The sequence below is a fragment of the Natator depressus genome, chromosome 5 (genome assembly GCF_965152275.1).
Source record: "Natator depressus isolate rNatDep1 chromosome 5, rNatDep2.hap1, whole genome shotgun sequence".
Classification (NCBI taxonomy): Eukaryota; Metazoa; Chordata; order Testudines; family Cheloniidae; genus Natator; species Natator depressus.
This window is the reverse complement of record NC_134238.1, coordinates 5087340-5305394: the sequence shown is the minus strand read 5'-3', so window position 1 is coordinate 5305394 and position 218055 is coordinate 5087340. Positions and strand designations below refer to the sequence as shown.

The 218055-nt window shown below is 44.4% G+C and overlaps 3 protein-coding genes, 1 long non-coding RNA gene and 4 other non-coding genes across 14 annotated transcripts; 2 read left to right on the top strand and 6 right to left on the bottom strand.

Moving 5' to 3' along the window:
* Window positions 1–3384: 3384 nt before the first annotated feature.
* UBAP2 (ubiquitin associated protein 2) lies at window positions 3385–134246 on the bottom strand. Of its 4 annotated transcripts, none has more exons than XM_074952280.1 (29): window positions 134150–134246; window positions 96567–96706; window positions 90680–90757; window positions 88067–88177; window positions 81898–82051; window positions 79639–79716; window positions 64669–64723; window positions 63289–63392; window positions 58707–58766; window positions 57080–57132; window positions 51592–51659; window positions 50069–50258; window positions 49030–49252; window positions 47126–47400; window positions 46405–46577; window positions 44599–44809; window positions 41266–41305; window positions 31599–31782; window positions 28068–28134; window positions 24595–24790; window positions 23073–23164; window positions 22056–22106; window positions 12620–12698; window positions 11160–11374; window positions 9907–10006; window positions 9701–9808; window positions 8253–8320; window positions 6621–6812; window positions 3385–4471 (listed from the first exon to the last, which is right to left on the bottom strand). In XM_074952280.1, the coding sequence occupies exons 2-29, from the start codon at window positions 96663–96665 to the stop codon at window positions 4376–4378; spliced, it is 3420 nt and encodes a 1139-aa protein (XP_074808381.1). In that variant the 5' UTR covers window positions 96666–96706; window positions 134150–134246; the 3' UTR covers window positions 3385–4375. The 4 variants fall into 4 exon arrangements, with proteins under 4 accessions (XP_074808381.1, XP_074808382.1, XP_074808383.1 ...); XM_074952281.1 differs by having other exon boundaries at window positions 22056–22103; XM_074952282.1 differs by lacking the exon at window positions 58707–58766 and having other exon boundaries at window positions 22056–22103.
* Window positions 16707–18598, top strand: LOC141988043 (interferon beta-like). Its single transcript, XM_074953877.1, has one exon. It carries the CDS (start codon window positions 17856–17858, stop codon window positions 18396–18398), a length of 543 nt encoding a protein of 180 aa, XP_074809978.1. The 5' UTR covers window positions 16707–17855; the 3' UTR covers window positions 18399–18598.
* LOC141988330 (small nucleolar RNA SNORD121A) lies at window positions 30525–30607 on the bottom strand. Its single transcript, XR_012639749.1, has one exon. It is a non-coding gene; the product is annotated as a small nucleolar RNA SNORD121A (small nucleolar RNA).
* On the bottom strand, window positions 33311–33391 carry LOC141988331 (small nucleolar RNA SNORD121A). The gene has a single exon (XR_012639750.1). It is a non-coding gene; the product is annotated as a small nucleolar RNA SNORD121A (small nucleolar RNA).
* LOC141988329 (small nucleolar RNA SNORD121A) lies at window positions 46913–46998 on the bottom strand. The gene has a single exon (XR_012639748.1). It is a non-coding gene; the product is annotated as a small nucleolar RNA SNORD121A (small nucleolar RNA).
* LOC141988328 (small nucleolar RNA SNORD121A) lies at window positions 49659–49742 on the bottom strand. Its single transcript, XR_012639747.1, has one exon. It is a non-coding gene; the product is annotated as a small nucleolar RNA SNORD121A (small nucleolar RNA).
* A 40-nt stretch (window positions 134247–134286) lies between the features above and the next one.
* On the top strand, window positions 134287–136986 carry LOC141987177 (uncharacterized). Of its 2 annotated transcripts, none has more exons than XR_012639466.1 (3): window positions 134287–134485; window positions 135615–135793; window positions 136372–136986. It is a non-coding gene; the product is annotated as an uncharacterized LOC141987177 (long non-coding RNA). The 2 variants fall into 2 exon arrangements; XR_012639465.1 differs by having other exon boundaries at window positions 134288–134485; window positions 135564–135793.
* A 42972-nt stretch (window positions 136987–179958) lies between these two features.
* DCAF12 (DDB1 and CUL4 associated factor 12) lies at window positions 179959–212246 on the bottom strand. Of its 3 annotated transcripts, none has more exons than XM_074953873.1 (9): window positions 211948–212246; window positions 209389–209643; window positions 197015–197221; window positions 195400–195460; window positions 187321–187514; window positions 186239–186304; window positions 185075–185237; window positions 182773–182957; window positions 179959–181358 (listed from the first exon to the last, which is right to left on the bottom strand). In XM_074953873.1, the coding sequence occupies exons 1-9, from the start codon at window positions 212026–212028 to the stop codon at window positions 181200–181202; spliced, it is 1371 nt and encodes a 456-aa protein (XP_074809974.1). In that variant the 5' UTR covers window positions 212029–212246; the 3' UTR covers window positions 179959–181199. The 3 variants fall into 3 exon arrangements, with proteins under 3 accessions (XP_074809974.1, XP_074809976.1, XP_074809977.1); XM_074953875.1 differs by lacking the exon at window positions 211948–212246 and adding an exon at window positions 210136–210198; XM_074953876.1 differs by lacking the exon at window positions 209389–209643 and having other exon boundaries at window positions 211948–212241.
* Window positions 212247–218055: the final 5809 nt, after the last annotated feature.

Here is a 218055-nt window from a genome sequence, read left to right as displayed (position 1 = left end):
AAAGTGCTTGAATGCAGGTAAATAAGCTGCTCATTGTATTTTCATCTGGCTGAAGGCCCCTGAATCACCCCTGTTGAAATATACTTCCTACCAACAGTACCTCTGGCACTGCTCAGTGGTGAAGCTCCACCTCGCCTGCTGCATGATGGGGGAAGCTGGCTGCCTGTGGACAGAGAGGGACAAGTCACTGGCAAGTAGCCAGCCCCTCCCACTGCTGGGCAGGCACCACAACTCTTAGTAGGATGTTAGACAATAGAGAAATCACAGAGTAGGCAGCTAGGGTGGTGCAAAACAGAGTTGAGCCTGCCCCCCCCAGGAAGGGTGCTTGTTTATTTCTGCACAGGTTCAAGCTGCTGCAGGGCCTGTTACTCCTCCAGCTGGAACTGACAAGAGTAGCACAGAGGGACCAGGGCTGCAGGTGTGAAGAAGGTGCAGATCTCCAGCTCACAACACCCTGAGAAGGAGGCAGCAGTACTTGCTGTCAATGCAGAACCCATAAAGGATTGCAGATAAGTGCTACTTCCCAGAAAGGCCTGCAGGGCCTTCGTTCTGTTTTCTAGGTGAACTGCCCAACCCCCCTTTCTCCAGAGCTCAGCCACAAAGGGCAATGAAGCCTGTTCTGCAAAGAGATGTAGACTGGACAATAACAAGGCAGCTCAGTGGCACAGATGTTGCTAGTGCTTTCCAGTATTAAGGTACAGAAGTAATGAAAGGCAGTAGGTTCTGTCTCAACTCTGAGGGTATGTCTACATTGCAATTAAACAGCCCTGTGAACCTGAGCCAGGTGGCATAGGCTAGCTGTGGGTTTTTACTTGCAGTGTAGACACTCAGCCCAGTCTAGGACCCAGCAAACATCTACACTGCAATTAAATAGGCCCTTAGCTTAAGTGTCCAATTGCAGTGTAGACAGACCATGAGAAAGTACCTGTAGCAATTAGTAGCTGAGTTATACATGTGATGACTGTCCACACTGCTGGCAAAGCTGGTCTCTGCATACCCAGAGCCAGCTAATCAATGAAAGAGGAAGTCTTAATGCCAGGTAGCTCTAAAATCTGAGCTGGTACAAACCAAGGAAGTAGATTAAAAGCATCTCACACTTTTGAAAAGGGAAGGCTTGACCCTTCCTGGTAGAAGCTGGTCAATACATAGCCCCACTTCAGAAATCTATTAAACCATGCTGAGTCACAGACTGGTCCTCTTTCCAGCACCTGCCTTTAATTTCATCAGTAAATAGTATCAGTGACACCTCTCCTCACTCATTGTGCCTAGGTTGCCAACTCTTAAATGATTCTGTGGTTGTACCAGTAATAGACCAGGTTTGCTCTCCCAAGGCTCTCTCCAAGTAAGTTTACTGAAGTGTGAAACTTTCCCCAGCCCCTAGAGGGCCTAAAGCTCGCAAACCATCCAATACATTGTAAATGGTGCTTAGAGAACATGCTGGCCTGCTGGAGTGTGAATTTCCATCTGTGTCAGTGTTACCTGTACACACCTCCCATAGAGCCCTAAGACCCCTGCTTAACTTTGACTGGTCACATACCTCATGAGGGAAAAAAACATACTTCAAAATCTTGTCCAAGGCCTCAAAGTTCAAAGAGAATATTGCATCGCTAGCTTTAACTTTCCTCCCCCCCCCCAAAAAAGGGATGTGGCTAGTGTTTACCATTCTCTGGGTACTCTATTAAAAGTCCAGAAAGTCTTTCCTACCACCAAGACTGATTTCTGCTTCTTGCTAGAAACAGATGCAGAAAAGCCAAAGTAAAAGCCGTTTTCAGGCTTGAGTAGCCTTTGAAAAGTTTGGACCCCAAAATTGTTTAAAATATTTCCATTTTCCCTAAAGAAGATTTATAGATATTGAGGTCACCCACCCACTCCTGTGATAAACCTCTCATCTATGTCTGAGCTATTGAAGTCCTAAAATCGTGGTTTAAAGACTTCAAGGAGCAGAGAATCCTCCAGCAAGTGCCCCGTGCCCCATGCTACAGAGGAAGGCGAAAAACCTCCAGGGCCTCTTCCAATCTGCCCTGGAGGAAAATTCCTTCCCAACCCCAAATATGGCAATCAGCCATAGATTCATTACCTCTTCCTCAGCCTGAGGCACCTGGCAAGAAAACTGACCCATTTCCTTCCCACAGGGAAGCATTAAAGGTGTCCTGCAAAGGAACTTGGGGTGTGGGTGGTTCTGTGCTGCCCTGAATTCCACTCCAACAGGAGCAGCTTGCACTTACTGCCCTCTAGCAGCACATAAATCAGAGATGATCCAGTTGAAGCCAGCATGAAAACCCCAAGTGTCATTCCTCAGTTACACATGGGGCCCTAGGGACTTCCTAAACCAGCTGTAAACAAAACACACCCAATGGAGTTCATCAGTGGCTTTTAGCACACAGGCAAAGGCCCACTTTGAACCACCTCTGGGGATTTGCAGCTAAACCTTGACAGGGCGTTTGTGCTCACAAACGGGATCAGAGCCGACACATTTGGGCTGCCAGCCATTCTCTAAGATAACCTGCTGGCATTTTAAGCCTTCTGAATTCATTGCTTACTCTGGCCCTATTCAATCTACGGCAAGCTTCCATTTTAGGCAAGTCTCTACCTGTACCACAGCAGCCTCTGCTGGCTGTAGTTCTGAGCTGACAGCAACATTAGGGCAGGCATCAGACTGTGGGTCAGAGGAGTCTGTTCTTCCACACCCTAGGATAGGAGAAAGATGCCAGTACTGATCCCCACTGTGAAAGGAGCCAGTCACATTTCTGGTGACTTCATCTTTCCCTTCATTTCCCTTGAACTTCAGCCACAACATCCTTTGCTTTCTTTAAAAGAGCACTGAGGGCAGCTCTTCCCTACCCTTCCTTGGCGCTCTCTCTAGCGCATTCAAACCGGCTTGAGCTGCCACAGTATCACTGCACCTGCTGTTGCATGGGGCCACTTTCACATTTGTCCCTCTGGTGAAAGGAAGATTGATCCCTGGACACCGGCTGCCTTTTTTTTTCCCTACTAAAAGCCCAACAGCTGTATCAATGAAGCCACATTTCTGGGGCAGTAGGCTGCGGAGGAGAGGACCAGCCTGGAGGTCATACAACGAAGACGCTATTCCCACTGCACAGGGCTGTAGCTAGCTAAATAGCTCCCGGATGAGGTGCACAGATCACACCATGCACCCCTCAGAACTCCCTTTACATCCACTTGGCTTAACTAGCGGAGATCCAGCCTGCTACCCAATTCTAAACAGCCAGCAGTGCCTTTGAAGGCACAGACACCCCTTCTCCCCAAAACCCCTTGCCCACGCTGGTGGTCTCGTCCCACTGTCTGCAGGAGAGGGAACGGGAAGGGGTTTAGAAAGCTCCTCAAGTCTTTGTTAATGGAGACAGCAAACACCAGTTATACGCTCAGATCTTTATTATTAGGTGGAGTAAGGGCTAAAAAGAAATGAAACTTCTAAAACATTCACCATACTGGCGCAGGACAGGAAGGACCAAGAGCTTCCTCCTTCAGTCTTTTAAAAAAAAAAAACTAGTAGTGGGGACGGGTAATGAAGTTTCCATCCATTAGCTCTGGGTATCCTGGGCAGGGTGGCTTGGGGCAAGAAGAGGTACAAGACACAGCTTATACTTTTATTTAAGAAACCGCTACATAGTTTTGCCTCTAATGATGCAAAGGAGGTTCCAGGACACGCTGACTGAGCCATCCAAAGTCTCTTGCTAGAGAAACAAAAAAAACCTGTCAATTTTTTTTTTATTTATTTAAAAATTGTGAAATAAAAAGATGATGCTGCAGCTCGTGGCCATGGTAACAAAACTGCCCACGAGAGTTCGTCTTCCCCACCAGAGGCGGTGGGGGGAGGCAGGGGACAAAAGAAGGGAGCAGGCCCGCAAACCGTAACAGCTACATCTGAAAGAAAAAAATCAAACCAACAGGAGACAGAACCCTGGATTTGTCTTTTGGGCCAGGCCTTCCCATCTGCCTGAACTAGGAACTGCGTTAAATAAATGGGCTCCTTCTTCACCGAAACGGCACAGTTTTTCTCGACAGATTATAAAGCCCACAGAGCTTTAAAAAAAAAAAAAAAAAAAGGAAGATGCCTTGATGCAGAATGGAAGTGAATAATTAATTCACCCTACAAAGAAAATAAAACAGGCTGCAAAGATGCAGAAACCACATGTAGGCTCTATTACATTTACAAATACATACATAAATATATTACATACAACAGCAACTCAAAGAGGGAGCGGGCGAGAGCCACAGAAGGATGGCTGGCTGCAGCTCTCCCCACACAGACGTTTGGCTGAGCAGTTACTTTTTCTCCTAATAGTTCCAGGAATGGGCATCGGCTTTTTCTTCTTTCAGTCTTCCCCTGCCTTCCCCCTTCCGTGTTTCGGTTTTAGTTTGTCCAGTATGGAGAAGTGCCATAGGCGGTTTTGGTAGCCTGAGACTTTTGCTGCATGGTGCTTGGCTGATTGCGCTGGCCAGATCCACCCTGGAAAAATGAAAAGGGAGCACATGTTCAGATCAGAAGCCACCGCGGCTGGATCCCTAATCATGAAGCCTCAGGGAGCACACTGCATTTATTACCTTGGAGCAGTAAAAGACCTGCCTGCCCCATCCATTCTCTCAGCAGCCCTGGGGATGGCCTTTGAAAGCAGCAAGATCTCTGTTAAAGCAGGGAAATGGTGTCCCTTGGCCCCACTTTGGGGGAAGAGTTGGGAATTCCAGCATCACACTGCCCCAGGCCTCAACACAATCCACAAACAGCCAAAGTGAATCCCACCAGGAACACATGACAGAAGTGCTGAGTAAGCTCATTTCCACAAGGCTTGCCCCATCTGGGACAAGTCAGCCAACCACCTCGCTGCCTCTTCAGCCAGAAAATTTTCTTGTGTGCTGCAGCAAGGAGATGGCTTAAGTGATTAGCTGGGAGCGATAGTCTGCTGCATGGAAGAGGTTCCTTGAAACTGCACAGTGAGGGCATGGCCAGTACCCAGCTTTCTACAGGTCAATGGAATCAAAGCATCTGGATGCTCTGAAAATCATTTTGCTACAACCTTTACAACAACCCGAACCCCAAAGGGAAGAGTCGACTCTGGATGACCGCCATTCTGGCTGTGTCACGTGATGTAATTGGACGTCAGGCCATCTCATATCTGCTTGGAAAACACCAATCTCCACTAACACTGGCCTTTAGAAGTCAGGAGGGACATGGGCCCAGAGCACAGGTTGTGGTGTCAGAGTTCTCTCAGCACTTCAACATGCATTATGGGCAGACACTCAAGCAGAGATGCTGCAGCATTTGTCCCCTGCTGCCAAGATACCATCCTGCCTCCCAGAACACAGACAACTCAGCCCCAATCTAGGTGACTTTCACCACAGAGCAACTAGCTGTTTCCTCAGAAGAGGAGGAACTCAACTCAGCCGAGAAGAACTAGGATTAACCAAACTGTCCACGACCTGAAACAAGTCAGCTGACAGCCTGGGTGAAGCAGAGACCCCTCTCCCACTCTGCTTCCTGACCACTCACAATAAAAGATCTTTTTAAAAATCTTTGATGCAGTCAGCTTGAGACTTCCCCAACCGGCACCCGAGCGATCTCCTCTCTTGCTGATCGTCTGTTAACCAAGATAACCTAGGAGGGCAAATCTGAGGCCTAGGACACTCGGGGTCACTGTGGTGACGGTAGGGGGTGAAAGACTTATTAAAGCCAACCTAATCATTGATAAGAGTAATCTGTCAAAGGAACAAGGCTGCCTTCCCTCAATGCCCTCTGGGATCACTCCAGTTCCATGAGTCTCTTAGGGCAGAGGACCAAAACACATTCCCCACCCCTCCAAACTCAAACAGCAGGAGACAATGATTGGCCCATGATCCAGGAAAATCATCCAAGTGGCTAACTCCAATGCCAGCCAACTCTAGATCAAGAATGTGACCAGCTGCATGACCTGAGCTAAATCCATGATTTCTCTGGATAATAAGCCACACTGCAGAAAACTAATTAGAAGAGGCATGTAAAAACAAGGAGAGTGAAGGAAAATGGTCAGAAGTTGGGTGGGCAAAGGAGGTCCCTCCAGGGAGGGCTGGGACACCAGAGCGCACAGACGTAAGACATCAGACACATCCAGGGACAGGGAAACAATTTGTTATGTTCAGACTCAAAGCAGAACTTTGCATATTTTTCAAGAGACATTAACAGAGATGAAGGGAAATGAACTGGCCAGAGAAACTGAATGCAGAACCACCAGAGATACTAGGGGAGCTGGCGAGGGGGGCTTATTTTGTTGCTAGCTGTATTTCTTTTATTGTCACAGAACAATTATGATGGTTGTAAACATCTCCATGACCTGCCCAGGAAAGGAGAGAGTGGCAGTCTCTGCTGGCTCCTAGAGCTGCGTGTCTCTGCACTGAGATTGTGTGCACTAAGGGAAACACTGCCACAAAGCCATGTTAGCCTCTTGGGAACACGGCATCTTAGTCTGTATTACCTAACGAGGTACTCTGCCAATGGGCAGAGCCAAAAGGAACAGGACAGAGTACCTGTGATGGGTGAGATCAGTTAGGACACGCTCTCTGGCTGATGGTCATCGAGTTACTTTGAGCAGCAGCCTCAGAAAGGCACCAGGGATTGACAGACTCACCTGCCCATCTTGCTGAAGGTGGTGATGCAGCATCTGGGAATGAGGCTGCTGATGTGCAGGCAGGATATGCAGGAAAGGGGCTGGAGCATAACCTGGGGCAGCACCAGGGTTCAATGGCCCAGTGGATCCAAGAGCAGATGGCAGGCTGAAAGGAGGCGGTGTGCCAGCATGGAATCCCTGCTTGTCAAACGTCTGCATGGAGGCAACAGGGAAGCAGTTAGACACTTTCCTCAGCGTCCTTTGGGTGACCAAACAAGGACAAGAGTTGCCTGAACAAAGAGAACTTTAACTCTTTACCAATCCAGTAAACAAACCCAGATCCAATACACATCGGCACTTTAGCTAGATATTTACAATCAAGTGTTACCTTTCCTCTTAAAGGCATGCTACTGTGCTGCCTGGAGTGAATCGGCTGACTTGGCTATCAACTGCCCATTGCAATTTCACTCTCTCTGACCTGTCTACTTGTTTGTCCTTAGACTCCAAGCTTCTCAGAGCAGAAGCCATTCTTAAGTGTTTAGAAAGTCCCTAGTACATTGTGGGTAATACCACAAACAAGCAGTAATTGCCCGTGACTCAAGATTAAACGATCCATTGACAGACACTAAATTGCGCCTGTTAACAGTAGAAGCCTCTTGGCTTCCCCACAGGCAGGAAATTCATGCACATTCTATACAATGCAGCGGACCAGCAAAAAACCAACTAGTTCTTAGCAATCAATTTGCTCATAACGAAGTCAGGAAATATTTAAGCCAGTCAGGGCTGCTCAGTAAAAATGGCAGAAGAGATCACAGCAGGAGTTTTGCTTCAAGTCCCCAAACCCTCACATCTGGTGCTGAGCAGCAGATTTGAGGCCCAGGTGCATTGTTAAGAGTATGTACAGCCCCCGCTCATCAGAAATGCAGGAGCAGATCCCAGGCAGGCAGAAATACCTACATGGATCCCCACCCCAATGCCCTTACAAAAGGGCGTAGGGATTCCATGCTCCAGAGAGTGGAATAGGGAATTAGTATTTAACCCCATTCATTCCACAGCTTCTCAAGGGGAGACTAGCTGCACCACAAACAGCCACAAGACAACGGCACTGGGTGGAAGATGGAGTGATCTGGGATCAATGCACACACAGCTCAAAAGGAACAGAGAAAGTCCCTGGCCATCATTACAGATCTGTGTTTGTCCACACAGTCCAGCCTCTCTCGAGACGATGCTATGGCCCTGTGTTTAGGACAATTCAGCCCTAAAACATTTGTGATATCGCATTTTAACAGCATCTCGGGACTCAACTGAAGTTAGGCAACAATGCAGGAATCTTTGCTTCCACATTAACAGCCTTTGTCATGAGTCAGCATGGCAAGAGCAGGCCAAGGATGGAAAAGAGCAGTGGTGTCAAATGAGACACTTGGAAGTCCTCTTTAAAATCAAGCGGAGTGAGTGAGTGCTGGAGAAAGGCCAGAGAGTCTGGGATTACCCCTTGGAACAGGGCTGAGAAATCACCAGCGGCCAAGAGGTTCCCTGAGAGGACGAGTCCTGCTGAAATGACACTGGCCAGTGAACTGACAATTTTACCCTTGGGCACAGGAGGGAGGAGGGCATGTTCATGCTTCTCAGAAAGAATGAGCCATAGCTCCTCACCTGAGTCTTGTTATAGACTGAGCCACTGATATCAGGCACACCTGTGTTACTTGAGGTCACAGAAACACCTGGAAAACAAAAAGCCACTGACAACGAAAGAGCCAAAGGCAACCCAACCTGACCCTTTCTTTCCCTTGCTCCTGGGATCCCCATAATGCCCCTTGGCTGTTGCCTACATCCTCTGTGTCACCACCCCCAACACACTATATCAAATGAGGCTACTCCTGGGCTGGGGTATGCAGTTTCCTCCCATGCCATCCCAGCCCCTCTACAGTTCCCCACATTAGGAGTCAAAAGAAAGTGCAAAGGCCTATTTCCTGAGCTCCCTTCATAAATCAGGCGTGAGACCACTGGTGTACGCTGCCCGTGCCCACTATCCACAAGCTACATCACCATTTCTAAGGCACCGAGCTGGGTAGTACCTAGGGGCACTGAACGTTCATTTAGATCAAGAGAAGTCAATGTTCCCCTCAAATTAGGGTGCACGCTAAAAGACACTGTGTGGTTCCCCGGTCCACAGTTGCTGAACCAGCTAGTGTGGCAGGATCAGAACCAAGCGGGGGGATCACCAGCTGGGAGGCTGGCTGTTCATTCCCAGTGTGAACTAGAATCAGGGCTCACAACTTGAGCTGTTTCACTTACGCAAGAAACAAAGATCAAGGTCTCTGGCCGATGAATGAAAGGATTGGGCTGGCGGGGTTTCCACTGCTCTCAGACATGTGAATAACAAGGCTGAGGATATAGGTACTGAGCAGCTGGTCTGAGGAAGATTTTTCTGGCCAGTATTTACTTAAGTCAGGGTTGGATTAGTTGTTGCCAGGTGGTCAGTGTACATTTCTCAAGTGGTCCCACTAGCATCTGCAGAATTTAAGGTTTCATATAAAACAAATCAATGTTCTAGCCCTTGTGGTACGCAAAGAAAGCATTCCAGGTATGAATGGATGCTATCAGTGATGGAGTCTCCAGAGAGCCTGAAACACTAACTCAGAGAGCTGATACTTGCCCCCTTCACCTCAAAGGGTGTTGATTCTGGAGCCTAATCATGAATGTAAATAACATTCATGATCTAAGTCGTAACCATTTCAGCAAAGAGACAGCTGCTCTGGGATCAGGGACCTAGCATTGGTGGAGTGCCACTATGCCTCCACCACATGCGAACATTAGCTTCCAGCTGGCAGAGGTAACGCTTTGCTGTTTCTCCTCTGGGTAACTGAACAAAGCTGGACTTCAGCCACTCACCTCCTTACACAAATTCAGCCGTTGGCTTAGAAGGAACGTTTGGAACATTAAAAGCATTTTGAACATGAGAGATGGAGAAACAGCTTGGGACTCACCCCATTTGAGAGCTGGTCGTCATGCTGACCTGACACTGGGAATACTGGAAGTTTGCCCTGCAAGATCCCTGATCTGAAGTGCTTATGTGCACCTCAGATCCCTTTATTTGTTACCTTTCCCAGGTCCAGTGCCAGCAGATTTGTTTTGTGCTTGAGATGATCCACTGTAGCCTCCTTTGCTGTAGTCTCCAGCCGCTGTTCCCTGCGTTAAGTCATCATAGCCTGCCAACGTGGACAAGACATAGTGCTACCATGAGCAAGCAGCTCTGAGGACATTAAATTAAATGGCACAGATGCACTGTCCATTGGAGTAACCTTACCTGCTCCATAACCATGTTGTCCATAACCGCTTGCCTGCTGAAACGGGGTGGAAGCCGTGTTCAAATTGACGCCATGCTGCTTGGCTGATGCTGGAGGTACCTGGAGGCAAAAGGCATTCTCAGTTAGAAAACAGCATAAAAGCCAGTTTCCACTGCCATCTAGTGGGGAAGGTCATCCCATGTCTCTGCTGGCAGCCCTGCATTGCATCTCCCAGCTGTGAAATAGAAGACTTTAAAGTGCCAGGAAATCCCCAGTTCCTTTCGCAGTACCTCAGAGCAGTGAGATCTAGTGCAGGACTGGGAGCCAGGACCCATGAGTTCTACTCCAACTTCCCACCCTGACTGCTGTATAGCCTTGTGAGAGAGAGAGAGAGAGCTTCTCTGCCTCAGTTTACCCCTCCTGTAAAATGAGGACAGTAACTTCCAAGCTTGGATACATGATAACTTTGCTCTGTAATTGTTAGGTAATCTCCACCCCAAGAAACATGCATGTTTTATACATTTATAAAACCAACAGTGAACAATGAATTCCCTCAAGAGTCTGGAGATCACAAATCGGAGTCACCCAAACACACTGGTGGGATTACAGCCCCATAACTCAGGGAGCCTGGTATTTATTTTCTATAATAAAAATGTACAAAGCCTGGATCCAAGCCCTGTACAGACTCTGTCTGCACTTCTCCCTCTACCTCCTCCTCCTCCCCCCGGGAACCACTTGCCTCCCAGTCTCCCATTGGTGTCCCATAGCCTCTTCCCCCTAACTGATTTCTCCAGCCTCTCCCACTCCACTGACTCAGCTTCTGCCTCCCTTTCCAGCAGCCATCAGGGGCTGCTGTAATGCTATTGGGCTCAAATTTGTAACTCCTGGATGAACCATCACCTTCACCCCCCTCGCCTCAACGAATTTTTGACACTGATCAACAATCTCTGCTGAAGCTCTATACCACTCGCCATCGCCTACATAAAGTTAGAATATTACAGTCCTGGCCCTTTAACGTTCCTCCAGTCCTGCATGGACACTGTCATTCTACACGGAAGCCACAGAGCAGATGACAAACTTGGATGTCAAGCTTTAATGTTGCTTGCCAAGTTGCCATACAAAAGAAGAAGTTCCACATGGAAGCTGAGCCTCATTTCACCGGAAATGCCCTGCAGGATAGGGGGAACTTTGCCTAGTGCAGTCCTGGCCCTCTAAAGCTAGAGAAGCACAAAGAGGGCAGCTAATAGCATAAGGTTTAGTTCCCATGACTTACAAACATGGTGGGCCCATACTGGAATGCACTGGGTACTCCTGGCACGCCGGCGTAATATGGTAAGCCCGTGTAGCTGTATCCTGGGGGCAGCGTAGGGTTTAGGAAGGGCTGCTGAGTGGTGTGGTGAGTCTGCGTCTGATTCTGCTGCGGCTGGGCCAAGGTGGTGGCGGGAGCAGGGGAGGCAGAATCCCCGCGGCCAAATTTTGTTACATCACCTGCAAGAAAAGCCATCAACTGTTTCAGGAGGGTCGTTTCCCATCCTTTGCTTTCTCAGCTCTCCAGCACTGGCAAAAACTATCAGGGGCTGGGCTTGTGCTACAATCAAGAGGATGTGAGAGTTTAGTGGTGAGAGCAGGGACTGAGAGCCAGGACTCGTGGGTTCCATTCCATCAACTCATTGTGTGACCCTGGCCAAGAGAGAACCCTCTGTGCCTCAGTTATCCCGCTGACAAAATGGAGATAACAATACTTACCTGTTGCACAGGGGGATTCAGTCACTGAGTGTTAGATCATTACATTAAATGTACTATAAGCATAAGCTCTGAGTGGCCAAACAGGAAACTGTTAATTGGGTTAAAGTACCGCTCTCCCAGAAGTTAACCTGGCTAGCAACATCTCCTGAGCTAAAGGAATGAGGACCTTTGACAAAAACATGCAAGTCACTGCAAAGTCTCCATTTGCCAAGCATGACCAATTAGATCTCTGGTTCTTCACAGCACCAGAGCTCTGGAGACAGTAGATAAAGGTCAGGAAAGCCAGGCTTGCATCTGAAGCCAACTAATTAAAGACGTAGGAAGGGAAATTTGATTATTAGCCCACAAGAGGCCTTCTAGTAGCACTAGGCAATCCGAACAAGAAACCTAACCACACTAGTGTCCTGGGGACAGCTTCCAAGGCAGTACACTCATCAATTTCTGGGGGTGTGGAGGCAGAGATCCTGTAGGTGCTACCACAATACAAACAATAACTATGGAATGGAATGGAGTCAGAGAGGCATTTAGAGAGGTCTGAAAGGGTCTAACCAAGAGTAACAGATTGACGCTGAGCAAAGGAGGCTGAATACCAAGAACGGGAGTTATTAGCTGCAGATACTTTCCCAGTAGAAAGAGTTCTATCAGTTGAGTCATCTAAACCCAGACACAGCACCGCAAGGAACAACCTTGTATTAGCTTTGGGATGGACTACAATTCGGAAGTTAAATCCCTCTTTCACATGATAGGACTTGTGTATGGAGTAGATATTGGCTGAATATTCCTGTTAACATCTTAAGGAAATCCACTGTCAGAAGCTGAAATGTTGCCACTTATGATTCCTGCTCTTGTCTAACGAGTTTGGACTGGCCGGCTCAGCTGCCTGCAGAGAGGAGGCCAGGAGTGCTCCTTTGGCCATAGCAGCATGCCCTACGTTCAGAAACCAATGCTTCTATTCAACCATCATCCCCATCTTGAATTACTACTAACCTGAGTATGGGTTGTTAGCAAGGCTCCCATCTCTGCCTGTCAAGGTTGCAGGAGCAGGGAATGTAATTCCATAATAATCCTGAAAAAGACAATATTTATTAATACTCAAATGCATAACAGAGCCAGCCTGTTTTATGAATGCTGCCTTATGTGCATGCAAAGGTTCATGAAAGCAGAAGATTCCCAACAGCACTGGGATGGGTGAATGGGTTTATTTTTCCCTCCTGCCAAATGTGCAAAATCAGGGATGCATGGACAGAATCTTATCCAGGCAGGCTGTGGCAGAGCTGAAGTTTTGGAGTGGCAGCCCCTGAATCCCCAGCTCTACAGAACGCCTGTTTCTTAAACACATGTAATGATTTCTCTTTAAAAAACATTCCTCAGCTGGCGACAAGCATTCCAGCTCTGTAACACAAGCACTGCTGTAGAAAACCCCAGACATTACCTACGAAATGGTGCAAACGTATATTAAAATGACCAGTGAGGGAGTTGCTAAAGGGGCACAATCAGAGTGTTACCACCCCAGATGGAGGATATAAGAATGTAAGAATGGCCCTACTGGGTCAGACCAAAGGTGCATCTAGCCCAGTATCCTGTCTTCCAACAATGGCCAAGGCCAGGTGCCCAAGAGGGAATGAACAGAACAGGGAATCATCAAGTGATCTATCCCCTGTCGCTCATTCCCAGCTTCTGGCAAACAGAGGCTAGGGACACCATTCCCACCCATCCTGGCTAATAGCCATTGATGGACCTATCCTCCATGAATTTATCTAGTTCTTTTTTTTAACCCTGTTATGGTCTCGGCCTTCACAACATCCTCTGGCAAGGAGTTCCAGAGGTTGATTGTGCGTTGTGTGAAGAAATACTGCCTTTTATTTGTTTTAAACCTGCTGCCTATTAATTTCATTTGGTGACCCCTAGTTCTTGTGTTATGAGAAGTAGTAAACAACACTTCCTTATCTATTTTCTCTACACCAGTCATGATTTTATAGACCTCAATCATATCTCCCCTTAGCCGTCTCTTTTCCAAGCTGAACAGTCCCAATCTTATCAATCTCTCCTCATACGGAAGCCATTCCATACCCCTAATCATTTCTGTTGCCCTTTTCTGAACCTTGTCCAATTCTAATATATCTTTTTTTAGATGTTTAAATTATTCGTATTACAGTAGCACCTAAATGGTCAGGACCCCGTTGCGCTAGGTGTCACACAGACTCAGAATAGAAGCTGATCCCTGCCCCAGACAGTTTATAATCTAAAGACAGGACCCACAAGCAGAAAGACACCCAAGAAGCACTGTGTAAATTACAATTTTTCCCAACTCTCTGCCCCTCCATAACAACCCCACCAGCAGCCCCAGTCCAGGTTTCTCAGCCAACCTGCACTCTCATCGTCCACCCAAAAAGCCCTCCACCCACCCCACTGTACTGTGTTCCCACAGAAAGAGATAAACTTTTTCCTTTCCCCAGACTAAAGTTAGACAGCTGCTTCCAGATGCTCCTCCATCTCCCCCGTCGTACCTACAAAATGCCTATGTATATGTAACCCAAAACTCCATTAGGCTGTTTTGCTCTCAGACTTCATGCCTCCTTGTCCTCCTCACCCCTAAACCTGCCCTTCAGTATTACAGCTTGACATGCCCCTTCTTGCCACTGAATAGATTTGCTTCAGATTATTCCCACACCCCCCCGTCACCCTCCCCAATATATTATCTTGCACTTATCGATGCTGGGAAAGGATTTTTCTCCACATTTCTAATCTCTATGTTCCTTTGGATCACACACATCTGTCCTCACTTGAGCTCCCAGCACCTCTTAATTTTGTATCATTTGTGACTGTCATGAACATGCTCTCCACACCCTCTTCACCATCTCTGAGAAACACTCAATAAGACAGAATTTAATAGAGCCCTATAGTACCAACCGGACACCTTCCTGCAATTAGATCCATTGCTATTTATCATTATCCTTTGCTTACCAATCTTCCAGTTTGTAATCCCATGTGACAGTGTCATTTCCAAGCTATTATGAATTAACTTTAATGAGAGACTATCAAATCCTCTGCTAAAATCCCAACGGATTATGTCAAATTAAAGTGATATTTACCCTGACCATCTCTCTCCAAGAGAAACAACAGATACAGAGTTTCAAGGGAAATCTGAAAGGTGCTAGGTCAGAACTTACATTCCAGATATCCCTTGGGGACAGTCACCTTCCTAGATGAGGTGGATAACAAATACACACACACCCCTGTATGAGGGCACCTCTGTGGAATACAGTTGGGAAGGATGTTACATCCCATTGTCTTTCACGCCAATTACAGGAAAATCCAGATTCTCCTTCCCCCCCACTTGCCCCATGAAAAGAGTCACAAGAGAAACAGCACAGACAAATATCCCATAAGGAAAGTGTGAGTTTTCTGCAAAGCAAATCCACATTCACCCACATGAGACTGAGGGGGCACGTGTTTTTGTTCTTAAAAACAGTTCAGGCATTATGTTCTTGGCCCCACAAAATGTGGCATTTGATGTGCCATTGATGAGAGCCAAGTCCACGCTATCACAAAACACAGACCCTACAGGTCTGATATCAAGGTTACACAAAGGGCTCAAACACAGATATGGAGCAGCAATGCAGTTACCCAAGAAGACAGAGCAATTTAGTAGGTAAATAATGGAGCAATGCTACCTAATCTGGGAAAAGCTGGTCTGATGCTACATCAGTGACTATTAAAGGAATCACGATAAACTTATTCCAATGGCATCTGACCCCACCAATCCCGCAAGATATTAGAGAGAAACCTTTGTATGCATACTGGAGATATGTAGGCAGGTATGGAGAAGGGGCACATTCAGAGCTGGTTGGAGCACCCCTATGTCTAGACTTAGTGCTCCAAAACTGTAGGAATGGTTAGGAAAGTCAGGGGCACGGAATTGCTTGCCTCCCCTCTGCTAGTCTTGCTGGCCCTAAAGTTTACCATCACTGCTATTATCCCAGGGAGTTATACCAAGGTGGAACTCCAGAGAGGAACCCCCCCACCCCCCTCCAGGCTTGGCAGGAGTTTGTTATGCTAATGCTCACAGATGATGAAAAACAGGTATATAGTTTTTACTGCATTGCTCCTCTTTCTAATCTAGACATTTAACTGAATGACTCTCACAAAAGCAAAAACCTAAACCACACTAAGCCATTTACTCCAATATAATGCACTGTAGTCTTCTTGGGTTGCTATTACTGCAGGGATCTGTGAGTTATCCACAAGCTCACTGTGTAACAACCGTTTGACTGGTGAGGGCTGGGAACTGTCTCCCCTCCGTTGCTCCCATTATGTCTAGTTTACAAATGTGCTCTTTAAAAGGACATTAGTACAGTAGCTTAAACCTCATCCATTTTAATACAAATTCTTATTTATGTTTCCAATATGCTTGATTTAGAAAAAGAATTTTAAAAATAATTTCCTTTTCATCATCTATGATGACTGTTCACTTTTCCCCTTCCCAAGTTTCTACAGTGAGCCATCAATTTCACTCTTCTTTTCGTCAGTTTCATTTTCTAGAGCTCATGAACTGTCACACTGCAGCAAAGCTTGGGCTGCAAATGCCACATGAAACTCTTTGTTTGGAATTAGTTTTTAAGTTAAATTCAGCAGACCCCCGTTTATCAGATCTTACTGGGACCAGGGCCAGATTGGATCATCAAAAATTCCGATAATCCAGAGAATGGGAGAGTGCAAGGCTGCAGCACCATCTAGTGGCTACATGAGAGATCTCCTACTTCTAGACCTACATGTGCTGGTTGTTCCGTTAATACGGAGAGCTGGATAATGAAGGGTCAGATACATGGGGTTGTACTGTACTCAATATATTTTATAAAGATAAGGACAGTGAGATAATATCTTTTATTGGACCAACTTCTGTTGGTGAAAGAAAAACTTTCACTGTGTAAGCTCCTTTCTCTCACCAAGAGAAGTTGGACCTGAACCACCTTCTCTCTCTACTTTCCTGGGACCAATATGTCTATAACAACACTACATACAATACATTTTATAAGACATTTAAAAAGAAAGCCTACAATTTAGAGCCTGAAACACCTGACAGTGGTCCTTTATTTACAAAGTAAATCTCCCTGGACTATCTTGAATATTATATGTTCATACTGTGTACTACCAGCCTACTATTAAATATATTTCAATTTAAAAGTAGGAATTTACAGAGGTAGAACGTAACTGCCTCATTCAGAATTTGGCCAAAAACCAAAGGATATCACCTCAATCCTTTGTAGATGTTACTTCAGGATTTGTAACGACCTCAAATGGTCAAGACATTGGTTTTGCAACTCATCTGAAAGGCAGCACTGCCAACAGTACAATGACCCTGAGACATTATATATACACTCAGACACTGGTACGGCAGAGACTCAAAGGGAAGCGCACCACCAACGGTGGATCAGTGTCCAGACTGGGCCCCCAGCGAGCCCTAGACAGGCCACCACATTTTCCACGAGAGTAATAATTACATTCTTTCCACCAAGGGGCCTCCTCCAAGCAAGCTCTTCTAATGCCTAGGGATGAACCTGACACCTACTGAATCACCAGCAGCGCTCCGTACAAAGCCCTCAAATCTCTTCAAAGATCTGGAATTCAAATACCAATCCCATGTAACCCTGCTCAGCTTGAGAGTCTGACAGGTAGGAAGGCTGCAGTCCTAGGTCTATGTCACATGCCTGAAAGAATTCAGATTTCCTATTAAAAAAAAAGAACAAAACTGTATGGAAAATTCTGGGAGTTCAGGAGTTGAAAATAATTGTGGTTCCACAGTCAGAGAACTGACTCATTCAGATCTGAGAGCTTCAGCACTTTAGGCTATACGACTATGATTAAGAACCCTAGTGCCTGAGCTGTTTAAATATTTCAGAATGTAGTTTAGCAGTACATGTTGCACAGAGCACACAAAGGTCAGAGGTCAAACATCCAGGGTCTCTAATAACGCTGCACAGAGAGGAGATGTTTAACATCCCTGGGGGAAAATATGGACATTGGTACAGAAGCGTCAGAAGACACTTAAGTCAGCAGTTGGAAAGTGAAAATGAAAATAGGGAAATTTTAGAGAACCAGAAAATGATGAAAGGAAAAACATCCCACCAAATAAATTCAGGGACATGGAAGGCATGCACAGTAGACCGCAGACATCTAACAAGCTACAAGTACTTTGGCATAAGCCTTGTGAAACGTTATCATCATGGCTACCAAGTCTCAAGGATGCCTGTGGCAGATTTGCCTGGTACTGCTGTTCCCCGCTGGAGTCATGTCGCTGGACTGTAACCTGCTTCGTCACCAGCAAAGCAAATTTAACTGGTACAGTCTACAACTGCTGCAAAACATGGGTGGGAAGTTTCCTCTGGAGTGTCTGGAAGACAAGACAGCCTTCCAGTTTCCTGAGAAGATTCTGAAGCCCAAATTTCTACAACAAGCCCAGATGTCTGTCCATGAAATTCTCCAGCAGCTCTTCGGCATCTTTAGCAGGAACCTACCCCAAACTGGCTGGGAAAGAAGAAAAGTGGAGAGGTTCCTAAATGGGCTCGCTCTGCAGACTGAGCGCCTCGAGGCATGCCTACATACAAAGGGAGGGAGCAACATTCTGAGACTGAAGAAATACTTCCAGAGGATCCAAGATTTTCTTAAGGAGAAGAAATACAGCACTTGTGCCTGGGAGATTGTCAGAGAGGAAGGGCAGAGGTGTTTTCAATATATTCATAAGCTCACAGTGAGGATGAAAAACTAGGCGACAAACATTTTACTATGAACATTTGAGAAGTTTGGGTGAAGCAGCGAACTGGGAGCAAGAAACCATCTGACCTCAAGCTTAAACTCTGATACGGACTTTGTGACCCTTTTCAAGTCAACGTATGTGACTCAGTTTGCTATCGGTAAAATGGGGATTATACCATACACTTCAGCGGGTGGGGCTGATTATTTAAAATGCTCTGAAGAGGAAAGAAGCTACAGAACTATATGAATGTACTTCACGTACTGTGTGCGGAGTCTCATCCAAAAGCTAAGAAATATATTAGAGGCTGGACACAGGTGGAGAGGAAAAATATTTTGCAATTGTTATTTTCTTTGTGCATTGTCAAACTTATCCTGATTGTGGGAATGGAGATGGTCACATCTATATTTATTTATTTATATATTTATAACTATTTATATTTTTAAAATAAAAGTATGGCTAAAAAATTGAGGAACTGGTTGGAATGAATGTATTCTGTAGCATAATTAACATCCCTATGCTCTTGTGAGCCTCACATACCTTTTATGAGATGAATGTAACTTGTATTGGTCTAGGGCAGTGACACTCAGCCCTCAGTGGTTCAAGGAGCCAAATTAGCGATTAACATTACCCAAAAGAACCGCAGTAGTGTGAATTCACGGTTTCATTTACTTTATATATATAAAAATATAATTCTCACAGCAAAATGACTGACCAATTACAATTGCTTAACATCGTAAAAGCATCCTGATTGGTTAATTAAATCACACAGTTTTACTATCATGTGCTACAAAGTTGCAGGACACACATTAAAGAGCCGCTTGCAACTTGCGAGCCTCAGTCTGAGTATCACTGGTCTAAGGAAAGACACAGAAGACAGACACAATATGATCTGACTGGAAATAACAGTTTTCAGGAAAACAAAGGTAGGGCAGAAACATAATGGATGGAATTGGAAGCAAAATTAGAGACTTCCTGGGCATCACCAGATCCACAAGGGGTGGAAGATGTGTGACAACTTGCAGACTCGTAACAGGGAAAGATACATCCCAATATCCATCTCAAAAGTCTGAGCAAAGCTAGGAGCCCAACTGGATTTATCTGCAAAGGAGATGAAAAGTCTAGGCAATCTCCTAAACTTCTATCTGGGTAGGACTAAGCAGCACTGGGCCCTTCAAATGTCCAGATTATGAAAATAGGATTCTAGCTGAGAAGGATGATGTTTCGGGAAAAAATACTGCTATGGTAGTAGATGGATAGACTGGTTAAGATAAAAATCTGATGTACCCTTTGGTAGGAACTCAAGATGTGGCATAAAAAGACCGTATCATTAAAGATCATTACATTGGGGGGAAGGGGGGGGAGAGGATCTGCCATCAAGGCTCCAATCTCATCAGCTCCAATCTCATCCTATGAGTCAACATGATGGCAACTAGGAAGGCCCTCTTCACAGATAAATGAAGTAGGGAGCAGGTTGCCATTGGTTCAAATGGAGGTCTCATGAAGTGGTTCAGAACCAGGGTTGAGGTCCAAGGATGGAGTGGGGTGTCTAATGTGGGGGCTAGGTATACCTTGACTGAACTGATGGATCACCCAGATGTCTTCAGATCCAGCAGGTAATCTAGGAGGAGGGAAAGGGGAACCAATCCAGGCTAGAGGTAACAACAACCACACCAGTGAACAAACCTCTTCCGTTGTTGCAGGTAGGTAGTGTGGGCTGATGTTTTCTACTCTTTAACAAACACCAGCTGTACCTCCATAAAGCAGGAAGCCTCTATGCCCCAGAACCACCCAGGAGCCACACCCTGAGGCACAGAACTGCTAGGTTGGGGCAATATGTGCAACCCGCATCATGAGACAGGAGATGAGGCATGGTCAGGAGTTTGACTGACGGACAGACACAGTTGAAGGAGGTAAAGGATGGGCTGTCAGTCATGACCCTGATCGCCTTGCCCCTGATGAGCGGCAGGAAATGGAAGTAAGTGTTCCTGGCTGCCCTGATCGCCAATAGGTTGATGTGGAGACTAGCCTTTTGGTCTGTCCATCTGCCCTGAACCATAAGTGTCTCTAAGTGGGCTCCCCAACATAACAGTTAGAGAGTCACTGATTGGGCTGGGTGACAGAAAGGGACGCTCGCACAGATGTGGAGTTGCTTCTTCCACCAATTTAGGGAGTTCTTTATATGCAAGGGGACCATCACCTGCCTGTCCAAGGTGCGTCTTCAAAGAGTCAGTTGTTCTGAACCAATCCTGGAAGCAGTGGAGGCACAGCCTTGTGTGACTGGCCACAAGGGTGGAAGCTACCATATGGCCCAAGAGTCGAAGACAATTCCTTATTGTGGTCCTCTGAAATGTTCTGCCAGACTTGACAAGATCATAAATCTCTCTAAAGGGAGGTATACTTTGGCTGTCAATGAATCCAAGTACAACCCTATAAACTGTATCCTTTGTACTGGTACCAGCATGGATTTCTTTATTTTAAGCTGAAGGCCCAACACCTGGAACAGAGCAAGAGCCATGTGGGTGGAAGCCAACACTGCCTCAAAGGAGCAGCCGGTGAGTAACCAGTCGTGAAGGTATGGGAAGATCAGGATCACTTCCTGCAGCAGGCAACCACGCCTGCTAGAACCTTCGAAAACATCCTTGAGGCCGAGGAGAGGCTGAAGGAGGGTACTTGATACCGGAAATGATCTCGGCCCATGGCGAATAGTAGGTATTTCCTGTGCGGTGGGCATATAGTTATATGGAAAGTAGGCGTCTTGTAGGTCGAGGGCCAAAAAGCAATCCCCTTCATCCAGTAAAGGAATTATAGTTGCCGGAATCACCAGCCTGAATTTCTGAGGCTTTACAAGCTTGTTCAACAGTCTTCGATCTACAATCAGCCTCCAACCTCTGTCCTTCCTTGACACTAGGAAATATTTTGAATAGAAGGGAAGGGGACCAGTTCTACTGCTCCTGTCAGAGGAGAGAGTCCACCTCTTGCTTCAACAGAAGCTCATGAGAGGGATCCCTGAAGAGGGATGGGAAGGGGAGTGGAAGGGAGAGAGTGACATAAAATGGATGGTATAGCTCAGTGTTATCACCTCCAAGACCCACTAGTCTGTGGTTCCAGGTGAAAATGGACAAGGTAGTCCCCAAAGGGAGAGAAGTGGGCTAAAAGGCCCCACTGTACATCCAAGAGTGGGAGGATTTGAACCCTTGACCAACCTATCAAAACTGCTGTTTAGATGATGCCTGGGTGGTTGTGGAAGGCAGTTGAGCAGCTCTATTCCTCTGAAATCTCTCCTCCTTCCCCTGACTTAGATCGATCTCCCCCGTAGTGTAGACATGGCCTGAGACAAGGAGGCATAAGGCACGTGTGAGAGCTGAAAAGTCACGGCTAGCTAGAAATCTCCAATCAGGGGTTCGAGAAGCACATGTACACCGGAAATGGAGTACCCATAGGAGTGTTACTCGAAGAAGAGCCTTAAGGAATTTACACCTTCTAGGTAATCGCACTGAAAGGAGATACTTGAGCAGCCAGAATACATCAGCAACAGCTTCATCGAAGTAGGACAGCCTCAAGGAAAGCTCTTAAAAATCACCATAAACCGAAGTGGTTTCTGCTGGGCAGAACGACTACTCTGAAAGATTAACTCACAGTGAAAGCAAGCCATCTGGTTCATGTACTTACCATTGGCAGCCTGGATTGGAGCATCTGAAGATCGTCATAACCGTAGATCTGCTTGAAGACAGATAAAAATACAACGACATTGTAACACTTTTCGCAAATATTGGCCTATCTGTGGGTTTTAAGACCGAGATTAATCTAGACCCAGCCGATTTTAAAAACACCAGGCTATCGCAGGTCTTGTACGATCATGTTCTATTTCCAAGGGCTAGCGCAGTTAAAGTTTGGTTGACATGTCAATTACAAACCCTCATTTTCCATCATCATTGGCACTCTGAGATTTGAGGTCTGAAGACTGTGTAGTCAGTACAGTTCTCAAGGGCACACGGTTTACTAGAAACTGAACCACAAGACATTCAGAGCTAGGAGTTAATCAACCCTCTTAACTGCATTGTTTGCTATTACTGCTCCCCGGTACATGGTGCTCCAAGATTCAGTGAACAGGCCTTCAGTTTGCAAGATACAATAGTTCATTTCTAAGTTAGAACTGAGGAATGACTATTCCCTCCCTTCAGTGAAGAAGGAAAAGAACTAGTGGTAGGACAGAGCGTCCAACTGAGGAGACTAGACTATGCAGCCCTGAGATGAAGTCTGTTCCAAGGCATGCTGACATCTATCTGAAAATACGGGTGACAGGACACGTATCTGGTATTGAGCACAGCACACCCAATCTATCCCAGAAAGTCAAACATTTAACTCAGATGATTCTATTTCAACTGAAAGGGCCTAATACTAATCCTACTTAAGTCCCTGGGGAAACTCCCATTTTTCAGTGGAAGCAGAATCAAACCCGTAATCAAGGATTTCCAAAGTCAGTTTTGAATTTAGCAATGAATTGGAAACCTGCACAGTATGAGAATACTTCCCATACCCTTCAGCACCTGGAGCAAGGAGTCCAGGATTCCACAAGCAGCACGTGCCAAAAAAAGACACACGCTGGCATAGACAGTGGCAGGTCTGGAGGACCCTTTGGCACCAAGGAGTTAAGTAATCTAGGGCAGGTACAATGAAGTTGCTTACTGGGTAGGCAGGCAGGAGTCCTCCAGGTCCCACAATATACTGGTTATGCAACAAGGGTGGTACACCTTGGGGCAGGTTGGGGGGAGCTTTGCCTGTAGAATCAAAATACAAAAATTTTAACAAGCCTCATAAACTAAAGGCTTCAGCCCTGAGACAAGTTTGCTGGCCTGCCCTGAAGGCTGAACTATCACAGTGTCTAGACAGCAGAGATTTGCTAAAGAGGAATGGTGAATAAAAACTGGAAGCTAACAATACCTGAAAGAGGGCCTGAACACTATAACAGACACCTTGCTAGCTAAGGGACTGGACATACGAAGAGATAAAGATCCTACATGAGCTCAGAGGTACAGAACATGGTCCCAATCCCAAAGATCAGTCTGGGTTTGGTGGATTAGTTCTCAGGTTAGTAGGAGTCTGAAATGATGGAAAGGGTTATGGACCCATTGCTCCCTCCCCTAGTCCCTTTTCAGAGGAAGAGTCCAGGCCTCATTCTCACTGCAACAGATAGCAATCTCTCTGCTGTCAATACATTCCCCACCCCCCCAAACCCACACAATCGGCTGGAAATCACTTGTCATCAACATCATATCATCATAATAGCTCTCTTTTGTGGGTACTTCTGGCTTCAGCTATAGCTAGGAAGAGCGAAGAGGAGAGGTCATAATGCGGCTTGGATCTCATGCTATGAAGCAGGGCTGTGCTGAGGACCATGGGGGGAGTAATGCACTTTGTCTGGCCAGTCATTAGAATCTCCACTGGCAGTACAAGTGGAAGGGGAAGAGAGAAACACCTGTGCATATGATTCAGGCAGAATGTCCCGTTCCTTCACCTAAGGGATATGCCGACCCATCACATTTCCTTTTGGCAGCTAAAGCGGACTACAAAGCCAGCAGTGAACTTCAGTACTGCTTCCATTTAAGCACAAGACAACTCATCTCCCTTCTCTGAGAAAGACAAATCTTGCCACCACCACACAAAATGAATAGCCCTGGCAGTTTCGGGTATTCTTTTTCCCAGCAGAGCCATTTGCAGTGGCATGGGCAACACATGAATCCAGAGCCTCCTCTCCGCAGTTGCCAAGGCAGCAGTGCTTTGGCATGGGGTAATGAAGGCTGGAATTGCAGTGGATTCTGACACTGCCACATGAACTTGGACTGCAGGGGGAGAGCGAGAAGTAAAAGCTAATGTGAATAAAGCCAAGAGCTGATCATGTTGCTTAGTTTGCAAACCAATTCTCTACAGGTCCACATTTACTAAATCAGGAGCAGCTCTGGTTATTATCTATAAAGCTTTCTGAAGATGGAACATGCTACATAAATGCTAATCATTACCCATCAAATATTCCCAACACATAAAAGCAGGCAACTTTATTTCATAGGCCAGCAAGTAAAGCATGCTGAAAAATGCAAGTCTTTAAAGAGTGTATATTTCTTAGCGTAGTTATTGCTGGCGTGGTGCTCAACTGACAACCCTGCAGACTGAAGTCCTCTGTCTATTCATGTGATTTGTTAATATTGCGAACCTGAAGACACTAAGGGAGCTGCCCGTGTAGAAGCAGCTGGCATAGACACACTGGTAACGCTCAGGCCAAGGCTGTTTGTAGTGTTCATACTGCTTGCCATGCTGACAACCGAGGATGTGGTGCTAGTGGCTGAGGTTGAAGCAGTTGAAAAGGTTGTTGAGGGCTGGAGTGAAGCTGTGCTCTCAACACTGGTGTGCTAGAAAGGAGACAAAAAGAATGGGGATCACAGAGCAGACAAACCACACTGCGAAACACCTGAGTAAAACCACCACCCGACCTTGTAGATAGCAGCAGCATGTGCAAGAGAATCCTAGCGTTATCATCCGTTTTATACACATACTCAACAAGGAACAGTGAGCCAAAGGCTATAAATCCATTAAGAGGTTCTATAAACCTACACCATGAGAATGAAATGCAAGTTACCAGGCCTGAGTTGGAACTTGGAATTATATATCTGTGGTTTGGTTGTTTTTTTTATTGTGTTAAATATGGTCATTTTGGCTCTCAACAGAATGATCCTTTAACTTAGATAAGGTCACACTTGTGTTATCTTTGCAAGCTTGTCATGGGGTTTATCTAAGGAAAAGGATATTTGCTTTAAAGGGCACATGCTAATAGAATTTCTTCAGGCCACTTGCAGAAATTAAAAGAGAAATACAAACTTAAAAACCGTAATGCCCTTAGTGGTAATGGAGATGTGTTAAACTGATATGCAAGCCAGATAGGGTACTGCTTGCAGCATAGTGCCAGAGAGCAATATAAGTGCCATAATGGCAAAGCTAAAGCTCAGCAAAGAATGGGAAGAGGGAACGTTCTGCTAAGTAAGAGATTTCAATGTACAGTAAAAGCTGTTTTATCTGGCACTTCAACTGGAAAGCTCTATAAACCAGCATTTCTGATATTTATTGAAACACCGGTTTATAGTCCGGTTGGCGCAGGGCTGGCAGGAGGTTGGGGTGCGAGGGGGGTGCGGAGCGCGGGCTCTGGGAGGGAGTTTGGATGTGGGAGGGGACTTGGGGCGTGGATCTGTGGGCCGCTCACCTTGGGTGGCTCCCTGCAGGCGGCGACCTCTCCTGGCTGCTCCTAGGCGGAAGCGCTCCTAGGCAGCTCTACGCCTGGCGCTGCCCCCACAGCTCCCATTGTCCGTGGTTCCCAGCCAATGGGAGGTGCAGAGCCAGCGCTCGGGGTGGGGCCAGGGCAGCCCCCAGAGCTGTCTGCCGTGCCTCCGCCTAGGAGCAGCCACGACAGGTCGCCACTTGCGGGGAGATGCCTGAGGTAAGCGGCCCACGGATCTGGTGCCCCACACCTCCTCCTGCACCCCAAGCCCCCTCCCACACACAAGCCCCCTCCCAGAGCCCATGCTCCACACCCTATCTTGTGCCCCCAGACTTGCACCCTCTCCCGCACCCGAACTCTCTCCCTCTTAGTTAACCGGCATTTTTCACTAACGGGCACCCCCCACTCTCCCAACATGCCAGATAAAACAGCTTTTACTGTACTTGCCGACTAGGGGTGATGTAATGGTTTCTAACACACTTACTGGAGTGCGACATATACTGAACCCATACAAAAAAGCCCTGTACTAACCATAACCAATCCATGCGCCATTTTGGAGTTGCATACAGAGGGGCAGCCCACCACAGAACAAGACAGCAACCGTCTTTCTATTCAGCTCTAGTAGCACCACATTTATTCAATACTGCTTGTCTTGTTACCGGAAACAAACTGACATCTGCAGATGACAGTAATACTCATGCAACGCATTCCAGAATCATGTATTACATGGTGCTCTTCATACACCTCAGACCATGTCATTTGCACACTGCCTGCTAACTCAACTCCACCAAGGTTAGTAATAACATTCAAAACTTCGGAGCAGCTTCAAACAGCCACTTTTTAATGTAACTCGTGACAAAAATCTCTCTCTATTCCCTTATGTGGAAGTTTCCTCTGGGGTTACATTTGTCTGAGGGGCAGGATGGGCAAAATTCAGTGCTAGACCACTGACAGCTTTAATGTCCAATCAATCATGAGCCATCAGCAATAGAGACAAGATCTTTATACCACTAGTGAGCTGGGAAATTCCCCCTCTTCCCTAGTGAGATAAAGCACTTGTCTCAGTCCCTCGTGGGTGGTAACACTTTAAAAAGGCATTGTGACACTGGCAGACCAGGTGTCACCTCATGCCTAGGCCCAACCAAACACTGATGAATGCATAGCTGGAAACCAGTCTGGCTCACCTGTGTGTTAGTGTTATTAAAATAGGTATTAGATTTATAAAAATACGTTTAGTGTTTAGACTTTATGAAAAGCATGTAGGATGTTGCATGTATTAATCTCACTTAATATAACCTAATAACATGGGGTACAAATGTTAAGTGTTTGCACTGTAAACCTCTAACTGTGTAACTCACCAAACAGGAAAGAAGCATTAACTAATGTAAAGGCTGGCTTCCTATAGAAGGTATTAGGTCCTGTACACAAGAAGGCTCACTGAAACCAAATGCGCCACTGTGAAACATCAAAGGACAAAGACTTTGCTAAGTGCATTCCTCCTCCCACCCCCATGAAGACGAGACGTGTGCATGAGTTCATCCCATCAGCTTGAACTCTGGGAGGAAGGGAATAAAAATCCCTGACATGAAGAAACTGGTCTTTTATGCTGGTTGGACTCTGAGGGGCAAGGAATACTAATCAGAAGCAAAAGATCCCCAGTGCTTGGCGTGGGTTAGCCCGGAAGGACTTATAGACCTTGCTTATAATAGGAGCTTCTATCACCTTTTGGAACTTAATACCAACTCATTTGTGTGTATGTTTACCTGCTTTAACCTTGTAAATAACTCATTTATTTTTCTTAAGTGTATTATTATAGGATTGGCTACAAGTGTTATCTTTGGTATAGAACTTAAAGTGCAATTGACTTGGGTAAGTCCCCTTTGGGACTGGGAGCAACCTAAATATTGTTATTTTTGGTGTAAAGGACCATCTCTCACAAAGGCACGCTTGCATGGGTGGCAAGACACACCAGAGTACCCAAGGGGACTGTCGGTGACTCCATGTTAAGGCTGTAACAGTGCTTTAGGAGTTTACACTTGATACTTTGTTGGTGAAATCTAAGGATAGAATTCACAACCAGTTTGAGATTTGTGCCCTGCTTCTTAGCAGTCTGCCCTGAGACTGGTCCCACTCCAGACAGCTTGACAGGCATCTTAAACTTTTATCAGGAAAGCTGACTGCAGATTTAATGAGACAAGGTGTGTGAGGTGATATCTTTTATTGGAACAACTACTGTTGGTGAGAGAGACCAGCTTTTGAGCTTACACAGAGCTCTTCTTCCGGTCTGGGAAACGTACTCAGAGTGTCACAGCTAAATGCAAAGCGGAACAGATTGTTTAGCATCAGTAGAGAACACATTTCAACACTGCAGACAACAATGTAGACTAAATAGCTGTTATGATGCAAACGGGACTTACCGCATGTGAGGTGCTCGCAGACAGCACTGCAGCAGAGGAGAGGCTGCTCTGATGATTGGAGAGGGAACTAGAAAGACAAATTTTAAAGGGTTAATCAATAAAACTAAACTAAACAGACTAATCATCCTGCAATTTCTCACAACTGAACATTATAAAAGCATTTAAAAATACTTCTTAATGTTTTAGTGTTTTATTTTAGCACTAAAAAGAAGTTATTGAGATATATAGAAAACCAGTTCTGGAATCAAAAGCAACACAAAGTCAAAGGTCTTCTTACAATGGAGAATGGCAATTAACTACTCTCCTCTCAGTGTTATAAGAAAGCCATTGTGACTGACATGAAAACATTGCTCATTAGAGTTTGTAAATTTCTCATGTTTTAAATGAGTAAAAGTTTCTTATGGGGTTGCGAAAGCAATGACTACAAGCCATTTATAAGAAGAAATAGAATCCCTTCTGAATTCAGCTGCATAATACTGACCCCACTAATGAACATTCCAGAGTATTAACACTACAAGCCTGCTAACGGTCTCAACCCCTTCAGGAAAACAGGGATCAAAAAAGTGTAGATTAAAAAGGGTGAAGTAAAAGCAGGAAGAACATTTGTCACTTAGAACACCGAAAGGGAATTCCAGCATCAAACTGAAATCACACCATCGAGCCCCCAAATCCATTTTAATCACTCACAATATGCATACATAACACTACAGATCTTCTATTGTTATCTGTAGTGTTGTTCTACCCATACTAGTCCCAGGATTCGAGAGACACAGTGTGGGTGAGGTAATATCTTTTATTGGACCAACCTCTGAAGAGCAGCTCTATGGAACTTGGAAGTTTGTCTCTTTCACCAACAGAAATTGGTCCAATAAGATATTACCTCACCCACCTTGTCGCTCTTATATAAAAAAATTCCAATTACATTTTAAAATATTCAAACACAGTAAAACTCTGGGAGTCAGGGCATGTTAAAGTGTCCATTACACAGAATATTCACTATAGAAATTCTAGGTAGAAACAGTGAGAAGATAAAGGGAAGAGTAGCAAAGGAAGAGTAGTTCAAATAAAAATAAAAAAGACTAAACAATAGGAGTTTGCATGTATCTGTATGTCATGTAGACTCTTCAAGCTAGGATTCAGGAGCAACTTCTGTGCTCTCAAACCTTCACTGCTTTAGGCAGGTCTCCACTTTCTGAATTTAAAACACAAACCTGATTGCCAAAGTACACTCTTCATTTAATCAGATGATTTAAAGACCTAAATCCCTCATCTTGTTTACAAAGGAAAAGCCTCATATCTCCTGAGAGATGTAGAATCATAAAGGACAGAACTCAGCTTTGAAATAACAAAGGATCAGCTCCTTTTGCAACAGTAAGGAGCTTGTTTCTCACCATCCAGTTCACATACATTAGGACAGTTCTCAGAGGGAGACTTACTCCTCAGAAATCTCCTAGCAGAAATGAAAAAAGCAAGCCACATTCTTCCTGCTAGATGTGAATCTTCTGATGCCTCAGCAGAAGGAATACGGTCTTCCCAGTTCCTACATTTTCAGGCAAGCCAGCCATTCTCAAACTCCTAACCCTAACTTTTTAAATCAACTCTCGTTTCTTGTACTGCATTGTTTTGCTTTTCTCGTCCTTGAGTTAGGCTATCCCCCCACATCCAGCACAACTCAGCTAGTTTATCTTCAAGCTCCTTTAAATCTCTGGGGAAAAGGCTTAAAGTTTTTCTAAATAGTGGAAATGGACTCTTGTAGAGATTCTACTTTTAGGGAGTAAATTCATTCTTCCTACAACTGCTTGTTTTCAATCAAGGAGTCCCACCTCCAGGATTATAGTGCTAACAGCGACACCAGCACCAGATTTCAGCAGCAGTCCTGTAAAAGCCTTCTTGGCAGGTGTCTAAAGCTTATTTTTAAGCATTTTAAATGACCAACAGCTTCACCTTTCCTCCCACCCCAAAACTAATACCACCGCAGCAAAATAAGGAGCAGACAAAATGCAACCACCACAAACAAAGCCAACCACCCAGAAGAGTAAAGCAGCTCAGAACCAGGTCTGCTCACACTCACACGTCTATACGCTCCCTTCAGAATTCTGGCATTAAGAAAGCCCCATTCACGTCAATGAGAGACAGGAGGACAAGTGTCCTGACCATGATTAAATACAGGCATTTTCTTTGGAGATGCACCAGTGGTGTTTATAACCAGACTGAAAGTTAATTGTGTCAGACAGTTCCTAATTCAGGACCAAGCCCTTTGGTGCATGTCCAGGAGGAGGACCAGCACACACCTCTGCCGCTTTACAGACCAATTTCACTAAGACTTTTAGTGCCTCTCTCTCCTGCAGCCATCAGGATGAGGAGACACTGTGGCAGAAGGAGGGAAATGGTTCAGTCATGCACAGGTAGTTTTCGAAATGCACATTCCCCCGACACTTTGATTCATCGGGGTCCACTACTGAAAAGACTCAGACTCAAGAGCTGTCTGCACATGCAAGTCAGATATGTGCTTGGAAATGAGGCATCACTGTCTTTTCAGGTTACTCCAAGTCTGTCCCACATTATGCACACACCAACCCAAATTTCTAGCAAGGCGCCTCACTCATTGTTTGTGAAGCGCTTTGGATCCTTTTTGGATGAAAGGTGGTACAGCAAAAACATGAGAGATCAAGTCTCGGGTGAAAGGAATAATTCCAATTACTTGAGGCATTTAAGACTTCACTCAACACTGGCTGTCCAGTAGGGCACAACCATGCACTAGCTGGGAGATGGACAAGACCCATTAGGTCCTGGCTCAATCCATTGCTAAATTCAAGAAATAAAGTGCAGAGGTCAAACAGCATAAGTAGTTTATATAATAAATATAGACTCACGAGGACACCTGTTCAAGAAAGAATCTTTAATAATGTGCAGTGGGAAGCAAACAGCTGGCACAGAAGAGCTGAGTGGTGATGGACTGATCTTCCCAGAGCTTCAATCTGACATTTCCTCAAGGTAACATCTTAGCAAGAAGCACTCGGAACCACTCAGCCCTCAGTCCCAATGTAGGCATTTTTTTTACTTTAAATGTGTGACAATCAAGGATTTAAACATCTACAACATTTTAAAATGGTCAGAAAGCAACTGCTAAAGAATTGAATTTTTATAGGCTAAACCACTGGCCAGATTAATAGCTGGTGCTGTGGATAAGGTGGCAGAAACACCAAATGAAGATGTGTGTGTCTCATTTGGAATCCATTATAGGCTACACTGAAGCAGCAGATCCTTAAATACAATATTGCTGCTAAATCTATGAGACTCCAAGCACAGAGATCTGTGGGCACAGTACCACCGATATGTAGCATGTGGTTCATATATTCCAACCAGAAACATTATCCTGGATCTCTTATGAATACCTGTCCTAGTTCAGGTTAAAACAAGAGAGGGGACCGCATTTATCTGGAGTCACCTTGTACACTGACCCATTTCTATCCTGCGCACACTGCCACTAATCCCAAATTCAACCCGTTTTCCTTTGTCCTCCTACTGTACCTGCTTAACTGGGAGAGTGAGCTGCTGGCCAAGTCACTGGACTGGGGCAAGCTGGGTAACGCTGCTGTGTGCTGTGGAGCTGAAGGCAGAAGCGAAGCAGTGGAGGACGCTGTGCTAGGCAGAGACCCCGCAGCAGGAAGCGAGGGAGAGGTTTCTGTCTTAGACGTTGGAACTGATGAAGTAGCTGCAAGTTAGAAAAAGCCAATCAGAAAGGAATTCCAGCACACACAACACCACGTATTTGATTCGGGAACAAAGAGACTTTAAGGCAAGGCAGCACATTCCAGTCAATTTACCAATGTGTGATGAATTGGTGCTGATGACTTAGTGACCCGCAGGCACTGGTAAAGCCATGCCATCTGTTACTTTCCTTTGACAGGTCTATGATTTTCACTAGTAGATTTTTAGTGAGTGAGATTCCTTTGTTTACTTATCTATTGTCACTTTTTTTTTGCCCACTGGTCTGTCACTCCCCCTCTGAATCTCCTGCATTGATTCCAATCTTCTTCCACATCAATTTTGAACTCCTCATCCTCACTTTCAAGGCCCTTCCCAACCTTTGCCTACATCTCTGTTCCTCTCCTAACTGCCCCACTTCCACCCTATGCTCTACCAACACAGCATGTCTTGATAATCCCATGGCGATCTCCTCTTACAACCCTGTGCTTTTGCCCATGCCCGGAACATCATCCACAACCCTGATGTAGTCTATTCCTCATGGTATTTCCTCAAGGCTCACTTATTTTGGGTAGATGACCTCCATTCTCGCCCTCTTTATAGGGTTTTTCACACTCAGATTTCCAGCACAATGGCTTTACTAGTCAAGAATGAAGAACTGCTAGCTGTAAAAAACTGCAGACACCAAGTCCAATAGAAAATAATAAAGGAGCTAATGGCTTGTATGCAACTAAGGTGACACTCTGTGCATCTTTCAATTCCCTTTTCTTCCTCCCCCATATCACTCTGCTCTTCTGGTTACACCTAGTCTAACTTGAAGCGTAAGCGTGACAAGGGTCTGTTGTATTTGCCTGTAAAGCTCCAGGCACATCTATGACGCTGTAGAAATAAAAAAATAATTTAATCTATTTGTAAACAAGAACAAGACACTGTTTTGATACTCCTCAAGTGAGTTTTGGACAGACAAACACAGTACGTACAACTTACTGGTTCAGAGTAGCAAGGAAGTACATCCCTTTAATAAATGGTTTAGAAGTATTTGGGAAGTGCTGACAATGAAACAAAACAAGCTACAATCAAACATAACACCCTTTCATTGAGCACTTTTGGTGACCCAAACAGATGACTAATATGGCCTTGTTTTACTCATCCTAGAGACATGGAAAATGCTGAGAATGAACTGTTCTACTACAAATCAATTAAAAGTCACCTACTTATTACAAGTGCACCTTTCCCGGGGATCACTCCATTGTATTGTTAAGCTGGAGGATTCTAGGACACTAATGTAATTATCCAGTTAAATCCATGCCATTGTGGTGTGATGTCCCATGAAGCACTTCAATTACAACATGGAAATTCAGAAGTTCTCAAACTCCTTGCTGAAATTCACAAGCAGGTACACTGAACAGCCATTTGCCACTAAGATTCAGAAGGCCAGTTACTCCTTTCATGCAGCTCCATCTTTTTATACCTCATGGTTTCAGTGACTATGCCCCAACGAGTTAACTATTAACTGGTATGCAAAATACAAGAGGGATGAAAAGACTCAGTCTTAAGAGTGTCCACAGTACAATTCGGATATGTGCTTGGAAGTTAAGCATCATCGTCTTTCCATGTTAGCTGTTTTGTTGTAGCTCTGAGACCCCCAGTTAGGATCAGGCCCTCCCACTGTGTTAGGTGTTACATAAACAAATATGAACAGTAACTCCCTCGAGAATTTGCATTCTGAAACCAAGCACAATGAGTATGAGAAACAAAGAGAGGGAAGGGAGGATGAGGGTGATGAAAATAAAAGCATGTAGTGATATAGGGAGCAACTGCACTACTTGATGGTTCATGAAAATGCCATTTAAAAAAATAAAACTAGCTGGTCCTGACAGACACACAAGCCATTGCTGACTGACTGAATTCTTGTGAGGGTCAAAGCAGAAATGGGTCTTGAGGAGGGAATCTGAAGGAGGAGGTAATGACTATCCAGATCACTCAGATGCAGGAATGGTGCAGCATGCATAAGGGGTGGCACAGAAAACAAATCACACAGATGGCTGTAGAAGAAGCTGATAATTGGATGAACAAGGCTGGCATCCCTTTGCAGAGGAGGAAGCAGCCAGGGTGACACTATAAGAGACAAGACAGGAGAAGCAAGGGGGGGGGCAGTCATGAAGGGCCTAGACAGGAAGGACAAGACACTTGTACAGGATGTGTTTACAGAGGGGAAACCAGGCAAGAGAGCTGAAGAGAGGAGTGACATAGTTGGGCAATGGGCAGGAATAGAGTCCCAGCTGTCATATTTTGAAAGGATAGGAAGGGTTGGGGAAGGCATGATGTGGAAATCAGAGAGGAGATGACAGAAGTCAAGATGGAAGATTAGGACTTGGACTACAGTTTTAACAGCATGGACACAAAGAAAAAGGTCAGAGTTAGAGTGTGTTATTAGGGGGGAAAAAAGAAGGCTTTGAACATAGCCTGGATGTTTAGGGTAAGTGTGGGAGGAATCAAAGATGGTCCCCAGTTTACAAACCTGTATGACAGAGGACAGCGATGTGAACAGAAATAGAGGATCTATTTTGCACAGCAAAGAATTTGAGACTAAAAAAGTAGCCAAGTGGGTCTTCAGAGAATGTTGTAACTTGATGAACAAATCCAATAAATAAAAAAGCAGGCCACTGTGCTACAGACAGGATAACTTACACAGCTCCCTTGTCGCAGCTCATGCTTAGGTTGTAAACCCATTTTCAGCTGGAACAGTATTTTACAGATATTTTGAGAGCAGCTGATTCAAAGATGGTAAATCAGCAGACTCTCAAGCTTTTCTTCCCCCCCACCCTTAAGCTGAATTTTGTGCTGATGAAAACATGCCAGGTTTGCAGACCTGGGTACTCAAGACCTCTGTTCACAAAGCTTGTATGAGAAAGAGAGTACTGGAAGGACAAACGGCCCTACTTCTGATACCAACCCTGAGGGTGGTTTTTGAGAGATGGATACCTTCCCAGACTTGGGATGAACACAAGGTGTGGGGCTGAGGGGGTGGGGTTTATAGGGATATCAATTTGTGCTGCTACCCATAAAAAGGAACACAGACATGCTCATACAGGGCAGAAAAGCATAGTGTGATAGCGATAACGATAGGAATGCCAGGAAGTGAGCCACAGGGGGCACTACCAGTAAGAGAATACATGAAAAAAGGTTCATCAGAAAGGCCAGACAACCCCTGCCCCTGCACCAGCATGTTTTTTGCTCTACTGCCACAGGCAAGCCATCCAGCAGAGGGAGCATGCTAGCCAACCTTATTCCCAGAAGTTTGCTGCAGGATAACACGAGATAAAACAAAGCCACGTTCCTCTTGAACTCTACTAAAAATAAAATTATGATCTCTCTGTTCTCCAAATGGGAAGCTGGAAAATTGGTAAGAAACATCCAATTGACGGCAATGTGGGCATAAGAATTTAAAAAATAACCCTGGGAACTGCCCTGTGACTCCAAGTCCGATGAAGTGAGCTGTAGCTCACGAAAGCTTATGCTCAAATAAATTGGTTGGTCTCCAAGGTGCCACAAGTACTCCTTTTCTTTTTGCGAATGCAGACTAACACGGCTGCTACTCTGAAACAAGTCTATTCAGTGTTGCACATCCGGGAGCAGATTTAATAAGACTGATTTAACATTTCGATATTAGCCAATAAGTAAAAGTGCAGGTCACATGAGGATACCAGGGTTAGAGTTACCAGTGCCTTGTCCCTTTAAGAATTGAAGGTCTGCAAAGTCACTAGAAACAGAGTTTCAGAAAAGCATGAGAGAAATTAAACGACAAATCCCTGGGGAAAATGTGTCACTCTATCCCAGAAAACAACCAGTTTTAAAGACAGACTGTAAAGTAACAGACACAAGGTGGGAGAGGTAGTATCTTCCACACCTTGTCTCGCAAATATCCTCGGATCAACACGACTACACCACCACCAACAGCACTGCATACATTTAAAAACAGCAGGATAGATTGGGAACTCCCACCAGAAGGATAGATGAACTGAGGCTAAGCAGTTTGATTTATCAAACTGAAAGTGGGATTTGAAAGGGGAACGCTGAGAGAACAAAAGCTGTAATTAGGAGAGTTTGCTTTGGACGGAGCCTCAGGAGCTAGCTGGAAGGAAAAAAACTCAGCCTGCCAAAACTGACATGCATCTCAAGGCCCTATAACCAGGGAAAAGATGCAACTGAATTTTACCTGCATGCAGCTCTTAAACCCAGAGCAAGAGCCAAAAGACACATCAGGATTCCCTGCTCGGAGAACTTGATTTCAGAGAGAAAGTACTTTTTGCCTCACAAGGAGCTGACTCTGACCTAAGATATAACCCTGTCCTTGCACCAAAACACATTCCTCCATTTAGTCCTGACAGGATAGTCAGACTGTGATGCAACCTCGTTTAAAAGATAATCAAGTTGCACGAGACCTTGTTTGAGAAGCTGCATACTGCTGTAGCTGACGAAGCAGAGAAACACCAGAAGTTGGGGAATGGACGGCATGCTATGGCAGCAGCTTGTAATTCTGTCAAATTGCCATACACAGAGCACAGGTCAGAAAGGGAAGCAGCACCTCCTCTTGAGTGAAAAGAATCTCAAAAGGTGACTTGTTGATGGATGAGATAAGGGAACTAAAGGCTAGTATTGATGAACTCAAAGGTGCAAAAGCTGAAATTAGTATAAGCAGCAAGCTGTCTGGGTGCACACAAAAGCACTGAATGGTACGAGCACACATGCAGGCAGGCAACCCCAGAAAAGAGGATGTGCTAGCTCAGAGGTGGACAAACTACAGCCCGCGGGACCGTCCTGTCCAGCCCCTGAGCTCCTGGCCTGGGAAGCTTGCCCCCGGACCCTCCCCTGCTCTGGGCAGAGGAGCAGCGAGCTCCTGGGGCATGCAGCTGCAGAGCCGCAGCCTGACCCGGTCTCTGTGCTGCGCGGCGCGGCTGCCTGTCCTGGTGCAGCCGCACCACCGGTGCGGTAAGGGGCCAGGGAGCAACGGCGGGTTGGATAGAGGGCAGGGGAGTTCAGGGGGTGGTCAAGGACCGGGGATGTGAATAGGGGTCAAAGTGGTCACAGGGCGGGAAACAGGGGGGTTGGATGGGGCAGGGGTCCCAGGGGGGCAGTCAGGAATGGGGGGGGGCAGTTAGGGGCGGGGGGGCCGGGGGCCATCAGGGAGAAGGAGTGGTTGGATGAGACAGGAGTCCCGAGGGCGCAGTCAGGAAGGAGGGGGGGTGGGGGTTGGATGGGGCGGGGGGTACGGGGGCCGTCAGGGGACAGAGAGCAGGGGGGTGGATGGGGCAGGGGTCCCCGGGGGGGCCATCAGGGAAGGAGAAGGGGGGTCGTTGGATAGGGGGCAGGGGCCGGGCCATGCCTGGCTGTTTGGGGAGGCACAGCCTCCCCTAACCGGCCCTCCATACAATTTCAGAAACCCGATGCGGCCCTCAGGCCAAAAAGTTTGCCCGCCCCTGTGCTAGCTGCAGACAATCTGGCAGAGGTGATACTTGTGACCGCTGTTTCAGATGTGGCAGTATGGAACACTACCAGTCAGATGTCATGCAGGAAAATCACAAGAGAGCAGAGGCAAAGTCGACACTATCAGATCTACCAGGAGCAGCCTGTATTTGCCATTAAACACCCAAGCTGCAACCCAGAGTACCCAATTTAGGGTATGTCTACACTACAAGTTGCAGCACTCCAGCTACGTCACTGTAGTGTAGACACTTGCTATAGCAACAAACAGGGTTTTTCCCCATCACTGTAGTAAATCCATCCCCTCGAGAAGCAGCTGCTAAATTGATGGAAGAGGAGATGAGGTTTGCATTTTCCTACCTGGACAACGTTCTTGTGGACAGTGGCGCTTTTGAAGAACGCACAGAGAACATAAGGAGAGTATTGCAACAGTCACAGAAGCATATAATTAAGATGAACGTTTCTCAATATGACCTTTAAAACAGAGGTACATTACTCAGTAATGGTGGTATCCAACTGACACCTTGACTCTGTGTTCTCGCAGAGAAACCACCGAACACAATACAGGAACTTTGCAAGCTGCTAGGCTTCATCATCTACTACCGAAGCTACATGCAAGACTTTTCTAGACTAGCACAGCCACTGTATGACTTGTTGATTGTTTCACTGGAATCTGACTCAACACTGTCAAAAGTGGCTTGGAAAAAGAAGAAAGCTAAAGGGCAAGGAAAGGCATTTGGACAGATATCCTCCGAACAGCCACTTCTCTGGACTCAGCGACATCAAAATGTTTTAAAACAACTGCCACCAAAAACTGCCTATCCTGATTTGCGTAACCCTTTCTCTTTCATGTAGATGCTTCCAATAAGGGATTAAGTGCAGCCTTCTATTAATGTCAAGATGATAGAATAATTGGTATGGGTCAAGAACATGTAGTACAGCTGAGGAGAATTATCACCTTCACTAAGGAAAGCTGGAGTTTCTAGCTTTGAAGTGGGCTGTTACTGACCAATTCCATGATTATTTCTATACACAAAATCCTTCATCGTTTACAACAATAACAACCTGCTAACCTATGCCTTCATTTCTGCCAGGCTGAATGCCACAGGCTTCAAAATTAGCTGACTTGAACTTCAAAGTTAAATATCATCTAGGGAAATCTAATGCGTAGCCAGATGCTTTATTTAGAGTGCACCTTGATATGGAAAAATAGATGACAAAATGCACAAGAGAGACAAGCAAAGATGTTAATGCTGTCTTTCAGTCCTTAGATGTACAAAAAGATGACAAGGTATCTTAGTTAGCAGCTATTACTACCATCCCTTTGCTTGCAGAAACTCATGTCCACAGTTATTAAATCCACCATAAAACCATTTCCACGAGAAGACATTTTGGACGTTCAAAAGGAAGATCCAGCTGTTGCTAAAATTCTTCATTATAAATCCATGGGGTAAAGACAAAATAACCAAGAGAACACAGGAGGATATGGTAATATGTCCACCCTGATGTGTGAGAGTGGTACCACTGCATCTGGAAACAGATGCAATACTTTATTGGAAAACCAAGTTACAAAATCAACTGGTATTACCTGAAAAATAAAAAAGAAAGAAAGGTAATCAACAGCTACATGAAGAGATGGGACATTTAGGAGCAGAGAAAGTAATCAGTCTTTCAAGAGATCGGTTTAATTGGCCACAGATAAAGGCAAAGATCAAACATTACATTACTAGAGTCTGTACATGAGTCAAGCAAAAGAATCCTCACCAGCCAACTAACAGTTACAACAGAACCATTTAAGTGTGAAAATAATTTATTCAGAAAGTTACAGCACTACCGTTTCAATTTTACATCTCTCACAATCCCATGCCACCCATAAGGCAATGGGCAGGTAGAAAGGCAGAACTGAACTCTTCGCTATGTTGTGAACCTTGCTAGAAAAACAAAAGTCAAGCTGGAAAGTTTCCCTTAAATAAGGTCATCTAAGTCTATAACTGTACACAAAATGAAGCTACAGAGTTCTCCCCTCTATATATTATATGGGGGATCACATTTACGCATTGACATTGCATTTGGTTTACCTATAAACTCTAAATATATACCTGGGCACCATAAAGATTAAGCTGAGAAATGGACCCAGAAGATGAAAAAAGCTTATGAACTGGCATCAAAGTGTTCTCAAAAATCTGCTACTTGTGGTAAAAATCACTATGATCAGAAAGTGCATGGTGTTGCCCTCCTTCCCAGTGACAGTACTTGTGCAGAATCTTTCAGAGAGCGTGACCAGAAAAATTAAGATCCTATTGGAAAGATAAGATTCATGTTTTATTTGAAAGGAAAGGGGATAGTCCAGTCTATGAATTAACAAGAAAAAGATGAGGAAGGATGTTTTAAAGAGTTCTCCATTGCAATCTTTTAGTTCCCTGTGACTGCTTGCCCTTGGATGTAACACCACCTTCTAAACCACAACAAAGGAAGAAACAGAGACCAAGGCAAACTAGTGCAACAAGAGATCAAAATGAGAACAAGCATTTGGACTCCAGTGATTATGATAATGACAGTGAAGATGAACTACATTATGTGATGGTACCAGATATTGTCCACGGCACAGATTCTGTGAATTCCAAGGCAGAAACATTTCATCCACATCTGGGAAATGAGGATGTGGTTGACCCTGTGAATTTGGAAACTGCATTAGACTGATGTGCCATTCACACCAGCCACTGAAAAACATGAATGCCAAAATGAGACCATGGAACCTGAAATCAGCAGTGCACAAGAGGGCAGATCACCAGAACAATCCACTGACACTCCAGGTCATCCAACTAGAAAAAGAAGAGCCACACAGACACCAAAATATGAATATTTAGGGACACCAACTTATCAGGGCCTAAATCAAACTACTGAACTCGTGAATGCACCATCTCGCTATCCTCATGTTTGTCAGATGCCATACCAAATGCCTATTCCTGTACCTTATCCTGCACTCTATCCAAGACACATGTAATACTGGTAAAATGATACTGACTTATGGTATGTCTATTGCTCTAAAATTAAATGAAGTGTTTTATAATTCTGGATAGTTTGTTATGATGTTAATTTAGTACGTTTTCTAAATAGTCTGCCATATGCCACCCAGTGACTTGGAGTTAACATGATTCTATCACTGCTCATACGGGAACTTTTATTTCTTGATATATGAATATCTTCAGGGATCTATGGTGTTCAGAACTGACTGTTCAGTTGGATTTTGGAATGAAAATTGCCAGACTTTTTCTGCTTAATATGAAAAACTGAAGAGAGATGCATACATTTCCACCATCCGTACCAGAACTTGAGAGAGAGAGAGACACACACACACCCCGACCCAAAGACTCAGTTGAGAATGACAGTTACAAGTTTGGGCATAAGCTTTCGTGGGCTAAAACTAGCATCACTTCATCAGATTGCATCTGATGACGTGGGTTTTAGCCCACGAAAACTTATGCCCAAATACATTTGTTAGTCTCTAAAGTGCCACAAGGACTTTCCTCATTGTGTTTGCTGATACAGACTAACACGGCTACCACTCTGAAACTAGTTACGAGTTTGTGCAACTTGCAAACTTCTAATAAATCAAATGAATGGACTGTAGGTTATACATAGTTAACAGAAATGTTGGGACAACATTACATTTACATGGGGGGAGTGCAGCACTCAAGGGAACATCAGGGTTATATTTACCTGTGCCCTGTCCCTTTAAGGATGGATGATTTGCTGTGGGAGTCAGAGGGGACAGCTCTGGTTGCAGCAGCATGTGCTCTGAAAGGACTGAGCAGCAATGGGGCTTGTGCAAACTGTGTGTTTATTTTCTGATACCAAGTTTAAAACTCAAACTGTTTAGCCAAAAATTAAACAGCGAAAGTTGTACAAAGCCTTAAACAATCTATGACTACAATGGTGTGCATGTTGAGGGGTAGGGGACAGTCAGAAAAACAGCTGTGTATATAATGGAGCTTTATAAACTTACTGTCAAGAGTTGGCTGTGTTCGAACACCACTGTGCCCATTCTGTAAACAAAGGGAAAACGAATGAGTAAGCCACCTGACAGAGGTGGTATTAAAAACCCTACATGATTCAGACATTTAACAGGCTGCTCATTGCGAAACTTTATATTCATTCCAAATTGAAAGTCAAGAGGGATGTGAAATAATCAATTGTCATTCCGTGGGCTAAACTATATAGGAAAGTGTAGGTACAATGTTTGTGAGACACATCCCAGGGACACAGGAATAAAAAGGAAACAAGAAGGCTATATGAATGAGTGATGGTAAAGTCAGGGACACGTGAGAAACTGTTGTCTCCCTGATCTAATAGAACACACAACTGCACCTAGGCAAATTACATAGAGATTGGAACCCTCCATTGGGAGATAAGGTTTGAGAGGAAACAATTGCTTCTTGGATCATTCTGGTCCACAAAAGTGAATGCTCTAGATTTATAATCCTGCACACCACCACGTAGAACTTGGTTCAGAAGTTAAGTGTGATTGAGCCATTAAGTTACAGAGACCAGAACATAATTATGTTTGAAATTGTTACAAGGAGATCATATGGAGAAATACAAAGAGGATGTTATTGTCATTTAAGAACGGCCATACTGGGTCAGACCAAAAGTCCATCCAGCCCAGTGTCCTGTCTAGCCACAGTGGCCAATGCTAGGTGCCCCAGAGGCAGTGAACCTACCAAGTAACAATCTAGTGATCTCTCTCCTGCCATCCATCTCCACCCTCTGACAAACAGAGGCTAGGGACACCATTCCTTACCCATCCTGGCTAATAGCCATTAATGGACTTAATCTTCATGAATTTATCTAGTTCTCTTTTAAACCCTGTTATAGTCCTAGCCTTCACAACCTCCTCAGGCAAGGAGTTCCACAGGTTGACTGTGCGCTGACTGAAGAACTTCCTTTTATTTGTTTTAAACCTGCTACCCATTAATTTCATTTGGTGGCCCCTAGTTCTTATAGTATGGGAACACGTAAATAACTTTTCCTTATTAACTTTCTTCACACTTCTCATGATTTTATATACCTCTATTATATCCCTCCTTAGTCTCCTGTTTTCCAACCTGAAAAGTCCTAACCTCTTTAATCTCTCCTCATATGGGACCCGTTCCAAACCCCTAATCATTTTAGTTGCCCTCTTCTGAAATTCACAGATTTGTAGATTCCAAGGCCAGAAGGGACCATCGTGATTATCTAATCTGATCTCCTGTATAACACAGGCCAGAGAACTGCCCCAAAATAATCCCTAGAGAAGATCTTTTAGAAAAACGTCCAAACGTGATTTAAAAATTGCTGGTGACAGAGAATCCATGGCAACCCTTGGTAAGTGGTTCCAATGGTTAACGACCCTTACTGTTAAAAATGTATGCCTTATTTCCAGTCTGAATTTGTCTAGCTTTGTCTTTGAGCCACGGGATCCTGTTATACGTTTCTCTGCTAGCTTGAAAAGTCCTTTATCAAATGTGTACTCCCCATTTAGGTACTTATAAGACCGTAACCATGTCATCCCTTAACCGTAATCATGTCATCCCTTAAGCTAAATTGACTGAGCTCCTTGAATATATCATTATAGGGCATCTTTTCTAATCCTTAAATCAATCTTGTAGCTATTCTCTGAACCCTCTCCAAATTATCAACACCCTTCTTGAACTGTGGACATGAGAACAGGACACAATATTTTAACAGCAGTCACATCAGCACCAAAAACAGGGAAAATAACCTCTCTACTTCTACATGAGATTCCCCTTTTTATGTATCCAAGGATCGCATTCACTCTTTTGGCCAGTGTCACACTGGGAGCTCACGTTCAGCTGATTAGACAACATGATCCCCAGATCTTTTGCAGAATCACTGCTTCCCAAGACAGAGTTCCCCATCCTGTAAGTATGGTCTACATTCTTTGTTCCTAGGTATTGATATTTAGCTGCATTAAAACACACACTGTTTGCTTACGTACATCTTATCAAGTGATCCAGATCACTCTGAATCAGTGACCTATTATTTACCACCTCTCCCAGTTTGTGTGTCATCTGCAAACTTTATCAGTGATTATTTTATGTTTTCCTCCAGGTAATTAATAAAAATGCTTAATAGTATAGAACCAAGAACAGATCTCTGCAGGATCTCACTAGAAACATACCCACTCGACGATGATTGCTCATTTACAATTACAATTTGAGACCTATCAGTCAGCCAGCTTTAAATACATTTAATGTGTGCCTTGTTAATTTTATATAGTTCTAGATTTTTAATCAAAATGTCAGCCAGTTCCAAGTCAAACACCTCACAGACGTCTACGTATATTGCATCAAACACTATTATCTTTATCAACCAAATGTGTAATCTCATCACAAAAAGATATCAAGTTAGTTTGGGAGGATCAGTTTTTTAATAAACCTATGTTGATTGGCATTAACCCTCCTTTAATTCTTTATTAGTTGAGCCCTATATCAGCTACTCCATTATCTTGCTCAGGATCAACATCATACTGACAGGCTTATAATTACTCAGGTCATCCCATTTACCCTTTTTAAATAATGGCACAACATTAGCTTCCTTCCAGTCTTCTGGAACTTCCCCAGTGTCTTCCCAAAGACTTACTGAAAATTATAACTAACAGCCCAGTGAGTTCCTCAGTCATCTCTTTTTAAATTCTTGGATGCAAGTTATGTGGACCTGCTGACCGTGTGATCTTTAAAATGTAATGTGCATATTCTCTTTGGTCTTGTATTTTTATTATTTAACATTTATAATGTGGTAGTGCCTGAAGGCCATAACCCGGTCAGGCCCCACTGTGCTATATGCTGTACAAATGTAATAAACAGTCTCTGCACCAAAGTTATGCTGGCAAGATATCATGGTGGATATGTAATGTCAATTTGTTTTTTAAAAAACAAGATGCTAAGCTTCAGGAAGATGGAGTCAATCAAAATGAGAATGTTAGCTAGAAACAGACTGTAGAGCAAATCAAGAAATCAAAATCCAGAGAAACATCACAAAGATCTGCATACCTGAGGACTGAAGGGCAAGAAAAGCAACAGCGAAGAACAACAGAGTTTGGGGGAGTGGGGGGGGGGGGGAAGAGTCAAAAGAGAATCTCTTTAACCAGTCCAAAAGCTGTTAACAGAACAAAACATCATCTCTGTGTTAGCCACTGAAGTCTCAGAGCACCAGTACTATTGTTGAGCTCAACAAAACAGTTGAATTATAGCCTTAGTATGTCACCAACACCCAAACCCATCAGTAATTAACCCAATCAATGTCTTTTCAATATCGAAGGTTTCTGAAATCTACTCACCGTGACTGCAACAGGGGTTGAGTCCGATGGAGCCATGGAGCTTTGGTATGCTATCCTGCTATGCACAGAAGTCTGGTCATAGGAGGAAGTTGTTGTTACGGGGCTAGTGCTCTGGGATGAGCAGGTCAGACTGGAAGAAGTGATGGCAGAGGTTGTGTAGGTGGACTCCTGTACTGTATTGGATATTGGCAAAGAGGTATTCAAAGGATCACTGAAAAAAGTAAAAGTTATTTATCATCTTGTTAAATGTCATTTCAGATACCTTCATGACATTACCAGCTCCTGCACAGCAATCTGGAACTGGATACCCATTTGCTCAGCTAGAAGTTGCTCACTTTCCAGTTTCCTAGCATAACACAATTTAATGTGGGCCTAGGCAAAGTTACAGCAGCCCTCTGTTCAGAGCCAGCATCTGCACTGAGCAGCAGGGGCCATTTCCCCCTCATAGGACAACTGTATTTTCTCATCCCATGTTCCATTCTTCCCCCTCTCAAAAAGGCTAGCTATGATAATTGTTTTCCTGCTTTTTCCTGGCTAGAATTAGCATTCTACTTCGTAAGTGATTTCTTATGCTTTTAGATTGTAAGGTTTAGAGGGAAGACACTACTTCTTACCATGTGTCTGTATCAGAGCCCAGCACAATGGGGTCTGATCAGACTGAGGCCTCTAGTCAATATTCTAATACTTTGAAATCTACTGACAAAAGGCACTAAGAAAGAGCTGCTCTTATTACACAAAACTGCTGTAAATATCCACGACAATTTACATACACAGATTAATATTTGTACCCTGCCCCTAGATCTTTCTAAACTCTTTACATTTGTTGCCTTTCCAGTATTGCCTGAGTCAACATCAGTCTTGTAGGACTTTACAGGTTAAAAAGCACTTTTTAAAAACTAAATTCTGTTGCCTGTGATTCAAACATTACTTTAAGACAGTTAACACAGCAAGGCATATTTTCCACATCTTGGATACTGAACCTGGGTATCCCTCCATTTCTGTTTATACAGTCTCTTTCAGGCTCCCATACATCAGCACATTGCTGCAATGTTTGCTCTGCCAAAACCGGAAGGGTTAGGCTTAGGGGTTTTTTTAAGGTTCGTACTGGATTTTTAAAAACATTTACAAAATTTAAGATGAATGGAGGAATTTATTTTTGCAAATCTTAATTCTTGCAAATTCTCCATCAACTTTTTAAGGAAGATTTTACACAAACAAAACTCTGAAAGAACATTTGAAGAGTAAGCATGCATTTGGCTGCTATGTTTGCATTTCTTTTGTTATTACTGGAGACATTAGCATTTTAATAAGGGCTTTCCGCCCACCTCAGAGCCTGGCTGCCTTTAGGCTGAGCTTCCATTGAAGTCAGACCTCAGTTTATGGTGTCAGTCTGCTGACAGAGATGGATGTTGTGATGCATTTACCTCTGCTGAGTCAATTGTAAGAGTAGATGGGCTGGGAGGGAGCCAAAGCCTCACTTAAACAGCTTTGGGAATCAGCATAATTAAAAATGATAAAGTAACAATGTGAAGGGTAGCTCATGAAGAGAGCATTTAAGTTCACTTCATTCCCACCTCCATTCCAACCCATTTTTCAGAACGTTTCTCTAGTCACCAGAAAAGGAACCTTCCTGCTTTTAAGGGTGCCATCCTCAGAAAATAAAGATTGAGGCTTACAAGTAATTATATTTAGCTTCCGAGACAGCAACACCAAACAGCCCCTTGGCAGAAGAGACCTTGATCTTCACATGCCACTTTTTTGGTACAAGAGAACACATAAGGATGCAAAAATGGAACTCTTACGTACTTTACAGGTTTTGAGTACAAGCTGTTGCTGGGCACCTGGCTGATATTCTCATTGCTTGGGGCTGACCCAAACTCTGGGAGAGAAGGCTCTGACCCAAACTCCAGAGCTCCAAACTGAACGTTTAACCCTGTCACATCGGCTGATCCAGGCATTTCCACTGCAGAGGCCGGGATCTGAAAGTAAAAACAAAATCCTGTATCTATATAGTTTATATGAAAGAAATCACTCACGAACCACCTTGAACTCCAGGGAACTACGAACATACAGAACACCAAGTATGTAACTTGGTTACAATCTCACAGCCTTGGCTTCTAACCTATATCTGTTGGCCAATGCAGCTGCCTCTCAGACGGAGCTGCATAATTTCTCCTAACTAGAATCCCTCCATCTTAAAACTTAATTTGTCAGTCCCACATACTTTTTGGGGCCTAAGAGATTAAGTCATACTGTCCTCTGTGCCTACTAAAGAGTATTTTGTTTTAAGCATTCACCTCCCAGTCACTAGTTAGTCCAAGAACACTCAGAAATGGTTAAATTTCCTCACAAAACAATCAGATATGTGCTTGGAAAATACCACATCACTGTCTTCTGGACTATAAAGCCACCCATCTTAAAATTTAAAACCAAAAGTGCATCAAGACTGCCCTATAATGTTTCCCCACCCCCCCAAGTATCTTAAAGCCTATATGTGCCATATATTTGCCCCTGCTGTGTTACCCACCTTAGAAGCTGGGGGTATCCTCCGTTTTGGTGGTTTCATCTGTTTCTGCTGCGTTTGATGGGCAGACGCTGCCTGGTTATCCATAGACATGCTAGGGAGCTGCAGCATTTTGCTTGCAGCCATAGAACTGTCTACTGGTGATGGCTCTCGGAGTTTTACTTGGGAGGAGAAGGACTCCAATCCAGGAGGAGGAACAGGGACTGTCTGTGTCTGCTGTTGCTGTCGCTGGGTCAGCTGGCTGAGAACTGGAGATGGTTCAGGCTGGGATTTAAAGTCTAGCCAGCATTTGGGAAAAAAATCATAATTGATGCATTAAACTCTGCTCCCAGGACTTTTATGTTCCTTCCATCTCTGTAGTTGTAGTTAAAGAATTAGTGCTTTTATTCACCCCTCTCAGAGCTATTGCTGCAGACCGTGTGCACACTCAGTCAGCCGTCAACGCATTATTTTATATAAACTTCAGATTCTGAATATGAATATTATTTTTGCAACCACAGAGCTGGCAACAGTTTTCTTTTTTGAAATGAAAACGGAGATTCTGAGACAGGACTATATGGCAATTTTTTAAAAATGGGGAATTAGACAGCTGTTCATATGGCCACACAACCGCATTATACTCAAGTCTCTAGCAGAAATGCTATGTATTATTTTAGTCAGATCTTGCACCGCTCCACAGTGTGAGGACCTGCCTGAAAGTGGGACTCTGTTAAATGTGGAAAGTGCAATTCACGATAAAAGCTAAAACTCACGACTTTTGGACAAAGTTTGTCAAGAAATACTGACATGTTAGAGACGATATAATTAAGTTTTCTGATCTCCTGATTCTAAGGGGAGGAGTATTTTCAAAGGCTCAAATAGGAGTTAGATACCCAGCTTCCACTGACTTTCAATTGGAGTTGGATGCTTAACTGCCCTTTATAAATCTCCTCCATAGTTTTTAGTTGTTGAAGGACAGGCTTATAAGCAATGATTCAAAACTCTAGTTCACAAACACAAGTGGTCCACAGAACATTGCAGGTCACATGTTGCCAGCTTCTCCTTATTTCCAGCTGCTAAACTGCATTAAAATACAGCTGAAAACACACAAATATTTTCTTAATATTACTTTATGTGAATTGTGGTTGCTACCACAATGGCTGCTTCTATACTGGCAAAACCAGGACCTGTAATTCTCCACAGTAAGAGCATCACTGGAAGCAACAGTGTAGAGACTGCTCAAGCAATTGTTATCATGGTCTTGTCTAACCCTCCACAGAGAAGGGTCTACGTAATTGTGAATGGGAGGGACGGTGATCTACTCCATCATGGACAGAAAGTGAAGTATGAAGGACGCAGGCGGTCCCAGGATTAAGAAGTGATCCACACTATTAAAGAGCCAGAGAACTCACCATAAGGTGGTATTAACTTAGTCTAGGATTGAAAATTTATACTTTGTCATTAGTAGAAGTACAGTCAAGGTAACATAAAAAGGTCTTTCCCCAGAATTCCTAGAGACATTTACAGTCATACTTTATATTAAGGTTCCATTTACAAATAGTTTATAAAGGGTTATTAATAGACTTTTAAAAATAAATGGCTAACCAATTGTCAGAGATGACCCGAACAGGCTGCTTACAACCATCTGTAACACTTTCTACTGAAGCCATGTATAAAAATACTACTCACGTCTATTATGCTTATAACAGCTATCATTTATTAACCTTTTATAAATGGAACCTCAGTGTAATGTGACTAAGTTTACTAGTCTCCTTTAGGAAGCTAATTTCAAAAGAGAAGCCATTTCTCAATATCATTTTAAAAATCTCTTACATAAGGTCTGGCACTGAAGGGTCAAAGTTCCATAGTCAATGGCTTTAAATAATAAAAAAAAAAAAAAAAAAGGCAAAACCTATCTAAATACTTACCAAACTGACTGAGGACCGAGGCCTGGCTAATAGGGGGTTTTAGATCCCAGGATGAGGTGGTGGTAGCGGTGGTGGCAGTGGAACTACTGCTGTTTTGCTGCGAGCTCGGAGAGGTGAACTGACCCAAACCTGGAGACTTCAACTGGTCCAAGAGCGGAGATCCAGTGGAGTTTGCTAATTTAGAGGATCCAAGTTCTCCAAACCCAGAACAGAGAACTGAAGACTAGCAAGAAAATGAAGAAAAAAATATTTCACTAAAGGTTAACATGACCAAACCTGTGAGGTCGGAGTTAATCGCTCACATTGGCAGAAATTCAGTTCATACTTTATCCCCAGATTTCTAATTAAAAGTGAAAAGTTAAAACTTAGCAAGAATATCCAACTGAGCACTAACAATATGGGGCCAGATCCACAGCTATTGTATACTGGTTTAGCTCCACCACTGTTAATGGACATATGTTGATTTACCCAAGCTAAGGATCTGACCCATGTAGTTTTGTTTATATAGTGCCTTAGAACAAAGTAAAGGTAAAGTTACTGGCAACAGTATTTAATTTGTTTCAAAACATTTTCCTACATCTAATCTCCAACTCTATTAAAACTAACAAAGGGTTGCCAACTTTCCATTAGTCCAGAAAACTCAGAAATAGTTGATTTCCACACAGACCAGTCAGATATGTGCTTGGAAAATACCGCATCACAGTTCTCTGGCCTAGAATTCGATGCTTTATATACAGAGTGTTTCATTTTAATCAATATGCAGAGAACTTATCTGCTCTTTTCTCAAGAACCAACACAAGCAGTTCACTTAAATGGACAAGCAAGAAACTCATGAGCACAAAAACGTCCATCTGATTTTTTTTTTTTTTTTTTTTTTTTTGGTGAGGACATTTTTAGTCCAGTGTCCTCTCATATTTCAATACCACCTGCAATTTAAGTGGTGCAAAGAAAAGTCATAAAAAAAAGAAACTAACTGAAAAAGTATAAAGTGTTTATTCCGTAAGATTCTGAGTCTTTAAAAAGCCAAGATGAATTTTACCAGACTCTGAGGAGAATAGGAGTTTAGAGAACTGGAATTGCCAGTTCCTGATGTCATCTGGGTGTTGTGTTGGGAATTCGTGAAGACTAGGGCTTGGCCAAAACTCTGCTGTTGGGGAGACTCGAAGGAGTTGCCTTCTGTTTCTTGGCTAGAAGTCACAGGCTTCTGAAGTAATGTTACTAGGTCAATGCTACAAGAAAAAAAAGAGTAAGAAGCTGTCAAATACTAAAATTGGGATACTTGAGGACTGAAAGAAGATCAAATAACTAAGATCAATATGAAGGACACTATGCTAGCCACATTATTTAACCTTTCTGGGTCTCATCTCTGCAGCACACACCACCACTCAGAAGAGCGAGAATCCAGCTTTCTACTCAGACGGCAAGGTCCTGCCATCTGCTCGAGCACAGGGTTACTATTGCCACATTTACTGCTTCATAATTGAAGAAAACCTTGCATTTTGTTCTGTATTTTAGCATTTCAAAGTGAAATGCGGTGCAATTTCAATATCATTTATCTTGGGTATGTCCAAAGTACTTACCATCATGGTAGCTAAACACCCATTGGCTTACCTGGTAAGCTCATGGAGATCAACATGATTGAGCCATGGGGGAGTAAGTGAAAAGAGGTGTTATTTGCTTACTTCATAGAACCATAGAATATCAGGGTTGGAAGGGACCTCAGGAGGTCATCTAGTCCAACCCCCTGCTCAAAGCAGGACCAATCCCCAATTTTTGCCCCAGATCCCTAAATGGCCCCCTCAAGGATTGAACTCACAACCCTGGGTTTAGCAGGCCAATGCTCAAACTACTGAACTGTCCCTCCCCCTTAATCTTGCCACTCAATATGTACTTCACATGCATGTCTGTAGCACCTGCAACCTGAGAATCTCAAGGTGTTTTACAACTATTGCTGCATCAAACTTGCACCTCCATGAGGTATTATTCCCATTTTGTAGATGGAGAAACTCTCACACATAGCAGTGAAGTGACTAGCCCATTATCACACAGGAATTCTGTGGCAGAAGCAGGAATAGAACACTAGGCATGTGCCTGAATTTGCTCCACGTTACACATCATTAGGATTCGGAACACACGCCTTTCATATACTTAATACGGCCTCTTGTACACCACAGTGTAGTCAGAGCCTAATACTAGATAAAATCAAGTGTTAACACTAAATCAAATTCACCCGAAAAATTCTGATTAGACATGAGCTTGTCCATTCACATCCATGCCACCTCCTGAGGGCAAACACAGGATTGTTTGATTATTTTCTCCAACAGAACTTTAAAGTGTGCCAAATGCTGAAGCGTCAACAACTTTACAGGGAGCATGTGAAAGAGTTTAGGCTGTGAGAACAGTCAATGTATCCGATGAAGTGAGCTGTAGCTCACGAAAGCTTATGCTCAAATAAATTGGTTAGTCTCTAAGGTGCCACAAATCCTCCTTTTCTTTTTGCGAATACAGACTAACACGGCTGTTACTCTGAAACCTGGAACAAAGATGTAAATCCTCCCCTACCTTTGCCCAGGAGTGATGTGATTCTCAGCTGGAACAGAAGATGCAGTGAAGACCTTTGTTTCAGAAAGCTGAGAAAGGAGGAAGAAAGAAGGAGGGAGAAAGTGTATTTTAGTTATACGTGCATTGAAAGTTTACAGGCAGCAATATTCAAAATAAATAACCCAACCCTGGTTATGTAACTTAGAGAGATCAGGAATACCGAATCATAGTAACAAGTTGCACTGCAGATCACTTTTAAAAGGACAAGGAAAACACAGCCCAATTTTAATAAGGACTTGCACACCGTTCTGCACTGATTTAAACACACTGGTGTAAGGCCTGGTCTACACACAGATTCTGTATCAGTATAACTATATCTCTAAGGGGTGTGATTTTTTTTACCCAAATAGTTATATCATTACAGACCCTAACGTGAATGCAGTTATAGTGGTATAAAGATGCCTTACACTGGCATAAATTAGTTTATTCTCATAATGGCCAGGGAATAAGATATAACAGTACAATATAAGCATCTTTCTAATGGTATAACTGTGTCCACTCTAGGGGAATTGTGCTCCTTTTACTACACCAGTATAGTTAAAGAAAGCCAACTTCTGTGTTTAAACAAGCATTAAGAAACCAATTTAGCTAACTTGATGAAACCCCCTTTGGTGTAGATGCAGTTACACCGATAAGCGATTATATTTATATAGCTGTTAAACTGATATAAGTAAAGTTCAAACAGATTTAAGAGTACTCACACACAACATTACTCTCCTTTAACTAATTCAGTATAAAATCATCTCTTTAGTTATATCGGTACAACTTTACGTGTAGACCAAGCCTAAGGACAGCTGATCTACTGAAGGAGTGAGCAAACATTTCACCAGAGTTTGAAGGTTGGGTCCCTGCACCTGTAAAGCCTTACACTTTCTTGAGCAGTCCCACTGAGGCCTTGGAAAGCAAGAGCCAGATTCATCTCTGCCACACTGTGTGCAGTTCCACTGACATCATTGGGAGTTACATCCCTAAATATGCTACAGTTACTAAATCAAATTGCAAGAGTGCTCATCTGATTGGGGTTCTTTTATGGAACGATGCTCATCCAAATTGACCATTACAAGCCAGGACTGATTCTGATGTGTATTTTAAAGGTGAATGCCTGCCACCAACAGAGGCTAAGATCTAGTTCTGTTGTGTTGGAAGAGTGGATTGACAGCTGGATGAATGTGGTTTGAATTTTATGCTGGTACACAGTTCGTGCGAAGTATGGTGTGTTATCAGAAAGTGAAACTCAAAGCCCGTCCCTTGTTCCCCCCGTGCTGCCTCTGCCTGTTCTTATTTTAACTTAGCTCTTTGGGGCAGAGATTCCAACTACATCTGTTATGTAAAGCAGCACACACACACACACACACACACACAGAGAGGACTATAATGAATAAGGCTAAGATTTTGTCAAGGCTATTTTTAGTAAAAGTCACGGACAGGTCATAGGCAATAAACAAAAATTCAAGGAGCCTGTGACCTGTCCATGACTTTACTAAAAATAACCAGGGGCCAGGGCTAGCTAGGGGGGAGGGATGGAGTCCCATGGGGGGGGGGGGGGGAGGAGCCTGACAGGCTGAGCTCCCCGCCATGGTGGGGGGCACAGCCCCGGCTCCAGCAGCTGCAGCCGCAGCCACAGGGGATACACAGCCCCTGCTCCGGAACTAGCCGCAGCTGTGGTACAAGGATGTGCGGCCCCGACTGCAGCCCCCAGCCAAGCCCTAGCCACAGGTGGGGGTGTGGTGCACGGCCCTGGGAGGCTGCGAGGCATGGCCCTGCCTAGCCCAGGACACCGCAGGGCTGGGCGCGCAGCCCCGGCTGCAGCCCCCGGTGGAAGCTGCGGGGCTAGGCACGCAGCACCGGCTGCAGCCCCCAGTGGAAGCTGCGGGGCTAGGCACGCAGCACCGGCTGCAGCCCCCAGTGGAAGCTGTGGGGCTGGAGCTGCAGCGTCCTGGTTCCAGCCATTCCCAGTTGCAGGGCAGGGGCGCACAGTCCCACCTCCATCTCCTGAAGCGTAGAAGTCATGGAGGTCCAGTAAAGTCACGGAATCTGTGACTGCCGTAACCTCCATGACTAAATCATAGCCTTAATAACGAACAATAAAGAAGGTTAAGAGTTTAATTTCAGCTCAGATAAATTCATAGTAAAGGCTCCTGCTCCATCTATAGCGCCCTTCCCCAATTACGCGTTATTGTAGTACAGACTGTACTATGCTTTCTGCAGCGTTGTGAGATTCCTGCATTATTATGCCACTAAGAAGTCAGTTAAGAGCGGAGTGGTAGGCTGTGATCTGCAATCCCTTAGTTAAATATTAAATCCTTAATATAACATTAACAGTTTTCCATGCCCACTTAACCTGGAGTAAGATCAACAGTGACTAAAAACCCTGACAAACCCTGAAAGCAGGTTAGCTAGAGAGCTTGACAGACTTGAGACAATTTCAAAAGTGCCTCTTGGGCTTGGAGGGGGAAAAATGTTCTCTATCCAAGGAAAATGGCATGCAAAACAACTCCCAAGATGCAGGTTAGTAGCTCTGCTGTATTTAAGTTTATGCTATGGACTGTGGCAAACAGTAAACAAGCAGCAGATCTGAGAGTCTGCTGGGATAATGGCATTTGTCAGAGCCCATGACATGTGCAGCAGCTGAAACAGATGCCACCAGAGTTTCTTAGAAGCAATTTTATCTGCTTCTGAATAACTGTCTGGGATAACCAATTGTGCTACACAACAAACAAACCCTTCACTAATGTACTAGCACATTCCTAGAAATAGGTGGATGACAAACAATGGTCATCAATTGTTTTTAAAAGTCAACTTCACAGGGGCGCCTCCCCTTCTTACAGTGACTTCCCTTCAAATACAAACATCAGCAAAGTTTCAATTGTAAAACCTATGCCTCGTCAGCAAGTATGCAACGTTTACCAGCTGCCAGTCATCTCCCACACCAGCTAATATGGCTTGGGAGCAAACACTCAAGATGCGTATTTAAGAACTGAAACGAAATACAAAGTAAGAGTAACAAACCAGGAGAATTAGGACCCTAATGGGTATGTCTTCATTGCAGCTGGGAGTGTACCTCCCAGCCTGGGTTGACAGCTAGTTTGGCTCAAGCTAGCACACTACAAAGAGCAGTGTGGACCTTATGGCTTAGGTTCGCAAGCCCACCCAACCCTCTGGGTCGGAGCTCAGGTGGCTAGCCCTGGCCTCTGCCAGTGCTACAAGGCCACAATACTATTTCTAACATGCTAAATCAAGCCAAGTTAGCATGAGTCAATCTACCCGGGCTGGGAGGCACCCTGTTACTGAGGCCTAAGAAATTAAAACTAAATGAAAATGGTTTTCATGCCATCTTAAATCCTGTTTAAGGGACACTGCCAATTTAATCACACTTCTGTCCAATTTTAAAAACAGATCTACTGCTGTTGCAAGTAAAAATTATGATTAACAGAAATAAGAAAAATAGCATTTCTTTATTTTTCAATTTATTTTGTGCATTTGACAACAATTTTTATATGTTTTATATTTGTCGAGAGGAAAAAAAATTAAAAATAGGAGATTGTTTGTAAAAACTGGCAGGAAGACTGACGACCAACTGTAGTACCTGAAAATATATTTGCTTTTAAATGGACTTGCCTTCGCATTGACACTGTCCCTTTAACAAAATACAATTTCATATATTAGACACACAAGGTGGGTGAAGTAATATCTTCATGTATTGTAATTCCAAGGGTCTATTTCTGTTTAAACAGAATGGAGAGTATCACTATCCTAGATTCATAGAGTTTAAGACCAGAAGAAATCATTAGATCATTTAGTCTGCCCTCCTGTATATCTCAGGCCATTAAATCTCACCCAATTACCACTGTTCTGAGCCCAATAGCTTGCATTTGACTAAAGCATAATCTGCCCTTGCCTAAAGTATATTTCTAATTTAAATTAGTCTAGCTGTGACCTCCAGCCACTGGTTCTGGCTATGCCTTTCCCCACCAGATTAAAGAGCCTTTTAATAGCCTATACTTTTTCCATGTGAAGGAATCAATGCTTTTGTCCACTGAGAGACTGGATTCCACTAACAGTTTGTGATAGACCAGCCACTGAAGTCATTAGTTTGTTGCATGAGTGTGGTTGACAGGCCAGAATAGAGGGATCCCTGGTGTGAAGTGAGACAAAGTTAGCCTCCAGTCCTGCAATGAGCTCCATGTAGGCCCACCCCTGTGCCCACATGGAAGTACATGACTTCAATGATGCTCCAGATGGATGCAGGGGTTAGCCTGAGTAGAGTTCTTTGAACAAGTAAGGCCTTGCTCCAGTGATTTGACTGTACTATACCAACAACAGAACCACTCCTCAGACATTAAAAGAAATAGAAGACATTTCTAATTAATCTAAAACTGACACCTTTAAAGAATGCATACTGGATAATAATACTTGGCACTTTTATAGCACTTGTAGTATTTCCCAGATTACAACCTCCTTGGAAGCTAAGAAAGAATGTTCAGATTTGTCTTTGAAGCGACACAATCCTCTCTCTAGTAAGAACCAAAACCACCACCAGTCTCGACCAAACATTCTGAAGCAAACTCCTCCTCTTCGGAAAATGCACTTAGAATATCTGATGTCCATATACAGCAGAAAGACCTTGATTTTTAAAGTTCTCCATTTCCTTACCAAATTTCCCCACTCCACCCCAAACTCCTCTAACCTGCATATACAGTGGTTTGTTATTGTTGGGTTGATCAGACTGGACTGGTAGGTATAAATATTATTAGAATACCAAAAATGTGCTAGGTGCTTTACAGATATGAAGCAAGGCCGTTGGCCTGAGAAAAATACATGGACACAGGCTGGGGGCTAGGATGTAAAAAAAAAAAAATTATGTGATTGATGTGTCTTGTTAGTTCAATTTTTTTTAAATATTCTGTTAACACAGACTGACTGACTCACGTTTTGAAAAAAGTCAAAAGAATTATATAGATCTTATAAACAGAAACAAATGGATCAAATTTTGGGCAGTCACTAAGTTTTAATATTTAATCTACCAGTTCATAAAGATCATTATATAAAAAAGACTCATGATGCTAACGGTGTAAGCTCTTGACAATGCAAGGGGAAATGCGTGTGATTAACTCTCATAAGTGCTAAATAGTAGAGTTGGGTTAAGAATGAAAATAACATTTTAACTACAAAAAAAATCTGTAAAATTCTTATATTCACAAATAGTTCACTCAGCCTGATAAAATGGGGAATAATATTTTTATATTATTTGAATAAAAAGTACAATGAAATTCATCAAATAATTGATTTTATGATCTTCACTAAATAGGAATGAACTAAAAAAAATTTTTCTTACAAACCCTCCATATATTGCAAAGTATTACACAGGACATTGATTTTTGACTTCTGAAGGAGATGCACAGACAGCACAGAATGAATAATTGCTGCCTACCCAACCACATATACTTACATCTTCATTCCAGTCTTCTGCCGTCCATTCTTCTATTGAATTCTTCCATGCTCCTGTTGCAGTTTGGGAGAGAAGAGAAATTAGGCACAAATGGTAAGGCCCAATATCATATTTCAGTTCGCACATTAAAAGCCATCTTACCATCCATCTCTAATTACAGTTATGAATGCAGTACATGCAGGAAATTATGGTCAGGACCATGAGATGCTCTACAGAGTTAGGGTCTTTCGGGAGATATCTTTAACATGTTCTCTAGAATTTAAGGATATTTCTAGCCCTTCTGGTACCAGAGATGGTTTATGTTAAAGGAAAGACTACAGTGTCCTTAAATCAGCCATCATACTCAATAGCACCAAACATGGTGAGAAATTCACCCACTCACCTTTCCCTGATGATTAAGCTTAACAATGATGGAATCCTAAAGCAGAGTAAAATCTGAGCTCTACACCACCATAAACATGGGATCCATACTGGCTGCACAGGTGAGCAAGACCTGCCGAGACTTCCAAAGTCTGCATCTGGACTAGTGATACTCAGACCTCAGTGGTTCAGGAGCCAAATCAGCGATCAACATTACAGTGATACGCAGACTGAGGCTCGTTTACTATTTTTATATACATTTCTCACAACAAAATGACTGACCAAGTATTATTTTATCAACTACAACTGGTAAGCAACATAGTAAAAGCAGCCTGATTGGTTAATAACTTGGCTAATAATTGGCTAATAATTGGCTAATAATTAAATCACACAGTGTTTTAATATCATCATATGCTGCAAAGAGCCACAGGAGACACACTGAAGAGCCACTTGCAGCTCACGAGCCTCAGTCTGCGTATCACTGGTCTGTGCTGAAGGCACACAGTGGTGTCCCTTCTAGGACATTCCCTTCCTGCCTGCTGGCTGTCTCCTCAGGCCAGAATAACCCCATTCCACTTTCCCCTGAGGTAGAAGAGAGCCATTTTACAGGAAAAAATATCTCGTTCCTACTGTGGCAGCATGGCGGTTGGCCTGCCACTCCAGCTGGAGCATGGTGCCAAGCCAGGTACGTCACAAGTTGTAGAGAGCAGGCTGTGCAGCGCAGCAGGTTGACTAATGCTTGTGGGAATAGCACAGCAGTAGGAAACGTGCTTAATGTTTTTAAAACTGGTCTCTTCCACAGGAAACAGCAAGGGAGAAAGTGGGCACACAACAGTCAGAAACGATTAGAAAGCAGGGGTGCTGGGGCACACACGCTTGAGGCTATCCCAGGAACAGAGCCACCAAATTAACCACACAACCACAAGCGAAGAACCCACCGCCAGTAAAATTTCAGTTTCCATCACCTTTGATCAAATGTAGCTTCCTAAGACACCTCCATTTTAGTCGCATTCTCGTATTCAGCTCTGAACCATTTGCAATTAATGAATTTTAAAATAAAGCCCCTTGAAGACAGCATCAAACCCAGTCTGTGCTAATTAGATCAATATAGGTGTATATATATATCAATAGATCTTAGTTCATTCCTCTGTGTGTTTTACATTGCAGCTAAGCCATAGACAGTAGGATTGAACACTGCTGATTTGGCAGCATGAACAGCCCTGCCCCCAACTCACACATACCCCCAAAAAAGAAAGAGGACTTATACCTTGGAGTCCACAATTATTTGGCAGGTCCTGAGCAAGATAATGTCCACTCTGGGCTGGCTCTGTGGAGCAATATAAAATTGCCTGAAATGTCTCTCAATCACACTATACCAAATAGCCTCTCACTGAAGCTCTCCATATAAAGCGTTGAGTCATGTACCTGCAGCTAAGCAAAGTAATTTTTGGCGTTTCCAGGGAAAATTCACCAGATCTCGAATTCCTGGACAAACTCCCAAGCTAGCCCACGTGTCCATGGCTTTTCAGACAGGAGGAAGAACCCAAGTATAATTTAGATGTGGAAGTTAGATCAACCTTTTCTCAGGCTTCTTTCTCCTGGCGAGTGGAGGATTGCTCCCTACAGGATATGTTCTAAATGTACTTTTATTCGTTTCTCTTAAGAATGCATCCTCATATCTACTCTGTGTCTATCTTGTGTAGACTGTAAAGCTCTTCAGGGCAAGGATGGTTTCTGCATTGTGTGTCAGTACTTTAATAATAAACAATAGTGCTCCAAGTGTTTTGTCTAGTTTTGTTTTACGCAAGTCCAGCAATGGGGCTTCCACCAGTCCCCTGTGGAGATTATTCCAAACCAACAGATCCCACAGTTAGGACATTTCCCTGACATTCAACCTAACAGTTCATTCCATTATTGTTATTTTATACCCCCACTGGATCAACCCGTCTTCTGTATTGGCACCCTTCAAACATTTGCAGACAATGAGCACGTCTCCCCAACTACGTAGTTTAGTAGATTAGCCAAGTTAAACACATTTCATTCTCACTCTTGCTTCCAAAGTCAATCCCTCCAGCCTCAACTACTTTGGCAAACAGGAATTAATTCATAGAAGAGAAACAATGTCTTCCTACATTGAAGGGCCTGGAAGTGAATACAGTATTCCAGGTATGATCTTACTACTAGCACAACAGGTCCTCTCTTCAACATGTTCATGCCTCAGCAGTCCAAAAAAAGAAAGAAAAAAAATCACCACACTGGCTTTAATGCCACCTTTCAGCACTGCAAACTTGAACAATTTTCTGTCCACTATTGCCCTAAGTCTTCTGGGACACTGCAGTTTTTACAAGTATCTTCTTTCTTTTGAAAGTTTGTGTTTTGTTTTTCCAAGTATGTTTGTTATGCAAATTTCATCCTGGATAGCCATCTGTGGGTGCTTCCATTTTTCTTCTGTAAAAGCTGGTTTATCTGCTTTGCAGCAGCTCAATGACCCAGTAAAAGTGCATTCTACTATTTATTGCTGGTCTCATTGCTACTATTTTCCTCCTAATTTCTGGCTACTGATCACACCTTTGGGATTTTCTCCCCCCTTCACTCTAGATGCATTAGCTTGCACTTTCTGAGCGTGAAACTTATTGTATCCCTATCTGTTTCTAACCTCCCTAGCTCCCCACTGTGTTATGTTATCCTTGTAATTTACAGCCCTTCCCAGTTCAGTAAAATCTGTAGTTTTCATTAAAATGCTCTTTCCATTTCAACGATGGACCTAAAACCCAACCACTTGCAGCTTCCCAGCTCCACCATTACCGCCATCCTCCGAGACTGATACATTGTGGTTTATTGCTCTCTTTTCTTTGTGGCCCTTCTGCCAGTTTCATCAATCACATGGGACTGCATATAACCAAGCCAATCTGAATTACATTTACGACTAAATTTGAGGCACACTATCTGTACTTTACTAAACATCTGATCACATCTACTGCATTCTTCTCATTCACTGATTTTAGAATTCCATTTAAAAAAAAGTGACGGAGTCTGCCATGCCTTGTTCTATATCAAACCCACGCTGTTTATTGCTCAGGATCCCATTATTTTCTAGACGCTTTCTCCCACAGCAAGAAGTCGCAAAGAAGTGAACGCATTTGGTGTATTGCAAAAAATCTGAAAGCCGGGGGCACCTCTGGCCACCTGGCAAGTACCCCATTAACCTACCAACTCTCAGAGTGCTCAGGTTTATTGCTTTTCATGTAGGGATCATTCATTTTGCATTTTTAAAAAGTTCTCTTTAAGCTATTTATAGAGCATACCCTACAACTATAAAAAACAGTGGACAGCAAATAGTACGGAAAGTGTAACAAACAGCTCCCTTCTACTCTTTGGAATAAATTTGTGTTACCTGTTTTAGGTTCTATAAGTTATTTAGACTCCTCCTTGCCCTTCCTCTTCACAAATCAGCAATACTTTGGTGTTGCATTGTAACATCATGGAAAATGCTGGCTTTTCCATGATGCCCCAGAATGATGCATCTCGAGAGTATCCATGCAGCCTTTTGCAACTCTTCTGCCATCTGTGACAGCCCAGGACAACATATTCTAAGGCATCTTTAGTGCAAATGGATTACACAAGAGAAGAAGAATTTTTAAAATGCTGAAAAATTGAGCCTGATTGGGGGGGACAAATTAACAAGTATGATGAACTCAAAACTGAGTTGATATTAAAAGGACATCTTTTAAAAATCTAAAAAGGCTGAACTGTTTTGTAATTTGTGGTTCAGTGTTTCCCCACTAGCAGTCCAGTACTTTTCTTCCAGCTAAACATGCAAAAGCCCTTCTCAATCCGTCTTTCCAGTCCTACCTAGAGAGAACGCCTCATTCTGCTTTTTTTGCTGCCCGTATCTTCGCTCTGCATGCATTCTTGTTTCTTTGCATTATTCTTATTCTTCTAGTCACTCGCTCTTCAGTATGTCAATTTTTATGAAGTTCCTCCAGGATTCTCTCCCCACATTTTCCTCCCACTGCACCAGCCTTCAATATTCTTCAAAATTTGGTTTCCTGGAATTTAATACCCTTGTACTGATGTGTTCTAGCCCATTTAGAGCTAGAAGAACTTCAGTGGCTCATGCTTTAGCACTGAACTCTATTACCCCCACACCATTTTTCAGTGAATTGTTCTACTCTTGGTAAGTAGATAAGGATAGCTCCTCCATCTGGGTCACAAAGTTGTCCTCTGTGTAACTTAGGAATTGGTGCTTAGTCATATTTAGCTGTTTTTGTTACCCAGACATCTGGGTAGAGTCCTCTATTAGCATACCATCCCATGATTTCAAGTATCAGTAGCTCATCCAAGAATTTCTCTAGCTCTCCATTCTTAGTGAGGATGAGACTATCAATTTTTCACTGAAGATTCTTCTGTCTTGTATCTTTTTCTTTCTTCATTAAAGTAGGATTTCACTGCTTCTAAAATAATTACAATAGCATGCCTTGCCTCCCACCTCTCTTCTCTGCCTCTGTATAGCAAGCACGAATGTTAACATTATAGGCGGGATTTCACAACGTGTGGTATCACTTCTACTGCCTCTTCTGGCCTTAACTTATTTTTAAAAAACAAACATCAGTGCATTAATACTCTTTATTCTAGGTATATGTGTTTTGCTGCAGGACAAATCTATTCAGAATAATTCATTTCGGAAATACATGCCAGATTCTGAGTTAAATAAAAGCTCCTTTCCACCTAGTTTAAAGTCTGCCTAAGGAGCCATATCAGTTTTGAACCGAGGAGATTCGCCTCCTATCCGCCTAAATGGAGAATGACTAACGCAGAAAGTCACATCACAAGGGGCTCACACCAGTGCTCAGTGAAGCTGAAATCCTTCTCCTTACATCAGCAGTTGGTTGCCAGTATCAGCCTTTTTCTTTCATTTGACAGTAGAAGATGACCTGCACAGAAACCTGCTATCTTGTGAGCAATTCCTCAGATGGTGAAGTCATCCATTTTCCTCCACTTGCTGGTTCCCAACTGGACTACTGTAACTCACTGCATTTCTCCAGCATGACACAGGATCTTTTGCCCTCATCACACCTCTTGACCTGGAACTCAAAGAAGCAGCATGCTCTCCTGTTCTTCTTCTGAGTCACTGATAAGTCAGATCATGTTCTTTGATTTCCAGTACCAGGACAAGACCACTCCCCTTTCAACCTACTGTCTGAGTCTCTGCCTCTAACCAACAATGAACATTCCACCCTTAAGACTCCACTAATAAATACAAAACCTTCTTAATCTTCATAGAAGATACAGACTGTTCTATTCGTACCCATTCTATGGCCTATTCACATTTCTAGTTATTCCCTGTTCTGGAAGATGGCAAGATCTAAGATCTCTCCCACACCTCAGTAACTAATCTCTTTGCCTTCCTGTATGTTAACGGTGGGAATTTCAGAAGTGTCCGAGTGATTTAGGGGCACAAGTCCCAATGATTTTCAGTGAGACTTGTGCTTGTAAATCACTCATGTGCTTTGGAAAATCCCACCGTAATGTACCTATCAAAAATTCCCTGTAGGGAAACGGATTTGAATAGCTCCATTCTTCAACCTTTCTTGACTCATAGGGAACTGTTTATAATTTTGCGAACGAGAACTACCCTTCTCATTGTCTAACCACAGAGCTGTGCGTATACAGCCATCCTGAGGCTGGAGTACAGCAGCAAGCTGTGTAAGTGAGCAAATACCCATGTCAGGTGAGAAGTATAAATATTTTCAGATGTTCATGAAAAAACACACAGCAGAACAGTTCTTTTAATGGCAACTTGCTACCGCTTTTCATTCCAGCTCTTCCACTTTTGGAAGCCATCTTACCAGTTCCATCATCTGCATCATTCTGACCAGTCTCCCAAACCTCTGGTTTTGGCCCAAATCCATCTGTGGCGGAAGTCTCCGTGTAGTCTGCAGGGTTAAATGTCCTAGGGTTTAAAAAGGGTAGGGAAGAACAAATATGCAGAAAGTGAATACCAAAGCCACACAACATGAAATGCCCCAATTTATGGTCTATATTTGTATTAGATTTTTACCAGTTCTTGTCTTTCATATAGGGCTATTTTGATAATTTGTGTTTTTCAGAAAAGTCAATTTCTTTTTACTCCCAATAAGGGGGTGGTGGGAGGGTGGGGGTGCCACCAAAAACCAGGACAGTATTAAAAAAGTCATTGTAAAGAATCTGAACAAAAAACTTAGTTCGTGGAAAAGTTGCAATACCAGGCAAACCGTTCCCATCCTCATTAAACATTACTTTACAACCACAGCACAACGCTTATCAATTGGTCATTTCTCAGCAGTATACTACTGATGAGAATCCCTTGTCACATGCTTTTAGGGTGCCTGACATGTATGCAGGGCAACAGGTAGTATATCAATAAGATGATGGCAGGGAGGTGTTCTGAAATACCCACTGAAGCCGAAACAGCTCAATATCTAAGAGATAGCCGAATGGTGACCTGGAAACTAATTTTTTGATTAAAAAAGGCGGCGGGGGGGGGAGGGGAGGGAGTTGTTTTTCAACCTATCACATGAGAATTGGGTGAGAAGAGGGAAAGAATAAGGCGGCGGCTTATCTAGGGGGTGGAGGGAGCCACGACACAAAAAAGACGAGAAAAGGTTAATTTTTATTATCTTGACACCACGGATATGATCCACAAAGTTACTGAGAGCAAATAATGGCTAAATATAAAACACTAAGAATGGAGGGAAGCTCCCGCACCTTCTGGTAGAAAAAATTAGATTCACTTGTCTTTTGAAGGGGGGAGGGGGGGAGGGGGTAAGAATCTATGTGCTACAAAGTTTCCTTTCAAACTGGGCTACAAACCAGCCATGCAGAACTTTCAACCTGCAAAGCCTCTGGACTGACTTGGACTTTCCTTGTGGGGACTGGGTTACATGGGGACACGTTCAGTTTTCTGAGGACTGGGAAGGGATTTTGTTTAAGGGGTTGGGGTTTTTTTGAGTGTCTCTGACATGTTGACGCCGGTGTACTCACGTTAATGTTAGTTTGCCTAGAGATGGGAACAGTCACTCTGCATACAATGAATCCAACTGGTATTTCACAGACACTGTTTCACGGTTCTATATGCTTTCTATCCACAGCAATATACAATATATTTGTCAAGTAGTATTAACAGATTGGACAGCAATTAACACTCCTGCTGTGTTTGATTTTCCCCGAGAAGTATGCGCATCACTTACCCCATGCCTTGGGCTGAAAATCTCCCAGCTCCTCGCCCTCTACCACGTCCAAACCCTACAAGAAGAGGGAACACCCTTTAATAGCATCCATACAGATGAGCTGATGGCTAATCTGTCACAGGAGAATACTGGGTTTGAGGAAGAAAGCTAGAATGGGTGAATTTACTAAATATAACTTCTCTCTCCTCAATTCCCCTCAAAGTAAAAATCCCTCCTCTAATCTATACAAAGAACAAAATATTAGTTCATCATAATATTTAGTAGTATAGTAAAGCAACAATTCTTCCCCCTCCTCTTAAAACTAGCAGAGGAGAGGATCAAACAGATCAAGGTAAGGGCCAACATAAAATCTTAGGTACATCACACACATCAAGACAGTGCCTCTACTGTTGAATGTATGTCAATCAACCTAGCTCTGTACAGTACACAAATTAAACTTGGGTGGGCAAACATATACTAGAAACTACTCAAACCGTATTTTTTTATGTCTAGTATGGAGATATATAGCTATCGTATCTAAGTTCAGTGTACAGTCCTTACCTTTCAATTTCTTGTGCTTGACTCCAAGGCCTGTACAACAAGCCTCAGCCTACACCTCTGGCCTAATCGTGTCACACTTCCTCTCATTCCTCTGCTGTACCAACGTCAGCCTCAACAACCTATTTTGTTTCCCTCTCCTACTCCTGGATCTGGGCCTTTCCCCGCAAGCTGTCCTTTGTGTAATCTCAGTTCACCACGCCGAAACTCTCGCCTTATTCAAATTATACTTAAGGCTAAGATTTTGTCACAGATAGTCCTTGTAATAAGTTATGGACAGGTCACGGGCAATAAAGAAAAACTCACGGAAGTCCATGACCTGTCTTTGACTTTTACTAAAAATATCCCTAGGGAGCTGTGAGTCCCCACAACCCTGTCGGTGACTGCAGAGGGGGCCCCACTAGCAGCTCTGGGTTCCCACACTGCCCACGGCAGCCAGGAGCTGCAAATTACCCCCAGACGGTTACTTGGAGCTGCGGGGGCCCCGCGACCAGGGTACCCCGCAACTCCCAGCCATCGCAGGCAGTCGGGGGACTTCCACGACCTTTGTGACAAAATCAGAGCCGTAACTATATCCAGTGACTCCCTTCTTACACGATTCTCAGAAGAAATTAGTTAAGTTTATATTTTAATGTAACACCAAATTATTCCCTCCTTTGGGCTGTACTCTTGACATCAGCCTCAGACTATAAGCTCTTTGGTACAGGGACGGTCTTTACTTTCACATCTTGTATAGTGCTGACCACACACTAGAATCATTTACATTACTTTGAAATGCTAAAATAGCAGACTGCTGTTGGGATTATTAAGTCTTTCATATGTACAATGCATTTTCACATCTGGCTTTCCATTTATTTTTTGCTGCCAACAGGTGATGGCATTACACTTGGAGAGGAAAATACATTCAGAGTTCACAACTACCTATTTGCATAACAGACCCCCTGGGAGCCTAGAGATCCAGCTACACACCAAAGCAGAATATTTTATTATGGGTGCAATTACAGGTTACCAAAACAGGGATCTTCAGGTTGCCCCAACTATCAGGACAAGTATGAATTTGTAACATTACCCTGCTATTGTAATCTTTTAGGGCTCCCAAGTACTAATTACAGTCATGAAGCAATTGGACATGTGTGTGAATGTAAGCTCTTAAACACATACAAGAAAGCAAGGCATTGCTTGCCTGACCTTAGTATGCTCCAGGAAGGGCATTAAAATTTGGACCAGGTTAATCTGTTATTGGCAGATCTGGCCTCAATCTTTCTGTAACTTCTCTCCAAAAGAAGAGAAGCTATTCAACTCAAGGTACCTAGTCTGCACAGCAGGACTGGAAAAAGAGGACATTGTCATGGTTCTTTAAGAAACAGAGTCCAGAGAACCCCAACAATCACAGCATGAATATTTAGACAGATAGGACACGTTTCAGATTTTTAGGGAAATGTCCTGCCCAGGGGCTGCTTCTGGAAAGGGCTGAAATACCTAACATAGGCAGATGGGTAGGAATGCTTCAAGGACTCTTCAGCAACATCATTTTGGATACTGACAGAGGCAAGACACCTGGATAGTAACCTACAGAACTAGACGGGGTGTTTAGAGCAGAAAGATATTATTGATTGAAGCAGGAGGCATTTGTTTCAATAGCTAAAGCAGAAGTATAAGAAGCATATGAATGGGTTGAGCAGCAGAGCACCTCTTCTATTTGACCAGGTGAAAGCATTATAGAAGGAGAACTTGAAATGTAGAAGATCAGATCAGATCAGAATGACCATCCTGGGTCAGACCAAAGGTCCATCTAGCCCAGTATCCTGTCTTCCGACAGTGGCCAGTGCCAGCTGCCCCAGAGAGAATGAACAAAACAGGTAATCATCAAGTGATCCGTCCCCTGTTGCCCATTCCCTGCTTCTGGCAAACAGAGGTGAGGGACACCATCTCTGTCCATCTTGGCTAATAGCCACTGATAGACCTATCCTCCTTAAACTTATCTAATTCTTTTTTGAACCCTGTTATAGTCTTGGCCTTCACAACATTCTCTGGCAAAGAGTTCCACAAGTTGACTGTGCGTTGGGTGAAGAAAACCTTTTTTGTTTTAAACCTGCTGCCTATTAATTTCATTTGGTGACCCGTAGCTCTTGTGTTATGCGAAGGAGTAAATAACATATCCTTATTTACTTTCTTCACACCAATCATGATTTTATAGACCTCTACCATATCCCCCCTTAGTCCTCTCTTTTCCAAGCTGAAAAGTCCCAATCGTATTAATTTCTCCTCATACAGCAGCTGTTCCATACCCCTAATTATTTTTGTTGCCCTTTTCGGTACCTTTTCCAATTCCAATGTATCTTTTTGGAGATGGGGCAACCACATCTGCATGCAGTATTCAAGATGTGGGCGTACCATGTATTTATATAGAGGCAATATGATATTTTCTCTCTTCTTATCTATCCCTTTCCCAAAGATTCCCAACATTCTGTTTGCTTTTTTGACTGGTGCTGCAACTTGAGTGGATGTTTTCAGAGAACTATCCATAATGTCTCCAAGATCTTTTTCTTGAGTGGTAACAGCTAATTTAAAGCCCATCGTTTTATATGTGTAGTTGGGATTATGTTGTCCAATGTGCATTACTGTGCATTTATAAACTTTGAATTTCATCTGCCATTTTGTTGCCCAATCACCCCACTTTGTGAGAACCCTCTAACTCTTTGCAATCTGCTTTGGACTTATCTTGAGTTTTTTGTATCATCTGCAAATTTTGCCATCTCACTGTTTACCCCTTTTTCCACATCATTTATGAATCTGTTGAACAGCACTGGTCCCAGTACAGACCTTGGGGGACATCACTATTTGTGTCTCTCCATTCTGAAAACTGAACATTTATGCCTACTCTTTGTTTCCTATCTTTTAACCAGTTACTGATCTATGAGAGGACCTTCCCTCTTATCCAATGACAGCTTTCTTTGCTTAAGCACCTTTGATGAGGGATCTTTTCAAAGGCTTTCTGAAAACATCTAAGTACACTATATCCACTGGATCAACCTTGTCCACACGCTCGTTGACACACTCAGATAATTCTAGCAGACTGGTGAGGCATGATTTCCCTTTACAAAAACCATGATTGACTCTTCCAACAAATCATGTTCATCTACGTGTCTGATAATTCTGTTCTTTACTATAGTTTCAATCAATTTGCTTGGTACTGAAGACAGGCTTACTGGCCTGTAATTGCCAGGATCACCCCTGGAGTCCTTTTTAAAAATTCGCGTCACATTAGCTATCCTCCAGTCATTTGATACAGAAGCTGATTTAAATGATAGGTTACAAGCCATAGTTGTTAGTTCTGACATTTCACATTTGAGTTCCTTCAGAACTCTTGTGTGAATACCATCTGGTCCTGGTGACTTATTGTTTAATTTATCAATTTGTAACAAAACCTCCTCTAATGACACCTCAATCTGGGACAGTTCCTCAGATGTGTCACCTAAAAAGAATGGCTTAGGTTTGGGAATCTCCCTCACATTCTCAGCCATGAAGACCAATGCAAAGAACTCGTTTAGTTTCTCAACAATGACCTGATCTTCCTTGAGAGTTTCTTTAGCATCTCGAACGTCCAGTGGCCCCACGGGTTCTTTAGCAGGCTTCCTGCTTCTGATGCACTTACATTTTTTTTGCTGTTATTTTTTGAGCCTTTGGGCTAGCTGTTCTTCAAATTCTTTTTTCGCCTTCCTAGTTATATTTAATATGACAATTTAGTGCACGAAGAGAGTGCTAGATCCTGTCCTTCCGTTTCATTAAGGACCGAAAAACGGAGTTACTGGTTAGGGCTAGACATCATGACCTGCAGCAATTTCACTGCATATTCTGACCTCAAGAGAGGTGGTCTTCTAGGTAACTAACCAGGAAGTTCTATTCTGGATCTTTTTTAAAGGAATACAGGCAAGCTAGGCCTTGTCTGCATGGGAATACTCAGGAAATTGATCCAAATTAACTAAGGGTATGACTACACTATTGAGCCTATGCTGACATAGCTATTTTAGCACAATTATGTCAGCATAGCCCCCAAGTTTAGATGCAGCCTACACTGACAAAAGGAGTATTTCTGTCAGTGTAGGAACACAACCTTCCTAAATGACTTTAGCTATATCAACAAAAGCTCTCTTCTGCTGGCATAGCTGCATCTAAATTAGAGGTTTTATGCTGGTCTGGGTGTGGGGATTTTTGACACCCCTATCTAACACAGCTATGCCTACATAACTTTGAAGTTTAGACCAAGCCTAAAGCTGTAAATTTAAAGTGGATTAATTAAACTGCATTAGGCTTCTGTGTGGATGGTCTCATTCAGAATTAAAGTGGCCTTAATTCAGTTTAATTCACTGAGAGAAATTAAACCAAATTAAGGTCACTAATTCTGAATAAGAGCATCCACACCAGGGTTTAATGAAGTTTAACTAATCCCCTTTAAATTTTGATTCAGATTAATTTTCTTGAGTGTTCCCATGTATATAAGCCCCAACTTTCCATGATTTTAATTCCTCCTGTGTTGTTTGGGAGAGTTCCAGCATGAAGTGATGCAAGGAGGTTGCCGCAATGGAACCTGGGTGATCAAGAGAGGCTGGCTGCATCCTAAAGAGAGGAGACATGCTGCTACCATGCATGGCAACACAGCCCGACTCTGGAAAACCTCCTGTGCACAATCTGAACGCCTACAATCTTTTGCCATCTTTGCTTCCAACACAGTAGATTCTGTTGGAAGTGGAATCAGAAGTATTCTGTGGCGTTACGGATTCCCTCAGGAAGCAACCGAGTCCACATTTTGAATTTTTTAAACCAAAAAGTTCTCTCCTCCCAACTCTGAATTTAAAACTCAGCCTCTAAGATATTTAAGCGTCTGGATCCCTAGAGGTGTTTAGCACCTGCAACTCATACAGAAATCACTGATGAGTCACTATGGCATTACAGGTTTCTTCCACCCCATATTAGGAAATTTTTTTAAACACTGTCCCTTAACAGTGACCAACAGATTGCAGTGTAGCAGGAACCTTAAGTGCTGTGATGCAGCATTCACCCAAGGGAGGGAAGGCAGGCCCTGTTATTTTATGGAATTGCCTTGTGCATATAGTTTCTACAACAAAAAATGCACCATAACGGTCAGTTTTCAAAACAAAAAGGAAGGGTCAGGTTTTTTGGCAACACAACAGGCAATGCTCTGACTGTAAACTTCCATCTGCCCAAGAAAGGAGAATGAGCAACTTTGCAGCAGCAGCAGATTTTAAACTCTCTCAAGCAGGCTGCATCAATGGACCTTGCTGCAATTAGTCAACCTACAGAGCACAAAAGCAAACAATGGGGGCACCAGGCAAAGAATAAAATTAGAGCTGTAATTGCCACTCCTAATCCTGACATTTCTCAGCTTCCTTTACACTTAGATCTGCAAACAGGTTCAAGTGTTAAGCCAAATCTTGGCTATTCCTCTCCACGCACAAGCAGCCAGCAGTGGAAAGTTTGTTGGGGTCTTTTTAATCGTATTGCTCATTTTGACATTTTACTCTAGTTTGTTCCCACATTTTACTAATTGAGCCAGGTGGCCTTTTTCTGTTCACTAATGTATCTCACGCTCTTAATCAACTTTGCACACCAGCTGTAGTTTGCTTTGTTGCATTTAGAGAGATTTTCCAAAGCAACTCAGGTACAGGAAATAGGATACCTGGATCATCTAAGGTGATGAGCATTCTCCATTCCCAATGAAGTCCACTGAGAGTTGCGGGGACACAGATGCTCACAGGATCAAGCCCTTGTGTGGTTTAATGATTGAAAAAACCGGTTACCTATCTTTTAGTAACTGTTGTTCTTCGAGATGTATTGCTCATGTCGATTCCATTCTAGGTGCATGCACGTCCACATGTCGGAGACTTTTGCCTTAGCGGTATCCGTAGGATCAGCTGTGACGCCCTCTGGAGTGCCACGCTCATGCATCGGCTTATCAGGCACTGCTGGCCCTACACCCTCTCAGTTCCTTCTTGCCAGCAACTCCAACAGAGGGGCAGGAGGGTGGGTAATGGATGGACATGAGCAATACATCTCAAAGAACAAAAGTTACCAAAAGGGAGGTAACCGTTTTTTCTTCAAGTGCTTGCTCAAGTTGATTCCATTCTAGCTGAGTCACAAGCAGCATCCCTGGAGATGGGCTCGGAGTTCAGACGTTTGGCTTGTAATACTGCTCTACCGAAGCCGGCGTCATCTCGGGCTTGCTGGGTAAGCACATAGTGAGACGTGAACGTGTGAATGGACGATCAGGTGGCGGCTCTGCAGATATCTGGAATTGGCACATGGGCCAGGAAGGCCACCACCGAACTTGCGCTCTAGTCGAGTGGGCAGTTACAACTGCCAGGGGAGGCACTTTTGCCTGATCACAGCAAAATCAGATGCAGGCGGTGATCCAATATGAAATTCTCTGGGTGGACACTGGATGACCTTTCATCCTGTCCGCCACCATGATGAACAACTGCGTCAACGTGCAAACTGGTTTGGTCCTTTTGATGTAGAAGGCTAGCACTCTCCTGACGTCCAGGGAGTTAAACCTACGTTCCTCCTCAGACTTATGAGGATTTGGGAAGAAGACTGGCAAAAATATCTCCTGGCTCGTGTGAAATTGCAAAACCACCTTGGGAAGGAAAGCTGGATGCGGCCGCAGCTGGACATTGTCCTTGAAAAACACCATACAGGGTGGCTCCGAGGTAAGTGCCGTAATCTCAGAGATCCTTTGGGCAGAAGTTATCACCACCAGGCACCCCTTTTTCATTATTTTAATTCCCATGGTAACAGGTTTTTTTCTAATAAACATTCCCCTACAGTGTTTGCAATGCAAACATGCTCTAGATCAGCAAGAAGAAAAAATAATTTACTAAAAACTGACTAGGAACAAAAGTGAAACTGACAAGTCTGGTCTCATTTTTCAAAGTGTAAAATGCCACAATGAAAGTTAAATTGGTAAACTTATTACACTTTTAATCACTTCACACAAATAAGGAATCTTGTTTTTTATAACTTTAGGACTTTTAACCCGATTGTGTCCTGCTAAGCAGTTCTCCAAATCATCTTTGTTATAGAACTCCACTCAACAGATACTCTCAGAATCACAGAAATGTATGGCTGGAAGAGATCTTGAGAGCTTATCTAGTGCAGCCCCCCATGCTGGGACAGGACCAAGTAAACCTAGAACATCCCTGACACGTGCTTGTCCAACCTGTTCTAAAAAACCTCCAGGGATGGGGATGCCACAGCCTCCCTTGGTAACCTACTGCAGCATGTAACGACCCTTATAGTTAGAAAGATTTTCCTAATATCTAGCCTAAATTTCCCTTGATGCAGATTAAGCCCATTCCTTCTTGTCCTAGCTTCAGTGGACATGCAGACCAATTGATCACTGTCCTCTTTATAACAGCCCTGAACATATTTGAAAACTTATCAGGTCCTCCCTCAGACTTCTTTTCTCACGGTGAAACATGCCCAGTTTTTAAACCTTTCATCATCGTCAGATTGTCTAAACCTTTTATCATTTTTGTTGCTCTTCTCTGAACTCTCCCCAATTTGCGCACCTTTTTCCTGAAGCACGGCACCCAGAATTAGACACAGTACTCCAGGTGAGGCCTGACCAGTGCAGAATAGAGCAGAACAATTACCTCCCATGTCTTACATACAACACTCCAGAATATCAGCCTTTTTTGCACTGCATCACATTGTTACTCCTATTCAATTTGTGATCCACTATAACCCCCAGATCCATTTCTGCAGTACTCCTGCCTAGCCAGTTATTCTGCATTTTATAGTTTGTGCATTTCTTTTTCCTTCTTAAGTATAGTGCTTCACACTTGTCTTTATTGCATTTCATCTTAGTGATCCAAGACCAATTCTCCAATCTGTCATTCTTAATTGTAATCCATGTCTTCCAAAAAGCTTGCAACCACTCCAAGCTTGGTCTCATACACAAATTTTATAAGCACACTCTACTCCATTATCTAAATCATTAATGAAAATATTAAAAAGTACCAGGCCTAGGAAGATCCCTGCATCCTCCCAGTTTGACAGAGAACCACTGATAACTACTCTGAGTACAATATTTCAACCAGTTGTGCACCCACCTTATCAAATTCATCTAGACCACATTTCTCATGTTTGTTTATGAGAATGTCTGGGACCGTGGGACCGCGTCAAAAACCTTACTAAAATGAAGATATATCACATCTATGAGCTCCCCCCATCCACCAGGCCAGTAACCCTGTCAAAGAAGGAAATTAGGTTGGTTTGTCATGATTTGGTCTTGACAAATCCATATTAGCTCTTACACATCACCCTCTTACCCAGTAGGTCCTTACAAATAGATTGTTCAATAATTTGTTCTAGTATCTTTCCAGATCATAGAATCATAGAAGATTAGGGTTGAAAGATCTCAGGAGGTCATCTAGTCCAACCCCCTGCTCAAAGCAGGACCAACCCCAACTAAATCATCCCACCAAGGCTTTGTCAAGCTGGGCCTTAAAAACCTCTAAGGATGGAGATTCCACCATCTCCCTAGGTAACCCATTCCAGTGCTTCACCACCCTCCTAGTGAAATACATTTTCCTACTATCCAACCTAGACCTCCCCCACTACAAATTGAGACCATTGCTCCTTGTTCTGTCATCTACTACCACTGAGAATAGCCGAGCTCCATCCCCTTTGGAACCCCCCTTCAGGTAGTTGAAGGCTGCTATCAAATCACCCCTCACTCTTCTCTTCTGCAGACTAAACAATCCCAGTTCCCTCAGCCTCTCCTCATAAGTCAGGTGCCCCAGCCTCCTAATCATTTTCGTTGTCCTCCGCTGGACTCCCTCCAATTTGTCCACATCCTTTCTGTAGTGGATGGCACAAAACTGGACGCAATACTCACCAGTGCCGAATAGAGGGGAATAAGCACTTCCGTCGATCTGCTGGCAACGCTCTTACTAATGCAGCCCAAGATGCTGTTAGCCTTTTTGGCAACAAGGGAACACTGTTGACTCATATCCAGCTTCTCATCCACAGTAATCCCTAGGTTGTTTTCAGCCGAACTGCCACTTAGCCAGTCGGTTCCCAGCCTGTAGCAATGCATGGGATTCTTCCGTCTTAAGTGCAGGACTCTGCACTTCTCCATTTGAACCTCATCAGATTTCTTTTAGCCCGATCCTCTAATTTGCCTAGGTCACTGGACCCTATCCCTACCCTCCAGCGTATCTACCTCTCCTCCCAGCTTAGTGTCATCTGTGAACTTGCTGAGGGTGCAAGCCATCCCATCATTCAGATCATTAATGAAGACGTTGAACAATACCAGCCCCAGGAACGACCCCTGGGGAACTCCACTTGATACCGTCTGCCAACTAGACATCGAGTCGTTGATCACTACCTGTTGAGCCTGATGAGCTAACCAGCTTTCTATCCACCTTATAGTCCATTCATCCAATCCATACTTTTTTTTACTTGCTGACAAGAATACTGAGGGAGACGTATCAAAAGCTTTGCTAAAGTCAAGATATATCACGTCCACAGCTTTCCCCATATCCACAGAACCAGTTATCTCATCATAGAAGGCAATCAGGTTGGTCAGGCATGACTTGCCCTTGGTAAATCCATGTTGACTGTTCCTGATCACCTTCCTCTCCTCCAAATACTTCAAAATGGATTCCTTGAGGACCTGCTCCATGATCTTTCCAGGAACTGAGGTGAGGCTGACTGGTCTGTAGTTCCCCAGATTCTCCTTCTTCCCTTTTTAAATATGGGCACTATATTTGCCTTTTTCCTATCGTCCAGGACTCCCCCGATCACCATGAGTTTTCAAAGATAATGCTCAATGGCTCTGCAATCACAGTCAACTCCCTCAGCACCCTCGGATGCATTAGATGCGGCCCATGGACTTGTATATGTCCAGCTTTTTTAAATAGTCCTTAACCTGTTCTTTCACCACTGAGGGCTGCTCACCTCCTCCCCATACTGTGCTGCCCCGTGCAGCAGTCTGGGAGCTGACCTTGTCTGTGAAGACTGAAGCAAAAAAAAAAAAAGCATTGAGTACTTCAGCTTTTTCCACATCATCTGTCACTAGGTTGCCTCTCCCATTCACTAAGGGTCCCACACTTTCCCTGACCACCTTCTTGTTGCTAACATACCTGTAGAAACCCTTCTTGTTACCCTTCACATCCCTTGCTAGCTGCAACTCCAATTGTGCTTTGGCCTTCCTGATTACACCCCTGCATGCTCAGGCAATATTTTTATACGCCTCCCTAGTCTGTCCGTTTCCACTTTTTGTAAGCTTCATTTTTGTGTTTAAGCTCACCAGAGATTTCTCTGTTAAGCCAACCTGGTCGCCTGCCATATTTGCTATTCTTTCTGCACATCGGGAATGGTTTGTTCCTGCGCTCTCAATAAGTCTTCTTTAAAATACAGCCTGCTCTCCCGGACTCCTTGCCCCCTCATATTAGCCTCCTGGGAATCGTGCCCTGAGGGAGTCAAAGTCTGCTTTTCTGAAGTCCAGGGTCCATATTCTGCTGCTCTCCTTTCTTTCTTTTGTCAAGATCCTGAACTTGACCATCTCATGGTCACTGCTGCCCAGGCTGCCACCCACTTCTTCTTCCTCTACCAATTCTTCCCTGTTTGTGAGCAGCAGGTCAAGAGGAACACGGCCCCTAGTCGGTTCCTCCACCACTTGCACCAGGAAGCTGTCCCCAACACTCTCCAAAAACTTCCTGGATTGCCTGTGCACTGCTGTATTGCTCTCCCAGCAGATGTCAGGGTGATTGAAGTCCCCCATGAGAACCAGGGCCTGTGATCTGGAAACTTCTGTTAGTTGTCTGAAGAAAGCCTCCTCTACCTCATCCTCCTGGTCTGGTGGTTTATAGCAGATGCCCACCACAACATCACCCTTGTTGCTCTCGCCTCTAAACTTAACCCAAAGACTTTCAACAGGCTTTTCTCCAGTTTCATACTGGAGCTCTGAGCAGTCATACCGCTCCTTTACATATAGTGCAACTCCTCCACCTTTTCTCCTCTGCCTGTCCTTCCTGAACAGTTTATACCCATCCATGAGAGTTACCCCACCATGTCTGTTATTCCAATCACATCATAGTTCCTTGACTGTGCCGGGACTTCCAATTCCTTCTGCTTGTTTCCCAGGCTTCTTGCGTTTGTGTACAGGCACCTAAGATAACTAGCCAATTTCATACTGAGAAAGTAGTGTATCAGGAGGCCTCTCCTGTTGCACCCTCCTCCTTGTGTCTCCTTCCCATATCCCAGTTCCCCACTTACCTCTGGGCTTAGGTCACCATCCCTGGCGAACCTAGTTTAAATTCCTCCTCACTAGCTTAGTAAGCCTGCCTGCGATATCTCAGTATGTATCGTACAAGATATCTTAGTATGTATCATAATTGCATGTTGTAACGCTATCAGGCAGTAATTGCAAGAAATAATGCTGATAGATATTACTAATTTATCCCTAAGGAGTATTAAACTTATTCAGGAACTTAGGTCTTGAGAAGGAGAGATGAAGATACTGAAGACCCAGCTAAAAAGTTTTCATTCTTTGACTCCTTTCCAAATCAAAGATTATACCCTCTGCTTATTAAGAGAGATTAAGGTCTGAGCAGTAGAGCCACTCCAGTAGGCAATATCTTAACACAAGTGCCAGGGCCGGCTCTACAGTTTTGGCCACCCCAAGCAGTGAAAAAAACTGCCAGCACGGACAGCAAAAGGAAGAAGCTGCCGTCCATTTGCCACCTCAGCGGGCGACGCAGAGAAGCTGCCGCTGAATTGTCGCCGTGGCCAGAGGAATTGCTGCCCCTTTCGAATTGCCGCCCCAAGCACCTGCTTGGAACGCTGGTGCCTGGAGCCGTCCCTGACAAGTGCTTTTGCCTTCTACTAATCAGCCAATAGTACAAAACTGCTCCAAAACCCAGCTGCTGTTACACCGGCTTGTACTGTTTGTACATTGTAAACATAGCACCATGTCCAGTGCACACAGCTAGAAAAAATGTCACACAGTTGATTACAGTATCTCTGCTGGATAAGCATGCAGCCTACAGAGGGTGAAAATCTCAGAGCAGGGGTTTCTATGGAGGGCTACGCACCACTATTGCCGCAGGATTAGCCCCATCCTGCCACTTTCAGGGATGAGTACATGTCGTCATCTCTCTAAATCAAGTTGTTCTCCTATAAAGGAGTAACATAATGGCCCAGCAAGGATTCTCCTAGAAAACAGCCAGTAAGATTATTCCTGCCTGAGAAGGCAGCTTAAAATAGGAAGGGAGAGCTAGGGTCCATTGTTCAAACATTAACCAACCCCTAATTTTGTATCTGGTGCCTAGATTTCTGAGTGACATGTGGATTAGAAATGCAGATATGAAATAGAAGATAGAAATGCTGCATGGGATGCCTCCGAACGGTGTTATTACTAGATTACATAAAGTGACCAATTTGCTCTCTATTGAAAGGGAAACTTTATCCCGGGTCTCGACTTTTCTATATTTAATGAAGCAGCAAGAAACCAGTTTTTATTGCATTAAGCTGACTGCAGGAAAATTTATATTTCTGCTAATATGCGAAGAGAGAGAGAGAAGGTCATGTGATCCTGAAAAGAGAAGACTTAACAGTGAGGAAGTGAAATGTACAGCTTTAAGCAATCCCTGCAGCTTTTAAGGATTACTGTAGTAAATTTTAACCTTAGGTATTTTTCTCCCCCAAAATGCACTCATCAATCAATGATCCAGAAGCCATAAGAAGAGAGAGCTTATCATCGACAGTTAAGAGCTACAGATGGCCTTTCATTAAATTAGCTCATTTATGTGACTGTGCAGTCTATTTGTTAAGCAGATATAGAAGTACCACACAATGCAATGAATTGTGTCTGGCTGAAGATGGCACACACAAAGCATTCCTTTTCTCAGTCTGGTATGCCAGCTTTCTATTAGTGATTATTAAATGCCTAGTTGTGAGACATTTAAGAAACTATCTAGTTATCCTACAGCACTTAGCCTCACTACTGTATCTGAGTGCCTAGGGTAACACCAGCAAACTTTTATTAAAACTGTAAAGAGTTGGGTGAATGTGGGAGACTAATTTTTGGAATACATTTCAACTTGGAGGAGGACATCATCAATTGAAAAACATCTAATTTAAATCTTTTTTTTTTTTTAATTTCTTTTCCTTACACCTCAGAAGCTTAAACAGAAATTTCACTTTCTCCACAAAAACTGAGCTCCACCAGTTTAGCACCTTTTGTTTTTTGGTGCGAAAACTCAGAAAATGGTAGCAGTTAATTATAACGTCCCCTTCTCTGAACCGCTACTCTGTACACATACTTATCCTGGTATTTGCTGATTCACATGCATAGCCTGGTCATGTTCCTGCACTGCTCTGGAAACTACATGCCCTTGTTTCCTTCCAGTCCTTAAAAGAGCAGGGTTAGATACAGATTAACTGTTGCTATCGTGTCATTGAACATGTGATTATCCTCCGGTATTATGCCAAGGATAGGGAGTACTGCAAAAATATTCCGTGCATATGAAATTAGAAGTATGCTACTTATTGCTTTTATTAGCTCTGACACACTTTTACCCCAGCTCCTCCTAGCAACAACCACTTGTCTTCCAACCCACAAGATACTACGGCTCCCCATGAACCCTCCCCCCATGCTAAAGAAATCACTTCACTCCCAAAAGCCACTTCACCCACTAAATCAACAGAAGCTTCCCGACTCCCAGATCCCCGATAAATCCAGATTTCACTCTTTCCCCTTATCTTCAGCGCAACACAATCTAGATTACTTCCTACACCTCTTGATTCCCTTTCTTCTCTCACAGTATCCCAGGTTCCCCTTAGCCTTCCATGTCATCTAGCTAGCAAGCCTCAGAGAAGCATGACGACCCCCCCATAGGGTACAAAGCTGAGATGGCATTCTTGACACCACCAGAATCCAGTTTGAGGGACTGGCACGAGTACAAGTCAAACTCCTCCACCCCTTCGTTATCTTTAATAAAATAACCCAGTGCTGCCCCACAGGCCATAGTGTATCTTGGGGGGCCACAGCTCTCCACTCAGATTTGACTTTCATGGGGTGGCTGGCACTCCCCATAAGAGCAGGTTATTGAGGGCTCACAGCCCAAATGCTGGATCTCTTTGGGGTCAAGTGACAGATCTGAGTACGCGAGCTCACAGCTGAACCTGCCATGCAGACTTGTGCACCTTGTTTAGGTCACTAAAGCCAAAAATTTCATGAAAATCAAATTACACATTGCTTATTCTTATGGAACCAAAGGGCACAGACTATTGTATGTGGCTGGGCTTTTAAAGCTACTCTTCTTTTTGAGATCTAAAAAAGCCGGTTATCCTTTGAACAAGAGAAAAGCTGTGATTGTCCACACAAAAGCACCACCACATTACCTCTCCCACGGCCACGTTTCCCACGGTCTGAAGGCCTCTCCCCTTGACTGTTGTCCACACCATTCTCTTCTACTCGAACTGGGGAGAGAAGACAGAAGATTGATAGGGAAGGAAATTTTATCTTTACATTTGTAAGAGGTTTGAAAACAGAGTAGCAACAGATTGCGTAGCTCACAGTTTCTAACAAGCACCTAAATAAGCTGCTGGATTTTCAGAGGTGCTGAGCTGGTACAGCAGGTGAAGTAGAGGTGATGGGAGTTGTGGGTGCTCAGCACCTCTCAAATCAATACACTTATTTAAGCATCTAAACATGGATTTGGGTGCCTAAATGTAAGTTCGTAAATCTTGCACCCTGCATTGTAGAGTGGGGTGGGGGGGCAGGGGAGATCACCTTTCAGCAGGACCCCTACCTGGGGCTGTAGGGGGAAATATGGGGCAACAGGAGCTCTGCCACTCTTTGGTGCTTCACACTCTCTCCCTGGCCTGTTCTGCTGACCTGTCTGAAGGGGGACAGGATCATGACCTCACCTCTCTGAGGCGGCAGCTAGCCTTAAACTGAGCCTTCCCTACCCAACCACATTCTGACTGTCCCTTGTAAAAGAACCAGTAGGAACTAGAAGGGGGTGAGGAAGAAGCCTCCCATCTCATGCCTTCCCTTTCCCTCACCTCACACACAGAGTCCACCAGAATCTGGTCCGTTACATTTAACCTGCATGGGACACAATGTTTGTTTTTTTACAAGAGCTCTATAATTACGTTCCGTGGAAAACCTCTGGCTGGATGTTTTGAAGTGTCAGCTGAAATCCAAAGAAGGGGGTCCCTGAAGGAAAATGATGACTCTTACCACTTACTACAGCACTTGCTACTGTTAAATGGAGACTCTGCACTGCACGACTTGTATTCAGCACTGCAATGGGGACATAACTATGTGCACATAAAGGTGCAGAGAGCACATTTTGCAAGATCTAGAACCCATTTGAAAACCCTAAATTCCAGATTTAGCACAGAGCCCAAAACTTGAAGGCCAAGCTGCATTTGTCTCTGGCAAACAAATTCTGGGCAACTATTTTTTGGTTTTGGTGAATTAGGGCTTGTCCACATGGTCAGTTAGTACATGGCACACAAGAGCATTGTGCATTCACACTCTGGCTTACCGTGTGCTAAGTCTCTGATAGTCCCTTATTTGTTCTAAACGCAACTTGCAAATTTCATAAATATCCGCTTTACATCATCTTCCAGATCATTAAACGAAACAGCATCTAGATACTATTCTATTCTACGTAAGTTCTTACAGACCCTGATCACTGTAGCATTGAGGGCTTTTCAGTAGTGCATTAAGTAATGTGACTAACATATGTCACATGTGGTTCATTCACTCTCATCATCTCTCCAAGGGGAGAACTGTGTGTGCAGTGTACTATTTTGTATGGGTGGAGGTTTTGGGTTTTTTTTTTAAATGTATGTATATATTTTCATATGGACTTGGTATGTAATTTTTTTAATATGGTATGGGGCACTTTAAGAAATGGCTTAAATAATGGGTAACATACTCAAAGGTGATCTAATTCAGTACTACCTAACTTTGGAAATAGCATTTGCAGCATTTAGCACTCTTTTGTGCAATGTATTTGAATCACTGTCCTTGAATACACTGTGGTAATTCTTATAATGTTTAGGTTCACACCAAACCCTTTCTATTTGTGTAGAAGCTTATCTTTTGTGCATGGGTGTGCTCATAATTAATCCCCAGGATATACCAAGGCCTTTTCATTTTCCCTTAAAGGGAAAAACATTTCATAAAACTCAGACCACCCTCAGGTTCTCCCACTCATATGACATGGAATCAAAACTTGGCTATTTGCTTGTTAAAAGAAATGTATGGAAAATGTATCAGGTTTTATCTGCTCTACAATGCTCAATATGAAGTCCTTACGAAGGTTCCATTCCAAATTTAAGTGCCGAACAGCGACTCTCAAAAGATTATGTGATCATAAAAAGGCAGAAGGTATTTCAAATAAATTCAATTTGCCTTTAAAAAGATAAATCAAAAATAAATTCTCTCGAAACCAAGACATGTAACAGCATCATGCATACCTGTTGCCAAAAAAACAAATGCAATAACTCAGTCACCACACTGAGGCTCTGCTGGACTTTATTCCATTAGATCCTCTTCTCTTTCATAACTCAACCAACTTCAGCGGCAAGGAAGAGAAAGACTAAGGCGACTAGAGCTTTAAAAATGAAGGTGTCTGTGCTTACACTCTCGGCCACGGTTGCCTCCTCTTCCCCGTCTGTTGGAGCTTCCCCGTCCACGGCTCACTTCCCTGTCCCCTCGCTTTTCTCTGTTCTCTTTGTTTTCTGAACTCTCTTTTCCAAGGCTTTTCTTCTTTCCCCCTACAGTCTCCCATGAAGTCTATTTGGGTGGAGAAGTATTAGACACAACAGATCAAAAAGCAGAGATAACCAGTCAACTTTCCAAAACTTTCCAGCCCAAACCCCAATTAATAGATAAATGGATCTCATGTGTATAAAGCCACAGATGTATATGATGTTTTTCACACGCTAAACTAGGACAGAGAGCAAGGAAGACATCACTGTGTGAGGGGGAAGAAGATACAGCTTTTTGAGAGTGGGTTTTCCCATGGAACATAGGTAGCACACATTTAATATCTCAAATCTTTCTGGCTGCAACTGACTCAGGTTACTTTAAAGAAGTCTAGGTAGACAGCATAACAGAAAACCTGCTAAGAGGTAGGCATTCATCCTCTCAACTGTTTTCAGAAGTCTGACTGGAAACAAACAGGACTGAATCGTTTCATCTCTCAGCATGACAGGGGAGAATGCATATTTGCAACAGGGAGAAAAGAAGTCAATGAGAGAGCAGATGAATTAGAAAATAAAACAAATGAACTTGGTTTTCTTGGAATCTAAGCACTGATGATCAGAGTATCAGAACAGCAGCTTGGGGAAACTGGGCCAAAACAAGTCAGCCCACTATGCCCAAGGACTGCAGCACATCGCATGTAGCATTGCTGTGTTCAGAAATTGCTGCAATGCCCAAGCAAGAGAAAGCGAAGAATCAAGGCTTCAATGTCAGACCTCTGTTCTCATCTTAAATCCACAGTTACATTCAGGATTCATGTCAGACCCTTAGGAATTACAAAACATTTGTACAAGTTTAAAATGAAATAGCTAAAAAAAACCTTCTCAGAATAATATGGCAGTTGATAATATATTATGTAATTGTAGAATTAAGCTACTAAGCCATAGTTACAAAGCATGCATCTGATGAAGTGAGCTGTAGCTCATGAAAGCTTATGCTCAAATAAATTGGTTAGTCTCTAAGGTGCCACAAGTCCTCCTTCTCTTAAAGCAGGGGAGAAAGATTAAAATTTATTTGCACAGTGTCAGTGTGCTAGGCACTTAATATACAGTTATGAGAATGAAGTCCCTGCCTCAAAGAGCTTAGTCTAGACAAACCACATACAGAGGGCAATGTATACCTCCAACCACCATCTGGAATGCTGGATGAAGCTGTGACCTCAAGAGAAGCAATGGTACCAATCATAATGAAGACGAAGTTTGGCTGCCATTAACTCTAGGTCCTGCCCAGTCTCTCCTGAACTACTCAGGCAAAGTTTCCATTCAACTCAAATCAAAGTCCCCTCTCCTGAGGATGAGCTGTAACAAGCTACCCAATGATGGCTAGACAATGCAAAAGCCCCAAATGTTATCAAGGTAGCAACACAAACTGAATATCGTAATGCTTTAAAAGTAAAAAAATCAAAAATAGTCTGTGCTTCAACTTCTGCACTGGAAAGAGTTAGCACTACAAAAAGTTACTCTGGTGGCTCCCTTTCATGGCTAGCTGATTTTGGGAGGGGGTGGGGGGGTGAGAGGGGAGAGTGATAGTTACAATCCTATTTCAATTTTTTCTCAGGTGTGAGAGGCTGAAGCACCATAGGTTTGGGCTTCTCCTAAGCTGACAAGAGCCTTGACTATGAGTTGCACAAACAGGTGAAAGAATATGCAAAGGACATTAGTTTATATGTGGTGGAAAGCTTGATTTTCCTCCAGTACAGGAGGATTACCAGGGGGTTCCAAGCGCTATGGTGGATGAAGCCTACTTACATGCTGAAATCCTGAGAAAGTTTGAGACATCTCTGAAAGGAAAGAAAATCCTACAGGGTAGACAACTTACAAGTCACCCTAAAAGGGGTAGGTCTCAAAAGGAGCTGTCGTTATTTTGCTCAGGCATAAGCTGTATGCAAAGACACAAAAGTTGGGTAGAGGCAAACAGACAGGAATTTTTAAAGGCCTCTATACTATTTTCTAACGAGTCTGTGGAATTGGTGTCCCTCAACATGGGGAGAGATGTTTTGCTGGAAACAAAGACTCTGCAATAGCCTCTTTCAGAAGCAGAGGATCACTGCTGGGAAGAGTAGAATTCCTGCTGAAACTGTCCAGGTGTTAATGTGTGTGTGTTAAGTAACAGGTGTAGAGCTATGAAGCAATCAAGTCCTTCCTTCTCCACTTATAAGAACGTCCACTAAAGTAATAGCTGAAGTGGAGGGTTTCATTAAGCCATTTAATGCTTCTTATGCACAGAAAGAATAATTCCTCTAGAAGGAAGAGCCGAGAGGAGTTTGGGTTTCCCTAGGGATATCTTCTAAGGCTAATGCTGGTATCCCCTAACAGGGAACGTCTTAGAGGAGAGGAAAGCCAGCATCAAGGTAACTTAGCCAATAAGCCAATAAGCAACAAGCCAATAAGAGTCTTCTAAGTAACAAAGTTTTCAGCTGACCTTGTCTGAAGCAGTCCAAGCACCAGCTGCAGATCTGAACTTGGGCAGCAATGTAACAAAAGAGGCCTGTCTCGGGCAAAGTTATTGGTCTTATCTTAAGTGGCACGATGGATTGTTTGAAGGATTTAGCCAGCAAAACAGCTAGTCAGGCATGAAGACAGACGCTGACAATTTGAGTAATATCCCCAGCTGAAAAAGTATCATAGAATAGTATCAGGGTTGGAAGGGACCTCAGGAGGTCATCTAGTCCAAACCCCTGCTCAAAGCAGGACCAATCCCCAATTTTTACCCCAGATCCCTAAATGGCCCCCTCAAGGATTGAACTCACAATCCTGGGTTTAGCAGGCCAATGCTCAAACCACTGAGCTATCCCACCCCCATCAAACCCATGCAGACACACATCCATTGGAACTTAAGTCCAACACCTTAACCTCTCGGCCATTCTGGTGAGTAAAGTAGTCAAAGGAACATTGCCTAATCCCTCCGTTGATTCTGTACATCCAGAAGAGGCTGTTAGAAATACTAGAGACGGGGATCTTCATAAAGCAATTATCAGACAGTCAGACGGTATGGAGGCCTCAGTTCAAAGACATTCTTTGGCAGTCTTTTGGATGCTCTACGAATAGAACTTTTAACTATTTTTTCTTGCTTTTCTGCCATCTCGGCCGCATTAAATAGATTGCTTACAAGTTACTGCAGCACTTTAAGTGTAGCATATATGAACTAGAATCCCATGAAAATGTTTGACATCCTATAGTGTCTTTCAGCCAAAGACCCCCAACACACTGATATTATCGATGCACGCTGAAGCTTTTTCATTTCACCTACCACTGGAATGTACCCACCTGTGGGGCAGTTTTTAGCAACACTACACAACAGATAAGGACAATGATGACTGCCTAACCAAAAAATTCCTCCTGCAATTAGGTAGACAGAAAAACTTCTCCAGCTGAACTTTAACCAAGACACTAAAGCAAATGCCCTCATTGTAACAAAAAGTGACACAGGGTTTAAGATCCGATTTTCTACTCTCTCATCCAACAACAGCCGCTGGCTTTAAAGTCTTTCTGTGGCAAAGCATGGTGCTACTGTAATTCTATGGCTGCCAAGGTTGGCGGTGTGGAAGCATACCCTTGTAGGGGGAAGGCTGGGTAGACAGTACCCAGTTCTCAAGAGGTATCCTGGGTGAACTACCAAGAGACTGCCTCAAAAATAATTGAAAAAGCTAGTGAATATGCACAGCAGCAAATTTTAAGAGCAGCTTTAAATCCTTTCATTTCATGTAATTAAAAAAATGTATACTGAGAAACTTGGAAAACGCTGCTATTTATGACATCAGTATTGGTTCCCAGCAGGCAGGCTCGGTACTACACTGATGTACAACCATCCAAGCCTTCCACACTTCTCTATGATGAGTGACCGATTTGGAGTGGCTCTCCAAAGGGTGAAAGTGCTATGCTAAGCAATCAGAGTGCTGGCTTGTGTCTGATTTACAGAAAGCTTCTCTGCTAAACAGAGAAAACATTCTAAGACACAGTTGTGCTCTAGCCCATTTAGGTTACCCAAAGAAGCAAGTATTTTCAACTTGAAGACCATGAAGACTCAAATTTTTGAAGTCAGACTGAAATCAATATTTGCTACCATTAAAATGTGATTTTTTTTTTTTTGTTCTAAGTATGTATTTGGTTCCTGCGAGATACCCAAGAAACTCATTCAATGCTTTCTGCTAGTCTTGACTTAGCCACCTATTGTACAGCAAGCAATAGTTAAGGCTAAAAGCTAAAAATAACCCTAACTAAATGTTAGGTCCTGGGGGTGTGCTCCAGAGGACGGTGCTGCTCTGGGGGACTGTGGACTGCCTGAGCAGTAGCTGGTGCCGCTGGCCCCAGGCCTACCCCAGCTGCTCAGATGGCCCTGGGGTCAGCCGCACCAGCCATTGCAGCTGTGGAAGTCACAGAGGTCCCGGAAAGTCACATGACCTCCATGAAAGACTTGCAGCCCTAGCAATAGTCCACCTCAGAGGAACCCCACATCGAGACATAGGCTGAGCAGAGGAAGGTTTGTTTGTGACTTTTACCAGCTTACTTAAGAATTTCCTGTCCTCTCAACTAGAAAGATCCCAATTTGTGACCCCTACGCTTTAGAAGCTGAAACAGGATTAACTGGCTTGTAGCAACATCTGAGCAGGACATGTCTTTGCACTGACTCATTATAGGAGAGATAAAGGAAGAGGGGTTAAAAGGAAATGAAGTCCAGGCTTCCCTTCCCAGTTAGGATGAGATGAGGAAGCAGACTGGATCCCATCTGATAAATTTAAAAGTCTCTGCAGGAACAACTTTACGCCCATTTAGACTCTTGTCCACTACTTCTTGGGACAAGAAATTTGCGCTACTCTGTATATTATTAAACACATATTTGGAGATATTCCTCTCCCCTCCTCTTAAAGGAATTCTCACTAATGAGGCTATTAATGAAACAAGCAGCTATTTGCCATGTCCTACTGTTCCATTATTAGAGTTTGAACTGTAACTCCTCAGGGCACAGACCTCATCTTAATTTTACACTTGCTAAGTGCAGTGCGCACCTATGGAGCGATACTGTATATCTACAAGTGGCTGCTTCTCCTGTTACAGCAGTGAAAATTGGCTGTTCATGGCAAACACACAAGGCTGTTTACTCTGGACCATCTCCAACTGCCTGAGACATCAGACTGATTAGACATGGCAGCACATAACACTGCATTTGCCATTAAGTACCAGATCCAGAGGTGGAGCTAAAGTGGTTTTGTTTATATGAAGTCTTAGACCTGGTCTACACTGGGGAGGGGATCGATCTAAATTACACAACTTCAGCTACGTGAATAACTTAGCTGAAGTTGAAATACTTAGACCTACTCACCATGGTGTCTTCACTACGGTGAGTTGACTGCTGCTGCTCCCCCATCGACTCTGCCTGTGCCTCTCGTGGGAATCGATGGGAGAGCACTCAGGGGTCGATTTATTGCATCTAGAGTAAACCCGATAAATCGACCCCCGCTGGATCGATCACTGCCTGCCGATCCAGCAGGTAGTATAGACATACCCTTAGTGTTTATCAGAGGGACTCAGCAGTAAAGTGACAGGACAGCAACAATGTTTTCAAAGCTTAGTTTGGGGTTTGGGTGTTTTGTTGTGCATGCCTGAGTTTTGTTGTTTTAAACGTTTTGTTAAGGCAAAGTTACAATAAAACATTAACATACTACATCATACATCAGGATCAGGTTAATATCCGAAGAACCTAGCTAAAGATTCTGGCTTGCTGGCTGGGAAGCCCTCCTGCTCTGAGCATGCTAAAAAGGGTGACCAAATTTCTCAATACCTATGCTCCTTTTTGTACTTCTCTTCTGTACTACTTGGCATGAAAGATTTTTTTTCACTCCAAGGACAGTCCAGATTTTACCATATCAATATGTGAGTGAGAAGTCTCCCCAGTCTTCATTTCTTTTTTAGGGAGAGCTGGAAGGAGATAGAGGGATTGGAGATTCCTGAGGTCAAGGGCTTGATTGTTCCCCCACAATCCACTCCTAGAAAGTGGAAAAGGGACCATAACAAAAATATGCTGTTTTGTTCACAAGTGGATCCTTACTGTGTCTGAGCTTCCTTCCAGCAGTATGTTGATTGCTCTATTCACATCCCCATTACAATCATGTAGCGCCACTATGCATTCATCCTGGTTCTTCCCCGTCACTTCCATGAGCTGGTAAAAAAAAAAAGTTAAAGACATATTAGATATCAAACCATTATTAAAAGGAATAAGGCGAGAATTAGTGCTACTCCAGACTCTCCCAAGAAGAACCCTGCTGCTGTACCAAAGCCGAACTGAAATGCTGTGTTTAAAATATATATATTTTAAAGAATTGCTTGAGATCCCAGAGTCACTAACACCACATTTGCAGACATACAGGACAAATAAATACAGTTTAAGGGTGACCTGAAAAGCCTAACCTTTGCCAAGATCTAAGCTCAGGTTTCTGTGTTTGCTTTTTATTTATAACTTAGGGCACTGGTCCCCAAACTGTGGGAGCATGGAGGAACATTTGGAAGGTGTCCGGGCCAGCCTCCATGGGGGGCAGGGAGGGAGAACCACCCAGCCACACTCTGCCCACCAGCTCCACTTTGGCTCCGGCCCCAGCCCAGGCCCCAGCCTTGGCTCCTGACTGCAGCTCCCGCTCCCAGCCACAGTCCCAGCTCCTGGCTTTGGTCTTGGCCCCCAACCACGGCTCGGTCCCACTCCCGGCTCTCAGCCCCAGCCCCTGACCCTACTCCCAGGGGGCACACACAGATTACATTACAGGTAAGGGGGGAGTGACATAAAAAGCTTGGGGACCACTGACTTAGGGTCAGATAGCTGTGTACAGCAGAGAAGCGCAAAAGCCTGAGGAAACCTTCCCCACAATAGACCACAGAGCATCATGGCCACAGCAGTCTCTGCAGTGCGCTTTCAAGGGGAGGAGGGATGACTGACTAGATATAATCTTTGTAGTGGCAGATTCACCAACCCAACCTGTCCCCCCTCCCCCCGACAAAAAAACCCAACATGTATGTTGGAAGCCTCTGCCACATTCTGGTCCCTGCAGGTAGTGTAGCCCTCCCATGCAGAGTCTTGGAATCCTATGCATTTCCACACTTAACAGATGCACACAGGTTATGCTACAAGCAGGGAATACACGATTTGGCTCCTGGTGTGCACCCATTGCCATGGCAACTGAGCACATACCAGACAATTGTGTAATGTAGACATCAGGAAAAAGTACGGAATAAAGACAATGCCTCAGACCAGGCTTTATAAATGAAACCGAAGAAAATGCCACTGGAAGGAAGGGAACAGCTGCCATGCAGTCACCCTAAGCTGGACTTCTAAGTGGGTGGACTGCTGGATTCTGCACCAGCTGAAGCTGCTGATTGTTTTTCAACAGTAACCCCAATAGTAGCACTTGGGCAGCAAGTGATAATCATAACCCAAGGCACAGCAAGGAACTGAACTCTTTATACTGCTTAAGTTGCTAGTGATTACCCACTACACCAGGATAATTAGAACCCTAATGCCTTGTACCCAGATCCTGGCATGCAAATGGAAGAGGAACTGATGAGAAGCAGTTTGATTTTACAATGAATTTATTTGCAATTTTAAGCCTACACATGCTCTTAATGATCTGGGAACTCAGTTTATTTTTTTTTTAAAAAAGATTCATTTCACCTTTGAGCTATGTTTAAACTTCAGCTTTTCCTGAAAAGCTGCCAAGATGTTAGCAAATGCCGTTTACACAGGTGATAAATATTTCCCACGTATGCGTATGCACAAGAGCTAAATACACTTTGGATTATTATATATTATCATTATTATTCTAAAGATTATTAAGCAATAGCAGCTCATATAGAAGGATGCTGTATCTTAGGAGATTAGGGCACGGACAAGGTTCAATCCAGACAAGCCTAATGAAACACAGGTAGGTCAGAAAAAGCAATCAGAAAAATTGACAACAACAATATTGGCACCTCTGACTGAGGCTGGCACTTGTCACTGAGTTTTTCAGTTTGAGGATCTTGAAATATCTTGGGCTGCTTCTACCTGGGACGAACATCATTTCGTTTTCATCTGTGCATTGTGACAGTTTCTTCTGAAAGCTCACCTTGTTATAATCACCCTGAGATTAGATGTGAGCACTATGAGGTACATAGTGCTTTAACTTGGGCTCATCTAGGAGCTAGTGCAGAAGGCACCTATCTGGTTATTACACAGGGTTTAGCAGACCTGCTTATTGTTCTCTGCGTGGCGTTTTAGCTGTTGATTTGGACCAACAAAGCCCTACCTGGTATGAGATATGCCTACCTGCGAGACTATCTGCCCAACTATCCCCCATGCAATACGGCCACAAATGCAATCAGCGGAGGTGTTTAGGTTGATTTAAATGGGAGGAGGCTACTGGCAGGGCATTCTCTGTGAGAAGTCCTGTATTCTGGAACTTGCTTCCCACCACAACCGGGAGTCATTAACCTTCAGGGCATGCTGAGAGACCATGGGCTCCCCACTGCCACCAATGGGCTTAATCAAGGGGGTAGGTTGAAGGACAGAGGATGCAATGTGAAAGCGTCAAAGAGATCACTCTGTCCTCTGAAACCTGAGCAAACAAAACCATTAAGCACCAGACTAATGCTACATATAAAAGTCAATGCACCAGTAGTAACATGGGAAACGTACTTGTTTCACTTTATCTTCAAAATCTGCATCATTCTTATCATAGATCATCTGAGCGAGGCGAATCTGTTCTGCTGTTGCCTGAAAAGTGCAAATATCCAGTAAGGGTCCCAAAAAGTTTAATTAAAACATAAAACAAAAACTTGTGACTGTACTCATGTAATTTGCCTCCCACTGTCAACACACACCAATTTTTTTTTCCAAAATTTTTAAAGAGGAATACAAGGAACAGGCTCAGAAGTTACATGAGGAAGGAACTAAAAGGGCCTCGTCTAGACCAGCTTTAAGGTTGGGGAGAAGGTATGTCAAGGATAAATTACACTACAATTGTGACAGTCAGGGAATCTAGATAAATCCTAACCACGCCCCTGTAACAGAATAAAAGTCCTACAGAGTCCAGGGGCTTTCACCTTGTTGTAGGGACAGCTTCCATCTACACTACAGCTTTGTCAGTGCGTAACCAAGCCCCTCGACTGTGCTATAGTATTAGGTCTCACATTTTCACTTGTGAACAGTCTCTTGTTTTTCCTGTAAGCACTAAACTTGTTTCCTTTGTCTCAATCTGTCACTGAATAATTTTGTTAATGGCTGTTTTTGTTGTTGGAAAGGTTGGTGCTTTGGTTATAGGTTTGGACAACAGACCCACACTGGCAATTTGTCAGAAACCCCAAGAGCCACACTCGACTGGCATAACAGAGCACACTGCAGCTGCCCTCATCTTTCTGGTGAAGCAGCAGCTGCCCATGGACATTAGTGGCCACATCATGTAATGCTACATTTTGATCCATCATGTGGCTTTCAGGGATCTATAGCCTCTGTGGGATAAACCTCTAAAGAAAAAAGGAAGGGGGCTCTGGGCCACCTTTTGCTCATGGGCCTCATTCCATTCCCTCCTGAAACATGAAACCTTTTCTACCTGCTGCATACTAAACTGAATGCTGGGGAGATGACTGAGGTCCCAAATTGATGCTGACACATTGAGAAAGACTTTAGTGAAAAAGGGGATCATAGCTATCCATGGAAGAACAGAGGTGAAAACCCACTGTTGAGGGTGAATCTCATTACTACGAGGCCACCTCAGAAAGGTTGCACAGTAAAATTCTATTCCTTGGCTACGAGTCAAAGTAGCCAACACCTCTTTCAAGAAGAATGCCTGTGCTGTTAGGCGTTCACCACAAGCGCACAAGTTAAAGAAGGCAGACGGCTATCACTCCTGCAACAAGTCTAAACACTGAGTGGAAGAGTTTAAAAATTGTTTTCAACACACCTCCCTCAGCTGCCGACTTACTGAGGAGTCATTGCAGCTGTCCCACCCAGTTCCTTGAGGAAAGTGGCATATGCAGCGATGAAAAGTCAGATTCCAGGCTGCAGGACAATCAGTTTGTACTGATCACAGTACTCAGTCCTTTGCATTTCAAGGTGTCCTACATATATTATCCTCACAGAGTAAGTCAGTGACAGAACAGAGAGTATTCAGGAGCTCTTAACTCCCAGCTCTATGTTCAATCCAACAGACCATTTTGCCTCAGTTAAAACTAAGCTTTTCAAATCAGTTTGCACCAAATGCATGTAAGCACATACCAGTAAGCATTTGGGTACCTTTACTGTAAAGGAGCAAGGTCCACCAATAATTTTAGGAACAAAGTCCCAATACGTAAAAACCACTTGCTAGGGCTTATTTAGTGGCACAATACTCCTGTCACGCTACGGCATCTGTTTCCCCGTTTCTGATAACCTACCCACTAATTTATCTCAGTGAAGAATTTAGACAGTAATCACAACAAACAGTAGATGAAGTGAGCTGTAGCTCACGAAAGCTTATGCTCAAATAAATTGGTTAGTCTCTAAGGTGCCACTAGTCCTCCTTCTCTTTTTGTGAATACAGACTAACACGGCTGTTACTCTGAAACAAACAGTAGCATTCCTGAACAGAGACAACTATTTGACCAGAAACAAGAAACCAGTTGTTTTATCCCTGCTCAATGCTTTTAAAGAAAACCAACCGTTGTTAGACAAAAAGTAAAATCTTTTGGAACTTGACTGTAATACAAGGTGCGACACATCCACAAAGAAAAACTGGAAATAAAGGCCTTATCTACACTAGGATTTTTTGACTTGCAAATCCCAATGGGTGCAACACCACTAGTGTAAGTATCAATAGTATCTGTATGTACACAGAGTTCAGGAATGTTAGAAGATGGTGGTAAAAGCTCCTGAACCCTGTCTGTACTACGGCTATCTTCAGTGGAGCTGCAACCATTTTGAATTATGAGGCCAAACAACACAGACACTGTTACCAAACCAGCATTAGCCATGGGACGTGTCGCTTTCAATATCTGCAGTCTGGTTTGCCCTTATTGAGTAAGTGTCAACTCTATAACTAGCACTGTATTAGCCCACAAAAGGTTGCGCCCTCATTTTTAGTTCTTATGACTAACAAACAAGACAGCCAAGTTCTACCTGTCCGAAAAACCTTGACCAATCACAAAACACACTCACAGGGATTTTAAATTATTTGTCTTACTACCAACACACAAAATCAGAAAGCAAAAAAACCCAAAAAAATCAACTAACACAAATGTTACAAACCCAGTGTAACAGTGATACCATTCAGAGGAAGGAAAAATGTGTAATGTAATTTCTTATTCAATTCAAATTAAGATCAGCATTACACTGTGGGGTTTTAAGGTGACTTCCGAGGTTAGCAGCATCCTCTCATTTCAGATAAATGAATAAACAGTGACCACAAAGTAAAATACAGCACATTTCTGCTGGTTGGTAAGCTCCTTCATGCAAAAGTGCCAATGTGATATCTGAAGACAGCACAGAGAAAACAGGACAGTCAGTACTTAGAATAAGTAATTCTTCAATTGACCAAACCAGCATCACCTTATGAAAAGGGAGGAGAGAAGAATGTAGACACCACATGGGAAAACTCAGAAGATTTACTGTATCCCAGCTGTCAGGTTATAAAAATAAAGCTTCTCCCCAGGAAAACCACTTTCTGGGTCTCTGCAGTTGAGTGAGACACCAAGTTCAAGACTTACAAATGCAAATCAGAGGGGGAAACTTGGGGTTACATAGTAAAAGAGACTACTATTTGAAGTAGAAAGTCAGCCTCCCCATACCACAAGTCAATTCAAGAACCAAGAAGAGGCACCATTCCCCAAGTGAGCACCAGTAGCCTGCTGTATTTTAGGATATGCTGACCTAAGACAGACAGGCTCTTGTCAGCCCAGCAGAACAGATGGGTGACTCCTGAAATAATGCCAGATTTTCAGAAGTGCTTGGCATTCAGCAGCTCCCAAGCTGTTTAAAAAATCTGGCTATTAGTGCCCAGCTTCTCTTCCCCCCCCCCCACCCTGATGGACTGGCCTAGACCATCACTGCAGGGTTGCTGAGTCTCTAAACAATGGAAAGATGGCCTAAGTCCATCTGGATAGAAAGCTGGCTAGATCGTCGGGCTCAACGGGCAGTGATCAATGGCTCCATGTCTAGTTGGCAGCCGGTATCAAGCGGAGTGCCCCAAGGGTCAGTCCTGGGGCCGGTTTTGTTCAATATCTTCATTAATGATCTGGAGGGTGGCATGGACTGCACCCTCAGCAAGTCTGCAGATGACACTAAACTGGGAGGAGTGGTAGATACGCTAGAGGGTAGGGATAGGATACAGAGGGACCTAGACAAATTATAGGATTGGGCCAAAAGAAGTCTGAGGAAGTTCAACAAGAACAAGTGCAGAGTCCTGCACTTAGGACGGAAGAATCCCATGCACTGCTACAGACTAGGGACCGAGTGGCTAGGCAGCAGTTCTGCAGAACAGGACCTAGGGGTTACAGTGGACGAGAAGCTGAAGATGAGTCAACAGTGTGCCCTTGTTGCCAAGGCGGCTAACGGCATTTTGGGCTGTATAAGTAGGGGCATTGCCAGCAGATCGAGGGACGTGATCGTTCCCCTCTATTTGACATTGGTGAGGCCTCATCTGGAGTACTGTGTCCAGTTCTGGGCCCCACACTACAAGAAGGATGTGGAAAAATTGGAAAGCGTCCAGCGGAAGGCAACAAAAATGATTAGGGGACTGGAACACATGATTTATGAGGAGAGGCTGAGGGAACTGGGATTGTATAGTCTACAGAAGAGAAGAATGAGGGGGGATTTGATAGCTGCTTTCAACTACCTAAAAGGGGGGTTCCAAAGAGGAGGGATCTAGACTGTTCTCAGCGGTGGCAGATGACAGAACAAGGAGTAATGGTCTCAAGTTGCAGTGGGGGAGGTTTAGGTTGGATATTAGGAAAAACTTTTTCACTAGGAGGGTGGTGAAGCACTGGAATGGGTTTCCTAGGGAGGTGGTGGAATCTCCTTCCTTTGAGGTTTTTAAGGTCAGGCATGACAAAGCCCTGGCTGGGATGATTTAGTTGGGGATTGGTCCTGCTTTGAGCAGGGGGTTGGACTAGATGACCTCCTGAGGTCCCTTCCAACCCTGATCTTCTATGATAAGTCCTTCATAGTCAGTGTCAACCTCAATGCCTTCACAATACGAATCTTTTTTTAATCTTCATTGTACCACTTCCTGTGGGTACACCCCACCTGACAGGTCTCTGGAAGCTTTCTGGATCCTGCTGCAGATGCCTTTTTGAGTGTGGTCCCTATTGGCTACTGAGAGAAGCTTCAGTCTTCCACGCAAGCTCTAGCACTAACTACAGATCCTCTAGCACAGTGGTTTTCCACCTATTCTCCATTGTGGGCTGCATATGCAGCTCTCTCTGTGTTCTGTGGGCCGCATCCACACAATATATATTCCACCTGTATGGCCACATGGGCTGCAGCTGTGTGCTCATTGGGCCGCAAGCGGCCCACAGGTTGAAAACCACTGCTCTAGCATCAAGATTCTAGCCTCTGGACAGTAGAAAGAGCTGAAGTCTGAAAAGATGTGAAGAGCCTGTGGGATAAGATCCTGGCAGAAGACTAGCAGACAGCCTTGCAGTTCCTTGCTGATCTGGAGCACTGCTGAAGAACGCAAGACTAGCGTGGATGTAGGAATATGGATCCCAGGCTTGAAGCCAGCAAGCAGTTTGCTCAGTAACCCAATACAGTATTAAAATACAAGCTACCGGACATGCTTGCCAAACTGATGCAATGCTTTCTTCCCACCCCCACTCTTAGTCTTTACTAAACCTAGGGCAGCGGTTCTTAAACTATGGGGCAGGCCTCCCAAGAGGGGCGAGGGAATGTGTCAAGGGAGGTGGGAGCTGTGCGCTTTTCATTTATTTATTTATTTTTTGGAGGAGGGGGGGGGAGAGCTCTAGCTGTCAGCCCCAGGTGACTGGTCCTTATGCAGAAGGGCTGTGCACACCCAGGAGGCAGGGATAAAGGGGACAGCTGCAGTCCTATCACCTGGGCTCTCCCCCCCACCCCCAATCCCTCACCTGGAGGCAACTCAGGCTCTCGTTCCCCCCACCTCATTCCCTCACCAGTAGGTAGCCCGGGCTCAGGCTCTCCTTCCTCCCCTGCCCCATCCCCCTCCTGGAGGTGGCAGGGTTCCAGCTCTCAGCCCCGCGGAGACAGCAGCAGCACAGAACTAATGGTGGCAATGGGGCGCCAGGTCTGCTGTGACAAGTGATACTGACGAATATCACTTTTCATATTGCCTTCCTTACTTCTGTGCAGTGCTGCCTTCAGAGCTGGGCGCCCGGCCAGCAGTCACTGCTCTCCGCTCTGCCTTCAGAGCTGGGTGGCAGTATATGTACTTGTGGGAGGGCGTAAACAACAACTACAGACACAAAGAAGGGGGCCCAATCAAATACGTTTGAGAACCACTGACCGTGGGGATGGTTGCAGATCATAATATGCCATTTACTCTCAACCTGAAAGACAGACGTTACACAACACCTACCTGTACGACTTGTTTCTGTGGTTGTGCTGGCTGCGTGGTTGAAATCTGTGTTTTGTCCCGAGTGCCCCGGGTACGTTCACTGCCCACCGAAGTCATCATATACAGTATATACAAAACAATGTATGTACAAAATAGAAAATCTGAAATAAAAGGAAAAACGTATCAGCTGGTTAAGACAGGATACATATCCTTGAACTACAGTACCAGAGATATTACATATCCAAACTCAAGGAAGAAGGATAAACTCATCCACATGATTTATTGCTTGTCTCTTACCATTAAGGCATGAAAATACAACTTTTTCAACTGGCTAGGAGCAAAATAGCATACACAGAGACAACTACTGTGAGTACTTAGGCAAAAGACAAATTCAATGCATAACTGGCCATCGGCATGGATAAATATTCTTAAATGCATCTGCAGTAACTACATACAGAAATTAGAAACACCGCTGCATGCCCAATTTTTTCAAATACAGGCCTACAGTAGTTAGGAGCCTTTTTTAGAAGTTACCTAGGAATTTTATAGCTAATCCTATTATTGCTATATCCTGGTTTAATTTATTATTTTTCATCTTCTTCCTCTTCCATTTACACATAAATACAATTTTTATTGACCAAGACTGAACTCAGCCATTAAGATTTCTGATGTGATAGTTAAAATGTATTCAATTGATTCTGAAGAGAAACACAGTATTTCCTGAACTCTTACATATTTAATTGGAAAAAGGCTGCCTTTACCAGGAATTGACTGTAGCATGATCTGAACCGGAAGACCGTGTTTCACCTGGTTTTATGAATAGGTTTGCCAAAGCCAAACAGTCCCTCAGGCTAAATTTGTCTACAGAGCTCCAACATGAATAAACCTTCACAGCAACTGCACTTTTGCATTCAAAGGACCCAAATCAAATAGAACACATGTAATTGAAGCTCAGCTGGCAGTGTGATCTACATGAAAACTAACATACTAAGTAGTAGTGGACACTATTTAAACTAAAAAGTGCATCAATTATGTCACACACTACCTCGCCTTGGCTGTTCAGTAATACTTCACATATGCATTGCAAGACAACAACCTTCAGCAGAGTTTAAAGTAACTTCCTTTGATAAAAGTTCTTTAATGGTAAACTTGAAATACTCATATATCCACTAGCACTTCTTTACACAAATAGCTTTTGAACTATACTATCTGGAAAAAACAGTTAGTGTCCCTCTGAATTCCAGTACACTGAAGATTTAAGTTCAGGTAAACTAATTATACCTTTGAGTCACTTTTGTTTTGTGCTGCCCAGGACATCATAATTTGAATCCAACTTATAAGCAATGAGTAAGGTACTGTGTACACAGAGTCTGGAAAAAGCATTACTACATTTCAAAGACTAAGGCTGATAGTTTCACACTTTGGTACCTGAAGTTACGCACCTAAACAAAATCAAAATGGCCCCATTGTTTAAGAGGTGCTGCACACCTGCAACTCCCACCGACTCCAACTTGAGTTGTGTGCACTCAGCCCCACTAAAGCCAGCCCATTTTTGTTAATTACTAATTTGCTAATTAAAGATTTGGGTCCCTAAAGCTAGGCACTCACTTGAAATGTCTAAATCTACTTGCACTAAATAAGTTTGTCTCTATATTATGGAAATATCCAAGTTTAACATACGGTTGGAGCTCCGCTATTTTATAACATGGTTTCTTTTTGTCTGTACAAACAAACCAAATGGAACCATGTTAAAGAACCAGGTTTTAACCTTCGATGCCTAGGCTAACACAGAGTTCCTTATAATAGGGTTATAACCTTTTTTGCCTGCCCACACAGACCAAAATAAACCATTTTATTACACAGCTGTGCCACAACCACCTTTCACAACCATGTTTACTTTCCAGTGTGAAACAACTCTTTAAAACACACACGGTTTTAATTCTATTGGGAAATCAAACTGTACAGCATGGTTTGGCCTGCCAGCATGCATAAAGACAAATACTGTTAGTGTTATAGCAGAGGTTGTTTTGAAGTGTTAGCCCTGATTAGAGACCCAGATTAACACCCTATTTTTTAACCCAGTTATTACTCAGCTTCACCCCATCCATGCTGACCAGCAAGCCAGTGTTATAACCTGGCTCAGCTGCAAGCAAGAACAATCATGCTTACAGTCTAGGGTTGCCAACTGTTTAATCGCACAAACCCAAACACCCTTGCCCTGAGGCCATGCCCCTGCCCCACCCTTCTCCGAGCCCCCCCCCCCCCCATCACTTGCTCTCCCCCACCCACACTCACTTTCACCATGCTGGGGCAGGGGTGCGGGAGGGGGTGCAGGCTCTGGGAGGGAGTTTGGGTGCAGGAGAGGGCTCAGGGCTGGGGCAGGGGTGCCGGAGGGGGTGAGGGCTCCAAGCAGCGCTTACCTCGGGCAGCTCCCAGAAGCAACCAGCATGTCTGGCTCCTAGGTTCAGGGGCAGCCAGACAGCTCTGCACGCTGCCCCTGCCTGCAGGGACTGCCCCCAGAGCTCCCATTGGCCACGGTTCCCAGCCAATGGGAGCTGTGAAGTTGGCACTCAGGGCAGGGACAGTGCGCAGAGACCCCCAGCCGTCCCTCTGCCTAGGAGCCAGAAAAGGTAGGGAGCCTGCCTTAGCCCTGCTGCGCCACCGACCAGACTTTTAGCAGCCTATTAAAATCTCCTGGATTGGTTTCATTAGCCACCAGGAGACTGATTCTGATTCCAGGAGACTCCCGGCCAATCCAGGAGGGTTGGCAACCCTATTAGAGTCATAGAGTACATCTACACAGCAAAACACAACAAAGAAAAAACATGACAGCAAGTCTCAGAGCCCAGGTCACCTGACTTGGGCTCCCAGTATGGAGCTAAAAATAGCAGTGTAGCTGTTACGGTGCAGACTGGAGCCCAGGCTCTGAGTTCTGGCAAGGTGGGAGGGTCTCAGAGGCCAGGCTCCAGCCCACACCCTAACGTCTATACTGCTATTTTTAGCCCTATTGTGGGAGCCTGAGTCAGTTGACCCAGGCTCAGACACTTGCTGCAGCAGGGTTTGGTTTTGTTTGTTTGCTTGGCTATGTAGATGTACCCACAGAGTTTAAGGCCAGAAGGAATTGTCAGATCATCGAATCTGACCTCCTGCACATTCACAGGCCACTAAACCCTACACTGTTAGTCCTGCATTGAGCCCAGTAATCTGGATTAGAATAATGTATTACAGCCCTCCAGAGACTAAAATTTAAGCATGTTTCTTAAAAACCATTGTTGAAAGCCCTGTGGAGATGCAACCTTACAAATAATTACAAATACAATTACAGTTGAACCTCAGGGTTACGAACTGACCAGTCAACCACATGCCTCATTTGGAGCTCAAAGTATTCAATCAGGCAGCAGCAGAGACCAAAAAAAAAAAAAAAGAAAAGAAAAAAGCAAATCCAGTACAGCGTTAAACTACTAAAAAAAAAGGAAAGCAGTACATTTCTTCGGCATAGTTAAGTTTCAAAGCTGTGTTCAATCAATGTTCAGTTGTAAACTTTTGAAAGAATAACCATAATGTTTTGTTCACAGTTATGAACATTTCAGAGTTACAAACAACCTCCATTCCCAAGGTGTTCAAAACCCAGAGGTTCTACTCTTCTCAGCTTGTATTCTGGTAGCTCCCAAATGCCACAGACACACCCTGGAAACCTCCACTGAAGACCTGGCGGGTTAAGGGCTTGCCTACACAGTGAGTTAGTGCATGGCAAGCCAAGGTGTGAATCTACAGCACAACAGCTTGCTGAGCACTCTCGCCGTGTGGACATTGCCACAGCACTGTGAAAGTACCAGAGTGCAGTTTAACGTACTGCCAGGACTTTCACTGTACTGTAGCAGTGTCCACACAGAGCATTAGAGCATGGCAAACCGGCATGCTGTACATTCACACATCCTGGGTTGCTGCGCACTAACTCACCATGTAGACAGGTCCTAAGAAACCATGCTTTAAATGGTTTTATTGCACCACTGCACCTAGTGTGTACCAGCCAAGGAAACAGCACCTTTCTAGGAACAAGAGGGTTAGGGTCATGCTCTACACAGATGCTAACATTACTCCCTAACTCAGCATAGATAGGGCCCTGCTGTATCACTTCCTCACTAGAATTTCACCCAATTCCCACAATCATCCTTTACAGCGGTATAAGAAGAAATACCAGGATGGCAACAGACACCTGCTGCTTTCTAAATCAGAGGTTAGTATGGTGCTGAGAATTTTCAGTATTAAGTGGATATTGCTAATTATTTAAGATGTGGTTTAACAAGAGCCTCTCTCCCTAACAGACTGGCTTCTCCTTCAGCTTGATCCTGTAGGTTAGTCAAATCCTTTTGACAGTCTGTTGCCATGGAAATGACCAGTATGTCACAAATTCAAGCATCACATCTTGACTGCAAGATCAAGTGAGGAGGATAAGATGGGCTGGGAGGGATAGAACTCCTGGTTAAAGATCTATTCAGGAAAGTTACCAATCCATTTGTCAGCTTTTTGTGTGTCAGAACAGTCCATGTTGATGTCTGGCCCAGTGTGAAAATCCCTTGATTGCAGTTCATATTTGACCTTGCAAAGATAAGTATTCCAGATACACTGCTGCTCCAATATGCACCCGGAACAGCTGTTTTTTGAATAAATGGATTCATGTTAAGCTACAGACCTTTACAGCACAAGTGTTGGAGGAGGGGGAAAGTGCTCCAGTAACACAACAGACTGGACTTTCAGACACTGCTATAAAGAAGCAGTCACACTTTCCCTTACGACAGTAAAAACTCTGCTACTTGGGATCAGTTTCAGCAAATCATCCCAAGCCCATTGTAAGTTAAGCTCACCCTCATCCAGGAGATACTAATTCCCTCTAATAGAAACCCATCTACTAGCTAAAACCCCCTCAATTTGAATACTGTTTAGCTTCTCAAGTGCTAAAGAACTCCTCACTGGAGGAGATGTGAAGGAGACCAGCCCTGAGCACTTTCAGAACGTGATGCAAAACTCAACTTTAGTAATATCTCACAAAAGCCTTGCCACTGTAAAAAAGGCTAAAGAATGAATTTGTAGAAGTCTCCAAGTACAGTGGCTGGCTAAACCGCAAAGTGGAGAAGAGCAGGGACATTTACAGACAAACAACTCTTAAGTTCACATTTAATGCCATTGATTGTACAGAATCTAGCACAACGGGGCCCTGATCCTTGATTGGGATTCCTAGACAGTATCATGAATACAAGAATGCCTGAGAAATATTAAGGAAGAGCAATAACTGCTCCACACTAAAGGTTGAATGCAGCTAGCTAGTTCCCAATGTAGTCCCAATTTTCATGTGCCAACTCTGAACTTTCCTCAAGAGAAATCAGTTCCCCGAAAGGTTCACACACCTCATCACAGGGTAGAATTCCTGAGCATTTGGTTTTGGTTTGAGGACGGAAAATATCAAAAGAGGAGTTTATAAAAGTTAGCACTGAAAAAAGTCCTTGTAATTTTTGAAAGGTTTCATAACTTTTTTTGGATCTTCTCTCCAAGTGCGCTTAGCCTACAAATTTGACATTTATTTCGTTGGCCTTGCTAAAGAGAAGTGGTTTTACTGAGAGGGTACTCCCTGTATAATGAGCCACGGTAGAAAACGCTCAATGCAGAAGTGTGTATGTGGCTTAAAAGTGGAAGGATGAACTACCACACTCATACTAAGCTATCCAATTGAGCCCACCCCAAAAAATACCCTTTCCAAAAATTCTTCCTTTAAAAAGGAGGAGTCTGGCAATGAACAGTTAGAGGATATAGCCATTTGCCCACTGTCATATCATCTTTCAGTATTCACTATCATCTCACCTGTCCTTACACTGCCCACCCACTCTTAACCACATAAAATTTGTGTGAGTGCGTACACACAGCCACACACCCACCCCCCCCAAACCAGGAGATTACAAAATCCCATTTCCCATTACACTAACATATACTATAAAATTAGTCACTGTAAAAAACCTACACATTCATTCTTACATAATATTGTTACTGGAACAATCTTGTAAGGTCTACATATACATTCACATAAACTTGCACCTAAATCAACTAATATCATATATCAAAACAGATCAATAAATTTAATTCTACTCAAAAATAGTTTTCTATGCCACATACTCACCACACTATGCAAAAGTTTACAGAACTCTGATATAACAATGTACCTTGGGACTCTATTCCATTTGAAATCTTTGCTATAGATGTAAACAATTTATAAAACCCAACAGTGTATTTCCATTACAGAACAAAACAAGCGGCAAATTTCAGGCTCGGTGGGCGAGAGATTATGGGGCAGTAGAGAACTGCTTGCAATCTTTTAATTATTCATTTCCTAATTTAAACTATTTTTAAAAGGTACAGAGTTTCTATAAAGAGTGTAAAATTGTTGTTTGGGTGCTAGTTTGAGTCCACTGAAACATACTTTCAGCTTTAACTCTTATGTACGTGTTTTGTTTGTGAATAGGGTCTAGTGAAATTAGCAACTGCACGCTACTCTTTTGAAACCCTCTGCATTGTTACTCTGAATGCCCAATCTTCCTTGGTGCATCCTCCCAACCCAGTGGGGTCTTGATCCCAACTGGGGCCTCGAGACACTACCGCAACAAATATTAAATAACACATCAGCAGCGGCACAAGTTTTTTTAAAACCTGAAAACCCTCAAGGGAAGATTCAGTCCATCAGGACTAGGGAGGTCTCGATCAGCGGCAAGTGTGAGGTTCTGTGTGCCTCTTAGTATCTGTTGCTCTTTTATAATATATTCTGTTCCTGATCTACTGTGAGAAAACAGAGTCATGTATAACACTCATTGAGAAATGTTCTTTAAATCCTAAATGCCTGTGTTGTGTGTTAGTGTTCCGTAATTTGTAGTTAAAAGACATCCTTGTTTACAGAAGGCTTTGAAGTGCTTCTATCCAAAGAAGGGAGGATAGTAAAAACTGTCAGCACTGGAATTTTCTGTCTTCCCAAGCACACTAAACTATTTTAATCTGCATAGAAACTTTTTTTAAACACCATAATAGAGGCTCAAACTAGAGAGAGACAGACAGACAGACCAAATTAAAAAAAAAAAAACAGTAAGAGGACCAAAAAAATTCCATCGTGGCTAGACAAGGCAAAAGAGGCAGTCAGAGTCAAAAGTCCAATCCGACTGAGGAAAACAGAAAGGACCACAAACTCTGGCAAGTCAAGTGTAAAAGTATAATTAGGCCAACCAAGAGAGAATCTGAAGAGCAGCTAGCAAAAAAGTCACCACAAATGTTTTCGTTTTAAGTACATCAGAAGCAGAAAGCCTGCCAAACAACCAGTGGAGCCACTGGACAATCCAGGTGCTAAGGAAGCACTCAAGTAAGATAGGGCCATTGCAGAGAAGCTAAATTAATTCTTTGCATCAGTCTTTGCTACAGAGGATATGAGAGAGATTCCCACACCTTAGCCATTCCTTTAAAGTGACAAATCTAAGGAACTGTCCCAGACTGAGGTATCAACAGAGGTGGTTTTGGAACCAACTGATAAATTAAACAGTAGTACGGCACCAGGATCAGATTGTATTCACCCAAGAGTTCTGAAAAAACTCAAATTTGAAACTGCAGAATTATTAACTATGGTATGTAACCTACCGCTTAAATCAGCCTCTGGATCACATGAATGGAGGGTAACTAATGAAACGCCAATTTTAAAAAAGCTCTAGAGGCGATCCTGGCAAATGTAAACCTAACTTCAGTATCATGCAAACTGGTTGACACTATAGTGAAGAACACCATATGTTTGGGAAGAGTGAACACTGCTTTTGTAAAGAGAAATCACGCCCCACCAATCTATTAGAATTATTGGAGGGAATTAAAAAACAAGGGTGATCCAGGTGAACAAGGGTGATCCAGTTGATATAGCATACCTAGACTTTCAGAAACCCTTTGACAAGGCCCCTTACCAAAGGCTCTGAAGTAATGCAAGCAGTCATGGGATGAGAAGGAAGGTCCTCCCGTAGACCAGTAACAGGTTAAAAGATAGGAAACAGAAGGCAGGAATAAATTATCAGTTTTCACAGTGGAGAGAGGTAAATAGCAGGGTCCCCCAAGGATCTGTACCAGGAAATGTGTTGTTCAACATATTCATAAATTATCTGGGAAAAGGGGTAAACAGTGAGGTGGCAAAGTCTGCAGATGATACAAAATTACTCAAGATAATTACGGTACGCAGACTGCAAAACCGTAACTCACAAAAGGCATCTAACAAAACTGGCTGACTGGGCAACAAAATGGAAGAGGAAATTCAATGTTGATAAATGCAAAGTAATGCACATTGGAAAACATAATCCCAGCTATACATACAAAATAATGGGGTCTAAATTAGCTGTTACCGTTCAAGAAAGATCTTGGAGTCATCATAGATAGTACTCTGAAAACATCTACTCAATCAGCAGTAGCAGTCAAAAAAGCTAATAAAATGTTAGGAAAGGGTTAAGACAGAAAATATCTTAATTCCACTATATAAATCCATGGTACGTCTACACCTTGAATATTGCATGCAGTTCTGGTCAGCCCATCTCATAAAAAATATTAGAATTGCAAAAAGTACAGAGAATGGCAACAAAAATTATTAGGGGGCTTGAACAGCTTCCATAAGAGGAAAGATTAAAGGCTGACTGTTCATCTTAGAAAAAAGAGGCCTGAGGCCTGGGGGAATATGACAGAAGACTACAAAATCATGAATGGTATGGAGAAAGTGAATTAGAATTTTATTTACCCCTTCACATAGCACAAGAGCCAGGGGTCCCCCATGAAATTGGTATGGAGCAAGTTTAAAACAAACCTAGGGAAGTAGTTCTTGTCACAACGCACAATTAACTTGTGGAATTCATTGCCAGGGGAACTTATGAATATCAAAAGTAAAACTGGGTTCAAAAACAGAATAAGTTCCTGGAGGACAGGTACATCAAAGGCTATTAGCCATGATGGTCAGGGATGAAACCCTATGGCCTGGGTATCCCTAAGCTTCTGACTGCCAGGAGCTGGGACTGGACCACTTAATAACTGCCCTATTAATTCCCTCTGAAGCATCTGGCTGTCAGAAGACAGGATATTGGGATAGATGGACCATTGATTTGACCCAGTATTGCCATTCTTATGTTTTTATGTAATTCAGTTCTTTCCTTAAAGCAGGGAAGTGCTGATAGCTGTTTTAAGTTTCCTCATACCCCATCATAAAGACCAAGTTTTTCACCAGCATCAGACCATACAAGAGAAATGTAAGTTGCTCTCAGTAGTACTAGTCATTATTAGCACAACTATTGCATAAGCTTCTAGAGATTCCAACCATCTTACAAGAATTTGGACACCACACTGGCTCTCATGCTTCTTCTGGTCCCATTGCAGTTTCAGCTTCTACTAAGCCAGCAGTTCTCAAAAACTGTGGGTCAGGACCCCAAAGTGGATCGTGAACCCATTTTTATGGGGTCGCCAAAGCTGCTGTTAGACTTGCGGGGGCCCGGGGCCAAAGCCCGAGCCCCACCAAAGCTCAGGCTTTGGCCCTTCCACCCTGGGCGGTGGGGCTCAGGCTTTGGGCCCCCCGCTTGGGGCCATGTAGTAATTTTTGTTGTCACAAGGGGGTCACGATGCAATGAAGTTTGAGAACCCCTGTACTATGCTAATATGTTGTGAAGTCCACACTCTCTCCACTTCTGCAAGAGAGCCAAGACCTGACAATCTGGCTTGGGCAAGAGCAAAAGGAAAGAAAGCTAGCTCTGTAGCATGCTCTCCTCCTAACCAGTCAACACTATGGTAGGCCGTCCGTGGGTGGGGGTGAAGAACCCAGACCCACTGTTTAGGAAGGAGCAGGGCTGGTCGCTCCCCACTGGATTTTCCCCCCATCACCGCCAAAACCCACAGGGCAAAGCAACATGCTACTGAAAGCTATCCACACTAACTTGTGCAACACTTCACACCTCCTCATCTCCCAGTTAAGTGTAGGGAACAGCAGCAGACCAGGTGAGCACCCAACTGCACAGCATCTGCAGGATTACTGCAGATCAAGGAAGCAGCTCCCCATGGAGCAAAAGGAAACGCACCTGGGAGGCACAGAGCTCTCAGAGAGAAAGGCAAAATCATCTGTTTAGTTCAAAATGTGAATGGACAAAATGTGACAGATCCCCCTCAAGGATCAAACTCACAACCCTGGGTTTAGCTCAGTGGTTTGAGCATTGGCCTGCTAAACCCAGGGTTGTGAGTTTGATCCTTGAGGGGGCCATTTAGGGATCTGAGGCAGAAATTGGGGATTGGTCCTGCTTCAAGCAGGGGGTTGGACTAGATGACCTCCCGAGGTCCCTTCCAATCCTAACCTTCTATGATCTATGATCAGAACATAAGAATGGCCATACTGAGTCAGACCAATGGTCCATCTAGCCCAGTATCTTGTCTTCCAACAGTGGCCAGAGCCAGATGCTTCAAAAGGAATGAACAGAACAGGACAATTATTGAGTGATCTATCCCTGTTGTCCAGTCACAGCTTCTGTCAGTCAGAGGTTTAGGGATATCCATAGCATGGGGTTGCATCCCTGACCATCTGGGCTAATAGCCATTGATGGACCTATCTTCCAAGACATACAAAAAAACAAAAACTGTTAAAGCAATTAAGTGGTACAGTTCAACAGGTCAAGCTAAACAATAAATACATCAATAAAAAACAAAACTAAAGAAATATCAGAAATGTAAGGATCAAAAGCAGGAATATTACAGCATGCAATTCATATTCAATTGAAGAAACATCAACTATTAACAAGACTGACGATTCAAGTAACAAATTAGCTACTAAACTGAAAAGCTTTAAGAACACTGAATATTTTGATTAAGTCAGTTAATCAGATTCAAACAGGTATTAACAGAATAAGAAGAATTCTCCATTACCATAGGAGAGGGGAGCGGATAACTTCAGTTATTAAGCTAGAGAACGTGGATTTCAGCTATTCAGTCTGGTATAGCTATCAACTTGGAGGCAGCCCTTAAAGTTTACCACCATTCATGTATGAAAACGAACTCAAGGACATGCTGCAAACGGAAGAGTACGAAGCTAGGTGCTGCAAATCGCAGTAAGAAAAAGCATACACAAGCCCTGCATCAAAGACAAGATAACTTCCAGTGCTGGGAATTCACTTTGACCGTGGTGCTTGTAAATAAGGTGCTGTACGGGTAACAGGGCACCAGACGGAGGCCAACACGGTGCACGCTGTTGCCAGATCACAGGAATATGCTCAGTGCTTGTGTTCTCCCAGCCCCCTTTCTGCTCCCCCCTGTACTTCTGAATAGCGTTCCCCTGGAACAGGTTCCAAATGAATTCCTAGAATAGAAACAGATACAAGCAACAGTATCTATAAATAGCCAAGCAAGGATTCAGACATATCTGACACTCTTGAACTGTAAGAAACGCAAACCTGCATGCCAAAGCGTTGCATGCCACTGCATCATAAAAAGAGTGCCTAACCCCAATTCACATTAGACATGGAAAACACTGAAAAGTGAAAGACAGTTCTATACATGAAGGTGCAGCTGTTTAAAGTTTGAACCACAGAGAGTCACCTTAATACAGATCTACAGCCTTCTCACCAGATCACATTACAGCTTCCAACACAAATCCCAATGGCTAAATTACCAGCCATCAGAATCATCATCACAGCAAACACTGTTGAAAACCTAGCTAGGCTATATCTAGAGAGTCTTCACATCAAGTAGGTATGTTAATTAAATCAGATTTTTTATTCTATCTTCAGAATTTTGATGGTGACCCCAAAAGTGGACAGATACCATGGACTGTGTGTGTTCCTACACTGTCTAGCACAATGGGCTTCTTCAGCAGTTCCACGACAACACATTGCTACTTGTCACTCACTAACAATGCCCTTTTCACTGCACAAGGCACAATCAGGAGAGTCCCTGACTCAAAGATCTTACAATCTAAGCCAAAGGTTCCCAAACTGTGGGGTGCAAAGGTAGGGCATGGGCTGTGGCCAGCCACGTGTCCAGGCCAGGCCAACAGTGGGGAGGGTGCGCAGAAAGTCCCCATCAGTCCGGAGAGAAAAGGGAAGCAAAACCCTACTCAGAGAGCAGCCTGGTGTTCTCCCCACTGCTGCCCTTCCCCAGAAAGGATAGCCTGGTGGCTGCAGCCCTGCATATTCTAAACCCTCCAGAGCTTGCCAGACTAAGGGGCTCCAGGCCAGAAGGGAAGGAAGGCACAGAGCTCCAGCCTACTCAGGACCACGCTGCCAGGAGCTCCTCCATGGATGAAACTAGCTGGGTTCTGCCACCGCCCCAGACAGGAGCTCCCCCGTTCCCCTCAGTGAGTCACTTTCTACCCCCAATGGCCGGGAGTCGAGGGGGCTGTTATAGGACTCCCACGGAAAAGAGAGGCGCAGCAGCAGCAGCAGCAAAAACACTGGAATCTCTGAGCTCAGCAAAAGGAGACTGCATTCCTAGCCCCGCTCTGGAATACTCTCCAGTCTTCCCACAACTATCATGAAACCTTTTATTCCAGGGCACAGCACAATTTTTTAAAATTCGAAGGTGTATCAAATGAATTATTTGTGACACACCGGGCTTCGAAAAGCTAATTTCACTAGATGGAGAAAAGGTAACTAATAGTTTCTATGCCCATATTAAAAGTTACTTGCTTTACCAACCTTGAGCTTATGTTGTGCACATGATCTTGATGAAAACTCAGATAGGGTATGTTTAGTAAAGTTTACTTTTCCAACTGAAAAGTTATTAGATGGCCCAGTTTTTGCTTAGAACTTTTTTTTTTGGTCAGGAGCTCGGGTGCAAATAATCATGGAAATAAAAGAGAGAAGGCCTAAGTCTTAGGGCACATCTACAACATCCAGCATTTCGGATAACAGGGGTGTGAATAGGAGTGTGCACCAAAGTGCTCCGCTGTAATTCCCCCATGTGGGCACTGCAGGTGCAAACTAAAAGGTTTCTACTTTGCAGTAATGTATTCTTGTTTAAAGAGGACTACATTCATGTGGACTAGGAGCCTTTTAGCCTGTCCCTAGAGCAACAGCATGGGGGAGTTACAGCCAGCACTTTAGCGTGCACTGCTTTTCACAGCCATGCAGTGCAAAGTGCCAAGCACAGTGTAGACATGCACTTAGGAGGTGCTGCCAATGCTGCATTGTTCCTTGCTGTACTTTTACTACTGCTAGTGTTTTGACTAGTTTAAAAATAGTTAAACAGTGAGGTTTCCTCTAATTTCAATAGCACACTGTTCTACGGAGTAATCTTAAAGTCAGTAAATTCCACCCCCAATATCCAGCCTAAATTTTCTCCCCCTTAATTTCAATTCATTTGTACTGGCTGTACATCCTTGAACCCTTCTAAATAATTCCTCTCTCTCTGATGCCCACAACCTTCAAATACGTGTAGGCTTATCACAGATACCCCCCATGCCCTCTATCATCTCTTTATATCTAGGTTTTTTAATCTTTCCTCAAGTCAATTCCTCCAACCACTTGATTGATAAATTGGAAGAAGTTCAGAGAAATAGGAAACAATGTCTTTCTGATAAGGAACATGCCCAAAAATGAATACAATATTCCAAGTGTAGTTGCACCAGAGCTGTACAGGGTGGGAATATTTGATCCCTCTGCATACACTATCAAAAAACTGCATTGGACTATTTGGTTGCCAACACTTGTATTGCAAATTCATATCTTAATGGATTTCCATTGGCATTATTGTTTACCAGCCTTCCCTCATTTCATTGAATCCACTTGAATCTGGATTGCTTTCCCCCGGGGGGAACAGTTGCATTTTTTCTAAGCTGAATCTCTTTTCTTTCCACATTTCTCATCTGAAGCTTTCTATTTTTCGGTCTTTGCTATCATTTGCAACTCCTCAAAATTTATTACCACCTGCAAAGTTCATTTACATGTTGTCTATATGATTCTAGAACATTAATAAAGATAGACACTGATCCCCACCATATTCCATTAGACCGAAGCTTGATATTCTGTCATCCTAAGATATAAATGATTAATTTCTACAACCCCATCAATAAAGAAAGAGCCCAGGGAGGATCTGGAATCCCCATCAGAGGTTTTAAAGAACAGGTTGGATCAACACGTGTCAGGAATGATCTAGGTTTACTTGGTCCTGTCACAGCACAGAGGGCTGATCTTGATGACTTCTCAAGGTCCCTTCCAGTCATACATTTCTATGATTCTATCTACAACATACTGCACAAAAATAGGTCTAGGAGAGTGAGGTGCCTGCCCAATGTGGCACACAAACTAAAAGCAGGTATAATCTAGATCAGTTGATAGATATATGTTCAAATTTCCTCATCTTTTTTTTTAAAAATAATAATACATCTGTTTTATGGTGTCTGCCTTACTTCCTAATTCAAGTTGTTCATCTTTCTTCTTAACATTTTTCTTTAAAAGGAGTTACGTATCTCAAACTTTATTCCCTTTCTGATTTATTAATGGACCTACTTTAATATTTCTTTTCCTCCTGATGTTTGTTAAAGCCCTTCTTATTCCTTTTGGCCAGCATTGACTGGTTCTGCTCTTTTTTCCTGCCTTTATCTTTCCTCCGTGAATCTTAACTGACTCAAGCATTTGGCTGCCACCCCTGTTCTCCATTTCCAGTACAAGGTTTTAACCTCCTCCCCTCAGCTCTTTGAGCCAGTCTCTGATAAAATTCCACCCTGGCTGCTTCATGGTTCTTGCAATCTTCTTTCTCAGAGGAAATGTATGCTGTTACACCTTAATTAGCATATTTAAAGATTCCCGACATTTCCTTCACATTGATAGGCTTTAATACTCCCTCTTACGACAACTTATTCACTAAAGTTCCTCAAAACTTGTTTTCTGGAAATCATACTCCTAGACTATTGCATTTTGTGAACCCTTTCCTTTCTTTATTATGCTGAATTAAGGTGGCTCCTGATCTAAGGTTCCATGCTCCATGTTTTAAACTTTTGTCATCCACCTGGTGAAAGTTACAAGCCACGTTCCCTGTGCTGATGGAGCTTGTAATTTTCATGAGTGCTCATGAAATGTAATCCTCAGAGAGCTACTTATGAGGCTTCTCAGAAATTGCAGCTGTACAAGCACTATCAACTGAGTTTGTAATCACCCTCGGCACCAGAGAAAAAAAAATACTGCATTTACATATGCTGCTAGATTTGTATGGAACAAGCAACTTCCAAGTAGCTTCAAATGTGGTTGAGCTGTGATGGTAACTAGCATCAATTGCAAAACTTGTAACTTGCATGAGATCTCAAACACTGAGTAGGGTTTATGGAAACCTTGGAAATCAAACCTGCAGTGAAACAATTAAAAAAAAAACCACAAGTTATACAGTTCCAGCTCTGTTTTGTGACCTCTACTGGAATACAGGCCTAACAGAAGAGCTTTTTTATTTTCATGTGGCACCCATGGGACATGACAAAAATAATCAAGTTACAAGCACCATTAAAAGGTTCTCAATTTATTATCAGTTACGCACACAACCGAAAGAAATTCCCTGACCAAAACTGCAACCACCCCCCCCCACTCCAAAATTCAATTTCATTAAGATTATGGAGTAAGACGCCCCTTGCCTCTCTTTAAAGCATTTCTCAGACAGAATTGTTAAATTAAATCTGATACATTATTTATTAATCTAAAATACATTAATACTTTGTTTTAAACAGAAATTTCAAAGTCAGAGAAATCACAATTAAGATTCAAAAACTAACCGTAACTCTGCCCTTGTATCACTGCCCACTCTCCATCTATAATGGTAGTCTCCAACACAGGCTACAGACCCACATGACCCTCTCCCCACCAGCACACTCTACAAGCTGGCCAACCAACTGCTTGCTACCCACCCTTTATGTACAAGTCAGAAAAATACCAATTTACTGGTATGAGACTCCCTTGCTGTATTTTGCACATCCTCCTGATATAGGCTGAAGATATCACTGTGTCCCTTCATCCTTCCTGTATGGATCAGGAACCCCCTCTTCCAGATACATGGCAGGGCACCCTATACCATCAGGATGTAATCCGGCACACCCTCCAAATGCAAGATAAATATTTCCACGGGCTTAATTTACAATAGAGAAGAAGCTACAGGTTACACTGTGACTGAAGAAAATTCTGATAACTGATTTCAGGGATGGGGATCTTTAATTTATAAGTGGGGAGACTGGGTCGGGCAAATGTAAGACAGGTGCAGGAACAGCATTTCCTGGCCTCTCTTTTCTTTTTAAACACAATATATTCTCTCCTAGAACTCTGAAGTTGTGTATCTGGGAATAATTTAACATATTGTGTGTATGTTACTTTAACAAGATCCATTTAGACATAATATCATAAATTGGGACAACTATTGTTTCCAAATATATCGTCCAGTATGTACTAAAAAGAGATGCTAGCACCCACCTGCATATTTTACCAACAGGAGAACCTAACCAGCAGCACATCTGCTGCAAGCTCAGGGGACACTGACTTCTGTCAAAAAAAGCTATAGCAACCCACTTGCAGTCTTTACATTACAGTTTATTACAGCATTTCACCCCTTGGTGTGCAGGTGAGCTATGCTCAGGTACATTTCATCAACACCCTTAACCTCAAAACTGAACCATGCAACTGAAGGAAATTTGTCAGAAACATTAAAACATTACAAATATCAATTCTGCACTTATAAGAAACACCACTGGACAAATATCTTAAATGCATGCCCAGTCTTTTGGACTGTTCTAATAGATGATCTATGGTAAATTTGTTTGCAACTCTCCTAATAAAAAAAATGCTATATATGCATATGTAAGGGAGGGAGGGAGGGAAGAATGATAAACTAGACAAAACATTACAAGTTGAAGAACTTTGGATACAGACTATCGTGTCTGTACCGATACACTTATTTCCAACATTACTTCCTGGACAGTCTTCTGTAAGATACTGGCACAATGACCATGGGCTGTAAGTTATTGTACTTTCTGTAAAGTCATGGTGTCATCGTAAATGAATTAAGAGAACAGCTTTATGGTGAGTAAAGCACATAGTTGGACATTAGTCATTTTTAAGATGTACTGAAAACTTAACAGCCTTTGTGTATTACAAGCACAGCCAGCACTTCCTCCAAAGAACAGGGATTTTAAAGACTACCTTAAGGAAAAACTGTTTTACTAGGACAAATAAGGTGAAACTAAAAAAACAGAACACACAAATGTTTCTCAACAAATCATTCTGTGTATGCCTTTCATACCACCTCAGGTATTTAAATCTGGGTAATTTCTCCTTCACCCCAAAGCAGGAGGCAGATGTTAACTGCCAAATCTGCCACTCTTTCACTGCATGACCTCGGGCAAGTTACATATCTAGTTTGTGTTCTATTTATAGAACACCAGTCACCATAGTATCCTGGCAACAGCCTCGCTAGGTGACTCAGTTTTCCCTTCTGCAATATATGAGAATAATGCTCACCTGCCTTTGCATAGTGTTTTGAGACCCACAGGCAAGAGGCACTAGGTAAGTGCTCAGTTTTGTTATCCTGACTGATCTTGCAATGAAGTCATAATCCTGAGTTTGTGACATCAGGCAGTGGTCATGAAAGTGAACATGAGGTTACAAATATAGCATTGCACTTTCATTTTCAGGGTCAAATAGAAAAGAGAGATGGCATGTAAAACATCAGCTCTCCTGATCATTGTAATTATTGAACTTTTAGCCCCAAAAAAGTGAGTTTGAGTAAAGCAAAAAGTGCAAAATTTCTTTTACTCGTACACATCCACTGAAGTCCATTTGAAGAGTTAAAAATATATATACTACAAGAGTAATATTTCTTGCTTTCTTCAAAAAAGAGATTATTTTTGCAGAGGTAAGAGAGAAAAAACAATACTAATCAATATATCATTTTGTTTCCAGGACACAAGATACACCCATCTCCTTTAAAATTACTCTGACTTTTCAAAGATTATGGACACCATTTTAAACAAACAGTGAGGCTAAGAACTCCCACCTTAAGGACAGTGCATATATAAATATATTATGGTCAGAACAGATGACCAAAAAACCTTGAACAAATATTAATTCTAATCACAGAGACTACTGGCATATAAAAAACAGAATGGAATGAAATAAAATAAAGAGACTGGCTGGAAATCAGTAACCTGAGGTGACAAGGAGGAAAAAAGAAGACTGAAATTAAACCTGGTGTGTGAATATAAAGTCTCAGAATTTAATGAGAAGCTAGAGAAGGCTGTAACTTGAAGCAAAAAAGTCCTTTAAAAATGTCTTCCTGGAACTCATTTACTCCATCATAAATGTAGTGACAACAGGAGGGATGAACTGCAATTGGCAGAGGACAGTGGTGTCAACTTACAAATCATATATGTTGTATACAAACACTTCTCCTGATGACAGGTTTCAGAGTAACAGCCGTGTTAGTCTGTATTCGTAAAAAGAAAAAAGAAAAGGAGTACTTGTGGCACCTTAGAGACTAACCAGTTTATTTGAGCATGAGCTTTCGTGAGCTACAGCTCACTTCATCGGATGCATAGCATATCGTGGAAACTGCAGAAGACATTATATACACACAGAGGGTCTCTGTGTATATAATGTCTTCTGCAGTTTCCACGATATGCTATGCATCCGATGAAGTGAGCTGTAGCTCACGAAAGCTCATGCTCAAATAAACTGGTTAGTCTCTAAGGTGCCACAAGTACTCCTTTTCTTTTTTCTTTTTACTTCTCCTGATGGGATTTACAAAGCAGTTGAAGGAGTTAGGTGCCCAAGTGCCATGAAATTCAATGGGATTTGGTAGCCTAACAGGCTACTTTGAAAATCCCAGCCTTTGTTCCTAAAGCCATTCTAGTATTATTAAGAGTTGAAGTATTTTAAAAACCCAATTTGACAAAGGCTCTATTTTTGCATTTTTCAGTTTGGACAATGAAAATCAACGTTTATACTTAGATTCACTTTCAAGCTCTCAGTGCTTCAATGTTTGGGTTTCAAAAGAGGCAGGGAAATGTTTGTGCAAAACCAACTCTTTTCCTGTTTTTAAACAAGGGTATGGAAACATTATTGGATTGTAAATTGTTTTTATGAAACCTGAGACCAAAATCTGGAGTCAAATCTAAATATGAAGTTTTTGCTAAAGCTTTTTCTTTTCTTTTTTTAAAAACCATGTACAATTCAGAAAAAGGGGGACATAGATGTGGCCATTTTAAAGTATAATTAGCCAGGATTTCAACAAAATTGGAGACAATTAAGGCCTGGGCCCTATTTTGTGTAGTGCTGCATGCCCTGAACTCAGACTGGCTTCAATGAGTTAAGCCTGGTGAGGAACCTTCACCCATTTGGGCCCCAAGATGCTGAGAAATCTGAGCTACAGACTTTCCTGTTGTCTCTGCCCCTGTAAATGAAACAGCTACCATGAGCATAACTGTGGATGAACCAATCCACTCTGAAGTCCTGTTTTCACTCACACATTTCTGTCTTCAGCAGAACATATTCAGGCTTCATCACAACCAAAGGTGAGGGTTGTGTGTGTTTTGTTTTTTAAAGCTTCAGCTAAGTAAGTTTATGAGCCATGTTTATGTGAGGTCACTTGGTCTGGCAGAGAAACCATGAAGTCTGCAGCTCAGATTTCTCAGGAAATTGAGGAGGCAATGGCCTTATTTTGTTAAGTTACAGAATTAATAGCATGTTTAAACAGCTAGCTATTCTTTCACTCTTTTGGAATCTTAAAACCACCATGAGATTATTCTCACCTCCACCCCTCAAATCTTTTGTGGTTCATTTTATATCTGAAAAACTTATGTCCAAAATTTGCTGTTTATATTAAAGTTTACATAATACAACAGCAATTTACCAATGCTGATCCAGGCTCCCACACAAACTTAATAAAAATGTTTATAAAAAAACCAGGTCACCGGCACAATGCATGTAATGCAGAAGATCTCATAACTTTACACTATTTATGATTATAGTAGAACCAAAAGGTCACAATTATTATTGAACTAGGCATAGTAAAGAACAAAAAACACCCTAGAGAGCGAAAGACAGCCATCATGCCCCCTGCCTGACCTAATCTCTTCCTGTGTCATGTCATGTCCCATCTAACCTAGACTGTAAATTCCTCTAAGCAGGGACTTGGTTTATTTGTTGGTGCTAGGCACATCTACGGTGTCATATTAAAAATTATTTGTTCCCTGCCCCGAAGTACATGAATCTACATACACACAACAGAAACGCAAATATACAAAAATAAACACATCTTTCATGTGTCAAGAATAATACAGAACTTGTTCTTTTCCCTGAAAGCTGACAAACCAACCCCTCCCCTTTTCTGTCCACATGCCATGGCCAATCCAGTTTGTCCTCCTTTCATCCTGCACACCCCATTTACAGCTACATGCTCTATCAGAGAGAACAGACTGGCAAAAAGCATGTAAAAGGTTTTATCCTCAGTTGCATCACTCTCTCCCATGTGCAATGTAGAGGGGAAAGCAGCTGTGATGGTCAGATTTCCCAGCAAGGTCTCTGGGTGCAGGGGACTGGGAACACACAGGCCAGTCCTTGCTCATCTCATTCCCCCACATCAGAGTCCTGCTGCTGGCAGCTTCCCTGGATGCTTAATTCTCTTCCACCTGGTCTCTCCTAAATTAGGTTCCAATCCCATAAACATTTGCTACCCTTTTCTAGGCAGCTAGAAGCTTCTAGTTACCATAGACTGACTCAGTGTCTGAAATTCACTTGTGCTGGACTCCAAAGTAAGCCTAGTCACTAAACACACCTTTCTTTGCTCAATTTTTGTTTACAAGCTAAAATGAACTAAAAAAAATGGGGGACACATTTGAGGCTTCTAGACCCAAAATGTAACCCCATTTTCTCCTGTAGCCAACTGCATGTAATTGTTTAAAAATGTTTGTCATCTTTGATTCTGCTCTCTTGAAGGTGGGAAGGGGGAGTTTGTTTATTGAGAGAAGTAATAAAATCAAAACTGGATATTCTGCAGTCCTCTCATTGAGTGATCTGGCACTCATGAACAATCCTATAGAACACTGAGCACCAGTGAGGGAAACAAGCCACAGTACAGAAACATTTTAGGTAAGTTTCCAAGGACAAACTGACATATCCTTTCAGTCCTTCAAAATAAAAAGGCAAAACTCTTAACATTACTTCAGTTCTAATAATTTTGGGTATTTAGAAACACAAGGAAGTGAAATCTTAACCATCTAATACAAGTTTCACCACATTGCAGTCTGCTTATCTTTTTGCACTTCAGTTAACAGAGAAAATGGGTTTGTTTTCAATTTCAGAATTGCACGCACTAGCCCAATTCTGCAATATGTGAGCAGCAAATGATTCAAAACAAAGTTTTATTTTAAAAGTTTTTTGAAGTATTATACAATTTTGTAAAATACACGAGTATACTAGGTACCAAATACTCTGCCCAGCCTTGACTGTGGCACATACACTGACAATGATGGCCATTATTCACCATGCATGCAACTGTAGTGGTTATAAGTTGCACAGACACGGTTCAGGCACTTCTATCACTGTGCAGATGACAGTGGTAAAATGACTGAGCCCTCTCTAGAGCTACTCCCACTGAATTATGGGTCTCTATGTTTTGCCAATGCAGAGAGGACCAACCGGGTCTCCATTCTGCAGCCACAAAAATTTTGATTTTGTTAAAACATGAATGTATCCTTTTGTCTTAGATGTACATGCATTTAAAAAGGAATACAAGATGAATTCCACTCACTTTTTCAACTCAGCAGAAGTAATTAATAACTCCGACCATCAATATCACACTTAAATCCACTTAGTGTCTCCTTAACCTGTCCCCTTTTCAACAGCCTGAGAGGACAGAAGGGCCCTGTGTGCACCCTGAAGGTCAACGGATTTAGGCTCCATCAACTAAAGGGGGAAAAGTTCTTGATCAGATGGGCTCTCACCAAAAATGCCCTATCAACCTCCTTTTGGGTAACTGCTAAGCTCCAGCACCTCAGCTGGTGATACCACACAGTTTGTCTCTCACTTAATGAGCAAAGCCCCAAGCCATTTAGGGCTTTATAGAATAAAACCAACACCTTGAAATGCTCCTGTCACAAAATGGCAGACAGTACAGATGACCGAGCACAGATCTAAAGCACTCCCTGTGAGAAGCTCCATGAAGCAAGTGAGCCCCCACATTCTGGTCTTCAGGTGTAGCCCACATAAAGTGCATTGTAGCAATCTAACCATGAGCTGATACAAGCACTGATCATTGCAGAAGAGGTTCACCTTCTAGCCAAAGGAAGATAAAAAACCAAACATTTTTGTTCACTGCTGCAGTCTGGACATCTGTGACATTCCCAGCTGCTTCTAGAAGTCCCAGATTGTGAACCTGTGTCACAAGCACAGGCAAAGTCTTCCCTTCAAAGCATCCAAACCAACCTTTCCACCCACTAAATTGCTTCCCCCACCCTCATAGTATTACCTCAATCTTATCTGGATTGACACTCAACCACTAGCCCTCCCCCGCCTCCCATATTTAGTTATCCACTGGATAAGATACTCATCTGCATCAACTGGGCCAAATGAGACTGAAGTATAAGGCTGGCCAATGCAATTCTATTTATTTATATCACACTCATCCCCATAGTAATTAAGCACCCAAACTTAACATCTGCAATGGAGATCACTGACACATGCAAGTCCCAAACTGTACCCCCAACTCAGTGACAGAAGAATGTGCAATCTAAAGCCAAAAGGAAAATCTGTTTGAGATAAATCTATCCCCCTTCAGACGTAAGTTACTGAACCCTGCCATCCACTTAAAATTTAGATCAACATAGCTATGTCACTCAAGGCCAGGGTGGATTTAAAAAAAAAGATATTTTAAAGATCAAATCTGTTTATTGAAATTTGATTTTTATTTCATTATTTAAATAATAAGGTTTTATTTAAAAACTAAACCCATTTATTTCATTATTTAAATTATAATAAGGTTTCCTTTAAAAACTAAACCCATTTAAAATGAAATTTGAAATACAAAATATATGTTAAAGTCTAAACTTATAATATCTTCAAACGAACAGTTAAATAAAAAAAAGTTGAATCCATGAACCTCTATCAAAAGGTTCCTTTTCTATATAGAGAAAGAATCGGGGGGGGGAAAAACATCTAGCTTTTGAGGTTAAGCTTTGTAAACATGGCACAGTATGTCATGTACTGTATTAAAGCCTGATCCTGTGGACCAACAGACTGACAGTCATCACACATGTTGGGACCTGGCCTCTGACTCCAAGAGACACCATCAGGATCATCCACTGAGTCCATCTGGGTAGTTTCATACTCCTAATTTATAGCTTCTCCCTACCTGAGATCTGAGTGGTTGCATCCGATGAAGTGAGCTGTAGCTCACGAAAGCTTATGCTCAAATAAATTGGTTAGTCTCTAAAGTGCCACAAGTCCTCCTTTTCTTTTTGCGAATACAGACTAACACGGCTGTTACTCTGAAACCTGAGTTCTCATGAGCATCTGTGACTCCACCCACCATGGAAGTTTATTCTCCAGCTCCTGGAAAAACACTGATCTGCCCACTACCAGGGCCTTGCTTCTGGGCACCTTAAGTAAATGGTCTTGCTCTGTCTCCTTGCACATGTGCACAGACAGTGATATAAACAAACAGAAATCCATCAGGTTTCAGAGTGGTAGCCATATTAGTCTATATCAGCAAAAAGAACGAGGAGGACTTGTGGCACCTTAGAGACTACCAAATTTATCTGAGCGTAAGCTTTTGTGGGCTAAAACCTACTTCATCGGATGCATGCAGTGGAAAATACAGTAGGAAGATATATACACACACACACACACACACACACAGAGAACATGAAAAACGGGTGTTGCCACACACACTATAAGGAGAGTGATCAATTAAGGTGAGTTATTATCAGTAGGAGAAAAAAACGTTTTGTAGTGATAATCAGGATGGCCCGTTTCCAACAGTTGACAAGAAGGTGTAACAGTGGGGGGGGGGGGGAGAATAAGCATGCGGAAATAGTTTTACTTTGTGTAATGACCAATTTCTCAACCATCTCCCTCAGTCTCTATACAAATAAAATACTGCAATGCAAAAGGTATGGGGGTTACACAAGCAGAAATCTTAGATTATTGTTCTTTTGTTTTTCCGGGTGAGAGTGCGGAGGAGAGAGAAGAGAAGAGGAGAGAAAACTCCCATGGCTGTAAAGAAAACACCATGTTTAAGAATATTTTCAATACATTCCTGTACCTCTGGGTAAACAAGGAACACATGCCAAATGTAAACAATGTGACAAAGGCAATGCTCCTCAAAAGGCAATGACTTTGAAAATGATGCGGGCATGTCTGAACAATCTGGATCAGCTGGTTAGTAAACTTATTTTTACACCATTTTAATAGACTGACTGCCATATCTTACTGTGCTAATAAATGATGACAGACTATTCTCAGACATTTGAGTTTTGGGTGGATTACTTATGAATTTCAAAATATTTGTGTTTTAAATATAATTGATATGTTAATTGTGGGAGTATTTATCAATTACATTTTTACTATTACTGCTGGACTTAAGATTAAGGGACCGTCGAATCGTGGAAGTCAACGAATGGCTACGCAGGTGGTGTCGGAGAGAAGGCTTTGGATTCTTTGACCATGGGATGGTGTTCCATGAAGGAGGAGTGCTGGGCAGAGACGGGCTCCATCTTACGAAGAGAGGGAAGAGCATCTTTGCCAGCAGGCTGGCTAACCTAGTGAGGAGGGCTTTAAACTAGGTTCACCGGGGGAAGGAGACCAAAGCCCTGAGGTAAGTGGGAAAGCGGGATACCGGGAGGAAGCACAGGCAGGAATGTCTGTGAGGGGAGGGCTCCTGCCTCATACTGGGAATGAGGGGCGATCAACAGGTTATCTCAAGTGCTTATATACAAATGCACAAAGCCTTGGAAACAAGCAGGGAGAACTGGAGGTCCTGGTGATGTCAAGGAACTATGACGTGATTGGAATAACAGAGACTTGGTGGGATAGCTCACATGACTGGAGTACAGTCATGGATGGTTATAAACTGTTCAGGAAGGACAGGCAGGGCAGAAAAGGTGGGGGAGTAGCACTGTATGTAAGGGAGCAGTATGACTGCTCAAAGCTCCGGTACGAAACTGTGGAAAAACCTGAGTGTCTCTGGATTAAGTTTAGAAGTGTGTGCAACAAGAGTGATGTAGTGGTGGGAGTCTGCTATAGACCACCGGACCAGGGGGATGAGGTGGATGAGGCTTTCTTCCGGCAACTCACGGAAGCTACTAGATCGCATGCCCTGATTCTCATGGGTGACTTTAATTTTCCTGATATCTGCTGGGAGAGCAATACAGCGGTGCATAGACAATCCAGGAAGTTTTTGGAAAGCGTAGGGGACAATTTTCTGGCGCAAGTGCTAGGGGAGCCAACTAGGGGGGGCGCTTTTCTTGACCTGCTGCTCACAAACCGGGTAGAATTAGTGGGGGAAGCAAAAGTGGATGGGAATCTGGGAGGCAGTGACCATGAGTTGGTTGAGTTCAGGATCCTGACGCAGGGAAGAAAGGTAAGCAGCAGGATACGGACCCTGGACTTCAGGAAAGCAGACTTCGACTCCCTCAGGGAACGGATGGGTAGGATCCCCTGGGGGACTATCATGAAGGGGAAGGGAGTCCAGGAGAGCTGGCTGTATTTCAAGGAATCCCTGTTGAGGTTACAGGGACAAACCATCCCGATGAGTCGAAAGAATAGTAAATATGGCAAGCGACCAGCTTGGCTTAATGGTGAAATCCTAGCGGATCTTAAACATAAAAAAGAAGCTTACAAGAAGTGGAAGGTTGGACATATGACCAGGGAAGAGTATAAAAATATTGCTCGGGCATGTAGGAAAGATATCAGGAGGGCCAAATCGCACCTGGAGCTGCAGCTAGCAAGAGATGTCAAGAGTAACAAGAAGGGTTTCTTCAGGTATGTTGGCAACAAGAAGAAAGCCAAGGAAAGTGTGGGCCCCTTACTGAATGAGGGAGGCAACCTAGTGACAGAGGATGTGGAAAAAGCTAATGTACTCAATGCTTTTTTTGCCTCTGTTTTCACTAACAAGGTCAGCTCCCAGACTGCTGCGCTGGGCATCACAGAATGGGGAAGAGATGGCCAGCCCTCTGTGGAGATAGAGGTGGTTAGGGACTATTTAGAAAAGCTGGACGTGCACAAGTCCATGGGGCCGGACGAGTTACATCCGAGAGTGCTGAAGGAATTGGCGGCTGTGATTGCAGAGCCCTTGGCCATTATCTTTGAAAACTCGTGGCGAACGGGGGAAGTCCCGGATGACTGGAAAAAGGCGAATGTAGTGCCAATCTTTAAAAAAGGGAAGAAGGAGGATCCTGGGAACTACAGGCCAGTCAGCCTCACCTCAGTCCCTGGAAAAATCATGGAGCAGGTCCTCAAAGAATCAATCCTGAAGCACTTACATGAGAGGAAAGTGATCAGGAACAGTCAGCATGGATTCACCAAGGGAAGGTCATGCCTGACTAATCTAATCGCCTTTTATGATGAGATTACTGGTTCTGTGGATGAAGGGAAAGCAGTGGATGTATTGTTTCTTGACTTTAGCAAAGCTTTTGACACTGTCTCCCACAGTATTCTTGTCAGCAAGTTAAGGAAGTATGGGCTAGATGAATGCACTATAAGGTGGGTAGAAAGCTGGCTAGATTGTCGGGCTCAACGGGTAGTGATAAATGGCTCCATGTCTAGTTGGCAGCCGGTGTCAAGTGGAGTGCCCCAGGGGTCGGTCCTGGGGCCGGTTTTGTTCAATATCTTCAGAAATGATCTGGAGGATGGTGTGGATTGCACTCTCAGCAAATTTGCAGATGATACTAAACTGGGAGGAGTGGTAGATACGCTGGAGGGGAGGGATAGGATACAGAAGGACCTAGACAAATTGGAGGATTGGGCCAAAAGAAATCTGATGAGGTTCAATAAGGATAAGTGCAGGGTCCTGCACTTAGGATGGAAGAATCCAATGCACCGCTACAGACTAGGGACCGAATGGCTAGGCAGCAGTTCTGCGGAAAAGGACCTGGGGTGACAGTGGACGAGAAGCTGGATATGAGTCAACAGTGTGCCCTTGTTGCCAAGAAGGCCAATGGCATTTTGGGATGTATAAGTAGGGGCATAGCGAGCAGATCGAGGGACGTGATCGTTCCCCTCTATTCGACACTGGTGAGACCTCATCTGGAGTACTGTGTCCAGTTTTGGGCCCCACACTACAAGAAGGATGTGGATAAATTGGAGAGAGTCCAGCGAAGGGCAACAAAAATGATTAGGGGTCTAGAGCACATGACTTATGAGGAGAGGCTGAGGGAGCTGGGATTGTTTAGTCTGCAGAAGAGAAGAATGAGGGGGGATTTGATAGCTGCTTTCAACTACCTGAAAGGGGGTTCCAAAGAGGATGGCTCTAGACTGTTCTCAATGGTAGCAGATGACAGAACGAGGAGTAATGGTCTCAAGTTGCAATGGGGGAGGTTTAGATTGGATATTAGGAAAAACTTTTTCACTAAGAGGGTGGTGAAACACTGGAATGTGTTACCTAGGGAGGTGGTAGAATCTCCTTCCTTAGAGGTTTTTAAGGTCAGGCTTGACAAAGCCCTGGCTGGGATGATTTAACTGGGAATTGGTCCTGCTTCGAGCAGGGGGTTGGACTAGATGACCTTCTGGGGTCCCTTCCAACCCTGATATTCTATGATTCTATGATTATTTTAATTGTTATATATTTATATATATAAAATTGTTCAAACATTCTACGTGAAGATTTCCTGTTTAAAAGTAATGTTTTATTAGGCATTTATGAATTTTAACATTTAAAAAGTGTTTTCCCCAAAGCTGTTTGGTATGTTGCTAAAGATAATAGATTCAGATGATCTTATAACTTGGTACTAACAATTGTAGTAGGGGGAATCATTCATTTACAAATATATATAAGGCAGTGCACTAACGGTCAGTGAGTGAGAGTGACTTTCGTTTATCATTTTGTTGCAGAGTACGGCTTAGATATAAGGAGTTAAGAATGTCCATCATCTGCAATGTCTACAACTTCAGAGTTCTCTGCTGGTACCACCAGCAGTGCTGCAACTAAACATCCATCAGACAATAAATTACCTATATCAAAACAAAGACCTTCTTCATCATTTATGTAACAAATTCTCCCTTTCGTCTTTTTCAGAACAAACATTTAATTGACATGGTTGAATCATTATGACCTGGCTACGCACCACCTGGCAGAGCAGATATTCCTGGATACAGTGTTCGAGAAGGAAATTGAACAGTATGCAAAAAGCATTGATGGGAAATTAGTTAATCTGAGTCTCTGATCACTGAAGCAATGGAGACAATGATCTAGTAACTAATGCTTGCGTGACAGAAGATGGGACTGTCTGTTTTACAAAAATAACTGATACATCAGGAAATGCACATATAGCAGAAGTAAAGAAGTAGCGGGAAAAGCTCTGTGAACAAACATTCAAGTGTCAAGTGCATAGCTTTGTCACAGAGATAATTGCAAATGTAGCAAAGATGAGAAGAAATCTAGAAGAAGATAATGAAGGGAACCTGAAACTTATAACACATGGGTGCAATGGCCATTTGGTGTTTCTTTCAGCTAACTACTTAACTCCAGTAATAAAGCAAACTGTTGCTGAAATTGCTAACACTTCTATAACCACCATTTCTTTTCAGCTTCACTGAAGAGAGCAGGAGGATACAAACTAATTCTCCCCAAGATGTACAACGGAATTCAGTGGTTGAGTGTTTTGAACAATTTATTAAGAATTGGCCTATTCTGATGACAATTTGTGGAGAAAAGCATGACAAAATAGATGGAACTATCACTGCCAAAGTAGTCAACACCAGACTAAAGAAAAATGTAGAAGATATACTGAAACCTATTTCAGTAGCTTTGGACCAACTGCAGAAAGATTGCTGTGGTTTTGCTGGGGCTGTTGAAATTCTGAAAGAACTTCAAGACACACTGAAGAAAGAGACACCCAACAACAAAGTTAAACTGCAGGCATTAAAAAAGCAGATGGATCAAGTACTTGCTTCACCTCATTTTCTTACCAATAGGCTCAACCCAATGCACCAAGGTAATCTGCCAACCTGCTGAAGAAGAGAAGCAGCTGCTGCTGCGACATGGGCATCTAATCATCACTCATCAATCATGCCAACCAGAATGTCAACACTGGAGGGAGGTGACCATTCAAGCAGTACATGTTTGCTGATGTTTTAAAAAAAGTCCCATCACTGAACTGGTAGAAGTTACTAGCTAAGCACCCGGAACCAGAGTCTGTTCAAGTGCTAAACCAGCTTTCAACCGCAATAGCCTCTCCTGCAGGCATAAAAAGAATATTATCTTCTTTTGGACCAATACAGTCAAAGTTGAGATATCAACTGGGAGTTGAAAAGCAGGAAAACTTGTCTGTCTCTTCCAGTCTATGAATAAAAACGGAGTGTGGGAGATGAGATCTACTAGTTTTAAAAGTTTGAAGGACAGCCTAAGTAATTTAGGAGACTCATCTCATTTTCTAGGGACTTAGGTGAGTAGGAACTTGCGCTCCAGGCACCTTCATTTAGGCAAATTTGAAAATGTTTCCAGGCTGACCTGAAATAATCAGTTTAATTCACTGACTACAATTAATCCCTATGTTCCTTTAATACATCATTTAGCTGTAAATGTGAAACATGTTTTGATAAGAGAAATCTATGTATCCAAAACATTTAAAATTGTTTTGTTTCATAAAAATAAGTTTTATATGCTGTTATGTTTAATTACATTCCAGTTACCACCCTAATGCAACTTGATACAAATCATGAGCAAAGAGTTAATTACATAAGTAGGCAATATATCATTCACCATTTTCTAACATACTAAAAACGTTCATTCAATAAGAATCTGAAAATATGAAGCTAAACAATTGCTCAAATAAATATGGTTATAGTGTACCCTAAGCAGCAAAAAAGATGTACCAAATCTCATGCAAAGGCTCCATTTAGTTGTGAATCAACATGTTTTAATGGTTATATCTACCAATAAGAATGCACCTTTCTTTAGAAAATAACAAATACATATGGAAAAGCTGGTTTAAATCAAGGCTTTCCACTTGATTTAAATCACTTTAAATTGTCTTGATTTCAATCAGTCCACCCTGCTCAGGGCTGTGAAAAATTCATACCCCTGAGTGCCATAGGGAAGCTGACCTAACCCCCAGTGTAGACACAGCAAGCCAATGGAAAAATTCTTCCGTCAACCCAGCTACCACTATTCAGGGAGGGGGATTACCTACATCAGTGGGAAAAAAACACTGTCAACATAGGAAGCGTCTACACGACAGCACTCCAACTGTGATGCCCATAGTGTAGAGAAGCCCTTGGACTGTAAACCACATTCTACCATCACAATTACAATGACTTCAATGGAGGTACTCTGGATTTACACCATTGCAACATAGCAGAAATTGGCCACAATATAAGTTAAAGTTTCACATTTTGCTTAAACTGGTCAAGCAGACAGCTATGCACAGTACAACATTAAAGATCAAGCACAACGTGGTTCATTAAACTTCAGAGAAAATAGCCAACAGCCATTTCCTCCATATACAGAAAAAAGTGGATGGGATAAAATACCAAATCACTCAGATATGTTCTTACCATATGTCAGTTTTAGAGTTTTTAAAATTTGCAACCAAACAGTTAATCATTTGTTCCACTACGTATGACTATAATCACTGTGGCCCAAACAAAATTCCATAAAATTTAGATCTAGTATAAAGAATCTAAAATAAATATAACAGAAAGGAGGATCTTAATCTGGTCTCTAGAGCTCCTCCCTCAAATAACTCTACCTCTAGAAACAACATCTTAGTCTTGAGAAATGCAACTAAAATGTTTTAGATGAAACCAATTTTTCCTCACAGTAAAATTGTACAAATAGATTCCCTTCTACACAGTGCCATGGAGCATATTTGGGAATACACTCAGCTGTAAAATCTGAATTTTACAACTAAGCCATATGGCTGCCTAATGGAGTAAGAAAAGGATTTTTGTCATTAAACTGGGTAAAATGTTTATAACCTGGATGGCTCAAAAATGGAGATGAACAAAAGAAAAATATTTTGCTTTTCTTAAAATAACCACAGTCTGACTCTTAAGAGCACTAATAAATGTTGCCATGTATCCCCCCTGTGCAGATTTGAAGTAAACTGAGATTTCAGTAGGATAAAGCAAAAACCCTGAAATGCTCACTTAGGATGAACTTTTTTAAAATAAAGTTCTAGGAAAAAATCAAAGCTCCCTCAATATGGGAAACACTCCACTGGATTTTAATGTAAGCTGTTACCGCTTCACCAAGCTAGTGATCTCTTCAGTTGATCTGCTAGAAGACTGATTTAAGAAACTGAAAGAGAAAGGAATCAGCTGTCAAATCTACCTTCAAAACACTCTGCAACAAGTGCTTCTTGCAGTCTTAACAGCAGCGGTGGGACAAAGAGCACACAAGATGGGAACAACTCCACCCACAGGAACCACATGCAAGCAGCTCAAATACCCTGCCCTGAGGAGTTTACAGCATAAAGCTTATGCTCAAATAAACTGGTTAGTCTCTAAGGTGCCACAAGTACTCCTTTTCTTTTTGCGAATACAGACTAACAGGGCTGCTACTCTGAAACCTAGCATAAAGAGAGTATTAAGAACAACAAAAATGTGTGCACGCTCACAGCAGGAGAGATGGGAAGTGATAAAAAAAATTATTGAACCATGAGGTTTATCACTCATAGCAATTCCACAATTCTTATTTAGACCTTTTTGGGAATTAATGATTTCAGGGTTTTTTCATGCATGAGGCTGACTCTTTAAGAACAGATAAGATTACTTCACTCAGCATAACCATAACTTGGGTCTTATCTTTAGTCACAGTGTGTATTCTTCACAGTATTGAGGAGTAACAGAAAATAAAGAGCTTGGGAGAACATATTCCTGGAGTAGAGTGGAAGAGCCTTCAAGGAGGACTGGAAGTTCTAGCTAGCTGTTGACATTAAATGTGGGTGGAGAGGAGGATTTTCACATGGAATAATATGGACAGGGTTTTTCTGCATTTCTTTTGCTATTATTACAGGTTTGTGCCTTAATAAAAGACTTCATCTCACAGCCTCTCATCCTTCCCACAATGAATAGATTATAATGTGTTTAGGTTAGTTAAACAGAAATAAGTATCACAAGCCCTAAATCTGGGCTTTACTAAAGAGCAAGTAGAATATGATGGATTCTGAAGGAACGAACGCCTTTTTTAAAAAAAAAAAAAACAACCCACACAGAACTGAAAAATGTGTTAAGAAAAACTATGAAATAAAAGTGTATATTTTCATGTCACCTTCCATCCAGTGATTTCAACACACCCTCAGACTTAAAACTTCACAGCCATCCTGTGTTGTCCTCATGATCCCATTTTTGCAGGTGGGTAAACTGAGGCACAGAGGGGTGAAGTGACTACCCAAGTCACACAGCAAGTCTGTGGCAAAGCTGGGAACAGAAGCAAAATCTTCTGAATTCCAGTCTTGTGCTTTAGCCACAAGACTGACTATAAAGAATTGGTTTCATGATAATGTAAGGTATGTTTGCAGGTTTATTCCATTCTGAAAGTCCTGCCCCAAGTGTAAGACGAGTAACATTCTAGTCTTTGTACAAATACTCAACACACCTGTCTTGAGCACCAATTACTATAAGACAGTTCTGAAAAACTAATGTAGTTAAAAGGGGATGAGCAATAGACAGATAAAAGTCTCCCTAAAAATAGCAGTTTGTATATCTGCTGTAAAAATCCACTAGTTTTAGGCAAAGTCTATACTACAAACTTACATCGCATATAACTACTGAGCAATGTAGTTATACCAACCTAATCCCCAGTGTAGACAGCATTAAGTCAATGGGAGGGCTTCCCCCGTCAACATAGCTACTGCCTCTTGCAGAGCTGGACTAAATAAGCCAACAGGAGAAGCTCTCCCCTCAGCAAAGCACTACAGTGAGGCTGCTGCAGCATTTTAAGTGTAGACCTACCCTAAAACTTGACCTATGTCCTGCCTAAACATCCTGCTTTTAAATAGCAAGTTTCAAAAGAATGATTCAGACATTTCTAAAGTTAAAGTACCAAACTCCTTGGTTTTGTGTGTAAGAGTTTTGCACTGGCTTAGGTTACGTGGTAATATTAAACATTTTGTTAGCTCTAAAAATAAGCAAGAATTGTGTAAAGTAATAATACCGAAAATTCATCCTTAACCCAAAGTAATGTGAGGATTTAGGGGGTGGGGAGAGGAAGTGGAAGACAGAGGAGGCTAGCCAAAGCATCATGAGGTAAACAAAGAGCTGGCCATCATTTCTGAATTTCCTGGATTTTGTCTTTATTGTAATCATAACATTTTTAAAGGTCATTTTCTGTACTGATAAGCTAAAAAGGCAGTAACTAGTATGAAGTGGAACAGAGCTTTCACAACCACTTCTGTAAAAGTTAGCAAATATCAGAGGCATTATAAACACAAACTTTGCTCATCTTCCCCAAATTATACATTATCAGCATGTATTTACACTAATTACTACAGCACCTGCACATAACACCTCAGGAGCACAAAAAAACCACCTCCAACACTGCAAACTGATTTAGTCTCAGTTGCTCAAGTTTTATAGCATAAGCTTAAAAATAAACACTTTAAACAGAAGTTAAATCAAACCACCACACTTAACTGGGGCTCCCACATAAATACAGGGCCAGTCAGGTAAGAATCCAAACCCAGATTCCACTGGGGAATATGATATGACCAAGGGAATTGCTAAAAGGAGCTGGTAGATATTAAAAAAGCAAGACCTTTCCAAAGGCTGATTTGATGCCATTTGTTGTGAAGGGCTCCATTTCAATGGAAAGTGCTGCTCCTCCCGTCCTGCACATCCTCCCCCTCCCTTTCCTTCACTCACATCCAGTTCCAATTTCTCTCCCTGAAAAAAGCAGCTGCTCTCACACCAGGAGGGCCCCTCCATTTCACCAGCCAACACCACCCCAGAGGCTATTGCCTTGATCTTCTGCTTTATTATAAGCATTCATCATTTACTCAAATTAAGATGACTAAGGGCCAGATTGCTCTCTGGTGACAAGGGGAGGGGAGGGCTAGCCCCTTGGGTCACCTACAGTGGGCTGCAGGGACAGCCAGGGTATGCACACTACAACACAGAACCCTTGGTTTTTGTTTCACAGGATTTTTCTGTTCCTCTGAATATAAGCAAGATGGCTGAGTGTGTCCACACTCAAGATGTTAACGTATCTAGAGCAGAAACATTTTAAACGTGGTTCATTCTAGTCTATTCATAACAGATATTAAACAGCATTTGTAGACATTTCAGTATCAAATTTTTAGTTCTGAGCTGAATTCAGACGTGAATGCACTCAGATCTGAAATGACAGCAGTTCCCTTTCTATACCCAGTTCCCAGCAGAGGGGTTTACACTTTCCTGCAGTAATTTTCTTCATCAACAATAGCAATGAAAGTGAAGATTTGTTATCTACACATAAGTAACTAAACCCAAGAGCACAGCACAGCCCTGGACACTAGTTTCCCAGCAGTCAAGCAGCATCAGGGACAAGGGAAGACTGGGTGGGGAGTGTTGATATAGAGATCATAGAATATCAGAGTTGGAAGGGACCTCAGGAGGTCATCTAGTCCAACCCCTTGCTCAAAGCAGGACCAATCACCAACTAAATCATCCCAGCCAGGGCTTTGTCAAGCCTGACCTTAAAAACCTCTAAATGATGATCATTCACCTTCCTGTCCTTGCGCTCCCTACTGTTGCTGCAAGGAAGAAGGTATTATGGCCGGCCTTTCAATGATCACAGCCACATTTGACTCACTACCTCCCTTACAAAATAAGAAGGGAGCACCCAGGAAGCAGTGGAAGAAAAACCAGAATGGAAACCACACACAATACCCAGCTCAATAATAATTCACCCTCCTCTTCCCTGCAACAACAGCTCCCCTTCAGCCTGAACTAGAATTAGAAAAGGGACCAAAGACACACCCCCTTCACAAACCATACCCTCACTTTGAAGGTACCAGAAACCCTGACCCCACCATGAGCAAACCTCGAACAACCCTGGCATCCTGTGAGGTGACTGGACACCTCCCAGAAAAGAACACACCGATACACACACACACAAGCAGCAGGGAACAGTGGGGCAGCAGAGGAAAACGGGGGTCCTTGTCACAGTAAAAAAGAGACAAGAGTTCAAGGCAGACAGGAGAAGGGGGGCAGAGACCCCTCTCCTTGACAGCCATGGTACATGAGAGCCAGAAATCTGGTGAGAGGGAAAGGAAACCAAAGCCCTCCTTCCAAACCAGTGAAGACAGACAGGGAGTATGTTCGAAGAAGAGACCAGATGCCTCTCCCTCACTGAAAATGGATGTGGAAAGAATAAAATCAGTTTTCAGGGGGAAAAGAGCCCTACAGTTCTGCTTTTTCTCTCTCCCACTTCATGTAAGAGCACTAGCCTACACTCTCTGACCCCCTTCCTATGCCTCTCACTGGGAAGAGAGGCTCTGGGAGTGTAGGACAGAATCCCTTCCCCCAAGTGAAAACCACAGGGGGTTGGGATCCCAAGGGAAGTAAGCCAGAGCCCCCTCCTCCACTGGGAGGCATAGGGAAGATGGGGATTAGAGGATTTAGACCTAGTAAGAGGTGCAGGGTGGGAAGGAATAGGACTGACACACTCAGCCCTCAGTTTTAGCCAAGATGGTCAGGGAGGCAACCCCATGCTCTGGATGTCCCTAAGTCTCTGACTACCAGACACCAGGCCTGGACAACAGGGGATAGATCACTCAATAATTACCCTGTTCTGTTCACTCCCTCTGAAGCATCTGGCACCAGCCACTGTGAGAAGACAGGACAGTGGGCTAGATGGACCATTGGTCTGGCCCAGGATGGCCATTCAGATGTTCTTAGGGGAACCACCGGAAAGAGGTGTGTGGGGAAAGGGCTGACAAAGACTTCTGACCTCCCAAGCGGGAGGTAAGACTAGGACATGGTAGAGAAGAAGACCAGCAACACTGCCCCGCTTCCCCCACGAGTGAGAGGAGACAACAGCCTCCCCCAACCCTACAGTGGGAGGAGAACCTGGGAGAAAGGAGACTAGGGCCCTCACTACCCTGAGAAAAGAGACAGGGAATTGGGAGGTGCAAGAGATTATGAGGAAGGGGGGGATGGGTTCTCTCAGACCAGGAGGGCTTGATTCCTCCAACCCTAGTTTGTGGGAAGAGATAGGGGAGCCTGAGGGGCAGACACATCCCCAACTCTTCTCCCGCACCGCTCCTTGAGCATCAGAAAGAAAGGGGAAACTACAGTTCCCTGCCAGGTACAAGGAAGAAACAAGGGAATCTGAGGCCTGGAAACAAAAGACCTACCCGAGTTGGGGGAGGGACCCTCTTGACCCACTCTGTTCTCCCCACCCCCAGACCCTTGCCCCTTTCTTTCTCATTAAGATGGGAAGGAATGAGGTTCTGGTGACCTTCTCTCCCCCCACCCCAAGCTCCCTCAAACCAGAAGGGGCCCTACCCTCCTGGGAGAGGGTAAAATGGTGAAGGGGGCTCTGCTCTCTCTCTGTGGGGGAGAGGAGACAGGCGGCGAGGGGCTCTTGCCTCTCTCGGGGCGGGGGGGGGGGGGGAGACAGAGGAGACAGGCGGCGAGGAGGGGCTCTGGCCTCTCTGGGGGATGGGGGGGGCAGAGGAGATGGGCGGTGAGGAGGGGTGCTGGCCTCTCTCTGGGAGAGGGAGAAGGACTCTGCTTTCTCTCTCCCTGGGCAGGGGAGATGGGTGGTGAGGGAGGAAGGGGGGGGCCCCCCGCTCTCCCCGGAGGAGGGGGGGGCCCCGCTCTCTCTGGTGGGGGGGGTAAGATAGATGGTGGGGGGCACCCTGCTCTCCCCAGACGAGTGGGGGCTCCGCTCTCGGGGGGGGGGATAAGATAGATGGTGGGGGCCCCGCTCTCCCCGGAGAAGTGGGGGCTCCTTTTTCGGGGGGTGGGTAAGGTAGAGGGTGGGGGCCCAGCTCTCCCCGGAGGAGTGGGGGCTCCGCTCTCGGGGGAGGGGGTAAGGTAGATGGTGGGGGCCCCGCTCTCCCCGGAGGAGTGGGGGCCCCGCTCTCGGGGGGGGGAAGGTAGATGGTGGGGAGCCCCGCTCTCGGGGGGGGGGGAAGGTAGATGGTGGGGAGCCCCGCTCTCGGGGGGGGGGGGAAGGTAGATGGTGGGGGCCCCGCTCTCCCCGGAGGAGTGGGGGCTCCGCTCTCGGGGGGGGGAGAGCGGGGCGGGGGGGGCTCTGCTCCCCGCCCCCAGCCGTGCCCCTGGCGCTGAGGGAGAGACTCTCTCCGGGCCTCCCCGCCCCCACCCCCTCGGTGCCGTCTCCCTGGGGGCTCCGGTCTCCTCGCCCCACGGCCGGCCCGAGGGGGGAGGTCACTCCCCCCCGGGCCCGCTCGTTACCTGCCCAATGTGCTCACAAAGCAGCAGCAGCAGCGGCGCCCACCACTGTCATGTGACAACCCCCCTCCCCCGGTGCAGCGCAACGCCGCGCGGCCTCTCCCCCGCCACGTGACCCACGGTGCGCGCGCGCCGCCGAGCACCGTTCCACGCGACCCGGCGCGCCCGCCCGCCCGCTCGCTCTCCCTCCACGTGACAGAGGGAGACAAAGACGCTCCCTCCGCACGTGACCAAAGGTTTCCCAGCGAGGCGGGGAGCGGGAAGCGGAGTCGGCCCCGCCCACAGAAGGGGTGGAGCTTAGCTCCACTGGGGGCGGGTCTTCGCGGTCCACAGAGACAGGTATCGGCGCCGGCTCGAAGGCAGGGGGAGCTCAAGTCCTGGCCGGGGACGGGGCGCTGGAAGGGAGCGGGGGAGGTCAGCCCTGGGGTGGGGGGGCTGGAAGGGAGGGGGAGCTCTGGGGCAGGGGAGGGGCTGGAGGGGGAGGTCAGCCCTGGGGTGGGGGGGCTGGAAGGGAGGGGGAGCTCTGGGGTAGGGGAGGGGCTGGAGGGGGAGGTCAGCCCTGGGGTGGCGGGGCTGGAAGGGAGAGGGAGCTCTGGGGCAGGGGAGGGGCTGGAGGGGGAGGTCAGCCCTGGGGTAGGGGGGCTGGAAGGGAGGGGGAGCTCTGGGGCAGGGGAGGGGCTGGATGGGGAGGTCAGCCCTGGGGTGGGGGGGCTCAAAGGGAGAGGGAGCTCTGGGGCTGGAGGGGGAGGTCAGCCCTGGGGTGGGGGGCTGGAAGGGAGGGGGATCTCTGGGGCAGGGGAGGGGCTGGAGGGGGAGGTCAGCCCTGGGGTGGGGGGGCTGGAAGGGAGGGGGAGCTCTGGGGCAGGGGAGGGGCTGGAGGGGGAGGTCAGCCCTGGGGTGGGGGGGCTGGAAGGGAGGGGGAGCTCTGGGGTAGGGGAGGGGCTGGAGGGGGAGGTCAGCCCTGGGGTGGCGGGGCTGGAAGGGAGAGGGAGCTCTGGGGCAGGGGAGGGGCTGGAGGGGGAGGTCAGCCCTGGGGTAGGGGGGCTGGAAGGGAGGGGGAGCTCTGGGGCAGGGGAGGGGCTGGATGGGGAGGTCAGCCCTGGGGTGGGGGGGCTCAAAGGGAGAGGGAGCTCTGGGGCTGGAGGGGGAGGTCAGCCCTGGGGTGGGGGGCTGGAAGGGAGGGGAAGCTCTGGGGCAGGGGAGGGGCTGGAGGGGGAGGTCAGCCCTGGGGTGGTGGGGCTGGAAGGGAGAGGGAGCTCTGGGGCAGGGGAAGGGCTGGAGGGGGAGGTCAGCCCTGGGGTGGGGGGCTGGAAGGGAGAGGGAGCTCTGGGGCAGGGGAGGGGCTGGAGGGGGAGGTCAGCCCTGGGGTCAGAGCCCCAGACATGCCGCTTCTATGATGAGCTGCATGCCATTTTAGGGGGTTCAGCCACTATTACCCCAACCGTGTTGTGTGACTCCTTCAATGGAGATGGAGGCAACATGGAATCAGGTTTTGGGGACAAGGAAGATGATAGCTCACAGCAAGCAAGCGGAGAAACCAGTTTTCCCGACAGCCAGGAACTGTTTCTCACCCTGGACCTGGAGCCAGTACCCCCCGAACCCACCCAAGCTGCCTCCCGGACCCATCAGGCAGAGAAGGGACCTCTGGTGAGTGTACCTTTTTAAATACTATACATGGTTTAAAAGCAAGCATGTTTAATGATTAATTTGCCCTGGCATTTGCGGCTCTCCTGGATGTACTCCCAAAGCCTTTGCAAAAGGTTTCTGGGGAGGGCAGCCTTATTCCATCCACCATGGTAGGACACTTTACCACACCAGGCCAGTAGCACGTACTCGGGAATCATTGTAGAACAAAGCATTGCAGTGTATGTTTGCTGGCATTCAAACAACATCCGTTCTTTATCTCTCTGTGTAATCCTCAGGAGAGTGATATCATTCATGGTCACCTGGTTGAAATAGGGTGCTTTTCTTAAGGGGACATTCAGAGGTGCCCGTTTCTGCTGGGCTGTTTGCCTGTGGCTGAACAGAAATGTTCCCCGCTGTTAGCCACGGGGAGGGGGGAGGGGCTAGCCACGTGGTGAGGGGAGGCAAAATGCGACCTTGGAACAAAAGCACATGTGCTATGTATGTAATGTTAACAGCAAGGTTTACCATGGAAGAGTGTACCCATTGCTCTATAAAATGTGTCTTTTTAAATATCACTGTCCCTTTTTTTTCTCCACCAGCTGTATGTGTTTCAAGGATCACAGGATCTTCTCCTTCCCAGAGGCTAGTGAAGATTAGAAGGCAAAAAAAACGCACTCGTGATGAAATGTTCTCTGAGCTCATGCTGTCCTCCCACACTGACAGAGCGCAGACAATGTCAGAGTGCAGGAAAGCACAAAATGACCGGGAGGAGAGGTGGCGGGCTGAGGAAAGTAAGTGGCGGGCTGAAGAGAGGGCTGAAGCTGAAAGGTGGCAGCAGCGTGATGAGAGGAGGCAGGATTCAATGCTGAGGCTGCTGGAGGATCAGACTAATATGCTCCAGCGTATGGTTGAGCTGCAGGAAAGGCAGCAGGAGCACAGACCGCCACTACAGCCCCTGTGTAACCAACCGCCCTCCTCCCCAAGTTCCATAGCCTCCTCACCCAGACACACAAAACGCGGTGGGGGGGCCTCCGGCCACCCAGCCACTCCACCCCAGAGGATTCCCCAAGCAACAGAAGGCTGGCATTCAATAAGTTTTAAACTTTTAAAGTGCTGTGTGGCCTTGTCCTTCCCTCCTCCACCACCCCTCCTGGTGCTTCTCTCCTCCACCACCCCTCCCGGGCTACCTTGGCAGTTATCCCCCTATTTGTGTGATGAATTAATAAAGAATGCATGAATGTGAAGCAACAATGACTTTATTGCCTCTGCAAGCGGTGATCGAAGGGAGGAGGGGAGGGTGGTTAGCTTACAGGGAAGTAGAGTGAACCAAGGGGCGGGGGGGTTTCATCAAGGAGAAACAAACAGAACTTTCACACCGTAGCCTGGCCAGTCATGAAACTGGTTTTCAAAGCTTCTCTGATGCGCACCACGCCCTCCTGTGCTCTTCTAACCGCCCTGGTATCTGGCTGTGCGTAACCAGCGGCCAGGCGATTTGCCTCAACCTCCCACTCTGCCATAAACATCTCCCCCTTACTCTCACAGATATTGTGGAGCGCACAGCAAGCAGTAATAACAGTGGGAATATTGGTTTCGCTGAGGTCTAACCGAGTCAGTAAACTGTGCCAGCACGCTTTTAAACGTCCAAATGCACATTCTACCACCGTTCTGCACTTGCTCAGCCTGTAGTTGAACAGCTCCTGACTACTGTCCAGGGTGCCTGTGTATGGCTTCATGAGCCATGGCATTAAGGGGTAGGCTGGGTCCCCAAGGATAACTATAGGCATTTCAACATCCCCAATGGTTATTTTCTGGTCTGGGAATAAAGTCCCTTCCTGCAGCTTTTGAAACAGACCAGAGTTCCTGAAGATGCGAGCATCATGTACCTTTCCCGGCCATCCACGTTGATGTTGGTGAAACGTCCCTTGTGATCCACCAGTGCTTGCAGCACTATTGAAAAGTACCCCTTGCGGTTTATGTAGTCGCCGGCTTGGTGCTCCGGTGCCAAGATAGGGATATGGGTTCCGTCTATCGCCCCACCACAGTTAGGGAATCCCATTGCAGCAAAGTCATCCACTGTGACCTGCACATTTCCCAGGGTCACTACCCTTGATATCAGCAGATCTTTGATTGCATTGGCTACTTGGATCACAGCAGCCCCCACAGTAGATTTGCCCACTCCAAACTGATTCCCGACTGACCGGTAGCTGTCTGGCGTTGCAAGCTTCCACAGGGCTGTTGCCACTTGCTTCTCAACTGTGAGGACTTCTCTCATCTTGGTATTCATGCACTTCAGGGCAGGGGAAAGCAAGTCACAAAGTTCCATGAAAGTGCCCTTATGCATGCGAAAGTTTTGCAGCCACTGGGAATCGTCCCAGACCTGCAACACTATGCGGTCCCACCAGTCTGTGCTTGTTACCCGGGCCCAGAATCAGCGTTCCATAGCATGAACCTGCCCCATTAGCACCATGATGCCTGCATTGCCAGGGCCCATGCTTTGAGACAAGTCTGTGTCCATGTCCTCATCACTCTCGTCACCGCGCTGACGACGCCTACTCGCCCAGTTTCGCTTTGCCAGGTTTTGGTGCTGCATACACTGCTGGATAATGTGCATGGTGTTTAATGTGCTCCTAATTGCCAAAGTGATCTGAGCGGGCTCTATGCTTGCCGTGGTATGGCGTCTGCACAGAAAAAAGGCGCGGAACGATTGTCTGCCATTGCTCTGACAGAGGGAGGGGCGACTGACAACATGGCTTACAGGGTTGGCTTACAGGGAATTAAAATCAACAAAGGGGGTGGCTTTACATCAAGGAGAAACAAAAACAACTGTCACACAGAATGTCCCCCTCAAGGATTGAACTCAAACCCCTGGGTTTAGCAGGCCAATGCTGAACCCACTAAGCTATCCCTCCCTCTGGTATTTCAGGCAGGACTTCACAGAGGGAGGGGGGAGCAACTGAATACAAAACAAATCTGGTCTATTTTTTGTTTTGATCCACTCCATCTATCTTTTACATCTTTGGCTGGCAGCAGACGGTGCAGAAGAACTGCAAGGCATCCACATCTCCTGGCTGCTTGGCTGAAGATGGTACAATAGGACTGCCTGCAGGACTAAAGAGAATGACCTGGTCGAGTCACTCCTAATTTAGTCCCTGCACCCATATCTGCCCAGGCGCTCCTGACCGACCTTACTGAGGTGGCCAGGAGCACCTCGGACATGATGAGGATGGTTTTCAGGCCTATTGTACCGCCTGCTGCCACAAGGCAATAGGTTGCTGCTGCTGTGTAGCAATGCAGTAGTACCCCGTCTGCCAGCACCCAGGAGACATACGTTGACAGTGAGCTGAGCGGGCTCCATGTTTGCCGAGGTATGGCGTCTGCACAGGTAGCTCAGGAAAAAAGGTGCGAAACGATTGTCTGCCCTTGCTTTCACAGAGGGAGGGAGGGAAGAAGGGCCTGATGACATGTACCCAGAACCACCTGCGACAATGTTTTTTGCCCCATCAGGCATTGGGATCTCAATCCAGAATTCCAATGGGCGGTGGAGACTGCGGGAACTGTGGGATAGCTACCCACAGTTAACACTCTGGAAGTCGATGCTAGCCTCGGTACTGTGGAAGCACTCCGCCAAGTTAATGCACTAAATGCACTTAGAGCATTTTGTGTGGGGACACACACAATAGACTATATAAAAACAATTTCTAAAAAAACGACTTCTGTAAATTCGACCTAATTTCGTAGTGTAGCCATACCCTAAAACTCTGGTTCAGAAAATTGGTTTGATGTGAAAATTGTCACACTTACTGTAAAGCCAGGGGAGGATGCTTCTTCACCATCTGAAGAAGATCCATTAAATATTTTTGAGCTAAAGGTCATTGAAAAGTTAACCTGATTTCAAAAATGACATTTGTTATTTGTTTTCCTTTTAAGTCCTTGTCTACTTGCATTTAAACAGCTGTAAAAATGTGAGTGGAGACCAGTTTTATTTCAGTTTGAGTATCTTATTTCAATTAATCTTAAACAGATTCCTAATCTATTTAGGCCAGTGGTTTTCAAACTGCGGGTCACGACCCAGTATTAGGTCACGGAATGTAAGGTGCTGGGTCGCGGAGGCTTTGGTCAGCACTACCAACCGGGCTGTTAAAAGTCCCGTCGGCGGTGCTGCCCGGTTAAAACAGGCTAGTCCCTACCTGTTCTGACAGTGCACTGTGGCCAGCAGCAGGTCCAGCTCCTAGGCGGGGGGGCCATGGGGCTCTCCGTGCTGTCCCCCCGCCAAGCACTGGCTCTGCACTCTCCCTGGGCAGGAACCAGCCAATGGGAGCTGGGTGGGGCAGTGCCTGCAGGCTGGACCTGCTGGCCACTTCCAGGGGGCAGCACAGTCCATGGTGCTGGGACAAGCAGGAAGCCTGCCTTAGCACCCCCGCTGACTGGGAGCCACCCGAGGTGAACCTGTGGCCCAATCCCATGCCCCAGCCCTCAGCCCCCCCAACCCAGAGCCCCTTCCTGCACCCCAAATCCCTCATCCCCAGCCCAACCCCAGAGCTTGCATCCTCAGCCCTGACCCTTGACCCCCTCCTGCACCCTAAACCCCTCATCCCTAACCCCACCCCTAGCCCTCACCCCTGCAGCCCATCCCCAGCTCCGTTGGGTCATGGGCATCAACAATTTTCTTCAAGTGGGTGGCCAGAAAAAAAGTTTGAAAACCACTGATTTAGGCTATGTCTATGCTGCACTTTTGCTGGTAAAACTTTTGTCGGTCAGGGGTGTGGAAAAAAACACCCCTGACCGACAAAAGTTTTACAGATGAAAAGTGCCAGCATGGACAGCGCTTTGTCGGTGGGAGACGCTCTCTCACCAACAAAGATACTGCCCGTCATGGGAGAGCTCTCTCCTGCCGACAAAGAACAGCTACACTGTGTACGTTACAGCAGCATGGCTGTATCGCACAGTTGTGCCATGGTAAGGTATGCAGTGTGGACTTAGCCTCAGACTAAACTGAGAAAAGACAAGGGTGCTCACAAAGGCTTTTGCAACAGTTTAAGTTAGTTTAAAAAGCATATCTTAAGTTAAACCAGTGTAACTTTTTCTCATGTAAATGAACCCTACCTCTGAAACAGCTTGTTACTTACTGCCTCTGCAGACTGTCCATACAGTTAAATCCTCTCTCAAACTTGTGCACTGGCTACATTGAAGAAAATAGTGTAACTCAGGAAAGCTATGAATGATTAATTTTTTGTGGATAATTGTACCCCATCTTGCTCTCATTCATGTCAAAGTTTTTTTCCACTGACTTCAGTGCGTGCAGGATTGAACATAGTGTCTGTCTGAGCATGTTAGCCTTGATTAGCTAACTGCAGCTAAAGGTATGTCTTCCCTGCAGAGTTATCTATATTTGAGCTACTTCTCAAATTATCTATATTTGAGCTACTTCTCTTGAGTCAATCCTGGAAATTCTCCCAGTTGATTGTGGTCTCTGGCTGCTAAAAGTCCGGCAGCGCAGCAGGGCTGCTGCTAAGGCAGGCTCCCGGCATGCCCCAGCCCCACGCCGCTCCCAGAAGCGGCCAATGAGCACGCCCCCTGGGGGAGGAGGAGAGGCAGGGCTCTCCATGTACTGCTCCTGCCTGCAAGCACCACCCCCACAGCTCCCATTGGCCGGGAACGGGGAACTGTGGCCAATGGGAGCTGAGGAGGCAGCCCCTTCCGGGAGCAGCGTGGGGCCAGGGCAGTCAGCGAGCCTGCCTTAGCCCTGCTGCGCCACCGACCAGGAGCTGCCCGACATAAGTGCCACCCAGCAGGAGCCTGCACCCCAGCCCTGAGCCACCTCTCGGAGCCAGCACCCCATACCCCCGCCTGCGCCCCAGCCCTGAGCCCCCTCCCAGAGCCAGCACCACATACCTCCTCCTGCACGTCATACCCCCTCCTGCACCCCAACACTCTGCCCCAGCCTGGAGTCCCCTCCTGCACCCAAACTCCCTCCCAGGGCTTGCATCCCTCACCCCCTCCTGCATTCCAAGCCCGTGCTCCAGGCTCAGCCCGGAGCCCCCTCACACTCTCTGAAACCCTTGGCCCCAGCGCAGGAGCCCACACCCCCTCTCGAACCCCAACCACCTGCCCCAGCCTGGTGAAAATGAGTGAGGGTGAGGGAGACCAAGCGATGGAGGGGAGAGATGGAGTGAGTGGGGCGGGGCTTTAGAGAAGGGATGGGAAGGGGTAGATCCTGGGTTGCACTTATATTCAAAAATTGATCTTGTGCATAAAAAGGTTGGAGGCCACTGCTGTGAAATAACACACAAATTGCTGTGTCCCTACTGGCACTGCACTCACTGTGGTCTGTAGCACTGAAAATTCTGAGGTGGACATCCTATGGTTCTTTGCACTGCGGTAACCTAAGCCACGCTATGAATTTTTTCCCAATGAATTATGGGAGAACTTGTCTGTCCTTTCTGGGCACTTGGCAGGAATTTTGGGAAGGCTTTGGAGGACTAGCAGCACTCCACCCATCCCACAGAGAACCAACTTTCTAACCACACAAAACCGAACACCCTTGCCCTGCCCCTTCTCCAAAGGCCCACCGTGCTCACTCCATCCCCCCTCCCTCCATCGCTCGCTGTCCACCTTACTCACTCAAGCTCATTTTCACCGGGCTGGGGAGGGTCCTTTTTCGACACCTGGCAACCCTATGCAGAGTAGTCGAGTTATCAGTGGAAGAGTCACATTAACTCAAGTTTCAGCCTAATGGGCCATCCAGTTTGAGTGAAAAAGCACCATCACATTCAAGTTAATGATTTTTGTGTGTGGACAGGACTTGAGTTAGGGGCAACACTTGAGTTATAACCGTAGTTAACTTTGCTGTGAAAAGACAAGCCCGTAGAAGGAATATGAGGTTTCCTTCCATTTCTGACAGTAAATAGAGACAGTGGAAGCTTATGTTTCAGCACAGATAGTGGAAGCTTATGTTTACAGTGATGAAGGGCCAAAATTCCAGTCTTGGGCCTGCGAGTGCTTTTTTTTATTTAGGGAGAGGCCATTAATGGTGCAATGCAGTTCCATTAGAAAGCAGTTTTGCGGGGGGGGGGGGGGGGGGCAACACTTGTAACTTCAAAAATGAATTCTCATGGTTTAAGATATTTAGAATTACGTCTCATTGACAACTGGAACCGTCTCTGAATATTTGCATTAAATTACATGCTTTGTTTAAAGGTTAAAGGGCTTTCCTTTTGGAAATATTTGTGGAGCCTGATATTTCTTGGTGTTCCTCACTCTACCGAATGCAGTCACGTCACATCACAAAATTCAAACTGTAGGTAAATTTTGACACTGTCTTAGGTAAGAGACAATTTTAAAGGTCAAGAGTGGAGAGGAAAATATTTAAGAAATTGCTTTTGTTTGAAAACCAGACATAATCCTCCATCAATAGAGAAAAACAAACACAGCAATGGAGAATTTCATTGTCAGCCTGTAAACCAGCCAGGGCGAGTTTTCAGAAGAAAAAGGAAATATCAGCATCTGGTGATTACTCCATCTCCAGCATCGTTCTGAAAATATCCCTTTGGCCTAGGAGGAATGTGTACAAGTTCATTTTTCAGATGAAGTAACTAAGAATCAGCGTTAAAGTGACTTGCCAAAGGTTGCCAGAGGGATATCGTGGCAGAGCAGGGAACAAACCTCTCTTTTACACTCTGGGCCACACTGTCTCTTTTACAAATTGTTTTACATTTCTGTAATTAGGCCAACTGTAAAATACTTACTTCACCTTTGTAAAATGTCCAAAGACAAGGGAAGTATGTCCATATTCATCCCGTTGGACATTGCCACAGCATTTGATACCTTTGATCACCAAAATGTCTGCCCGCACACCAGCAATCTGCATGTCCTGAAACAGTTCAGTTCCCTCCTCTTAGACTAAATCCAGAGATTCATTATGAGCAACTGTTTCTCCATTTCTAAATGCCTCCCCTTTGGAGTCTCACAAGGCTCACTTCTCTCCACCATGTTACTCAACATGTACTGCTTTGTGAAGTTGTTTGGAGAGCTGCCAAGCAGCTTGTGGTAGGTCTATGAGACACAGCTCCATATCTCTTTCATGTCAGATGTAAACAGTGCCATTTCCAAGATCTCTCCACTCTCAGCCAAAATCAGCATCTGGATGAAGTAACAAGTAGTGGTGACAAGATGCAGCTCTGGTGGAGTTCCATGTAGGCTTTGAACCCTTTAGGGCATTCATCACATACCCGGTGCCTAGAGAAGGGATTGCATAGTCCCTGGCCTACAGCCAACTTTTGGAACGTCTAGCATAACAGGGATTCCTTCCCAGCCTCTTAGGAGTCTGCTACTATAGGGATCCTCAGTGCAAAAGAACCTGAGATTTATTAATTTTGACCAGAGTAGTGGGCTTTGAGTTTTAACTGTATCCATGTGCCTGATGTGTTACAGGAATGGACCTGAAATAATCACACAGTGTGTACTACAGTACAAAACAATGAAGCATAGCTAGAAATTTATAGAAAGTAGAGGTGAAATTTGGATCCGACTATATCATCGTGTTCTCTGACCCTTCTCAGAGAGAAACAGGAGGTCTCAGCGTAGGCATGCTGTGAAGGAATAAGAGTGCATCCATATGTAAAGGAGAATCTTCCCCCCCCCCCTTTAGAGTTTTGGTGGGAAGGGGACTGAAAATCATGCATCAAAGTCCCTGCCCACCCATAATATCCAGTGAATAGTTACATCCACTCCAAGAGGGTCAGTGTGTAAAGCATTACGGCCTGATCTTGAGTGGTGTTGAGCACCCACAGCTTCAGTTGCAGTCAAGGGGAGTTGCGGGTGGAAAGCACTTCTCCGGCTCAAACTATTAACGAAGGAGCCCATCTCATTTACGGTTCAGCCATCTTTGACAGGCTGAGAATGGTGCTAGGAGCCAGAGACCCAACCCCACTACACAGCCTATCGTCTGACAGCATAGTGGAACACTGGGAGGAGCATAGAGTTTCAAAAAAACACAGCTCATTTCCTTTATGGCTGGCCACAGCAGCAGTTTGGGCCAAGCATTCCAGTTCAGGAGGATTATTTCTTGTTCTAAGGTTTATATTTTCTTCCAGCGGGGCGGGCTCAGCAGAACTGACAGATGTACATATATAGTGTGCATTCTGAAAATTATGTTTCATATGTTTCCCCCCACATCTGGTAATTGCAGGTGATCCTTTAGCTCAACAGGCTGTAGGTCTGGGCTTCTGAAAGCGCCCAGCTTCAGTCCTCCACTTCCCTCTCCTACTTCTCCTAGAGGCCTAATCATTTACATCTTAACTGCCTAGAGCAGAGCAGACAACTGCTGGGCCAAACTCTCCTAAGGCAATAGCGTGATAAGGCTCCTTTTTCTATTCCCCCTCACACACAAACCATGCTCAGAGATTGGCCCTCTTCAGCTAAACTTGGGGTGCAAAGGTCTTGGATTACTATGTAGAAAGCTGAAGACAGGTTGTTGCGTTCTCCTACCTGGCGCTTTACTTGGGTGCAGCAAGCTCTGAAATAGAGGCCCAAGGAGGCAACAAATCACAACACACATTAGTCTGGGAGTGAAGCACTAAAGTAGAACCTGTGTGTTAAATATAATGATCATCTAACATGCTGAGCGACGAAAGAGTGTTGGGATTAATGAGGAAGAATCCAGGATGGCACCAGTCTAGGGCTCAGCTGCACCAAGGAAAGGCCAAGAAGGCACAAGGGTATCAGCCAGAAACAAATGGAAATAAAGTGAGTGGGGATGACACAGCTGTGAGAGCGGGAGCTCACCTGGTATGCAGGGTGCAGCAGTGGCCTCCTCCCCTTCCCCGCATTGCAGCAATGGCACTGGCAGAGAGAAAGGCAGCAAGGAGGGAGGCAGAGCTGAAGAACTAAGGGAGGGAGTTAGCCTGACTGCAGAAGAGGAGGCATAGTCACAGTGACAGAGGAGAGATTTCTAACATGAGGAAGGGCAGGTTGAAAATCTCTACCCCCTCCTCCCTTCCTGCAGGCCATTCTGTCCCCTCATTTCACCTTTGAGGACCTGCACACCCCTTCCCACAGCACAGCTCTAGTTTTCTTCTCCCACTCTTGGCTGTGCAGCTCCTGCCAATCCATCCCCTGTAGCTTGAAGAGCCTTCAGAACATTTGCTCAGTCATGGGCCACTCAGCCAGTGCAACCTCTGCTGTCTCTCCCCTCCTTTTTCTGCCCCTTTCTGTGATCCCACCTCCCTTGCCATCACCTCCTCCTTTCCCTCCATTCACCACAAGTGGAGGGCCTCAGAGACACAGAGGTCCAGTGGTGGTTCACTATTTTGTGTCAGCAACTCTTGTCAGCCCTGACATACTGAATCTGTATCTAAAGGGTGTCATGTAAGGTATCAGTGGAAAACTAATAACTCACTGAATATTCTTGTGTGAGGTATGTACAGTTAACCTACAAAGACTTATACAGATGTGCCAGAAATGTGACTAAAATGTTGCTAAACCAGGCATATCAGGGGAAGTTAACAAACAGGTTTTTCCAGACACTTCAAGCCAGACGTGGCCAAGGACAGGGGGCTATTCATTTGTATCAGAGACTGAAGGAAGATCATTTGCGTTGTAAAAATCACAAGTGGGAGAGAAGCCAGCATGGCATCCACACCCAGCAGGGAAAAGGAACTTTATCTTGAGATATACTTCAGAATACATTTCAGAGGTTTACTGGAACTATAAAGCAATGGGAAGAGAACCCCTAAAGTTGTCCTTCACCTGAGGAGTTAAAGAAGCCAAGCGCCTTGAGCACCATGTGTTGGGGCCTGGTTAAAGAACAGCCCCGCCATGCTGAAAGAATGACTGTGGTGAGGAAACTTCTTTGAACAAGAGAGACTCTAGTTTCAGAAAGCTTATCCTCAAATAAATTGGTTAGTCTCTAAGGTGCCACAGACTCTAGTTTGTTGAGTTTTAGTTTTAGAAACGTATTTTTACTTCTATTAGTTTGTAACCATTTCTATCCTTATTCCTTATGCTTGGTATCACTTCAACCTCTGTCCTTTTCTTCATAAACTTCTTTTACTTTTACCATAAACCAACACGGTGCTTTGAATGAAGTGGAGGGTTTGTCAGCCCCAGCTGATAAGCTGTGGTGCGCTCTCTCTTGAGAGGAGCAGCGGACTTGATCAGGTTTTGTGGGGGTTCTAGTAAGTGTGACTGAGCAATGCAAAGAAAGACATTTTGGGGAAGAACTCAGGACTGGGAGGGTGCTGGGGGTGTCGCCCTGCAAGGAGTAACCAGGCTGGTAAAAGCCAGGGTGAGGCTGTTGTGCTGTGAGCTCATGGTTGATGTCAGGGCTCTCAACCAAAGCTGCACAGCATAGAGACTCCCAGGCTTACAGGGCAGGTGATGAAAAAAACCCATACTGGTCTAGGAATGGTTGCTGTCTCTCCCCTCCATTCTCTGCCCCTTTCTGTGGTCCCACCTCCCCCTTTCCTGCATTCACCAGATGAGCAGAGGGCCTCCGATATGCTCTTATGTGGCCAGCATTTGAGGATACACCACCCTATAACATCCTTACTCAGTGACACAGATCCACAGGACTGGTGCTCTTGAATGGCTCCGGAACAGTCCCTGGGAGGACCCTTTCAGCCCCCTCCGTGTTACACTCTGTCACCTGAGTAAGCCCTTTGGCTTCACCACCTCCTGGGACTGAACTTTGGCACCTTCAGCACTCCTGCTATACGCCATAAGCTCCTCTCAGTGAGTCCACCTGAATTGTACACCTGAGGGAGACTTACACACCCAAAGGGAACAAATCACCCCCAACTTGCTTAAACTGGAATGACCCTCAGCCAGCGTTGTAAAAACAGATGGGTTTATTAGATGTCTGGAAAATAGCATAGAAACTGCTTAGTTAAGATAGAGAACAAAGTCACAGCATAGTCCACCTGTGTCAGTCCAGAGCCTTCTCTGACCCCTCTGTAGTCAGAATCCCGAAACGTCTCCTTGAACAGCCTACAGTTAACAACCCCAAAGGGCCCCTCCTCATTCCTTTGTTCTTGTTCCCGAAAAACACGGTTGCCTGGCCTTCCTCCTTAGCCCTTTGTTCTCCAGCTGTTCTCCGGCTGGCTTCCTGCAGAGAATGGGCCATCCATGGTCATTAGTTGCTAGGTACCAAATGTCCAGGCACTGAAGTGGCCATTGTCTTTTTCAGGTTCTCCATGGGCATGGGCCCAGGCCCCAGACAGTCATCCATCAGTCACACCTGGATCTCTGCAAGGAGTAAACAACCTTCCCCCCTCACACACACCTATTTAACCACGCAGCACAGAGGGGAAACTGAGGCACACAAAGTATTCATTCAAAATATTATGAAAAAAATCACATTCTGTCACAGGCAGCAAAAGAGACATTTTAACCACTGGAGGTCTGGATTGATCCTGATTTATATTCATTACTGCAAATAAAAAGGTGCGGTCTTAACTCAACTTAGCAAACCCATGCTGGCTAACTCAGGCTAAAATAGCAGTAAACAGAGGGCAACTTGCTTTGTAATTTGGGTTAGCAGCTTGAATTCATCTCCAGGCGGCCCTGTAGGCTTTAAACTGAGCTGCTAACCAGCATTAAAAGCCCAGTTGCCGTGTCTTCACTGCTGTTTTAAAACCAAGTTGAGAACACAGCTTTTTAATGCAGCGTTCACATACCTTCTGATGGGAAGGTGCCCGGACCATTCACGCTAGTCAGGAACAGTGAAAGCTCCCTGTCTAAAAGGCCCTTTCTGCTAGATAAATTGAAATGAAACGTGAGCAGGCAAAGTTGCTTTTCTCAAGCCAGACACTGATATTTTGTTTTGTTATTGTAGAGGAGGGGAAATAATTATAGCTCTAAAGAGTTTCACAAGCTCCGTGACACACTTCTCTGCACTCCCTAATCTGTGCACAATTAATGAGTATTATTAGCATTCTTTAATAGTCATTTGGCAATCCCATGCTAACAAAGATGGCTATTTGCCAAGTGATGCACAGCAACAAAGACCGAAGTTTTAGAGGATGCTACAGTGAGAGGGTGGAGCCCCCGTTCCTGTAATGATATGCAGACTTACTCAGTTTTTCACACAAGAGGTCAGACTACAAGCCTGGGGAGTGAGAGAGAAAGAGAGGAGACCAAGCCAGAAAGCTTGGTGGAATTTTTTAAGCTGCATATGCAATAAATACAAAGGAGGAAACAGAAAATACTTCATTGCAAAGCCTTTCGAAAGAGATTTAAATAATGATAGCAAAGACGTATATTATTGCTCATGCTGGGGATTCTTGCATTCCACTCTGAAGCATCAGGTACGTGTTGTTATTGGAGAGCATCCCAGACTAAATGGACCAGTGCTTTGACACATTCTGGCAGTTCCTGTGTTCTGACCTGCTGGATTGTCTCGCTTATCCTCCCTTGGCTCAGGACTGTTCCTTCATGTATCTTCCCCAGTGCTTTATAACTCAGAACTATCAGCAAAGCGATAACATAAATAATGGATGTGCACACCACTCTGACCAACTGGCTTCAGGGATAATACCTTTTCCCTATATTTCACTTCTGTTAGTGCTGTCTAGCCAACGCAGCACAGTTCCATCTACATACGTCGTAACGATGATGGGCGATCAGAAAGAACCGCGATTGCCTTTCAGATTCCATGCTGTTTTGTAAGAGCTTTGGGTAATAACTTAGGTGCTGTTGGAGGCATAAAGAAAAGTTTGGACATCAGTGATATAAGGGGGTTATGTCAACAGATGATACCCTCATGCACGTTAATGGGGTCACTGATGCATGAACTTGAGCTGAAGCTCCCCACGGAAAGAGTTCAAGTTTAGACTAGGCCTTTAGGCTAGACTAGGTGCAAGGTTAGCTGAAATGTTCTAAAAGTCATAGGTGGAAATAAGGCACGTTGGCCCAGATCCACAACAGTATTTAGGTGCCTAACTCCCATTGCAATCAATAGACGTTAGGAGCCTAAATAGCATTGTGGATCTGGGCCACTGTCTTTAACATGTACTAAACTGCTTGAGCTAAAATCTTGGGATGGAGCCCAGACTTGTCTACACTTTCGACCTTGTCTACACTTAAAAGGTTTGCTGATATAGCTGTACTGGCAAACACACCTAGGGTAAAAAGAAAAGGAGTACTTGTGGCACCTTAGAGACTAACCAATTTATTTGAGCATAAGCTTTCGTGAGCTACAGCTCACTTCATCGGATGCATCACGAAAGCTTATGCTCAAATAAATTGGTTAGTCTCTAAGGTGCCACAAGTACTCCTTTTCTTTTTGCGAATACAGACTAACACGGCTGCTACTCTGACACCTAGGGTAGAGGCAATTAATAGATTCATAGAGTTTAAGGCCAGAAGGGACAATTAGATCATCTAGTCTGACCTCCTGTAAATCACAGGCCATTAAATTTCACCCACTTACCCCTCCATTGAGCCCAATAACTTGTGTTTCGCTAAAGTGTCTTCCAGAAAGGCAGCCAGTTCCAGTCTGAAGACATCAAGAGAATCCCCCACTGCCCTTGGTAGTTTGTTCCAGTGGTTAATCACCTTCATGGCTAAAAATGTGTCTTACTTCCAATCTGAATTTGTCTGTCTTCAGCTTCCAGCCATCAGTCTTGTTCTGTCTTTCTCTGCTAGATTAAAGAGCCCTTTATAGCCAGTATTTTCTCTCTGTAAAGGCACTTTCACACTGCAATCAAGTCCCCTCTCAGTCTTCTTTTTGATAATCTAAATAGATGCATCTCTAAGTCTCTCCCAGTAAGGCATTTTCTCCAGATCCTCAAATCATGTGTCTCTTTGATGCACCTTCTGCAATATTTTGACATCCTTTTAATACTGTGGACACCAGTCTGACCAATGCCTTATACAGAAATAAAATCACCTCTCTACTCCTAGAAAAACAATGAGGAGTCCAGAGGCACCTTAAAGACTACACAGATTTATTTGGGCATAAGCTTTCGTGGGTAAAAAACCCACTTTGTCAGATGCATGGGGTGAAAATTACAGATGCAGGCATAAATATACTGGCACACGAAGAGAAGGGAGTTACCTTACAAGTGGAGAACCAGTGCTGACAAGGCCAATTCAGTCAGGGCGGATGTGGTCCACTCCCAATAACTGATGAGGTGTCAATACTAAGAGAGGGAAAATTGCTTTTGTAGTGAGCCAGCCATCCCTCTACTCCTACTCACTGCTCCCGTCTATATATCATCCTGATCCGACAAGGGCTCATAGGTGCTACAATAATACAAATAATATATCCAAGGATCACATAGGCCCTTTTTGTCATATTGTCATACTGGAAACTCACGGTCAGTTGCTTTTCCATTATGATTCCTAAAGCTTTTCCAGAGTCTCTGCTTTCCAGGATACATAGTCCATCCCTTCTGTCAGTTAGTGCCTGCAGTCCTTGTTCCTAGATGCAGTGACCTTGCATTTGGCTATATTAAAACACATTTTGTTTGAATGGGCCCACTTTACTAACTGATTCAGATCACTCTGTATGACCACTCCAGCCTCATCATCATTTACTACTCCACCAACCTTTGTGCCATCTGCTAATTTTAACAGCAGTGATTTTATATTTACTTCCAGCTCATTGATGGAAAATGTTGAATAGCATTAGGCCTAGTACCAATCCTTCTGGAACCCCACTAGAAACACACCCATTCAATGAGGATTCCCCATTGACATCTGTCAGTTACCAGTTCTTAATTCATTTAATGTGTGGTCTATTGACACGTCTAGTGCTAATTTTTAAATCAGCATGTCATGCTGCACTAAGTGAAATGCCTTAGAAAGGTCTAAGTATACTATATCTATGCCATTACTATTATCAATAACATCTATAATCTCCTAAAAGAATTGAATCAGTTTTGACAAGATCTGTTTTCCATAAAACTATGTTGACTGGCATATTCCTATCATTTAATTCTTTATCAATTGAATTCCTTATCTGGTTGTCCCTTATTTTCCCCAGTCCTGATGTCAGACTAATGGGCATATATAATTAGCTGGGTCACCTGCTTGCCCTTTTTGAACACTGGCACATTGGCGCTCTTCCAGTCTTCTGGAATTTCCCTACTATACCAAGATTTATTAAAAATTAATATCAGAAGGCCAGAGATCCCCTCAGCCAGCTTTTTTAGGACAGTTGTGTGCAAGTTATCCAGGCCTGCTGATTTTTAAAATGTTTATCTTTCAGTGTTGTTTAATAAAAGAACTGGAGGGCTGGAAGCGACTCCAAGAGGTCAATGAAGTCCAAACCCCTATGGTAAGGCATGACCAAGTCTACCTAGACCATCCTTCACAGGTGTTTCTCTAACCAGTTCCAAAGACAGGGATTCCACAACCTGCCTTGGAAGCCTATTCTCGTGCTTAACTATTTTTATATTTAGAAAGTTTTTCCTAATATCTAATGTAAAATCTCCCTCACTGCAGATTAAGCCCATTACTTCTTGCCCTAATTTCAGTGGACATGGAGAACAATTGATCACAGACCTCTATCACAGCCCTTAACATATTGGAAGACTGTTACCAAGTTCCCCCTGCCAGTTTTCTTTTCTCAAGACTAAACATGCCAAGTTTTAAAAAAAAAAAACAAAAAAAACAACACAACTTTCCTCATAGGTCAGGTTTTCTAAATTTTTATCCTTTGTATTGGTTTCCTCTCAATTTATCTACATCTTTCTTATTGTGAGGCACCTAGAACTGGACATAGTACCCAGCTGATTCCTCCCCAATTCAAAGTAGAGCAGGACAATTACTTCCTGTGTCTTACATGTGACATTCTGGTTAATATACCCTAGAATATTAGCCTTTTTCACAATGGCATCACAGTGGTGACTCATTCAATTTGTGATCCATTATAGCCCCCAGATCATTTTTAGCAGTACTGCCACCTAGAAACAATTTCCCATTTTGTAGCTGGGTGTCGGGTTTTTTCCTTCCTAAGCATAGTACTTTGCGCTTCTCCTGACTACATTTCATCTTGAGTTCAGATCATTCTCTAATTTGTCAAGGTCATTTTTAATTCTAATCCTGTCTTCCAAAGTGCTTGCAACCACCCCCACCTTGGTGTCATCCACTAATTTTATAAACCTACTCTCCACTCCATTATCTAAGACATGAATGAAACTATTGAATAGTTTCAGACCCAGCACAGATCCCTGTAGGGCCCTGCTAAATACATCCCCCTAGTTTGACAGTGAACCATTGATAACTACTCTTTGAGGATGGTCTTTCAATCAGTTGTGTACCCACATTGTAGTATTTTCATTTTGATCACATTTCTCGAGTTTGCTTCTGAGAATATCATGGAGGACTCTCTCAAAACCCTTACTAAAATCAAGATGGATTATGTCCACTGCTTCCCCCTGCATCCTCTAGGCCAGTAACCCCATTGAAGAAAGAAATTAGGTTGGTTGGGCATGTTGGCTAGTCCTCAGAACTCTCAGAGTGGTAGCCGTGTTAGTCTGTATCAGCAAAAACAACGAGGAGTCCTTGTGGCACTTTAGAGACTAACAAATTAGAGCATTGGGTTGGACTAGATGACCTCCTGAGGTCCCTTCCAACCTTGATATTCTATGAAATTTATTTGGCATAAGCTTTCGTGGGCTAGAACCCACTTCATCAGATGCATGGAGTGGAAAATACAGTCCATGCATCTGATGAAGTGGGTTCTAGCCCACGAAAGCTTATGCCCAAACAAATTTGTTAGTCTCAAAGGTGCCACAAGGACTCCTCATTGTTTTTCCTTATAACTCTATTATCCTCTTACAAATTATTTTGTTCCGGGATCTTTCCACGTACCCAGGTTAGGCTGACTGGTCTATAATTCCCCAGGTCCCCTTTGTTCCTCTTTATTTAAAAGACAGTGTGACAGGGTCGGGCCGGATGGCTACAGGAGAGTAATAGAAGGCAGATATATTAGCCCCAGGTTAAAGTAGGTCCCTTTTCCCTGGGTAAGGTAGCAGGGAAGATTCCAGAACAATCAGGAACCTTCTGGAGACAATTAAGACAGACAGGCTGATTAGAACACCTGCAGCCAATCAAGAAGCTGTTAGAATCAATTAAGGCAGGCTAATCAGGGCACCTGGGTTTAAAAAGGAGCTCACTTCAGTTTGTGGTGCATGTGTGAGGAGCTGGGAGCAAGAGGCACTAGGAGCTGAGAGTGAACGCGGACTGTTGGAGGACTGAGGAGTACAAGCGTTATCAGACACCAGGAGGAAGGTCCTATGGTGAGGATAAAGAAGGTGTTGGGAGGAGGCCATGGGGAAGTAGCCCAGGGAGTTGTAGCTGTCACTCAGCTGTTCCAGGAGGCACTCTAGACAGCTGCATTCCACAGGGCCCTGGGCTGGAACCCGGAGTAGAGGGCAAGCCCGGGTTCCCCCCAAACTTCCCAACTCCTGGTCAGACACAGGAGGAGTCGACCTGGACTGTGGGTTCACGAAAACGGCCAAGCTGAGGGCTGCCGTGAAGCTCCAAGGCGAGCAAATCCACCAATAAGTGCAAGACCCACCAAGGTAGAGCAGGAACTTTGTCACAACTGGTGTTAGCAGTGGGATTTTGTGTACACAGCGCAGAAAAAAAAAGAGGGTTTATTTTTTTTCCCCACCACAATGGAGGAGGTAGTGCGGGCACTGATACGAGCCACAGCTGCCCAGCAGGAGGCTACCCATGTCCAGGCAGCCGCCCAACATGAGGCAGTGCAGCTGCAGCAAGAGACTAATCGCCTGATGATGGACCAGGCTGCTCAAGACCGGGCTATGTTGTGGGAACTGGTAAACCAGGTAAAGACCCTTACAGAGCTGAACTGTGTCCATGATGGGACGCAGATCATACAGGCCAGCAATTGGCTGCAGAAAATGACACAGGAGGATGATGTAGAGGCATACCTCCTGGCCTTTGAGAGGACAACCCTGCAGGAGGCTTGGCCCCAAGAACAGTGGTCTGGCATCCTCGCTCCATTCCTGTGTGGGGAGGCCCAGAAGGTCTACTATGATTTGCCTGAAGAGGCTGCGGCAGACTACCCCCAACTGAAATCAGAGATCCTGGCCAGATCTGGGGTAACGACCGCAGTGCAGGCCCAGTGATATCATGAGTGGAGTTACCAGGAAAACAAAACCCCATGGTCCCAATTATATGACCTCATCCATCTTGCATGAAAGTGGTTACGAACTGAGTCCCGGAGTCTGGAGGAGATACTAGAGGTTCTCGTCATCGACCGGTACATGAGAGGACTACTGCCAGACCTTCGCGCCTGGGTAAGTCAGAACGAACCCTCCACCTATGACGAGTTTGTTGCGCTGGTAGAAAGGTGAAAGACAGCGAGGGAGCAGACCCGACCAGTTAAGGAAGAAGCACCCCGGGTTAAACTAGCAGCACCAAGCCCTAGAGCTCGGGTGACTGGGCCGCCAGGAGAGCCCAGGTTGAAAAAGAGAGGGGCTGGAGGCCCACCAGAAGCCACAAAGTGTCGGAGCACTGAGGGGGAAGAGGATCGTGATGTTCGACTACCCAAACCAAGAGACCGGGGAACGCCTAGGGCTCCATACAGATGTTACGCCTGCGGGGAGTGGGGACACACAGCTGCACAGTGTCCCAATGCCGAGAAGCCTATGCAGTGTAACCTGGGGAACTGGGCAGACCCATGCTCCCTAATCCACCTTGTGGGGGTCTCACTAACCCCACATATGTACACCAGACCAGTGAAGCTAAATGGGGTAGAGACCACAGCACTGGTTGATTCGGGGAGTGCTACCACGCTTGTCTCGGGGAAGCTCGTGAAGCGTAGTCAGCTGCTGTGGGCTAAGCATATGGGGATAACATGTGTCCATGGGACAGTTGGTTATTACCCCACCATCCCAGTAAAAATCGAGATTCAGGGGAACGCTACTGAGGTAGCAGCAGGTGTAGTCCCTAAACTCCCATACCCGGTGCTCATAGGGAGGGACTTCCCAGGGTTTGGAGACTTACTCCCGGTAGGGGAATTGGAGAAAGGGGGAAGCCCTGAAAGTAGTGAGGCATCCACAGTAGACTGTCAACCCCCAACCTTCTCTGAAATATCCCCAGATTTGTTCTCCACTCCCAGACAGCGTAGAAAGATGAAAAGGGAAAGAAGGGCAGCTAAGGCCTTGGGAACCCGAATACTGGCCCAAAGCCAGACGGTCACTCTTGTAGGTAGGCAGACCTGAGCAGCTGAAAAGGAGGCCACCCAGGAGGGTGGAGCACCCAAGTCTGACCCACACCCTAAAGCCTCTGAACCAGTAGAGGCGACAGAGACTGGCCCCCTAGATCTCAGGCAGATTAGCCCCGGGAGAGGAAATTTTGGATCGGACCAGGCTGAAGACCCAAGGTATGACAACATTGGGAAGAATGTGACCGAAATAGATGGGGTCCCCATGGAAGGGAAAACCCAGGGACCAGAACCCTACTTCATAATGAAGAAGAATCTCTCTTACCGGATTGCACCGGTACAGGGGCAGAAGGTACAGCAGATCCTAGTACCTCAAAAACACCAGAATGCTGTATTAAGTCTGGCCCACAGTCATCTTTTTGGGGGACATCTGGGCTTAGAGAAGACCCTGGCACGGGTCCTGCGATGATTCTTCTGGCCCAGAGTACATGAAGAAGTGCAGAGGTACTGTGCGTCCTGCCCGGAGTGTCAGCTGCACAGTCCCCGTCCCCACTTGAGGGCACCTTTAGTACCCCTTCCCATCATAGAGGTCCCCTTTGAGTGAATAGCCATGGACCTAGTGGGACCCCCTGGAGAAGACAGCCCGGGGCCACCAATATATACTTGTCATTCTGGATTATGCTACTCACCACCCAGAAGCCATCCCCCTGCGGAACACGGCCTCTAAAATGATAGCTAAAGAGTTGGTGGGGATCTTTTGCCTCAAGGCAATGATAAGGAAAGGGGTAAGTCGGGAAGGGAAGGATTGGGACACCCTACTACCCTACCTTATGTTTGCAATCCGGGAGGTACCTCAGGCCTCCACTGGGTTTTCCCCCCTTTGAATTATTATACGGATGCCATCCCCGTGGCATATTAGATATCACAAAAGAAATCTCAGAAGAGGAACCCAATGAAGGGAGAAATATAATTGACCATGTGTTGCCAATGCAAGAACGGATAGCCTGGGTCACCCCTATTGTACGGGAACATTTGGAAAAGGTGCAGGAGGCCCAGAGAACCCATTACAGTCGCCAAACAAAAGTCTGACAGTTCCAACCAGGGGATCGGGTGATGGTGTTGGTACCCATGGCAGAAAGCAAGCTTTTGGCCCAATGGCAGGGGCCCTAGGAGGTGGTTGAACCCGTGGGGGAAGTAACCTACAAGGTGCAGCAGCCAGGATGCCAGAAACAAGAACACATTTATCACACTAACCTCTTAAAGCCTTGGCACCAACGAGAGGTGTGTGTAGTGGCCCAAGAGACCCTGATCCAGGGAAATAACATGCAGGAGCAGATCAGGATATCCACTGATCTGACACCAAACCAGAAGGAGGTAACTGAGATGATCAACCGATACCAGGACGTGTTTTCAGCCAAACCAGGTCAAACCACCGAAGCCTATCACCACATTATCACAGACCCTGGGGCAAAGTTAACTTTAAGGCCCTATCGGGTCCCAGCAGCAAAAAAGGAGGAGATCAAGGCAGAAGTAAAAAGGATGTTGGAGCTGGGAGTCATTGAAGAGTCCCACAGTCAGTGGTCAAGCCTGATTGTGTTGGTGCCCAAACCCAATGGTACCACTAGGTTTTGTAATGACTTTTGCTGGCTGAATGAGATATCCAAATTTGATGCATACCCAATACCCCGTATCGATGAGTTAGTTGACCGCCTGGGCAATGCCCGATTTTTGTCCACCTTTGATTTAACGAAGGGATACTGGCAGATTCCCCTTGCCAAAGATGTGAAAGAAAAGATGACATTCTCTACCCCAGAGGGTCTGTTTCAATATACTGTTCTTCCTTTTGGACTGCATGGGGCATCTGCCACCTTCCAGCATCTTATGGACAAGCTCCTACGGCCCCATACAAGTTATGCAACGGCATACCTGGACGATGTGATTATTCACACCCCCAACTGGGAAACCGACTTAGGAAAGGTGGAAGCGGTTCTAGACATGCTAAGACGGGCTGGCCTCACAGCCAACCTGGCCAAGTGTGCTATAGGGCTAGCCGAGGTTAAATACTTTGGCTACATTGTAGGAAGGGGCATGGTCAAGCCCCAACTAAACAAACTAGAAGCTATCCAAAATTGGCCCCGGCCAAATCGGAAAAAGCAAGTCCGGGCATTTCTGGGTGTGGTGGGGTACTACCAATGATTTATTCCCCATTTTGCTACCAGAGCGAGTCCCCTGACAGACCTGATAAAAGCCTGGGGTCCAGACATGGTGAAATGGACAGATGCTGCGGAGAAAGTATTCATTCATCTATGGAGAGCCCTCTGCAGTAACCCTGTGCTTATAGCCCCAGACTTCAACATTTTACAAACAGATGCATCTGAAGTAGGATTGGGAGCTGTTCTATCGCAGATGGTTGGAGATGAAGAACACCCAAATCCTCTACCTCAGCTGGAAACTCGTCCCGAGAGAGCAGATGTATGCCGTGGTTGAAAGAGTGCCTAGCTGTGAAATGGGCCATGGAAACACTACATTATTACTTTCTGGGACGATGGTTTACCCTTCTGACTGACCATGCACCCCTCCAGTGGATGCAGCGAAATAAAGAGAAGAATGCAAGGGTGACCAGATGGTTCCTGTCCCTACAACCTTTCCAATTCACCATACAACACTGGGCTGGAAGCCACCATGGAAATGCAGATGGCTTGTCACGAGTACACTGCCTGACATCCCAAGTTGCCCAACCCCATAGTGTTGAGCAAATGGGGGGCACATGTGACAGGGTCAGGCCAGATGGCTACAGGAGAGTAATAGAAAGCAGATATATTAGCCCCAGGTTAAGTAGGTCCCTTTTCTCTGGGTAAGGTAACAGGTAACAATCAGGAACCTTCTGGAGACAATTAAGACAGACAGGCTGATTAGAACACCTGCAGCCAATCAAGAAGCTGTTAGAATCAATTGAGGCAGGCTAATCAGGGCACTTGGGTTTAAAAAGGAGCTCACTTCAGTTTGTGGTGTGCGTGTAAGGAGTTGGGAGCAAGAGGCACTAGGAGCTGAGAGTGAGAACACATACTGTTGGAGGACTGAGGAGTAGAAGCATTATTAGACACCAGGAGGAAGGTCCTATGGTGAGGATAAAGAAGGTGTTGGGAGGAGGCCATGGGGAAGTAGCCCAGGGAGTTGTGGCTATCGCACAGCTGTTCCAGGAGGCACTCTGGACAGCTGCATTCCGCAGGGCCCTGGGCTGGAACCCGGAGTAGAGGGCAGGCCTGGGTTCCCCCCAAACCTCCCAACTCCTGGTCAGACACAGGAGGAGTTGATCTGGACTGTGGGTTCACAAAAATGGCCAAACTGAGGGCTGCTGTGAAGCTCCAAGGCGAGCAAATCTGCCAATAAGCCCAAGACCCACCAAGGTAGAGGAGAAACTTTGTCACAATAGGTACTACATTTGTTTTCCTCTAGTCTTCTGGGACCACACCTGTCCTCCATGACCTATCAAAGATAATCACTAACAGTTCTGAGATTGCTTCAGCTAGTCCAGGGGTTCTCAAACTTCATTGCACTGCAACCCCCTTCTGACAACAACAATTACGACACGACCCCAGGATGGGGGGACCCAAGCCTGAGCCTGCCCAAGTCCCACCGCCTCGGGTTGCGGGGGGAGGTCAAAGCCAAAGCCCAAGCACGAGCACTATTGCCCGGGGTGGGGGCCCAAAGACAGAACCCAAGGGCTTCAGCCCCAGCCAAGGGGCCTGTAACCTAAGCCGAAATGCCCAGGGCTGAAGCCCTCAGGTTTGGACTTCGGGCTTCAGCCCTGAGTCCCAGCAAGTCTAAGCCAGTCCCGATGACCCATTAAAATGGGGTCATGACCCACTTTTGAGTCCCAACCCACAGTTTGAGAACTGCTAAATTAGTTTCTTAAACACCCTTGGGTGAATTTCATTAGGACCCACGGACTTGAAAACTTTGCATTTCTTTCTCCATCTTGTTAATATATTCATTGTGTTAAGTATCTGGTCCCGATGTACCTTTTTAGTGAAGATTGATGCAAAATAGGCATCAATCTTGGCCTTCTTGCTAGCTGCAGTTATTGGCTCTCCTTCTCTGGTAAGTAGAGGACCTACACTTTCCCTCTTCTTTCTTGTGCTCCTAATGTACTAATATCCTCTTTGGTTCCTAAGGGACTTGATCATCCTGCTGTGAGAAGCACATCTTCCTACTTCTTTCCCAACAGAGAACAGAAATGCTCTTGAATGCTTCTGCCTGTTCTGCATCATTAACAAATGTTACTATCTTCATGCATCTGATGAAGTGAGCTGTAGCTCACGAAAGCTTATGCTCCAATAAATTTGTTAGTCTCCAAGGTGCCACAAGTCCTCCTGTTCTTTTTGCGGATACAGACTAACACGGCTCCTACTCTGAAACTTGTTCTCCGCGGAGCGGCCTTGCAAATGTCAGTGATGGGAAGGTGCTTGTAAAATGCCATAGCTACAGCCATTCTCCTAGTAAAAGGAGCTCTAAGGCTATATCTACACTGGCACTTTTGTCGGTAAAGCTTTTGTTGGTCAGGGGTATGAAAAGAAAACAACCTGACAGACACAAATTTCACTGACAAAAGCACCTGTGTGGACAGCGCTATGTCACTGGGAGATGCTCTCCCATCAACACAGCTACCGCTGCTTTTTGGGGGTGGTTTAATTATCTCATTGGCATAGTGCGGCTACAGGGAGACCTTACAGCAGCTAATCTGCAGCGTTACAGATGTGCCGCTGTATCATAGACATAGCCTCAGGTGGGAGGGGAAAGTGAAGCTGCCATATAACAGTCCTCAATACAAAAAGTCTGACCCATCTAGAGAATGATTGTGCTGAAAGGGCCATACCCTTCAAGGAACCAGTATGAGAGATGAACTTAGGAGATCTGAAGTCCTTAATTTGATCCAGGTAAAAGGAGACTTCTCCTTTTGCATCTAAAGAATATAATCTAGCATATAAACTCCCTTCCTTATCATAGAATCATAGAATATCAGGGTTGGAAGGGACCTCAGGAGGTCATCTAGTCCAACCCCCTGCTCAAAGCAGGGCCAATCCCCAATTAAATCATCCCAGCCAGGGCTTTGTCAAGCCTGACCTTAAAAACTTCTAAGGAAGGAGATTCTACCACCTCCCTAGGTAACACATTTCAGTGTTACACCACCCTCTTGGTGAAAAAGTTTTTCCTAATATCCAACCTAAACCTCCCCCACTGCAACTTGAGACCATTACTCCTTGTCCTGTCCTCTTCTACCACTGAGAATAGTCTAGAACCATCCTCTCTGGAACCACCTCTCAGGTAGTTCAAAGCAGCTATCAAATCCCCCCTCATTCTTCTCTTCTGCAGACTAAACAATCCCAGTTCCCTCAGCCTCTCCTCATAAGTCATGTGTTCCAGACCCCTAATCATTTTTGTTGCCCTTCGCTGGACTCTCTCCAATTTATCCACATCCTTCTTGTAGTGTGGGGCCCAAGACTGGACACAGTACTCCAGATGAGGCCTCACCAGTGTCGAATAGAGGGGAACGATCACGTCCCTCGATCTGCTCACTATGCCCCTACTTATACATCCCAAAATGCCATTGGCCTTCTTGGCAACAAGGGCACACTGCTGACTCATATCCAGCTTCTCGTCCACTGTCACCCCTAGGTCCTTTTCCGCAGAACTGCTGCCTAGCCATTCGGTCCCTAGTCTGTAGCGGTGCATTGGGTTCTTCCGTCCTAAGTGCAGGACCCTGCACTTATCCTTATTGAACCTCATCAGATTTCTTTTGGCCCAATCCTCCAATTTGTCTAGGTCCCCCTGTATCCTATCCCTGCCCTCCAGCGTATCTACCACTCCTCCTAGTTTAGTATCATCCGCAAATTTGCTGAGGGTGCAATCCACACCATCCTCCAGATCATTTATGAAGATATTGAACAAAACCGGCCCCAGGACCGACCCCTGGGGCACTCCACTTGACACCGGCTGCCAACTAGACATGGAGCCATTGATCACTACCCGTTGAGCCCGACAATCTAGCCAACTTTCTACCCACCTTATAGTGCATTCATCCAGCCCATACTTCTTTAACTTGCTGACAAGAATACTGTGGGAGACCGTGTCAAAAGCTTTGCTAAAGTCAAGAAACAATACATCCACTGCTTTCCCTTCATCCACAGAACCAGTAATCTCATCATAGAAGGCGATTAGATTAGTCAGGCATGACCTTCCCTTGGTGAATCCATGCTGACTATTCCTGATCACTTTCCTCTCATGTAAGTGCTTCAGGATTGATTCCTTGAGGACCTGCTCCATGATTTTTCTGGGGACTGAGGTGAGGCTGACTGGCCTGTAGTTCCCAGGATCCTCCTCCTTCCCTTTTTTAAAGATTGGCACTACATTAGCCTTTTTCCAGTCATCCGGGACTTCCCCCGTTCGCCACGAGTTTTCAAAGATAATGGCCAATGGCTCTGCAATCACATCTGCCAATTCCTTTAGCACTCTTGGATGCAACTCGTCCGGCCCCATGGACTTGTGCACGTCCAGCTTTTCTAAATAGTCCCTAACCACCTCTTTCTCCACTGAGGGCTGGCCATACATCTATGTATGGTTTCAGAAAAGATCCAGGTAAGTTCATGTGACTCAGTGTATAGAGATTGGAAAACATTTTTGGAATGAATTTAGGACGTTGTCTAGTATACAGGAGAGTTGCCATTAGTTCATGCAGCTCACTAATTCTGCTAGTGAACGTGACTGCTCTCTTAAAGGCTGTTTTTATCAAAAGGTGAAAACAGGGAGCAATCTTGTAATGGCTTGAAGGGGGCAGAGCTCAGTTGAGTCAATACTAAATTCAAATTCCACAAAGAGACAATCTTTGGTGGGTGGATAAAGGTTCAGCAGCCCCTTCAAAAATCTCTTTACGATGTGATGTGAGAAAATGGGTTTGTCCACAGTGTGTATTGTGACAAAGCTCTGTCCTTGCCTCCATGGGTCCCGCATTTCCTGGCGGATTTAGCTAGCCTCAGAGGCTCACTGTGACTATCCATGTAACCCTTCTCTCTCTAGAGACAAGGGTCACAGTCTACTGAGCCATTTTCATCATAAGCCAGCAAGGGAGGTGAGGAGAAGTTATCCTTCCTTTCACAGTCTCTGTCTCCAAGTCTCAGTGATTTATCGGGGAGGAGAGCCCGGGCCCACCCTCTACTCCAGGCTCCAGCCCAGGGACCCTAATAGTATCAGCTGTGGTAGCTGACCTTTTAGAAACATGACATGTACAATTCCCTGGGCTACTTCCCCCACAGCAGCCCCCACTTCCTCAAGCTCCACTTCACCCTTACCTCAGGGCCTCCTTCCTTGTGCCTGATATGGTGTGTACTGCTCAGTCTCTCCAACAGCACAACTTCTTCCCACAGCTCCTGACATCCACACCCACCTGACTAACTGGGAGGCTTTTAACTAGTTTCAGCCAGCCCCTGATTGGCTTCAGGTGTCCCAATCAATCTAGCCTTCTCCCTGCCTTCTGGAAAGTTCTTAATTGGCCCCAGGTGTCTTAACTGACCTGGAGCAGCTGCCATTTCACTTATCCTGGTACCAAGGATTTGTTTAGCCTGAAGATAATATATCTATCTCCCACTACTTTTCTATAGCCATCTGGCCTTGCCCAGTCACAGTACGTACTGATGAAAGAGCTGCCAGGTGTACTTTAACAGATGATATAGCTAGACTCTCTGTTTCTAAGTGTAACAGATATTCTAAGACCATCTGAATCGGAGTTTAAATTGGATCTATGTTTCTATTTTCTGCCCATATAGTGAATCTTTTCCATTTGAAGTCATAACACCTTCTAGTAGAGGGCTTCCTACCATTAACCTCACACTGGAGCACAAGCTTTCTATTTCCCTCACAGTGCTGTCACCCAAGCCCATAGATGTAGAGATCTGAGATTCAGGTGGAGCACTTTCCTTGTTGCTGCCATAATAGGTCCATCAATAAAGCCAAAGTCCTGTTATTGCCATTAGATAAGTGGAGTAGATCAATGTGGCCAAGACGACAATGGTACACTGGAGCAATTAAGATCATCCTAGCAGAATCTTGTTTTACTTGGTTTAGAACTTTGAGAATTGGAGGGAGTGGGGGAAATGTATACATGAGATCCATTCCCCACTTTAGGAGAAATGCACCTGTCAAAGATTAGAGAGAGAAAGTGGGTGAGGTAATATCCTTTATTGGAGCAACGTCTGTTGGAGAGAGAGAGGCTTTTGAGCTTCCTCAAAGCTCTTCTTCAGGTCTAGGAAATGTGCTCAGAGTATCACAGCTAAATACAAGGTGGAACAGATTATTTCTTGAAGAGCGCTGTGTAGCTCGAAAGCTTGTCTCTCTCACCAACAGAATTTGGTCCAATAAAAGATATTACCTCACCCACCTTGTCTCTAATATCCTAGGATGAACATGCCTACAAGATCATCTGTCAAAGACTATCCATCCCCACTTGTGAGCAAAAAAGGGGGCATTTTGCATTGAGTAAGGTGGCAAACAGGGCTTTAGCCATGGATCCCCAATCGTAGGACTGGAAGGGACCTCAAGAGGTCATCTAGTCCAGTCCCCTGCACTCGTGGCAGAACTAAGTATTATATAGACCATCCCTGACAGGTGTTTGTCAAACCTGCTCTTAAAAATTTCCAATGATGTAGACTCCACAACCTCCCTAAGGAATTTATTCCAGTGCTTAACCACCCTGACAGTTAGGAAATTTTTCTTAATATCCAACCTAAACCTCCCTTGCTGCAATTTAAGCCCATTGCGTCTCGTGCTATCCTCATAGGTTAAGGAGAACAATTTTTCCTTCCTCCTCCTTGTAACAACCTTTTACATTCTTGAAAACTCTTATGTCCCCTCTTAGTCTTCTCTTTTCCAGACTAAACAAACCCAATTTTTTCAATCTTCCCTCATAGGTCATGTTTTCTAGACCTTTAATCATTTTTTGTCACTCTTCTCTGGACTGTCTCCAGTTTGTCCACATCCTTCCTGAAATGTGGTGCCCAGAACTGGACACAAAACTCCAGACGAGACCTAATCAGTGCAGAGTAGAGCAGAAGAATGATTTCTCGTGTTTTGCTTACAACACTCCTGCTAATATACCCCAGAATGATGATTGCTTTTTTTGCAACAGCGTTACGCTGTTGACTCATAGTTAGCTTGTGGTCCACTATGACCCCCAGATCCCTTTCCTCAGTACTGCTTCCTAAGCAGTAATTTCCCCTTTTGTATGTGTGCAACTGATTGTTCCTTCCTAAATGGAGTACTTTGCATTTGTCCTTATTGAATTTCATCCTATTTACTTCAGACCATTTCTCCAGTTTGTGCAGATCTTTGAATTTTAATGCTACCCTGCAAAGCACTTACAACCCCTCCCAGCTTGGTATCATCTGCAAACTTGATAAGTGTACTGTCTATGGCATTATCTAAATCATTGCTGAAGATATTGAACAGAACCAGACCCCACTTGTTATGCCCTTCCAGCATGACTGTGAACCACTGATGATTACTCTCTAGGAACGGTTTTACAACCAGTTTTGCACCCAACTTATAATAATTCCATCTCGGTTGCATTTCCCTAGTTTGTTTATGAGAAGGTCATGCAAGACAGTATCAAAAGCCTTGCTAAAGTCAAGATATACCACGTCTACCACTTTCCCCCTACCCACAAGGCTTATTACCCTGTCAAAGAAAGCTATGAGGTTGGTTTGACACCATTTGTTTTTGATAAATCCATGCTGACTGTTACTTATCACATTCTAGATGTCTGCAAATTGATTGCTTAATTATTTGCTCCATTATCTTTCCGGGTACAGACGTTAAGCTGACTGGTCTGTAGTTCTCTGGGTTGTCCTTATTTCCCTAGTATAGATTGGCACTATATTTGCCCTTTTCCAGTATTCTGGAATCTCTCCCGTCTTCCATGACTTTTCAAAGATAATCGCTAATGGCTCAGATATCTTCTCAGTCAGCTCCTTGCGTATTCTAGGATTCATTTAATCAGGCCCTGGTGACTTGAAGACATCTGATTTGTCCAGGTAATTTTTAACCTGTTCTTTCCCTATTTTAGCCTCTTCTGATCCTACCTCATTTTCACTGACATTCACTACGTTAGATGTCCAATCACCACCAACCTTCTTAGTGAAAACCGAAACAAAAGTCATTAAGCACTCTGCCATTTCCACCTTTTCTGTTATAATTCCTCTCCCCCCTTCGCTCCCCCGTCCTAGATCTTCCTCTTGCTTCTAATGTATTTGTAGAATGTTTTCTTGTTACCCTTTATGTCTCTAGCAAGGTTGATCTTGTTTTGTGCCTTAGCCTTCCTAATTTTGTCCCTACATATGTGTGATATTTGTTTATAGTCATCCTTTGTAATTTGACCTAGTTTCCACTTCTTGTAGGACTCTTTATTTTTAGATCATTGAAGATCTCCTGGTTAAGCCAGGGTGGTCTCTTGCCATACCTCCTATCTTTCCTACTCAGTGGGATAGTTTGCTCATGCCCTTAATAATGTCTCTGAAAAACTGCCAACTGTCTTCTGTTGTTTTTCCCTGTAGACTTGTTTCCCATGGGATCGTACCTACCAACTCCCTGAGTTTGCTAAAGTCTGCCTTCTTGAAATCCATAGTCTTTATTTTGCTGTTCTCCCTCCTACCATTCCTTAGACTCATGAACTCTACCATTTCATGATCACTCTCACCCAAGCTGCCTTCCACTTTCAGATTCTCAACCAGTTCCTCCCTATTTGTCAAAATCAAATCTAGAACAGCCTCTCCCCCGGTAGCTGTCTCCACCTTCTGAAATAAAAAACTGTCTCCAATACAATCCAAGAACTTATTGGATTATCTGTACCCTGCAGTGTTATTTTCCCAACAGATATCTGGGTAGTTGAAGTCTCCCATCACCACCAAGTCCTGTGATTTGGATGATTTTGTTAGGGGTTTAAAGAAAGCCTCATCCACCTATTCTTCCTGGATAGGTCTGTAGTAGACCCCTACCATGACATCATCCTTGTTTTTTACTCCTTTTATCCTTACCCAGAGACTTTCAACAAGTCTGTCTCCTATTTCCATCTCAACCTCAGTCCATGTGTATACATTTTTCATACATAAGGCAACACCTCCTCCCTTTTTTCCCCCTGCCTGTCCTTCCTGAGCAAGTTGTCCCCTTCTATACCAATATTCCAGTCATGCGTATTATCCCACCAGGTCTCTGTGATGCCAACTATGTCATAGTTGTGTTTATTTACTAGTATTTTGAGTTCTTCCTGCTTATTCCCCATGCTTCTTACATTAGTATACAGACATCTAAGATACTGATTTGATTTCTGCCCCCGCCCCCTCCCCAGTTCTGTCTTGTCTCTCCTTTATCCCTGCTATAACAGCCCATGCTCCCCCTAAATTCCAGTCTTTCTCCCAGGTCTCCATGTTCTTGATTTACCTGTGGAGGGGCGGGGGGGTGGGGTGGAAGGGAGGCAGGAGAATGATCTGAAGATCTTGGATCCATGGCAGAAGGATCAAGACATCTTGTCTTCATAGAACGTGGTGGAATCTGTTCCAGACCTGGAGAGTCCAGTCTTCTAGCATGAAAAGAAAAAGGAGAAGGAGGTGGCCAGTATGGCCATAGCATCCAAGGAGGCATAGGGTAGTCCTGCCAGCTTACCCAGTGAGGTATCAGTCTCCAAAGGACATCCAGGGAATTCAGGACCAGTCCTTGCCTGCAATTTCTTCCATGAAAAGAACATGCACTTGACACCCATACCAAATCTGGCTCTAGCTTGGATCCAGTACCAAAGCTCTCGATCACACTCAGTGTAGGAATTCTTAAAAAAAAAAAAAAAAAAAAAAAAAAAAAAAAGAGAAGGCAGGGAGAAGATCCATGTAGGGGTCTGGAGTGGAAGTAGATGCAAAGCCAGGGAACTTTTTCTCAAGCCTTCTTGTCTTAGTCTTTTGTCTGGAGGAGACTGTTTCAATTGGATCTGCAGAGGGGTGCAAATCTGGGTAAATTTGAGCTGTCACTTCAATCATGCGCCATTGGCTCTTTGTTAACAGATCCACAGGTCTCTATCTCAAGCCCATAGATCTGGATGCATCGTGACATCCAGAGGCTTTTGACTTTGGTTCTGCCCCATGCAACCTCTTGGAGGAGCTGTGCTTAATCTTTCTCGTCCTCAGAACTGAGAAAGATGTTCTGGGCGCATCCTATGGCTCCTTATCATGCTTGTCCTGATACAGGACTGAGATGTAGATTGCACCATGGTCAAAGTCAGTTCCGAGGACTTGACTATCAGGTCCTCAGCTGACTTGGAACCGGAGCCTGGCACCAAAACTTTTGTCATGGAGCCGGAAGATTTCTTGGATCCAGAAGTAGACTGAGCCGCCGATCCTGGTCTCCTACTTTTATAGACAGATCTTTTTGAGCTTTTGGCTCCATATGCTTAGCAGATAGCACCTCCTTTAACAAAAGAGCCTGAAGTCTATTTTGTTTGTCTTGCCTGACTCAGGGGGTGAATGCGTTGCATACCTAACAGCATGCTGGCGAGTGATTTTCTCCTAGACGTTTTAAGTACCAGATGCGTACATCAGAGAAAGGAAAGACTGTTGGACACAAAAATATATTTTTGAAGCCGTGCTTCTTCATGTTGACATCCGTCACAATTGGTAAGTCAACAATTTTATTATTTTTTACTAGCAACTATAAGTTATCTATATTATCTAACTACTGGAAGAGCACAACTATATTTATTCAGTTTTAGGCCACAGCACTAACTGCAGAAAGAAACAGACCTAAGCTGGTTCATGCCCTGACTGGCGATTGGAAAGAACTGAGGCACCAGAAGTCACAGAATCATAGAATATCAGGGTTGGAAGGGACCTCAGGAGGTCATCTAGTCCAACCCCCTGCTCAAAGCAGGACCAATCCCCAACTAAATCATCCCAGCCAGGACTTTGTCAAGCCTGACCATAAAAACTTCTAAGGATGGAGATTCCACCACCTCCCTAGGTAACCCATTCCAGTGCTTCGCTATCCTCCTACTGAAAAAGTTTTTCCTAATATCCAACCTAAACCTCCCGCACTGCAACTTGAGACCATTACTCCTCGTTCTGTCATCTGCTACCACTGAGAACAGTCTAGATCCCTCCTCTTTGGAACCCCCTTTCAGGTAGTGGAAAGCAGCTATCAAATCCCCCCTCATTCTTCTCTTCTGCAGACTAAACAATCCTAATTCCCTCAGCCTCTCCTCATAAGTCATGTGTTCCAGTCCCCTAATCACCATGTTAGACGTGTCAACGCCCTCCTTTAGCCATGCCCCCAGGCCAGCTTGGGTGCTGGGGACAGGAGGGGAGGGGTGAGGCACTGCTGTTAGAAGGTTCCACCATCCTAGCTGCACCAGGCTGGCATGTCCCAAGAGTGGGAATATGCAGAGGGCACTCAAAGACAACCCAAGTTTTGGGGTTGGTCATGTCTAACCAGCTCCCCGCAGTGAGGCACTGAGCAGTCACTGGCTTCCCCCAAACTCCCACCCCTTCCCACCCTCACTCTGCTCCAAGCCCCACCCTGCCTCTTCCTACCCAGTTCTGCTCCCTCCCCTGAGCACACCCCATCCCTGCTCTTCCCCCTCCCCTCCAGCGCCTCCTGTTTACCCCTGAAGAGCTGATCGCAGCAGGCGGGAGGCGCTGGAAGGGAGGCAGAAGAGCTGATCGGGGGGCTGCCGGTGGGTGCTAAGCAGCACCCACTAATTTTCTTCTGTGGGTGCTCCAGCCCTGGAGCACCCACAGAGTCAGCACCTATGGCACGGAGTTTGAAGGCTGGCTGAGAAGAGAGTTCTCTCCCCTCAGGGGGAAGCAGCCCCATTATCGGAGAGAGATTTCCCAGTCCATATTTTACTCTGGGCCATATTTAAACGGTCAAGGTGTAACTGCTCCCCCTTCCCAGCAGAGGGTGGAGTGCATGGGAGCCCCCAAAATGTAGCAAGCAGGCTCCATACTGTTACACCACGATCAGCTGGGAAATGCACACAGCCACTCAAGAAATGTGGAACTGGGCCCAAGCAGAGCCAACTAAACGGTGTCTGATCAGCTAGCATCTTGGAGTGGTCAGGGGCTTTTTCCATGTGCAAGGCCCCTGGGCACCGTTCCACTGTGATTCTTTGCTTTGTAACAGCAGCACCACCAACTGGCAGAGACAAGACACCACATTATACTAAAAAATATGCTGGAGCTGGAAAATGCAAAACACAAGCAACCCTCATACTTTAGAGGCAGCCCTGCCATACCTGCCCTAGGAGCAGTTGGGAGGCAAAGGACTCAGCACCTGGAGGAAGCAAAGTAACTATGGGCACTGACACTGGGTTTGTCCCTTGAGAGCACAGTACAGATGTTCTAAGTTCTTGGCCTTCATCACTGTAGTATCAGAAGAGCTCCCACAGGTGAAAGTGACAATACTCTCCCTCTGCCTTCCCTGGCAGCAATGCTTCAGAGGGACGTGGGGGTTTATGGAACGGAAGTGCTACCACTGCAGGAAAGCAGGTGGGTAGCAGTCATGGTAGTGATCTCTATAGCATAGGCCTATCTGCTTCAGAGTTTTATCTGTGCTCACAAGCCTCCCACATTGGTCATTTTATTGTCCCAGTGCAGCACAGTTGCAATGGTCAGAGAGGAGGTCTCTGGAAACTGGGGCCCAGTCGATACAGCACTTTGGACCAAATAGTACAGACCATGACTTTGAACTGGAGTCTGTTCAAGGAGGAGCCAATGCAGAGAGCAGTGTCTCAGGGCAAGCAATTCCTGGGCACCTGTGTTGCTGAATCCACAAGCTGCTGTGTTTTGCACTAGCTAGGAGCTTCTTCAAGGTACAGGGCTTTGTTCCTATATATTAAACTCTGTGCAGAAGATATGTCTCCTAATTCACCTGGGAGACTCCTTCCCCCAAGTTGGTGGAGATTGATGGGCTCTGCAAGAAACAGCATCACACCCTCCTTAGCCAGGAGTGGTCTCAAACCTTTTGGGATAGGTATGAAAACAGAGAGAAAGCAAACATGCCTGTGGAGTGGTTAAAAGAAAACACTTCACTGTGAGAAGGGAAACTGAATGAGAAAACGACTGCCATGGGCGTGTAGATGCAAAATGTCTCCTGTGCACAGAAATAATTAGCGGTGCGCTGAATAGTATCTAGTGGCACAGGCAAGCCTGCGAGTGGCGTGCCAGACCTGCCAGAGATCCTAAGGGCCCTCTATTACATTCTCACCATCACCCTGAAGACGTCTCTAGAGGTAGTGAAGCCAAAACAGCGGTTAAGTGAAGATTATGCCTGCCTCAAGAGGGTGGGACAGCAGTAGCATAGCTATGTCATGTTTATGAAGGGCTTTGAGACCCTGCGATAAGACAGCATAGAAGTCTAAAGTATACCTACAGTATTGCCTTTAGATTGATTTCCTTGTGAAACAGAGACTACTCTGCTGCTGGGGCCATGTAGGGCATGGGATAGATTCTGGCTGCGAGGGGACAAGAGGACTGCTCCATAGTGTCCTTGAGATTATGTTCTTCTCTATACAGTCATTAATATGCCACAAGCAGTTCAGATGTATTTCCCTTTGAACAACCCAGGCCAGCAAGGAGGCCTCCTGACTGTTGAAAAGGGGCATGACCAAGACAGTAGGTCTCAAGTTAGATTCCCAGTATGACACTGATAGCTATTAGGCATTTATACTAGGCTAGGTACAGCAGTTAGGCTCTACTTCTGGCTCCTAGCAGGTTGTTAATACGGTTCAGCATGGTTGCCCCTGGGTTTATGTACAATGGTGGGGTTAAATAGTAAAGACCACCACTAACCAACACTATACAAATACATTTTATTTAGAGATATCCATATTAAGATGCACAAATACTTTTGTTCACCAATTTCAGTTCACACAACTTCAAGTAGTGGAAAAAACAAACTGCAGTTAGTTACAATTATTCTATATAACAGGGCAGTAGTAAAAGATCCATTTGTCAGACTACAGAATGGTTAACACTCAGATGAGAATGTACAGATCTATGTATTAAAAAGTGCACTGGTCATTGCCACATACACTAACATGCTTTTTCCAAGAGCAACATCCTTCTGGCTTGTGGACACGGTAACCCGGTTAATGTGAGATTGAAAATTAACCTCTTAATTTGATTTGGAGATGAATCTATTCACAAATCTCCCCAAACCAGGAATTATGAGTTTTATTCCTTGATCGATACAAGGATGTCAACTTGCAAACCAAACTCCCATTGCGCTGTCCATATGATCAGGCAACACACTGATGACCTAAAGCCGTCACAGTTATCGCCCAACTTTAACTGCTCTCCTCTTACATTCTGAAGAGAAGCCCAAAACGCTCAACTGCATTTAGGAAGCGGACGTGGGACAGTCACCAAATCTTTGCAGCTGGTTTGAATTCTTCCACACAAGAAAAAACACCTCATCCCGCAAAAAAATATGCAAGCAAGCCAGCAGAGATCACATGTTGCTGGATTCATATTTTTGCGATCCCGCATTAAAAGTAGAGAAAGTGGTGCTGGATCTGTAGAGTAACTGCAGTGGGTTTAAAATTAATAAAAACACATGGAACCTTAACTTAAATCATCTCCTTAACACAAGGAAAGCCCAGCAGGTTCCATTTGTTACTGATACCCCCTTATTTTGCATTCAAACAGCGAGAGATAGCATTGCATGCTGCTCAAGAAAGACCAGCGAGGACTGCTCTATGGATGTTAACACTGAATACCAGGAATCACATAAAATCAGTCTTCAGTTAAACTCCTTGCATTGAAGACACAAAGTGAAACAGACTGACCTTTTCATTATACTTAAGGAAATCCAAGAGGCACACTCTGCATTGATCAGAAATAACCGTGATGTACATTGCAACATTCAATGGATTTGGAATCTGAGTCATGAACCTCCAGTGGAAGGGATTTAAACAAAATTCAGGACCTCTGTTCTTATTCCATTAAGACTATTTTAAACTGCTCCCTCATCTACTTGAACTAGAGGTACCTTTCCAGTTCTCTGCATACAAAGCTTGTTTTCTCCCGTAAGGCTTGTTTTCATCGAAGAAGTTTTCTTCTGCACATAATGGAAACAAGTAACCTCAATGCCTCACAGGGTAGGTCCCAAAAGCACGTCAGGAGAGCTGAGGGTGGGAATCAGTAGACATTGTACATATGCAGTCATCCCCAGAACAAGAAGGTGGAAAGTAAAAAACAACCAGATTTAGATAGCCAGCAGTGCAGGAATTAATTCATTTACAGAGCCGGAATGAGTGGGGAACAGCCCTCCAGATCAGAGAAGGAGACCAATTTAGGGAAACACCCAGCGCTGGGTAAGAGAGAGAGTAAGAGAAAGGTGGGAATCAAACTGTAGAAGTTCTGATCCAGCAAGGTACATAAGGGCTTGAAGCATATGCTTAAGTCTCATCAGCTTCAGCAGGGCGTAAGCACATAACCTGGTTTTCTGCTGAACAGGGGCCCAAGTTAGCAAGCCATGATGGAACATGCTGGAGTCCACAGAAGAGTGACTGGGACAAAAGGCTGAATGATGGAAACAAAACTTGTGGAAGAACAAGAGGGACAGAGCCTGCCGCAGGCTGTTTTGTGAACAGGAAAACTGAGCAAGGGGACTAGCCCCTGCTGCGTTCTGTGAAGTCCTAGGGAAGCAGCCAGTTGAAGTACTAAAGTCCCAACTGGAATTCTACATCCCCTGCACCCAGAGGTAATGCAGGATCAATAGGTAGAGCCAAGCGGAGGAAGCCACAAACAAGGGCCCTCTTCACTATGGCCCGCCAGCCATGCGCAGAGTGCTGCCCCTCAGCACCCCAGAAATGAAGCCGTTTCCTAAGTCAGGAAAAAGGCTGGAAAGCTCGAGCGCAGTAGGAGCCTGGGGAGGAAGGGGTGGGTGGCAGGCTGATGACAATGAATGGAAAAACTGGTGCTTCCCCGCTCTATCTTCACACAGCATCTCTGAAGATAGAAGGCCAGCCACTTTCCACAGGCAAGCTCTAGGCGTTGTAATCGACTGTCAGATAAGGGATGATGAAGAGCTGCAGCCGAACCCACAGACCTTCATTGTTCAAGTGTATTAAAATAGCTGCTTGTCTTCTAAAGTAACAGGCATGTGGAATTCCCCTTGGACAAACTGCGCAATACGTGTCTGCCACTTAACCATGCGGTCCCAGCAGCAGTGTTCCCCGCCCCCGCATTAATTACGGCAAGAAACTGCCTTTTTTTTTTTTTGGAATAATTCTAGCCATTACAGTTGTGAAGAAAGCCCTGTGCTGTAACCAGAAGGAACCAGCAATCAGCTTGGAAGTGTGATGTACCCGCTACAATACTCCAATGGGGTGTTAACTCTGAAGTGGAATGACAACATTGTTAGCTGTTTCCCTGCTGCTCAGATTGCAGACAGTGGGCCATCACTTCCCACCTTACTGACCACTGCTTTATGAAATCTGGATGTTAGAATTTCAGCTTCTGTAGAGGTTGCCAAAAAAGCAGGAATTGTCATTTCACATGCAGCTAGGTAGCAACAGGTTTAAGACACAGCACAGAGTGGTCTTTCTACCCAGGGGCAACCAGTATTTTTCGTACAACTTTCAGTACAAACTATTTTAATATTTTTCAGACCAGACAAGAGTTTGGAATTTATTCTTAAAGGTGAACTGGAAAGAATGGAGAAAAAAAGTTAAACCGCTAAAGAATACAAACCAGAAAACAAGTCAGATTAGGTCTGCTCTGTAGGATCCAATGAGGATAAGTTGGGCCAAAAGCTACACTACATAAGATCTCTAGGTTACTCCATTTTAGGCATGTGCACATTATATCCAAAGACTAATGACCATACATTGACACAGCTGTGCTGGCTCTGTAGGGCTAACAGAAAAGAGGGAGTGACAATCTGGTTCAGTAGAATTTTTGTGCTAAAGTTCCAATCAGTGACTCATTTGCAAACTCACTGAAAGCAGTGGGGATTAGTGATACACAAGAAGAAACCCAGCTTGAACTTCAGATCATATTGAATTTGCAGGGTAGTTAGAAAAGTAATATTTGTGCTCCAATTCAGCATATTGGAAGTCACTGAGAAACAGAACCAACCCCACAAAGCCTTTTTCTTTTTAAAAGTTATTTTTCAGAGAAGAGCAGCTGTTTACAGGATAACTTTCTAGACACTGAGCTACATATACAAATAAGTTGGTTTCTGCATGTAGTCTGCAAGTTTTCATTGTTTAATTTGCAAATTGCATGGACAGTTTTAGACATTTAGCCCTCAAGTTAAACACATGAACTACAGAACATTTGAAAAACCTCTACTCCCTTCGCTTAACTGCTTAGGTGCAAGTTCAAGATTGTGCACTGTATCAAAATAGTTGATGCTATAAACCATACTGAGAATTGTTTTGTGCATGCGTGCGCACAACAGCAATGTATGCCAAAGAAACATTGGGTCCTGAATTTAAAACGGAAGCAGGCAAGTGACAGAAGTCTTGATATTTTCAATGCATTGGATGTTTAAGTCTATGAAGTGTGGTCTACTTGGAAAAACATTTTAAAAGAACTACAGTTCACTTTAAGACAACCTAACCCCAAGCCACAAGTTGTGATCCCCACATATTTTAAACATCCTGCGTAGTTTGTGCACCACATACATCACAGGCAAGTGGGGAAGATCCAGCATCTTATGTACATATTACCAAACATGTAAGCACTGATGTCTGTGCAAGGACTCATCCCAAGACAAAAATCAGTGCATTTGATTTGTGTCTATCCCATATTCTTGAATGTCAAATGAAAAAAAAAAGTCACCACAATACAAACTTGTTGCAACTTCACTGTTTACATCTTAGAAAAAAACAGCAATGAGTTTCTATCAGATAACTTTACAAAGATCAAGGTACCATAAGAGAAAGGCACGTTAACCTCTGATTGGTCCTTTTCGTTATTTGGATGAATCATAGTGATTTATATACCCTGAGACTGCAGGAGGCCATAATAGGAGAGGAAACCAGGTGAGCAGGTAAACAAAAAAGTACAAGTTTAATGAGATTTAAGATTCAGCACCTGAAATTTCCCTTCTAATTAAGGAAATCTATAGAAAGCTCATGATTTTTAGAATCTACTTATCTCCAAGATATTCGTTTTGAGACCAGAGAATCAGTGTTTGAAGGGGTTACAGACAGGAGACTCTACATGTCTCCAAGTGTTTTACATAGCCCTGTATTTTATTTCAGTCCAGTACTGTGGCAATTTGTACACAGTCAATACCGTTACCCAGTTGGTCAGATGGGGCCTACAGCTCAGCCAGCCACAGCATTTTTGTTTTACATATGAATGTCCTGCCGGAACTACAGGTCCCAGCATACAGCTAGAAGAGAGGAGGTTGAAAAATGGCTTCTGAAGGCCTCTGGAGTCTAGGGACAAAACAGACCAGGTTCCACTCAGACAACTCTTGAAAACACTGTGGGTTTTTTTGTTTTTTATAAGTATCCAGTTCTGATAAGGAGACCCAGCACAGATGAAGCTACAAGGATTACCTAATTCCCAAGCAATATATTCCAGCACATGGAAAACAGCCAGAATAGATTCCACATAAAGGGACAATATCAACTTAAGTTTCTCCTTTAAATAGAACTTCTGGGTGGTTCTGAGAGCAACACCAAACCTGCCCTCCTTTCTGCACACACTCCTGCCTGCCCCTATGCTGCTGCTACTTGCAGACCCAGGAGAACAGCATGCACAAACTGCCCCAGAGCAGAGTGTGAATACCTTCCCCTCTCCTCTACTCTGCCCTAAGATTAGGACATGGGAGTGATGCAACTGACCACCAACACCACAGTGAAACCAACCCTCCACGAATTGCTGTAAAATCCACAATGACAATATGAAAAAAATAAATTGATCTCTGTTTTAGGAAGCCCTGCAGTTACTTTTGACAACAGATGCAGCATTTTCAGATGGAGATGCAATTTGAGATGAGTCGCTCTCAGAGCTTCTTTGACACCACTGCAAAGATGGGCATCTGAAAAATACAAGTCTTCTCTGGGACTTTGCAGCTACAAACTTCTCACAAGAGCAGCACCTCAGGGAGCAAGGTTTAGATGGAAGTGACTCACACCTGAAGGTATGAAAATTGCCAGTGAATGATTATTACGATAGTGTATTTTTGCATTGACCTCAATGGGTGTTGAATTGGACCAGTCTTAAGTGGGTTTTTTAAATAGCTTAGAAATATATATGCTATCTATCTTCGGCACCACTGGAACTGGCCCAGAATTAACACAAACTATGAATCTCAATGAAACTTGAGCTTGGTCTGTGGCTCTCCTGAGCTGGGAGTGCTGGGGTGGTAACACGCTCAGCCTCTAATGGGAGGCTGCTTGGTCTAACATGGCCTCTAGCTCTCTCAGAGTGATACTGCAGAGAGCTGTGTCAAGCTTCCTTGGCTGGCAGGACAGACTGAGATGATGGACTAAGGTTGGAAGGATTAATAGAAAAATGGCCTGGGGGAATAATGTTGAACTTGAAGGTGGAAAAAGCTAGACAGTTTAGGAAAAGGAAATGGAAATTGGTTCTCTCTCATCATGAGCACACTGGCTAGCTGCTGTAGGGTTGCCACTCAGTACTCATGAGTTGGCTTCTATTGGGTCCATCACTGTTAAATAATTAATCTGCTTCTACATTAGAAGAAATGCATATGGTGCTTCAAGGATACCGTGCTTTGTACAGCAGCCTTATGAAAAGTTCTGGATGATAAAATAAACTGCTTGAGACATTACAATGCAAACAGGAGACCATGTTAACAATGTCAAATATCAGAAAAATGCCTGTCTTAATGATCCTTAAGAACCTTCTTTCCCTCAAAGCAACTCTGAGGAAAAAAAAAAGTCACAAGGGATATCTGACTTTGAGCACTTGAGAAAATTAGCTGGTCAACAAACAAAGCGAGAACACCACTGGGTTTCTGTACCCTATTTTAAAGCTATTGAATTCTAGTCTGGCGGCCAGATTCACCCCCAATAGGGTTTCTCTACTGTTGCTTGAGAGATGGGAGCTGTGTCTTCACACCCACTTCTATGGCTGGGCTCACAGCCTCCCCACTGCTGTGCCAGCAAACCAGTGACCCATATTTGGATCCCCGTGTGCTGCTATCCGCCCCGCCAGGTTCTGGTATTTCCATTTTAAATCTAAAAGGGTGTGGTCGAGGCAGCACAGTGCAATGGTACAGGCAGAGACGAGCAATCAGGAACCCTAGACTCTTTCCCTGTTTCTACTTCGGATTTACCGTGCGGCACTTGGCACATCACTTTCCCTCCCAGCCTCAGTTTCCCTAACTGCTCAGTGGATCAAAAGAAATATTTGGCTTTGGAGATTCAGGATCATACCACAGTAAGGCATCCCATCTTAAAGGGACATCTACTTAAAACACTTGTCTGAAACTATCATTTATTACTGTTAAAAGCAGCACAGGATTACTAGGATAAAGAAAAGTATTTCCCAGTTTTCTTTCTGCATTGGACAGCACTGGGTGTATATTTCAGTTACCTTGTTTGGATGGGCTTTTCATGTAAGGGAAAAATTTCCCCCCCAGAGCAGGAAACAGTCACCAATAGGACGACAAGCACTGGCAGAAGGCTCAGGAACAAGTGGAGTACTTGAAACTACACCATCTCCACGTCCCCCTTCCCCCACAATGAAACGAACTAATTTTAAATTGGTGTCCCCTTAACACCAACACATCTACATTGGACAATGCTCAAAATAATCTGGAGAGAACAATTTCCCCAAGGAGTCAAAGCTACAAACAAATTAGTTTCAAATTGACACGATTAATTATAAAGGGGGTTAGATTTCAAGACCAAAAGACTTCCTTCAGCATTAAAAAAATTTAAAATGTTACTAAACATTGTGGACCCACTTTAACACAGCTGAGCTCTGCTCTCAGAGATGTCAGCTGGAGCTGAGTGCTCAGTGCCTCTGCAAATCTGACCCCAAACAGGACCTGCCTGGGAATAAAACACCCCCCAACAGAATGCAGAACCTATCTATAGAAGAGAGTGATCTTAGATAGGATTTAAGACTACTCCTTCACAGAGATGGTATCACCATATTTCATGTAGATTAAATATTTATTTTCCTTTGCATATTTCTGGACAGAGTCAAATGCTATATCTCTGCCCCGCCACACATTCATAAAAGAAACCTCAAAAGCAACATGTTCCCACCATGGAACAGTGACTGGCGACAGTATAAAAATACTTAGAATCTTTACATCAGTTTAAACAACGGAAGTTCTGAGAGAACTACTTCATTTACAGCCCTATAATTTAACAGCTACTACTTGGAAACTGCATAATAAAATCATATTTAACGTTACATTTTTGCTTTGATGCAGATTTTAAGCAACGAACCCACTAGCAGAAGTTTGGAATGCAGTAATAAAGTTTCTTGGTTTGCAAAGTGATTAAGTCAGGCCTTAGCTTAAGTAACCTATACTTTAAATCCAGGTGTGCATATGGGACAAGCTTTCCTTACCCCTGACATGCAATCAGAATGGGGGGGGGGGGGGGGGACCTGCACTTCTACCATGTCTTTCATCTGATAATCTCAAGTTAGAAATTACCTCAGGTGCCATGCATGCTATTAACCTCATATTACAAATCAGCACAATGAGGCACAGAGACATGAAGTGACAGGCAACAGCAGCTAGAGCCAGGAAGAGAAACAAGGAGTCCAATGGTTAACCCTGTGTTTTAGCCACAAGACCACCTTTTCCTCACCAGAAATGCACAATCCCTCCATGACTGGGCCTGTATTTTGTTCGCTAAGCGTATCCAGACTGTCATCCTGCACCCACAGCTCCTGGTGAAATCCAAGGCTGGACTGAACAATAAGATAGGCACTCGGGGGGGGGGGGGGACGGGGGGGGGGGACGACAGTCTCCCATAAAATCCAAGTGACAGCCTATGCTTTTCTTAACATGATGAGTTGAACAGGAAGTCTAGCTACCTGGTAAGTTTCAAATTAAAAAATTAGAGCCTACAGTCATTAGAGAAGAAGACGACAACTGTATTTGCTAATAGCATCAACTAACTGTATATGACACCCTCCTTCCAAAGGCCAGGAGGAGAACAATATGAAAATATTAGTGTAACATCCCCCTGCCCACCAATTTTAATACCAGTAACTGGCTAGAAAGGACCATTCCTGCCAACATTACTCACTGCTGGCAGGAGAACTACAAGGTAGGCGGGGGGAATCTCCAGCCTGAGAGAGGTTTGTGTCTTTAGGCAGACTCCAGGTACCTGGGCCCTGGCTCCTCCCTGCCATCTAGCCCCAGCCACGCAGATGACCCCCAGCTAGTCTGGAAGTTAATCAGATTGAATTAAGTTAGCCACCATGCAAATCTCTCCCCTCCTGGGATGCCATTTCCCTTAGTGCCCCAATAAGCCGCATTCCATTATCGTAACAGCTGTCATGTCACACAATACCCCCGCTGCAGTGTGGGCAGCCTACTCTGTAGCTCCAACAACCCTGCAAACTGACACTCAGAATAGAGAGAGAAGGGGTAACAAGAAACAGTAATTTTGCTCATGCACTGCTGGGATGCCAGGTTTGGCGTCTTTGCTACACTCTGGGCTAGAGAAGATGTTCCTGGTGGTACTCTGTCCCTGGGTTCCAACAAGTTTGGTTTCAATTTACTTTCCTTTATGTGTCATTAGACTTGTACTTAAAAAATAAAATAAAATAAAATCAAGCCAGGCCTGAGCCAGGCTCTGCAGATAAAGTAGTAGCTTATCTCATAAATATTTTTAATATTTTTAATTACAAGTAGTCCTCACTCCAGATAATGTAACCGACACAAAGTACCTGCATACACACAGCCCCTGGACTTTCACAGAAAGCCTGGCAGCAACCACTCTAAGAAAGGAATCCTACCTCACAGCAAAGTAGGGGGCATTTGGCTGTAGTTAGCCTATACAGGGAAGAGTCATTTGGAGTAAATACAATAAAAAGGGATTTAAAAAAACCCTTCATATAAAGGATCAAGGAAGTTAAAGCAAAATCTGGTTCAAAAAAAGATGTACAAAACTGTTGAAGACCAACAGAAAACTCTGCCAAAAATAACTTGCATTTAAACCAGAAAACAATGTCATCACACAATTTCTTTGTTAAAAAAGGAAAGAAAGTAAAGATGGGCATTTGGGAAGAGTTCTCATTAGCTCCAGAGACCAGCATAATTCCCGTGGAGTCCTGATGGAAGGGGGCCTCCTGCCACAAAGAGTTTCGTTCCAGACGAGTCGTAGCAGTGGGTGTAAACAGCATTTGCGAAGAAGTTAATGTCAGAAAAGTAATTCCTCCAGGTTTCATCATGATTCTGTTAAAGGAAAGTTCAGATCAGTATCGCTGCAAATTAGCAAAAGATGAGAGCTTGTTTCACAAATGCAAAATTTAGTCTCCACAGCCTGAAAAGGGGCTTTCTGCATTAATGATCCCTGGGGTTTATGCGGATAGGCTAGAACTGGGAGATACCAGGGACATCCTGCAGTGTGTTTGATGGCCCAAATTTCCTCAGAAAGAACACTGGGGGGAGGGGAGGAAAATGAGGTTGGAAATCTCATTTATAATCACGCAGACTTAATTATTTAATAACTAGAACTGAGAGAGTCTTACTTTGTACTGAATAATTTATATTATGGTAGCACCTAGGAACCTCAATCAAGGATCAGGGTTCCCCTCTTCCCATACTGATGATGGTCCCTGCCCCTGCACAGTCTGAAAAGGGTAGATGTACTAATCAAACAGGAGCGAGTCTGAAAAACCTATACAATTCCACCAATACAGTGTATTTCTGATCTCCTAAATCAACAGGTTAGATGCACATTCTATTAAGCAACAGCATAGCCTGGTGTACGCAGTGTGTATGCTGAATGTAAGGGTATAATACAGTTAGAGTATATCATCTTATTTGACAAGTATAAAATAGAGATAGCATTTTTTCCAAAGCAGTAGTTTGTGTGTCTACTTGTTCCATTTTTTTTTTTTTTATTTCAGCTCTTATCTTGATCCCTCCTGAATGCAGATATCTAATCTAGGCCTCCGGGACTAAGTTTTCTAGACCACAAACAAATAGCCTAAGTCTACTATGACCACATAAGATCTACTTTAATTGTGTGTAACTAACGTTACTGTACCAATGCTCAACATAAAGATCTATTTCTGAGATTTCAATGAGAACTACAAAATAGCAGAGTATGAAGTTTGTCCATTCAGCAGCAGTTATGCAAAAGTTTTGCTAGGAGAATATTTTGTCAAGATTGAGTAATTCAAAACTGGCTCATCATATTTTGCTCAAGCTTTCATAAAAAGAGTACTTGTAAGTGATGGACAGTTACGAGCAACTGAAAAATAGGAGTTAGGCTGAAATCAAATGTTAATTCTTACTAGTATGTGCTATATTGCTTTGCACCATCCTTTCCCTCTGCCTGGTCTAGCACTGTAAGTTCTTCAGGGTACAGAATGTATCTTATTTTAAAGAGCACTTAGATTTACAGTGCAATACAATACATTGAAAATATAAAGTGGCATTTGCTAAGAACTGCAACGAGTTAGAGAAATGTTCCCCACAGGTCGTTATTTCTGAGGAAAGGCTAAAGGGATTTCAGTCACTGAGTCAGTGTTTTCGTGACACGCACTTGACATGCATAGTTCCCAAAATTGTGGAATTAACTTGTCTTCAAGCCCTGTAGCCTCCCTATATAGAAGAGCTTTAACAGCTGCAAGCTACTCACAAGCCAGCCTTTCCCGGTCGTCAATTTTAAAATTTCACTTCCTCCTAGTTTCTGTTTTTGTCCACGGCAGGTGTGATTGGGCTTTTCATCCAGGAACCTTTGGGCTCGGATGTCATAAAACAACAAGGAACCCTGCCCTGTTCCCACTGTTATAATGTGCTCATAAAAGCTCACTGACCGAATACCTGTCAAAGAGAAAGGAATGTTACAATCACATTTAAGAGGAGATGCATGCTCTGGCTATGCAGTGGTGGGTGCTGCTTTAGGGTTATTTTTTCTGTGTTACTAGAGTGTATTAGTAGGCAGATTATTTCGTTTCCCTTTAACTGTAAGACAGCACAAGTCAGTTCTATTTATGTTACAGAAATCACAGCTGCTATTGCAAATATCTTCCCCTCTCCCCACAAAGGATCTGATCCAGGTCCCATTATTTATATCAGAGTAGCATGCCAAGGAGCCGCACTAACAGAGTTGTCTTGTGCCAGACAACATACAAACAGAACCAAAAGATGGGCCCTGCACCCAAGGGCTTACAATCTAAGTAAAGACCTGAACTAGAGAGGTGGGTACAGACGGGGGGAGCACAAGGAAACAATATGGAAAGACTTCCTTAACTTCAGTGGGAGCAGGAGAAGACCCATGACTACTTTGAGGGCTATCATATGCAGATGTACTAATCACTAGGAAGGAGACTGTCCTTTAAGACTCATCTCCCTGTGTTCCAAACATCACTTAAAAAAATCTAGGTTTGTGCTCTGAACTAAAAGAGTCATTTAAACTGATCTGCTTTGGGGAGAGAGTTTACCCAAACAAAAGTATGTACCATTACTTTGTTATTAAGGTCCAGTCATCACTTCGCTATTTGCTGTATAAAGAATTTGTTTTGTAGATCCACAAAGAAACCCAATAAATCAGTGAGGAACCAAAAACAGCTTCTGCCACCTTTTTAGTATGATACAAGAAGCTTATGAAGCATGCTACAGTTTGTTTAAAATAAGATAAAATTAAACATTCAAAATGGAAGTGAAAGTTGAGTGTAAATAATACGCCTGCTCCCATCCAGCTATGTCGTTTTTACATGTTAGAAAGATTTGGGTTTGGCAATTCAGTGTGCAAATAGGTTCGGACTCTGTATAAGGGAGCAGAGGCTAGCATAGTCAGTAAGAGATCAATCATTTGGGCTAGAAAAATAGCACTTTTATTTCTGTTACTCTGAAGCTGCTCTTGAAGAGCAATCCATCAGGGTGCTCACACAAGGGAGGTAGGGATGATGAATGCACACAGAGGACACATGGTCTCCAAACCAATTCCTGGATTTTATAGCTTTTATTAATAAAACTTTGGATCCTTCTCTAACAACAACATAATTAGTACCTCACTGATTCTCCCAGTTAATCAGGAGGATGTTTTAGAGCACACTTTGGAAAATGGCACTTCAAATTGGTTCATAAGGGGAACATTCAGCAGCAAAGAGCTGTTGGCCAATATTTTCAAGCCCAGGTGCTTAAAATTAAACCCATAGTTAGCGCAGGATTCAACTCAATAAAAATGGCCCATTTTCAAAGGTGTTAGGCATCCACAAACCCACTGAAATCAATTGGTGCTACAGATGTTTAGCATCTTTGAAAATAAGGCTGCTTATCCAGGTGCCTGAATATAGATTTAGGCATTAACTTTCAAACCTGGGTACCTAAAGTTCACTGTGTATAACCCAAAACAGTACAGAAGTTTACAGTTAGACTATTTACATTTGGCTCAATTTAAATTTTGTTAAGAACAAGATTTTACAAAATTTAAACCCTAGAAATGTTTCCTTCATGGTTTTAAAATTCTAAAAAAACATTCTCTTGCAGAGTTGGAACTCAGTAATGTAGTACAGGGCATGAAGGCGACTAAACAGTTATCATTCGCAGCACACACAAATGCAAGAAGTAAACAGAGTACCAATAGTTACTGAAAATCTAATATATTTGTAATCTACTGCATTATTATTATTAAGTAGTTTACAACATATACTCTGAAGCGATAGCATCCCTTTAAGCGTGAGAAAGTCTAAACAGAGAAATTTTAATTAGATCTGATTAAAGAGCTAGGTGATTGCCTGGCTTCAGAGACACTGTTTTAATCTGTTTTGTGTGGGGAGTATTAGTGCAAAGGTTAAGTTTACATATACTACTACTGATCTGGGAAGTTCACAGGAAAAGCCTTGATATTTACTAGCCTACTGTATTTTATTGCAGCCCTGACTGTTACCTTTTTGGAAAGATCAACAATTTGAAACTTCACTTCGAAGTTTCCTTACCACTGCCTCGTTCTCTGGAACAGACGGATTTAACATTGTGGGAAGGTTGCCTTGGATCCAGAAAGGAGACATGTGCCTGAGATCCTACTGCATACACTGACCACTCCTGACCATAGGCCAGACACACATTCTCCCTGCAGTATGGCAACTTGGTGGAAAGTAGCTGGAAATAAATGGAGAGAGAAGTTAACTAAAAAATGTGTGGGGGGAAGAGGGATGCAAGTGACTGAACAAAATCTAAACATCCTTGAAGCCATATTTGAGGGAACTACACTCAAGCAGTAACATGGACTTAGAAACTCTTCTGGAAGAAGGTAACTATTTGATCTATAGGGCAAAGACTTGAAGGAGAGGGGCAAGGAGAGAAGGTAATGCCACTGAGTGGAGAAAAGCTGGAATTGCAGCTCTTGGAGAGCGGGGAAGGGAGGGAGACAGGCATTTAGACCTTGCCCACATGTAGAAATTGTACTGGTTTAGCTAAAGACTGTTTTTAAACAGACTTAGTTAAACTGGTACAATTCCCTGTGTAGACACTCTTGCTTCAACTTTGTTTAAATCTGTTCCTTATTAACTTAACCTAAATTGAAGTACGCCTAGTTTAAACCGAACCAAGCATCAACAGCAGTTTGCACCAGTCTAAACCAGTTTGAAAGTACATCTTACTGCCATGCCTCCACTACAGAGTCTATTTTGGCATAGCCCCTTATTGCAGATGCAGTGTACACCGGCAGAAGAGTTCAGCCAGTACAGTAATACCACCTCCCTGAACAACATTAGCAACAACATAAACAACATTTAAGTTTTAAATGTAGATCAGGCCTAAGTTAAACCAGGGCAACTTCCTCATATTGATAAACCCTTAGTATAACTAACATTAGAACAAGACAAGTAAAAGCTCCTAATTTGTCCAAGATTGGTAAGAAATTAGGAGCTTCCCCCCCTCAAAAGGGAAATAAGTAGTTACCTGTCCAGTGCTCTAACTTCATAAACCTTGCCTCTGCTATGAAACTTTTCAACCTTTAAATCAAAGTTTTGGGCAAGTGTCTTACAGACACCGCTGGAGTCTATTCAGACACATTCTAGGGAAACTGACTTAGAGTAGGAAGCAGCCTTAACTGATAGGTTAACTATTAAAATTTAGCATAAATACACGAGAGAGGCAACCTTTGATAGCGTGTACTCTGCTTTCCAAAGATGGAAGTACCCATCCAGGGACACAGCTCCTAGCTCCTAGAAGAAGAAAAACAGTTAGCTTCCAGATGATATATCTCCTTACAAATAAATTTCAATGCAAAGCAGCTGTTTAAAGGCTACTTTAGTGACTTGAGTTGAACATATAAATGAATTTGTACAAGATAAGTCTCAACTGCACGTTGATTTCAGTGGAACACAAGAGCACAAAAGGTACAGTGGGGAAGGACCAGAAGTGAACTGGAAAGCCTACAACCAAACGGTAGCTTAGCCAATGTAAGAACTTTGTTCGATCAAGTGACCAACCCTTAGAAAATGCACTACAAGTTAGCATTAGCAATTCTCAGTACCAGCACCTAAAGCGATATGGGACAATAAATATTAAGTAAGATTGCATGTATGCATTTTCACAAAAACTGTTGCATCACAACAGAGAGAGTCTTTTAGAAGCCATCTCCTCCTCCCTAACAATGGGAATTAATTAGTTTGCAAGATACAGTTTCACATTTTTACAGTTTGACAAATACCAAAAACAAGCTCTGCCAACAAAAAATGTTGAGTTGTCTAATGTTATGTCTTAGGAGTCAAATCAGTTGAATGCTCATTAGCTGGCCACTGGCAGACATGCGCTGATCAATAACAACACTACTGACAGGCACATGGTGAGGGAATTTGTACACCAGTTAAGAGTGGGGAAAGGATTACCACCAGTGAGCATGGTCCAAACTGGTCTAGTATTTTGCCTATTGTATAGACACATTCCATAGGCTAAAGAGCTTAAAATCAGAAAACCCACAGGAAAACTCTTCCTTCCAGAAGTAAATTTTATGTTTGCTCCAGTCCCTATCTGTTTGTTAATGGCAGAGACAAAAGAAGCAGACAAAGAACAGTATCAGAGAAGGGGAAGACAGAAGAATCAGCAAGCAAAACATATCGCAAATGCAGGTTTGCTGTTAATTTACTAAAGTGATTCCAGTCTAATTTTGTATCCAATTTTACAAACTGAAAGGTTGCAATTTTTCACTCCTCAGGTTCCCTGTTTCTATCTTACTGACCTTGTTCTTATTGTTGAATGCCAGTGCTCGGACTTTACAGTTGTCTGGATTGGTGTTCTCCTTGGGGATATCTTTCAGTGCCCTGTGTGTTATGTGAGCATAAACAGGGACTCGAGAGAGGTTGTGCCTCGCATCGCTTTTAGTCAGTACATCCTCTGTCACCTCCCAGAGACCCATCGAGCCATCCCGGGAACCTGAATAGAAAGGACATAGCAGCATGTGTTAGGCACACAAAATTTCCCTGTTGAAGACGGAACTTCAGTCAAGCAAGTAAGACGTGGCCCTAACAAGGGAACAATAAAGTGCTGTTAGTTTAATCTAGCTGAACACATTGTTGGTCCTTAAGTATTAATAAAGACTAATAAAAGTATGATATTTGAAAGCATTCAAATTTATAAAGATAATCGGGCTCATTAAAACTTGTCCATGGCTACATACATTTTAAAGCAGCTAAGTCAATTGAGCTATTCTGAGATCTACGAGCAGTAAACAGGAGCATCGAACTGGAGCCATCATCTTCAGAGAACACAATTAGCAGCCGCTTAGAGGTGGTTAGAACAGCAAGGTCTAGCCTACGTAGTTGCACTGGTTTAACTAAAGGTGCATTTTCAAATTGGGTTAATTAAACCAGTGGAAAAACCCTGGATGAACACTCAAGTAGGTTTAAACTTGGCTTTCATTGGTTTAACTTGCAGTGTATTTACAGGTGCAAACTAAACAAACATCAGTTTTAAACAAACAAATGTTTAAAACAATGCAAGCCACTGTTTGACTAAACCTGTTTTTAAACCAATTTTGGTTAAACCAGTGCATCTTGTGTGTTTAGACAGCCCTGAACGTGTCCGGGAACTCAGATGGCAAGAGACTGAAAATCTTCTGTTTAGACTTTCTCTAAATCTGAATCTGTTTAGACTTTCTCACGCTTAAAGGGATGCAAGCAGAATCTTCAGACGAGCAACTATTTTATTTCTCTCTATTGGGTCTGCAGACACGAGTCAGCAAGAGCATCCTTCTTATGGTCTCTGATGACACTAGATAAGAGTGGATAAAATCAGGTTTTTTTTAAATTACAAAAAAATCCATTTTGTAAAAAATTTTTATTTAAATTATATCAAGTTTTTCTTTTAAAAAACTAACCTGCTTAAAATGAAGTCTGAATTTAATACAAAATATGTTAAGGCCTAAATTTATTACAATCTCTTAAAACATTTTAAAAAAAGTGCTGAATCCATGAACCTCTATCAAAAAATTGCAGTTAAATGCTGCTTTCCTGTACAGAAAAAGAATCAGGGAAAAAACACCTAACTTTTGAGGTCAAGCTTTATAAATAGGGCACAATAAGTCATATACTGTATTAAGAGTTTGATCCTGTGTGGGACACAGGGGCTGTGCCACTGGGTGCAAGAGAGTGGCAAAGTCATGACAGGTGTTGGGACCCAGCCTAGGGCTCCAGGAGACACCATCAGATATCTCAACATGATCATCGCCTGAGCTCATCAGGGTGGTGCCATATTCCTATTTTACAGCTTCTCCCCTATCTGAGATAAGATTGGCCGAGTTCTCAAATTATGAATATCTCTGACTCCACCCACCATGGAAACTTTCTCTCCAGCTCCTGGAAAAACCCTGATCTGCCCACTAACTACCAAGCCCTTGCCTTCTTGGCACATCAAGTAAATGGCTTTGCCCTGTCTCCTTGCACTACAAGCAAACAAATTCATTAATTTCTCGACTGCCTCCTGTTGGATCATATTAAAGAAGTTCTGTATTAAAATCACAAATGAGTTTGATTCCCCATAGTTTAAATTCCAGGGTATTACTAATTAAGAGGTCTCTTGGGTTTTGGTACTGTTTCTCTCCCTCTATGTGTGAAACTTGCAAGCTGCTAATTGTGTTAGTACATTCTAAGACAGAGTCTGTTCTCAAAGCAATTCACAGAGACTCAAAGCAATACTCTAACAACAGAAACAGCACCCAGAGACTCCTCGCCCTTTTGTTGTATTAACAATTGTGATTAAAATAGAGATAGAGGATGTATGTGGATGGATGCTTGGTGTGGATAATAACTGAATGATCAGGGAGGTGCCAGCCTAAGAATCCAGTGTCCATCGGCTGAAGAAGGCGTCAAGTGGAAATAACCAGAGGACCCCGGAGGGCAGACTGGAATCCACCCAACAGCCTCAAGAATGGGAGAACCAAAGAACAAGATAACATCTAGCAGCACGGAGCCGTCAGGAATGTGCTATCTGCTGATTGATTCAGCAACAGCATGATGAAGCAATTCCCATAGACTGGCATAGGAAGAAATTCCTATAAAAATAGACTCTAAAAAAGTGAGAACTTTGGGGTCTGATTCTGCAAACCAACTTCCAGGAGCATCAGATGAGCATCTGACAAGGCCCTGCTCCCTCCTCATGTCCAGGCCACCTGGCCAGTGGCTTGGCATGAGCAACTCTAAGGCTGGTAACTATGATAACAACCTTGCAGAACCTGTGTGTGTGTGTATATGAATGAATGTGTGAAGAAATATGAGATTGAATGGAATGTTATAGCTATAACTAACTGCTTACTATGATTCTTTCTGTATTCACAATAAATGTGGTATTTTGCCTTTTTCCCTTTAATAAGATCCTGCTGGTTTTTAATTTATTGGTACAACACTCCCTCAGCTTCTAAACAAATAAAATACTGCAGTACAAAAGGCGTGTGGGTTACTCAAGCAGAAATCTTAGTTTGTTGTTGTTTTGTATTTCTGAGGGCAATGCGGGGGGAGGAGAGGGGAAGGGAGTTATGTAACAAGGAAGGAGGACCAGAGTACACAACCAGAAAGGAGCAACAATGGCGTCAAAGCAAGACACCGTGGGAAGAAGGGACAACATTCTTCAGAGTGCAGTCTGTAGCACTGATTTCAACATCTGGGAACTGGAGAAAAACTGCATGGCGGCAGGTTGTAAAACAGACCCCATATAGGAATATTTTTCAATAAATTCCTGTACCTCTGGGTAAAAAAGGAACACATGCCAAATGTAAACAATGCAAGGAAGAGATGCAAGGCCTGATTGTTAGAATGAAACCTTATGAAAAATGCTCCTCAAAAGGCAATGACTGAAAGTGATATGGACATGTCTGAATATGGATCAGCTGGGCAGTAAACTTATTTTGACACCATTCTTACGGACTGTCTACCATGCTAATAAAGGATAAGACTGATTATTGCCATGTATGTGTGTTTTGGGTGGACTACTGATGAATTTCAAAACATAATTGGTATGTTAATTTGTTGTGGGAATATTTATCAATTACGTTTTTACTATTATTGCTGGACTTTAGAGATGATTTTAATTGCTCAATATAATCAAGCATCTAGGTGAAGATTTCCTGTTCAAAAGTTTTATTAGGCATGTATGAATTTGAATATTTAAAAAGTTTTTCAAGCTGTTTGGTATATTGCTAGAAATAAGTGTTTAAATAGATTTAGATAATCCTTACTATTTAATTAATTTTCCCTACAAAACTGGGTTTAGAATAAATTATATAATTTCAACAGTGGTACAAACAGCTGCCGTAGGAGGAATCTTTCATTTACAACCTTTTTAATTTTTTTTTTTTTAAGGTAGCTGAGTAACACTCAGTGAGAGCGTAACTTGTGTTTACCATTTGGTTTTAGGGTCCAGCTTAGACATTAAAGGTTATGGATGTCCATCATCTGCAATGTCTGCAACTTCAGAGTCAACTGCTGGTGTCACTGGCAGTGCTGCAACTCAGCTACATCACACAGTAAGTTACCTGTATCAGAAAGACTTTTTTCATCATCCAGAAAAGCTTATGGATGAGTTTGTGATCAGGACCAGCCAAACTCCATAGGTGAAAAAGTTGCTCAGTTATTTATGCTGAGGAAGATACTGCTGTGACTTGGGCATCTAATGATCACCCATCAATAATAATGAGAGACAAGGTAGGGACGAAATATCTTTTATTAGACCAACTTCTATTCATGGGAGAGACAAGCTCTGTGTGGCTTGAAAGCTTGTTTCTCTCTCTATCCAACAGAAGCTGGTCCAATAAAAGCTACTACCTCATCTACCTTGTCTCTCTAATATCTTGGGACCAACACGGCTACAACTAAAATAATGTCAGGGTGGGAGGTGAACCATTCAAAACAGTACTTGTTTGCTGATGTTTTAAATAAAGTCACACCACTGAGCTGGTAGAAGTCACTAGCTAAGCACCAGAGTTTGTTGAAGTGCTATAGACCGGCTTTCGGCAGCAGTAGCTCCTCTGCAGGCACAGAAAGTCCAAATGAAGAAAATATTCTAATTCACTCAAAATTGAGAAATTGACCGGGAAGTGAAAAAGCAGGGAAAACTTGTCTCTCTCTTCCAGTCTATGAAACAGAACAAGGGATGAGATGTACTAATTTTAAAAGTTTGAATGACAGCTTAAATAATTTAAGAGACTGTTGTCTCGTGTTCAAGAGACTTAGGTGAGTAGAAACTTAAGCTCCAGTCACTTTCACTTAGTGAAATTTGAAAATTTTTCAAGGTGACCTGAAGCAATCAGTTTAATTCACTGACTATAGTTAATCCCTCTGTTTCTTTAGCTGTAAATGTGGAACATGTTTTGATAAGAGAAGTTTAGGTATCCAGAACATTTAAGATATTTTTATGGATCAAAACAAAGTTATATATGCTGTCGTGTTTAAATTCCAGTTATCATCCTAATGCAATTTGACATAAATCAAAAAGTTAATTACCTAATAAATAGACAATATATGATCCACCATTTTCTAACATAGTAAAAATGTACAATTAATAAGAATCTGAAAATATTCAGCTATACAATTGCATAAATGTATTACATTATAGTACACCCTCCTAAGCTGCAAAAAGATATACCAAATTAGCATAAAGGCTCTACTGACTTGGAAATTAACATGTTTTAATGATTATGCCAACCAATGAGAATGCACCTTTCTTTAGAAAACAAGTACAAATGGAAAAATTTATTAAAACTGATTTAAATACAGGCTTTCCACTTGATAATTTAAATAATTTAAAACAGTTGATTTAAATTAGTCCAAGCTGACACTAGAGGAGCACAGTGAGTACAGGTCTGGAAGCAAGGAACAGAGTTCTTATTCCCAGCCCTGAGACCCAATCCCTCTGGACCTTGGACAACTCGCTTCCATCTGTGCTTCCACTTCTTTGCCTATACAATATGTATAATAACTCCTGCACAGTGTTCATGTGTAAGACACTAAATTTTAAAGAAAATTCATAACAGCATTAATTGCAAAGTATGGAATTTCAGAGTTTGCCTGGAATTAAGTTTACAAGTAAATACAATAAAATACATTCCATTGTTAAAATTGACTAAGTATTTTTTGTATTATGAACTTGCAGATGTTTTCCTTTTTTAAAAAAACGTCAAAGATCACAGTTGGGGGAGCGGAGGGGAGTGTATTTTCGTGATTTCTATGCCCTCTGTTCATGTGTGTCTCCTTTGAAGCTTGAAAGAGCAAGTAAGGATCAGTACCCCTTGAAATTGTAGCCTTGAAATTGAAGCCTAACACTTCCTTTTTTATTTTTAAAGTATAAAATGGATTCTGAGTCATCTGGACATGGCAGTATCCTCGCATGACATCAATGGCTTAACATATTTTGTCTTTTACCATCAAATAAATCCCATCAGCTCCCACTAATGCTCATTACTGACCATCACAGTGAAGGGCTTCCCAATAACATTTTATGATACAAGTGTTCTACTACTCAATTAATTTGTATGATCATGGCTTTTAAATGGAGCATAATCTTATTTGTTATGGAGATTTAAAATTCAATAGCACCCCCATTAATTTCTAAACACCCTGATATGCTTTATAAAGAAGCTGTTCTTTTTATTACTGCAAACAGAGAAACATGTCACTGTATCTTGTTAAACTGTTTAGCCCTGAAGCTAAGGGGAGAATTCCATTTGTCACCCTAGGCTTATAAATATCATCTAGAGAATTATTCATCCTATCAGAAGCTCTTACCAAGGAAGAGCCTATTGTTCGCCTATAATGAGAGACTTATTCTTCCTTCAAAGCTGCTTTAGGTCAAAAGAGATTTAGTTTTATATCTATGAACTCCTTGAATAAGACACTCTACACACTTGGGTAGAGGTTGACCCTTGTATCTATCTAAACATTAGCAAAAACAAGTGACACAGAAAGTCAACCCTCCAGCCCTCTCTGCACTCTCTGGAGCAGGATATAAGAAGGCCTCCCCTGAGTCTTCACATGAGACATCAGGGGCTGGCAGGCCTCTAATCCCAAACTAGGGGAAGTGGCTAGCAACCTGACCTGACCTGCAGTGGGACCAGTAGCTCCTTTCGCTGAGAAGGAAAGATGTTTAACCTGCCTCCCAGAAGGTGGTGTGAAATTTTGCCTTCAGTTTCTTGACCTACATAGAGGCATGTGGTAACTCCTCCCCCAACTTTATTTCAAATATTTCTGCTTCTTGACTTTAATAGCAAAATATGATTAGTTTCATATTCGTAGGGTTTATTAATTCTCCTTCTGCATCGTTTTGTCCTTGGCATTTTCTGCACCAGGACCCACAGGTAAACAAGCTCTCCAGAACATACTTGGCAAGCTGACTAAAATTTTAAATACAGTGCTCATGCTCGGATTTGTTGCCTTAGTGACATGTCCAGACAGCAGAACCTCTGTGCCACAGGGACACATGCCAAAGAGCCAACCTGAAGCGTCACATGGTATAAGTGATGTGGCAGGCTCTCTTCCCCTGAATGCACAACGATGAAGCTATGTGGGGGTAACAAACAGGGTAAAACGATCACGTACTAGGTTTCTTATTGCTCTGCTGTTCCCTTCTCTCTCTCTACCAAGCGTTCTCAGTAATATGTTTTTTTTCTCCAACTTTACTAGCTTGTGTTTCTTGAGAACTTCCCATTGTGTGAACACTCTCCTCTCCCCTGCTCCCTCCCCCACAATATAGGCTCATTGAAGGCTGAGACCAATAGTAAAGGAAAGCTATAATCAGCTAGAAAGAAGTGTGAAAGCAGGACCAGTCTCTCTGCAAGACCAATGCAGTTCAGAGTTGACCAAAGATTGAAAATAAGCAGCTTTAAAAAGCACCACTGAGGCTGCAGGTGGTTTCGCGTGGAGCTGCACCCACAGTCAAGCCCAAATCTCCCTCTCTACGTACAGAGGAATGGTATCCAATATTTAATGACTACAAAAGAGATTTATTAAATTGTATTAAACCTTACCTACTAAAGGAGCGGAATCAAGTACTGCACCACATTGTTCAGTGTTGGAGAACATGTTCCTGGAGACTTCACATCTCCACAATCAAGATTTGCTTTACTTTATTTGTTTTCCAGTGACATCTACAATAAGCACGGATATGCAGAAACTTTTCCGAGTGGGATACATTCTCTTCCCGATGCACACTAAGAACTAGGTTAGTGGGATTTAAAGGCTCTCAGTATAACTACATGGGTGCGGAGGTCTAGGGTTATTTTTAAAGCACGATTTAATGATTTCATTGCATGTAAAGACATTTGCTGTCTCTAAAGAGTTTAGATACAGACCTGGTTGAGACACCATCCACCTGCAATTACACACACACACACACACACACACACCTTTTAGCCTCCAACTACACTTCAGGTTGAATCATGTCCATTCAGGGCTGTCATGGTTAGAGGTGCCCATGTTCTAATAAGGCTTTTTGTTTGTAGTGTGGCCAGTACAGCAGTTCTACAGCCATGCTGTACCATCCACACTAGAAACAAAATGCATTAGAAAAAGGATGCTCCTAGCTAGATCAGACAGCTTGGTGCTACCATGATTATATTTCAAGTGTAGCTTGTGGTTTTGTTTCACAGGGTTTAAACTGGAAGCATGAAAAAAAAAACTGGGCTCCACTGTTCCTCCATCAAATACCATCTCCCTGACACTCTGACCACCTCATCAGACAGCATGTACTTAAACAGTAGCACTTTGCAGTCTCTCCTTAAGACACGGACATTAAACCACCACTCTCTAAAAGGCTTACGTTAAGATAAACTTACCAGAAACAGCCATAGTATCACTGATCCAGGCAATAGAAAATATCCAGTCTTTGTGTCCGTCCTGAAGGGGGGGGGGGGGGGGGGGGGGAGAAAAAAAAAAAAAGATAAACACACTGATAAATCTGACAGGCTGATTTATGTTACATACCAACTGCTAGCAAATGTGCAACTAGTCGTACAGTTTACCTTGAACAGGGAGTTTGGTTTTTTGTACAGCAACAAAAGGAAAGCCCTATTTAAAAAAAAAATAGACAATTGTGATGGCAACACCACAAAACTTGCAAATTTTAGTTTATTACCTTAAACTACTTTTAACTTACTTTTTGAAATAGATTTCAAATAGACAGTGGCCCTGTAACATCAGTGGTGAGTAAAGAAGCCTCCTGATGAAGATTAAACTTCATTCAGTTCCAAAATTTAAGTTTGAAGAATCAGATGTTGCACTTAGATAGGTGCATCCCTTACTTTTGAAAAACAAATCACATTTCCTGAGTATTTTCCTCATACACACATCACTACTATTGATGTAATCAATTGTGTTCTACATTTTATACGAAGAAGCTATTAAAAATAGTTATGTATTTACAACCCATGACACTGCAGCTCTGGAAAAACAGGTCAGGCTGGAAATATGGGTGTTCCACACACAATAATTACCCATGTAGTATAAAGCTAGATAACTCAAGGGCTGCCCCTGTAGTCTGTTCACAGACCTGTGGGCCTGACACTCTTTTGACTTCAGTGGGAGTAATTCTGCGTAAGAGAGGTTGAGTCACAGTACTATGCAACTGAATAGCAAGGGACGTCCTAGAAACCTGAGAAGTGAGGCTGCTCTGCAGTTGGTTATCACCCTAAAACAGCTGTCACAGACATCATGACCTCAGCTGCTGTGACTCATTGATGCTCGTGAAGGTCCTGCCCAAGAACAAAGCTCTCAAAAAGACACTCCCTTTAGCTTTGTTTTTTAAGAAACTTTTCTAAAAGGTCATAAGATTTATTTATTTAATTTATTTAATGGAGCATGGTGCAGTTTACATCATATGCAGGCAAGAGCTACAGAGTTAGAACTAACCAACAGAGCCCAATTCTGTCCTCAGAATCCATGTGCAAGTCTCACTGGCTTAGGGAAGAACTCATTGACGCCCCCCGACAGTATCATCTCACAATATAGTTTTTATGCTAAACAGCCTGGTTTATGCCTCAGTTTACTGCGTGTGAAATTTCAGTTTTCCGTTAGCAACTTAGGATGTTGCTAATTTCTAACTGAAGGGTAACACTTGTAGTCTCCAAAATGGGTCTGTTGGGGGATGTGGCTTACTAAGAAGCTCTTTCTACAGTGAAGCCTTTGCGAGAAGATTGCTTATTAAGGATAGAATCAAACCCCAGGATCAGCAGAGTAGACTCGTCCCTTGCACGGTTTGCCTGTTCACTCTTCCAGACTAAAAGGAAGATTTTTAAAGATGTGCACAGACCACATTAAACAGGGATGTGTCCATATCTCCAGTGCATTCACCCTGACACTTAAATTCTACATGAAGTGAGATTTCTGACCTTGGACACTTCACTGTAATACCTACTGAGTGACTCTGTACCTTGCCCAAATACATTAACTTACATCTCCCACACAGACAGGATCAAGTGTAGGCAGACGATAAATCGCAAGGCTGTTTGGATTGTCTCCTCCTGTAGCCAAGAGTGTCCTTGAAGGGTTCAGCTCAATTGCATGAATGCCACAGCCCTGCTGGTTTACCATATCAGGTTCTCGGTCTTTCAGAATAGGAATCTTCGTAATTTGACCAGTCTGGACATCTACCACAAACAGCTGAAAGACAGATGTACGTGAAGTTGTAGAGACAGAGCCATTGAACCAAATTCACGTCATAAGTTTGAAGAGAAACAAAATGGCAGGTCATTTGATCCACTCTTGATCCGAGTTATGACATTGTCGGTTCTCATAATGGTGCTTAAATTCAAAGCTAAGCCACAAAAATGTATGTTCAAAGAAATGCTACAAGTGTGATTAAAAGAGACAGAGTTACCTTAAAATCAGATGCTAAAAAGTTAACTTCTTAAGTCTTACCTGTAAGAACAGAAGTCTAACACTCAAGACAAAAGTGTTAAGTTGACTGTTTCTTTAAATCCAAACATAGGACACTTAGGGTATGCCTACACTGCAATTAGACACCTGCACCTGGCCCATATGCCAGCTGGCTCGGGCTAAAGGGCTGTTGATTTGCAGAGTAGACTTTCAGGCTTGGGCTGCAGCCTGAGCTCTGGGACCCTCAAACCCGAACATCTACACTGCAATTCAACAGCCCCTTGGGCTTGCAGGGCTCAGGCTAAGTTAACTGTCCCTTTTCATCACACTTGTAGCATTTCTTTTAACATACCCTTAGTATCAAAGGCTTTTAAGAAGCTGAATTAACGAAATGGAAAAAAGAACAGGAAAAACGTTTTGAAATTATCACTTTGCCAGACACTTCTATAATGGGGTCAGCACAATTATTTCTGGTGCTTAGAATAAAGTTTATATTTACATATCATTTCTTTGTCAGTTGCCTCAGAAAACTAGTAATTCTTTTCCATTCCCTAATAAGCATCAAATGATAAACATTGAGTTAAACCCAAACCATTTAATATAATTGTAGATCTTACAGTTGCTATCCCACACATCTACACATCTGTGTAAGCCAGAGAAGTCCAACTCATTCTGTGGAGAGGGATGAAATCCATCTTTATTTATGATAGGAGAGTCTAGGACTCCATACTACTTTCAATACACAATGGAGTTCCCACTGTTACCAATGGGAATTTTGCACAGAAATCAGAGTAGAATACAGCCTTTACAGAATATCTGAACATTGCAACTTGTTCCGTGTTTACTGTCACATTCCGCACCACTCTCCCTAGGACTATGAGTATTTCTTCCCTTTCCCCAAAGCATGGTCTCCCCCCTCGTGTCCTACTTTCTTCCAGCAGGAACTCCCAGTTCCTATCCTCTTCTTTATTTCACCCATCAGCAATTAAATAAGTAGTGCAACCATGTGCAAGTGCCATCACTAGGCTTTGAGGCTAGCACTCTAGTGGGATTAATGTGAGATAGTGCAGTTCACTCCACTCAGAGTAATTGAGTCAGAATGCCTGCAGACTCAGGAAAACAGCGTTGCATTAGTTACACCTGGTTAATTTTTGGAAGGTTTTCTTCACAACTGTGTGTTAGAAACATCTTTAAAAAAAATAAAACCTTTGATTCTGTGGAATCTGAATACGCCACATGCATCCCATCAATATACCATACAAGCTGCATTGGGCACCCAGGGCAGGCATTTGACACTGTAGGTGAACGTCTAAAAAACCGACACTAATGCAAAACCATTAGGGCCCCACCAAATATCTACAAGAGGGCTGAGAAACTAGCCCACACACATAAAAGGACTTGGAGAAACAATGCCAACGTTCATGGACACCCAATCCTTCTGCTTTAATTTTTTTGGTCTTCCATGCTTAACAGCATTCGCCTACAGCAAGCAACCAAACTAACATGTTTTAAGTTTTAATTTGTTGCTCATGCTATGAGCCTGTGACAGTACACTACCCTCCTTCTGTGCCAGCCTGTTCTGTCAGTCCCGTTCTATGTTTCCGGTTCTCTTTCTCCCTCCCCAACATATTGCAGATGAAATCCCTTACTTCTACGGCATATCACTGTTTTCTTAAATTCCACTGCAATTATAACAAAAAGATATTTAACTGTGTTAAGGATTTGTACCTAAACCATAGACTATAAGCTCTTAGAGGCAGGGACTGTTTCTGTGAGGTGCCCAACACATTTTTGGATGATCTAAAAATAATTAAGGCAAAGAATAAAACAACCGGAATAGCTTGAGTTTAGCACAGTAACCAAGACCATTGTGGGGGAGCAGGTGTGAAAAAGGGGAAGCGGTGGCCGATTTTCAATTCGCACTATCAAGTGCCTACAGGTCTTTCTGGTTTCACTACATTTGCTCATGATCTAGTAAGAATCACAGAATAATAGAAGTGTAGGACTGGAAGGAACTAACAGGAGACTAAATGTGTCTCTGAACTGGCTTTAACACAGCCAATCAGACGGATGCCCTGCTGTCCAACAGTGCAAGAAGCAGGAAGGCAGAACCCGTGATCCTGTTACTGATTCATGCATTCAGAAGTACGAAATGTTTGGCTGCTTTAAATTAAATATATATTTTTTTAAACCCAGCACATTATGGCATCTAAACTGTAAGTCAGAAATGCCCTATTCCCCATCATTTGCTAAACGTCCCAAACAAACCGAGGATATCAGTGTGACTGAAAATAAAAGTATGGATGCAAATGCTCTTCCAAGTGTCTATAGCAGTCTGGTCTCTACAATGGTTAAGAAAGTTCTGGAATGGCTACACTATACAACCCTAGTGGTTTTCCCTTCTTACCTCCACATCTCAAGTGAGGATGAGAACCCCTCCCTCAATAACTCACCTTTGGGTGGAACTTTCATCCTGGTCTGGGGCTCAAAAACCACAACTCATGGGGCAAGCTTATGCTGACATGCTCAGCACTGGATAGCTGCCTGTACCTGAAAGGTTAGTTATATAGATTTGTTTCTTTATTCTTTAACTTCTTCCATAAACTTATTAACTAGCAGCAAAGAGTGATTTATATCAATTGTCAGTATGCAGTAACATGGCATCCAAGCTTTAACCAGACAAAAGAATGCTTTGACAACTACCAGGAACCAGAGGATCACACCTAATTTGTATCAAATGGAGCAGACTCAAGCTGTCCAGTGGGGAACAGTCTTGCACTAGCACAGAAACAGACTGGATGACCCAACAGACCTTTCCCATCTCTAGCTTCTATGATTCCTCATCTCTGAATTAGAGGTATAGGCTGCTCAAGGATCAAGAAGAGAATGCCTGGGTCAATGCAAACATGGAATGCTGGGATTTACAGTTGCCACAGCCACACCCCTTTAGCTTATGGATACTATGGCTAAAGCCCTGCGCAGATACAAAATTTCTATCCACATTTGATCAGTGATCCACAAACATGGTCCGTGGATATCTGCAGATTTGCAGTGCTCTAGCTATGGCTACATTTGTCCCCATCCTATTGCACCTTCTTCAATTACTAACTTTATGCATTCTTTAGAATTTGTATTACAGTAGCACCTACAAGCCCCAGCAGCAATCAAGGCCTCGTTGTACTAGGTGATATATCTGCACTTGGGGGAGAGTTCCTGCCTCACAGAGCTTACAATCAAACTAGACCATACAAAGGAATTATCTCCACTTTGCAGTGGGAGAATTGAGGCAGACAGCAATTAAGCGAGTTGCTTGAAGGTCACACAGTTAAGCCTTTGGCAGAGACAGAAGTTGAACCCAAATCTCCAGAGACACAGGCCAGTGCTTTTACCACACAATCCATCCTTCCTCTTTTAATAAACTACTTAAATCAGTTTGCAAGTTCTTCTGTCAGTTCCATTTTGGTTCTTTACCAGTCTTTCAGAAACAGCAAGGAAGAAAGCCAAACTCATCAGTATGTTATACATAGCCACATGACTTGCATGCCCCATTTGATCTTTTGTAACCAAAAATGTCCTACAGTCAACTCAATGGCATTTCTTGGTCTGTAACATGATACTGTACATTTAGAACACTCCATCTGATAAATTCCAAAATTCTAGGGAATGCTGTATGCATCAACAGGCAAAAGTACTGATTTTGATGAAAACTGAAAAATGAGAAAGTGATTTCTACTGACTACAAACCACAGATAGCTCATTTAGTGCTGAAGACATCTCTGATTGCTTATGCAAGCTGAGCTATACACCCAGTAAGATGTGTGATCCTCTAGTTAATGTACTTTCTACAAACGCCATAAGTGGGCACAAACTTAAATTTATACATTACCAGGTTTGTGCATGAATACTGACTGATAGCATCTTTCCTTGTGTGACAAATAAGCACATTATACAGTAACTCCTTGCTTAACATTGTACTTATGTTCCTGAAAAATGCAACTTTAAACAAGACAATGTTCAGCGAATCCAATTTCCACATAAGAACTAATGTAAATGCGGGGGTTAGGTTCCAGGGAAATTTTTTCACCAAAGGACTATTTTATTTTATACATACACACACACAGTATAAGTTTGAAACAAACAATTTAATGCTGTACACAGCAATGATGATTGTGAAGCTTGGTTGAGGTGGTGAAGTCAGAGGGTGGGATATTTCCCAGGGAATGCCTTACTGCTAAATGATGAACTAGCACTCGGCTGAGTCCTCAAGGGTTAACACATGGTTGTTAATGTAGCCTCACACTCTACAAGGAAGCACGAATGGAGGGAGGGGAGACAGCATGGCAGAGAGAGAGATACGTGCATTGCCCCTTGAACTATGCTGACCCCACTCTAAGTACACTGCCTTTTTAAGTAGATCAGCAAGTTGAGACAGCAGCTGCCAGCAAGATCCCTCCGTTCTGAGCCCTGTCATGCCCTCGCCATCCCCGCTCTGTGGAAATAAGGTACAGTACAGGAGCAGGGGGGGGGGTGTGTGTGAGGGGGACACCCTGACTTTAGCTTCCCCCTTTTACTCCCTCCAGCCCTGCACAGTAAGCGGGAGGCTCCGGGGAGCAGCTCCAAGGCAGAGGGCAGGAGCAGCACACAGCATTGGGGGAAGGACAGCTGAACTGCCCGGCAATTGATAGCCTGCTGAGCATGTGCTGCACAGGGAACTTTGGGGAGCGGGGACCTGATGAGGGGCTGCCGGTCCACCCTGGTTCCAAGCCCCCACCAGCTGGCTCCAACGGGCTGCTCTTTCTGCAAGCAGTGGACAAAGCAGGCGGCTGCCAAACAATGTTATAAGGGAGCATTGCGCAACTTTAAACAAGCATGTTCCCTCATTGATCAGCAACTTAACAACGAAACGACGTTAAGTGGGACAACTTTAAGTGAGGAGTTATTGTACTCATTTTGCACAGCAATTCTTTCAAACTCTTGCAGGAAGTAACATTGCTACCTCCGTATAAACTAAACTGTATTTGGGTTATTTATGTCAATATTTGAGTTTATTGTTGACCAGGACTGACTTACTGAAAAGTAAGGTCACCGAGAGTTGACAGTAACTTTGTCAAACCAGAATGGAAAGTGGTTTACAGTAAGATTATGCATTAGACTTCACTCTTTAAACTTGTAATATTTCTTTATGAAAAGGTCAAGCTCTCAAACTGGTAGGACTCCCTCACAAAAGAGATTCGAGCAAACAAATCTCAGTACCTCCAGCATAAAACCCACTTATCAGTGTGGCAGTATTGGTGCTTCTTAAAGGATAGATATAAAGAGAGGGTAGTGGCCTTATGGATCAGTTCATGGAGAACTGAACGGGCAGTGTAGAACTGGCACATTAGTTTGAGAAGCTAACAGATAGGCAGAAAGAGACCGCCATCAGTTCTATGCCATGTGATGGGCACAATAGGAACCTAGATAGAAATGACAACAGCAGGGTATAAGCCTGCTTGCAAACTTGAACACCAGTTCTTAGTACCAGAGACCAAAGGTCACATTACACCAAGATGGTGTCCCTAAGACACTCAGCAATTTGAATTACAAACTGTTTTCAGGTTGGGGTGATGCCTGTCAATGAGGGAAGAGTGTTATTGTTCTATCTGCTCCACACTGAAGCCCAGTTTGTCAGTTTCTCATGTGCCTCTCCCATTGTGTTTAATTCCAAGAGGCTGTCAAGACAGTTAATATTTTTAAACAGATTGCAAAGGATGCAGAGGGAAAAGACTGAACCTACCAATGGGCATCAATTTTGAGACCCCATCACTATCTGCTGAGAAATTCCAAAACAGAATTTGAAGAAAAATATTAATGCAAATGGATGCCGTCATGCAGCAGGTGGCAGAACAGCAACTGCTTACAGGTACAAAAAATGGTCACTTCACTATTTATTAACATGCAACTGAAAGAACGGGTCTCCTTTAGAAGCTCATTTGCACAAAGTCAGATTTAGTCTGTTCAGGAGGCTGCACCTTCAGGTTTACAAACTCTAAATGCAGGCTTACAAGAGAAGAGACTGAAACCCTGATGCCAGGGAAGAACCCCCTTCTCCTATATCCTCCATTTCAGACACATAGGGTATGTCTACACTGCAGTTAAACACCCACGGCTGGTCTGTGTCAGATGACTCAGGCTTGCAGGATTCAGGCTATGGAGATGTTTAATTGCAGTGTAGATGTTCAAGACCCTGAGAGAGGCGAAGGTCTCAGCCCAAACGTCTACACCACAATTAAATAGTCCTGTAGCCCCCCCCCCCCCCCCCGAGTCCAAGTCAGCCAACATGGACCAGCCGTGGGTGTTTAATTACAGCATACAGATACTCTAAGAGGTAGAGTAGAAAGTAAATTGGCTTGCAAAGGAAATATTAAACCATGCTTTCCCTCAGGAGCTATCAGAGCCTGCATCCAGACAAGGGGGAGAATTACCACATACACACTCTAGTAACCAAGTGCTGCAACGTCAGGAGCCCCTTGTGTTCCTCATGATTATTTTGTCATTTAAAAGGAAGATGAAGTGCTCTTATATCTGATCACCACCTGGTCAGCTCTGGCACAAACCCAGGACTGAGCACATGGGACTAGTCTGCTGATCTCCTTAAGTACAAAGGAGATTGGGCCCAGTGCTGACATATGGCCTGCACAGGCCACAAATATTCAAACAAACAAGAGCTGGTGACTTGCAGCAGGACTGCTGAGGCTCTGAACACAACACAGTAATCACCTAGGGGGAGAAAGAGTTTCTAATGGGCATCGAGCAAGCAAACCACTCATCGCTTTGAAAAGCCATTTCAGAAACAGTAACAGCCAATAAAAGGAAAACTTGAGGTTCTGCGACTTAGCTATCAGTCCTGACAGGGAGCAAGAAGAAATTGAAGAGCAAGGCATGTCATCTCCCTCTGCTAGGCAGGAAGCAACTGACAACCAAGTCCATTAGGTAAGTGGAGTGACATCACAGCTCTAATATTTTCCTGTCTGAGCTTACAGTAAGTCCCCTGCAACTTCTACTACAAACAACAACAGTGTATGTTCAGGTAGATGTTTTGAACCTGAAGTTTGGGGGGGTAGGGGGTTAGTAAAAAGACCTTTCCCCAGAGCTATGAAGATTAAAGAGAGAGGCCCCCCCAAACACATTGAAGTTCAGACAGTCCAGCACCCTTTATGGTACCACAATGTTGTCTCCAAGCACCAAATCTAGTCATCTCCCACACAGCCCTGAACTTTCTCTCTAGGTTTGTTTGCAATCATATCCATCCCTGCTCCTCTGCCTAAATATCTGGTACCAATCGTTGGTATTTAGATACTGCCATATGTGCCTTAAAACATCCTTTGACAGACACATAAAAGTCTCTCAGTTTGGGGGTGAGGAGCAGTTGCTAGCTCTATTTGGTTATGTGTACTGCAGTGGCACCTAGAGAGCCCAACCAAGGGACAGGGTTTGTGACGGAATGCAGCCCTTTCACAGAATATCAGGGTTGGAAGGGACCTCAGGAGGTCATCTAGTCCCACCCCCTGCTCAAAGCAGGACCAATCCTCAACTAAATCATCCCAACCAGGGCTTCGTCAAGCCTGACCTTAAAAACCTGTAAGGAAGGAGATTCCACCACCTCCCTAGGTAACCCATTCCAGTGCTTCACCACCCTCCTAGTGAAAAAGCCTTTCCTAATATCCAACCTAAACCTCCACATACCCTACACGCTATTGTAATACTTTTTGTACAAAGTATGCCTTGTGAGGTATCATTTGAAAACTCACTATTTGCTGCTCACTGTTCGGGTAAAATGAGTGGCAACCCTGAAGTTATAAGATACCCCCAAATGGCATTAACAACACATTTCAAACCCCATAACCCTTCCCAGAGAAGGGCTAGCAACAGTTCTGTCCGAAACAAAGGAGTATGTGCTCTACTTTCAGTTGTATTCAAGCAGTAAACAGCGATCAAGCAGGAAGGGAAACAAAGAGAGCTCAGGTGAGAAAAAAGCAGCAGGGACCATCCTTCTGCATAGACACTGTCTCCTGGTGCACAGCTGGAAATGTTTTTCAAGAAGTGGACTGAAACTATAAAAAGGAGGAACAAACGCCCCAAAGGACCCTTCTCTCTCCCTGCCCTTTGCATTCACTGCACCTGAAGTGACAAAGGAAACATCTGTTCAACTGTGGAAGAAAGGGTCCTGACCTACAGGGTTTGGTAAGTAAGACTGCTGAAAGCATATGTTAAGAAACTTTGCTTGAATCTGAAATAGTTTGTTAAGCTATTAGTAAATGTTTTATCTTTATTTTTCTTGTAATAATTTTTTACTTTAATGCCTCATTACTTGTACTCACTTAAAATCTGTGTAGTTTATAAACTTGCTTTATTGTTTTATCTAATCCAGTGTGTTTAAATTGAAGTGTCTGGGTAACTCCACTTGGGGTGACAAGTTGTGTGCATATTATTCTTTTAAAGAAACAGTGGACCTAATATAATTTGTATTGTCCAGGAGAGGGCTGGGCAGTACAGAACAGACATTTCTGTGGGAAAATCCAAGACAGGGGGTGTACTGGATCACCCTGCAGCATAACCAAGGCTGGTTGGAGCCAGAGTGTAAGCCAAGTGTGGCTGGCAGCCTAGAGTTACATACAGACAGGGTGTGGCCGGCATACTGGAAGGCTGTTTGTGAGCAGCCCAGGTAGCAGCTACTTCAGCAAGGCATTGTTAGGGCCCTTCATTTTCTATTTTATTTATTTTCCAATAATGTATCGTGTTTATTACCACCACAACAAACCAGGTGAAAAAACAGTGGAAAAAAAATATTTTTCTGGGTAAATATTGGGGTTTATTTTGGTGGACGGAAGAAGTATTCAGTAGATTAATGCTTTGATTAATGGAATTCAGTGTAGTTTGCTGCAGAACTAAAACAGAACGCAAAACACAATGCCACCCCTGAGTTTAAGAAAGCAATACATCTCCAAATAAAACTTCACTTTTTCATTTCATTTTCCATTTCACAACAGTTTACTGTTGTAGACTTAGAACTATTAGCCTATAAATATTTAGCTTGAATAACTGGGTCACACCATTTGCAGCAGATACAGGAGAAAAGGTTGAAGTTGAGCGTTTTTTTTTTTAAACTTTTGAATACTTCCTTGTGTTCTGAAATGTATTCTTCTACAGATTTTTGTTTCCTTCCCATTTTGTGTGTCAGATCTTTAAACTGGGATCTGCTAACAGCTTTTAATATGTATGTGGCGAGTGTGATATTCATCACTACGCTCACATGCAAATGCACTTCAGAGCTTGTGTGTGTGCGTGCCTGTTTATTTACTGTGTGTATCTTCTACATAGCCTTACTTCAACAGGCAGCTTTGCATATAAACAAACTAATGTGTTATTGTAATAGATATATCTCATGCAATTTATTGCATTTTCCTAATAAAACAAGTTAGTGAAAAATCAGAACAAACAAATACTTTTTGTAAAACCCGGCATTTTTTCCTGGTAAAAATTGGTTTACGCTGAAAACAAAGCGGCTTAGGTATTGTAAAGCACCCAAGGTTGCAGGGCAGAGGTGACAGTTGCTCGCTGTATTTGGTTATGTGTATTGCAGTGGCACCTACAGACTCCAGTCAAGGGACAGGGCCCCACTGTGCTTGTCACTGTACAATCATGACAAAATAAGAACTCGCCTCAGAGAAGTCGTAATCTATTGTGTGTTTGAGTTCTGGCAGAGATACTAGGATAGAATCCTGTCTCATATATATTAGTAACAAATACAAAATAGATGCCAAATTTTATTTAAAACTTGCCATTTGTGAAATCCACGATACTTAAGGACAATGACTGAGCTCTTAGATATGCAAGAATATGTACAGGGATATTTATAGGAAAAAATTAAGGACCCAGAGACTCAGACAAGAAGTTACTTTTCTATCCAATAGAAGCTGTAGCAACTGATAGAGCTGTCCATGTTCCTTACAACATTGCTTATGAAGTGACCAACCATATACACTGCAGATTCATCAGAAACAAAGCCACAGCTAACATTGTGTCAATACATTTTCATTTTATGGTGAAAAAGTAATTTTAATTTTGTTATGGTATAGCCAAAGGCAGCTTACATACCAAACACAAAACACTGTTGATGGGGTTTGTTAAACTTTTCATTAAAGTAAATACTATGAGCTAAATCCTTTACATTAGTGTAAACTACATGCAACTCAACTGAAGCTAATTAATTACTCAGATTTACATCCCATATAGCACAATTTAGCCCTTTGTGGGAATAAGTTAACTTTCCTATTGTTAGTGCACATCACTACAGTGCATGGAAAATTTTCTAGTCCTGATTTTCTAATTAAATGTGTGGTTTAAAACCCTACTAAATATGTACCATAAAGTGGCCAAGCTAGAGCGGCTATAAGAACCTTCATTTTTGCATTTCCTTAAGGTTTCAGTTATGAAGAAGCAACGTTGCCTTCCGTCTTTTGCTTTTTCTCTTTTAGTAAAGGATATTAAGCCCGTGCTGTGTATTGACATTTAAATAGCCCCCATTAGTCTCTGGCTTTTACACCTCACTGGGGTGAGGGCATAACAGCAAGGTTAGTTTCCCACTTTTACTTCTCAGCTTTGGCAACAGTTTTCCACAAGACTGTGTTAACAAGGCAGCAGCCCATTTGTACCTATGTCATGTACAGATAAAAAGTGCAGAATGAAGCAAAAACGGCTGCAGCCCTGTAAGATCTACAATTCTCATGCAAGGAAAAAAAGATTTTCTAAGCATTTGTTGAGTTTTGCTAAAGTCTCCCTCATGTAAACTGTCCCAGCAGCAGTCCCAGAGCAGGAAGAATGTAAGTGGAGAGAGGATAAGGCATTGTTAGGCTCTGCTCAAGAGTTATTTAAATGTAGCTATTTTAATTTATCTAGCTAGGCAGTAGTTCTCATTAAGAGATATTACATGCCAAGTTTTCTAAATTCAGCCATTTTTGTTGTAGCCATCACTACAATAGCAGAGTTATACTTTTTTTAAAAAAAATTGAGAAAATGCATTTAACTGTAATTGGTAGAAATAGTAATTTCCTCACATTTTGCAAAATGTTTAAGCTAAAAAAATCAAAGTTAAGTCAGCTTCTCATATACCATGCTGTCTAGGTGACTTAGTGCTGTGTCATTTATCAGTTTGCTCCAGCACATACTCTCTTTTTGTAAGTCACCTCAACTTAGCATAAGGCCAACATTTATTCCTCCATGAAGCTTCATGTAGCTTGATATGTGCAATCCTGGCCCCAATTTTGTCAATGGACTTTTGCAATAACTTCAGTGGAGCCAGGATTTCATCCAACAGAAACGTTTATGTTTTTATTTACTTAAAACATTTCACTTTAATATTCTCTGCAGTGTTTGAAATCCAAACAATGCAGCACTAAGAACCTGAAAATGTTTAGCTTCACCAGAAACAAATGAAATTAAACTAGTTCACGTGCCCAAATGGAATGAAGTTAACAAAAGTAAACCAAAATGGGAAAAAATGGATATTTAAAATTGAGTTTAGCAGTCTATGACCATAAAATTGAGAAAATTTTGCATTTAGGTGTATGATTTTTTTCTTCACAGTGTCCCTTTAAAAGCACTTACAGAATATGGTACACAGAGAGCAACATGTACAAGAATGAGTAATGAGAAATGGAGCCTTATTTTATTATTAGCCTTAGTTACCAAACCAGACTACACTTCTAAAGTTACCCTCCATAAAAGCCAATAATGATCAAATCTTGCCATCCTCATGACAAAAACCAAGACTCAACTGTGCCATCGTTTTTCCAACAATAAAAGTAGTAAACTCCTCTGATGGAAAGGAGAAAGGCTGGATCTACACATAGGCCATGCATGAAAATAGTAGTTGTAATTATCAGAGGGGAAAACAAGTAAGTCACACTTACTGTGTTGCATTTTGTCCCACACACCACTTGTCGGTGGTTCAACCATTGAGACGCAAAAACTTTATTAAGGGTCCCAAGATGAAATTCTCTCTCTTTCAGGAGACTGGGAAGTTGCTGTGCTGCATATCCATGCAACAAACGGTGGTAGCTGGATTCATTCTGCAGCCGAACCTCTCTGCCTTTCAGGTAGTACACCAGAGACTTTTTTACTGGGGGGAGTCTTTTCCTTTTATGAGCTGAGTGATCCCAGCCATACTGTGAATGACAATCAAAACTCAGTGCTGTCGTCACAGTGTATTTTAAATAACTTCCTCTTTAATACAGAACCATAAATTATCAATGAACAAATGAAATACTGTAACCTACCCTAAAATACTATACAAGAGAGTTAAACCCATCCCAGCATAAACTTCAGCCATATATGTATTTTAAAATTCTTAATGTGTCAGGCAACTATCGCTGCAGGGATGTTGTACACCAATTCTGACTGTAGTGTGCTGCTGTTGAAATGAAATTTAAAAGATGCCTATGAGCAACAGGAAATCCCAAAGCACTCTCAAACAGCTGAAAGTATCCCAAGTCAAGATTCCTGGTCTAATTATGTACATTTCGACTGAAATGTATCAAACCCAGACTGCTGGGGGGGGAGAGGGGGCGGGGGAAGGGGTGTTCCAACAAATAGCTTCCCCATTCAAACACAAAGGGGGAGCGGTTTTTTTAAAATGCACAGCCTGGTTCAATACAGACCTGGGTAGTAACCTGAGCTCCAAAGCACCTCCTCCCACTCCGTTTACAATCACTCCGGAGCATCGAGCACTATTGGCCTGCCACTGACTGAAAAGGAGGGATGGGTGGGTTTATCAGGACCCGGAGGAGTGAGTTTCCTACACAGGAGCAGCCGCGCCCGCCTCCCTGCGCCCCAGGCCCCGGAGTGCGAGTCGGTTACAGGGTTCGAACGCTCGAACCCAAACACGGGCAGCAGCCGGAGCCGCTCGGGACCTGGGGATGGGGCCGCCCGGCACCTCGGCCGGGCGCCGCTCCCCTGGGGGCCGCCCAGACACCCGGCAGCCAGCTGACACCACAGGGCCCTAAGTCCCCGAGCAGGAGGCGCCCAGCAGCACGGTCAGCAAGGAAGAGCAAACCCCGGCGGCCCTCTGGCACCCCCCCGCAGCAGGCGCGCCAGGACCCAGCCTCTCCCCCGGGGCGGGGGGCAGGGGCCAGGAGACCCAGGGCCCAAAGCCCCCGGGGCGGCACCCGAGCGAGCGGCAGGAGGCCGGCCGGCCGGGACGGAACTAGCTCATCCCCTCGGTTACTCCCCACCCCGCCCCCCGTGTTACCAAGCCTGAGCCCCGGGGAGACTTAGCGCCCAGCCCCGGTACCTGCTCCCCGCATTGCCCATCTAGTGTCCCTCCGAGCCTCCTGTCCGCCCCGGCCCCCTCAGCCCGCCCCACCGCCATCGCTGCCTTCCCCGGGCCCCCGCCTCCCCTTTCCCTAGGGCCGACTCCCGCCCCGGGGCCCCGCCTCTCCTGTCCGGGGGGCCCGTTACCTGCACCCTCTGCAGCCCCCCCCGCATCCCGGGGCTGACCCCAGCCCTTCCCCCTCCCGCGCCGGCACTGACCTAGGCCCTGCCCTTTTCCTCCGACCCGAGCACGGACCTCGGGCCTTCCCCCCGCAACGTTATCGGTCCCCTGGACCCAGCTCCCCCGCGCAGCGTCCGCCGGTCTCCGGGCGGGGGGCTCGACTACCCGCTCCGCAGGCAGGACCGCTTCACGCTCCCATGAGCCCCTCCCCCCGTCACCCGCGCCCCCCCGGCCGACCCCCCCCCGGTACCTGCTCACCCCCCCCCCAGCCGCTCCCCTCCCCCCCGGTACCCGCGTCCCCCTGGCCGAGCCCCTCCCCCCGTCACCCGCTCCCCTCCCCCCCCCGATACCTGCTCACCCCCCCGGCCGCTCCCCTCCCCCCGTCACCCGCTCCCCCTGACCGAGCCCCTCCCCCCCGTCACCCGCGCCCCTCCCCCCCGGTACCTGCTCACCCCCCCCGGCCGCTCCCCTCCCCCCCCGGTACCTGCTCAACCCCCCCCGGCCGAGCCCCTCCCCCCCCGGTACCTGCTCAACCCCCCCCGGCCGAGCCCCTCCCCCCCCGGTACCTGCTCAACCCCCCCCGGCCGAGCCCCTCCCCCCCCGGTACCTGCTCAACCCCCCCCGGCCGAGCCCCTCCCCCCCCGGTACCTGCTCAACCCCCCCCGGCCGAGCCCCTCCCCCCCCGGTACCTGCTCACCCCCTGGCCGAGCCCCTCCCCCCCGTCACCCGCTCCCCCTGGCCGAGCCCCTCCCCCCCGTTACCTGCTTCGCGCCCCTCCCCCCCGTTACCTGCTCCCCTCCCCCCCGTCACCCGCTTCCCCTGGCCGAGCCCCTCCCCCCCGTTACCTGCTCCCCTCCCCGCCGTCACCCGCGCCCCCCTGACCGAGCCCCTCCCCCCTTTACCCGCCCCCCCCTTAACCGCGCCCCCCCGGCCGAGCTCCTCCCCCCGGTACCCGCTCTCCCCCGGCCGCGCCCGTTACCTGCTCCCCCCGGAGCCCTCCGGGCGCCGCCGCAGTGGCAGCCGCCGCTTTCCGCTTCCTGCTAACTGTTTTCCTGGCCATAGTAGGCGGGGGAGACACCGAGGCCCGGGCCCCACATGGAGCAGGAGGGGGAGGCGGCCGCCAGGGGACGGGGCATATAAGTGCGGGGGAGCCGGGCCCGGTCACTCTCACCGCCCGCAGGCCCAACAGGCTTCACGGCATTTTACGCCCTATTGACAAGTTTACGGCCGAGCTCCCGTCGCGCGGTTTCCTAGCAACCGCCGAGACGGGGCAGCGCGGAGTCGGGCGCTCGCGGCGCAACGCCCCGCCCTGCGTGGTTGCTAGGAGACCGGGGTGGACGTGCGCGACTCAACCCCCCAGGCCTGCCTCAGAGGCCTGGTGTTCGGCCCGCAAGGCCGCGCAAGGCCTGCTGTTCTGACGTCAGAGCCTGTTCCTGCCCCGCGGCCTGATCCCCCCGCCCTCGGCCTATCTGCCCCTCCGCGGGTCCGCCCCCTCCGTCCCAAAGCGAGAACCCCGTCTGCCCCTGGGGGCGACCCCGCTCTTCCGTCCCAGGGTGATCCCCCCCGCGCCTTCTGCCCGTCTGCCCCTGGGGGCGACCCCGCTCTTCCGTCCCAGGGTGATCCCCCCCCCGCGCCTTCTGCCCGTCTGCCCCTGGGGGCGACCCCGCTCTTCCGTCCCAGGTTGACCCCCCCCCTGCGCCTTCTGCCCGTCTGCCCCTGGGGGCGACCCCGCTCTTCCGTCCCAGGGTGATCCCCCCCCCCGCGCCTTCTGCCCGTCTGCCCCTGGGGGCGACCCCGCTCTTCCGTCCCAGGGTGATACCCCCCGCGCCTTCTGCCCGTCTGCCCCTGGGGGCGACCCCGCTCTTCCGTCCCAGGGTGATCCCCCCCGCGCCTTCTGCCCGTCTGCCCCTGGGGGCGACCCCGCTCTTCCGTCCCAGGGTGATTTCCCCCCCCGCGCCTTCTGCCCATCTGCCCCTGGGGGCGACCCCGCTCTTCCGTCCGAGGGTGATCCCCCCCCGCGCCTTCTGCCCGTCTGCCCCTGGGGGCGACCCCGCTCTTCCGTCCCAGGGTGATCCCCCCCCCCCGCGCCTTCTGCCCGTCTGCCCCTGGGGGCGACCCCGCTCTTCCGTCCCAGGGTGATCCCCCCCGCGCCTTCTGCCCGTCTGCCCCTGGGGGCGACCCCGCTCTTCCGTCCCAGGGTGATTTCCCCCCCCGCGCCTTCTGCCCATCTGCCCCTGGGGGCGACCCCGCTCTTCCGTCCGAGGGTGATCCCCCCCCGCGCCTTCTGCCCGTCTGCCCCTGGGGGCGACCCCGCTCTTCCGTCCCAGGGTGATCCCCCCCGCGCCTTCTGCCCGTCTGCCCCTGGGGGCGACCCCGCTCTTCCGTCCCAGGGTGATTTCCCCCCCCGCGCCTTCTGCCCATCTGCCCCTGGGGGCGACCCCGCTCTTCCGTCCGAGGGTGATCCCCCCCCGCACCTTCTGCCCGTCTGCCCCTGGGGGCGACCCCGCTCTTCCGTCCCAGGGTGATCCCCCCCCCCCGCGCCTTCTGCCTGTCTGCCCCTGGGGGCGACCCCGCTCTTCCGTCCCAGGGTGATCCCCCCCCCCCGCGCCTTCTGCCCGTCTGCCCCTGGGGGCGACCCCGCTCTTCCGTCCCAGGGTGATCCCCCCCGCGCCTTCTGCCTGTCTGCCCCTCGGTGCGACCCCCGGTCTTCCGTCCCAAGGTGATCCCCCCCTTCTGCCCCTTTGCCCCTCAGTGTGATCCCCGTCTTCCATCCCAGGGTGATCCCCCCCCACTTCTGTCCATCTTCCCCTCGGTGCGATCCCCGGTTTTCCATCTCAGGGTGATCCCCACCCTTCTGCCCATCTACCTCTCAGCATGATCCCCATGTCTTCACCACCTCTGGGTGATCCCCCCTTCTTTCCATCTACTCCTCGGTGGGACCCCTGGTCTTCCCCCTCAGGGTGATCTCCCCTCTTCTGTCCATCTGTCCCTCAGCGTAATGCTCCTTCATCCCTCCCAGGGTGATCCCCCCTTCTGCTGCTTGGTGTGACCCCCTTATCTTCCCCCCCAGATGATCCCTCTTTTGCCCATCTGCCTCTCAGTGTGATCCCCTTCTGCCTCGTCTGCACCCAGCATGACCTCCCCATCTGTCCCCCCAGTGTGACCCTCTTCTCTATCTGTCCCTCAGTATCACTCCCCCATCTGCCTCCATTTACCCCCAAGCGCAACCCTCCCATCTGACCCCAATTTATGCTCCACTGTGATTCTCCCATCTCACCCTGGAGTCCCTCTATCAAAAAGAGAGGAGCTGCACCAGGACATAATGCATCTTCTCAGGTGGCAAGCCTAAATGTTGCAGACCTAGAATGACCTACAAGTCCAAACAGCCCAGACTTCCTCCTCTTTGCAGTCCTTAGAGAACTCCATAGTAGCAGCTCCCTACTCCTCCCATCATACTACATGGCATCAGGGGCCACATTCTTACTCCTACCACTTCCCTCCGGGTCTGAGGGACCACCAGGACAACTATAGCTTCATATAAACCAGTAAGGATTCTCACAGGTCAGAGTATGGGTAGCTATGAGGGACTACATTTGTGCACTGGAATGGGTAGAAATGGACAGCTCGGGCTGGCCAGGGCTCCGGCCAGACCAGGTCTCCTCTGGGCAGGTTTGGGGGAGAGGCTCTGGCTGGCCTGGGGCTCCTCTGGCCGCAGGGGGGAGGGACACAGGGTTCCTCTCGGGGGGAGGTCTTGGCCTGGCTGCGGGGGGTGGGAGGGGGGAAGGGTCTCGGGGTTCCAGCCACAGAGGGACACAGGGGGTCTCAGGACTCTAGCCGCAGAAGGGAGCAGGAGGTCTTGGGGCTCTGGCCGTGGAGGGGGACAGGGGGTTTCATGGCTCTGGCCGTGTGGAGAGGGACAGGGGGTCTCATGGCTCTGGCCATGGGGGAGGGGCATGCCGGTGCAAGGGGTGGAACCAGTGGCTAGCCTCTCCAAAGGGGGGCTCCACCTGCTGCCCATGGCCAGCACAACTCCTGGTGGTAAGACAACTCCGAACTACTGTTCCCGCTTTGGAAAAGAATCTATCTCCAGAGTGGCCAGAGAGTAGCCAAACGGGATAAAAAGGCTAAAAGCTTATAAACATGTTTACAACCGAGGTCACTCAGAGAACTGCCCGGTCTAGAATCTGGTGACTGTGTTCGTGTTAAATTGGATGGAGAAAAAGGACGGACAACTCCAGCTGTCATAAAGAAAAGGAATTCAGCACCCAGGTCATACATGATCGGGATTGGCAGTGGAGAGTTCAACAGAAACCACTGACATCTATAGTTCTTTTCCTCAGAAAGAACAATCAGCAGAGCAAACTCTGCAGATGCAGGTGGAGAACAAGAATAATAATAATCAAGGATTCCAAACCGACACAGCCAGTCGTTGCAACTAATGGACAGCCAGATGACCAAGTTGTTACATGTTTGGGTTGTGTAACTTGAAAACAAGTACAGTTCAGAGACACTTAACAGACTGATACGTACTGAACTTCAAAGACAGTATGATGGTTGTAAATATTGTAAATGGTAGGGATGTAGAACTTAAAAGGGGAGATGTTCAGCCAATAGGTGGCACTGAGTGCAAAATACCTTATTTAAATTAACCTCAGACAAACCTGGCAGAACATTAAAGGATGTTCTGACAAACACATCTGGTGTGTATAAGCAAGCTCTGTAGCCGGTCCATATATAGTACAGAAGTATATAACAGTATCCATGTTTGACACATATCCCATGCCCCAAGTTAACAAATTGTTGGTGTGATTAGGGTCTGGAAAGTATATCTCAACTTTAGATCTGACCAAAGGCTACTGGTAGATCCCTTAACAAAGGGATCTGGAGAAACAATGGCCTTTGCAACACCTTTTGACCTGTACCATTTCAAAACCATGCCCTTCAGGCTTCGTGGGGCCCTTGCCACCTTCCAATGGCTGATGGACACAGTCCTGTGACCACACAGTCAGTATGCAGCAGCCTACATACACAATATAGTCGTTTACAGTTGTGAGTGGGAAAAACACTTCAAGCATATATTGGCAGTCCTATGGCCCTTGAGGAAGCCAGCCTTATGGCAAACCTGGCGAAGTGGAGATGTAAGTTTCTTGTCTTTCTGCCCATAAGCCTCTGCACTGGTGATCCTAAGTAAACATTGTCGGGTGTGTTGCTATATTCTAACAATGGATTACTTGAATCCACTAAGGTTTTTATAAAATCCAGTTCTTTGCTGTTCCTACAGACTTTTCTGCTAATCCATTTAACTGTGTGCAGTAAACACTGGATGGAGTAAGGGCATGAACTGATGTATGAAAGGAAATTGCAGAAATGTGACACTCATGAATTGCAGGACATTATCTGTTATTAACTCATTTAGAATCCCACGGCAAGCAAATGCAATTTATATTGTATTTTTACATTGCTTCACTGTGTTGTGCAATGGTGACATATGAATAATAGTATACCAATAACAGGTAATCTTTCTTATTTCTTTTAAATATACTGGTGCCCACCTTGACCCAAAAGTGTTCAGAAATCTCATGTGATTTCAGTGGTTCTTTTTCATTATTTCCGCAGGTGGTGTCGGAGAGAAGGCTTTGGATTCTTTGACCATGGGATGGTGTTCCATGAAGGAGGAGTGCTGGGCAGAGACGGGCTCCATCTTACGAAGAGAGGGAAGAGCATCTTTGCCAGCAGGCTGGCTAACCTAGCAAGGAGGGCTTTAAACTAGGTTCACTGGGGGAAGGAGACGAAAGCCCTGAGGTAAGTGGGAAAACGGGATACCGGGAGGAAGCACAGGCAGGAACGTCTGTGATGGGAGGGCTCCTGCCTCATACTGAGAATGAGGGGCGATCAGCAGGTTATCTCAAGTGCTTATATACGAATGCACAAAGCCTTGGAAACAAGCAGGGAGAACTGGAGGTCCTGGTGATGTCAGGGAATTATGACGTGATTGGAATAACAGAGACTTGGTGGGATAACTCACATGACTGGAGTACTGTCATAGATGGTTATAAACTGTTCAGGAAGGACAGGCAGGGCAGAAAAGGTGGGGGAGTAGCACTGTATGTAAGGGAGCAGTAGGACTGCTCAGAGCTCCGGTACAAAACTGCAGAAAAACCTGAGTGTCTCTGGATTAAGTTTAGAAGTGTGAGTAATAAGAGTGATGTAGTGGTGGGAGTCTGCTATAGACCACCGGATCAGGGGGATGAGGTGGATGAGGCTTTCTTCCGGCAACTCGCAGAAGCTACTAGATCGCACGCCCTGGTTCTCATGGGTGACTTTAATTTTCCTGATATTTGCTGGGAGAGCAATACAGTGGTGCATAGACAATCCAGGAAATTTTTGGAAAGCGTAGGGGACAATTTCCTGGTGCAAGTGCTAGACGAGCCAACTAGGGGGGGAGCTTTTCTTGACCTACTGCTCACAAACAGGGAAGAATTAGTGGGGGAAGCAAAAGTGGATGGGAATCTGGGAGGCAGTGACCATGAGATGGTCGAGTTCAGGATCCTGACACAGGGAAGAAAGGTAAGCAGCAGGATACGGACCCTGGACTTCAGGAAAGCAGACTTTGACTCCCTCAGGGAGCGGATGGGTAGGATCCCCTGGGGGACTAACATGAAGGGGAAAGGAGTCCAGGAGAGCTGGCTGTATTTCAAGGAATCCCTGTTGAAGTTACAGGGACAAACCATCCCGATGAGTCGAAAGAATAGTAAATATGGCAGGCGACCAGCTTGGCTTAATGGTGAAATCCTAGCGGATCTTAAACATAAAAAAGAAGCTTACAAGAAGTGGAAGGTTGGACATATGACCAGGGAAGAGTATAAAAATATTGCTCGGGCATGTAGGAATGAAATCAGGAGGGCCAAATTGCACCTGGAGCTGCAGCTAGCAAGAGATGTCAAGAGTAACAAGAAGGGTTTCTTCAGGTATGTTGGCAACAAGAAGAAAGCCAAGGAAAGTGTGGGCCCCTTACTGAATGAGGGAGGCAACCTAGTGACAGAGGATGTGGAAAAAGCTAATGTGCTCAATGCTTTTTTTGCCTCTG

What these genes read in the sequence shown, in the direction of transcription:
- LOC141988043 (XM_074953877.1), top strand. Translation starts at nt 17,856, where the DNA reads ATGGCTACCAAGTCTCAAGGATGCCTGTGGCAGATTTGCCTGGTACTG.
- DCAF12 (XM_074953873.1), bottom strand. Translation starts at nt 212,028, where the DNA reads ATGGCCAGGAAAACAGTTAGCAGGAAGCGGAAAGCGGCGGCTGCCACT. An exon ending in ATCCTGTCTGTGTGGGAGAT is followed by an intron (nt 195,461 to 197,014) that starts GTAAGTTAATGT and finishes CCCCCCCTTCAG; the next exon opens with GACGGACACAAAGACTGGAT. An exon ending in CATTCAACAATAAGAACAAG is followed by an intron (nt 186,305 to 187,320) that starts GTCAGTAAGATA and finishes TTCTTCTTCTAG; the next exon opens with GAGCTAGGAGCTGTGTCCCT.
- UBAP2 (XM_074952280.1), bottom strand. Translation starts at nt 96,665, where the DNA reads ATGATGACTTCGGTGGGCAGTGAACGTACCCGGGGCACTCGGGACAAA. An exon ending in TTTTCAGCCCAAGGCATGGG is followed by an intron (nt 63,393 to 64,668) that starts GTAAGTGATGCG and finishes TTTAAACCCTAG; the next exon opens with GACATTTAACCCTGCAGACT. An exon ending in GGATACCCCCAGCTTCTAAG is followed by an intron (nt 46,578 to 47,125) that starts GTGGGTAACACA and finishes TTTTACTTTCAG; the next exon opens with ATCCCGGCCTCTGCAGTGGA.